Source organism: Perca flavescens, chromosome 9 (assembly GCF_004354835.1).
Source record: "Perca flavescens isolate YP-PL-M2 chromosome 9, PFLA_1.0, whole genome shotgun sequence".
NCBI lineage: Eukaryota > Metazoa > Chordata > Actinopteri > Perciformes > Percidae > Perca > Perca flavescens.
Window position 1 is genome coordinate 33,301,480 of NC_041339.1, and position 243,793 is coordinate 33,545,272.

Below are 243,793 nucleotides of genomic sequence, written 5' to 3' on the forward strand. Positions count from 1 at the left end.
ATGAGCTGTGGTCATGAAGCAGCCAATTACAAGAGCCCCATCTGTGACGCTCTGGAGGGCAAAGGGTAAGAGCTTCATTTGGTGTTGTTCGGTTGGATTGGACTGTTTTCCTCAACAACGTGAAAATGTGTTAGCAGAGATATTGATCATATTCATTTGACAACAAAATGCCAGAGAACAAAAAAGCCCGTTTCAGTCTGTCAGATGTCGGCAGCTAAATAACAGCTGACGACGCGGTGAAAAGGAAAATCTGTGACCGAAATGAAATGTCACTTTGACATTTAAAATTGACGTTTTTTAATAGCTGAAATGTTCCACTAATCAATCGGACTGTTAACAGTGATTCTGATTAAACCTCCAGTCATAAAGATGATGTAAACGTCTCCCTGTGTTAAAGGTAAATGAAAGGGTTTTAAAGGAATAGAAAAAAGATGAATAAATAAGATACAATTGCATACAATTAAATAAATTAGTAATTGAAAGTATCGCTTTGGATGTTTGTTTTCGGGCTAATTTATCTTTGTGGTCAGGACTTTTATGTTTGTAGTTTTTTTCATATCTTTTAAAGTTTATTTAATTACTTTATTGTTTTCAAAAACCCAGATGAAACATTAAAAACATTAAAAGACAACTGTAATGCTGGCAATGTTCTCATAATGTAAACCTATTAAATTGTCAACCATATCTTCCCTAAAATGGTTTGGAATTACTAACTTGTAGGTATTTGAAGTGTGCACTGTGCAGCTGTTCTATAAAGGAAAATATAAATATCAGATAGGGACTCAGTTTAAGGACCCTATTTTAACGATCTAAGCGTATGGCGTGTCCAAATCCAGTTTTGCTAGTTTGATGGCGGAAAAAAGGGCATAAACAAATCATCTCCCATTCCCTTTAAAAGCTAGGCGCGTTTGGACCTTGGTGCATTGCTGGCGGATTTGCACCGTAATATTTTTATTTTTAATCTTTTGCATGTTTGTGTGCTGCTGCGCTTTCCTGTGTGTGTAACAAGCATAGTGTGTAACAAGCATAGTGTGTAACAAGCATAGTGTGCGCGCTGTTCATAAGCCTAGGCACATTTTACTAATTTGCTGTTAAAATAGGAATTAAATGCTGCGCTATTGACTTTTGACCAGGTTTTTGTTCAACGGCGCAATCACTTCCCGCTGCCTCAAGATAGTGATACACCAAGAATGCACCTGAACACACCTCCCTGTAAGACCAGCACACCCATGGGCGCAAAGATGGGCGCAGGTGCATTTGCTATTTAAACGACGGGACGGGAAATTGACAACTGGGTCGGTCTTAAACTAGCAAAGACACTTGCGTTTGGCTTTGTGCCGGGTGCAAGAAAGGGCCCTGAGTATTACGTGACATGAATTTATCAAACTGCCTCCCCAGAGCTCCTGACCCAGACACAAATGACGCCCAGATCCCTGTTCTGCAGCTGCCCAGGTAATGCACACACTCATGTACTCTTTTAGTGCTCTGCTCTTTTCAAATGAGGTTATTTATTTTGACAAAGTGTGTGTGTGTGTGTCTGTCTGTCTGTGTCTGTGTCTGTGTGTGTGTGTGTGTGTGTGTGTGTGTGTGTGTGTGTCTGTGTCTGTGTCTGTCTGTCTGTCTTTTTTTCAGGTGTGAGCAGAAAAGCTGTCACGGTCTCCTGAGACCAGCTGTGGTTTGGTTTGGAGAGAGTCTGGACTCAGACATCCTCACCCGGGCAGAGAAAGTGTTGGACAGCTGTGACCTCTGCCTCGTGGTATGTGTGTGTGTGTGTGTTTTCCTGACTTAGCCAAGTCAGACTAAAGGCCAGTTAATTGGGGATGGCTTGTCCAATTGGGGACAAAAGCTGTGTCCCCAATTGGGAGAAAGCGGATTTTTGGGTCAGTGTTTAGGGTAAGTCTCCAGGAAAATTAATATAGAGTCAATGTGATATACCCAAAAGTGACCTAAAATTATAAAGTGCATCAGTACTACCGCCAAATTCACTAATGTACTCACCACTCACCACACTGCTGAAGATGTCTTTTTTTTCCCCATGGTTTTTGGAGGAATTTCAACGTTTTGGATGTTAAATTTAGTACTGTATAAAGGTAAAACATGTTGCATTGCCAGTCATACTAAACTAATATATTCTCATTATTGTATACATTTTCTATTAACGCTTTCTGAAAATAAAGGAGCTTTGAAATTATCACCTGAACTTTTACCTTCACTCACTGTTCAGAATCAGAATCAAGTAGGTTTTCACATACAAGAATTTGCCTCGGTATTTTGATGCATAACTGTCACAATACATATATTAAGAGAAGAGAAAAAGCTATTACTGCAAGTTAAACAAATATGTAAACTATATCAGTTTAAAAAATGAAAAGAGCTGGACAGTGTTATAAACAAAGATGTTGGAAGGGGCAAACTATTGACTAAGGAGTGTGCAAATGTTCAAATAATATAATATAGAATATTAGAACATGTTAAATAGGATTTGCATTAATGTAAGGCACTTACTTTATTACTTCAAATCTTCAATAAAATCTCACTCTGCAGGTTGGCACTTCGTCCATTGTGTATCCAGCGGCCATGTTTGCTCCTCAGGTGGCAGCCAGAGGTGTCCCTGTGGCCGAATTCAACATGGAGGACACACCGGCCACCATGCGCTTCAAGTATGTGTCAACCAATGTCACACAGTCAGACACTCTCATTATTAATCATCCCTAACTAATGCCACGTTTACAGCGTAGCAGGTAGGGATCAACCGATATGGATTTTTTAGTGCCGATGACCGGTACGGGATGCCGATTTTCTTGAGCCGATATTTGGAGCCGATACTGCTTTTGCTCCCTCAATTTACATCATAAAAATGTAAACCCTGCCACACTGTATTTGTTTTCGGAATCTGCTCTGCCATTTCTTTAAAAATAATAAGCAAAAACGCAGATCAGTGTCACTTCTGCAATCATCTTACATTCATATCACCCAAATGGTGTTTGCAATGTGCATCATATGGATGGGTGCACTGCATATGGGTAACTGTGCAAGGGTAAAAGGCTTTCATCAACATCTACAACACAGCCTTGATGATGCATTGTTATGATATGTTATGATGACATATTATAAGACAGATATAATCAGGTCATCACAAAATGTCCTTTGTCAACACATTTAAATAATTTAAGAAAACAATAAACCTGAAAGGTAGCCATTGAAATAAAGTGCTTGATTTGTAATTTCAGACTGCCATAGTGCTAGTGGGAGGAGGGGCAGTGCATGGTCTGCACGTGAACTGTAGCGTCTCCAGCAACACAGAGCTGCCTGTGGACGCCTGTCTGTAAATAATGCCGGGAAAAAACTATTGGCGAACGCAGCAGCCGCGTATCGGCTGTGACCGATAAAATCGGTCGATCACTAATAGCAGGGATGCACCGAATCCAGGATTCGGATTTGGCAGAATATTGTGCTTTTTGACGGGGTTCGGTTTCTGCCGAACCGTAGAATTTATTTCCACCGAACCCTACGCTTGCACTACGCACGCTACGCTGGTCGATGTAACGACACCGCCATTGATTACGGGAAGGTGTTTACGCAGGTGGACCCTTCAATGCAGTAGGAGAAAGTGAAAATGGAACTCGGGAGCAGAAAAAGTGTTGTTTGGCAGTACTTTCAGTCAGAAGAAGGCCATTCAAGTCCAGCTACATGTTCAATTTACAATGCCGATTTGTCTGGTGGTGGCAAGGACCCTAAACAATACACAACATCGCCGTTGTTAAAACATTCGCAACCAAAACACAGCAACTTCAGGTACAGCAAAGCAAGGACAGTCACAGCTAAAAACTTCACCAGACGACCATTACCAGCTTTGCTAGCCCTACACCGAACAAACAGTGGGCCTCCAATCACCCGCGAGCCAAAGCCATTCATGCAGCAATTGGAAAAATTATATTTTAGTTTTTTTACAGTTAAAATAAAATGAAAACCACACTGCTGTGGACGGTGTTTACTTCATTAATGTGTTTACTGTGTTAATGGACTGAGGATGGAAGTAGGATTCGGTATTCGGCCGAACCCCAAAAATCTGGATTCAGTGCATCCCTACAGCATAGACAACATTTCTTATAATCTTTGTGTTTCAGGTTCCACTTCCACGGCCCCTGTGGGACCACGTTACCCCCCGCGCTGGGACGCCACGAGACTGAACCAGAATGAGTCCTGGACGTCAGCTGCACACAGACCATGACTGTCCAACACTGGAGGACTTTATTGGTACAAATACCAAAAATAATAGGTTGAATATAATGAAGTGTGGAGACGGTGTTCATGAAAAATAAGGCCAACAAATTCAAAGACGAAAGGGGAACCTGTCTGTTCAATCTGTCACACAGATAAAATATACAATGATAAGAAAATGATCATATTTTATTTATTTATTTTAATTGTAAACATTTAATTTCAAGTGAATGCATATTTTGTCTTTGTGGCTCCTATCTTAAAGAGTTTCTTTTCTTCCTTAGGAGATAATGACTTGATGATTGATTGAACTGATTTAATATCTGCTAAAGAAATTCTTCTTTTTTAAACACTGAATATTGAACATCACACCAGTGCTCTGTGCTCGCTGCTGCAAATAGCAAATTTAAGAGTTATACATGTGACAGTTTCCCATATGGGATTACAAGACGCTGCTATTTAACATCTTCCAGTCTCGCATATACAAATCATGTGGAGAAATGGCGGTTCACAATAGCCATATATCTTTAGCCAGTTATCTTGAGAAAGCTTGGGAGAAGTAGAAATCTTTTTTTTTTTGAGATGATCGGTAGATGTTTGTTCAAGGGCGTAACTTTGGGTTCAATATTGAGGGGGGTTAAGATCTCCACTTTTGAACAAAATTCAAATTTTGAGCATATCAGACACTTAATTTCCTGCATTCTGGTGAATTATTCTGCAACAATTTGTGCCTTTTCTGCATCAAGTTTTGTTTCAAATGTCTATATTTATGTTAAGGAAATTATAATAGGTTTTTGGGGTGGTTGCACTGGCCCGTTTTGATTGTTGAGGGGGTTGTAACATGCTGTTTATGAAAGGCAATGTTGAAAAAGGCAATGACACAAATAAATAGCATTGAGTATGGATTAAATATGATCACATGTAGGGCAACTTTATCACTCCTTATGCGTTGAATGAATACTGAATGTCAGACAGTAGGGGGCAGTGTTTAACTACAGCTGCGTCAGCGACTACATCTCCAGTTAGGAAAAAAAAACACCCCCTTCCAAAGGATCTGTGGGCTCTGCCTGGGATATGTGGTGTTGAATGTATGGACCGTGATGAATATGTGCATGATGCCTTCCAGTGGTGGGTAAGCTCCAGTTAAACCAGGGAAACCAGTGACTGTGCCTTCCCTCAGCCAGTCATGAAGAGATGTATGTTAAGGTTTGGACATAATTGAAACAGTATGTTCATTTGAAATGAATAAATGTATACTCTTATAAACTGAAGTGGCTCTGCAGAGCTTCCTTTAGAATCTGTGCATCCATGTATCTAAAACCGCATGAGTTGTTAATGATGCAACAGTGTGAATCAGAAATGATCTGCAGTGTGTGGTGATGGAAGTAGTGTAGGAGTGTGTATTAACTGTACAGTACTATATGTTCTCTGTTGTAGGCGTTGTTCTGCTTTGGCTAAAGATTAGATTGACTTCTTTCATTGTCTCAACATAAACACACGCTGCACAGGCCAGCGCTCAGTGTTTGTGCATTATGGGACTGGGACTGTTCTTTATAACAGTGAATGCCACCCCTGCAGTTACCAGAGGAATGAGTGTGGAGTAGATCACCTAATTTGAAAAATAATCTTTGGTAATAATACCAAACATGCACAAATTTGTGTTGTGAATGGATGGGTTAACAAATCATGAGACTTAAACACAGGAGACTGTTAATTTCCAGTTTACTGCTGACAGTTGAGAGTTTTTTGAAAAGCATGACCACGATCATTCCCTAACCTTAACCATCTGTTTATTGTGTAACCGTAGTCTTGCATTGCCGGACCTATCTCCACCGCGCTGTGGAGTAAGGTCTGGCTACAACATACGTACATTCCTGGATAGAAGGGGGGGTTGGGAAACGCTCCAGGTTGTTTGCATTTCTTTAAACCAATCACAATCGGCACTGAGCTCCGGACGCGGCGGAGGTGGCTCTGCAGAACAGTTTCGGGAAGGAACTTGTTTTAGTGGAACATTTGTACCCTGCAAAAGAAAACGCCACATGGAATATTAGCTGAAGTAACGATCCTTTATACTAAAGATAGCGCATTTCAAGCAGCTCCAGTGGTATGAAACGATACATACTTCCTGTCTCCTTAAGGGGCGTGGCCTCGTTTTAACGTGTAGTGAATGTTGTGTGGATGGATGAAAAGTTATATTTAAATAATTTATTAACATCTTCTTTTGCTAATGTTAGATAGTAACACAGATAAAAGACATATTTAGCATCACGGAGATTAGTTTTGTTAGGGCGTTCACAAGGTTAGTTGATGCTAGCTTAGCTGTGTTGCCAGGTCTCGCGATTTTAATGTCAGAATGTTCTGGAGATATGTGGCTTGTGAAAAATGTATATCCAATATATTCTTTGGTGACTATGGGGCGAAAGAATCGCTCATAATCTCTGTTCACGTTCACTTCCCCCATTGGTATCAATCCACTCAGGACCTGCCGCTAGTTTCCTAAAGAGGCTAGTTAGCAATAATTAGCCTGTGTCCATGTTATCTCCTTACATATACCTACGCTCTCCGTAGATTGGGAATGATTGAGATTTCTCTTGGCACAACTACCAGAAGACTTCCAACTTTCAGACAGATTGCTCACGTCACATCTACGTCGTCTCTCTCAGTTGGAGGCTGCGCAGTAACGCTCAGCGCTCACCGGAAAAGTGCTTCTAATATCCTTCACTGGTCTCCGTCCAGAGACACGGGATCTGTTGGTCCATTATATACTGGTTCTAAACTGTCTCTGGCTGAAGTTAACTGTTCAAACAACACAGTAACATGAGCTATTTAAATTAGCTGGATACATGGTTAAATCACAGTAATCCCACCAATCGGTCCACAAAACGTTCCAGTTAAAGACTAAATGCCGTAAATATATTCTTTGTAAATCTTTACAGACATTACTCAAAAGAATCAAGCAGGCCTGCCTATTTGCACGATTCAAGTTTTCTTAAAAACTTAGCAAAGGGATTTTGACACAGAGAGTGTGTGGCTCACGCGCAGGATGTCAGGCTTTATCCTGGAAATGTACTTCCGTTGATCCAGACTATTAGTAGTCATTTGAACCCAAACTGTGATCTTTCCCTGAACCTAAACAAACCTTAACCGGAGCGTTGTCATATCATAACACCGATTTATTTTTCATCGTTGTTTTGTTACAGAAGCCAGCCTGCCGATATGGGTGTCACATCAAGACATGCCGGCATGTGAGATTGAAACAAACATTTAAAAACACCCCTTTTTAATGTGTAGTATCCATTTGGAGCATGATAGGAGGTGTGGATGAAGGGCTACTGGATACATGACGGGTGTTACATCAGGCAAAATCAGCTTGGGAACCACTGCTCTATATGTTCCCTAATGTAGACAATGTTGTGACAAAACCAACCCCCCTAATCTGATGGGGATAGTCAAATTAGCCACAAGAAATCTCATCACACCATCTCATTCCTTCTTCCTTCTCCTCTTTCTCTGATACCTTTTTGCAGAGGTGTTTTCCCTCTCTGTACATCTGCCATGTGTGTGCTGTTTGAGACGCCGTACATCCCTCCGTCCGTCCGTCCCTCCCTCCTTCCCTCCCTCCCCAGCTACGCCTCCATCACCTGCTCATTAGAGAGAGGATGATGGTCCGACGGTCCCCTATGACTCTGCTCCAAAAATAACAGAGCCAATTTCCCGCCTGTTAGGCGGCGATTTCACACCAATCTGAGTTGTACTGCCAGCTAGGCCTGTCAGAGAGAGAGACAGAGAGAGGCTATATGAGAGAGGGAAATAAGGTGGAAAAGAAAAACAACGCAAGGAAAGGAAAAATGTAGGTCAGAGTGTAATGAGTCTCAAAATACGAGTTTATCCTATAAACACACCGCCCTGATCAGTCTCTGTTCACGTACAATTTTAGCTATTCTAGAAGACTGTTTGCATTTTAATAGAATTATTCAATGCATAACCCCCCGAATAAACACAAATTGGAGTTTTTACACTCTGGCTTTTGTCTGAATTTAAACAACAAGGTACATATCAATATAAGGTGTTAATTAAACATTATCTAAAGTTAATGCATTAGTAATATACATATTCATATCTTTTTTTATTTTTTTAAACACTTTATTTGTACTTTTCCATACATATTCATATCTATCTATAGCTATTCCTGGAGAACAATAGGACACATAACATACTGAATTATCATTGTTTCCAATTGTGACATTGCACCGTGGGCCTGTTTACAATGGTTAGTTCAAATTACCAAATATAATTTCATCCCATCGAAAAAGCTGTCAAAGCAGTGAGGAGAACCATTTTCCAGCTTTATGCTTCAACCCCACTCATAACATAACATCATAAAATCTCTAACTACAAAACCACCACGAGATGAGAAGGAATTTAGCTCATAACTCTGATTATACTCCATTAAACTTAAAGGTCCCATGAATTGCCATCACTTAATGGCATGTACAATATTACAGTATTTGAGGTTAAAACAGGGAAATAGGGTGCGGTATACACTGAGGTGTAAGTTTAAACCAGTGGAAGATTAGAAATGGAGAGAGGCAGTGATAGGGATCACAAAATGTGTCATGGTTTTATCAGACTAACGGCCAGACTTTTAGAAATATGAGGTCAGGAGTCACACTACCCAACCACAGCCCTGATTAGTTGGACCTTGGTGTTTTCACACCTATAATTTGTGTGCTCTGGCCCGAATCAGTGGATGAGTTTGTAAACTTGGAGCGATTTCCCCTTTCACACGTAAAAAAAAATCCAAGAGTACCAAAATGCGTCATTACAAACCACGCAAGAACGTTCCCTCTGCTTATTGGTCAGATGAGTCTCGGGCGGGAGCCAGAAAGTAAATATTGGTATGATTGTTTGGTCCGCTTTTGGTGCGCATCCAAGAGCGATTTCTGCATCCACACCTGCCCAAGGAGGGAAAGGAACTCTAGTGCGATTCAACCAGACTAAATGAGGCAGGTGTAAAAGTCCCCATAGTCACACCTACCGGTGCAGCATGAGGTCTCCAATAAAGATTCACTTTTAAATGCAGGACTTTTACATGTAATGGAATATTTATTTGGTATTTCAACATTATCCTGAGGACTTTATCTGTAGGATTTAGAAGCATCGGTAGCACTTTACTTGAAGGTATCTACATAAGAGGGACATGACAGTGTCACGAATACATGACAGTCATGACACATGAACCCTAATCCTAACTCTAACTCTAACCCTAACCCTAACTTGTCATGACAAAAACCAAATGACACTTAATGACATTACAGTGTCATGTCACTCTTATGTAGATACCTTCAAGTAAAGTGTTACCAGAGCATCTAATCTTGACCCCAGAGGTAGAAAAAAAAAGACAGCATGCCAGACTGCACACCATGGGAACACCGAGCATTTAAGGCTGAAAACAAAATAGTCTGCACCTACTTCAGGATGTTCTCATTTACTGTTCATACGAAAAAAGCGCTATTTAATTTGTAGATAACCCATGTCATCTTGAGCCAGGACGTGCATGGCTGACTCTAAGGAGGAAGTCCAGTGACCTAGTATAAAGAGCGAAAACGTCCATGTAGGGAGGATATCCGGGTGGATGGATGGGTCAACAAACACAGGACTTTCACAATACCACTGTTTGTGTCCCGTGTGAAAGCAAAAGTCAACGTTTAACTTACTTTTGTTACGTAACTTACATAGTTAACTAACGCCACATATGTAAGTTCCGTAACAAATGTAGGGCTACTTATTGGAACCCAAACCACAATCTTTTCCTAAACCTAACCAAGTAGTTTGTTGCTTAAACAGGTTCTGCACTGCAGGGGCTAGTGCAGGTGCACTGATTGCTCATGGTGCTGGACATTGGTAGGATAACGACACAAAGAATTGCGCATAACTTTTTGTAAGATATCATACACTACTTTAACATAGTATGAGGATACATTGCCTACTTTCACCAGGATTAATATACTGTAATATTTCAACAGAAACAAGAGATCAATGCCTCCAGAATAATTTAAAAGATGCTATAAACCGATAAAATATGTCAAATAGGCAAGGGCAGGTTTTTTTTTTTTTTTTTTTTTGGGGGGAGCAAGGGTAGCCAGTACCCCTGTAATATTAAGCCTCGACCCCCCTCTGGACCCCCTAACTGTGGAAAATATTTTCATACATTTTAACCCCACCTTTATCCCCAAAGAGGGAATATTATTCATGTGCAGTGGTACATAAAATTAGGTTAACACCGAATGAGTATTCTTGTGTTTATTGTTATATGTATGGTTAGTCTTACCCCTAAAATCGCATGTGGTCCCATCTGGCCCCTCCATTTGAAATGGTCTAGAAGCACCACTGCACATAGGGGCTTTAAGTGAAGGATCTGAATACTTCTTCCCCCTCTATCTGTCACTCAGTCACAGATGTAAACCATGGTGGCGGGCTAGAACAAGTGTTACAATGAAGAGAAGAATTACAGCCATTTCTCTTCAGCCAAGGCCAATGCGAGGTTACGGTAAACATGTCCGTCAATGTCACTCTGTCACCAGCAACCACGTCACTATGGTTACAACCCACCTCCCCCACCCCCTCTCGCGACCAGCTTTATGAGCTGTGTGCCCAAATGTGACCTCTAATGGACAGGGGCTGGTGTTTATTCGTGTGTCTGCGAGTGGTGGTGTGACATGGAGGGTGGAGGCAGTGTAGCCGATTTCCCAGAAGTTTGTCAGCTTTATTCTGTGCAAACATTTGAAAATATTTTATTAGTATTTGTTCAGAATTATCACCTCGGCCGCATGTTTGACTTTCTGTATTTCTGCAGCCGTTAGGCTCGTTAAAATAGAAATAAATGAGATGCAAAGTAACAGTGGATCATGAATAAAGTTGTTGAAATCAGTATATATAGAGTCATATTTAAAAAGCAAATTACTGCACAGAGCATTTTTGTCCTATTTTAATTAATGTAGATGTTCATATTCCCACAATGCCAAGGACGGCGCGTATGCCAAGACCATGGGTTACCTAATGGAATAACTTCATTAAATGTTCAATATGTGTGTGTGTGTGTGTGTGTGTGTGTGTGTGTGCGTGCTGCAGAACAGTTTTGTAAAACAAGCTTAGCAGGATCAGGTGTTAAGTAATCAGTAATCTACTGGTAATAAGGCTCACAGTGGTGTGTGTGTGTGTGTGTGTGTGTGTGTGTGTGTGTGTGTGTGTGTGTGTGTGTGTGTGTGTGTGTGTGTGTGTGTGTGTGACTAATTTGTCTCCACACAACTTTTCGTTCTGTCTACAGAAATTCCAATTACAGAATCTTTCCTCCCTTCTCCTCATACTGGAACATCATATTTTATTCATTCGTTTGGCAAACGTGTGAAAGTGAATTAACTTTGGCTCCTCTTCCATCCACCAACATACCTGCAACTCTCAGCGCTGTCGATTTTTAATTCACACTCAGGAAAACTTATACTTAATTAATTCTGGAGAGGGGAAAAAAAAACCTTTAGCCAGAGGATCTGCAGTATGACTGTGAAGGATGTACAGTGTGTGTGTGTGTGTGTGTGTGTGTGTGTGTGTGTCACACTGTACTTTCTTAGATTTCTCTTCTTGTGAGGACCTTGTGTGTCCACACAGATAGAAAGTTGGAGAAGTCTTCAGTGTGAATCATTATTCATCATATTAGAAACTTTAGAGTTACAGTTAATGTAAGAATTAGCCTGAAGGAAAGTGATCAGTGCATGTCTTCATGTTTGTGTGCATGCTAATATTTCTACACGCACGTTTGTACTTGCAAGAGAACCTTCATTGACTAAATGCACTCACCCCAAACGGCACTTTAAAGAGGAGCGGACAAAATGCCCTCACTATTTAAAGATCCTTAATTTGCAAAAAAATTCTCTCTTTCCACCTCAATTTCCTCACTATCAAAACATGTTTTTGCCTTCCAAAAATGTCCTCACTTTGAAAAATATTAATTTGCGAAATGTTTTCACTTTCTAAAAATGACCTAATGTTCCAAAAAAAAGAAAGAAAAAAAGAAAGTGGGGACACTTTACAAAAAATCTCTTCACTCTCAAAAAAGGTCCTCACTTTGATCACAATTTTGAAATATATTCTTAATTTGCAAAATGTTGGAACTTTCTAAAAATGCCCTAATGTTCCAAAAAAAAAGTGCAGACACTTTACAAAAAAATGCCCTCACTCTCCAAAAATGTCCTCACTTTGATCAACATTTTTTAAAATGTTGATAAAAGTCCAAACACATGCTCATAATCAAAAATGTCACTACTTTTTTACAAGCTTACAATAAACTTACAAGCTCTGATAAAGCCGCTGTGGAGCATGTCGCAGCTGAAGAGACAGATATTTTTCTCAGGAGTTGGTGGAGACCAAACCAGAGCTTACAATAGAGTGAATATTGGACTTAGATCCATCAGGTGGACACACACACGACTCCAATGGGATGATAATGTTGCTCTGTGTCTGCTGGAAATGTAAATAGGTAACTGTCTGCCAAAACAACTTAATGAGGTGATATTCTGTCAGGGCGGCTTGTCTTTTAATTCAACTAGAAGTTGCTTTGTCTCTGCAAGATGTGTTTGGTATCACCAGACCGACTTTACTGTTCCACCTGACAGGACCGACAACAACTTGCTTCATCGGTTTTCTTACACTACGACACACCACATGGGAGTGTAGTAGAGTGTAAATAAGCTTCGGTCGGACCATTATTGGGCTGACATTGTGCGGTCTAAACCTGGCATTAGCCCTAACTTCATAAGCCAAAGACATGGCAGTTTGTTTATGTCAGCTTGTTTTCATGTTTTTCTGTCCCCGAGTGGCCAAAATTCTAAAAATGCAACGTTTAAGATGACCAAATTTAGCAATTTCTATTTCTTTTTTCCATTTGATAGTGATAATATGTGAATGTCAGCCATTTTTACTGGTAAGGATGTTTCCACTGTTTTGTTTTGTATGAGTTATTCTTAGCACCTCACTCTGTGTGTGTGTGTGTGTGTGTGTGTGTGTGTGTGTGTGTGTGTGTGTGTGTGTGTGTGTGTGTGTGTGTTTGCTGCAGAACAGTGTTGTTTAACAAGCTTAGCAGGATCAGGTGTTGAGTAATCTGCTGTCTCACAGTGGTGTGTGTGTGTATGTGTGTGTGTGTGTGTGTGTGTGTGTGTGTGTGTGTGTGTGTGTGTGTGTGTGTGTGTGTGTGTGTGTGTGTGTGTGTGTGTGTGTGTGTGTGTGTGTGTGTGTGGGTCTTCCAATTATGCCCAACCAAAACACACAGTTCTACAACTGCACTAGCTCACTCAGTGTGTACCAAATTTCTATTTCTATACTATCCGTTTTTCTTCAAACTGACAACACCCTCATCAGGTCATCATCTTCTGCTTCGGCCAGCTAAATACGTGTGTATAAATGTATATTTCTGCATTATTGAGTGTGAACATGCAGCTATGTTGTCTCTCTCTGTTGGGCAGGGTTTAAATGAATTAAGATGACTGAGGCTGGTGCTCTTCCTAATCGCCCCAGATTGGGTTTTGGAGTGAAAATCCTCCAGGGAAGCACTAATCCCTGACTATCGGGAGCAATTTTTATTCCGTAAGCAAAGCTTTCTCGGTCTATCTCTCTCTTGCTTGCTCAATCGCTCTATTAATAGCTCTCCTAAGCTGCTGTGCGTGCCGCTGTTTACATTCAGAGCCCCCACTCTTTAAACTTAGACCCCCCCTTTCTTGTGTTGCTCCCCTGGTTCCCCAGCTGAAGAATTAAAAGCAGGACATCTCTATTGGCCAGGGCGAACACATCCAGGAGGGTCGAGATGGACAGATAGAGAGAATATGAGGAAGAGAGCGAGACAGATAGAGGTGGCGAGAAGAGGAGGGAAGACAAAGACGAGGGAGATGTGAAGTGACAAGCAGAGCCGAATGTCTAGTCCAGGCGGTCGGGCAAGCTGTCTGTGTTTTGAGAAGCCAGATTGTGAGAGGAGGAAGACAAGGAAGAGGCAGAGCATTTGGGTTTTGTTTAGAGGAGCAAAGAAATGGAGAAACAGATGATGCTCTGGTGCTTTTTCTTTCTGGGAATTTATTTAAAAGGTCCCATCCAAGAAATAGTCCAGAAATAGACCCCACCCCCCCACCCCCCTCCCCCTGCAAATAGTTAATTTTGGTTTTTGTACAGATTAAACAAACAGCATATATGATGATTTAATTAGTGAGCTTTAGATGCATATTTTAATACCTCTGAACAGAACCAGGCTAGTTGTTTCCCCGTTTCTATTCTTTTTGCTAAGCTAAGCTAACAAGTGGCTGTCTGTAGCTTCACATTTAGCGTATAATGCTATCAATCTTCACACCTTACTTTCAACAATAGAGCAAATTAGTGAATTTCCTAAAATGTCAACAACAAAAAAAGTCACCTCAAGGTCCACTTACTAGCTTTTTCTAGAGCTTTCAAACACACTACCCTGTATTCCTGGGGAGGAGGTTGCATATTACAAATACAAAAGATTGCACAAATTACAGTTTGAAAATTGGGTTTGGAAGTCTTGTTATGATATCTTTTAGTCCCAATTTCTGTGACTTTGATTGTTAAAGCAAAACTAATAAAGCAAACATACATTTCAAGTTGACTTCATTTAAATAGCACTAGAAGTGCTCCACAGATGAAAGAATAAAAAATGTATACAAGCATAAAACACTTGATTTAGCATTTCTCCACCAGAATCATATCTGAAGCAGCATCTAAACCACATAAAGACACAATTCACAGAACACTGATAAGTTAAATGATTTGATAAATGTGAAAAAATATTGTTTGTGGCCCATGCCAAATCTTTTCTGAGGAGGCTTGGGGAACTTGGACTCCTAACTTCAGTATTTCTGATTTCTATCGGCCTGCGAGAGACCCACTCATTGATTATTGTTTGTTTGTTGGTTAGGGACAATGTCTTTTGTTGCTTTAGTGAGTATTTGTTGCAGCAGGACGGTGTGTATTAATCTCATGAGACCGTCCTGATCTCGCAAGCTCCAGTTTTCCACTCGCAGATCGGTCATGGCATCTTGAGATAGAGAAAATGTGGAGCTGTTCGCCAAACGTCCGACCAATCAGCGTTGGTTTTGAGGCGGGTGTAGGTGTGACGCAACGAGAAACGACTGTTCAGTCTAAACAACGTGGCAGCTTCCACGGATGAGATGAGCGTAGCAATCGCGCAAGTTTTATCCGAATTAGAAAGTATTCCTTCATGGAAAGAAGAGCAAAAAGACGGCACTGGAGGCTTTTCTCGTAGGAAAAGATGTTTTTGCTCTTCTCCCGACTGGTTTTGCCAAGAGTTTGATCCGATTGGTTGATTTGGCCCGTATATTACCAACATAGGTGGATTTTCGCCCCTTCCCAAAAGTTCTCCAACGGAAAGTTCCCAGATGGATATGCCGAGCAAATGCGAAGCAATCCATCTGGCGGAGTCAGGTTATGTGTGTATGGGATTGAGTCAAAATAAAGTACAGTGAGCATTTATTAATTTACTGTGAAAGTAATTTCATTTTGATTTCCTGACAATGGAGCTCTATGGCACAGAGGTAGAAGATATATCAGGCTTTAATACACACACGACTTGTTGGTAGGATCAATTCATTGTTGTTTTGGGTTCTATTCATGATTTGCGTTGAAAATAAAACAGTACAGAATATCACCAGACCTCTACTTTAAAGAGACTTCCAACTTCTTTTAAAGATTTCACCCATTTTGAACTTCAACATTGCCCTTTCCCCAAGCCCTCCTGTTTGTTTCTGTGTAGGTCAGCTTGCCCCCTACAGCTGAGAATTAGCAGTTTAGGCAGCAGCTAACATTTAGCTCATTATGTAAATGCTAATCATCAGTTGTAGCACGGACCCCTGGGGTTTGGAGACACTCAGACACAACAAAGAAAACCAGCACGCTGGATTAGCAATTCTAGCACATACACAAACCGATTTATAGATTGCGAGGCTCCCAAGGTTATTGTAGTTTTGCATTTTTCATTAGTTTTTATTTTTATTTTGTTTTCACTTTTTGTTTTTAAATTCAGTTTAGTTTAATTAGTTTTTAACGCGGGTTTGCTAGTTTAGTTTAGTTTAGGTTTTATTTTTTGAAAATGCTTAGTTTTAGTTTAGTTTGTATTAGTTTTAGTCTTTTTTTGTAATATGGGTTATTTGTCGGGGGATTCAAAAAGGTCAGAAAAAGTATTGTGTAATAATAACTCAACAAAAACATCATACAATTTTAGAAATATGTATTCACAATGTATACAACATACATAAAATGTAGCCTACATATGGTCATAATATGGGGGGGGGGGGGGTGTGGCCTTGACCAACTGCCACTTTGCTTGTTTGAAAGCCATGATGTCTCTCTCTCTCTCTCATGGGTGGGCCAAATTCTCTGGGCGGGCAAAGCAGAGAAAGGGGAGGTAACCTTGCTCCTTATGACCTCATAAGGAGAAGATTCCAGATCGGCCCATCTGAGCTTTCATTTTTCAAAGGCAGAGCAGGATACCCGGGGCTCGGTTTACACCTATCACCATTTCTAGCCACTGGGGGACCATAGGCAGGCTGGGGGAACGCATATTAATGTTAAAAAACCTCATAAAGGGAAATTGTCATGCCATGGGACCTTTGAGGTAAGCTAGGTTAGCCTCCTTGTGTGCACTTCTCTATTGTACTTTCAAATTTGTGGGATTTGTCCCTGTAATAAATTGTCCACATATTTTACCCCCTTCTGATATCTGGGAATTATCTGGAAATGAGATGGAGACTGAACAAATGCTGAGTACAATGAGTTCAGACTAATGCAGCTTTATTCACACAACAAACAAACATACTTTCATGAAAGGGAGAACAGTTGACATGCACCAAATGTATATGCCAAGGTTTCTCCTAGAAAGGAAGATAACCATGTGTACACCCTCCTAAGAGCATGTACCCATAGTGTCTCTACGAACATCAGAATAACTCCTCCTTTATACTTTTTGTCCTCACACGCGTCAAGCTATCTATTTCAGTGCAACAGTTTACTCTTAAACTACACCTTTTATGGCACGTGCTCCTAATAGATTCTCACATTTTTGACTCCAATTCCTCTGTGTGAAAGTTGTACCCAAACTCATAATAGATTCTACACATTCCTGTGGGTGAAGGTTGTCCCCAGACTAACCTTCTTGTATAGTACCCTACATACAAGATATAAAATACATTTGAAACATGTAGGCTGAAATATCCAACCTATCACCTTCCACTGCAAGGCACTTGCTTTTATCTGACACACAGTCATAATCAAATAGGACTCTGCCGCTTTCTTCCGACTTTCGGTACCGCCATGATGCCAGGCGAGGGGCACAGACGTGTTGTGTTCAATTTGACGTGGAATGTCGGAAACTATACATCTACTATACGTCTACTGGGAAATGTCATAACGGAAAGATATAACGTTATTTGCTCTATGAAAGACATTGACAAAGACGAAAACTAATGACATTTACTCTATCATTTTATTTTATTTTAATTAGTTTTGCAAACAGACATTACAGTTTTAGTTTAGTTATCGTTTTTTTGTAATGCCTCATTTTTATTTTTTATTTCAGTGAACGAGAATGTTTTTTTCCCTCCTAGTTTTCGTTATTTTGTTCGTTTTCGTTAACGATTATAACCTTGGAGACTCCGCTGTATAAATCCATCAGTTTTGTTCCCTGAACGCAGTAAAGCAGCGCTGATGTAAACTAGTTATGTCATTTAATGTGATGGAGCAGCCTCATCCTCTGTGTATTTGACACTCAGATGAGGCATGCTTCCACTTGTGTTTCCTGCCCAGTGTCAATAACATAATCAGCAGTGGGGCTCACAGCTGCTTTGCCTGGGAGTGTGTGTGTGTGTGTGTGTGTGTGTGTGTGTGTGTGTGTGTGTGTGTGTGTGTGTGTGTGTGTGTGTGTGTGTGTGTGTCCTGAAAAAATCAGACCGAGGAATACAGTGCAGTATTCGGAGAGTCACACATTTTCCATTGTGTTGGCTCTGTCGTCCAGCACATTAGATTTGAAATGAAACTGAAAAGTGAATAAGAGGTGAAGCTTCTTCTTCTTATTTTGTGAGGGTGTTTTGCTCAGATTGGGTAAACAGTGTAGGCACTGCAGACCTGACTTTGTCTTGCTGTATTGTCAGAAACATTTGGGGAACTGCTGCTGTTCCAATATGAAGGTACACACCCTGAGACACCATACAGATGTTTTGCCCAGCCCAGATTGGTATCATGTTTTTATACTGCATGTAGTCTCGCTTTGCCAGACCTTCCTCCACAGCGCTGCGGAGGAGGGTCTGGCGAGTCCACACAGCATTCCGGGATGGGAGAAAAACATGCTCTGGTTTATTGGCATTTTCTTTAAACCAATCACAATTGTCATGGGCGGCGCTAAGTGCCGTACGGAGCCACGGTGCCTCTGCAAAATAGCCTCGGGAAGGAACTTGTTTTGGTGCAACATGTGTACGTTCAAAGGTTGTTTTAGTCGTGCAACAGAAAACTCCGATTGGACAGATAGTCTAGCTAGCTGTCTGGATTTACCCTGCAGAGATCTGAGAAGCAGGTAACCATAGTCCTCAGAAATCATCCGGAGTTTAAAACACCAACACAAAGAAAGCCCAAGGTGTGAGTGAAATCCGGCGGAATTACCGTTGGCTTTGGAGCAATCCCGGAAGTGGAACGTCGTGGATATAGACTATGTTGGATGTGGTTCATCGTCGTATTTATGCATCGGAAAAACCAAAGTTTGCGTGGCGTTAATGAATGTTCTTTTGTAGGGATCTTTCTCTAACCTTAACAAAGGGTTTTAGTTGCGTAACCTGAACTAGTTTATTCTCCATAACCACAATTTTTCCCTGACATAACCGTCCCATGAACACACAAGTAACAAGAAAAAAAAAAGCCTCTGTAGCGTAGTTATTTGTTAGTTGAGATTGAGGCTTGAGTAGATTTCAGCTTGTAAAAGTGGTTCTGAATTGGGTTATTTCATCTGGGAGACAGTGGTGAAAAGCTTTGAGGATTTGAAAAACAATTGCAAGCTTTCACAGAGTGGGATTATATAGATTTATTCTTATAAAATAAACATATATGAAGTAAATCTGATGCCGGTCGGCTTGCAACAAAGGCGTTGTGTTGATTATGATCAACGAGTTAATCATCAGCCCCTCTGTACAGCAGGAGTGTATCTGGGGCAAGTGCTGCTCATCTATCCATTTAGCCCCCACTCATTAGCTCCTCCTCTGCCAAGCTGAGAGCTCTGATCTGCAAACATTGATTGGGATCAATAATTCACACCGCCACTTTAATATTTGATGTGTGGAGCCATAATCTGTCAGGGGAAATACGTGCCAGTGTGAAACACACAGACACACACACACACACAGCTCATGGTGATTATGTCCCTGGCTTTAAAGTGTGCCTGGCTTTTAGGTTTGTCATGTTGACTGGGAAGTCAACCCCAGACCGCCAGTCTCTCGGCCCGGCTCTTGCATTGATCAGACTGGCCACCTGCTACTCATCATGAAACTATTACTAAATAATGAAACTATTGAACTGCACTCGCAGAACAGGTAGAACAATAGAAATGTTGGTAACACTTGAAGGTATCTACATAAGAGTGACTTGACACTGTCATGAACACATGACGCTATCATGAACACATGAACCCTAACCCTAACCCTAACCCTAACCTGTCATGACAAAAACCAAATGACACTTACTAAAAGAAGCGTTCTGTCATAAAGGTTTATGACTTGTTTATAATGTTTATGGCACGTTCATGACAGTGTCATGTCACTCTTAGGTAGATACCTTCAAGTAAAGTGTAACCTAAATGTTTATAACTCGTGTTAACATCGGGCAACCTTCATTACAGCTTCTCTGTTTTAGTCATTCTTCTGAGCCTCCTTTTAGAGAAACATTGTCAGGATGATTTTAAAGTTAAAACCAAACTGAAGATTTATTCCGTCAACATGAAGTCATCCGGGTTAGAGGTTATCTTAAAGTTGTCAGATAAAGGCAACTTTATTCACGATGTTCTCTCAACATTTTGTGCAAACTGTGTGTTGGTTGGTTTTATGAAACTCTCTTTGCAAGGTTGTGACATCTTGTCTTGTACTTCTATTTCCAAGTCTGAACATATTTGCCAAAGATTGAGAGAGAGGTTCTGTCTGTGCAAGACCTTTTTGACACAGTGCCACTAGCTGTTGCTTTTGTGGTTTTGTTGTGTATTGCCAACATTTCAGGTGCACTTATTTTCCATTTTACCTCCACGTGAAGTGTTTAAGACAATCTGGCAAAGACTGTTAGAGGCCCCTGGAGCCCCTTTTGACCGCTCACACATTTATTTAAGGACAAACAATTAATTTGCACAATATGAACTAAATTAATAAAGGAGTAGTCTATATCCATGACGTTTTATTTCCGGGAGTGTTCAGGTGGCGCTGGAAATTCTGCCCCTCTTTACGGGCAAAATGTCTTTCACCCTCCGCTTTCTTTATGTTGGTGTTCTTAACTCCGGTGGATTTCTGAGGACTATGGTTAACTGCTCCTCAGATCTCTGCAGGGTAAATCCAGACAGCTAGCTAGACTATCTGTCCAATCTGAGTTTTCTGTTGCACGACTAAAACAACCTTTGAACGTATACATGTTCCACCAAAACAAGTTCCTTCCCGAGGCTATTTTGCAGAGGCACCATCGCTCCGTCTGGTGCTTAGCGCCGTCCTTGACGATTGTGATTGGTTTAAAGAAATGCCAATAAACCAGAGCATGTTTTTTTCCCCATCACAGAATGCTGTGTGGACTAGCCAGACCCTCCTTTGCAGCGCTGTGGATGAAGGTCTGGCAATGCAAGACTAATTCAATCAGGAGAGACTTCCTTGCAATTATGAACATATTTTTTGTACAGACAAACATGTAAATGTAACGAGTCTCTGGAGATTGGACTCCATTGAAACCAAATGTCATAAAGGGTTAAGGAAACCCAAACATATCCCCCGATGGAGTCCAGACACTGGTCGTGGTGACGAAGGAGCAGAGGAACCACGACAGCCAAGCACAGACAAAACCCGAGTCCGAGGGCGTGACCACCGGTGGTAGAAGGGGAGGAGGCAGGACGCACTCTATTTCCTGAAACGACAACTGCCAACCACGGAAGAGAGAGCAGATTTAAAGCAGGATGTCATGCTGTGATAGGCTTGTGACAAATGGCCGACTCTGATTGGTTTAACTAACAACGACACAGCTGGATCTGATTACACTGACAAGTGACGTACCATGAAACAGCTGATCATTATGAGTGATGGTAAAGGTATATGAAGTCTTCCTTTAAGAATTTACGATGAGCTTCATTAAAGGAGTAAAAACTAAGATGGTCCCCATTCAAGACAAGCCCAAAAGATTATAGGAATAGTAAATTTTTGAGAAATATATATTTTTTTTTTTTGCTGAGAGTGTAGAGAAGCAAGACGAGAAGTTCGATACCACTCTCATGTCTGCAAGGTAAATATGTAGCTACAACTAGCTACGTGTTAGCTTAGCTTAGCATAAAGACTGGAAGCAGGGGGAAACAGCTAGCCTGGCAACGTAAAAGCTATGTACAGAAACCGAGGCTTAAAAACTACAATTTTTGTTTTCAGAACTCAACTTGCTTGATCGTTTCAACAATCAACTTGTAGCGATGTAGCCACATTCCCAAATGTCAGTACTTCGGTGAGTATACAATGATATTATAACCAATAGGAATACTGGCCCAAACTACAGAAATAAATAAATTGTAATAAACTGGAATTGTCATTTAAAGTGCTGTCTTTCAGCTTCATTTAAGGGTGTCTACATTCTATACACATACGCACTTGCCCTAGCATGAGAAATGTATATGCAGAAGTGTTTTACATACTAAGGTTTTACAAAAAATGCATCTCTTTGGAAAGTACTGAGCATACAACTGGAAAAGAAGAAGAAGAAGAAGAAGAAGAAGAAGAAGAAGAAGAAGAAGAAGAAGAAGAAGAAGAAGAAGACATACTTTATGAATCCTGCAAGGGAAAATTACATTGGATGATACTGCTTGAGTTGTGTATGAGTTTGTTAGACGATGGTTTGATATAGTTTTGCTGTGGTTACAGATGGACCCCCATTACTTCAAGCATCAGGAATGTTCTCCGTTTTTTGATTCTTCGTTCACCGCGGAGCCATGAGAGAAAAACATAGTTTTCTTGGAGAATTCAAAGTAAAACGGGGTGAGTCATTGATAGACACATGATCATTTTGGGGGTGTTTTGCTTTTAAGAGCTTTTGTGGCACTAGACACTTCACATGAATGTGAACCTTTAAGCACCCTTAATAAAGCTGACAGCCAGCGGTTTAACCACAAGCTCACAGTTCATACTTTATTTAATACTTAGGGTGTAATCTGCAACCCGGCAGCATGAAATACATACTGTATTTCCCTTTTTTTTTTCAGATACATTCAGACACTGCATTTCTTACCCAATCATTTGAGGAACTATTTTGATTTTCCTGTGACTCACATTTGGGATCTATCCCAAACGTTTAACAGCCGTGACGCTAATAATGAGAGGCTTGAAAACACCATGTTTATCTATCTACATGTACATGTGGAGTTCAGATGTCTGTAGATGTGTCAAGTCTGGATAGTCAAATAGAAATCTTGTATGCCACATGCCTTGCGTTGCGGCCACATAAAACCAGTATACAACCTGCTGTGTGACGTGTGATTGAGACAATTGTGTTCGCTCACAAGCTTCACGGAGAATAAGAGAGTGTGAGCAAAATCCATTTACCTTTTTACTTGAGAGAATTCCTGCTCTGTATTCCACCAGGATGACGTTAATCCTACTTTGCAGTCCACAGTGACTTTTTCACACTCTAAAAGCAGTGGCATGGAAGAAAGTCATTAGGTCGACGACTGCTGCTCCACAGGGAATTATTATTGTCATTATCTACCGTATGGTGAAGTATTATTCAGTCACTGTGGCTCGGAGGCGTCGGGAGAATTAAAAGCCTTCTTTTTCTTTCAAACTAAACACCAGAAGTTGTTTATTTCTTCTCATAAACGGTGAGGAACCGGTCTTTTTTTAATCTTTCATCACCTTCAGTTTCTTTTTTTTTTTTTTTTTTTTTTGGTGGCTTTACAGGAAGATTTTATCATTCATTTGGGATTGTATCCATTCAGGATCACATTCATATTTTAATCGTGTTCATGTAAAATTCCCTCACAAGCACTCCCAGGGAAATTTCATAAAATACGCCGACAATCTGGCAGGCTTATTTTAACTTTCAAAGACGCAACTGGTGCCACATGAAAGACTTATGAAACTGCATGTGTTTTTTTTGTGTATCTGTGTTTGTGTGTGCCTGCGTGTGTTTGTGCGTGTGTGTGTTTAAATGATAGTTGCATTGGAAATGTTTTTCAGCTTCCCTCCGACATCTCTTGCTGAGGGAGATGAAAAGGAGCTGACACACAGAATTAAAAATATCTCTCAATAGCACTCCCACACACAACCCAGGAGGCCACACACACACACACACACACACACACACACACACACACACACACACACACACACACACACACACACACACACACACACACACACACACACACACACACACACACACACACACACACACACACACACACTTTAACACAGCCTACTGCTGTAGACTTTTTTGTGTATCTCTCTCATCTTTTTCATTTCTCCTCTTGTGCATATGGATGCATACGTGCAATCTGCTGGCTGGTGTGCGCTTTAAAAATACATTAAAGCAACAGTGTAGAGGTGCCAAAGACGGCTTGTTTAAAAAAAAAATAATAATAATCTGTTTACCTTTTTGACCTTCAGTTTTAGCATTTTCATACAGGCTAACATCATGTAAGAATGTAAGGATGAATCCATTTCGCTTTGCACAGCGATTATGCAGACAATGCTGCTCACATGGTCTTTCAGCGGCTGTATAAATATCAGTGTTCATGCATGAGAGCTTGTTTCTGTGTTCATCTGTTCCTGTCTACCACAGGAGAAGCATGGAGCTAATTGTGTTTGTATGAATGGCAGCAAGCAGGTTTATTCATGAATGCAAACAACACTGCAGCAGCAACTTCCTCAGCCCCGGTGGAGGGCTCCTATTGATGAATGTGCTAAAGATCCCCGTCTGCTAAGGTCCCATTTATCCTGTCTCTGTGTCTCCCTGCCAACTGGCTGCAACACACACACACACACACACACACACACACACAGGGTCTGTGAACAGGAAATCACCTGGCTCTGTGATGACGAGAGTGGGGAAATCAAAGCTGCAATCTCAGGGTCGCCTGTTTTGAGGCGGTGCTAGACTTGGTCTGACATTTTCAAAGTTTATTATGAATTTACTCCCTCTACACATATACACACACACACACCCTTGTACCACACACGGCTACCACTATATGTCTTCACCATCCTCATCTCACCCACCTTTTGTGTTTTTGCATGGTTGGTGGGAAGGCTTTTGTGTGGTTCGGTCCACCTCCGAAGCGTTTGTCTGCACCATCCCATCGTTGATGTCAAAGCCTCAATTTGGGGAAATGTCAGTGAGCACGATGAGCCGGCAGGGCAGGGCGCTGTGTCACCGCGGCGCAGACTAGATACAAACACATCGGCTGCACTGATCATCTCAAACCGCCTGAACGAAAGTCAAAGAGAGAGAAGACAGAGGAGAGAGACACACACACACAAAAACACACACAAGATGGAGAGAGAAGGAGCCAGGGTGTCAGATTGGGAAACACCTCAGCAGCATATCAGTCACAACTGCTAGCCTTATTGCCTCTGTTGCCATGGCAACGGGGGACTGTCAAGGCATGCTGGAGGGAGGTCACTTACTTCAGGAGAGGGGGGAAGTGGAGCCAGTGTGTTTGTGTTTGCGCTGCCTGGCTGCTGTATCACTTCGCTTCACTTCGCGGGTTAGATGCTAAACAGGAAAGATGAGACACTTTGAATTGAGCCAGCGGGGGTATGAGATGGAAAATATACTGTAGCTGCAGTCATCGTTCCAAAACAACTTGTTTAAGGTTTATTTATACAGTAACAAATATGCAATGTTTTTCATTAAGAGAAAATAATGAAAGAGCGAGAGAAGTCGGCTTAAATGGCATTTAAAATGTTTGTAGACCTATATATACATAAAAAGAGGAAAATTAGAGAGTTAAAATAAAATGTTTCAAAAGATGAGGTAGGTAAAAGCCAGACAAGATTCATGTGTTTTTCAAAGCCTCATTTGATGATTCTTTAAGACTGGGACAGGGACATGTGAGCTTTTTTCACCACTAGACAAAATCATATCAGTCTCTCCTCAGATGAGGGTCTTTCTTCTTACTGTTGTGATCTCGTCTCTGCAGCCTATCATTTTAAAACACGACGGACGATATTGGATATTGACCAGATAGTAATTGACTGTGAGCATGTAAAGATTTTCTGTTCATCTTCTTCATCGATGAGCCGGCCCTTTGACCTCCTCAGACACCTTGAGGTAACACGTGACAACAGTGGCGTGACGAGCCAACACCGGGCCCTTTTTCAGGATTATCAAGGCGGGCCCCCCTACTACAGCACGCAGGCGCGGATTAATGCACAGGCTTTTGAGGCTGCAGCCTAGGGACCCCACGTGTGAAGAGCCCACGGATTAGCCAGACAATTTATTATTATTTTGAATTTACTTCAGCGCGAAAAAAAAGACCCTAATTGGCCCATAAGAAATATTTATTTTTTAATTGGCCCATTGTTTTTTCAATTGACTCTGGGCTGGCCAAAAAACACTTTAGTCAAAAATATCACATAGACTATTTTTTTCCATGCACCCCCTACTTTCAAATTGAAATTGACATAATGGTGCGCGGCGCGAAAGATAAACACAGTGACAGGAGAGCTGGGAAGTACACAAACAGAGATGAAGCAAGATGAGTCTAAAAAAAGAAAAAAGACGCTGATAAGTATTTGGCAACGCTGCCAAAGATGACAAACTTTTTTTACGACTACTGTTGGGGATACAGACATGAAGAACAACAGTCCAAAGCGATGAATATGCCGCTACAGCAGCGGCTAGCTGTGAAGTGGCGCTAGGTGAGGATAACGTTAACCAAGACAATGAAGAGGACAGCATATCTTTAAACAGCACCCTCTTTGGGATTTCTGCATGCATGCAGTTTCGGGTGTGCATCTGCCAGGCTAGAACAGTAATAGAGATCATGGAGAAGAAACGCAAAGGAGGTGCTGAGAAGCGGGGAAAAAAAAACGCTGCCAAATGTGTCAAATGGACAGACATCAAATGGACAGACAGGTTTTCATCAGCTCCAGTAGATGATAGCGGTGCTGGTGTCGGCTACAGTGACATGCACAGTGAGGAGGAGACTCAGGAGGAGAGGGACAGAGATGAGGGAGTGAGGCTACAACCGGCTGTGGTAAACACAACTCCCCTTAAAACACTTAACCCCTTGATAAAACTGAGTGGTGGACAAACTGTTGATGATAACACTACAACAATAAAAGAAATAGGCATGCTATACCGTATCATTGCATTAGTTTGGCTACGTGCGCGGGTATTTGAGTCTTGACTGATCATTTTCTCACCGTTTTATTATTATTAGGCTATATTACCCTACCTTTCATTAAACAAAGTAGCCTACATCTTAATAATAAGCAAAACACCACCTTAAGGTTCATCAAACCTTAAGCTTGTGCATTTGTGTCCTTAAAGTAGCCTAGATAAACGTTGCACATCATGCAAGCTTTCTTAATGAGAATTGTAGCTTTTCTATCTGCATTGGCAGACAAAAACTCATGCTAGACCTCTTGAAATTAAAGCACAGGGCCTCTTCAGTCGTGAAATGATAATATATATTCTTTTATGATTCATGAGGAGTATACCGTTTTATTATATTAATAAATGGCACTTTTTTGTATTTAATGTGTCAACTCTCAATGATTCTTGCTTACCCCTTACATGGCGTTAATAGTTTTAAGGAGTAGGAGTTGCCATACACATTCAGGGGAGAGCAAGGACGGGTAGTATTTGTGATCTTATGTGGTGTGCCGGTCTGGGCATTTTTGGTCCCAGTCCGTCCCTGCTACTACCTATAGCTCGGATCCTGCATGTGAATTCTAAAAACAGGCGTGATGATTATGCAACAATATGTAGCCTACATGTTGTGCTGCTGTTTCATTATTGTTGTTAAAAACAGTGTTATGTGCTGCTGCTGCTGCTGCTGTTTTTTTATTTTATTCACAGTTTAGTGTATTGCACAGTGGTTTGTGTCTCAGTAATGATCAGTGGTGGAATGTAACTAAGTACATGTACTCTAGTACTGTACTTGAGTCCAAATTTTGAGGTACTTGAGTCTTTTCTTTTCATGCCACTTTCTACTTCTACTCCGCTACATTTCAGAGAGAAATATTGTACTTTTTACTCCACTACATTGATCTGGTACAGCTTTAGTTACTAGTTACGTTAGTTACTCCACTACATTGATCTGTTACAGCTTTAGTTACTAGTTACTTTAGTTACTCCACTACATTGATCTGTTACAGCCTTAGTTACTAGTTACTTTAGTTACTCCACTACATTCATCTGTTACAGCTTTAGTTACTAGTAATGTTAGTTACTCCACTACATTCATCTGTTACAGCTTTAGTTACTAGTTACTTTAGTTACTCCACTACATTCATATGTTACAGCTTTAGTTACTAGTTACTTTACACTAAAAACACATGTAATTTATAAAATGTGATGTTTGATTCTAAACTAAATTAGCCAACAATATAACGGCCTACAAGTCAGCTGAGATGATTAGACCATTAAACACTAGTTGATTGACAGTACTGTTTGGTTTGTTTAAAAAATATGAGGATTTTTCAACATTCAGTACTTTCACTTTTAATATTTCAAGTACAAGTACTTTTTACGAAGTAAAAGATCTGAATACTTCTTCCACCACTGGTAGTGATGTTGTGATTTTGCCTCAGTAAAACCAGATGTTCTGCACTGCTGCAGATGCTGTAGCCTACCTGTTGGTTTATAAAGATAAAAGTGATTACCAGCTTGCTGTTGAACTGTGAATCCAGGGAATTCTGCTGCTTTGCTGTTTAGTTACATTTCCATTGTAATTGTTTTGGTGCTTTGGTGGCAGAGGATAATATCTGGTATTCTTTCCACTTACATCTCTGTTGATGCAGACCCGTCGCCAGACCTCAGTCTTAAGGGGGGCATATGAAATACATGGGAGGGCACAATTATTATTAGCGTACAGTACATATATTTATAATAATCATATACTCTTGTTATACTATTCGTACGTAATCATCACGTTAAACATAACCAACAGCAATATGACCAGGTAGCCTATATAGCCTACAACACATTACATAGAAGCAATGTTATGAATATCCATAAAACACTTGACTATACAACATATTAGATGTAACACCAGAAGCATCTCTCAAACATTGCATTTTAAAGCAGTCAACAGAAGGATATGCATTGCTATGCATGTGCCATGAGACATGCACGCAAGCACACACACACACACACACACACACACACACACACACACACACACACACACACACACACACACACACACACACGCACAGAGACTTTGAACCTACCGGTACTTTGAGTGGAGGCAGCCTGTCCTCTCTCCAGTCCCTCCTGTCATTTGAAGCTGCATGCTTATTTAAGCCCTTGTCTGTAAATCTTAAACCCCTTTTCCACCGAGTATCCTACGCAAGCCAGTCCCTGTTCAAATACCAGCTAGAGGAAAATTATCGTTTTTTTTAACCAAACATTTTGACTGGATATTTCCTCAACACAACCAGTTTGGGTTTGTCCGTCACACCCCCTGATTCAACAGTTAGTTGTGGCCCAAATGCTTCCCCAGTCGCAGTTGCACTTGACCTGCAGGTCCTGCCAGGCCCAGGGTTGGGCTCCATGGAGCTATTAGCATCAGGCTCAGACTGTCATCCAGGGGCTCCTTCTCCAACGACAACATCAGGAGGCGTCGGTGTTGTATCGAATTTGGCAGAGGAGAATGTTGGTGGGCTTTTCAACCACTTACGGATATCCGTGACTAACTGAAGCGAGTAAGCCGGCAAAAACTCATCCAGCTTTCAAAAATGTGCGCTAACTGTTGAGCGGCTACACTGACGTAGGCTACGTCACGTCGTAGCCTAACTTTCTTTTTAGTAAGGCCGTGATAGGCTGTTGCAGTGTAGATTCCCATCAATCAAACAAAAATCACACCATTATTTATATTTTTTATGTTTTAATGATAAAGAATGCAACATTAATGCAACACAAAATTAGCAACTATGATAATATAAAATAAAAGTCATTTTTTAGAAGAGAGAGAAGGGCACAAGCATTTTTGGGGGCGGGCTCGGCCCCCTATGGCCCGTCCATAGCAACGGGTGTGTGTTGATGTTAGTTTTATGATGTAGTTTTCTCATTTTACCTATGTGGTGTGGTGGTAGGTGGTGTGTGTGTGTGTGTGTGTGTGTGTGTGTGTGTGTGTGTGTGTGTGTGTGTGTGTGTGTGTGGCACTAAATACATTGTTCCAGTAAAGCACAATGATTAAGGGGGGGCCTCACACAAAGAGCTGCCTAGGGGCCTCTGACCACCTTAATCCGCCCCTGACAGCACGTGATGACGCAATAGGCTACCATGAATAGGACAGCATAGGATCATAGAGACACAGCATATAAGAGATGAGATGACTAAACACTGTCAAAACAATCAAAGTTGTCGATTAAATCCTTAAGAAAAAAAATGTAGACTCAATTAGCTGGTAACTTAAAGGAAAGTTTGCCGATTTTCTATTCTGCCGTACATGCAGATGAACGGCGGCAGAACCCGGAGGTCCTCGTTTATCCGGCAGTAAAACTCCCGTTGGATGACAGTCTTCAGAAGGGAGGAAAATTGGCACCTCTCCCTCTTTAGCGCTTCGTGGCGCCATAGCAACTATAAACCACACGGGCTGTAGTTCATTCTATTCATATTTATGTTTAGAATGGCTGTGCCCTCTAGTGGCTGTAGTTAGTAGTTATGACGGGAGCAAAGCAAAAAGTGAGGTAAAAAAGTATAAGAATGTCAAATTCTGCATAACATCGCTGTCTGGTCGAAACCTTGTATCTCCATATTTACTTCATTTTAATTTGTTTTAATAAATCAATGTTATTGGTCACCCTTTATGTCTGTCTGTGAGTTTTACAAATATATAAACAATGATGAGACAAATTTAGCCTTTTTTTTCATTTCCCGAAAAACAGTGATTTAGGACATACAAGTTTTTGACCCGACAGCGATGACTTTTTTTCTTTTACTTTAAGGAGCAAACAGAACAAATGTAACACGTAACCCCCGTAACCGGGACTAAAGTAATGTCTGATTTTAACCCAAACCACAATCTTTTTCTAAACTTCACAAAGTAGTTTTGGTGAGAAAAACCTAAACACACTGTGACCATTTCACACCGTTAACAACCGCGACAGTTACGTTTTCTGGTTTAGACATGAGGACAGAAAACGCTCCCGTGGGTAGGAATAAACGACCTATCTGGTCGAATGGTTTGGAGGACTTGTTGATACCAATACATGTTCTCAAATTGTATTAAATCAGATTATCACACAGCAAGCCTGGGGCCAAGTGGTATTCCAGCATAGGAATACTGTACACAGCCCACAGCGATGGGGAGGAACGGGGGGTTAATAGGGGTCCAGCAATGCCCCGGGCCCCACAAAGAGTTTATTCCGGCTATGCATACAGTATAAATCACAATGGGCATATTCCTGTGCTGTTTGTATTCAATAAAATAGTATTACACACACTCTTCCTTAATCTACAGGTTTAATATATGAACTGTGATGATGACATGAAGAGTAATGCACATGAACATTTCAGTCCCTTTTGTGCATGTACATTAAACCTTTACGTGGATGATAAAACAATCAAAACATCACGCACATTAGGGGTGCAGGATTCAGAAAATGTCCCCATTCGATTCAATATCGATTTTTAGGCTCAAGATTTGATTCAAAATCGATTTTTGATTCAAAAACGATTCTCGGTTAAAAAAACGATTCACACATGTAAATGTAGTTACTTTTCCCATGTGCTTGCAGTAGACATACACTTAAAAAAAAAATAATAATAATTTGTTTTTGTTTGTTTTTTTTAATTAAAAAATATGAATCAATTTTCAATCGGTAGTTTGAACCACGATATGAATGTGAATCGATTTTTTTGCACACCCCTAACGCACATGCATTTAAATACTTCCCGTTATATATGACTGATACTCAGGTGAGCTGTGAAGACATCTGCTGTAAATTATTGCTACATACAGTATTTTACACTACAATCTCATTTTTCTCACTCCTAAAATGTAATTGTTATCCATTACACATTTTAATCTCATATTCTTCAACGACACATTGCATGATCTTTTCTCCATGTTGTACTTCTGCTACTCCCTTTATGCTATGTTGATGACCTTTATCTTTCCAAATTGCATGTTTATGTCGATGACGATGGCCTTTATCCTGTTACTATTTGTTCTGCAACTTTAACTTGAGGTGAAAGCTCACATTAAAATAACGTAATCAATGTAATAACGTATAGGCTATAGACATTGATATGCAAAAATGCACGGCACATAAACACTACCCATTTGGTAGGAGTCGTCTCAATGTCGATACAAGCACATTTTTGAATATCCTGAATATCTCTGCTCAATTTTCTTCATGCCAATTACTACATTTTGTAACTGCAGCTGCTGCTACTTTGCAGACCATTTATCATTTTCTTGATTTCACATATTTTAATCCATGGTTCTTCTGAATGATCTTTGTTGAAATTCTCATTTGCATATTCACGTGTCCTTCTTTTTCGTTACATTTTCAAGGATGTGCCTTTCTTCTATCGCTGTTTGTTCTGCAATGATTTATCCTCGTGGGTGTTTAAGTTTCAACTTGTAGTAAAAACCTGCATCACAACACAAAGAAATGCACAAAATATGCAAATGCCCTCAACCATAACAATAGTGCATGATCCCATTTCAAGATGCACGTCATCATTCTTACATTTTCACGGTTAATTCGTTAAGAGAGATTGCTATTTTTAACCCCCCTGCATGTGCATTACCTTCCCTCTATGGCGTTTTTTTTGTGTGTGTATGTTAATTCTCTGCGTGAAATGAGCACTTTGCAATAAAAATACATGAGGGGGAAGAGATGCGGGAAAGACCAAATTGTTGCTATATTGGACCATCCACCGGTGCAGCTGGGCTATTTTTAGTTGGCTGGGAACTACATCAGCTTTGACTGCAGACACTGTGAGGGGAAATCACCAGCGCTGTTTTGCTGCTGTCTTCACCCAAACACTGACATTTCACTGGAGTAAATTAAAGCAGGAGGACACAGTAGATCATAACATTTAGCGTGTGTGTGTGTGTGTGTGTGTGTGTGTGTGTGTGAGAGAGAGAGAGAGAGAGAGAGAGAGAGAGAGAGAGAGAGAGAGAGAGAGAGAGATTGTGTGCGTCTCAGAGGCGAGAGGAAGATAGAAAGTAAACCAGGGAAAATATAGTCAAATGTTTTTTTTTTTTTTTTTTGTGACTGTTCGCCGAGCCTCGTGGTGAGCTGTTTTGCTTATCATCACGCACAAGCGTAAACCTTCCGATGAGTCCGGTTGTAGCGCAGGATCACCGGTAACCCCGCGTGAGGCACAGCAGGGGGTCCGAGAGAGAGGGAGGAGAGAGAGAGAGAGAGAGAGAGAGAGAGAGAGAGAGAGAGAGAGAGAGAGAGAGAAAGAGGCAGGGGCGTTCTGCACATTGGTCGGGCTACTTTTCTGACGACACACCAACAATCGTCAACCTGTGGATAGGGCGCGCGCGCGCGCGGTGCTCTGTTGTCTCCACTGCCACCCTCTCCCTCTCTTGACACCGAGCCCGACCCTCGGACATCCAGGACGCATGAACTCTGGGAGAGGGTGCCGGTTCGATTTCCGGACGAAAGGAGACGAACCGAAAAGTTGAGGGCTCGCGCGCCGTGCCCCCTGACCCCCAACACCCCCACCCATCCCCCCCCGCTTCATGAATGGCCGGAACATGGAGGAGGTGCCATTCGAAAGAATCAAGACCCGGCGGAGGAAGGGTCACTGCCCGGCCGGCTCGCCCCTGGGCGCCATCGCCTGTGAGGACGAGTTCAACAGCCCGGAGCTGGAGGCTCTCTTCCAGAACTACAACCTGAAGCTAGAGCAGACCGCCACGCTCAAGGCGCTCGCGGTGCTCATCGTGGCCGCGTCGTCGCTGTCCCTGGTGGAGCTGCTGTCCAGCCCGCGGCTCACCCTGTCCAAGGGCTCGTACCCGGTGCACTGCGTGGTCTTCCTGTCGCTCTTCATCGTCACCAACGTCAAGTACCTGCAGGTGACGCAGCTGCAGCAGATCGCGAAGCTGGCCCTGCTGTTCAGCTTCACCTTCGCGCTGCTCTGCTGCCCGTTCCCGCTGGCGCTCGGCACCGCGGAGCTGCTGAGCGCCGCGGCCCCGGAGCAAGGCGTGTGGCAGCTTATGCTGGTCACCCTCGTGGCATACGTGCTGCTGCCGGTGCGGACGCTGCTGGCTGTGCTGTTCGGGGTGATGCTGGCTACGTCTCACTTCATTGTCATCGCGACGTCGTTCACGGGAAGGAAGCAGAAGATGTGGAGACCGGTACGTGTTGCACCTACATACTGGTTAATCCAGTCAGCCGCTCAAACACCAACACTACTGCCTTGTGCTTAGCTACTGTAACTTGAGCCATCGTCACATCAAAGTAGTAGGGTCGAGTCACACTTTCACTTAAAAAAAAAAAACTACAGTCCAAGTACCCTTGAGCAACTGCTCCAGTGTAAGTCAAGTCATCTTTATTTATAAAGCACATTTAAAACATCATAAGTTGACCCAAAGTGCTTTACACAGATGGACAACATTAGGCTACATAAATAAAAAATAAATAGCAAACACAACAATACAAAATGTAATGGGCTACAAAACAACTGACATAATACAACCAACGTCAAGTAAAAAAAAAGAAGGAATTAAATCAACAATGGATTAAAAAGCAGTAGAGGAAAATAAAAGACAGGTCAAGAGGTGACTTGACAGAAGCCAAGGAGCCTCAAACTACGCTAAAAGCAAGTGAAAACAATACAGGTCTTTAGAAGATTGTAGTTGTACATGCTCCCAGTCGTGCTATGAAGTAACTGTGTGAATGTAAAGTGCTGCCGAGAAAACAGCATTCTTACTCATGCGGCTTTCCCTGGAGAAGAAAAAGGTTCAAAACACTGTCAGTGATCGATTTTAGCTCCAGGATACTGTGGGTGGAAAATTTGGAAGAGAGCAGAAAGTTTCACTGCAGCCCACCTCAGTAATGAAGCAGACGAGGAGCTGTCCAGCTGCCGGTGCTGAAACAGGATCCTGCAGAGCCGCAAACACAACCGAGTGCTGATTCTCGGCTGATTCTTGTGCTCCAGATTGTAGTCAGAAGTGATTCTTTTTAGTATTTGGGATGTTGTTTTGAAAAATCTGGTGAAACAGTTGTGTAACAGCTTATTTTTCTGGTCCTATAAAACAGTAGTTTCCCCTTTTTTGGCTTGTGAACCCTAAAATAAAGCTACTTGCGACCCTTATCAGGTTACAAATGCCATGGCACAGTGACCAGTTCAACCAAAGACTAATTATTTATTCTCAATTTGTTTTGTTAGAAATATTAATCTGGTTTACAAATGTAAAATTGTCCAATAATCCACAAGCAAAAAAACACAGATTCAGAAACATATCTTTCTGTTTTTTCGGTACATGTCACCCCTCAGATTTATTTTGATCCCCAAGTTGGGAACCACCGCCAAAGGACACTGTGTTCATATGAGTTTGACAAACTTACTAATTTTGTAGCAATGCATTAAAGCAGGGGTTCCTAACCTTTTTAGCTTGTGACTCCTTAAAATGAAGCAGTGTCTACTTCTAACCTCTCATTAGCAGATGCGACCAGTTAAACCAAAGGGTAATCCTTTTCTAGAATTTATCTTTGGATGCCTGAGGAGATAAAAGGACACGGAAATTTACAAGTAAAATCGTAAAAAGTAAAAAATTACGTCAGTTTCATGACCCCTCAGGTTTAATTTGTGGATCTAGTCCCTTAGGTTGGGAACCGTCGCACTATAGCTGGAAGTGTTTTCTCCATCTTGCTGTGCTGGATTAGAGTGTTTCTCTGACCTTTCACCTCCAACCTTTTAGGGATCGACGACGCAGAGTGGCTAAAGAGTTCATCCTCCAAATGAAAGTGTTCGGCCCAATCGATAGTCTCTGATCACTAATTAATAATGCATTTTATCTGCCAGCCATTGCGCTATGGCTTTTGTTCTTGAAGTCACACCTACAGTATGAGTCGTGCTGTAACCAATGTGCTGACATGGATGTCTGACATCTAATCCATCCTGTGGATTAATCAAGGATTGTGAAGCCTAATGCAGCCAGAATATAGGCTTGCACACAGAAATGCACTTAAGGACATGTGTGTTCCCTCAGGCTCACATGCACATACAGTATGGAGACGCGGCCGGCTTTGTTTGGCATGTCTGTTCTTGTTTGTGTGCAGCTGGTGGCCAACGCGGTGCTGTTCGCCAGCGTCAACTTGTCGGGGGTGTTTGTGAGGATTCTCACCGAGCGCACCCAGAGGAAAGTCTTCCTGCAAGCCCGCGACTGCATCGAAGAGAGGCTGAAACTGGAGGACGAGAATGAGAAGCAGGTGAATTTGCACACAAAAATGCACAGATACGGGCGCCCGGATAGCTCAGTTGGTAGAGCGGGCGCCCATATATAGAGGTTTACTCCTCACAGCAGGGGGCCCCGGGTGCGACTCCAACCTGCGGCCTTTTGCTGCATGTCATTCCCCCTTCTCTCTCCCCTTTCATGTCTTCAGCTTTCGTGTCAAAATAAAGGCCACAAATGCCCCAAAAAATAATCTTTATAAACATGCACAGATAGATTGGGAAAACAGAGAGCAGTAGGGAAGACGACGATCCATCCACACATTTCACCTTGCCTTGGGCGCGTGTTTTTCTGATGAAATCTTACTACAGTCTCTTGAGAAGTTTTTTTTTTTTAAAGAGGTTTCAGGTGCCGATGTTTTCTAGCAACCTGCCCACAGGCATGCAGTAACTATGACAGCAGCTATTTAAGGAAAGAACAATTACTGTGGCACATGCACCAGCGCCACACGTTCCACCCCCTCTGCACACACCTACATGGAGCGACTTAACAAAGAAACAATCAGGCAACTTTAACACACACAAACACTTTGTTATGCACCGCGCCCTCCTCACCGGCCACGCGCACGAAACCCATCCTGCACTAGTTGTTACATAGAGAATTAATTATCCCATGCATGTAACATGCCTCCATGCACGTCTCACCCTCATTATACACAACATTTGTCACACACACACACACACGCTTAACACCTGTGCTTTATAGATTACATGATTATATGCAGTGTTTTCCCCAGCAGTAACATGCTACCTTCTGACACAGTTTATCTGGGTGAGTGAAACACACATAGACCCTTGATTGGGATTTATCAACATTCTGGCAGTAGCTGCTTATGTGCCCACGAAAACAAATGTCTCAGATTTGAATTTCAGCCGTAACAGGTCTCTGGTTATCACTCAGGTAGTTTGCGCGGGTTTGTGCTTTGCGCCGGATCCATAGGTCGTATTGATTCATGTGTCGGCTATGTGCCGTATACGCTTGAGTGATAAATTGACTTCTCAGTTCAATAGTAATCTCAGAGTGCAGAAGAAAGAGGCGTAGGTTCCTCCTGACTCCCGTGAAGCTGTCAGGGTAAAAAACAACCCGTTTCCAAATGTGACATTACTCAAAAAGTGATGCTGACATCTCAACACGTCATCTCAACACATCATGACGTAAAGCAACGGTTTCTCGGTTGAAAAAACAATTGTTCCAGTGAGCGCTGTCACCGTTGTCAAGCTAGACCACATGTCTTCTCAATATCGCCTGACATAGTAGTTTGTTTTATACTTTGCTTTGCTCGACTCTTAAAGGTGCTGTAGGTAGTATTGGGAAGATCGAGGACTTAGCCAAAACATTTGAACATCGACAACTTCTCAGTCCCTCCCCCCTTTCCGCTAAAGCCCAAAATGGTCTCCTAAGCCCCTCCCCCCACAACGGAGAATGAATGTGTGTGCATGAGCAGTGATTGACACGCAGTTACACACCTCCCCCTGGCCCTGATTGGTGCATCTGAACACACTACAGGCTGTAGGTGGTGCCAGAGGAGCCGTATTTCTTTTTTTTAATGACCTGCTTCATGTAGTTCTACTGGAACATAAGCTAAATTTCAGCAAATATGACAAAAAGTTAGTTTTATAAGGCTTACCTACTGCACCTTTAAAACCAATGGCAAAACCAGTATGTTGGTATGGCAACACATCGGTGCCGATTTAAAATGACGTTAAGATTCAGGCGCCTACTGTCCGTTGTTTTCTAGCGATTGAAAAATCGAATCCCCCCTCCCCCACGGAAATCGGTTAGAGTGGAGGAAACATTATAGACTGAAGATGGAAACGGACGAGTCGACAATTCTTTCCGAAATCAGGCACGAAAAAAAAAATCTTAACTCAAGGTGCACTTATTTTTTCCAGAGCTTTAACCACCTCTCACAGTCTTCGGTTTGAAACTTCAGTGATTTGTCTTCTTTCTATCAGTGTTTTATGGTTAAAAACGGTTATCAAATGTTTTCAAGAAGAAGAACACATTTCCACGACAACTGAGCAAACTCCATCCGATGCTGAAGACCGTAAAATACGGCGGAAAGCCTCAGTAACACGGAGCAAGTGAAACTCGACTTAAGATATTTTTGTCAAACTGCTGTCACTCTCTAAAGAATGAACTTCTATGATTTAAACATAGAACACGTTAAAATGAACAACCACTGCTGTTTCAACTGAATTTCCCCAAAACTGACTTTGACAATATACAGTTTATCAATTTAAATCCATGTATCTAGTCTATAACTAGTAACATTGCGTCACCAGTCCATCACATAGTAAGTCATTATGCCACAGGATATCCTTTAAGAATATTGCACACATTCTTCACTTTTCACCTCCCTGTTTGTCTCTTCAAATTCTTATTCATAGTGTCAAATCATGACAGAAATTTACTTTACAGAGAGAGTAGGTCTAGACCACTCTATGCACACTATAATACGCAGAGGCCCAACTATTCCCCCCAAGAGCAAGCATCTTTTCTTTGTTCCTTTTTAATGGATATCTATTCTACTTTTACATTTTGTAAACTAATGTTACATGTTACAGTTACATGTTAAACTTCTTCTTCTTCTGTCTTTGTGTGACAAGAGTAAGCCTAAAGAAAAGAAAAAACTCCTTCCTCCTGACTAAGCATTCATTTTCCTTTTTGTGCAAACAAGCTGGATTTCTTCCGTTTAGTGTTCATTTCAAAGATGGCAAGTTTTTGGTAGGATTTCCCCTTTCTTGATAAACTGCAGGAATGTTAATTTTTAATGCAAGAGAAAGTGAGCCAGTGGTTCATTAATAAACCACTACGGGGAGAGCCATAGTCAAACAGAGCACAGAGTGAATTAAGCCTGGGACAAATCAGAGAAATGGGAATAATGAGACGTTCAGGGAGCTGGAATGGAAGAGATTAATAAAGCAGGTAAATTCATTATTAAATCATAAATTAAATCATTACAACGACAACACCTTCACACTGTGCTTATCGCGATTTGTACACTGGACACACGTGTGTGTTTAAGTGAAACAAAAGCACCTATGGACAAACACACTTTCACTCACAGTAAGTGTGTCAAGTATGTGTGACGGATCTTTCTCAAGGCTGCTCTCCAGTGAAGCTTGTAATTCACAGGTGAGGAGCAGTTGTGTGAATGGATGTATAATGTGAAACGGTGTCGGAGGGAGACACAGGAGAGCCCCGGCTGGTTTCATAACCTGCCTCTCGACAGCTATTCAGCAGAGCCGCCTGATGATTCATTGTGCATTCACAACCATTTGACATCCTGCGAGAGTTTTAAGAGTACTTTATACTGTGATACACGCACACGCACACACACACAGGCACGCACGCACGCATGCACGCACACACACATTTTAACCATTTATTTATGTCCACATGAAGAAATATGGTAAAGGGACACAAATATTACAGATGCAGTACAATACATATGCAAACTCATGGACCAGTGGCATGGAGCAGCTTTTCACAATATGCCAATGCATCATATCTGCATATATTACATTAACGATGGCAATTACAACGGGTGTGGTTGTTTAGATCTTACTAAAACACACACACATACACACACACACACACACACACACACACACACACACACACACTCAGGCTGATGCTGAAAGAATTAGCTACAGGTTTTTTTATTATTATTTATTTATTTTTAAAGATAATGTTTTGGGCATTTTAGGTCTTTATTTGTATAGGACAGCTGAAGACATGAAGGGGGAGAAAGAGGGGGGAACGACATGCAGCAAAGGGCCACAGTTCGGAGTACGAACCTGCGGCCTCTGCGTCAAGGAGTAAACCTCTATATAAGGGCACCTGCTCTACCAGGTGAGCTACCCAGGCGCCCGACAACAGTTTTGATGTTCTTACCCTTTAAGTTATTCTTCAAACTAAAATATATATCCTATCCCCAAGAATGAAGTCCATGAAGTAGTGTATCTTTTATTAAGTTGTGTAAGTGGAGGAACGTCTGATTTTAATGCAGAAGGCCGGGGTTTGCATGCTGTCACTGGCTTGCAAGTAACGTTTACTTTCTATTAACCAAATCTTATAATTGCCATAACCACAATTTCCCCCTCATTTTAACTACACTATAGTTTCCAGGATTTAAAAAAAATGGGGCTGTGCCCCAATACCATTGCAAGGTTTGTTTTTTAGTTCGATGTTGTTGTCAGAGGATTTGCTTCTATTCACTGTAAATTGAATATCTTTGAGTGTTAGACTGTAGGTTCCACACAACGAGAAATCTGAAGACATCACGTTAGGATCTGGTAAATTGTGATGGGCATTAACATTATTGACATCAAATAATCATTCCAAAAACAACGCCCTAAATCCAATTTACGTTTTTGTCACCCAAAGTGGGGCACAAACTAATGATTAATGATTTAATTAATCAACCAATTAACTGTTTAGTCTATAAAATGTCCGATAATAGTGTAATTGCTCATCACATCAACATCGTTCTGAGAGTTAAATGTCTTCATTGTCCAACAGTCTGACACCTAAAGATATCCAGTTAAGGGCTGCAACTAAAATATCGGCTCATTAATGCTTTTTGTGATTAACGATTTTTTTAACATACAAAACATACAACTGGCAACATGAATGGACCCTGGATCCCTGCAATCCGACATAGGTTATCACGTTTCACGGTCCAAAATCCCTGAACCTTATCACAGGACCATAAGACATGAAGTGTGAATTGGCCGTCTTCTGTCTTACATTTCCAACAATTTGGTGTGTCTTTCAAACCTAAAGTCTAAACAATCTGGAGGGAGTCCAATAGAAGTGATGCATAATCTTAAACTGAATCAGGTCGCGTTACGTAGTTTTAATATTCCTACAGATTCTGTCCCACTCCTCATCATGGAGTGTAATACTCAGATCCCTTTCGCATGTCTTTTTGAGGGCTGTCCAGGCTCCATCCTCCAGGTTCTGCATAAGCATAGAATAATACTCAGATGCCTCACAACCTTTTCCATATTTCAACAACTTATCTAAACATTCTGGTGCAATTTCAGAATTTCATCAAAATCAGAGTTTCATCAGAATTTTACTTTTTACATACTATGCTTCCCTCAGTACTTATAATTGATTATATTGACCTACCCTTACCAACCCACCTCCCTTCCCCCAACCCACCCTACCGTCCGCCCACCTCTCCCACCCCTGCCCCCACTTACTCACCCACCCCGCACATTGCTGGTCTTCATTCAAGACAGGTCCCACATACATATATACACACACACACACACACACACACACACACACACACAACAAAAAATAAAAATAAACTAGACTAATTGTTTTAGCTGTAATTTAGTTTACAGTGTTGTAAAAACAGCAAATCCTTACATTTGAGATGCTGGAACCGGTGAATGTTTAGAAATGTTGCTGAGCAGGGCATCCGGATAGCTCAGTTGGTAGAGGGGGTGCCCATATATAGAGGTTTACTCCTCAATGCAGCAGGCCCAGGTTCAACTCCGACCTGTGGCCCTTTGCTGCATGTCATCTCCCCTTTCATGTCTTCAGCTGTCCTGTCAAACAAAGGCCTAAAATGCCCACAAAATAATCTTAATTAATTATTTCACTACCGTACTCAAAGGGGTATTTTTTTTATTTCTTGTGTGTCAATCATATTCTGGATGTTTACACCAGAGCAAAGAACCAATAAGTTTATATTTGTCTGCCTACACCTGCATGGATACAAACACATTCCTGTGCTCCCAGTTTAAAGTTCTCACGCTGCCTCCTCTCCCTCTGCTTTAACCCCTCCCTCCTCAGGAGCGTCTGCTAATGAGCCTACTGCCCAGGAATGTTGCCATGGAGATGAAGGAGGACTTTTTGAAGCCGCCTGAGCGAATCTTTCACAAGATCTACATCCAACGTCACGACAATGTCAGGTACAGAAGGGGGTGTCATGTCAACCGCGCAGCGCAGAGGTGTGCGGAGGGGGCGGGCGCGTTTTGATCCAGGTGTCAACTGCTCGACGTCAGGGTCAAAGGTAAAAAATGGAGAGCAGTTAAAGTTCAAAAAAAGTTGACGCAGATGCAATCAAAGTACGTAGGAAATCTCCTCTGCCATGTGTTGTGGTGTTGTTAGAGACTTTTGAATTCCGACGAGAACATATAAATCAGTGGCTGGAATATTATTTAACTTAACTTACTAGCTTTTTTTTCCCGGAGCTTTCTGTCAGTGGAATTATCTGTGAGATGCTGACTATATTTTCAAGGTTAAGAATGAACTTTAACGCTCTCCGAGAAATTGGTGCGACGTCTGTATGACTATGAAGCAGACTGGTGAAATGTTTCCATTTTCACCAGAATGCTCTGATGAAACTTTGTAGGATTTAGACGTCAGATAAGAGTTCAAAAAGTGACATCACGTCCAAAGTTTTAGGAAATAACGAGTTAGAAGCAGCTTTGTGATTTAAAGTGATGGTTCGGAGTAATTTCACCCTAGAGTCCTTTGCACCATGACCTCGAGCCAAACACCCCCCCAGAAGCTTTTTTCACCTGGGTCGAACATTGGGAGAGTTAGCGTAGAGTAGTGTTATCAGCTGAATAGCTTAGCGCAGGGGCTAATGGACCCACGTTTGTATCTCGTAAGTTACCCCACTAATAATGCCCAAAATGATACCAAACTTCTACACTAGTACAAATAGGTTATGCACTCATAAAATGATGGATTGGAAAGTTTGTAAGTACACCACAAGTTTATGAACACTTGCCTGCTCTCTTCTGCTAGCTGCTGCTGCTGCTGCTGTTACCTGCAGTTAGACGAGTGCTTAGGGCTGTCTACAAATTACTACACCAAAAAGAGATACAACAAAAATATTTATTAATTTAATGATTAAATAAGGTCTCCAAACTTACCTCAATTATTACTTGTCTCCTGCTAGTTATACTACAGCACTTACTTTAAAACAAAAAGTTAAATTTATAAATATTTTTGTTGTATCTCTTTTCGGTGTTGTAATTTGTAGACGTCCCTAAGCACTCGTCTAACTGCAGGTAGCAGCAGCTACAGAGAGCAGAAGCCAGCAGGCAAGTGTTATTTAAAATAAACTCCTGTTGTACTTACATACTTTCCAATCCATCGTTTTATGAGTGCATAACCTATTTGTACTAGTGTAGAAGTTTGGTATCATTTTGGGCATTATTAATGGGGTAACTTACAAGATACAAACGTGGGTCCATTAGCCCCTGCGCTAAGCTATTCAGCTGATAACGCTACTCTACGCTAACTCTCCCAATGTTCGACCCAGGTGAAAAAAGCTTCTCGGGGGGTATTTGGCTTGAGGTCATGGTGCAAAGGACCCTAGGGTGAAATTACTCTGAACCATCAGAAGATAGTTAGATTGATAGAAATCCACTATTACTCAACATGTTTTGCAATTAATTTGTCATTTATTTAAAAAGAAAAAACAGCAAAACACATTCACAGGTTGTAGTTTTGCTGATTTATCACAGTTTAATATCATTGTAAGTTGAGTTTTTCACCGTTGATTGCACCCAGGGGGATGCTACACATTTGGCGGTGTGCACTCAAGCACTTTGAGTGTCTATGATAAAGCGCTATATAAATGTAATGAGTTATTATTATTAATACAAAAAAAGCAATTTGAAGACATTCACTTTGGTTCTAAGAACTTGTAATCATTTTTATATTCTATAGAATAAACAACTATGATCACTTGATTTCTTGAAAAATCTTAATTATAGATGAATCAATACTGAAAACAATTGTTTTCTGCAGCCCTATTCCTGTTAATTTGATCGGCCTTTTCAGCAGCCACCTCTATTGCGCCTGTAATGAAGAAAACATTACAGAGCTTGAGAACCTGGCCTGACTTTGAGTCAATTTTTACGGTGGCCGACAGGTGCAAACACACTGCATCTTAATGAAACACACGTTGCAAAAAGAAAAGCACACAATCCCCTAAAACAAATGCAACAAAAAAAAAACAGCTGCATCCAGATGACACAACGGTTAGTTCTCCAGGCCTCTTGGGGGAGCACTAAGTGGAACAGCTTGATTTTCGACCCCACGGGGAGAGAGCGCTCTGCCTTTTTATTGCCACGAGTTTACAGGTACGTCTCTGCTGATTGGGTATCACCTGGGATCTGAGCCAATAAACTAGAGACACACCCACCAAACGAGAGAAAACATATCTCAAACATAGACTTAATATTTACAGTCTATGATCTCAAAGCAGTTGTACAACGTTTCACAACGGTGCACACCGTTCAGATTGAACGAGCCCCGTCACTCTCGCCTTCTCTCTCTCTCTCTCTCTCTCTCTCTCTCTCTCTCTCTCTCTCAGTGGGGTCGAAAATCAAGCTGTTCCACTTAGCGCTCCCCCCAGAGGCCTGGAGAACTTCCGTTGTGTAATCTGGATGCAGTGTTTTTTTGTTGTTGCGTTTGTTTTCGGGGATTATGTGCTTTTCTTTTTGCATCGTTTCTGTATTTGCAGCGCGTTTGTGTATTTAGTTGTGTTGTGTGTATTTGCAGTGCGTTTGCTAAATGCTGCGCATGTGTTGTCAAATTAATGAAGATGTTTTCTTAAGTTGCTTGTGTTTTCTTAAGTCGCAGTGTGTTTGCCCCTGTCGGCCACCGTACGATTTAGTTCCAACGAGGCAGTGAAGAGAAACGGAGAGCTGTATCAGTGCTGCTGAGTGTGGGAGTGGAGGGCTATGTAGCATGTCAACAGCACTCCTGTCAAGAGACAATCCTCTCCACTCCGTCTGCCTGTTTGTCTGTCTGTCTGTCTGTCTGTCTGTCTGTCTGTCAGAGTGGAGCTGATGTTTTCGTCCCTTTTTTCAACGTTTTTGTCACTTTTGCCGGTGTTTTAGAAGCTTTTTCCGACATTTTTTTTTACTTTTTTCAACAATTGTTTGCCCCAAATTCTATAAAATTAAGTAAAACACCCATATTTTATGAAAGTAGTGGACTGATCTATTATATGATTTAATTTACTTGTGAATAGCATCATAGGGAACCATCCACTTTATTTCTTTTGAAAATTTGGTTGAAAGAAACCCAAATTTCTGATATAGAAACTTTTTGAAAATGGATCAAATTTGTCAGGAGGGTTAAATGATTTGATTCATCTTGAACTGTTTTCGCCTTTCCCTTGGTTTAGCCTTCGGTTAATTTAAATGTCAGTGTCCTCCGCCCCTAGGCATGATAGGGCCATAACTATTCACCCCCCAACTCCCACACAGCTCGGGAACACCACCATCACGCCGCTGCACCCATGGGTTTTACGGGTGCGTGTGTGTATTTGTAGCAGCTCCCTGGAGTCGGCTGGGAGCTACAAACACACACGTGCCCCCGCAAACACATGACGGTTAAAAAAAAACTAAATAAAACCACCTCAGCTCCATTTTCCTGAGCAGTGGCGTGACATTTCCCTGATCTGGCCCCCACTTTGATGTGGCCCTGAGAACGTTTGATCACACACCTATTCAGCCCCGCCACCGCTCTGCTCGCCCTCTCCATCGCCTCCTTTCTTTCTCCCCCCCTCTTCCCTCCTCTCGCCTTCTCCTCCTCGCCCTCCCCACCACACCAGCACGACCGGCAGAACAGAGCCATTCAAAGACAAATCACACAGCAGAGCTCTTCTGTCGTGATCCCAGCTTTGCATACATCAGGCTCCTGAGCAACTATAGGGAAACTCAGTCACGATGCAGAGGAAGGGCCCTCTTCACGCTAGAGCTGGGTATCCAACCTCAGAACTTAGCAACCAAAATGTTTCCCGAACACAGAGTATCAAAAACTGGCTGGCATTAAATGTATGGTCAGATACATCTCGTTTACTTTTTCTCTAATCACAGCTCCTGATTAAAAGCAACATTTTGCCTATTTAGGACTATTTTGTTGAGGCAAACATGCTGGTTTTCAGATTAGAGATGGTGATGATGAAACCATTTTTTTGCTTGCCGATACCAATACATGCATATTGGACAATACAGAGTAACGATCGGATACCAGTGTGATAGAAAATACATATGTTTATATATATAGCTTTTTACTACTATCCCTGTATGGATGTGATATGATTGCTAGCCTTATTGTATAGCCTGTCTCAGGATAAACTCTATGTGAAACATTAACAAACAAACAAACAAAAAATGCTGTGGAACTTCTTTTTTAATTATCCAGTTTTATCCAGCCAGTCACAAGGGAAAAATAACTACTAAACTACTTTAAAGTAGATTTACTAGCAACTCTCCATTGGCTTGCGAGCTGGAAAAAACAAAATCTAGTCAGGCCAATCACATTGTGTATAGAGTTGGTGGGTGGTGGGCGGGCTTAACATAATGTTGGCAGAGTTTGAATTTCCTGCTACTTGAAAACAAAGACAATGGCTGCTGCTGCTGGCGAACAGCGGTCTTTGGAATCGGCTTTGGCCGTGATTCTGGAGATTTGGAGTTAAGCTTTTCTTTGAGAAAAGAACAAAGAACATTCTTAAAAAAGAAAGATGGGTTTGGAGTTTTGTCATCCAGATACGTTTAATCTATCAACTAGCGTTGCTCTGGTTGGTTGTAGCGCTATCCTATTGCGTGCAGAGGGAATTTGAAAGACAATCGTTTATCCCGCCCCTCGGATTAAGGTATCAGTATCATCAGATCATTTTGGTATCACTACCAAAATAAATCATATCCAGCTCTATACAGTACACACATCTCTAGCTCTGATGCCTTTTTTTCTGAGTCAATAAGATCCATTACGCCTCATTTTGTTGCCATCTGGCCTCTGAGCAAGGGGCTAAGTAGCTTTCAACACCTCCTTCATCCCCACTGCAGTAGGCACTTTAGCTCCATTATCGATTTAGTGGCCTAAAAGATGCTGTCACTTATCAGGGATTGGATTATGGTCGATCTTTGATCGCCATTAGCCAATTTCTCTGCTGCAGTGTGATCTGTGGGTATTTAGTGCAAACATTCCCTGTCTGTTTCTGTAGAAATAAAAAAAAAAAAAAAAATGGTGTTTCCTTCCTGGAGAACATGAGGAAATCAGCTGTCGGGACATGCTGAGCTCTTCACATCAGATTATAATTCATCTCTCTCTCTCTCTCTCTCTCTCTCTCTCTCTCTCTCTCTCTCTCTCTCTCTCTTTCTCTCTCCTATGACAGCATCCTGTTTGCAGACATTGTGGGTTTCACCAGCTTGGCTTCTCAGTGTACTGCTCAGGAACTGGTCAAACTGCTCAACGAACTCTTTGGGAAGTTTGATGAGCTGGCTACAGTAAGTTATTTTTTAACCATATACAGCTGGTCATCTTATGAAAGTCTAATGCAATATTCTTAAAGGTCCTATGACATGCTGCTTTTTGGATGCTTTTATATAGGCCTTAGTGGTCCCCTAATACTGTATCTGAAGTCTCTTTTATATAGACCTTAGTGGTCCCCTAATACTGTATCTGAAGTCTCTTTTATATAGACCTTAGTGGTCCCCTAATACTGTATCTGAAGTCTCTTTTATATAGACCTTAGTGGTCCCCTAATACTGTATCTGAAGACTCTTTTATATAGACCTTAGTGGTCCCCTAATACTGTATCTGAAGTCTCTTTTATATAGACCTTAGTGGTCCCCTAATACTGTATCTGAAGTCTCTTTTATATAGACCTTAGTGGTCCCCTAATACTGTATCTGAAGTCTCTTTTATATAGGCCTTAGTGGTCCCCTAATACTGTATCTGAAGTCTCTTTTATATAGACCTTAGTGGTCCCCTAATACTGTATCTGAAGTCTTTTTCCCGAAATTCCGCCTTGGTGCAGAATTACAGCCACTAGAGCCAGTCCCACAATGAGCTTTCCTTAGTATGTGTCATTTCTGTGTCTGTAGCTATTGAGGAGGAGAGGGGGGGGGGCAAGGTGGAGGGTGGGGGTATGGCCTTGACCAACTGCCACTTTGCTCGTTTGAAAGCCATGATGTCTCTGTCACTGCCCGATGTGAGTCGAGCGTGGATGTGAGTTGCGCATGCTTCACTTTGCAACAAGTAGCTTCCATGATGCTAACGGCTGTTTGAGTTAACGCACAGTCTATGAGCTAAAGTTCGCAATCACACAATCATAGCTAAAACGCTTTTGAAATGACTGCTGCTGCTGCTGCTGGCTGGCTACAAGTTAGCCATCAAACACAACAAAGGCTGTCACTTGAATGGCATTTTGAGCTAGCTAAATTTTGAGCTTATTATTTTATGGAATTTCAGTAAGACACATTATGCAGTGAACCGTTTAAATCTGAGCATGCGCAACTCACATCTGCACTCGCCCAGAGCCGGTCTGACTCGGCTAACATCGGGTATGGGCGGGCCAAATTCTCTTGGACAGAATATCCGAGTGAAAGTCGCCAAAACTTGTGGTCTCAGAAATAATGGAGCAACACTAAAATGTATAACGTCTTGGGTTTTTCTGGTTTCGCTTTGGTGTTTCTAATATTTCAGAAGAAGGCGAACATTGTGAGCAGCTGACAGACAGCGAGCGAAGGAGAGGGCGGCCCTGATGAGAGAAATAGGATGATGTGTTGTCAAATTAGGTTTGGGATTTGATGGTTATCATCCCCTTATATAAATCCATAAATTGTGTGCAAGGTTGAAATTGCAAGCTAGTAAATGCAGTGGAAGCGAACAGATGTTTAAGCGAACCAGAGTTCGAATGAGCTTTCACACCACCCCAAACAACCGGACTATCCGACGAAACGCTCCACGGTTCGGTTAAAACGGACCAAACAACCCAGGTGTGAAAGCAACCTTAAGACGTTAATTGAACTTTTTGGAGTGTGCAGCAAAACAAGCTGTAAACACACTTAACATTGACATATTACCACGGTATCAAGTTTATATGATGAAATTGTCTATTTACACTTCCAGCAGACGCAGTGACATTAAGATTTATTAAGAATAACGTTTGGGTCCACCTGATGAATGTAAGTCCAATATTTATTCTCCTTTTAGCTCTGTCTCTACCAACTCCTGAGGGATATATCTGGCTCTTTAGCTGTACATGCTCTTCTATGTTCACCAGATAGTGCCAGGCAGGAAGCTTATTATGCTGCTAGAAACAAGGATGTTGACAGTGCTAAGACTCAACCAAAACGGTAAAGTTGCATACCGTAAAATATTGATTAGAGCAGCTTTAAATGCGGGTATTAAAGAATTATAACCAGGATATGTAATAAAACAAAAGTTCTTTGGTGGACAAAGTGATCCAATGTTTCTATATGACCTAAAACAAGTCTTTGGGATTATGGCAATTTGTTGTTTCTTACTTTGTCTGTTTTCTCATATCTCATTTTTAATTCCATGTTTTCTTTTTATACACATTTAATAAGCACTGTTGGAGGGAGCCTGAGCTCTAAGATTGTCATTGCCAATGATCGCTTCTCTGTAATTGTTGTGACGATAAATACCTTGAAACGTATCAGCTGATACTGAGATTCATGATGTATATGATCGGTCGAATCTCGAATGAGTTTAGTGCACAAGACGGTGCAACTTACAAAGAAGAGTAGGCAAATTCAACTAATAAATACTGTTATGAAATCATGCCACTGAGCCATCACAGTAAAGGAGGCAAGCTGGCTGCAAGTGGCTCTAAACAGTTGGTCAGCCCGTTATTTCTCTGCAACACAAAAAGACTCCAAGAAAATGAAATGTATTATTTATTATGCCAAACCATATATTGATCCAATCATGAAAGTTAAGCTGGAGAGGCTGACTGACACGAAGGAGGAGGAGGAGGAGGAGGAAGAGACAAAGGTCAAGAAGGAAAGGGAACTGGAAGAGAGGAACCGATTTTTAGACAGAGGGGAGATAAAGACTGAGGAGGTGGAATGTTTCTGTGTGCGTGTGTGTGTCTATTAGGACTACTGCACTTGATAAAGACAAAGAAAGAGAGTGTGTGCATGGTAGCACACACACCGTACACACTGTGTGTCAGTACACCTGTGTAGCATTGTTCTCTGGGAAAGGTGAGTGATAGGTTATCTGCCGCAAGACCACTATCATATCAATACTGCATAAGAGAACACACACACACACACACACACACACACAGTGAATAACTGACATGGTGCAGCTGCAAAATATAGTAGCTAGTAGACAACATCTTCATAACTCAAGGTCCACAGCAAAACACCTGCCATGACGTAGTTGCGTCCCCGAGCAATGCTAGAGTATGCGTGTAATTTGCTAACTCTTTGGGACCAGGCTATTTCCAAGGAAAAAGCGCTCATTCCGACATCGCTGATGCTTGGCATGTTTGAATTTTCTACAGTAGTAGGACAGACGGAGACCCCTTTTAATTAATAGCTATATTCTATAATTATTTGAGTTATTTTGTTCTGTTGTGATCATCAAATAGATGAAGTCCATCTTGCCCATGATGTCGATCACACCACATTAACACTCAGCACGCCACTCGCCTGATCTCTTCTTCTACCAGGCCAAGACATCTCTTCAGACAGTTTACTCTCTCTCTCACACACACACACACACACACACACACACACACACACACACACACACACACACAAGTCACACGATCAGCAGGATTATCCCTCTTGAGTTCATTCCGCATCTCAGCAATCAGTCATGCTTCTACGCGGGGTGAGAGAGACAGAAGGGGGGGAGAAAGACGAAGATACAAGGTGATATGTGGCTTGCTATCAGCACTCAGAAAGCCATTATATGGAAATCTTGGGATGAGGATATGTGTGTGTGTGTGTGTGTGTGTGTGTCAGCTGCATCCTAATTGAGATTTATAGCCTGTCGTGTTAGAGAGGGAGCAATTGACTTTCAAACCGGCTCTGTCACAACTACTGAGCCTGCCTGACTGCTGTATGCTACACAACACATTTATTCCTCGGAGGCTCGACCTAAACGTAACCAGAACAGAACATGGCTTGCGGTCAGCTGATAATTTCTCTCTCTCACACACATACACACACGCGCTATTTCTCTTCTTAGCGCCGGGATAATCATCCACGTTCTGAATTCTTATATCCTCCCACGCCAGAATCTTTCTGCTCCCGTGAGCACCCCGTCTCCTGTCTTCTCATCTCCGCCTTCTCTCCCTGCAGTTGTCATGAATCCTCAGTATTTATGTGTGTGCGCATGTGTGTGTGTGTGTGTGTGCGTATGTGTGTGTTTGTCACTCAGAGGCTGCCTGCAGACTTAGCTTTGTAGGGTCTACCATTACAATTTCCTGATGACTGAGTGATACAGCGCCAAACGCAAACCGTGTGTGTGCAACTAAACCAAAGTACCTGTACAGTATGTCTGCAAGTAACCACGCTGCTGTCTGTGCCTTTCTGCAGGTGTGTTTGTGTGTGCATGTTCACGTGTTGTAAAGGTGTGTTTTGGTCTTTGCGTCATCGTGTTTGTGTCATCGTTGCGGAGTTTGGGCACAATGTGCACTGTGACAAATAGTTGATCTGTCTGGGAATGTGTGGGCGGGATTCTACTTCAAGAGCATGTCGGAGCAATTAGAGTTTGCCTCAACTGCAAACACACACATGGTTGCACAAGCACATACATACATCTGAATTTACATGAACAGAGATGCAGCTGAAGCACCCATGCAGTTTCTGTACAGTCAGATCTCATTTACCAGGAGTAAAAGTACAGTCTTTCTTGATTTTAAGTGTCTTAGATGTATAAATGGTCTACATCATGACTTCAAACTTTAGCTTCTTTCCCAAGAGTCAGTATTTGGAGTCATCAAGTTTAGCTTTTCATCAGCAGAAGAATAGGTTTAAAAATAGCAACGATCCTCTCATAATTAGTCATGTGTGGTGAAGCATTAGAAGCCTGTGAAATCTGTGATCCAGATCCAGAGAATTGGATCCTACTATCTATGATGGACTATTATGTCCACTGTTGAAAACAAGACTCAAAGTCTACACGCTAATGGCTCTTTTTGAGGTTGTGCTCAGGCACAGCGATGCTTTTAGCTAAATGCAAATGTCATAATGGTAACATGCTTATGTCAAGCAGGTATAATGTTTTACCATTTCAGGGCAATCCATCCAATAGTTTTTGAGATATTTCAATCACGACCAAAAAGTGGTGGATTGACCGACAGACGCATGCATTTGCATCCCGAGAACCACGTCGCTAGTGGCTGCCACTCTTTTTCACTTATTGTCATCGTAACCAATGAAAACACATTTATCTAGTATTACTAACAAAGTGGACTACAGAAGGTTGTTTCAGATAATCTGTCTCTTTGTGTCCATCTGTAGGAGAATCACTGCAGGCGGATCAAGATCCTTGGGGACTGTTACTACTGTGTGTCAGGACTGACCCAACCCAAGGCGGACCACGCCCACTGCTGTGTGGAGATGGGACTGGACATGATTGACACGATCGCGTAAGTGACACACACACACACACACACACACACACACACACACACACACACACACACACACACACACAGCATACAATTAAATTTTAAATTAATTTGCTCTTATTATTATAAATATAGTTTTTTATTGCATGCTGTCTTTGAGTGTATTAGCCGTGAATCAACTATACTTATAAGAGAGATTTGGATCATAGGAGTAGAAGTGAGCATAGGAGGCGTTCCACAGCAAGAGGTACTGTTATGTTTGGACACAACAAAGCAATGTTGGAAACACCCATGGAAGTCTTAATATTGAAAACAGATAGATTATGCAAACTGAGACAAATTCAATTTGCGACAATTTTGCAATCACAAAGACACATACATAACCCCGACCGACCAGCATATATGCACACACACGCACACGCACGCACGCACACACACACACACACACACACACACACACACACTTTTCGCCTGTCATGTTCTGCTCTGTCTGAGTGGATGGATGCTGCTGCAGGAGTTCTTTATCTCAGAAGACAGGCACAGCCATACACACTCATCCCTCTGTGTGTGTGTGTGTGTGTGTGTGTGTGTGTGTGTGTGTGTGTGTGTGTGTGTGTGTGTGTGTGTGTGTGTGAGACATCCCTCCTTCAGCCTGATGGGCAGACCGTTTTTTCTTTTCCGCCACCGTGTAAACATACACACAAACATCGTCTGAAGTGGCTGACCTTTCACTGGTGACGAGGAGCTTTGTGTAGTGATTTACTGGAGAGAGGAAAAGTCATGCTACAAGTGAAGGCGGTCTGCACAAGTACCTGCACATGAACGCACAGGAACGCAATGTACACACACTCAAAGGGTGGTTATCACTTTGAGGGTGCATTATAGAGTTCTTTACATTGGATCTGAACAAAATTGCAATGTTTCTTCCTAATAAAAGTCAGCAGGCCAGATCTGCAACCTGGACTAAAATAATTTTTGTTTTGATTATAAAGGAGAGCTTTACTCTCACATAGTTCAAAGAGGAAGAAAAGAAAAACAGAAACTACTTAGCGAGTGCATATCTCCAGCTAAGCATTAAAACAAAGTTTTAGCGTACTGATAGACAAGTTATTGGATTGGAACAGTATCGGCATTTCTAAACTCAAGTAAGTTAGGTAGTTTCTAAGAAAAAAGCAACAATAATAAAAGTCTACAGCAGTGGTTCATTATCCAGGCCCCATACCGCCCCCCCATCAAATAAGATTTAGGCTAATTGCCCAGAATATTAATGGTAAGGCCCTATTATTGTTATGATGATTATTATTGTTTTTGTTATTAGGCCTATTATTGTTGTTACTATTGTTATAAAAAAAATCATATCATTGAATGAAAAATGTTTGACGGCTATGTTCATAGACTTATGAAAGATAAAAGATGTTAATGTTAAATGAAGACTTTAAAGCTCACGATGCACGTCTCAGGCGTGGCTCGCAAGCGTGTTGGAAGCGTTTCCACGCAAAATAGAATACGAAAAGATGTTTATATGTCATTTTGACACATATGCCCTTTAATAAATGCCCTGTTGATGTTTAAAAGTCTCTAGGTTTTGACATAAATGCAGATATAAATGGAAAGGAAAGGGAATTGAAATATAAAAATATATATATCGAAATATGTGCAAACAAATATACAACCACAAAAATATTGACAAAATAAAGTTGAAGAACACGCTATAATTTCATTTTATCAAAGGGATACATATTTCTGGTGTGCAAAGACATAGAAAGCGCTACGCAGCTGCCAAACAACTGAAACGCAACAGAAACGGCACGCTCACGCCACGCAGGCAGTGTGCAGGAGCCCTTAGTTTAGTGTTTTAGCATGCTAACAATTTGCTAATAAGCACACGTACAGTTGACACTGTAAAAACAAAATAAAGTATTGGATAAATAGACATTTTAATCTGACAATGTTGCGAAATGAAAAATCAGGGGATCACAAACGTCAGACAGATTCATCTCTCTGGGGGACTCTGAACCATGAATGTCTGTACAAACGCTCATGGAAATCCATCTAATAGTTCTTGAGATATTTCAGTCTGGACCAAAGTGGTGGACCAGTCAACCAAGAGGCCGACGTTGCCATACCCGGAGCCTCACATTTTTGGATGCACACATCAGCACCCTAAACGTGCTCATATTATGCTTTTTGGCTTTTTCCCTTTCCTTTATTGTGTTAAATATCTTTATTTTGTGCTATAATAAGTTTACAAAGTGAAAGTTGAGGTGGGATCCCGGTCACTCGGGGTCGGGCACACCACCGGCCCGTCTCGCCCACACCGTCGGGAAGGTGGAGCGTGTGAGCGTGTGCGAGGGCGAAGCCAGAGGAACCTCTGGTGGAGGTCCGTAGCGGTCCTGACGTGTAAATCGGTCGTCCGGTCACACAGACCTCTGTAGTGAATTTGCAGCCATAACCCCAAAAAAGGCCAAAATAGCAAATTTGGCTCTCTTTCTCTTCATTCTTCACCTCCTCGGCACCTGCTCATTAACATTACAGCTGCCATTACACAACCATTTTGAAATAAAAGTGAAAAAGCTTACTTCCTCCATAACCTCCCTAACTTTAGTGCAACAGCGTGCTGCGTCTGATGTCATTGTTAGTGTTCTTTTGTGCATGTGGGTCATTCCAAAACCGCAAACTGGAATCTGATATAGGCCACATTTTAAAAGGTCATGTGAACAGCCAAATAAAAAATCGGATCTGAGCAAAAAAATCTGAATTAGGCATTAAGACTTGCGGTGTGAACGTAGCCTTTGTAACACAGGTTATAGCTGCTAGTCTGGCACGCACTCAAACCAAGCTAGTTAGAGCAGAGGCCTGAGGAGTTCAGATAGTTGTATCGCCATGTCCAGGAGACGTTACGTTTGAAAAACTAATTTGTTAACATTTAAATAACTTACCACTCTGAAACGTCTTGCTCCGGTCTAGGTTGCGAAACTTGTCAGGTTGTTCTGCCTGTGTTTCAGGACCAGACTCGGGTTCCAACATGTACGGCCGCTCTACTCTGCTTCTGACTGGTTAGTAGTCCTTACCTAGGTACTGCGCATGTGCGACTCCCAACAAAGAATAGGGATAGAAGTGTGATGCTAAAACGCAGCGCTCAACACACAGGGTGAAAAGAGGAGCTGCAGCAATGTGCAGTACAACAAAAATATGTTTTTGTTTTTTTAATTAAACCATGTAAACCTATTCTCACACAACCTCTAAAAACAACCTGAAATGGAGCATAATATGAGGTCTTTAAACGAATACTGCTTGATCCATTTCCTAAATGTCCACCAAAAACAAGGATACTAGAAGGAATCCCAACCTCCTTGGTGGAGGTTACATTTTCTTGGTTTTGTTTCAACAGTTTTAGAGATTAATCTTCTACCCCCCTCAACCCCCTGCAGGTCGGTGGTGGAGGCGACAGAAGTGGATTTGAACATGCGTGTTGGTCTGCACACAGGACGGGTGCTGTGTGGCGTTCTGGGCCTTAGGAAGTGGCAGTATGATGTCTGGTCAAACGATGTCACACTGGCAAACATGATGGAGGCCGGAGGGCTGCCTGGGTCAGTGCTGACTCTTACACTCACTGGAACTGGACACACACACACACACACACACACACACACACACACACACACACACACACACACACAAACAATAATATGCAGCCCTATGATGTGTGCATCCAGTCACAGTACTAGCAAATGGGGAAATGTGTTCTTTCAGGAACACAATGTCAAATGTTCCCCATAAAGGATCAGCCTGACATAATTTTATCACGTTATTATATACTCATAAAAACAAACAAAAAGGCATACAGTATATAACAAAAAAAAACGGAAAAGACAAAAGCCAAAAATGAATTTAGCCACCTGACAGGTATCGTCTGCTTAGCTTCAGCCAGAAATGTTTTTCAAAAACTACAGAAGCACAAAAGCTGCCTCAATCAAAACTGAATTTGTGTTATTGTGTGATTTGGGATTCACCAAAGTCACACAACAACATAAACTGACCAATCGAAGCAGCGGTAGGGAAGCAACTCCCGTGTTCTGCAAGGTCAATTTACTGGTTTTATCAAAGGAGTCTGGTGGCTTTGAAGAGAGCAGAGATGGAAAGAACGGCTTCAGTTCCCTGTCTGTTTGATTTTCAAGGTAAAGCGGTGAAAATATTCTAAATATAGCCTACACTTAAACTGCTATTTATTTTTTTAAGACGGTCCTATTTTTAGGTGTTTAAAATGCTTTTAGCTGCCGCCTTCCGTGTCAGTACTCCTTCCTGCTTCTCCAAGCAGAGTGCCGACTGACATCTACTGAAGGTATTCGGTGTAGGAAGGTGAAACTGTAGGTAACACTGACCATGGATTAGTACCTCATACAACACCACTTATAAAAGCTCCGAACTATCCCTTTAGTACGCTAGATGAGGCTTTGCCTACACAGGCAGTACTTGTTAGTAGGATTAATTAATTGCTGCTTTTGGTCTTTTAATGCAGTTTGTTAATAGTCAAAAGATAAAATCCCTTTCTTATCTCATAGTCGGTCTTAAAAAGTTATTGGGATTTAATTATTTGTCTTTGATGCAGTTTCATGATTTTTTTTTTTAAAAAGGACAGCAGCTAAAAATACAAGGCAGACCAATCATATTAAATTAATACTTCATTCAGGGAAAACTCATGTACAGTAACAAGCTGATTTGCATTTAAAAAGCTGTGGAATGAGGTCACCTCATTGGCTCAGTTTGGGCTTGTTTCAAGTAATACGATTTTAGGACTTGTTACCAGATTAAATGAGTCGTTAGGATGAAAATTTCTTTGCTGTGAAGAATTTTGAGCAAGCTGAGAGGCTATTAGGCCCGATGAAAATAACGAGGGGATAATGATTTGAGACCTTCATGTCAGACTATTTTTTTTTTATCACTAACTGCCTTGCGCCCTCTGCTCTGTTGGTGCTCACAGCAAGGTGCACATCACCAGGACCACCCTGGAGTGTTTGAATGGAGACTACGAGGTGGAGCCGGGCTTCGGCCACGAGAGACACGCCTTCCTTCAGAAACATCACATAGAGACATTTTTCATCGTGCCATCACACAGACGCAAAGTATGCCACAGTCATTTCTTTCTTTCTTTTTTTGCATTTCCTCTCTCTTACTCCAGAGGTGACACATCTATCAATGTCTTAATGGTTGATTCTCTGATGCAGAGATGGAGGCAGGCCGTGCTGGCACACACATGGCTAGTATCACTATCTCACTTACTGTAGATGTGCACCAGAGCCCAGTGAGAGTTTGTGTGTCTATCTACTACTAGCATTTTAAATCTGCAGCTCGCACACACACAAACACACACACACACACACACACACACACACACACACACACGCACGCATCCAGGTTTTCTAACGTTGCACTTTCACAGTTTACTGGAAAAATCCAACTCAAGCCTACTTTATTTCCATGAATGAGAAAATTTTCCAAAAACACATTAACTATGTAGCTCTCTTCATCCTTTCCCTCCCATCCTTGACTGGATGTAATGCAAGTTTTTTTCTCAGGTTTATTAGGAAACTGCATTTTGGTTTCCAGAATAACAAACTGGAAGATTGCGGAGTAAAATGGTTGGAAATGATGACTTTTAAAGTTGAATTTGGTGAAAATCAATACAGCGTGGAGACATGACATTTGAAACTAACTTTCACTGTTTTATGCATCATTTAGCACCATAAAAGGAGCAAGATTTCAACACTCGTTAAACTCCTTAGTTTTTAAAGCACCTCTAAAACTAATTACTGAATGCATTACTGAATCACCTTCAGCTGTAGTTTCAAGTTAATGCTAACCTAGCATGTTACCATGTTAAATATAGGCCTACATATGCTTACAAAGCCTAACAATACATGATGCCAAATAACATTCTTGAAAGTAAGAAAAGTGTTGCACACTCTGGCTCAATATGCATTTCTCTCTTTCATTAGATGACGTTTCGGCCCTCAGGCCTTTTTCAAAATCAATAATCAAAATCAGACTCGTGCACTGATGTTGTGTATCGTCACTGTCGGGCAGAAACCTCTTATCTCAATATTTCGTCAGCTTAATTTATTTTACATAAATCAATGCCACCCTTTACCTCTTTAACATGTATTTAAACAACAACGAGGCAATTTCGTCTGACGTAAATTGCTCAATAAAATGTTTTCAAATTAAATGAAATAGCATTTTTCATTTCCTGAAAAACAACGGTTTGTGGGGCGGCTATCTCTAGCTCACCCAGTAAGAGAGTCCTGCAGCGGCGTGGGTTTGAATCTGACCTGCTACCCTTTGCTGCGTGTCCTCCCCCGTATCTCTCCCCCTTTCCTGTCTATCCACTGTCACTGTACAATAAAATAACCCCAACAAAATAACAACGGTTTGTAAGTATGTAAGGAGGTAATATATTATGTTATCAAAATCAAACCTTAGGGTGTTCTGTACATCTCAGTAGCCTCAAGATCTTTCTTTCTTGCCTGTTCATCTCATCATCTTCGTCCTCTTTTCCAGATCTTTCCCGGTCTTATTCTGTCAGACATCAAACCAGCCAAGAGGATGAAGTTCAAGACGGTGTGCTACCTGCTGGTGCAGCTGATGCACTGTAGGAAGATGTTCAAGGCCGAGATCCCCTTCTCCAACGTCATGAGCTGTGACGATGACGACAAGGTATTCAACAGGCAGACTCTGTATCTCACAGAACATCATTACTTTGTTCATAGTTGCATGCATGTGTGTACCACTACTGTATAGAATATATATATATATATATATATATATATATATATATGGGTTACATAGCAAGAGAAATCCTTTTAATGGGTTTGTACGTCCATTTGTGATAAATGGACGTACACACACAAACACACACACACACACACACACACACAGCTGGATTTTTGGGATTTTGCAGCATCATACTGTAAGTCCTACAGTATGCCTGCATTACAACTACGTGTTAAAAAGTAAACCAGTGGAAAAGATATAATGAGCAACTTTTGATGAAAACTCACTGAGAGAGAAATTATGTGAAATGAGCTCAGATTAAAATGCATACAGTAATCGCCACCTTGTGCCAGCATGAATAAATAAAAAGCATACTATAGCTTTTCTCAGTGAATTTATATGTAACAGCGCGTTTCCTACCCAACTAGTGGTAATCAGGTGCAACGTTTTCTGTCTGTATTTCATCAAACTATTTTTTTTGTGTGTGTATAATGAGCATTGCATCCTCACAGGGCCAGGCCAGCATGGGTGCAGACTTTTCATCTTGTTTCCATCTTGCTGTTTGTAAAGTTATGATAAAATCACTAAGTGCATTGGTATGCCCCTCCACACCAGTCAACTTTAACACATGAAACAGGCCTCTGCAGAGACCGATTGTGTTGTCTTCTCGGTGTCTGACAGCGGAGAGCCCTGCGGACTGCGTCGGAGAAGCTGAGGAGTCGAACGTCCTTTTCCACCACCGCCACCGTGCAGCACTCACCAGGAACGCGAGTCAACCGCTACATCGGGCGGCTCATCGAAGCACGGCAGACCGAGTCCGACACAACAGACCTCAACTACGTCACCCTGTTCTACACGAGCAGAGACAGGGAGCGCCAGGTGAGGACAGACACACACACACACACACACACACTGAACATCTGCAGAGAAGCCAGCAACTTGGATTTATATTTACAAAATGTAACATATATATTCTTACCCCCAGAAGGTAACATGCTTCGTGACTGCAGCCCCCCTCCCCCTTCTCTCACATACATACCCTACACAGTCTGTAAATCTTTCTCCCCGTTTCTCCCTCTGTCCCACGCCTGTTGTCTATGATGTGTGTGTGTGTGTGTGTGTGTGTGTGTGTGTGTGTGTGCGCGTGTGCATGCGTGCGAGTGTGCGTGTGTGTGTGTGTGGAATCCACCCACCCTCTCAGGAGGGGGTGCAGATAATGATTTGGGAACGTCTGAGTGGCACACGTGATATCTTTCTCCTGTGTGTGCGTGGGTAGAGACATAAAGGAGACACAGAACAGGGATGTGTGTGTGTGTGTGTGTGTGTGTATGTGTGTAATCTAAACATTCAAACTGGTAGCAGAAGAATCATAATAAAAATTAAAAAATCCTTTAGGAAAATGCCACCAGCAGAAACAAATTGAGACTCAAATGAGTGTTTATTTACTCCCACGCAACTACAGTAGGAAGATTTCTTTCAAAGGATGCTGGTAGGGGTCAGGACACATCGTGGTCCCAGAAGTACACATCTTACCGCACATCAGATCTCTAGAGCTCTCTTTTTGTGGACCAAAAATTGATTGTTTCATATCCAGCTGAATAATCTAGATTAATTCCATGTCATTCGCCAAAAAAAAGCTTTTATCTCATGCAGAAATAAAGAATAACTCTCTGCTATGTGGTGAGATCTGAACTTATACAACATAAAGAAATCAACCTAGTGTCACGTAGGCCCCAGTACAGCACATTCTTGGTCCTGCTGACTGTATAATTTCCCATTTTCTCTGCAGGTCCCCAGAAGGTCAGTCGTTAAGTCGGTTAGTTGATCCTTTGCCACGACTGGCTGTAAAAATCTTGACAACCAATGATAGATGATTTGCCATGATATTTAACACAGCCATTCATGTGGGCGACCTCTAGCTCACCAATAGAGTGTGCGTCCCATGTAGGCGGAGTCTTTTGCAGTGGCCAAGGTTGAATCCGACCTGCGGCCCTTTGCTGCGTTTCATCCCCCTTCTCTCTCTCTCTCTCCCCCTTTCCTGTCCATCCACTGTCACTATCGACTAAAGGGAAAAAAGCTCCCAAAAAATTATCTTTAACAAAGACGTTAATGGCTTGAGTTCCCCAGTTTGTGACCTTAAAGCTATAGTGCACAACTAGTTAAGCTTATCAGCTCAACAAAACTCCCTCTGTATTTCTTAGTATGGCTATGTTTGCAAAATGGTGTAGTCCGGCGACATTCGCACACCTGATGCATTTTGCGTCACCGCTGAGAATGGATAACAGCAGCGTTCAGCTTTGGAGACGAAGAGGATGTATATTCTACAAGAGAATTACCTCTACTGCGTGGAAGAGGGGTGGGGGTGGTGCGCGATCACCGACGGCTTGCGTCACGTGGATGCGCGACAGTGTTTAGAATTCCTCATGGGGGCGACAGAAACTAAGCCCTACAGCTTTAATCTGGGACGATGACAGTCTGAGGGCTAGATTTATCAAGCCGTTTGCGCCTGTTTCCAGGCGCTATTTGCTCGCAAAGACGGACGTAACCGATGCGGGCTATTTACAAACAGGGCGCACTTGGGTAAAACCGCAGATTGTCTGCCACATGAGCGAGAAGAGACAAGTTGCGCTTTCAATATGCGTTCGTGGGAGGGTCGTGGGGAAAGTGGGAGTTCCACCCAAAAAGGTGGGAGGATAAGCGCAAAGTGCGCCTAATTATATATTCCGTGGTATTTACAAAGACTGTCAGTAAGAGCGCGTCTCTATTCTGCGGGGGAAATTCTCCGCCTCTTAAAAGCAGGTCTAAACCAGCCGCAATCGAGTTTCCTCGTAGACCTTTGAAATGGCAACAGTAATTTGAGCAAGACGAAGACATGGGCGAGGCTGAAAATATTTTTAACACAAGAATCACACTTTGTCAGTGAACACAACGTCATTTAGCGTTACAGATCAAGCAGCCATGCAATATTAGCGTTACTGGAAGAAATCAAAGATGACATTGAATCTCCCACTCAGCGTTCACATTCCATTCCAGCAGTTGTTAAACTCCTCGCTACATTACAAATATTGGCATCAGGATCATTTCAAACAGTCATAGCATCAGCAGTGGGAATATCGCAGTCTGCACTCAGCCATATCGTAGCACAAGTACCGCTTCGCTACAGCGCAATTTACGGTATAGTGGGCGGAGAAAGACGCTGATTGCCTGATGGGTGTCAGGGTTGATAAATACTACGCAAAATGTGGAAGCATAGCGTGCGCTATTACCAAACTCGCATAAACAGACGCAGCGCAAACTGCGCTAGTGTTAGTAAATCTAGCCCTGAGAGTTCACATCCTTCTTTCTTTTTGGTTAGCTGCTTCTCATGGGTGAGTAGCTGCCCCAAGTGAAGTTAAGTTTCTCCACGTCTTGTTCACAAGGGTAAGATGGAGCGTGAGAACAGCAGCTGGAATTAGCTCTCCCAGGTGGGTCATACTTGAGGCTGAGTCTAAAGGTGAAGCTTCATCTACACTCCAGATATCACCTGTATTTCAGAAGCTTTGGGTACCAACCAGAAGTATAAGATCATGGATGCAAGCAGGTGAAATTAACTTCCCTCGTGGTAAGCTCACCCTGAGGGGTAAGGTGGCCCAGATATGGAAGAGTGAGCCTCTACAGGGTATGGTGCCGTGTCAGGTCAATTGTTGGAGGTGTTCTGGGCATGTCAAACTGTAAGGACACCCAAAGCCAGAACAGTCTCGAGGGATTCTGTTTCCCAACGAGCCTGGAAACACACAATCTTTCTTTCAGACCAAACAAGCTTGCATAGTTTGTGCTTGGTTGAACATAAAATGAGGTGAGTTACATTACATCTTTAGCGATGCAATAAGGATGTAACGGACTACAAAAGGACGTACATTCAACAATATGAATGGTATCCACATCCAGCCATGCTTGAGACTTTTTACCAGGCCCTCCAAGAGTGGAGTTACGTTTTGTTTTTGCAAAATCAAAGATGCACAAAATTAAGGGGCACATATCTGTGTTCCAAGGGTCCTACTGCATGTTTCCCAGCTCAATATCCTCTTAATATGACACATTAAGGACACCTTTCAAACAGTCTTATGTTCTCTGCAATGTTTTTCCCTAGGTCAAATGTTCCCTGTATGTTTCCCTGGGTCAATATCTTGAAATCACCCACAGCTTATAGCCTACTGATGTTAGTCAGACTCCTTAATATGCCCTCATCGTGCAGGCAAGACAGTTTTCTTGACTTTTGGCATTGATATCTCCACAGAGGCTAAACGGATTTCTACCATGCAATTTGAACAGCAAAGATCCCATACAATGTCTGTTTATATAAAAAAAACACACATGCCCTGGGAAAATAGGACCCTGGAAACATAGGGATGATCCCACAACACCACATTCTACATAGAAAATAATGGTCTTAAAACAATTTCACACTTGTGCAATTGGTGTGAAAGCGGGGTAAGGATTACCAATGGAAAAGGACATTTGACCTGCTCCTACGTTGACACATACAGTTTAAACATCTGAAAGGATGGATGGATGAATGCTTCTTACGTTGACATTTTCTTTCTGTTTTGTTTTGTCCTTTTTTCAGTACCACCAGGTGTCTGACGACCATTTCATCAGCGCGGTGGTTCTCTCTCTGATCCTCGCCGCTCTGTTTGGCCTTATCTATTTGCTAATGATCCCACAGTACGTGCACACACACACACACACACACACACACACACACACACATTTATCCATTTGTGTAGTGTAATTGGATCGATCTTGCTCAAGTGAAGTGAGACAATTAAAAAAAGGAAGGTGTTTTCACTGCAGTCAGTGGAAAAGTGGGACAGCCCATTCTCACTCTGGTCTCTCCTCTCCTCTCTCAGGGGGATGCTGGTGCTGTTGCTGCTGGTGCTGTGTGTGTGTTTCCACGCCGCCTGTGTCATGTACCTGCATCTCACCAGCGTTCAGGTAAGACTCCAAGACCTCATCCTCCTCCTGGATGCTGGTCCGAAACCTGACTACTGGTTTGCAAGGATGCCACTTTTTTCACATGGGCTCGGAATGTTAGAGCTGTGATACTGGAAAGAAAACAAACAAAGATGCCATCAGCAATGGATGATGAATTGTTGCCAAAAATGTAGTTTTTTCACACATAAATTACAGTTTTTTTCAATTGCTTACCAACAGTCGGCACAACTGGAGTCACATGTTTAAAACTCCAGTCTGCACAGCAGCAGCTCATGTGGACCAAACTCTAGTTTGTTTTTCATTGCTTGAACACAGTTTTCAAAACTCTACACACTTATCCCATGACTTTAACCACAACGTGCACAACACTGTGGATTTACAGCACTTTGTTCAAATGCTAACACACTGCTGTCAAAACTGTTAACCACACATTCAAAACAGAATAGATTTCAGTCTGGTGCCTATCAAACACTGCTGATTGCAATTTTAGCTGAAAGCCTAATCGGGTGTCTTATTTTAGACTAGTTAGTGAATGTGTTTACGGTATTTATACAGAGAAAGCTCAGAAAGCCTTTTTCTGTATACAAACACCAAATAAGAATGAAACAGTTATACACTGTACCGTAGCAAAGATACCAACATGTCCAGGTAAGATGTCTGAGGTTATATACACGGCTATAAAAAAAAAGTGAAAAACACTATATCTTTACAATAGTAAAACTGCGTTCTTACTGTTTTTCAGAAAGTAATGGAGGTGAAAGCAATAGAAACACCACATTCATTTTTATTTAGAGATGATGCAGACATCCAATGTGATGAAGAAAACTTGCCACATGATGCTGGAGAGAGGCAGGATTAGTCACACTATTCTTTGGTACTGTTATGTACCTTTACTTTTTTTCCCCAGTAATTCCATAAATTACTAGAGACAAAATACTATATTGAAGAAATGATTTTCAAATGATTTTCATTCCTTCTTGTTTACCTTATGTAAAAATTGGTATAATATGCAATCTATATATTTTCCTTAAATAAACTATTGAGTAGTGTCAAGTCACTCGAATTGTTCATACTGTAAAGATGAGAAAGTTTGTAATTTCTGTATTGGAGTTTGATGCTAGTGTGTTTTTACCCTCAGTGTGTTCTGAGTGGCAGTGTGTGTGTTATCTCAGTGAGGACTGTTCATAGTGTTTGGCTGCACTGAGCCTGTTTTGAGATGTGTGTTAAGAGTTGTGTTGCTTTGAATGAGTTTTGCAGGTGATGTGAACTGTTTAGCTCAGGTGACTGTTGGTAGCGCAGACTGTGGCTTGAGTTTTGTACATGTGACTCCAGTTGTGCCCACTGTCGTTTAGCAATCGAAAAAAACTGTAATATTGTTGCTCCAACACTAGGGCTGCAACTAACATTGATTTTCATTATCGATTCATTATCAATGATGACTGTTATTATAGATAACCTACCCAGCAGTCTGTAAAGTAGCAATAAAATAATATCAGCTCCACCTTTACCAGCTGCAACATTAAGTGCTGTACATGCATCAATAATTATAATCTGGGTTGTATAATATACGTTGTGCACAATGAGTACTTTTACTTTTTATATGTTAATAAGTACACACTATAAAACCTGATAAGTCAATATAAATATATTACATCATATTTTACATTGAAAATTGAAAATTTTGCTTTTACAAATTTGTAAGTTAAACAAACGTTCTAAATTAAGTAGCTCTTACTAGGTTGATTTATGTGACGCTAACTTAAGTTTGTAAGTAAAAAACTTTCCTGATCAAATACATTTTACTAGGCACTTTGTTTTCATCGTACAAATACACCTTAAATATTTTTTAAGTTCAGTAAAGCTAAACACTTTCTTAATTTAAACTCAAAATTGCAAGATAGGGTTCTTAAATACAAGTAACATTTTGAATGTTGGACATTCACAAGTACTTCCACACTGTGTGTTGCTACTTCTACTTAAGTAAAAGGCCTGTATACTTCTTCCACCACTGATCCATGGTGAAACGTTGTTTCGTTTCACTATATACAGTGTATATGGTTGAAATGACAATAAAACCCACTTGACTTGACACTTGATAATTGCCAGTCAGATTGGAGTGGCCGCGCTACCCTCTATATGACACTGTGGTATCATGCTACATTGAGCTGTCATCATATCCTTTAAGCGTCTCCTCTAATAGGCCTGCACGTAATGAGCCACACCACAAAATGCACTCATTTCATCTCCACTCCGGGCTAATGATGTGTCCAAAATGCTATTGAAGTAGATAAACAGGTGCTTCATTTGCTCACTCGTTCTATTTTCCAACCTCCCCTTTTCTTCTTCTTTGGTTTTAGTGCCAACCAGGCTGCCTCTCCATCCAGATCCGAACCGTGCTGTGTGTCTTCCTCGTTCTGCTCACCTACTCTGTTACTCAGGCCTGTGTGGTAAGTGTGTAGTTTTATCATATGAGTTCAAGTTTGAGATTATTTGTTGAGCCCGATATCAAACAAAATCAATTAAAAATCCTTTTCAATGAAAAAAAATAATTAAAAAGGTTGAAACTAATAAAGAATATAGTTCCAAAAAAACTTAAGAAACAACAACAATCCCAAAGCAAAAGCTCTCTGTCTCGCCTGTGACTCACACAACCCTACGCCGTGTGTGGGCAGCTGGTGTAGCCAGTTAAAACATACATTCCACGGCAAATACGCTCCGCTAACGCACCGCATACGTTACAAATTCATGTTGTTGCCCTACACGTCCTGACCTAGCTGCCGTATTTGACAAGTTGGGAGTGAGAATTTGTTGACTATTTATAGTGTATTATAAAGCATTTATTTTAGATTTTAGATCAGAAACCTATTAGAATCATGTATGAATAACCAGGTTTCTCTATGTTTCATGTAAACATTATATCCTCAATATGATCCAAACCAGAATAACACTAAAACCGGGATATCAGTGTGCATGTAAACATCTTACAAAGAATTTGTATGTATGAAAATAGTAATAATAAAACAATGGAGAACAAAGGATATGAGTTAGAAACAGTGTCATCATTTCATCGTCATTTCAAGTCTCTGCAGTACATGGGTTGGCTGAGTCACAGCTGAGCAGATGGTGCACCGCGGAGTCTCAGAAGAATGAGACATTTATTGTTCAAGTGTAAAACACCCATTAAAATATTTTAAAACGCAAATTGGTTGGTGTCAGCATGGGCCCCAGAACTCGGTCAGGCTCTGATGTGTGTGTGTGTGTGTGTGTGTGTGTGTGTGTGTGTGTGTGTGTGTGTGTGTGTGTGTGTGTATGTGTGTGTCTGTGTGTGTGTGCGAGTGTGTGACTACTGAAATATGTAGTGTAAAAATACAGTGAAGCACAGGTGCAGCCTTCTCTCTCTTCTCAACGTAAGCTACTTACGTAGGCTCTGGTAGAGCCTATGTGCTACTATAGATCAACCTTTAGTGGTTAGATTTCATGTCATTTTTTATGCTTTTATATGCTGAATGATTAATTTCCAAGAAACTTATGAGCTATGTCTGGTAAACACACAAGTTCAAATACTGCTCTCCATGATTCTTTGTCGAGAAACTCAAGTTTTACAGAAGGTAAATGGTTTGCCTTTATATTGATGCGCTTTTCTAGTCTTAACCACCACTCAAAACCCACTAGGGCTGCAAATAATGTTTATTTTTATCGATATCGATTTGTCGATTAATCCGTTGATTATTTTTTTTATTAAACGATTAGCTGTTGGTCTATAAAATGTCAGAAAATGGGGAGAAAAGTCTTGTTTTTACCACAACTCAAAATATATTCAGTTTACAGTCACAGAGGAGTGCAGAAACTACAAAATATTCACATTTAAAAAGCTGGAATACGTTTTTTTTTTTACTTTTTTCCATGAAATGACTCAAACTGATTAATCGATTATCAAAATAGTAGGCGATCAATTTAATAGTTGACAACTTATCTATTAATTGATTAATCTTTGTAGCTCTAAAGCCCACAACCTTCAATTAAAGCAACTAATGGATTCGACAAAAGTGTTAGTCGACTAAGAATTTCTTTGATCGAGTACAGCTCTATAGCCTTTGATAATTTTCAGGTTAATCTAATCACTGTGTGTATGATTTTTTGAATGAAACAAGTCTACAAAATGTACAGACGAACCACATGCAGCACAGCCTGAAAGAAGACATCTTAAAACATCTTCTTTTGTGACAGAAACTATCAAAAACCCAAAGAAATATTTGTTTCCTTATGTAACCTCTGTCCTTTTCGTCCCTTGCTCCAGGTGGGATGTGTTCCTTGGGCGAGAGTTGGGACAAACTCCAGTCTCTCAGCGGACGACGGCCCCGCAGACGCGTACAACAGCACCGCGGCGGACAGAGCTTGTTCCAACATGGCGTACGCTTTGCTGTCCTGCGTGGCCGGCACCCTCACTCTTGTCCCCTACCTCCGGGTCTCCTCGCTCCCCAAGATCCTCCTGCTCCTCCTCCTCTCTGTCACCTACACTGTCGTCATGGAGACCAGCGGCTATCGCCAAGCTGTGGGGTAAGCCTGAGCTGCATGTGATGTGTAGTTGGATATGGAAACAACGTGTGTTTGGGCTCCAATTTTTTTAATGTGTATGCATTTTGAATTTATATTTCTTTTCTGTTTTTTTTTTTTATTTGCCTATTAAAGAAGCTAATAGCTGTGGTTTCTCTGTGTATGTGTTTGTTTTTTAGAGGAGGGTTTCTCCACACAGGGGGGTATGATCCTGTGTTGGCTGCCTTGCTGTTTTCTGGAGCTCTGGCTCTGCATTCAAGACAGCTGGACCTGAAGATGCGGCTCGACTATCTCTGGGCTACTCAGGTACGTCCGTTTGTGCTTGTAGCTAGGATTGGGCATCGATAACCAGTTCCAACTTGGAATTGTTTCAAAAATTGGAATTCCAATGGAATAGTTTTTTTTTTTAAATTGGAATCGTTTGGAAACATTTGGTTTAGAATCCGTTCAGCGGTTCCAAATTTAAGTTTTAGTTTCCGTAACAGCCCACCATACTTCCAGGCACTTGTTGTGTTGCAGCCATGGAGCACAGTAAGCGGCACTCTGGAAAAGAGCCCGGTAAAACTGTATACCACCATTATATCCAAATAAAATGTTCCTCTTTTCTGTGAAATAAGCATGCGACCCGTTTCAACTCCACCCCTCGAAAAAATTGGAAAATCGATAAGTACCGGAATCGAAAGGAAGAATTGGAATCAGAATTGTTCAAATCTGGTGGATGGTTGGAGTGATAACTGGCTGGACTGAGCGTTTTTTAGTTTTTTGTCCAAATAGATAACATACTCCTAATGCCTGTAGTGTGCCATCTGTACTATACAGTGTTGAGATAAACAACTGCTGTATGTATTTTGTGTAAGCGTACACCTATGGATGTACAGATTCACGACTGTGGGTACTACCTCTACTACATTTGATCCTCGGTCTCCTTTCTGTTTTATGTTATGTGCCTTGTTGTAATTGTAAGGTTGTTGGTTTGATCCTCAGCTCCTCCTGAGTCCTGATTACAGCACAAAGTGTCCTTGAGCAAGACACTGAACCCCAAATTGCTACGGTTGTGTTTAGGGAAAATTGTAAGTTGTGTATGTAGTGAAAAACATATATACAAACATGTGTGCTAAATTATTTTAATGTTTTTTTTATGTCAATGCAGTAAGAATATTTCAATATTCTGTTTCCAATGCAGATTAACTGTTTTGTCAGTCAATATCAATTTTTTTCAAATTTTTCAATATTGGTAGGCCTATCAGTCTTCAAATCATTATCGGTTGAGCTCCATTATAAATTATTATTATTATTATTTGGCTAAATGTTTGCATATAGACCGATTTGTGATCTGTACATATTCAAAGTAAGCACTTTCAATGAATCAATCAGTGTTATAGACAGTTGAAACCTTGTAGTGTTATATCAGCATTTATTTGGACCTTGTGTAGGAGAGTGTAAAGTTGGTCTGCAGATTATCAATCTAATAGACTAAGTGTACTATAACATGTAGCCCAGCTGACAGATAGAGGTCCAAAAATTTGAAAGCTGGGACGCGGACCCGTGCAGAACTGAGAAATTTCAGACTCGAACCGACCGGACAAAACTTTGTGTCTTACCTGAAGTAATGATAGTAGGAGTAGTTCCTTGCCAGGAAAGTTGGCAAAATGGCAAAAAAAAAAAAGTTTTTGCTGTTTGAAACAGCATGGTTAGCTAATCCAATCGTTATTTCATCTTAAAAGTCCACTTGCTGTGACGGTGACGGTTCGTGACAAACGCGGCTCGTTTAGAATAAGCTTTGCAGTTTTGTTGCATCTAGCATAATAAAGATAACTTTGACTGTTTGCTCTTTTAAACTAACGCCGGTTACACACTGGCTGTGTCGCATGAGCTCGTGGCATGCGGCTCCCATGGTAACAGGTTAGAGCTTACACACTGCCTGCTTGACACACGTCTCAGGCGCGGCTCGAGCCGCAACGAAAACGTATGCATGCTAGAAATAGGACCGACGCCTATTTTTCACGCGACATGCAAGCGTGTTGGAAGCGTTTCCATGCAAAATAGAATAGGAGAAGTTGTTTATGTCATTTAGACACGAATACATATTAATAAATGACATGTTGATGTTTGAAAGTCTCGAGGTTTTGATATAAATGCAGATATAAATGTAATAAAAAAAACAAAATCGATTCTAATTTTGCACCTGTCAATACAGAACGAAATATTCTGTAGCCTATCGCTTGTGGCCTGACCTCGGCTCGGTCTACTGCTCTCTGACCCTTAGCTTCCCGAGCATGCACACGCACACACGCACGCACACACACACACACACACACACACACACACACACACACACACACACACACACACACACACACACACAGAGGTATTATACAGTATACAGTTCAACAGACATTGGGACCCGCAGCAATAGAACGTTACCCAACCCGGACCCATATAAACCGTGGAACCGAAAGAGTACGGGTCCCAGGATGGGTCTCGGGTTCTAGGGTTCGGGTAGTAGACCCGAACCCTAGAACCCCCCTACCTCTACTCACAGATGCTTCTCACTCGGTCAGAATCTTAAATCTTTAAGACGATGTGAAATTGTGTCGCTCGATTTTTATTTATTTGTTTATTTTGTTTTATGATATGTATATTCCCCTAGCGCTATAGTAAGCTATTTGTTAAAATAAAAAAATATAACCTACGCCAATATAATTCACAAAATAAAAAAAAAGAAAGAAGATACAGACACTCATTTCTTGAAACAAGTTGATTTCTGATGGAAATAGGTTGAAATAGTCTCACATGACAGATTTTTATTACAAAAACTTTCGGATTTAATTTTAGGCAGCAATGGCTTAATATACGCCTAAATGCATACAGTGTGCGTTTGAATTGTATGTTTGTGTGTTTGCATCCATCGTTTGTCTTATTTGTCATTATCTCCCTCTAGTGATAAGGATAAGCAATTACATCTACCTCTGAGCTTTGAGCTGCAATGAAGCGTCATTGTATTTTTAGACAATAGAGCATCCGTTTCACTTTGGATCTACATCCCTATGACTCTGTAAGGACTCATCTCTCCTTCTCCACTTGTGTGTTGTGCGAATTGCTGATGGCGCCAGGCGGAGGAGGACAGATGCGACATGGAGAAGGTGAAGCTGGACAACAAGAGGATCCTGTTTAACCTGCTGCCGGCTCATGTGGCTCAGCACTTCCTCATGTCAAACCCCAGGAACATGGTGAGCATCCGCAGACATGTCCAGGCTCGCCCAACATGGATCACCAGAGAGTTAAGGCCTCTGAAACCAGCAAAGACTTCCCAGTGTTTCCTGTTACACCCGGGAGGGGCTGGTTGGGGATGGGGTTTTTTTCTTCGTTTTTTTTAAAGACACTGAGACATCTGGGTTAAAACTTGACAGAGTATATAGGATTGTTCTTTAGACGTCTAAATCTATGAGTCCCAAACTTATTTTTGCTTGTCCCCCGTCAATAAAAGGACACGTTTGTCACAGGTTGTGTGACAATATGTCTGAGTTGTGAGCAGGTCGATCAAAGAGTGATTTTCCCTTCTCAGATTGTTTCACTTGAATGACTTTTACAAGCCTGGAGAGGTAAAGTCTGGGGAAAAGTCTGAAAATAGAAATTCTTTTGAATTACATCTTTCAAACTACTCATCTCATGACCCCTTAAATTATGACCCATTGGGAGATCCTGGTATAGATGCTGAGACTGCGTGATATAAGAGAAACATAATAATAATAAGAAGAAGAAGAAGAAAAAAGATAAATGTGGACACATTCAAACAGTAAATACTGATGACAGAGAAATATACGTACATGTAACATGTAATTAGCAATATTATCTGATTACTTATCAGAATCCAAGTATGTTAAACTCACTGTTAAGTACTAATCCCTACTAGATACGTTCTCTGTGTCTATGAAGATATTATATGAATATTATATACAGGGATGATGATACAGTAGTTAGTGAGCCAGTGCCCCAGGCTTTTTCAGGACTTGCTGCTGCTTGCGGTAAAGTTTCCTACAGTCCTGCTGAATAAAATCATACACGTCCTACTGCCTTCATGAAATGCATTAAGCATTATCAAAAAAAAAATTGTTTTAATGCACACAGAACTGGATTTGGTGAAATGAGATGGAGCGAGTGTTCTCTCCTCACATTTCTTTCAGCAACCTGGAGCTAAAGATATAGTTTGTCTGGATCTCAGGGGTGATAAAGTTCTGCAAACAGAATGAAAATTGCATGATATCAGTAGCTGAGCTGGCTGTTACAGGGACAACCCATGCAGTTGATTATTTTGAATTAGTCCCACCTCTTTTCAGTCTCATTACCGCCGGCTTAGCGCACATTGCCACTGGTCTTTAATCCAGTTAAATACTGCCAGATCACTCCGCAGTGAAACTAGAGGCCTAGACGTTTAAACATTTGTCACTTTTCAACCAAATCTAACTGTTAGATTAGGGTGTCTTTGGACCCATAAATCACCAAATGAATGCTTTTTGGCTAGTGTGAAAAAGGACCCCTAAACTCTCCCGCCGAATAAGTGCACCCAAGTCTTCCAGAAACTGAGTGAAAACACTGCAAGCTGGTATTCAGTTCTTTATTTAAGTAATGCAGGAAAATTATACGTGGATAGTTTGCTGGTTAAAACTGGAGCAGGTTGCAGGCTTCATGTTTGGATGCATATTGCTAAGAAATGTCCAATATGCCCTGCAAGTGTTTGGGTCTTAATGTGGGAAATATATCCCAGCTGTTTAGGACAATGGCACTGCTTCACCTGACCATATGTTGTGATGTTAAAGTGGAAGTGTGAGCTGACAGCCCTATGTGTCTGTATCCACTGATTGATGAACATCCCCTCCACTGATCTCTGTTCCTTCCTTGGCCCCCTCCTCCCTTTCTCAGGAAGTGATGAATACATACATCCTTTCAGGAAATTTGTAGCCCCAAAAGAGTACAAGCTTTGTAAACACTAACACTGCGTCCATATTGTCTAGGCTGCATACTTGGACAATTTTGTAGGTGTGATGTTAGTATCCAACTTTAAAAGTTATGAGTATGAATATGCATGGATGGAAAAATTATGTATGGATCTGATGGCTCATAACTAGTAACATGTGTGCTGTAATTCCTGTTAGGAGACATTTTCAAATTAACAAAGTGGAACATTCTAATGTTAAAAACTGAAATAGAAGCTTTTATTTACAAATCCTTCCATTAAACAGCACATAAGCAAAACAATGTTTCAAACTCCTCCCCCTCCCATATTATTGTATATATTGTATATATTCTAAAATCAGCATTTTAGCTTTGCAAAATAGATACAGAAGCAGGAAATATTATCATAAAGGGTTACATGTATTTGCCTGGTAATTGTGTAATTGTAATACTTTGTATAGTACAAAGTATTCAGTGCCTGTTTTGTGTTAAAGAAGACAACTATAATTAGGACACAGCTTTGATGTTGCAAGCCAGAATGTAGCCTATTAGAAAAATAAAACACATCAGAGCTAAATTGTAGCAGAATGAGCTCAAGGACTACAAACACATTGACCACAAGGGGGTCTTTGACTGACATAAGAAATGATTACTTACAGACTTAAAGAACAACTTCAATAACGTTTTGGGAGTTGGAAGGGATCCAAAGAAGAGTGGTTCAAATCCAGTCCATGGTATGGGTCAAGCTCCAAAAATGCAAGAACCTCCATTTGCAATAATGCACCTGGACAGTTTCTTTGCATTACACCTTTTCTGCCTGGTAAATGTCTTACGAACTCCATACCCCATACCCCTTCTGTGAAATAATCCTGATGACATCACAGTGACATCATCCAGAGGTTTTTGTTTTCTTCTCACAACTGACAATGCTTCTGCAGAGCTACAGTAGGCCGAGACTAGTAAACACTGGGGGCAGGAAGTCAGGAAGTATGTTTCCAGCACATTGGTGACCCCTCGCAGCTAAAGTGTATAGAAAGGCGTCCTCTCTTTCCTCTGGGCTAAAGTTCACCCATACACTGTATTCATAACACAGCACAGTGGGACTCTGCTGCCTGGAATTCAAAGTTTATCTGTTCCAACATTATGCTTGAAAAAATGCCACATGCAATCATACTGGATTTGTTTGCCATTTATACACGTGTATATATATATATATATATATATATATATATATATATATATATATATATATATATATATTTGTATATATATAAATATAGATATATATAGATATATATAGATATATATATATAGTATAAATATGTTCCTAAGATGTGTGCAGTGACCTTAGTCAGTACAGAAATTGCAACCCAAAAAAGTTATCTTGCTTATTTGATATTTCTTATCACTTGGAACCTGATTGGTAATACACCTGCAGTATTGCTGTCAAAGACATCATGACAGTGAAGCGCTCCTGATTCTTGAATCTGAACCATAAGCTTTCTCCCCCCCTCCACCAGGACCTGTACTACCAGTCCTACGCTCAGGTCGGAGTGTTGTTCGCCTCCATCGCCAACTTCAACGACTTTTACATTGAGTTGGACGGGAACAACATGGGCGTCGAGTGTCTCAGGCTGCTCAATGAGATCATTGCCGACTTTGATGAGGTAAGTAAATTTTGTTGCATCGTAAATCTGCAGTTTTTTATATATATATATATATATATATATATATATATATATATATATATATATATATATATATATATTCCCCCAGTAATCATGTCTGCTTGCTCTGCCTTTGTAGAATCTGGGGCAACATGACCTCCATAATCTCATTTAAAAAAGATGACATTGTGGCCATGACTGAGGGTTTAAAAAATACTGTGTTTATTGATGCATCATAATAAGCAATGGTTGCGGTTGGGAAAGTTTTCAGAATAAGGAATGACTTACAGATGACTTTTGGCCTGCTTGAATCTATAATCAACAACATGAAGCATTCATTTACTCAAACACGCTTTGGATTTGTTTGCCAACACAAGCTATAATATATATGAACCAATAATATATACTGTATGAACTGATTTTAAAATTTGCAAAAGTAGTAACGCTTTCCTCCTGTTTTTTTCTCTTTTTTCCACCCTTCCAGCTTATGGACAAAGAGTGCTACAGGGATATTGAGAAAATCAAGACTATTGGCAGTACATACATGGCTGCAGTAGGGCTGGTTCCTACAACTGCCTCCAAGGTACACATGCAGAAGCTACATTTAGATCCCGTATGAAGTTTTGTGTTTGGAGGGTATTAGCACGCGTCAAAACCGTTGATGAATGCACACGGCAGTTTTGAGAGGCCTAGTATTTGCAGGTAGCTATTTTCTGCGTGTTGATATTTGTCACTTTTCACTCCACAAATCCTCTGTGAGGGATTACCGGCCTCTGTGGTGTCAGCATATACTGCATTCATAAAGTTTCAAACAACATGAGGGCCCTTTCTGCAACTTCTGCAAAACTTTACTCAAACTTAGCAGTCAGTCACAAAGGTGGTTTGACTTTGGGGAAAACCCTGGTGCGTGCTTTTGTGGCGCTCCTACATAATAATGTATATAATTACATAGGGGAAACAGAACTGCAGGGTAATATCACTTTCTAACTTGGACGTAAGCGTGCTTGTTTGTGCATAAATGTGCGTTTTTTTGATATTCAGGGCCAGAATTGTCCGCAGATATAAAAAGAAAAAGAATTAAACTCATTTAACTTTAAAAAAAAAATTTTAAACTACAGATTCCGTATGGGCCTGCTGACATTTGTGTGTTTCTCTGATTCACAGGCGAAGAAGTCCACCACCTCACATTTATGCACAGTGTCAGATTTTGCCATTGATATGTTTGACGTCCTGGATGCCATCAACTACCAGTCTTACAATGACTTTGTCCTGAGAGTAGGTGAGTGAAAAGACACACACATGCACACACAAACACACACTGGTCAATGTAAACATCGGCATTGGAGCTTCTTCTGACCTATTGCACTGGACACCACCGCTGCTCAGTGCCGGTAAGTTTGGAAGGAAATGCATCACAGAAAGAGCGTTGGCTCCAGGAAGCTAGTCACAGTGAGACCTGAAGTTCTGGGTTCCATTGTGTTGGGTATCCTGTGGAGAGCCTGCAACAGGAGCCCTTGTTTAATCCCAGCGTAGCCTGGTGTACACAGTGCCATCCTGTCTGCAGACTGTGGGGCTGCATGTGTCAAAACTGCATGTGTTTTGTGTGCTTGGCTGAACCCCCTTTTACACAAATGCAACTTTTAGGAATTTGCATAATGCTGGCTTTCCAGAAAGTGCAGAAAAACAAAGTTTGGCCTATAAAACCTGCAGAACTGTGGCTTTAGAAGCATTACATTACATGTCATTTAGCTGATGCTTTTATCCAAAGCGACTTCCAATTAAGTGCTTTCAACCCTGAAGGTGTAAACTCCAGACAACAAGTAGTAAGTACAAGTATATTAGCTATTAATAAGCAAAACTACAAAGAGCCATATGAAAGTGCAGCTTCAAGAAATGTGTGTGTGTATATATATATATATATATATATATATATATATATATATATATATATATATTTTATGTTTATCCGAGGTGTAGTCGGAAGAAATGTGTTTTTAGCCTTTGGCGGAAGATGCATAGGCTTTCGGCCATCATGATGTCAATAGGGAGCAAACAGTCGGGATTTTGTTGAGTGATTAGTTCTCCCTCGCTGTGAGGGGGCAGCAAGCAGGTTGGCTGATGCAGAGCGAAGTGGGCGGGTTGGGGTATATGGTTTGACCATGTCCAGGATGTAAGTTGGGGCTGATCTGTTCGTGGCCCTGTATGCAAGTACTGTGTCTTCAAGTCTCTTGAAGCGGATGCGGGCAGCAATTGGTAACTAGTGAAGAGAGCGGAGGAGCAATCAATGCCACTGATTTGCAGAGAGACATGTTGTCACAGTGGTGTAATTAGTAACGTTGTTTTATTTATCAGTCGGTTTACCAGTTGGTACTGAACTCAATTGGTTTGAAAGCTACTTGTTTAACAGTAAGTAATAGTCGCATACACTGTGGTTTTCCACCAGGTTCCACACTAGGTTTTATTTCTTATCTACATCAATGATTTGCATTTGATATCAAAAGAAGCACTCTCCTTTTTTTATGCCGACAATACCAATATTTTTTGAACAGGTAAAGATGCACATAGGCTGATATCTCGTATGAACAATGTTCTAGGTGAGATGGAGAGTTGGCTCAAATCCAATAAATGATCCCTTAATGTTAAAAAGAGTGCTTATATGATCTTCAAATCTAAAAATAGAACCATATTAGGTCATTTTCGCCCAATTCTTTTGTCTAATAACGCGCTTGAATGTTAAGTTCAGAGTAACAGTGTTTTAAGAGTATTGCCACTAGCATTCACAGGATCGATACCAAAAAGAAAAAATAATCAGTCTAACACTGGATCCTTTTGGGTTGTGCGTCAATCACTTTGTCAGAAATTTTACACAATGCACATGTTTGTAATTTATCATTTAAAAAAATGGTCCTTTGTTTTAACATGCATGTGATTTAGTAATAAACAGAGAAAGATAAATGCCAAATGTTTAGCAAATCACTTGATAGTAATGAAAAGGCAATTAGAAGGAGCTTATCAATGGTGCACTCGCCTAATTACTCGTACCACACACAACAATATATAATTTATACCTTATAAATCATGAAACATAGTTATGCTAGGTGATTCTGTCCCTGGTGTTACTTGGCATAAAATCGAGGAAGGGAAACTGCATTTGCTAAACTCTTCATGCAAGGCTTTAAAGGTCCAATGTGTGGGAATTTCTCCCATCTAGCGTTGAGATCATATATCGTTTGTGAACGGGCAACACAGTGTTTGATAATGTACAACTAAACACGTTACACACTGGACCTTTAAAAGGAACACCAAACAAAACACCTGGCTCAATATGTTCTGTTTTTAATGACAAAATAACCTAAAACAATGATTATTATTTCTTTGAAATATTATTGAAAAACAGATGAAAATGATATTAGTTGAATGTGATCTGAGTTAGAGCACTTTCATTGTTTTAAAACTTGAGACCTGAATGTTGTTGGGTGTGTGTTTCAGCCCCTTCGTTGTGTTCATGTGTCCAGGTATCAATGTGGGACCAGTGGTGGCAGGAGTGATTGGAGCCAGAAGACCTCAGTATGACATCTGGGGAAACACAGTGAACGTAGCCAGCAGGATGGACAGTACCGGGGTACAAGGAAAGATCCAGGTACTATACTTCAGTCTTCTTTATTTCCCCAGGTGAAAGTCTCATAGAGATTGTTTCAAGAGAGACCTGGTCAAAAGGACAGCATAAAAAAAACATCCAAACCGAAAAACCATGCCAACAATTTGTGGCTTTAGAGAGACGTCGGTTTAGTTTTAGCTTAGTTTACTTGAAGAAGTATTTCTTGGCAAAGAGCGTCTGGGCACAGTAGTTGTGTGTAGCTTTCTGAAGTCTTGTTAAGTTAGTTTGGTACTACCACTGTGCCTGCAGATCCAAAACCTAGTCTCCCATTGCCAAACCCATCTCCACAGTTCTTTAAAGATAGATCTGGCTAACACCACACATAACATTCTGGGATAGGAGAAAAAAACGCTCCAGGTGGTTTGCATTTTTTTAAACCAATCACAATCGTCTTGCGGCTGTCTCGGGAAGGAACCTGTTTTGCGGAACATTTGCACCCCGCTAAAGAAAACGCCAGATACAACATTAAACGAAGTTATCTGTTCACGCAGTACAGTAACGTGAGCTATTTAAATTAGCTGGATACATGGTTAAAGGTCCCATGACATGGTGCTATTTGGATGCTTTATATAGACCTTAGTGGTCCCCTAATACTGTAACTGAAGTCTCTTTTATATAGACCTTAGTGGTTCCCTAATACTGTATCTGAAGTCTCTTTTATATAGACCTTAGTGGTCCCCTAATACTGTAACTGAAGTCTCTTTTATATAGACCTTAGTGGTTCCCTAATACTGTATCTGAAGTCTCTTTTATATAGACCTTAGTGGTCCCCTAATACTGTAACTGAAGTCTCTTTTATATAGACCTTAGTGGTTCCCTAATACTGTATCTGAAGTCTCTTTTATATAGACCTTAGTGGTTCCCTAATACTGTATCTGAAGTCTCTTTTATATAGACCTTAGTGGTTCCCTAATACTGTATCTGAAGTCTCTTTTATATAGACCTTAGTGGTTCCCTAATACTGTATCTGAAGTCTCTTTTATATAGACCTTAGTGGTCCCCTAATACTGTATCTGAAGTCTCTTTTATATAGGCCTTAGTGGTCTCCTAATACTGTATCTGAAGTCTCTTTTATACAGGCCTTAGTGGTCCCCTAATACTGTATCTGAAGTCTCTTTTATATAGGCCTTAGTGGTCCCCTAATACTGTATCTGAAGTCTCTTTTATATAGGCCTTAGTGGTCCCCTAATACTGTATCTGAAGTCTCTTTTATATAGGCCTTAGTGGTCCCCTAATACTGTATCTGAAGTCTCTTTTATATAGACCTTAGTGGTCCCCTAATACTGTATCTGAAGTCTCTTTTATATAGACCTTAGTGGTCCCCTAATACTGTATCTGAAGTCTCTTTTATATAGAACTTAGTGGTCCCCTAATACTGTATCTGAAGTCTCTTTTATATAGACCTTAGTGGTCCCCTAATACTGTATCTGAAGTCTCTTTTATATAGACCTTAGTGGTCCCCTAATACTGTATCTGAAGTCTCTTTCCCGAAATTCAGCCTTGGTGCAGAATTACAGCCACTAGAGCCAGTCCCACAATGAGCTTTCCTTAGGATGTGCCATTTCTGTGTCTGTAGTTATTGAGGAGGAGAGAGGGGGGGTGGGGGGGGCAAGGTGGAGGGTGGGCGGGTGGCTTTGACCAACTGCCACTTTGCTCGTTTGAAAGCCATGATGTCTCTCTCTCATGGGTGGGCCAAATTCTCTGGGCGGGCAAAGCAGAGAAAGGGGAGGTAACCTTGCTCCTTATGACCTCATAAGGAGAAGATTCCAGATCGGTCCATCTGAGCTTTCATTTTCTCAAAGGCAGAGCAGGATACCCAGGGCTCGGTTTACACCTATCACCATTTCTAGCCACTGGGGGAACATAGGCAGGCTGGGGGAACGCATATTAATGTTAAAAAACCTCATAAAGTGAAATTTTCATGCCATAGGACCTTTAAACGTAACTTGCTCTTACCAGTGTATCGCCGTGTGTACTTTGTCCACAGCAATCCCACAAATCTGTCCCGAAACATCGCAATTACAAAGTAGATAGTAAATGCTGTAAACATATTCTTTGTAAATCTTTGCAGTCATACATCTAAAGAACCAAGCAGGCCTGCATAAAATTGTTTTTCAAAACTTGCCATTTTTGGCGTGTAGCTTGCTGGCTGGAAGTTTGTTATTGTATCCTGTAGCGAAGGGATTTTGAGAACAGCAACACACAGAGAGCAGACATGTCAGGATTTATCCTGGAAATGTACTTTCGTCGATCCAGACTAATTCCTTCCGTACATTGTTTTAAGTGAAAGCAACGCAGCGTATTGGAGAGCTTTTTTTGCTCAACTGTCCCCTAGTATGAAGAGCTAACATCATGAGAAACCTCCTCCTCCTGTGTTTCCTCTCCAGGTGACAGAGGAGGTTCACCGTCTCCTCACAGACCACTACAACTTTGTGTGCCGGGGCCAGGTCAGCGTGAAGGGCAAAGGTCAGATGCTCACATACTTCCTGGAAGGGCGCACGCACGGCAGCAGACCGCCTCAAATCCAGCAGCAGCCTGGCAACGGCGAGCGGCGGTTCAGCGCGTTCACCCAGGGCAGCGTTTGCACCAGGCTGAGCCCCGCCCCCACCGTGACCACCTACGCTACGGCCAGGACCCCGAGCCCGAGCACGGCCAAACCAACCACTTCCTCCAGCGCCACCAGGTACCTGCCCTCTGTCCCCACGGCAACGGTGTGACAGATACTTTCTTCATTGTGATCGTGGTTAACAAGAAAATGAGAGTAGACGGAGGGGAGGGGTGTGGGGGAGAGGGGGGGGGGATAGCACGGATGGCAACAAGATAGCGGTAGCAGGGAGAGTTTTTTCAAAGCGGGGAAAAAGTAGAGCCGACCTCCACTCTTCTTCTACTGGCTGTGGGAGGCAGCTGAGGCGCTAATCGTCCAATGGGAGGCCTGGACTCGGGGCCTGGACTGCGTTTAGGCGACCTTGGTCAGACTCTCCCGCCACACTCGAGGCCTGTTTGATGTTGCACACCGGCTGGGGTGCCATGAACAAGACGCAGGATGCTTTCAGCCACGTCGCTCAGTAACCAATCGAAGGTTAAGGGTGTCTCCGCGATTTCAGAGTCGACACCCGCAACTGTCTCCACAACTGCAACGACCTAAATCAGCATGGAAATAACAAACAATTGCACAATTGATAGTGTAGCACGAAAGCCTCTCTTGCAACAACAACCACATGTGAAATTTCCTTTAACAACTTTTAGCTGACCCTTTTCTCTCAGTATGAAGCCAAATCAGTGCTTTTGCCTTAGCGAACACCCCTCACAATGAGTTCCTTGCCTTTTTTTTTTTTTTTTTTTTGTGTGTCCTTTTAGATCCTTTATTGATTTATTGGACACCACTTCGGATGAATTAATGAATTGCAGGGGGCATTGTTGTCCAAGAGGTATATGTTTTTAAAGTGGATGAAGCCAAATGTATAATTGTAAATGTTAGTATAAAATTGCCAAAATACGACAGGGCATTGCCTTCAAATCATCTCCTGGACATTTATGCCCCTTCACTTTAACGCTCCAGCGGCACAGGAGGTAAACTCTTGTTACCCTGAGCCGCTCAGTGTCTTTAAGTGCATGATGCCACTGCTGCATTTCAGTCATGTGTGCTGTCTGTTTCCCTGTGATGCTTGACTTCCAGATTCTTCCTCGTCAAAGTGTAGCAATAAAGCGGTTTGTCTCCTATCTCCGCCCCTTGCATGCTGTAGCCAGCTGGATCCTATTTTTGACCTGATATTGTATGTAGCCAATAGAATGTGCATAGCTAGCCACACAAGTCTGTATCTCTGTGGAGTTGACGCATGACTTAGAGAAACTTATTTTCTGTATTGTGCGAGTGTGATTCCTTCCTCGTGGATTTCTATTTGAAAAAAGAAAACCTTTGTTTTTTTTCTCTGCGTGCTTGTATATTAAGAAAATATTTTCTATTGTTTAAATATTCCGTTCTACTATTTTCATGAACTCAAAAATCTGCTTTGGTCGAGCGAAGAAAACTGCTGTTTATGAGGAGACACCCAAACCTCTGTGTCTGGCTTCCTCACACAAATCCAGATGATTTATTTTATGGTATAGCATGCTACTCACAGTAGGGTTTACCACAGCCATTAACTCTCCTCTAATCTGTTCTAGCATGCACTGCCTGCAAGCCTGTGGCTCTTACATGCATGCTTTGATGAAACATTCATACAGGCCGAGCAGCGGACACACAGTGACTCTGTTTAAATGTAGTCCTCATGCATGCGCTAAAGGTAGCGGTCCTCTTGAATGTAAGGTGCTTTTTTCGACCCGTGTCTTCTTCATGAGCTTGGTGTGCAAACCTTTGTTTTTTTTTGAGGACATTTTTTTTAGGACAGTTTGACATCAGGACGGGGGTTTCACCTCTTCCCCGCTCCTGCTGTAGTCAACAGGTAGCTGGTTTTCAAATGTGCCAACCTATTTTCATAAACATATCAAACTTGTTGGTGTTGAGCTGTAGCACAACTGAATGCGTGACTACGGTTATTGTGGATTTTCCCTTTTTGTTGAATGCCTGTATTTTTACTGTTCTTTAACAGTTTTGTAACTCGATGAAATGATGGCAAGTGTTGATTTTTTTTTGAAAAGATTTATTTGGACACGATAAACTGACTGAAATGATGATGTTGTACTTCTTGTCATCATATTTAAAATATATACATACAGTCTATATAGTAGCTTGAATGCTTACTTTGAGTTTCTAAGAGATTAAAAATGAGGATTTTTGTACACTTGCTTTAACCAGTTAATTGAAATTGATGGAAAAGAAGTTATTTACAATATTTTTTTCCTGTAAATTGGATATTTTCATACTGTATGATACGGGTTTCAATTGTTATATGTAGGTATTACTTGCTATTATTGTACATTGCAGAGTCTTTTTCAGAGATATATTATGAATGAACCGATATTTGTCAAGTTCTTTTGTTGAAGATGTATTTATCGAAATGTTTTATGTGAATGTAAATTTTGTTAAAGACGATATTTTATACTAAGTGTTTGCACTGCGATGATATTGGACGTATTATGATTATAAAAAATAAAGCCAGCAGGGACGTGTCTCCTGGAGTTAAAAGCGATCTTCCTGTGGTCATTTTTACCAACACACACACACACACACGCACACGCGCGCACACACACACAGTGCATATTGAGAGGCCATTGAGCTCAGTTATAAGGTTACATAACAGTAGAAAAACAGAGTAGCTGATGTAAGAAGTTTGGAGCAACATTGGGGTCAATGTCAGCGTGTTCTTTTCTCTGAGAGAGTTGAGATGTTTTTAATTGTTTTTAACTGCTCTTTTATGTTTTATGTAAAGCACTTTGGATTACCTTGTTGCTGAACTAAGCTATATGAATAGAGTTGCTTTGCCTACTTTAGTTTAGTTTAGGTTATTTGCAGACAAAAAAACTGTTGTTCAGAAGGAGCCTCACGCTGATGTTATGAACACGTCCGCTACCAGAAAAACATTCACACTGCAGAGATTATGTATGCGTAGAGAGCAGATTATCTACCATATGTGCAGAAAACCAACACCACGAGGGTTTGGAATGTTCCATTTCTGGTATTCAGTTCTCATAAAGTTTGTTAACAGCTCATTGTACATTTATTTAGTAAAATCAAACAGCAAAAGAAACTGCAATATGTCCTTCCAAAATGTAGTGCAGTTGAAGTGTAAAATATAAAATGGATATAATTAAGTAAAGTACCTTAAACTTGTAGTACCTTATCTTATTTTATTACCTAAACTTGTTCTTCCTTGTCTTAATAGCTAGATAAAGTAGGACATACATTGGAGTAGTATTTTTGCATTATTTAAAATGGTCTGTTTGATTTATCTTGTTTGACTGTGATTTAGTTGTGGTAAGGACTGGGGGTAGGACCTGATGAGCCTATAGGGCTTTTTCTGTTATTCACTCATACATTTTATATATATATTTTTTTCTTTTAATTGTTCAAAATAAAGATTTCATTCATTAAGTACAGCACTTGAATAACTTTGTTCCATTGCACTCTATAAAGGGCTAGTCTGCATCACGAGTACATTTACTTAAGTAAATAACTAGTAACTATAGCTCTCAGGTAAATGTACAGTAGTAAGTAGAATGTACCTTACACTTCTGAAGTAGAAGTATACGGATGCATTCAATTGAAATGCGCAAGTAAAGTAAATGCACTTAAAATTATAGAACTAACTTATAGAACTTGAATTACATGTAATTACTGTACTTACTTCCTGCCTTATGCTGCATATTGGGTATGCATTTTTAAGCAAATATTGCTAATAATTCCACTTGTAAATGAGTGTTTTAACATTGTGGTATTATTTTTTTTTACTTAACTAAAGAATGTTTAATTCTTTTAGCAGTTGTTAGATGATTAAAGGGCTAGTCTGTATCGTTTTAACCATATCATTTACAAATCAATACAAATCAAGCTTTTCTGGTATAAAGGGAAAAAAAGCTCTGTTGGAAAAATTACTAACTTTTGGGAGATTAGGCGGTTGCCTTGTGTTAAGCGTTTTGAGAGACCTGACATTCCATTTGAGGGTAATATCAGGTGTGTCTTCATGGCTGTATCATTCCATTAAAGGGAAAGACTTTCTGCATCATTTCAAACACATTTTTACCAAAATTCTGTCTGATATATTTGCAATCTTCGCTAAAATATAGAATAAAGTTCTGTTGATTTGAAGAAAGTTTGGCTGCACAGCATGCAGAGCTTGTAATGAGCGACCTGCTGAGGTTGAAGGGTTTTATTTAGTCCATTCTGTCAGTAATTCAAGTGATGTGTACACACATGTGCAGCCGATCGCCTACAGCATGTCCCTACAGGACGTCCAAATGTTTGTTTTTTCTCACTCTCACTGAACAGGAAGTGCTTTAATGCATAACTCAACGTCCCCATTCTCATCATGAAAACACAAGTTTACAGCCAGAGGAAGTGGTTCTTGTATTCCACTTAAATACATTTTCTTGTTAAAACATTTCTTTTAAGGATGGGAATAGTGTACTTTTTACTCCACTACATGTATTTGACAGTTGCACTTATTTACATTTTGGTGCTAATATTTTGATTACTTGAGTAAAAGTAGCAATAAAAGTTAAAGTTGGCCAAAGACTGTAGTTAAGGTACGGAAGTATTACCAGCAAAATACAATTTCAAAGTAAAAGCATTCGTAATGTAGCGGAATAGTGCTTATTAAATTATCACCAATACAATAATGTGTATAGCATTATGGTATGAGTGAGCAGTTTAATTGTTATATCATTCATTTTTTATATAAAATCTTAATCAGAGAATAACTCTGGCTGTCAGATTAATGTAGTTGAGTTAAAAGTGTAATATTTAGTACTTGCTACTTGATTTTACTTTCCACCACTGTGCTCTGTAGGGGGCTGGGCTGCATACTTTTATTTCTATGTAATAGTGGAGTGTATATTGCTATTAACACTTATCCACTTTTAATATAAGTAAAAAACATTGAATGTTTATAATAATGAACTTTATTCATTCATTCATTCATAACATGCATGAATGAAAAAAAAGGAACAGGAAGAAGAAAAAATCTTATGGTACCTGTCACTTATTTGTGCACATCAAAAAAACAAAAAACAAAAACAAAAAAAGCTGCTTCATGAGTGGATCAACCGCAATCCTCACCCCAAACACCAAAAATTATCAGTACTACCTATCTTTACATTTAATTATCATCATTTTAAGCATATTAGTCATCTTTTTTCTTTTAACATTCCTGTATTTTTTTCTTATACAAATTCTTAAATTTACAAACACTATCGCAGCACTTCAGTTCATAGTCCAATGTGTTCCACAGTTTAACTCCATAAATGGACAAACACCTCTGTTTTTGTGTAGTACGTGCGAAAAGAGTTTTACAATGATATTGCCTTCTATGGCCATCTTCCTCTGATACAGGAGTAAATAAATTTTGTAAAACCATAGGCAAAACTCTTTGCTTAGCTTTCCACATAAAAATCAAAATCTTCAAATCAACCAAGTCTTTGAATTTTAGAAGTCCAGATTTTAAAAATAAACTATTAGTTCGTTCTCTGTAGCCTGTCTTATTGATAATCCTTAATGTTTTTTTCTGTAACAAAAACAGAGGTTTTGTGTTAGTAGGGTATGTATTACCCCAAACTTCTATGCAGTATTCAAAATATGGGAGTATTAGGGAATTGTACAACATAAGCAACGTTGAATAATCTAAAACATCTTTAACTTTATACAAGACCCCAATGCTTTTACAAACTTTACTCTTAATATAAACTGTGTGTTCTTTCCAATTCAATTTATCATCCAAAATAACACCTAAACATTTTATCTCATTAACTCTTTCAATATCAATTCCTTCAATTGCTATTCTTACATTTTCATTCTTTTTACAATACCAAAAATCATGTATTTTGTTTTTTCCCAATTTAAACATAATTTATTTTTGTCAAACCATTTCTTAATTTTTCCCATTTCTGAACTTATCTTTTCTATAATTTCTGACAGATTATTTCCAGAATAAAAAATGTTGGTGTCATCGGCAAACATCAAAAACTGTACTACCTTAGACACTTCGCAGAGGTCATTAATGACCAAAATAAAAAGTAATGTGCTTAAAACGGACCCTTGTGGTACTCCACATATTATATCTTTTAACTCAGATTTTTGAGCAATCAATTTGAACAAACTGCTGTCGATTGCTGAGATAACTTTTGAGCCATTTATGAGCTAGACCCCTAATGCCAAAATTGTATGATTTTGACAATAGCAGACTATGATTTATGGTGTTGAATGCTTTGCTTAAGTCAACTGTGTGTTGCTTATTCTCAGTTGCAGATGTAATTTTTTCTATGAGTTCAATTAATGCCAAAGCTGTTGATCTTTTTGCTCTAAAGCCATATTGTTTTTCAGTAATTAATTTATCCATCCATCCATCCATCTTCGTCCGCTTATCCGATTAATGGGGATTGGCGGGGGAGCTCAACAGGGGACCCCAGGGGACCCCAAACTTCCCTTTCCCGAGCAACATTAACCAGCTCCGACTGGGGATCGGCGTTCCCAGGCCAGGTTGGAGATATAATCCCTCCACCTAGTCCTGGGTCTTCCCGAGGCCTCCTCCCAGCTGGGCGTGCCTGGAAACCTCCCTAGGGGGCGCCCAGGGGCATCCTTACCAGATGCCGAACCACCTCAACTGGCTCCTTCGGCGCAAAGGGCAGCGGCTCTCTCGAGCTCCTCACGGATGAAGCTTCTCACCCTATCTCTAAGGGAGACGCCAGCCACCCTCCTGAGGAAACCCATTTCGACCGCTTGTACCCTGGATCTCGTTCTTTCGGTCATGACCCAGCCTTCATGACCATAGGTGAGGTAGGAACGAAAACTGACCCGGTAGATCAGAGCTTTGCCTTCTGGCTCAGCTCTCTTTTCGTCACAGCGGTGCGATAGATTGAATGCAATACCGCACCCGCTGCGCCGATTCTCCGACCAATCTCCCGCTCCATTGTCCCCTCACTCGCGAACAAAACCCCAAGGTACTTGAACTCCTTCACTTGGGGTAAGGACTCATTCCCTACCTGGAGAAGGCATTCCATCGGTTTCCTGCTGAGAACCATGGCCTCCGATTTAGAGGTGCTGATCCTCATCCCAACCGCTTGACACTCGGTTGCGAACCGATCCAGTGAGTGCTGAAGGTCGCAGGCCGATGATGCCATCAGGACCACATCATCTTGAGATCCCCAGCCCACCAAACTGCAACCCCTCCCCACCCCGACTACGCCTCGATATCCTGTCCATAAATATTACAAACAGGATTGGTGACAAAAGCGCAGCCCTGGCGGAGGCCAACCCTCACCTGAAGCGAGTCCGACTTACTACCGAGAACCGGACACAGCTCTCACTTTGGTCATACAGAGATTGGATTTAAACCCCCTCACCCCATACTCCCGCAGCACCTCCCACAGTATCTCCCGGGGATCCAAATCCACAAAACACATGTAAACCGGTTGGGCATACTCCCAGGCTCCCTCAGGATCCTTGCGAGTGAAGAGCTGGTCCGTTGTTCCACGACCAGGGCCGGAATCCGCATTGTTCCTCCTCAACCCGAGGTTCGACTATCGGCCGAACCCTCCTTTCCAAACCTTGGGTAGACTTTACCAGGGAGGCTGAGAAGTGTGATACCCCTATAATTTTTCTGGTCCCCCTTTTAAAAAGAGGAACCACCACCCCAGTCTGCCACTCCTTTGGCACCGTCCCAGACTTCCACGCAATGTTGAAGAGGCGTGTCAACCAGGACAACCCCTCCACACCCAGAGCCTTGAGCATTTCTGGACGGATCTCATCAATCCCGGGGCTTTGCCAAGTTGTTTTACATCAGTGACTTCCGCCTGGGAAATCGGCGACAATCCCCGTTATCCTCCAGCTCTGCCTCTAACATAGAATTCAGGAGTTCCTCAAAGTGCTCCCTCCACCGCCCTATTACCTCCTCAGTGGAGGTTGTCCCATCCTTACTGTACACAGCTTGGATGGTTCCCCTTCCCCCCCTCCTGAGGTGGCGAACAGTTTTCAGAAACACTTTGGTAAGTCCTTCTCCATGTCTTCTCCAAACTTCTCCCACACCCGCTGCTTTGCCTCTTTCACGGCAGAGGCTTTCACCCCGCCGGTACCCTGCAACTGCCTCCCGAGTCCTTGATAACATATCCGGAAGGACTCCTTCTTCAATCGGACGGCTTCCCTGACCACTGGTGTGTTCACCACGGTGGGTTACCGCCCCTTGAGGCACCTAAGATCCTAAGACCACAGCTCCTCGCCGCAGCTTCAGCAATGGAAACTTTGAACATTGTCCACTCGGGTTCAATGCCCCAGCCTCCACAGGGATGCACGAAAAGCTCCGCCCGGAGGTGTGAGTTGAAAGTCTGTCGGACAGGGGCCTCCTCCAGACGTTCCCAATTTACCTCTGTGAACCTGAGGGCTGTGTTGTCTGGAGCTTTGTGCTCCTGGTAGGGTCTCCCAAGGCAAAGTGGTCTCAGGTGAGGGGCCAGACAAAGAATGGTTCAAAAACCCCAATGAAGAAGCAAGGTAGAGATGGGTGACCCTGCCCGGAGGAAGCCGGGGCCCCCGTCTGGAGCCAGGCCCAGGCGGCGGGCTCGTCGGGGCGCCTGGTGGCGGGTTTGCCCACGGAGCCCGGCCGGGCACAGCCCGAACAAGCTACGTGGCTCCCATCTCTCCAGCCCATGGGCCCACCACCTGTGGGAGGAACCGTTGGGGTCGGGTGCGATGCCACATGGGTGGCAGTGAAGGTCAGGGGCCTCGACGGACCAGACCCGGGCGGCAGTTGGCTCTGGGGACGTGAACGTCACCTCTCTGTGGGGAAGGGCGGAACTGGTGCGGGAGGTGGGCGCTACCGGTTAGATCTGGTGGGGCTTACCTCTACGCACAGTCTGGTTCTGGAACCATACTCCTGGATGGGGTTGGACTCTTTTCTTCTCCGGAGTTGCCCAGGGTGTGAGGCGCCCGGGCGGGTGTGGGGATATCACAAGCCCCGGCTGCGCGCTGTGTTGGAGTTTAAGAACGCCTGCGGGTTGTGGGGGAAAACTCTGACTGTTGTTTTGCATATGCACCAAACAGGAGTTCGGAGTATTCGGCCTTCTTGGAGACCTTGACTGGAGTCCTTGGGGCTCCAGTGGGGACTCCATTGTTATGCTGGGGGACTTCAAAACGTGGGCAATGATGGAGACACCTGGAGGCGTGATTGCGGCCTCCCTGATCTAAACCAGAGTGGTTGTTTGTTGTTGGACTTCTGTGCTAGTCATGGATTGTCTATGCGAACACCATGTTCGAACATAGGGATGCTCATAAGTGTACCTGGTACCAGAGTTCAAGGTCAATGATCGATTTCATAATTGTTTCATCTGATCTGAGGCCGTATGTTTTTGACTTCGGGTGAAGAGAGGGGCAGAGCTGTCAACCCGATCACCATCTGGTGGTGAGTTGGGTCAGGGGTGGGGAAGACTCTGGACAGACCTGGTAAGCCCAAGCGTGTAGTGCGGGTAATTAATTTATGTTTTTCTAAAAATTATTATTGATTTATTATTGAAATTGATTAGATACATCAATTGATTTGGCAATGTTCCCCCCGATATTAATAAAAAAGGAGTTAAATTCATTGGCCACATCTATGCTATTGTTCATAACAGTTTCATTGTACACAAAATATTCAGGAAACTTAATATGTTGTGAGTTTGGTTTTATTATATTATTTAATATTTTCCATGTTGTTTTCATATTTCCTTTTTTATCTTTCAATTGTTTAGTGTAATAATCCCTTTTGGTTTCTCTTAAAATTGTTGTCAATTTTTTTTTTATGCTTTATATTTGGCTTCACAATTAGGTGTCCCATTTCTTTATACAATCTGTGTTTGTTTTTACATGCTTTAATTAATCCAAATGTCATCCAAGGTTTTTCATTTTTAGGGGATTTCTTTGACAGCTTTAGTGGGCAACATTTATCATAACTAGATATATACATATTTAAAAAAGTTTCATATACTGTATTCACATCGGTCACATAAACACCTGACCAGTTCTGTTGTGAAAGCTCACTCCTAAAGTCATTTATTGTTTTCTCAGTTCTTACTCTAAAATATGAAGGCTGATGTGAGCTCTTGTATATCTCAGGTTGCATATCACATATGGTAAAAACAGGCAAATGATCGCTTAAGTCATTTATCAATAATCCACTTTGAACAATTTTTTGAACATCATTTGTGACAATATTATCAATTAATGTGGCACACGAGCTAGTAATTCTGCTAGGCTGTCTAATTAAAGAAAAAAGAGATCTTGTATGCAATGCATCTAAGAAATCTGAAGTAAACTTACATTTAGATTGATTAAGAAAATCAATATTGAAATCACCACTTATTAAAAGTGTTTTCTGGTTATTCTGTGTATCAAGTAATTGCTCAAATTTGTCCTGAAAAACATATATTTTGGATCCTTGAGCTCTATAAATGCAAGCAACAATCACATTCCTGTTTTTTCCCATATCAATTTCAACAGCTACACATTCAAAGATTCCCTCGATTGCAATAGACATTTTTTCAACAAGTTTGCATTTCAAATGACTGTCAACATACAATGCCACACCTCCTCCTCTTTTTTCTGATCTATTTACGTGATATAACTTTTATCCTTCTAGTTCAAAGTCTCCTCCCTTTTCATTACTAATCCATGTTTCAGAAAGTGCTATTATATTGAATCAACTTGTAAATGTAGTGATATAATCCTTCATTCTGTTGAAATTTGCATAAAGACTTCTGTTGTTGAAATGAACAAGCGACAGACTGTCCCTTAAATTAACATTTAAATTAAATTCATAGTCAGTATAATATTTAGAGGTGTCACCTGTTTCATTCAACCCATGGCTATCAGGGTCCAGGTCTTTTTCAAAATCATGCATGCTTTGCTCTCTAGTATCAAATCTTGTCAGTCTTATACTTATCTAGTTTTAAATAATAACAACTAAAAATCTCCATATATCCAAAGATGTATTCAAAAGATAGGTAGAAAACAAAATATTGGTGATTGAACATTCCCTTCCCCCTCTTCCCCCACTCATCCCACCCCCCTCCCAGCTTCCACCGCCCCCCCATACATAAAATAAGTCAGTGCTCATAATAGATCCACTCTCCCAAAAACTTTATCAAAGTGACAATCATTATGACAAACCAAAACAACAACAGCAACAACAACAAAAAAGAAATTCTCAAAAATTCATAAGCTCGAGAAAAAAAGTCCAACAAAATTGCCTCATAGCAGCCTTACCAAGTCACTGCGCTGGAGTTACTTTAATCCTCTATAGTTGAAATGAAAAGCTCAGCCTTACTTGCCTCTTGAAATAAATGATTGGCTTTCCCTTTGGTAAGTTTTATTGTCGCGGCGTACAGAAGGAAAGCCTGAAACCCCTTTATATGGGCTTCATGCATCACCTTGTAGCATAATTTACGACGCTTTGAAGTGGCCTCGCTGTAGTCCGCTGCAAACTGAAGTTGAATATTAGCCACTTCAGAGCGATTTTTCCTGGATTCTTTGAGAATACGATCCCTGTGAGAATACCGGAGACATCTAACAATCAGCGGCCGTGGTCTCCGCAGATCACTCCCAGTGCCTTGCTCAGGCAGGCGTCCAAGCCGGTGACATCGCATCAGCTCCGGGCAGGTGTCAGCGAGAGCAGAAAACCACTTGGGAAGGTGCTCTCGCAGGTAATCCAGAGCATTTGCACCTTCAACTCCTTCTTTTAGATTAAATATAAGCAGATTGTCTCTTCGTGCGCGATCCTCCATTTCTGTGAGTTTTCCTTGATATTTGTGCATTGTTTCCACACACTGCGACTTTGTTCAGCCTCACTCACACGCTCTTTTAACTGGGTTGTATCTGAGCGTATTATCCGTATTTCCTCCGTGTGCTTGGATAAAGTTGAATGCATACTATCAATGCGTTTCTCAAGCCTGTTAAAGCGTGATTCGGCTTTCACGTCGGCCTCTTTGAAGTATTTGGCCATTAAATCATCAATAACCGGAGTCAAGGCCGCGTTGGTTTCACCCAGCTGCTTGTTTACTTCCGTAATAATGTGTTGTTTGGCTGCAAACGACAGTCTTGTTTCTCGTATTGACAAGATATAGGTTTAAACTGAAATTATCCTTCTTTACATAACAGTCTTGTCACACATACCAAGGTTTATTTGAGCGTTTTGGGAGAGTGTTCGCCGAGTCTCAGCAGGCAGCCGCCATCTTTATCTGATGGTAGGTAAGAAGGGCAATGGAGGACTTTAAAAGGAGCGTTTTTTTCATTGTGGTACTGCTACTTTCATTAAGTAAAGAATCAAAATACTTGGTCCAACACTGCTAATTTATCTGCTAAAAATTATAGACTGTCATTAAAAGTTAAGTTAAAAGTTTATTAATAATAATAGTGATAATAATAATAATAGCTCTGATTCGAACGCCTTGCTAAGGGACCCGAGGGCGCTTCACATGAGGCAAACACAAACAGAATGAACAAATTAAAATAAATGAATGGATTAAGTGGTTGCAAAGTCTGCGGCAGAGTTTAATTCAGTCTGTCCTCAGTTGAACTGCGATTGGATGATGAGGATGTACTCTGTGTTCTTTGAGGGAATGTGGACTGTGGTACAGCCTGTCCTTCTGTGATATCTTATGATATTGGGCCCCTCATATGGCTGACTGACTGCTGGTGTAAAGCGTGTAAAGCACAGCATGTCTGTGTAATGAGCAGGTTGATGTAAAGACGGAGAGACATGAGGGATTAAAAACATGCAAAGTACGGAACATGGAACATCCACATGTGGTAGCTGACATGTTAGTGTTTTTTGTGCAGTCAGATCAGAAGAGAGGCGGGGTGGTCAGACAGAACAGAGTTATCTCAGGTCAGGGGCAGACCTACTTTTTTCGGAAAACACATGTACACAACGGGATCATCAGAGCCCTGAGACCCAACAGGAAAACCACAAAGCCCTTGTTTGGCTGCTGCTCCATCTCTTTCAGATGTCACATGATGGAGATCAAACAGCACTTGGCATTGAACGTCCCAAGACTGGAATGTTTACCTTTGACAGGAGCAATGGGAAAAACAGGCTTGTTGTCTCAGGAGCTACTCACACACACGTGTACACACACACACACACACACACACACACCCTCCAGGTTCCATTTGTGGTGATTTAAACCTTGCCCTTTGGAGGGCGTCAAAAGAGGGGTATCTACGAAAGACGAGCTCAGAAAAACAGGGTTTGTTTGAAATCACACCCACAGAAAGAATGCACACCTGCATGAATACAACACATGCCGACACCCAGGGGCTCTCTGAGGTTGACGTATGTATTGTGCCCCTCCGTCACTCATAAGGAGAGCTTCAACTTCTAGTATTACACCTGAGTAAACACAATCACGTGGAGGCTTACAGACAGGCAGGTACAGGTTCCAGGGTCAAGCTTCCAGGTTCAGGTTCCAGGGTCAAGCTTTCAGGTTTAGGTTCCAGGGTCAAGCTTTCAGGTTCAGGTTCAGGTTCCAGGGTCAAGCTTTCAGGTTTAGGTTCCAGGGTCAATCTTTCAGGTTCAGGTTCCGGGGTAAAGCTTCCAGGTTCGGTTTCAGGTTCCAGGGTCAAGCTTTCAGGTTCAGGTTCCAGGGTCAAGCTTTCAGGTTCAGGTTCAAGTTCCAGGGTCAAGCTTTCAGGTTTAGGTTCAGGTACAGGTTCCATGGTCAAGCTTTAAGGTTCAGGTTCAGGTACAGGTTCCAGGGTCAAGCTTCCAGGTTCAGGTTCAGGTTCAGGTTTCAGGGTCAAGCTTTCTCTGTGTTCTTTGAGGGAATGTGGACTGTGGTACAGCCTGTCCTTCTATGATATCTTATGATATTGGGCCCCTCATATGGCTGACTGACTGCTGGTGTAAAGCGTGTAAAGCACAGCATGTCTGTGTAATGAGCAGGTTGATGTAAAGACGGAGAGACATGAGGGATTAAAAACATGCAAAGTACGGAACATGGAACATCCACATGTGGTAGCTGACAGGTTAGTGTTAGGTTAGTTTTGTGCAGTCAGGTCAGAAGAGAAGTGGAGTGGTCAGACAGAACAGAGTTATCTCAGGTTAGGGACAGACCTACTTTTTTTGGAAAACACATGTACACAACGGGATTATCAGAGCCCTGAGACCCGACAGAATCAGCTTCAGAGAAGTCATGCTCATGTTCATTCAAAATTGAATTTTAAAAGTATCCTGTGGAGTTCTTGACTACAAGCGGTGTTACATGCATGCATGCTTTTTTTTACGAGTTGGGCCCAATAATATTAAAAGTTTTGGTCACACGCATGGGAAAACACATGCACAATTCACAGCTTACCATTGCTTTTATGTTATTCCGCTGATTCACAGTTGGTGGCAGTAAACGCAGCAATGCACCAACAAAGGCAGTGGAGAAGCAGACTGTTAGGAGGTAAATGTGTTAAAGTGGCTATGGGTACGTCCCATAGCCCTAAATTGCCTCCTCAAGTCCTGCACTTGCCTCCCTTCCTCGCATCTTAGTCCCTCCCACCGAGAAGGCCCAGGAGAGACGCAAGGAAATCATGGGAGGAGAGAGGCATCGAGCAAATGTGTTTTAGAGGGATGAGACATCCTTTCCTCTGAAGCGTCACATGAATTCGTCAACTGTTTCGGCGGAGTTAGCAACTCCTTTAGCTGCGCGGCTTCCAGGAAGGCTGCTGTCGTGTATCCTTGCTTATAGCTCCTCGATGATCCCTCCTCGATGCCCGCTCCTCGGCGCACAAATAAAAGCTTTGAGACGGCCTTCACAGAGGAGGGACAGAACAACTTCTGGTTCAGCCGAGGACCGAGGAGTCGAGGAGCTGTCAAATAAGGGGCATGAGATGCAGCCTATATGTAACTTTGAGTTTGTGATGATTTCAGCGACAACTTTGGACAAAAGCGGTAGTGTTTTTACCACACTCGCTGTCATAAAGGTGTAGGAGTTAGCGTTACCGGGAGGTTGTATAGTCGCGATGAATGTTTTGCTCTGACAGATATTCATTCATTTACAATAAGAGACTAAGTTACAGATGCATCACTGCATTTCAAGTGTTGCGTACGGTAACTTACCCTACTTTGGATGTCTCGTGAGCTAAACCGGGTAGCGCTGTCACTGTGTCACGAGCCAAAGCATTAAGAGATTGTTGTAGCAACCAACGTAATAATAACTTAGATTAATATAGTGCATTTCATGAAACCCACGGACGCTTTACCCACAAGCCATTATATTTCTGCAAAGAAAGCGGAATTGACCTAAAACTTTTTCATTTCATGGCGGGTTGCAACCATAAAATGACCAAAACAGTAATCGCAATTCATTATTTATTCGGCAAATAAGGTTTCCATCAGCGTTCATCCCATAAAACTGTTAACAGATTAAATGAAAATCCGATGAGATCGAACGTACAAACTTTGTGATGATATTCATGAAATTCAATAAAATTTTACTTTTTCCATGAGGCATTTTTCATTCGATATTACTTAATTTGCATAGAAACGTGTGGATGGAAACTTAGTTAGAGGCACCACGGTTGGCATCATAAGGTTTGAAACTGAGTAAAAGCTTCTAAAAGGACAGGATTATGGACTCGAAAGGAAGGGAAAACAATGATTGGTTGGACCCACAATGTGTAACGTTTTCGGATCTAATTTACATTAAAACACATCATGTAAAGCAATGACAGGAATATTTAAAGCTGATGTTTTGGTGCAGATGGGAGGTCAGTGAACCACTGTCGTCTCTGGTCCCAGGACACGTCAGTGGTGTGGTCTGGTTACCCAGTGTCCTCTCTCAGGGCGGAGAATCAGCTGCCAGGAATGTGATGTGAGTGGGCACAGTGACGCTAATCCCCAGCAAAGTTGTTTTTTTTTCATTCTCCTCTCCTTATCACAAGATTTCCTTAATCGGATAATCCATGTCTTATTAAACAGGCAACACAGATCACAGATTGAGGCCTGGGAGAAAAATACTGAAACAGAGCCAGGGTCATTCATGGCGGAGGAGTCTCAGGACAGTCACACTGCTTTGATATGGTGAATGGGGAAAACGGGTTTTTACGTAAGCCTGCATCATCTTGGCATGTTACATGATGGTTCACCGTGTGTGTGTGTGTGTGTGTGTGTGTGTGTTTGTTTGTTTCTGTGTTTTTTTTCGAATGAGTGTATATGTTTGCAAGCTTGTGATTGTACACTTGTGTGTGGGAAACCCAGGAAATCCAGTCTCCCATGCGCCAGCATCTATTGTGTTTAGTTTCCTCCTCTGAGTGTGTGTGTGTGTGTGTGTGTGTGTGTGTGTGTGTGTGTGTGTGTGTGTGTGTGTGTGTGTGTGTGTGTGTGTGTGTGTGTGTGTGTGTGTGTGTGTGTGTGTGTGTGTGTGTGTGTGTGTGTGTGTGTGTGTGTGTGGGTGGGTGGGTGGGTGGGTGGGTGTGTGTGTGTGTGTGTGTGTGTGTGTGTGTGTGTGTTTAGCTGCAGTGCTTCCCTCTCTCGTGGCTCTAATGACAAGTAGGAGGAAGTCCAAGCCAGAGGATTGCACTTGGCAAAGTTAACTGGAAACAATCTCATGAATGGGTCAGGGGAGCTGTGCTGGTAGAATGTGCCATTATTATGTCCCCATGAAGGAAAATTGAGTTTTCCATCCAAACTCACTGTTACTTTACTCTCCCTCCTCCTCCCCTTACTTCCATCAAATATGTGTCTGAAGATCATTTCCTCATTTAGAATAGAACAGTCTGTCCAGAACATCCACATCACAGAACTCTCTGCAGGAAAAGATCATATAGAGTGAGGGAGAGTTACACTCTTTGTAATGTTGACTGGATTGACTTTCTTTGGCCACACTTCACTTTCAACTTCATTGTCCCCAAGAGAGGTACATAATTGTGCAGTGTGGAATTACAGTACCTGCTGGAGAAGCATTTACTGAAGAGTACTTTATTTTCAGAGGTCATAACAAGCACTTAATGAGCTTCAGATGAACGTTTGGAGGCACCATAAAAGTAAAAAAAAAAAAAAAAAAAGTCTGTTCTATAGTTCAGTCACTGTCAACTGTTTCACTCTATTCAAATTTCTAAGAAGAACATTACCAGTTCTGTAGGCCTACACTGAAAGCATCTGAGCGCTTGGTCCTTGCACATGGATTTGTTCAAATCTAAAATCCTTTCGGGGTGAATCATGTGCTTTAACCCATAACTGTTCCCATACAACTTATTTGCATTCTCAATTGTGTTTCGAGGGAAAGGTATTTTGTATTCCCTGATAGTTTGATCATAACTTGCCTTTGACGTATAACAAATATGTTTCTGATAGTAGTTGAGCAAGTCCACGTACGGAGGAAGTCGGGGCGAACACAGGACTCTTACCCAGGAGGCCGCTGTCCGTGTCCTGTGTGAAACGTGAAAGTCAACCTTGACTTGTTTGCATAACGTACTTACGTCACATATGTAAAATGACGTACGTGACAAATGTACTATCATCTTTTTTTAAACCTAATAAAGTAGTTTTGTTTTAATTCCCACGTTTGGAGGCACCATAAAAGGTAAAAAAGTCTGTTTTATAGTTCAGTCAGTTCACACAAAATCACAAAAAGACTTAATTTCCCTCACATTTAATGTTATAAATGTGGCTGTTTCTTGTCTTATGTGCTAAAATTTGAGACATATGATGCTTTCCTAAATATTAGATTTTTACGTCAAATCTCTTCTGCCAGCAAGACCTCGGCCAAGACAGCATCAATAAAGCTTTACGTAGTGCTAAAGTAACACTAACTGCTAACTGTTAGTTTTTTTAACCTTACTTAAAAAAAGCATGCAAACTGATTGTCTTGAAATAACTAAGTAAAGGTACTTGTTTGACTAAGCAAAGTGGAATATTTATTGTATGTTGTAATAACAAATGTTTATGTACACTATCTGTACACTTGAGTTGAAGTTACTACCAAAAAACAGTAAAGATTACTTGATCATTTACTTGAGATATACTCCTGACTCAGTATAGACTACCAAGAGTTAAAACAACTTAACAATTTTGTAAAATGTACTGCGTGTGACTAATTGGAAAGTTCTTGCAACTTCGATTTTCTCAGTTGTGTTTACTTGGACAGCAATCTGATCGATTGCCTGAAAAAGACCAAGTTCACTTACAGGAGCTTTGGACAGCTGGGAGGAGGAGGTTGTCAGGCCCGAAGGGGGTGGGGTGGACATAATGACAGAGGTGAAGAGCCTGAAGAGGACGTTGATGAAGGAGGCTAAGAGAATAAAAGGAGAGAGTTACCGAGCAAGAGGCCGCCGGACAAAAGTAAATCTCCGACTGGCTTGTAGTCGTTGGTGAGAGCTCCGTGAAATGACAGGCTGCCGAGCTGGCCTTCTTGCTATTAGCTGCCTATAGCTATGTCTTGTGTTGTTGCACTTGCTAGTTTTTGATCACAAGTATTGTAATCATAACAAAGTAAATTGCACTCAAAAACTGTAATGACGCCAAATCGCAAAAATACCAATTCTTACATATACAATGTTGCTTTAAGGCAAGGCAAGTTTATTTGTATAGCACGATTTATACATAAGGTAAGTCAAAGTGCTTTACTGAGGCATAGAAACAGATTGTGAACACAAACAATAAAAGTGCATTCAAGAGACACAAGGCAATTACGAGAGAAAGAAGAGTTTAAAAAATTAAGAGTACCTTTAAGGACAAGAATGAATAGTTAAGAATGAATAAGGATGCATCACATTTATGAGAAAGCTGCAGTAAACAATAATGCTTCAGCCCTGACTTAGATGAGAAGTTTGAGTTGATCCCAGGTATTCAGAGTTTGTTCAACAGGTGAGACGCATAATAACTAAATTCAGCTTCACTTTGCTTTGCTTTAAGCAAAAACACAAGTTTTACATTATTTTTGTAGTAAGAATATCCAGTCTTCCTCCTTGTATTGGAAAATGACATCAGCTTTGTTTTCCTCTGCATTGAGGACAAGTTTGAGCCCAGTGAGCTGAGACTGCAAAATATAAAAGGCATGGTGCAGTTTACGAAGTGTATCTGAGAGCGAAGAAGGGGAATAATAATAATTGTGATTGTGCTCCACAGAGCATTTACATTTTGTCAAAATTAAACGGCGTGTCATTTTTCGATACTTTGAATACCAAAAATTCCATTCGCCCCAGTGTATCGGCCGATAGCTCAGTTGGTAGAACAGGAGCCCACGTATATAGGTTTACTCCTCGACACAGAAGGCCGGGGTTTGACTTCGACCTGCTGCCCTTTGCTGCATGTTGTTTCATCTCTTCAGCTGTCCTTGTCAAATAAAGGCCCAAAATGCCCAAAAAATGATCTTTAAAAAAGATTAAATTAACCCCAAACTCTCCGTGTGGCGAGATGACAGCAGGGCTAAGAGGAAAAATATGTATTATTATTATGTAATTTTAGCGATGGGATTTCCCGTGTCTGTCTACAGATGTAGGTCAATATATTGTTCTCCCGATCTGTTTTTCACAGGGTTTAGCAGTTTACCTCAGGTCACCGCGAGCCGCTCTTTTTCAGAGGTTATTATGACATTTTCCGCATGTTTTGTAGGTGTTTTCTCTCAGCACGTCACATTCCATCTGCGTGGACGTTTTAAAAAGAGACCAAACATGCAGGAGCTGTAGCAGAAGGTTAGTAAGGGTCACTGCTGTTCTTACACAACCTGGAGTTCATTGACCCTGTGTGTATATGTGCTGATGTGCTTGCAGGGAAAACACAACGTACAAGACGGAGAATAACACTCTTACAATGGGGAAATCCTTGATGAGAACAATCTTGTGGGAGGATGTTTTTAATTGACTAATCAGAAAAGAGAAGTTTGTGTTTTTGGCTTTTCTTGAAGACCTCTAGGAAATGTTTTGTTTCTCACTTTTGAAGAAACTGTTGTGACACCAAATTTCTTGGAACAACATTTGAGCGCTGAGTCTTTGCACATGGATTCGTTCAAATCTAAAATCCTTTTGGGATGAATCATGTGTTTTTACCCTTAACTGTGCTCCACGCTGTAAGAGTGGAGCAAATAGTCTGTGCCTCTGAACCTGCTGCTGGTGTTGGATGATCCAGAACACAGCTGCTCCAGCCCTGTCTGATATAAATTACGTTATTGTCCTGTGTGAAACGTGAAAGTCAACGTTGACTTGTTTGCATAACGTACTTACGTCACATATGCAAAATTACGTACGTGACAAATGTACTATCATCTTTTTCTAAACCTAATAAAGTAGTTTTGTTTTAATTCCCAGCATTAAACCTAGGTAGCTCACCTGGTAGAGCAGGCGCCCATATATAGAGGTTTCAACCTGATCTCACAGAATTCGGTGAAATGAACACGGCCCCTTAACTCAAAATCTGTGGCAGTTTCACGGATTCGCAAGGACAATTCCGGCACAAAATGAACCTAGGGGTTATTAACAGATGTGTACCCACTCGATCGCTCTCTGGGACATGTTTTCATGCTACTCAAATGGGTTTGTAGCTTGAAAGAAGCTAGCGCGGATTGTTAGCTTACAACGCTAGTATTCGTGGCACAGGAAAAGTAAAAACAAATCACTATTTATACCACTAACAAGGCTCAAAATATCACCAAACTTCAGTGATAGCATAATGAGGGTCCCTCATAACCGAAGCATTGAGAACTTTGTAAGTGTACAGACAGTTTATTGAACGAACAGCTGCGGGAGCTCCGTGAAAGGGCTAGGAGAGAGAGAGGGCTACCGCTAGTCAATGCCGCAACACTTCGGAGACTGGTGGTGTACCTGCAGACTTTTGATTTTAGTTTGCATTGCCATCTGTCGTCGGTTCTGGCAGGTAATGAAGACGCTGCTAACCGCAATTGGTCAACAACAGATCTGCATCAGCTGAGCTGCAGCAGCTGATCTGCATTAGTGCATCAGCTGGTCACTCCCCTCGCTGCTAAATGGCTACACTCAACAGGGCGCGCTACTTAAGCTGATTCAGTTTGCTCCTTCTGCTTGCTGCCTTAGCTGCTCCTAAACGCTGCTACTTTAGCTTGTTCCTACTGCTGCTTTAGTTTGCTCCAAATGCTTGCTGCTCGCTTTTTACTACCCACCTCCTCCCCTGCTCCACCTTGTCGTGTATAACGTGGCATTTGCTCCTATGTCATCGTTGCTGCTCTGGTCATATGGGGGAATAGTTTAGCTCTCCCAGTATTAAACTGTGTGAGCGTCCCCTAATGCTGCTGCTGTCCCCTGATTCACTGCTTTTTCATGGTGCTCATGAAAGGTCAGGGGACTCCTCTGAACAGAGCCATACCGCCAAATTTAATTCATAATTTATTCAATAAATTCTTAAAGCTGTTATTGTCTGTGTTGTTCTTGACGTTATGGACCTGACAGAAATGTCTTCATAATCTATCTTTTCAATAAACTGCCAGTACACTTACAAAGTTCTCAATGCTTCAGTTAACATTTAGGGACCCTCATTATGCTATTTGGTGATATTTTGAGCCTTTTTAGTGGTACAAAATAGCGATTTGTTTTTACTTTCCCTGTGCCCCGAATACTAGCGTTGTAAGCTAATCAGCGGTCCGCGCTAGCTTCTTTCATGCCACAAACACATTTGATTAGCGTGAAAACATGTCCCAGAGAACATACATACACGAGTGGGTACACATCTGTTATTAACCCCTAGGTTCATTTTGCGCCGGAATTGTCCTTTAAGGAAAAGGTTGTGGGTGGGCTTACGTTTCCATGACACACAAGACAACAACCGGACGGTTAGGTTTAGGAAAAGAAGAACGGGACGGTTGAGTTTAGTAAAAAAAGAAAGCGACAGCTGGGTTCCGTGGGACACGATCCCCGGTATCCTGGGTGAAAGTCCTGTGTTGTTTGACCTATCCACCACCCCGACCAGCCTCCCTACACAACCTCATGCTACTCGCTACCGTAGTCGCTCTTAATGCTACGTCATCTTCTCATTGACTTTACATTGCCATTGTTTTCCGTGGTGGCCACACGGAATTTTCACACATTCCGTGCCGCCACCACGTAATGCGGTGTTAACAGTTTGTGATCATTTCAAGGCCCTTTTCTGCATGTCATTCCCTCTCTCTCTCCCTTTTCATGTCTTCAGCTGTCATATATAAATAAAGGCCTAAAATGCCCAAAAAAACTATCTTTAAAAAAATTAAATAAATAAAAACAGCCTCTCTTACACAAGGTGTGCCGAACGCTGGAAAACACGTTTTGCTCAATCGGTAAGTCATTTTTTAGGAGACAGGACTGGGTCCTCAGACTTTGGCTTTGTAACCCCTAAAACAGTTAAGTATATTATGGTTTATGGTTTTAAAAGTGATCATTTTAGCAGTTACGTTACAACTCATGATGCTACGTTGATTTCCTGTTGACATTGTTGTTGCTTTTGATTGGACGTTGCCACAGAGTCGATGGCAAGTGAATTATTACTAAAGTCAAACTCAAAGACTACAGGTGTCACTTTGTCAAAAAGTTTGAACAAACTCAAACTCATCCGAGCGAACACAACCCACGTAACCACATAGCTGATCATACTTTTGGGGTGGCAGAAATGTATTTTTCTCCTCTTTCCTATCTTGTTAACCCTCCTGTTGACCTTTTCAAAGTTTTTTATATAAGAAATATGGGTTTCTTACTATCAAATTGGCCCAAAAAACTTGGATGCAACATTCTTCGCAGGTAGAATTAATGATTACTTCCGTTGAATTTTGGCTGTTTTATTCCATTTTTATAGCATTTGAAAAAAAATGTTTTAAATGGTTTTAAAACAGTATTCTGACCAAACCAGTCTGTGATTCACTTAACATCCTCGGATCTATGAATGAATGAATGAATGAAGGTTTATTCGGTTACTAAACATAAAACATAATATAAGTACAGCAAGTTCATTACAAACAAGGGAAAAATAATTCATAGTTTCTGCTTTTTTTTTCAAATTAAAAAATTAGGTGTAATGTAATTTAAATTAGGTTCATTGACCATGAATAAAAATTAAATAAAAAATGCCAAAAGCATTTTAAAAAAGCGGCAAAAACGTCAGAAAAAGCGGCAAAAAAGTTCCCTTTCAATTTTGTCAAAATGGTCGATGGGAAGACAACGCAAGGGTTAATCACTTGACGACCCATCAGACTGACCACGCAGGGGTCTTGACCCCCGAGCTTGGGGACCAATGATCCAGGAGACCAGAGGTTTGTTCAGGTACGTGCTGCAGACGTAACACATGTTTGGTGTTGAGCTAAAAGTTCACTTCGTGTTTGGCGTCACTCGCACATCAAAACGCCCTCGCTTGGACTCGGATCCAAACAGAGATATACAAACATGCACGTTAGGCTACATACATGCAAACACACTCTTAAGCAATGGGGGTTGTGTTTTGCCTCCCACGCTCCAATCCGAAAGGGTTTACAGTAAGGGATGTTATGACACACATGGGTCATTGGGTAAGAAGTGTGAGCAACGTTTCTCGTACGTTTTCCCCCGCAGAGTGTCCAGGTCGGCTGCGTCACTGACCCAAACTAACCTAAACAGCAGCAGCAGCAGCAGCAGGGGCGGACTCCGGCTGCTGATAGACGCTTGTTACGCTGCAACACAGCTGTAAACGCTACAAAGGCCCATTTCTGCTCGCTTATCTCCAAGTGTGTGAGTGTTTACGTTGGCACTCTTGAGCCGGGCGTGTTTGATCGTATCGGAGAGTCCGGCAGATGGTAAACACACACACAAACCCCCCCACACACACACACACACACACACACACACGCTGGCTGTAAATGTCTCGGGTTATGAACATAAAGTGAGAGTATTGCCGTCCTCCGAAGAGGTCGCACACTATCAGCACGAATCACAAAGCTAATAGAAGAAGAAGGAGAGGACAGGCGGGCGACCGGTTTATCATTTACTCGCTGAAAAACACAACCTTTGATGGTTTTCGTGTCAGGGCACGGTCTTGTTGTGTTGCCGTGACAACCTGTCACTCAGGATGCTCCGCATGCCACAGCACTTCCAGCTGCTTTACTCTATACACACACCAGCAACAGACAGACACACACACACACACACACACACACACACACACTGATGAATGTTTGGAAGTCAGTTCTTCCTGCAACAGGACTTGAAACATCCCTTTGCACTCAGCTCGACACACAGACACAATGATAAGGCCACACTGTTTGATTTTGCTTTCTTTTTCCTTTTAAAAGCCCCCGTTTGTTTGTTCCTCTGCTGGAGGGAGGGGGGGGGGGGGGTGCTGAAGAGGTGTGGGGGTGAGGAGAGAGACAGAAATACGTATAACCCACCGAGGTCCTTTTCTCACACTCCTGACTCCTGCAGTGTCCGATTCCGAAAAAATAAGGGACGTTTAGTTTTTTTGATGTGTTCCTCTTTTTTAAGAGACAGATCAGTCACGTTGTCATGCATGATCCAGTGAGTCTCGATAAGTTTTATGGGCATTTTTATTAATTCAATTCAATTTTTATTTATAGTATCAAAGCATAACAGTTATCTCAAGACACTTTACAGATAGAGTAGATCTGAACCACACTCTATAACATACAAGGACCCAACAATTCTAGTAAATCCCCCAAGAGCAAGTATTTAGTGGCGAGGAAAAACTCTCTTATAGGGAGAAACCTGGGACAGACAGAGGCCCTTGGTAGGCGGCCGGTGCCGGTTGGGGGTGTGATGAATAGTGGCAATAATAGTCACAATAAAGATAATGGAAGAGTGACTAGAAATAGTAGTTGTAGTAGTTCATGACATAGCAGGGCACAGCGGAGCATAGCAGGACATAGCAGGGTGTAACAGGGCATAGCAGGGCGTGCATCAGGACCCCGGCGACAGCTGCAACCATGATTTTGGTGCCACCCTAATCCAAGGAAACATGCTGGGCAAAAAAAAAAAAAACATAAGGACTCCGGGGAATAAGCCCCCCAGAGCTAAGCTAGTAACAAGCATTTCTGGGACATGGATGCACACAGATGGAAAGAGAAAATATAAAAATATATATTTTTTAACCTTTATTTATCCAGATTGACCACAATTTGCAAGAACAACCTGTGACATTCACACCTAGAAGCTGCCCAGTACAACCACAGGCTAATCTGCTGGCCACTGAGTTGGGGGTTAAGGGCCTTGCTCAAGGGCACCTCAGTGATGATAATGAGGGAGGGACAAGTGCTGCTCTTTCACTTTCCCCACCCAGATTTTATCCTGCTGGTCTGGGGATTGAACCGGCAACCTCCCAGTCCCAAGCTTGCTTCTCTAACCTCTAGGTCACCACTGCCCCCATGTTTGTTTTTTCTGTATTTATTTCATATTCATGTTTAATATGTTTGTTTTTTAATGTATGCATCTTTCATCAAGGCAAATTCCACATAAGTGTACTTACTGTGGCAATAAAACCTTTTCTTATTCTGGTTCTGATTGTGATGTGCCATCATTGGTTTTCTGTGGGCTGTATCTCAGGCCTTTGTCATGGCAGATACTAGCTCAGTTCTGATGTCTGCCCTTTGATGTGTTCATGAGGGTTTAAGGACCCTTTTAAGCAATTTATGCTCCGTACACTTTTCTCAGGGGGGAAAAAGGAACACAAGCAAAACTTAAACAAAACTTGGAAGGAGTCGGCTACAAGATATATGTTCTTATTTTTGCACAAACACATCATGTTACTCACCAGCACTCTGTGTCCTTTTTTCTTATCTTATCTAATGGTGGCATATTGGCGACTTCCAAATACGTTGATTTGTACTTCCAACAGTACTGTTAACAGGATGCAAACAATAAACATTTTAACGCTTGTGGTGTTTTCCATTCGACCATGCAACGTCTTCCCGGGTAAACGCTGAAAATCAACACTTTTTCTGACGTTTTTGTCTCTTTTTTTTGAAACTTTTGGTGAATTTTTTCAATGTTTTTATCGCTTTTTTGTTTTTACGTTTAACGCTTTGTGTACACATTAGTAACGTTTTACACTTATTTTTGGAATTTATATTCAATAAACCTCATTTATAGGATATTATACCTGATTCTTGAAATAAAAAAGCAGAAATTATGAATTATTTAGACTAATATTAAGTGAAGGATAATCACAGAAGGGTCAACGTCGGGATACTGTTTCGAAACATTTCAATTTTTTTTTTCTAAATGCTAAAAAATTGAATAAAACACCCAAAATTCAATGAAAGTAGAGATTGGATCTTTCGTTGTACTTGTGAAGCACGTTGTATGGAATCATCCGTGTTATTTTTGGGTACAAAAAATTAGGTAGTTAAAAAGAAACCCATATTTCTGATATAGAAATTTAGAAAATGGGTCAAATTATAGCCGAAGACAACACAAGGGTTGAACATACAGCCCCAAAATACTGTTCACAAAATGTCACAAAGTGCCGCTCTCGCACACTAACCGTGATGTGACCGGTGACGTCCATTAGCTGGGGTTCAGAGCAGGAAATCCACAGGTGTAATTCATTACAAGACTGGTGAGCCAACTGCAGCCGTGATTAATGTTAATGATTGCACCTGTGCTTTTTCCGCTAATAAATGTCAAACTGTCTGCTGTGAAAATACCTGTTGACTTTAATGGAGACCTCCTTTAGTTTTCTTTGACCTCCTAAACTCTACTAGACTGATGAACTCTTTACCAACTTCCGTTGTCCCCCCAGCTGAATGTACTCATTATGCAGAATGACTTAAAATACCATATGTATTATTGATGCATTAACATTTAAGAACTACTACTAAAAATATTCTTATACAAAGTAGGCAGTAACTGTCAGATAAAAGTGAAGTGCAGCATTCCCCTCTGAATTGTAGTGAAATAGAAGTAAAAAGTGGTAGAAAATGGGAATACTCAAATACTTAAAGTGGCCATAGACTGTATATTAACGGACAGAGCATGTGTGACGTCACCCATTGGTTTGTGGAGTTTGCCGTTAACGGGTGCAGCCATCCTGGTTGCGGAGGTGATGGTTTTAGACGAGACGGAGGAGTGAGGGAGGAGCTGCTTACACTCTACGTTACGGTACACACTTTCAATGGCAATCACATCATAGCCACGCCCTAAAACACCCCCTGCTTTATCGCCGATTTTAAAATCAACGAGACCATAATTTTATAAATGAACATCATTCTGTGTAGCAGAAAACTTAAAACTATTGAGACCATAAACTCATTATGAATATGTTTACTGAGGTAATAAATCAAGTGAGAAGTGGCTCACTTTCTCATAGAATTCTACAGAAACCGACCTCTTTTGTAACTGCATGTGTCGCCCCCTGCTGGAATTCAGATAGCATGCAGGTTTAAGGCTCTTCCGCATTTGCAGCACTTCGCTGCAAATTTATTATTCACAGTCTATGGTGGTCATATGTAACTTTCATTTACCACACCTGCTGTCGTAAAGCTCTTTTCTCTACGATGCTTTATTGCCCACTGCAGATTACTGAGTTAGCGTTACCGGGAAATAATATTCGCGATGAATGTTTTGCTCAGACAAAAAATCATTAGTTTACAATAAGAGAATAAGTTACAGAAGCATGGTTGCATTTCAAGTGTTGCGTACGGTAACTTAGCCTCCTTTGGATGTATCGTGAGCTAAACTGGGTAACGTTATCACTGTCACTGTGTCACGAGCCAAAGCATTAAGAGATTGTTGTAGCAACCAACGTAGTAATAACTTAGATTAATATAGTGCATTTCATGAAACCCACGGACGCTTTACACAAGTACAGGGGGGACAAGGGGAAAGAAAATATAGGCCAACACAAACACGGACTGAAAGGAATAAAACGTTGGCACTAAATGGAAGGGGGGGGGGATGTAATTTAATGTTGGCTACTGACGTACAACCACATTGCGCAATCTAATGTTTTGCTATGAATGAAATAGACATATTACATATCCGAGGGTCAATTCGGGGATGTTTTTGAATCACTTACTGTACAATTACGTAATTGTCTCCATCTGTTGGAAGCCCGACTGAGTGGGGCTCTGATTTCAACCGTCGTCGTTCACTTTCCCTTTTAGCTTTTAGTTGTTCTTCGTTTAATTTCCTTCTTTTCTGTGATGGCCCTGCCCCAGTATCAGCCATAACTACAGCAGATAACTTCTCAAACAACATTAAATACAATTATGCCTGGTGATTTCCAGATCAGAATGTGTTACTGTGGCGCAGTCTACCTGCCGTAAATCATTTTGTGAATTTACGAATTCTATTATGGCCACGCTAAAACCCGCCCTTCAATCACTACTATTGGCCAGGCGTCCATGCTTACGCAAGGTAACACAACTCGATTTGTACAGGTCGCGATATTGTTTTTCCCAATATGGCCACGCCAAGACCCGCCCTTCAATAGCTACTATTGGCCAGGCGTCCATGCTTACGCAAGGCAACGTAACCTGATTTGTACAGGTCCTATCCAGGTGAAATGCCTAACCCCAACCAATCAAGCTGCTGCGGTTCTTAGCTTGGCCATAGTGGGATTGGTCATTTTGCGTACAGGTCCTATCACCTGACCGATCGGCTATCCTAAGTTTAACCACTCTAGGTCAAATGCCTAACCCCAACCAATCGAGCTTCTATTGAAGGGCGGGTCTTGGCGTGGCCATAGTAGGATTCGTAATTTCGCTCACTGGGAAAATCGGACAGGGCAGAGGCATTAATAAAAAGTTTATACAAATAGCGTTCTTTTCACTAGTCTCGTTTGCTGTTCCAGGTCATTTATGATCATCAGATGGAACATTACACAGTTTCAGAAACATTTCAAAGTTACACATAGTCACTTTAACCGTAGGCCTACTCAAACACAGTAGAGTTAATGTACTTCATTACTCTCCAGCACTGTTAGTAACCTGCACAGGCTGCCCTCTTGGTGTGTAATTGGACCGAATACACCTTCACGCACAGATGAAGATGTCAGAATGCGGGACACTGGGTCTAGAAATCGCTCTCACGCCACATCAGATTACACTATAAGCTTTATTTAGCCCGGGGCTTAATACAAATCTGGGCTTCACGTGAGAGTGACTGACAGATGACGCAATACTATGAAGCAGTTGCATGGTAGCCGATCACACAGTGCAGTCCATTGCATCAGAAAAAAAAACGTCGAGGTCATTCAGTAAATGTAAAGAATAGATACGTTGTGGGGGATGAAAATGAGAATTTCAAAGCGGGAGTTTGCACTGATATCAGAGTTTTCTGTCTGTTTTGAGTCTTTTTTTGTGTGTGTGTGTGTGTGTGTGTGTGTGTGTGTGTGTGTGTGTGCGCAAAAGAAGGGAACATTATCACATGCCCGTTTGGGGGTCAGTAGGGACAGGACGCCAAAATGCCAAGCCGTGACAACGTTCACGTCGTTCAGCGTGGGATCATCAAAAAGTCCCAGGAGACTGGCGAGGCATGGGGGACGTGTCTGTGGCCATGTCAGCGCAGCCCCCATTCAAAGCAACTGGTCTGCTGTTATCCCAGGGAACGGCTATTTACAACGGGACATCTCCTGTTCTGAGCCCAAAAGCCGGGCTCAGTGCGCGCGCGAGCGCGAGGGACACAGATGGATCGCATACCACAGAGCCCAGAGCGCTTGACTCACTGGCGTAAATGGTGACCGTCATTTGCGCAGCTATTTCTAAAAATAAACAAATTTCGTTTTATTATCTCTCTGAAATGCAGGGATGAGTTCTCATGCCCAATTAGAGCCGTTGCTTCGCTCTGTGCGCGCAGCGTGGGCGTGCGTAATTTGCGCTCATTAAGTTATTTTTTTCCCAAAAGTTGTGTAAGAAGTTCGGGTAGGACAATTAACGGAGAAAGAGTGATGAATAGGCAACGTTGTTCCTGTAGAGAGGAGCTCGTTTGTGTCCGCGCAGAAAACAAGGGACTGTCCATCTGAAATGGATTAAATCAGCTCAGGGACGCTGTGTGAAGACAAACATAAAAATAAACACTCTGCCTGTGTTGTTACTGTACGCTGGCAGTGTGGGGCAAACTGTTTTTAGTGTAGCACCCGAGTGAGAAAAGGAGGGGGGGTCCTTGATCGCAACATCAAACACTGGTGTCGTCACTCGTCGGCGATACGTGCAAACATTGCCTGTTCCAAAAGCAATATTGACGTGAATGTTGTATTCAAATGAGCTGCCTGGCCGGACATATGCGGGCCAATCAGAGCCCACCGTATCATCACACCTTCTTTTCAGAAATCATTCATAACGCCGATGCGTCAAACACTCACAGAGGACCCGGCTATAAATACGTCTGCGCGCAACGCACAGTTAGACATTTTCCCAAAATCAAACGCAAGTCACAACTGAGCAGGGAACCGTGGGAATCCGGTTTCTACCTTTGATAAGCTCTCTACCTTGCTCTACATTTTATATTCTAGGCTATATTTAGTATCCAGCTTACTATGTTGTCCATGGGTGGATTACATTTGAAGCACGTCGTGGTGGCAGCGGTGTGCTCCGTGCTGGCCACAGGGACGCTGGGGTCCCCGGTGGTGGGGCCAGAGCCGATCCGATGCGCCCCGTGTTCTCCGGAGAAGATGAGCCAGTGTCCAGAGGTGGCCCCCGGATGCACCGAGGTGCTGCGGGAACCCGGTTGTGGATGTTGCCTCGCCTGCGCGCTGAAGGCTGAGGAGCTGTGCGGGATCTACACGGCGCCGTGCGGCTCCGGACTGAGGTGCACCCCGAGACCCGGCGACCCCCGGCCGCTGCACTCCCTCACCCGGGGGCAAGCCGTGTGCACGGAGAGCACGGAGCCCGAGCCGACCCCCGAGCCCCAGACACAAGGTAGGCCTATATATCCTCCACATTTACAGGCTACATCGGTGTTCAGCAAATCCTCCTTAGGCTACAACCCAAAAAAAATACTTTGCTACAACCCAAAAAAAATACTTTGCTGGTCTAATTACGGTTACATTCAGTCAGTCCCGATTCACATTCATTCAATTTCCTTCTCCAGATCAGGGAGAGCCAGAGGCTGAGATGGAGAACGCAGCCATCGTCCCGGACCCCGGCTCCAGCCACTACCTCCCCGGCCACAGTAAACCCTACGACCCGAGGGCTGCTGCCGACGCTCAGGAGAGCATGAAAGCCAAACTCCTCGCCAACCGCAAGAAAATGGTCGAACAGGTGAGACCCAAACGCTGCCCCCGGCATCGTTGTGTGAAATCCTCTGTGTGTAATATGTTACTAAAAGTTTTTGGGAGGAGGTTTAGGGGAAGAGGACTCGTGCACCACAAGGGGGAGCTCGTGTGCTGTTTGAAGGGAGATAGAGAGAGAGAGAGAGAGAGAGAGAGAGAGAGAGAGAGAGAGAGAGAGAAACTGGGGATGCTTGTTATTACAAGTTTAATATTGCTGTCAGCCCACGTGTTTGCTGAGAATAAAGCGGTGCTCCTTGTTATTTCTGTGTGTTGGCACCGTGCAGGTACAGAGCACAATTAACCCTCCTCTCACCTGTTTCCTCTCTACCAGGGGCCCTGTCACGTTGAGCTGCAGAGAGCCTTGGAAAAGATTGCCAAATCCCAGCAGAAATTAGGAGACAAATTAACCAGATTCTACCTCCCCAACTGTGACAAGCACGGGCTTTACAAACCCAAACAGGTTGGTGTCTCCGGCTAAATGTGCTCCTGAGTGTGTGATGGATTCATAACTCCACTCAGCTTGAAAGAATCTCACCAATTTTTTGTGTGTGTGTGTGTGTGTGTGTGTGTGTGTGTGTGTGATCTTAAGCCAAGATTATGTCAAACACAGTTTTAAAAAGAGTGTGTGTGTGTGTGTGTGTTACAGGCAGGGATTTGCACCTCCAGAGTGTGTTTTGTTTTAGTGCTGCTTGACCGTACGTGTGTGTGTGTGTGTGTGTGTGTGTGTGTGTGTGTGTGTGTGTGTGTGTGTGTGTGTGTGTGTATGACATATGGAATGACAATGGAAGCAGTTCAAATAAAAGGACTTTCTGTTTGTGTCCCTTGCAGTGTGAATCCTCCTTGGATGGACAGAGGGGCCGATGCTGGTGTGTGAACTCCTGGAACGGCAAGCAGATGTTAGGTTGGACCGACCTGCCTGCAGAAGCCGAGTGCCCTTAAAGAGATCAACCACTGATACAGATCTCACAAAAGAAGAAGAAGAAGAAGAAGAAGAAGAAGAAGAAGCAAGCAAGCCACTGATTTTTTCCTTTTGGGATAAATGTTTATTTATTGATCTTGTCCATGGTGGTGTTTAATTCAGGTACACTATCATTGCTGGGCTTTGGGTCCAGGGCACTCTCAACCCCTCCTTCCCTCCCTCCCTCCTTCCCTCCCTCCTCTTCAAACACCCGTCCCAAAGAGAAAAAAATTCTATTTTTGTTTTTCTGAAAAAGAAGATTTTAATATTGATGCATTTACTCTTCAGCCTTATTTATTTCAACATTATTTGATTTTATTTGTTATTTGTAATTATTTTATGAGTATTTATATAATGTTTTGCCTTATTGTTATTATTATATTATTATTTTTATGGGTGTATAAAGTGTATATATGTATCTTGGCCCTGAGTAACTCCACTGCTGAGTTGAGCTCGCTCTACCCTTAAAGGAGTTGTCTGGACGTTTGGTTTGTGACAAACCAAGCAAGAACAAAAGCACTGAGTGACCAAATGTCATTTAGAAGTATTTTCTAAATGCAGTTTTTATGATTCATTTTCACATTGTTGCCATTGTTATGTCTTTTTGTTGTTGTCTCTTTTTTTTTTTTCTTCCTGATGTGACACATGATCACCTTTTGTCAGCGAATGCAAAACTCTCAGTCGGGAATCTTTAAACAGTACTCAGAAAACATTTCCCATGGTTCCATGGGGTTGCAGTTAGCATGACAGGCGGCGCCTCCCTGCACCGCCTCTCAGACGGGTATTTTCTACATTTACCTACCTCCAATATTTATGTGTCTGCTGTTAGTTATGTTGATGTATGTAAAAAAAAAAAACACCAAAAAAAACCGACTTGCTATTTTACTTTACATGTCGCTGTTCTCTTACCAAGAAGACATGACCACAAAGAGCGAGTCCCACAGTGAACGTGTGACGCCTCTGCTCTAGCTATACATGCTGCTGATGGAGAGAGAATTATTGTTGATGTGAGTCTATTCCAAAGTGACTAACTGCTCACACGTGTGTGTGTGTGTGTACACTTTTGTAATTGAGATGTAATGTAAAAAGAATAAAAGGTGATATATTTAATAAAAACATTAACCTCAGTTATGTGCTCCTGGCCTCTCTTTCACCTCAGGCAGGTTTACTTTGTGCACAAACATCCATAGGTGGCAAAACATAAGAACCATAACAGCTTTATCAGGACCCGATTATGAAAGTCTCTGTAGATGCATTCCTGCAACACATTTTCTATATTCGGTGTGTGTGTGTGCAGTGTTATCACTGTGATCTAAAGCGGAGGTCCTTTTCTAACTTTAGGGCAGTTCGCGGGGACATGCAGCGCCACTCTGCCTTTTGACCCGCTCTCTGTTTGCCTTGGTCGGGCACAGGAATTTGCTTCAGCCTCTCGTGCCCACTGCCAGCCTGCCTGGCACCACCAGATTTATTTTTATTTTTTACAAATTGAACCTTTGCTTTATCCTTATTGACACATTCCAAGACTGAGGGGAGCCTGATTGCATTCAAGGACTTCAACACGAGCAAAATGTGTGTTCTGATTGCCTGCAGAAACGAAGCCCGCAGTAAATAATTGGCTCATTAGCTGCTGATGACAACGCTGTTCTTTCCCAGTGATATAAAAAAAAAAAAAAAATCAGGGACGAGACAAAAACAAACATCACAGACGGCGTCTTAAAATGTGTTCACTTTTTATTTAAAAAAAAAGACATTAAATACAAATTATATTTTGAATCAGTTCCTTTCTCAGAGAAAACAATAGCTGTGTGATTTCTACTTTAGTATCATGAAAAGCTTGAATCCAAAAAAAAAAAAAAAAAAAAAACTCTTTAAAAGGATAAACTTGAAATGAAAAACAAAATACATTTACCCGTGAACAGAGAATATTCTTAACGTGACCAGCAGGGAAACAAATAATGATACAAAATCAAATAAAAAGTGACATTACAGAAGTGTGAGCCTGGCTCTGCACTAACTGACTGAGGCGGGATGGCTGGGTGTGCATGGAGAGAAGTGACTTACTGAGAGGTGAGAGGTTCAATGGCCTTAAGAAGCAGTGAACTAAGTTGACCAGAGACCTGAGTGCCTGACTGACAACAGATTTTACCCGAGGCTGAAAGTCGCTTGCTGGGCACTGAGCTTACAAATGACCCTGCTGATGAACAGAAGGAAAAGGTTCATTAAAAAGTAAAAACATTCATTAGTGATTATATTCCCCAAAATACACTGAATCAAATAGACTTTGCTGTGCAATCGGTGAGTCATTGAATTGTTCATAAGAAAACCTAGTTTGGATCAGCTTATAATTCTTTCTTAGATAAATAATTTTTATTTTTAAGTACTGTACATGATGTCTAGTCAGACACATAGCTGGCCAGGAAATAATAATAATAATAATAATAATATATATAAAAAAGACACACTTACAAATATTAGGGAGGGAATAGCTTAAACATATTTTATGTATGTTCCTCCCCCGTACATCAAGTCTTTGAATAGATGGGATTTAGCACCAACAGGTTGGTTCTAAGTTGCTGCTCTCTATTAAAAGGATGTGTACAGCCGATTTCATGCTACCAAGCTACCGGGCGAGCATTCTTTGTCGGCACTCTCTCCACTTTTCAAGTCTTTACACAGGATGTGGGGAGAGCATCGGGCAGGAAGCTCCTCGGGGAGGACCCTGCCTCCTCCCTCAGACCCCCGACCACTTTGTGTGAATGCATATTTGGTGCTGTGTCCACCTTGTGGAGATTTGTTGGCATACGATCATACAAGCATTTCTCAAAAGGAAACAACAACAACAACAACAAAAACAACAACAAAAAAGAAAGTAGTTGCATTGAATTGGAACTTTCTGAGGGGTGTTTGCTAAGAATTGCTGTCAGAAGTCCTGGTGTAGCTTCGTTTTTTTTTTTTCTTTTTCTTTCATTCTTTTCTTTTCTCCTCCTCCCTGGGTTATTATTGTTTTCTTACAGTATCACACGGTTTCATCTGGCATTACCTCTAAGGAAAGGTATGCAGATGCAGATAGGTCCAATTGTCTTTAACTGCATGCATTGACGAGTATAGCGGCGCAGCTAAAGTGCTTTAAGTGCTTGTGCTTGAAGCATAGGGGCAGCTGGCACCTGCGGCAGGGCGGGGCCGGTCACACCGGGCCTCGCCCCGTTCAAACAAGCCTACACCAGGTTGCACCACTGACAGGAAGGGGACTGGAGGTGGGGCAGGGGTGGGGGGTGCTGGAATGGGGACTAACAGCTCGGGTTAGCGGGTTAGAAGCGGGATCAGGTACAAAGACGAGGACACCGTTTTAGACGGGGAGTAAAGACATGTAGGATTGGGGGGGACCTCGGCACCGGAGCTGCATGACGGACACGGGACAAGGACGGGGGATGAGGACACAGGGGAGCAGGTTAGAGCGACAGTGGGACAGTGACATGGATGTGGACTGGAACAGTAGGCGGTGGGAAAAAGACAGGAGACTGGGCGGCATGTGAGCACCTCATAATAATACTCCACCAACGAGCTACCCTTTGAGTTTGAAATACTCGTGATTGACAGCAGTTACAGTGGATTACATTGGTAACCCAGAGTCACACAAAAAGTATCAAAATGTCCATGGAAACTTCTCAAACCACTGCAGAGGCACGATCCATACGTTCCTTTTGTTGCCAAAAAATGGCCGAATAAACAACTTCTCTTTGTTTCTAGCGCAGTTAGCTCTTCAGCTGTCAGTCAATCGTAACTAAACATAAACAGCTAACTGTGCTAGCAACAATGAAAGCTGTCTTTAGCCATATTTTGGTGGTCTGATGTGCTCTGAGTTAGACTAAAAATGCAATTTCGTGTTCGCTTCAGTGTTCAGTCTGATGTCAGCTGTTACTTGAGGTTAGACTATTTGCAAATTAGTAGCAACTGATGTTTCCGCCAACGTCTTTCGCTTTGTTAAAATGGAAGCTGTGGTAGCAGATGTGTTTTTTTTTTTTTCAGACTGATTAGAGTTGTAATCCCAACCATCAAAGAAAAATTGGAACCTCTGGAACCAGGCTAATATTTTGGCACATTTTGCATCTTAATCCACTTCTCCGCTGTTCATCAGTTCCTTCAGTATGCTCCAACATAGTTTCTCCAGAACATAGCCAAACACACAACTTCCACTTCACACTCTCGTAGCCTTATAGCTCAGAATGTCTGCCAGGAGCGGTGTACTCACTGGAGGAGTGGATTCAGAAGTTTCTCTGGACGTTGTCATGCTGTTTTTGCGGGATCACCCTTCAAATTTATTGTAGCTGTTGTGAATCCAATCTAACTACAGCCGCTGTCCTCCACACAGGTGCTAGAAATGAGAGAGCCGTTTCAGGAGGATTTCAAGCCAAAAGGTAGATTTTTTGTGTGAAGTAGTCCTTCAAACAAGGACTACAGAGGGTGAAGAGGAGGGGAGGCATGGGAAGGTTTGTTTTTAAGGCACTGAAACTGCACGGTTTGCCTCTATTCCCTTCCCGATAGCAGGGCCAGGGACAAGCCAGAGGCAGCAAGGAGGGCCCTTGGTGCTGAATAAGAAGCCAAAGCCCTGCCATCCTTTAATCCTTCACTTCAAATTGGACTCTTTTTTCTTTCTTTTCTGCATTGTTTAATGGAGCATGGGCTGGGGATGGGCAGTCTGACATCTCTGAGCTTAGTAACATACAATATTTACACAAATAAACACTTTTGGGAAAGCGCACACTCACACGCCATCTTGCACAGACATGCAGCTGTGCACACGTACGTTATGCAGGTGCTCACACATAAAGACACACACACAGACTCGCGGTTACACACTCACAGACAGACAGACAGACACACACACACACACACACACACACAATAGAAACGGTGGTGGTGCGGGTTTTTTTTGGGTCACAGTCACAAACATGTCCTCTTGTGAGTGGAAAAGTCCGTCCTTCCTCTCTCTCTAAAAGAATAGTGGAGATGGTAGGATTCTCTCTTTCTTCCCCTTCTCTCTCAGCTTAATTGTTGTTTTCTTTTTAAGGAAGGTTAAAGGTTCTCTAAGCACAGGACAGATAGCTGTGATGGACAGGAGGCCAGTTGCCGAGGCGGTGCTCCACCCCCCCCAACTCTCCGACAGAAATGGGACCCGAAATCAAAGGTCCAGAGTCCCTCCGAGTGTTTACATAAAACTACATGCAAGAACAAAATCGTCTCTCCCCCCCCCCTTATTCTCTGTCTTCCTCTCTCCGTCCACTTGCGTCCCTCCGTCCTCTTATTTGTTCTCCAGGCTGAAGCACTTCTTCTCCGTCTGCTCCTTGCCGTCGTAGCCGGGCAGAGACTGCCCGTATTTGTCCACGCACCAGCAGATGCCCCGCCTCCTGCCTTTGGATGGACGGCACTGCAAACAGAGGGCGAGAAAAATATTTAGTATACTACTGTTTTGCTGCTTTTACTACACACTTTTTAGCCTTCAACATGAAGCACGGCACGGCTCGGACTTTCATCTTCAGTTTAGAGACTGCAGGAAAAAACAACAACTGGAAAGTAGCAGGGGACTTATCACTTTGTGAAAACAGATGAGCGTTTTCAAGATGAAGAATTACCCTGACACAGCTTTATCAACTTTATCAACATCTGTATTATTATAATACGGACTCAACCTTTCTCTGTTGAGCTTTTAGGTTTCGGATGCTTGTCAGGAGGCCAAGTCGTGCCTCAGCAGAACTCTCGATCACGGAGAGGAATGCCCTGATGTCTGGAGACGCCTCCTAGCTTTTATGTGCAGAAACTATCAGAGATAAACACTGCAGATGAAGCAGCTGCTCGTCTCGGGAAAGATGATAACAAATGTATCAAGATCAGAGCGGGAGAGCCTCACTCAGGCATCCACGTGCCACCGGCATGCCGTTGTGTTTGTCCCTTCTATGAGCTGTTTATTTATCAGGCCTGTGTGCTCCTGACCAGTGGGGGTAAGCGATGAAAAAGCAGATTATTTTCGATAAAGAGGGGCAGGGAATGAGGAACGCACTGAGTGAGTGAGAGTGAAGGAGTGTGAAGGTAAACATGGAGTTGCTAAAATATTTGCCAAGGCCAGTTGGAGGGCTGCAAGGAAAACCAATGCTGCTATTCTGGGAAACTGGCAGACACTCAAAATCATCTGGAGCTGATTATGGCCTGCGCGTGCACGAGCGCACATAAACACACATCAGCAAACATGTAGGCACACACAAACAAGAGTTGTGTCTACTGTATGTATACATACCCCCCACCTACACACACACACACACACACACACACACACACACAATCAGATGTCCCACAGGGGGCCGGGCTTTGTAGAGTGGCAACTTTATGAGTTCCATTCAGGGTACACATGAAACAACCCAATCAGTCAGGCCAGGCTAAAACATCAGTTTCTATAGTTTTTTCACAGTCTTTCAAAGAGTTACACAGGCCAGGCCTGGCTCAGAATACTTCTCCTCCTACCCATCGTCTTCCACCCCGGGGGGGGAGGAGGGAGGGTGACAGAGCTGTGAGGTGACCAGCCAGGGACGAGACACGCCTGTCTGTCTCGTTGCATATATATATATATATATATATATATATATATATATATATATATATATATATATATATATTTGGCTCTGTACACCACTTTCAATGAAACAATGGCGCTGGTCACCATTCATTCCTGTACAATATGAAAATGACTCTTGAAGCTTGCTTGAGTTCTGCAATCCACAAAACTGAACATTCACCATCTATATTCATGTCTGTCTTGGCTACATTATTGTTGTGAGTTAATGCAGTGCAAATTTTTTTTCAACATTACCACGCAATGACAATCTAACACTGACTAGAAGTCATGCAGACTCGACATTCAATGTGATGGATCAGTTCACGCAAGTTTCATGAGCCCCCTTCATTTCATATCCTACACAAATGAAAAGAAACTAATGGATGCCAGGGACGGTAGGAAAAAAATAACCAAAGCAAAGCCTGCACAAACACACTGGTATGTATGGTCACATTTAAGGGTATTTGGGGGAGTTTACATCCATACCCAGACTGTCAGTTGTTAACAAACGACTTTGGTCCTTTGTTAAAAGCTTAAAACAACTTATATTCACATTTTCCTGACAGGCAGCCCCTTGTGGTTGTGCGAATAATGACACATTACATGACATTGATTTGGAAGATGCTTTTGTCCACAGTGACTTGTGTATTTCTCTGTCTCGCTCTCTCATTTACGTACATTGGGGAGCAATGTGGTTCAGTGTCATGCTCAAGGAACCCCCCTGTGGGCAGGAGGAGCTGGGAACTAAACCACCAACCAGCATGACAATATTTGCAGTAAGTGCAAAACAGGCAGCGTTGCGTCATGTGACATACAAAGCCCACACTCGATAGCCAAGATATGATGAGCTGAGGAGAAATGTGATGAAATAGCTGCTTTTCTGAAGAGCTGGGAAGTGGGACAGTGGTTTATACTGACATGTGCCAACTTGCGGTGACGTGTCAAGACGTGTGTGTGTGTGTATGTATGTGTTGGCTTGCATTGATAACACTGATGACCTCAACACCTGAGACTGCAATGTGTGACGCGTCTTCTACCAACAGTTAACATCAGTTTCTATAGTTTTTTCACAGTCTTTCAAAGAGTTACACAAGATCGATACCACCCTCATGTGCAGCCGGAATATGTGGAGCTGTAGCCTGGAGACTTATTATAAAGACTGGAAGCAAGGGGAAACAGCTAGCCTGACTATTTCCAAAGTTTAAAAACACTCTTAAAGCTGCCAACATATGATCCACGGTAAAACCGCTCTGTGCTGGCAGTTCCATTGTTTTCCCTTCCATTGGTGTCACGCACCGCAGATCATGTGTAGGCGGCTTAAAGGTGCTGTAGGTAGGATTGCGAAGATCCAGGACTTAGCCAAAAAATTTAAACATCTACAACTTCTCAGTCCCTCCTCCCTTTGTGCTGAAGCCCAAAACGGTCTCCCAAGCCCCTCCCCCCACACGGGAGAATGAATGTGTGTGCATGAGCAGTGATTGACACCCCGGCCCCCGGATCTGATTGGCATCTGAACAGGGAGCTGTGGATTTTTGCAAATCGGACTACAGGCTGTAGGTGGTGCCACCTATCAGCACTTTAATCTCAGTCATTTTTTTTTCATCTAAATTCCAACACCCAGGAGTGCAGAGCCGAAACCAAACTCTCCTAATACTTATACTAATAGTGCAGGTGGCTGGGCAGCAACCAAGAGGCAGATAGACAGACAGGCTTTAGAGTGTGACCAGGTGTCTGTTTCCGGCGTAGTCAACATCCACGTGCAGCCTGAGTGCATGATCAAAAGCAGCTTTACAGAGACAGAGGCCTATTAAAATACCTCACAACTACTGCAGCAGTCTGGCGGCTAGTACGCAGCCCAACCCGCCCTATTCTCACAAACTAACATCGAGGGATTCTTTTCCGTTTTCCTCCTACCTCTCTTTCCTCCTCCTCCTCCTCTGTCTTACTCTGTTTTGTGTGTCTCTCTCTCCTCTCCTCCCTCGATTCCCTCTCACGTTGCCATCGTCTGAGTCTGCGGCCAGCTTCTATTTTAGCTCTGACCCAGTGGACAAGACTTTGGAGAGGAGCTTGACATTGTTTTCCTCTGCTCTGATTAATGATGATGGAGTCCTGTACGTGCCTGATGTGTCTGTTTGTGTGTGTGTGTGTGTGTGTGTGTGTGTGTGTGTGTGTGTGTGTGTGTGTGTGTGTGTGTGCGCGTGCATGGGGAGGAAGGGAGAGGAAGAGCAAAATGTGCATGTGTGCATTCCCCTGTTGCTTGGCTACCTTTGAATTTCCGCTCTCTTTCATCTGTGAACTATTAGCAGTCATCTCAAGCAATCCTCTCTTTACTGCTTCAATCTAAACACACCCACCCACACACACAAGCACATGCACACACAAGCACACACACACACACACACACTGTAGGACAGGGGTCACCAACCTTTTTGAAACTGAGAGCTACTTCATGGGTATTGAGTCATACGAAGGGCTACCAGTTTGATACACTCTTCTGAAATAACAAATTTGCTCAGTTTGCCTTTAGTTATATATTATTATTAATGATTAATGATACTCATCTATGTGAAGACACTGATCATGTTAATGATTTCTCACAATAATTATCAACAATGACTTAACAAGGTGGGAAACAGATAATATCAATATCCAATTTTCATTTTTAGAACAGGCCTGAGGGCTACTCATGTGGTCCCTGGGGGCTCCTTGGTGCCCGCGGGCCCCGTGTTGGTGACCCCTGCTGTAGGAGAATGCCAAAGACAGCCAAGCGTCCGCTGAGGACTGGATGTCACTTAACGACTACTTAACACAGATTGAAGGTTTTCAGTGTTTTGTTGCAAACTTCCTTTTTGCATTGACTTCCTTTTAAAATGCAAACTAATCCTGGCAACTTAAAGGAATAATCAGGCAACAATCTATCTGCACTCACCACCAGTGGGCTCAGAAGGTGGCTCTGATAAGTTTGTAGCATCTTTCGATTCATGACAGCTACGTTGGATTCCAACAGTGATCCAATTTCACAGTAAAAAAACAGCATAAAAGCAAATAAACTTGTCAAACCATTCATGCAGCATATTCCACTTTTCCTTTATCTATTTGGTTAGTGACTGTGTCCCAAAAAATCACAGTTTTGCCAAAACATGGCTAAATATCCAGCATCCATTGTTGCTAGCAGCTAGCTCTTGAAACTACACTAATCAGCTAACCATACTAGTTACAGAAGCGGTGTATTTAACCATAGCTGAGCGTATTTTTGTGAAAAGTCTAATATATGGGTAAAATACACAACTGAATTTATTGCTAACATGGTTAGCTGTTCATGTTTGTTATTCATTACCAGTTTAAGCAAACATAGTCACAAATGACGATGTAAACAGCTAATTGTGTTAGCAACAAATAGAAGCAGTGTCAGGCTTATTTTGGTGAGAATTTAAATGTTTGGAAGTCCAACCCATTGAAGAGTTTGAAAAAGAGAGTTTAAGAAATGTCATAAATGTCGGCCATTCTTCTTTTTTTATAAATTTTTTTACATTTGCTTTTGGAATCGGCTGCATCCATCTTGAATCCAAGCTGACTACAGTTGTGTCCTCCGTGAAGAAGCAAGCTACAAACTTTACTGTGCACCTTTCAAAACACAGTGAGGTGAGTAGTGTATACTCAAAAACAGTTTATCATAGTTTTTTGGAGGGGTATTCCTTTAAGGAGTTGCTCACTGGAATTAGCACACTAATCCCAACACCCTGAACCACAGAGTCTGAAACTCAGCTCAGGGGTCAGCTAAGACCTTGTGCCCCACATTCTCAGCCCCGACTCTAGCCCTGCGAGGTCCACATGGCTGTCACTAAAAAAGCACATTTCATCCACCCCGCACATTCATAATGCTACCTTTATGGGGTGTGTATGCATGTGTGTTGTCCGTATGAATGCGTACTCTTGTGATGCCGGTCTTTATAGCTAATAGCAGCGCCGCTGGGCTTCACGGACATTAAAAAGAGCCTGGTCTGACCACAGGATAAACACAAGCTCATAAAATGCAGTGTGTGTGTGTGTGTGTGTGTGTGTGTGTGTGTGTGTGTGTGTGTGTGTGTGTGTGTGTGTGTGTGTGTGTGTGTGTGTGTGTGTGTGTGTGTGGGCGCACATATATGCATTTGTGTAAAAGAGGGTGCATCTGTGTGTGTGTGTGTGTTTGTGTGTGTAAGTGCATTGGGAGTAGCTGCAGTATTATGCTTTTTCTAAAAAAAAAAAAAAAGAAAATAAAAAGTTTAATGAGAGTCCCAGTGAATTCAACATCGGGATAATTTGTTTGTTTTAGAAGAATGGAGCCACACAAACTTTTAAAATAGGAGCCTAAAGAATCAATATAAGTAACGACTGGATGTGGGGACATTCTTTGAAAAGAAAGATTGTACGATATTAGGCGAAGAAGAGGCCACTTTTTAATTGGAACTTATTTGGTCAATTATCTTTTTATAGAAAATTCATCAATGGAAAATCTGATTACCACCTAATTCATAAACAACTGAAACTACAAACTTCCATTTATTTGCATATTAAAGCTTCTCTACTTTGCTCAATTTCATATTATGTTAAATTTGATGACTTAGGTTTTTTTTAACTGAGGACAAAAAAGATTTGAAGTTGGCAATTTGAGATCTGCTAATATGTGATGGACATTACTTCTAAAACTATATGGCCTCAAATATATATTGTTTTGACTACACAGGGTGCCTTCATACACGAACGTGTTCACACTTTTGGCACGTATAGTGCGAACCCCTGCGGACATTGTCAGATTACGACATTTACGTTAAATGAACAATAAAGTGATTATTAGCCTGAAACGTATCATGATGGGGGTAGCAAACCTCAATGCTAATGCATCAAACAGTATTAGAAGTTGAAACTAAATGCTTGGCCATAACTTATTCTTTGATAAGATCATTCCTGATCTCAAAATCATAACTTGTATTTGTTGCACAGTTGCCTGTGTTAACACATTATACACTGATGCATTGAAATTTGCTTTGTAGAAAAAAAAAAAAAAATTCTCAAACTGAGGTATTGACAAAGGATAATTGTGTTATCAGTACCAAAACTCTACATATTATGCAAAAGCCATGGCCAAAAAAAAAAAAATAAAAAAAAAAGTTTATATCCCCAAGTGAGATAGCCTGGTTCCGCCCTCCTACGTATTTCTGCTCAATTTTCATTTTCCTTCAGTACTCCGTTTGAGTGTGGGGTATATTCTTGGGTTTTCTCCCGCCAAATCTTTGGTGGTATTATCAGTAAACAGAGGGAGTGGCAGAGAACGATGACGTTGAGGTTCGGTAACCTTCGGTGAGTTCCGTAATGGTGGCGAAGAAAGATGCGAGCGAAGCCATTCGGTCCGTTGTGGCAACACTACAGAATATCCAAAAGTTAAAGCCCGAGCAAGAACAATCTTTGCTGAGTTTTGTCGGTTGGTGGTTGATGTTGTGGCCCTCCTCCCCACGGAGTTCGCGAAAAGTTTGATTTTCCAGCTCGCTCCGTTAGTGGTGAAGGAGTTGGCTAAGGCGAACACTAGCGATGCTAAGCCGATGTCACGACCAAACATTAGCGATTGGTTATGGCAGATCCAGAGTGGCTCTGGGCAGATCCAATAGTTTTAAACTTCCACAGAGTACACCGCCTTCAAGGAAGTTAACACTGGTCAATGGAGAGTGGCCAGACTCTTTGTACACATGAAATGTACCAGAGTCTGGTAGGACCAGGCTACAAGTGAGAAGGAAGGCGAGGTGGATTAGAAATCCAGGGAGGGAACAGAACAAGGGAGAGAGACAGAGTGAAAATAGCTGTCTGGGTCCCCGAAGGTTGGCCAGTTATTATAAAGCCATTGTGGTCGGTGTGTACATTTCCACAGATCCTTCTGAGTCACGCTCAATAAGTCAGTCCTTATGGGCCTGGCACTGTCAGGACCCAGTGAGGGAGGAGGGAGGAGGGAGGAGGGAGGAGGGTTAAGGGAACGCAGGCACCTGGCTCACATCCTTAACCCAATGCCTCTTCCCCCTCCTCCTCCTCCTCTTCCTCTCAACACACACACTCAACTCTGAAAGAGTACACAGAGAGACGCAGACACTGTCGTCCCATTCACAACCCTCTGCGAGGTGATTCCTGGCCAAACAAGGAAGGAAAAGCCAGGTGGGCGGAAGGGCAGGATGGACAGAATGATGGAGCGGGCAGACAGAACAAAGGACGGGTGGATGACTGTAGGCAGGGCACAATGGGGGTAATGATGGGTGGGAGAAACGATGAATGAGAGAGAGAGCCAAGGAGTGACAGCGAGAGAAAGGAAAAGTGAGAGTGAGTGTGAGACTTTGAGGGGTGTAATGAGTGGGTCAGTGTTAGGCATGCACGGCCTGAACTGGGATACTGGGCCAATTCATATAACTGCTGCTAAAAATAGGTCTCTCTGTAGCCGAGTTAGGGCTAACACTGCTCGACCTTCGTCTACTTTGCTGGGGCATTCATATTACCAGCAACATATACACTGGAAACCACACACATACAATACATGCTTGTGACTTTTTCCCTGTGATAGCTGACCCTCACAACTCACTGTAGACTTGAAAAAGTGGTTGTTCAAATTTGACTTTTGCCCTTCATGTAGATACCGAATGGAAAAGTGTCAGACAATTTTCTGCAACTTTCCAAAACCCTCAACCAGGTCCACTTCGCAAAGTCTCGTCATGTCACGTGTGTGTATGTGTGTGTGTTTAGCATATGATGTGCACCAGGCACAGAAGTAGCTTGACCGCTGTAAGATGATGTAGTATTAAGAGCGACAACGGTAACGAGTAGCATGAAAGACCGAAAATCCGCGTAAGGAGGTTGGTTGGGGTGATAGATGGTTCAAATAACACAGGACTAACACCCAGGAGACCGGAGCTCATGTCCCGTTCTTGTCCCGTGTAACTGAAACGTACATTTTTTTAATGTCGGACTTGACCCAGAGCATCAGAAAGTGATGCCAAGAGTCCCGACCAAGCATGTCGTAAAATGACGCCAAAAAGGAAGCCCCACTGCGTCTAACTGAGACGCTAAAGGAGACTTTTTGCATCAGTAACAAACGCCAAAGGCACCTGACCGAGCATCGCTTCTTGATGCCCTGGGAGCGAGAATGTGTTGGATCGACGCACAACTGCAGCTGCTACAACCCATGCAGTCTGTGATTTGACGGAGATAGCAATTAGGCAGGCCGAGACGCTTTCATTCATTACATTACATGTCATTTAGCTGACGCTTTTATCCAAAGTGACAAACTCCGGACAGCAAGAAGTAAGTGCAAGTACGTTAGCTTTAACTAAGCCAAACTACAAAGAGCCACATGAAAGTGCAACTGTAAGTTCACATCATTCACATGATGTGTATTAAATGAAGTAGGACATTTATAATGTAATTATTTTAAATGATACCCAGCACTAGCCTTCACCTACTCCTCCACAATTTATCAGTTTGCTCAGTATATTCAAACCGTCATTGCCTCCCAAAACATGGCGGAATAAAAGCGAGCACACTTAGCAGCTTTACGACTCACTAAGCCAACATAGTCTCAAGTGCCAAATGTGAAGAGCTACAAATAACAGCAGTGTGTGTACAGCCATATTTAGGCACAACACAATATGTTTGCAACACACTGAGCAGCACAGTATGCAAATGATGCTGTTTCTATAATCATTTTGATCCCTTTCTTCTGCTGTGAAAACCTAGCACCACTGGAATCCATTGTAACCGACATGAATGTAATCTGACCACAGTTGCTTTTCTTTTCAAGGAACCCAGCAATCTTTTAGGAACTCTGGAACTTTTTCTGCATTTCCACCAGATTAACCTGTTTCCAGCTGTTTGTCACTTCCCACCAAAAGTCCTCCTCTCTGGAGTTAGTCCTTCTGGTGGCTTTACAACTACCTGTGCAGTAGTCTGCAGTACTACTGTATGATCACGTTCTGGTCTCCCTGATCAAACACAAGCCTCAAAACTGCTTCAACATCTGTATGTATTCAAAGTCAAAGCAAGAAGTGGCTGTTGCCAATATCACCATGTGGAGTAGGGATGGGATCAATGGGATTAAAACGGAAGTAATGTAGCGGAATTCCATGAATGATATATTCATGGTATAGCCTAAAAACAAGCAAAAGATTTCCACATCTGCAAGTCTTACACAATGTGAAAACCGTTACCGTCATCTAATCTGTTATCAGGAATGCACAAAAGGGATTTATGTATAGTTCTTATTTTACTTCCTCCTTCCTTCCTGGAACGACTTGTTCAATATATTATTATTACTTGGTTGAAAAGCCGTGTTAGTTTCCAGTTTAATTCCTAATTACTAGTTGGTGCAAAAGGTCCATATGAAAGATGACACTACATATCAGCTTCTACCAGCCACCTTTCAACAGTTCGTGAGTATTTGTAATTAAATGATTGTGGGTGAAGTATCACTTTAAGATACTAACGCAGCATGTGTATCATGTGTATGGTTCTGCCCCTTTTTCCTCTGCTCAGTCCTTCACCCATCCACCCATCTGCCCCCTCAACCCTCCTACCCCCCTTGCGCCCTTCTTTTCACAGTATTGTCACCCTAGACGGTTCACACGGTCTCCTCTTCGCCGTGTTTCCGGTCATAAATCTCTGCAACACACCGTGAAGGCACATCCCTTCAGATGGATTTAACACAACACCCTGCCCCCCCCCCCCCCCCTCTGAGAAAAGGGCAATCAAGGGCTGGCACACTGCCACACACACACACACACACACTGGTAGGTATTTGTTAATAAAAATCCAGGAAAAGAACAAGGAATTGAGTCTTATTTTAATAAAAGTAACAAATCCGCACTTTGGAGACTTTGGGGAAAGAGTGAGTTAAGAATCTGTGAGGATGATTTTATTCTGTGTGTGTGTGTGTTATGGCTTGAGTTGGTCTCTGACTCATGGTGCTTGTGGGGGTTTGGTGACTCATGGGTTTCTCAGAACAGGCTCTAGCTTAGTGGAATCCCTCTGATAAGGTTCCCAACCTTAGGAAATAGGATGGTGGTATTTATTTGACACGCTGTATGTCTCAGCAATGCCCCCACCACCACACCTCCCATCCATCCTTCACGGACTCCTCTCCCAGTCTTTCAAGTTCAGCCATCACCCACCAAACAACTTCAAATTAATTTTAGCTTCCTCGTTCCCCCCCACCCGTCTTACAAATGAGCAGGCCATGGGTGGCCCGAGCCTGCTGCACCACGGACAAGAAAAACTAAACCAGTGACAGCCTGTTTGTTTTTTTTACCTCACCAACAGCACCCCACACCTACACACCCTCACCAAAACTACCGCCATCAAACAAGCGCCATACATACACTGCCCTGCTGCCACATCTACCGTGCCACACACACTCCCAGACCACATTCTTACATCCATACCCCCCACACTCTCCCACACCACAAACACACCTGACCGACTTCATTTCCTGTGAGGCATGAGTCAGACGGCTGCAGTGCATTTACTGGAGTAAAACATGGTTATTAGCCATTCTGATAATATAGTGTTGATGTGGCTGTCAAGGCAACCCGAGCTGCAAAAAAAAAAAAAAAGGGGGCATTGTGCATGTGTGGGTGGGTGGGATGAGTCGGTGTTCAGGTATGCAGTGGGTCTATCTGCATGTCCGCAGGTGTGTGTGTGTGTGTGAGTTTGTTTAAGTGTGTAAGACAGGGTGTGAGAGAAACAGAGAGATGAAACAGCAGGGAGAGCCATTCACCTGTTTTTTCTTGTAGAAGCCCTTTCTGTCACAGTTGGGTATGCGGAAGCCTCTCGGGTTGAGCACGTTGCTGATTTTAAGACTGCTCAGGATGCTCTCCATCTCCCGCCGACACGGCCCCTAGCAACACGGCAAACACACCCGGGCGACGCCAGCGTTACACACTCATCCTTACACAATCACAGACATGAAGAACATGAGGAGTGTTCATGCAATTACAGAAAATCTGAGTTAAAAGTTAACTTCCTGAACCCTGAATGTCCTAGGAACTTTCCCCTTCAGTTAAAGTTAAGAAGAAAAATCATTTTCCCACACTGCAGGATAACATATTTTTGGTATCTCCTTGTTCAACACATGCTTTGAGCTATATGATACTTATATTAAAATATATACTAGAACTAAAAATGCAATCATCATTTTCATGGCTGCATCATCACATCAAAATTAAAAATCTTAAATGTCTTAAACATTTCTTTATGTAAAAGTCTCCAGAATGTTTGGAAAAGGTAAATGTTTTTCTGTAAATGTTAACGCTGCTTGTCGGAACAGCATTGAGTTGAAGTGATGATCCCACTGTTACAGTAGGTCCAAGGTTGAAGAGGTTATGTCAAAAAATGAGATGTAAACTTTCTGGGAAAAAATAGTACCTTCTTTTACAAAATGTTTGATAGCAAACAACCAAAATTATGTTGTTTAAATGATAGTACAGCAGATAACTTAATGGTACCCTGTGGAGTGTTTGACCACAAATTGCTCTGCAGAGCAGTGTTTTGTTGAGAGATTTCCTATACTGTTTGTATCTTGTTTTTTTCTGCACATGCACAAGGTTGCACGCACACCACCTACCACAGGTTGACAGTGATATTCTTGCTAACTGCATCCATATGTCATGAAGAGCCAGCAATGTGTAGGATTTGGTTCTAATAAATTGCCTCAGCAGTTGATTTAAGTGATGAGTTATCCCCCCTTTACCAGTCCTGCTAATCAGTGGGTGGAGTATTTGGTTGAAATAAAAAAAAAGAAAACAGCCAGGGACCTTTGCTGCATGTTTGTTTTTATTTCATATGGGTGCCTGCCATTTGTTTTAGCACAGCCTTGAAACACGAGGCTGTGTGGTGCTGAATGTATTAGTGTCTTCACAATTAAGGGTACCTTTAAGTAGGTGTTTGAATATAATAACATTTCCAACTTCAATATCAGAGGTTCATAAAGACTTAAGTGGTTAACAAATAACTGTCACACAGTGCAATGCATGGGTTATTTGTCAGTTAAGTGGTGTCTCTGTTAAAGTAGCCTGACAGGACACAATGAGGATGCACTGGGTACACGTCACTCCGAACAGGTAACAGTTGTAAAAATGTTTAAATAAAGATATAAAAAAAAAGGTAAATACTCACTGTATACAAGTTGGTAAAACTAGCTAGCAAAGTAGCAATTGGGCAAGCAGCTTATTAGCTGCCCTGCAGTTTTCAGTCACTCATTGTGAAAAAGATTTTCACCGGTTATGCTACATTTTCGAAACATTATTGGTTGCGAATTTGTCAAAAGATAAATATTGCGTCTAAAATACCAGTTATTGTTAGCTAAAGAGCGAACTAGCTAGCAAAAAAGGGTCTGCTTTCAGCTAGCAAACAACCTAGCAAGCTAACGATAATTAACTGCTCAATGACTCTTATTTTCTCTTTTGTGTGTAACATTTATAATGCTAGCTAATTATTTATATTTTTAAAAGGCCAACATTATCAATCTTAAATATAAATTTGTCCAATGATAAATATTGTGAACAAAATGCAAATAGCTTGAGAAGTAACCGGAAGTATACTAGCTAACAAAAAAACTAGCAAGCTGTCCCAGATCTTCTTCCTTTTGTTTTGTTTATGAGTGACATTCATAAGACGTGGTGGAAGCACACAGGCATTTTTATTTATTTATAGAAAGCAGGTCATTTATTTTATTTCACAGTCAACAGCTGTCTTTATGCACCTCTGCCAGTTACTGTTTTTCACTGTTTAACAGAAATATCAATGCCTCAGGGTGTGACTTACATACTCGGTCTCCCTCTTGTTCTCCAGGGAGAAGTTGTGTATGTCCATATTGGCTCCTCCTGACACCGATTCCACCTTGTAGCCCTGAGTCTTCCTGTTCTGATCTTTCTGGATCAACTTGTTGTGCAGCGGAGGTCTGGTGTCCATCGACCCCCGACTGTGTCCAGCCTTCACGGTCGCCAGTCCAGGCAACACTGTCATCGTCGCGGTAACGTTGGCACAGTCTTCTATAAGATTTCCAGCGTTCTCTGAAGATGTAAAGGTAAGTCATCAGTTTTAAAATGCTCCATACTTATTTAATGAAGCCGAAATTAGTTTAGATTCATAGAGTAAGATAAATGCGGACATTTGTTGGCTGATTCTGTTTTAGTAATGGAAAACGTGCTTTATATCTTACTAAAAGCCTCAAGGCAAAAAGGGCAGTTTTGTCACTTTTTCTGCATTGACAAGATAAGATAAGACCAGGTCTAGATCAAAAACCACTTAACTTGTCAAATCTGGACTAGATTAGAGTCCAGAGACTGCTTATCTGTTTGTTTTTATCTGGACTATACATCTGTCCATTGCACACAGTGCTTAAACTACTTAAACAACTATTTTGTATATATATTTGTCTATGTTTTTGTATTTATTGTTTATTCTTATTCATGTTTAATATGTTTGTTTGTATGCACCAATCACCAAGGCAAATTCCACGTTGGCTACCTACTGTGGCAATAAACTCCTTTCTGATTCTGTTTTACATCATCTGAATACAGGAAAAGCAGTGGAATTCCCCTTTTTTCCACAAAAAGAGTTTTATAAATCTGAAACTGTGTTATAAACAGTCTCTCGAGACTAATTGCTAATCTAGTCCAGGTTTGACAAGTGTAAATCGGGCTGGGCGACATGGCTAAAATCTTCAATCTCGATATAGGTCATTTGATATCTCGATAACGATCACGGTATAACATGTTTTTCTGGTAATACAATAAATAGATAAATAGTCCATATGAAATAACCACATTGTAAAGCCTATTTTTGTACACTCTGTGAATTAAATACTTGACAAACAAGAAATACTCAGTATCTACCTGTGAGTGCAAAAAAAATCAATGAAGAAATTGTTAAAGAATCACAACGTAAAGCGTTGTGCAAATTATGTTGAATATTGCAGTAACGTAGTTCGGCCGCCGGTTAGTAAGTACAAGTAATTAACAGAAACATGACAATTTCAAATCCACAAATTTCCACAGCATGCATCAAGAGATAGTCACAGAGAGGAACTAAGTGTAAACAAGACTGTTTAAGGACGCTGTGAAGAAGAAAATGTTGTGTATGTGTTTTATATGTGTAGGGTGGGGGAATAGGGGATTGGGGCTAAAAGAGGAGGAGGTTAGGGCAGGACGAGGTGAAGTGGGAGATGAGGGAGCAGATATATTAATAGCCTGTGGTGCTGGCAAAGATTCCTGTCAAATCTTTAAAGACAGAGTGGGGACCATCTGACCAAGAGGAAAAGAGGAGGGGGCTCCAAACACTCCTCCCTAATATAGGAGAGAGACCAAACTACCCACCATGTGCCACCGGGTCGGCCACACCGCAACAAGGCCACAGTCGGAGGAGCTAACTGAGCTTGGAGACGTCCCGAAGAGGCAGAGGGACGATGGGAACACACATGCAGTGGCTCACACACACCCAAACACAGTTTTAAACCATTAACTCAAAGCAGATTTTGTGTTCGAGAGCTGCGGTGAGGGCGGCGGACGGGCATGTAGGGGTGTAGCTCATGTGGGCAGGCAGGCTGGCAGCCCACCCTTTCTCCGTGACCACCTGATCAATTAGTGACGTGGTGGGGCTCCACAGTCTCCCAGGCTCTCCAGAACTTGGAACAACAACATGGATGTCAACAACAGCATCAACCGGAACACGACAGCGTCACAAACCCGACAGATGATCTTTAACTTGATACAGCCTCCACACATTTTTTCTGAACTCAAAAAAATTTCCATAAATGTCCATAACCATGGACAGAAAAATGTAGTCCTTTTTAAGATTCCTGCAAGCATTAATTCTTATTGTCAATATAAACTTTTATATAACCTTTCTAGGAAGTCTGGGGCGTTTTAGATAAACACATTACGCAATTTGTTTGTATAATGGCACAGGGGTAAACAGCACAAACTGCGGTGAGGAGAGCTTGTTAATGTCTGGGAGGAGAGGCTGCTCTGGAGCTGGGGACTGAGGGTGGTGGTGGTGGTGGAAACCACTGGGCTGCATTTACACACTCTGTCCAACAGGGGCGCTTGTGATCATTTCCCACATTTTCTTTCCCATATCCAATAGTGGAGATATTGGGGGGAAAAAACATGCATTGATACCTGTCACACTAATGTTGTTAATTGTGTTCTGCTTTACAAGCCTGCAGTGAAGTGTGATAAGATGGATCTTTTTGCTCCAACATTGAAAATAATATTAGTTTTGTCCTAAATCAAAAGCTGCAAATAGTGATAAACATATGTATAGTGATACAGGATGAGAGAATGAGAAGTAAAGAGAGAAATATACAGGCGTGTGTGTGTGTGTGTGTGTGTGTGTGTGTGTGTGTGTGTGTGTGTGTGTGTGTGTGTGTGTGTGTGTGTGTGTGTGTGTGTGTGTGTGTGTGTGTGTGTGTGTGTATGTTGCACACCACACATTACTGTGGCCAAACCAAATAACCAGAAAGATGAAAACACACACAGAGGCTCCTGGAGGCCTGACGTCAGCAGTGCCTAAACACACAACAGTGTGTATTCACATGTAGGTGACATGTGTGCCGTGTCACCAGTGTGAGCAGCATGCATCCATTCACACAACACACCATGCAGATATAAGGTCTCTCAATATTAGCAGAGACACTAGCATGCAATGAGGAAATATGCAGTTTGGGCTCATTGATAATGAGTGTGAGTGTGTGTTTGACTGTGTGTTGGTTGCTTATAGGGAACTCAGAGAAATGCCCCCTCCCTCCTCCTTCTTTGCCACACACCCGAGATGTTTTGTCCCATATCCTGGACCAGGAAAGCACCAGCACATATTTTCATGCTGTGTACAAAAATCCATGAGCTTTACTTGAAGGAAAATAAGGACATTACAGATGACAAGGACATGGTCTGCGCTGGCCTCAGCTAAATACTGTATACTTACAGTATGTATGTGGCATTCCTTAACTATTGGTTTGAGGGAGCCAGGCTGTGTGTGTTTGTGTGTGTATGCGTGCGCTTGTGTGCGCGTGCGTTATAGGGAGAAAGAGAGAACGAGCAGTGTTGTCATGCTGTGTGTGTGTGTGTGTGTGTGTGTGTGTGTGTGTGTGTGTGTGTGTGTGTGTGTGCGTGCGTGCGTGCGTGCGTGCGTTAGGGAGAAAGAGAGAGAGAAGGAGCAGTGTTGTCATCTTCTTAAAACAAACGATCTGCAACCCCCATATGACAATCTTTTAATTCCTTAAATTTCGTTTTGCATTTTACGCATGATGGTCCAAGGCTAATTAACTGCGCACATGAAGAAGAAGAAAAAAGTGGCCGTCTGGTGGGAAAGCAACGATTAATTTCTGCGTAAACCTCCCACCCATAGCTGGTGTTATCCACTCAAACTTTCAGGAGCCTATGGGATTTGGGGATTTGTTTAACCCAGGCGAACACATCCCTGTGCAATGTCAAGCCTGCCCTCCAAAACCTCACGACTAAAATGGTGTTTTACATTGTGACAGGTTGCAAAACAGCCCACAGAATGCATTTACATGCGCATGTTTGTTTTTGCCTTATATCTCCAGTTGATCAGTTTAAGCGTCTTTATCTCATCCATTAAAGACAGACTACGCACTTAATCGTTTTTCCCCCAATGAGCAGAGAACTCCCCGGACCTGGTCAGCACAGCGCAACCCCTCACGGGGAGAGCGCCCGTAAGCCCCTAAATAACAACACACGCACAAAAAAAAGCAACACGATTATCTACAAGCCATTATAAGCGCAAATAAAAACACGTCGTTACACTTACCTTGTTTTTGCGCCGGTATGAGAATGCTGTTGAGCTTTTTGGCCGCGGCGCTGGAGCACACTCCCCGACCCTCCAGCAGAGCTTGCAGGGGTCGGCTTTCCCCCGGCCGGTGCTGGCAGGTCAAGCCGGAGCCACAGCGCGCCGTGTACACTCCACAAGCCAGTCCCTCACCGAGGGCGCACGTCATGCAACAGCCGCAGCCGGGCTCCCTCACTCGCTCCGCGCAGTCCTTCGGCAGGGGCTTACACTGCAGGAGCGCCCCAGCGTCGCACGGCTCGCATCGGACCACCGGCCCAACGGTGCCGGCGAGCCGGGTGAACGCAGCCAGCGCAGCGATGAGACAAAGCACGCAGAGACCGGGCATTCTGCCGATTAAGCTGGTCACAAAGGGACAGTATGTGAGTTGTCACGTAGGCTTAAGGGGACTCTCTGTGACACAGCGAGCCGGCTAGCCTTCTCCATCTGTATTTTCTTTTACGCGAAGTTCTCGTTTTATAAAGAGCCAACAAGTCACACCCTCCTCCGTATGAATAATGTAAACGGAGAGCCCCGATATGAGGGACTGCTACATCCAGTCTGAAGAGAGAGCTGCTCAAACGTTCAACCCTTTTAATCCCTTATACTAATTTACTCCTGATTGTTCATCTTTCATGCTCAACCTGTTATGACAAAAAAAAAAAAGCAAAGGTGTTTTTGTTCCATCTGCAAATGTGGCCTCTTGTCAAAAGACAGGCAAGTGAAGTGAGCTGTGGCATGAATGTACTGGTTAACATTTCTCTTCACATTCAAGTATTCATATTTTTGTATGCCACAGATAAGATGCAGATTTCCACCAGAAGAGAAATATGCTGCACCAGGGAGGATTTCTTCTGTGTTGACTGTTCCCGAACCTGCGAAGGTTACCACACCACTGGCCACATCCCCTGCTGGCATCAAAGGTATGGGAGTGAATGCCATTGGTGGTACCCCCCACATGCAATACTGATAAAACATTCCTCTGGGCAAGTGTGTAGGTGGCCTCCATATTAACCCACTAAAACAATAATTCCTTTGCATATAACTTGTGTGTGTGACCACATGCTCAGTGGCGGTTGCAGTCGAAGAGGTTTTCTTTTACTGTTCAGTGTTGTAGGAGCTGCATTGTTCGGATGCACATGTCAGTCGGAACACCAGCCACAGCTACCGCACACGTGCAGGGGATACCGCATACCTGACCCTTTGCCCAAGTAGGTTCAGGAGCGGTGCTCACCTTTCACATACCCTGAGCAGACCTGGTGATCTGGCACTTTGCATCGCCCCCTCCCGATACGAGTCCCACAGGCAAGCATCCAGACCCCCTGCACCTTCCCTCCTGTATGCCCCCCCTTTCGACCTCACAGGATTTCAAATTATTAGACAGAAAATGTTCAGATTCTGCAGGCTCAGCATCGCCCCCCCTGTCCGGTATATCCTCCTGTTCTGCAATAACAAACGCAAGAGGGGGGTACACACTGAGAAAATAAAGCAATCAGTATCGGCCATTGTGTGATTTCCACCACAGAAGCAGAAAAAGTGTTGAGACTGCATTATGAAAAACAAGCACAGGGTAAGGAAACACCCCCGGAATAGCAAGAAAACGTCTCCAGCTAAGATTAGTTTTCTTATTACTTGACTTTTTTTTTTTCTCTTTCTGCATTTTTTCATGTCTGATATATTCCGCTTCTGACCTTTGGCATGTTTATTGTCTGCCCGTCCATCCAGGGTTTGATTTACCTAAAGCGCCCTTACCGTTTAAACGAATTCAGCAAAAAGACACTTTTTGGAAAACTGTGCCCCCTTTGTGTAAAACCAGTACGATCAGAGTTTATTGTGTCGTACCGTTAGGGTGACAGGGTTCCTCCTGATGTGCTGTTATTGTTTCCCTGGCTGAAGATAGCTGCTAAACCGGCCTTCAGACAATATATAAACAACCTAAATAGATATGACATTCTCAGGTTTTATGCCATTTTTGCTTGATCAGATAACATGCAATGCAGAAGAGATATGTGGTAAAAGCCAACCAATGGGGACATAACATTCACCTTCCCCTGAGTGTGTTGTAATTTGCCTCAGGACACTTAATAAAAACATAAAATGAAAGGAGACAACTGCTGTTCAACCCGTCTGTGTTGCAGTCTCAGCGAACTGCAATAAGAGACACTATTTGTCATACTCAACGATCTTGTCTTCATCTTGCGTATGCACTTTTTATCTTTCACCTTCTCTGTCTTCTCACCGTCAAAGAAACTGATATTCTCTAGTTATTAATCTTTTCTTCATTACAGCGTCTCTCTCCCAGTGAACATTCCTTTGCGTTGCATTCCCACAATGCAGCACATTTCTGGCCGTAAATCATTAATTGGAAACCCAAAGTCGATGACGGTCCTCAGTAACACTGGCACAATGCACTTTATAATTTGAGGTTTTGTGGGATCGAAAGGATCTGGACAGATTTATTTGTTTCCTTCCTCCACAAGTGATTCGAGCAGCAAATTTTACTTGCTGTCACCCTATGCTGTATTCATATGTGAGCTATGCCATCAGTACGCGCCTCGCTCGCTGACCACGTTTTGACCTGCATAATATCCCTTCATACAAAAAAATGGCATTTTACATGCTACGCACCATGCATCACGTTGATTTGACAGCCATGTTATTTAGTGTTTTGTCAGTTGGACGACTTTCAAGTTTACCACAGTGAGCTACAGTTTGTCTACAGTGTGTTTTAAAGTGGATCTTCTTTTGGTATTTTTCACCCTCAGTGTAACAGTTGGACCGTTGAAATTCTTAGTTGGTCAATCTACGAGTCAACTGTCATAAAATGACAAAAAAAAAATTTTGTTTTTGTTAATCGATTAATTTCTCCTCTTTTCTTACGTGTGATTGACTAAATCGTTGAATGGTAATTCGACTTTGATTGTATTTTTGTAGTTTTGGCCATCATTAATATCTTGTGTGAGACCTAAGATGACAACTGAGCAAACTCCATGTGCTGATGAACACGGTGACATGAGGTTGTAAACTCAAGAAAAAAAGCCAGTAAGTGGACATTGAGTTCCGAGTTTTTGGCCAATTATTTTACAATGATGAGTAATGATTACAGAGATGTCAGAACATTGTGATATCACTAAAAAGGAAGTTTAATGGTACCACCTTATCTGGAGGTAAAACTGAAAAGTTAGTCCACCCAGAAAGTTAAAATAATTCCTCATCGCACAAGAGAACTGTGTGCACAACTACAGTAACTACAGTAGTTGTAGACAAAGTTGAAGCAGGAAGTGGCTCTGTAAACTCTGAGGGATGTTTACTCATGAACACCATTTTTTAAAAGTAATTGACTTTGCTCTCCAGTTGCTTCCTCACATGTTTTCTTTTAATACATGTTTTCATATTTTAATTACAAAATGTAATTTTGTTTAATGATGTTGACTGTGGTTTGCGGGGCGGGGGAAGCATAAATAATGTGTACTACCAGCTTCGTGTTTAGGAAAATCATTTGGGGCTCTTTAACTCAGCCGGGCGTGCTGACAGCGAGGACAGGCCTCGTCCGTCATGGGGGAACCATGAAGATCGGCTAATGAAGCGAGTTTGTTTCTGAAGGCTGATAATTGCGTCTGGGATGTTTCGGGTCATTTAAACGACAAAACTGTAAAGCATGTAGTAAAATCTGGTAAACTTGCAGTACAAAAATATAAGGATTGGTTGATGGAATCTGCAAATTCTATCATAATCAGAATCGACATCTATCCTTACCATCTAATGCTTTAAACAGCTTTTTTACTTTAGTAGAGCAAAGAAGATGGGATATAACCATATGCAGGATGCCAACCTGGGTGGTAGACATCTGCCCTTTTAACCACCATCCTCAGACCCCATTAATTTGGCTGTTTTGAGGTTAGGACTGACAGTTGAATCGTTTTCCAGAAAGCTCAAGGCCTATAGTTGTTGTTGTAACTGGGTCTGAAATGGTCTGTAGGTTTTCTGTGGATATGAAGCAGGTAAACAACTGTGTCAATACAGTCCTGTTTAGTTTTTATGTGTTTTCCAACTTGGATAAACCTGAAAGTTTCCACATTTTCCATGACCATCATAGTGACTTTGGTATCTACTTTCTTGGAAAGCACAGGACTGACTTTTGAGTAAATGTTCCAGGAATTATAAGTGTTTTAATTTTAACATTTGAGAATTATACAGCATTTGCCCTCTTTTCTAGAGATAATGGTGCAGCTTTTATTGAAATCTATTAAATGTCATGCACGCTTTTAAAACCAGCCATTCTTTATTGATTCCTGTAATAGGGGGTGTCTGCTCTACAGGAATGAGCTCTTCCTGTAATATCTCTTTTCAATAAATTGATGGAATGAACATGACCACTCTCTGTCACAGTCTGCATGACATGGTTAGAGAAACATCTGGAGGCGAGCAGAGCAAGACAGAAAGAGGAATGTGTAGAGCTAGAAAGGTGAAGACTAAGTTAACAAGCTGTAGGTTTTTTAATCAAGACAGCTGCATGTGGGAGCAAAGAGAAGCAAAGAGGTTAGGGTTTGAGCATGTGTTATGATGTGTTTGTGGTGGATTGATTGATTGATTGATTGATTTTATTTGACCATTTCGTTATAAGATACAATACAGCTTTGCACCATACATTAAAAAAACAAAACAAAGTCAGGATAACACTACAGTATAAAGCCCTGGGGCTTATTTCCATTGTGGTCCCTTAAAGGTAAAGCCTGTGCCGTTTGTTTGGGCTGCAGTTAGATATGCCTGGCGGCCCTCAGCAGGAGGTCTGAGTCCTGCCCAGCAGAGGCTCACTCTAATTGGTCAAAGAGGCACTGTGGCACCTTGGATTGAACTCATGCCTGGAGGCCAGGTACGGCATACTTAGCAGCATGCTGAGGAAAGATCACAGTTATGTGCTCTCAGTCACTGGCTGTCTTTAGGACAGCGCTCGTCCCACTGCTGGCCGGGCAGAGGAGGAGGCCGCCATAGGAAGGAGATACAAGGCTAGACAATCTCGCCTGGTGCTCTCAGGTTGACCAACTCAAGTGACACTTTCCTGAGATGGGGCCAATTCCGGGCTGCTAAGAGGATCAGTTTCCCCTTCCTGTCCTGACACACATACCCAGCTAGCGCCACTCAGGAGTCTTCAGGCTCGCTGCTCACCAGGAACAGCCGCTTCAGACACTTTTCCACGCTTTCTAAAAGCCAATGTGGCCCTGCAGCGTATACGGGATCAGTGTTTTGCTGCAAAGACAAAGTCCCCACTAAGAAGATTGAGATCTTAAACCTAACTCTCGCAAAGTATGACTGTAAACACAGGTAGGCAGGAGGAAAAGGCCAGTTCATACAACTTCAAACAGACTAGAATAAATCACGGTGGCTATTCACCTAGAATAGAGTTGTATAGAAATGAGTTTCAAGGAAATGCATTTGGATTGAGATTTAAAAAGTCTGAAGGAAGAAGAGCAAACAGAAGAAAAGCATGACACAGTGGGGGAGAGAAACACAGAGCAGTGTCTAATCTTGGATCTTTGAGTGGCGAGGCTTGCACCGAGCACGTCACATGAAGTGATGTCACTTCCGGGGAGCACGGCACGTGTTCGCAGGTCAATAGATCCTGTATTGGGGTAGTGGCTTCCATTTCTCAGAAAGCCAGAGACTTGGACTTGAGTAAGACTTAAAGCTACTATGTCTAATGTGAAAGGTGTGGTCGCCTGGCTAGCTCACCTGTTAGAGCGTGCGCACATACAGTACAGGCCAAAAGTTTGGACACACCTTCTCATTCAATGCGTTTCCTTTTTATTTTCATGACTATTTACATTGTAGATTCTCACTGAAGGCATCAAAACTATAAATGAACACATATGAAATGATGTACTTAACAAAAAAGTGTGAAATAACTGAAAACATGTCTTATATTTTAGATTCTTCAAAGTAGCCACCCTTTGCTTTTTTTTATTAATAAGGGAAAAACTTCCACTAATTAACCCTGACAAAGCACACCTGTGAAGTGAAAACCATTTCAGGTGACTACCTCATGAAGCTCATTGAGAGAACACCAAGGGTTTGCAGAGTTATCAGCTCTGTTTTGGTTTCACAGCTTTATTGTTCTGGTCACTTTACGCTACCTGCATCAAACAGATAAACTTAACAACTAGCTGGTGAACACAGTGGAGTATTTAGAGCAGCTAAAGAGGCAGATATTCCCATCAGGAATTGGCAGAGACCAAAATGGGGATAAAACCAGAGGGACTATTGATTTGGATTCATCAGGTGGCCAAATGAATGCTAATGTTGCTCTGTGTCCGCTGGATGTGTAAATAAGGAACTGTTTACCGCAACAACTTCAGGCGATGTATGTCGTGTTTACAGCTTGTTGCAATGCAAGACAAAAAAGGAATAGAAAAGAAAGTAATATAGGTTTAAGTCACAAAAATTTGCACTTGCATGAGTCTTGCAATTTGGGGTTGTATCCACGTGATTTAATGCACTTATTGAAAGTTGCTGTGGATAAAAGTGCCAGCCTAAATGTAATGTAATATAAAACAAAAATGTGTAACAGGTGTTGCCAAAAAGGCCAGAGTACAGCCCATTATGTATGTATGTAACCCCTGTGTATTTTGACACATGTTGGAGCCTGACCTGACACTGAGCAGGTGTGTGCCAGAATGGGCTAAAAGGCAGCATGTCCTGTACACCAGCTGCAGAGTGGCTCTGGCTGAACCCTGCCGCCCGCTAAACCTGTGACTGCTGTTTGGATTGCGGGTGACTGATTAGGTCGTTATGCGGAGCCCGTCAACCACAACGTGCCTTAGCCGCTGCACTCAGGCGGCTAACAGCTGCTCTGAGCAGCACCTAGCTGTGGCCTAATGGATGGTTCCCATGTATCGTAGATGTGGAGGGGCTGACAGGCTGTATAGGAACATTTAGGTGTGGTCATGATGTTCGACATGTAAGGTGGTGTACGGAGCTAGCTCTCAGACCCGCACTCGATCAGATCCTGCTGTTAAAGCAATACATACATTATGAAAAGGGCTGCAGCCAACATTTTCCTTATTGGTTAATCAATGGTGGATGCCCATAATAGGTTATATGAGCCTAAGATTTCTTGTTGACCCTGTAATATGTTCAGGTTTGTTGTTACTTCATGCACTAATAGGTCAATTTCATCGTCACTAAATTTAAGCTTGCGCTTAGATCCATGATAGATACATGCGGGCCCATTCTTTGCTCTGTTAGAGGCATGCTAATTATGCTAGAGGGCGGAGTATGCGCTGATTGCCTGATGGGTGTCAGGTTTGATAAATACTACGCAAAATGAGGAAGCATAGCGTGCGCTATTACCGAACTCGCATAAACAGACGCAGCGTAAACTGCGCTAGTGTTAGTAAATCTACCTTTCTGTCTCTATCTCCCCTGTATATTCCACTTATATTTTTTTGCCAAAATATGGCTAACATGGCTAGACATACAGCTTCTGCTTGTCACTGTCAAGGTTAGACATTTATCTCTGTTGGTCGCAGAGATGGGGACTCAAGTCACACTTAAGTTGCACAAACAGTGACTTCAGACTTGACTCGCGACTCAACCCAAAAGACTTCAGACTAGGGTTTCACGATATTCACAAAATGTGATATTGCGATATTGATTATGAATATTGCGATATCGATATTCATTTTGATATTTAAACATATGTAAAATTACAAATGTTACGGGAAAATGCATCAAAATAGATTAATAACAAATTAAACTTTCTTACAACACAAGGTTAATTTCAACTGACTGCCATATTGGACTGGTCCAACATGAATAAATAAATAAGGACCAGGTCTACAGAACATGACATGTTTTACTGGTTGTACAGTATAAAATAAATGCAAGAGAACAGGACACAACTTTTCTTTCACTTCTCTGATTTGTTCCGTTTAGTTCTCTCTATCTATTTCTTCACTTACACTGTATCTCTGTCGAAATATGCACACACGTGGTACGCTCCATAGGGTTTGTCACGTTGTGGACCCGTGCGCTGACGTGCATTAACATGTGGAAGTGGCACGATAACTGGCCAATGAAACATGATCATTATAGCGTTTCAAGCGGGCTCTACATCAAACACAACTAAGCCACGCAGCCAATGGATGGGACGCAGTGCTCCACAAAATAAACTAAATATTGCGATAACGATATTGAGTCGATATATCTAGCACCCCTACTTCAGACTTGACTCGGACTCAACAACCAGTTTTCATGCAATTATTGCTTTTTTAAAGATTATTTTGTGGTCGTTTTCGGCTTTTATTTTTGACAAGTCAGATGAAGACATGAAAGGGGAGAGAGAGAGAGAGAGAGAGAGGAATGACATGCAGCAAAGGGCCGCAGGTCGGAGTCAAACCCGGGCCCGCTGCGTCGAGGAGTATACCTCTATATGTGGGCACCCGCTCTACCAACTGAGCTATCTGGGCGCACGAATGATTGCTTTTTAAATCTAAATTTATTCATGTATTTCTATTTTCTTTTATTGGCACATATACGTTGGGGAAACGTATGACGAGCTGCATGTCCCCTGCCCTTTGCCATAATGTGCACGCACTCACATATCAAAACATGCATTGACGATGGCGACACCAAGTCCTCCCGGAGGTGTGCCTTTTATCATTAGTTTTGCTTTCAATACCTTTTGTAAACGGTGGCAGTAGGCGAACAGCTACATGCAAGGTGTGTGGCACCAAGATAAATGATGCCTGACCAACAATGTCGAACTTCATCAGGCATCTCAAAATGGACCCAGATAGGTCAGTCACTTGCTAATCTGAAAGAGACGTTACATTTAGCATATATCGTCACAGGTAACAAGCTAACCATCGCAAAGTGTTGTGCTAATGCTGGGAACAGGCAAATGGTATCTTTATAGTTGTATCCATATGATGTGACAGACTTAGGTTAATATTTCACCAGGTCTGAGGGCTAGAGGGATGTGTTAAGTAGCAGAAGATTAGACTATGTGATGTCCGATACCAAAATGTTGAAAAATACAGTTATGAAATTGAAACAGAGTTCTTAATTTGTGTTTCTTCAGATTTCATTGCAGTAGACCCCATAAAGTTCTCCTACAACTGATTTTGATACTGTACTGTATAGATGGTAGCTACAGGACATGCTTGTAATTCATAAGATTTAACAATACAGTGTTAGGGACAGATCAGATGGCCAGAGACTGGATACTTGACTTGGACTCGTGGCAAAAGACTTGAGACTTGACTTGAACTTGGCCCTCAAAGACTTGAGACTTGACTTGGACTCGAGCTCAACGACTTGAGACTCGACTTGGAATTCCAAAAAATGACTTGTGAACATCTCTGGTTGAAAATACAGTAACCAAGAAAGTGATACATTGAGAGCTCTGTATTTAGCATTATTTCACCAGTAAGCTAAGGTTTTTAGACCATACTAAACATACAAATGTACATAGGAGAAGTAGAAAGTTTTCAGAGACACCTTTTAGCAAGTGTGTGACATTTAAAAATAGGTTTTTGGTAGATATTACCCAACATATGTGTGTGCGTACTGTATGTGCATACTTGCACACATGTAACTGTGCTCTTCATATCAGTGATTCTGTAAAAGGCATGTTGAGCTCTGCAGATAGTTTAAGTGAAGTGGGAGAAATGAATGGCTCCCCAGTGCTCATTGCTAAGCTGAGAGTGGCAGTGAAGTAGGTTGTTAAGGTGGTAAAGTAAATACACAGGTCTCCTTTTTCAGCAGTGGAAAAAAGAGACAAATGAAAATGTAATCTCACTTCAGCTTTTAAAATCTGCCTCCTCCGCGAGACCTTGAGAACAACACGTTTCCCATCAAACAGCCGATTAATCTCGCGTAACTCATGCACGGTCACATCCCGGTCCTCTGGCAGTGCCGGGAAGGCTGTGTGGGAGTTCGGCGGCAGAGGAATGACAGTGGAGATGGGAGGAAGGGCTCAGTGTGTGCATCATATCATCTGATTTGTGGGGAGAGTTGGGGGCGGGGGGTGACAAGCAATAAAGATGCCAGGAGTGAAAGCAATATCACCGCCTGGGCCAACATCTCTCTGAAAAGCTGCCTCCTATACGTCGTGTTTTCATTGTGCTCTGCATTACAAGCCTGCAGAGCTGCTGACAATGGAGTCAGTCAACTGGTGTGGACAATTATCCAATGAACAAACTAACCTGTGCGGAGTATAAAACTACTGGACCATAAGACTTGTTGCACGACTATCTATACTGTACAAAGTGGAGAAACGTCCGAAGCATGACAATGAATCGTGGGGGAGTTGTGGGGACGCGTGCGTGATCACGTAAGGCTTGTATCATGTGGACGCGCCGACAGTGTTGTTGTCAATACTTAGAATTCCTCATGGGGGTGACAGAAACTACGCACTATGGCTTTAAGGACTAGGGCTGGGTGCCGAATTCAATACTTTTTAGGCACCGACCGAATTGCCTTTAAAGTCTTGAGTATCGAAAAATACCTCGTCATTTAAGTTTTTTTCAATACCTAATGAGTAAATCTCATCAGTGTCAGTGAGCCAATAAGCACGCAGCATGAACTCACCATTGACAGGGCTCAATCCGAGGGGCGGATAAACAGTTGTCTTTCAAATTCCCTCTGCATGCAGTAGGATAAGCGCTACAACCAGGCAGAGCAACGAAGAAGGAAGAGAAGCTATAGTTGATAGATTAAACTTTTGCTGTATCCAGTCGGCAAAACTCCGAACACATCTTTTTTTTTTAAGAATGATTTCTGTGCGGTTCTTTGTTCTTTCCTCAAAGAAAAGCTGAACTCCAAGTCTTCCAGAAGACCGCTGCTCCCAGCAGCAGCAGCCATAAGCCCCGCCCACCGACTCTATACACAATGTGATTGGCCTGACCAGAGTTTGGTTTTTCCAGCTCATAAGTCAACGGAGAGTGCCTAGACCCCCCTGTCTGCAAAATAAATTTGCTGCCACTAGGGTGCGTCTAGATACTGAAGGGCTTTTCGGCAACAGCAGCTGGTGTTTACAGGTCCCAGTTCAAAGAGAGTGAGTGACAGCAAACACACCTTGAGCAGCTACTCAAGGTGAGAAATGCAACAAAATGAAGAGCAACGTATGTGTACAGGGCACTGTGGGATGTGTGTGTTTTAATAGAGAGGACAGAAGAAGACAACGTTATTTGACAGGGTAATACTGAAGTCAAATGCTCAGTGTCAGCTGTCACTTTCCACACTATGTGAGATATACATATGCTCTGGCTTCTGGCTTATGATTGATAAGAATCGACTTGGACCATCTGAAAAACTAAGAAAGTGAGATACGCCTAAAAAAAAAATATGAGAAAAATGGCAGAATACATTTTAATGATTACAAATACACTTGCAGATGAGGCGACACAAAGATAACTACAATGCAATCAGAAGGTCTGAGTGCTTCTTTTTGTGCTGAACAACTGGTACATGTCAGATTCATATTTCTTGACCATATAGTCTAATGTATTTTTGCCACAACCGCCTGTGAAATTCCTCATGTGAACTTTATTTCTGACACAAAATATTTGGGAGCTACTTGACATAATGAAGAAGAGAAAGTGAGCGAGAGAGAGAAAAAAAACCTGTCATGCACGCTTACACACACATGTACGCACGCACGCACATACATATACTTTCTTGGAAAGCCACAAGTTTCTAATTATATCCTGGGTTTCAAATAAAATGCGTTTACAGCCAATTCGTTTGCGTAAATGCCATTCCTGTCTGTGTGGAGAGATGTAACCATTTCTATCCCTGAGACAATAAATAGTTTATTGCTTTTATTTGTCATGGCTTTATGTTGTATTGCCAAGCCCTCAAACGAATAGAAAAAAAGCATATTTTCCCACTAATGACTGAGTGTGATTTATAGAGTCTGCCTTTGACATGGGGGTGTCTGTGCCTTTAAACCAAGCGTAATTAGACCTCTGGAGCTGCATGCTGCGCAAAACGCATTGGACACAAATGCTGTGCTTCCCAGAGGGACTCTGCAGTGCGGTCTGGGTACGATGCTGAACAATCGGTGCGTGAGAAAAAACGCCTGGAGGTTTCCCCTTCCAAACACCCGGATACACGCATGCACACAGAGGTCAAAGATATCTGAAACAAACATAATTATTGGCTTTGACACACTTTCAGAATCGGATACAACGGGAGAAGAAAGAGCATATAGATTGGCTCAATGGGGATCCAAAGAGTTAGTCAAGAGTGAACTGTTCCCTGCCGAGCGGAGAAAGAATTCCCCTCCCTCCTTCGTCCTCGCTGACCCTAAATGCTCACTAAGTGATTTTAACAGGTCACAAAGGAGCAGGAGTTCACACTTTTTGGACGCCCCTCACCCCCTGTCACTCCTCCACCTCCTCTTCCCACCTTCTTCCTGTCTCTACTCGCCTTTGTCTGTCTCTCTGTGCGGATGAAAAAAAAGAGTAAGAAGACGTTTCTGTTTTGGGTGTCCCCGTCAAGTGATTTCTAATGACACACTGTCATCGTCCCCACAACATGTATTTTAGAGTAAATGAATCAGGCAGGACATGGCCTTGTTAAGTTGAAAGTGCCGCTCTCGGCCACAAAAGTACATGGTGCTTTGGAGCCGGGACGTTCACACCAAGAGGCCGAGCTGCAACGTCAACAGAACACACGTGCAAGTAGAGGCTGTCTGTGTTTTCGGTGGTGAACTCACTGGAGAGGCTGAAAGTACGGGTGCTATTCACTTCCTCCACGCCTGCCTCCATCTCCCCTCTGATGAAGAGATGGAGCTGGACGCAACGATGGTCTTGCTTGTCCACGTAGTCGGCATCGTAGCCATAGGTCGCATCTGATATCTACGAGCCATCTTCACCTTTTCCTCTGTGTGTGTGTGTGTGTGTGTGTGTGTGTGTCAGTCAGTACACAATTGTTAATTGTTGTTTTAAATTTGTCATACCTGCCCAGGGACTACAGGTGGAAATTAGCAATTGTTGCTATAACCTGGCCCAAGACATATTCTCTTGTTTAACAAGTTTAATGTTTATTTGTGCATTGTCCCTGTTTCAAATAAATCAATTTCCATTCTATTTCCAGAAGGGGATAAACAAAACATCAGGTCTGACTAACACAGATCCCTAAATGTGATGAGAACATCCACGTTGTGCAAGTAACCACAAATTCTGCAGAATCAGGATATGATGGAAGTCACCCTGACGCACACAGACACAAATATATCCCCACCCACCCCCACACCAAAAACCCCCCACAAAATTAAGTCCTTGTGTTCCTTTCCCATCAAGATGGGTTACAACAGCATTGTTTACAGGGCACTTTTGTTTTATTAGGCTTAATTTTGCTGACTAAAAAGACGAGAAAGAACGTCATATGAGGACGTTGTTGAGCCAGATTGAAACTAGAGACGTCACCGACCGGCGGTTTGTGCCTCAGCAGTGCTTTGTAATGATCATATCTGTCCAGTAACGATTCAGTGTTGAAGAGGCCAAGAGTTAAAGTGGAAACACAAACCGTTTGTGACAGCTCATAACCCATTCGATCCCCCAACTGCCTCATGATCAATCTCTTCTGCAATAAACCACAAACAAGCTACAGGAGGCTGAAATTAAGCTTTTTCCTCAAGGAATGAAAGGGCAACAATTTATCGCATTGATACATTTCAACTCCCCATTAGCGGTGGCTCTGCTGATTGTGAGGACAGATTGATAACATTGATTTTTTTGCAGCGTGTCACAGTCACCTGACTGGCGAGGACTGGTGGAGACAGATCAGGAGGTTTCAGCAGCCAATCACAGCTCTGTCAATCATCTTACCACAACCAATGGCTTACTCTGCAGCAGGGCTGAGGCCCTGCCTCCTGAGCTGTGCAGTCAAAGGGTTAAAAAGAAATTCATTATGGTCAAATCATCTGTAGCTTGATAAAATGGCTTATTTTACTCCTCTGTTGTTGCCCCAAAATGCAACACAGAAGATAGAGTGAAGACTGATGTTTCAACTGTCACCACGCGTCTTAGATGATGTAGCTTAATATAAGGTGTTGCATTGATATGTTTATTTAATCTTTTTGACCTTTATCTAACCAGGGTGGTCACATGCGAGGGTCCTGTCCACCACAGTGATGTTACATGAACCAACACAGATACACACACACACACACACACACACACACACACACACAATAAAGAAGAGGAACAAGAAAAGAAAGAGAGAGAGAGAAATGTTTATAAAAATGATTTTAAGGCTACCTGGAGTGATAGGAAACAGAATATTCAATTTTCTAAAACACAGTAGCCTCCATTTATTGTTAGATCTAAGTCTCTTGACATGGAACGATACGGAGACTAAATGAAGGCGAGGAAGCAAATATAAAGGAAAAGCGTAGAAAAGCAGGAAATTCAAGTTGGATTTATTTATTTGAGCAAAAATGTTATGGTCCAAGAATCAACACCCAACCCAAATGGAGAAGAGGAAGGAAAGCAAGAACAATGGAAAGAGGAAAAAACTTAAGGGATGAAGTCAACACAAGGAAAGGGCTCTGCGTGCATCTCCCAGTTTGTGGCTTCAGACCATCCAGTGCGAGGACAGTGGAGGACACGCACTAAGCTCTGATAAGATGATGCGACTGCTCCGCGCATCAGGCACAGCGCCTACCTGGGCTGTGGCCATCAAAGGGTTAACCCTGAGCTTATACATGCAATACTACGCAGATCATTAAACGCATGTTAGCCACACGTGCAGTTAGTCCACATCCCCGCCAATCCTGCAGCCTTCTTTTTTTAATACCCCCATCCCCTTCCTCTCTGCTCCACCACCCCCACCTCTAACCTAAGTGGCAGGTGGGACATAAAATGTTGGGAGGTCTCGAGCTCAGGACATCAAAAGGATGCACCATGGGTGAGTCACCCCCACCGGCTCCAGATCGCTGCCCTGCATCATGAAAAGAGAGCGGCTGTGCATAAAACAGTCGTTGGCGGCGAGGAGAATGGAAAGTGGGACACGACCGGTCACAGAGGAATGTAATCAAAGTGCATTTTATTATGTTTCGCAGCAGGACCACAGGACACTGCAGCTCTTACCTCACACGTCAGTCCACTTAGTCACTGTATAAGTGGTGTATGCCTGCTTTGATTTTGGTGTGTGTGTGTGTGTGTGTGTGTGTTGATGAGTGTGCACGCATTCCTCTCATTCGTTACATGAGTGCGCTTTTGAGGGTTTTTCGGTGAGAGAATGCCTGGACTGTCGCTTGTAGCATGTGTCATACTTAAAGGACCATGCCATCCTGTTTTCAAGTTCAACTCTTTTAGCTGCTTAGCATGTTTAGAGAGCCCAAGTTGAATTAAAACTTCCGGGTTCAGTACCGCAAGTAAGACAACCTCCGATGTTTTTAATAGTGCATATTAGTCCATGTCCATGACGTTCCACTTCCGAGGTTGCTCCAGTGCCGTCGGAAATTCCCCCGGATGTCGCTCTGTTCGGCCAGATATCTGTTAACCTTCCGCTTTCTTTGTGTTGTCATGTTTTGGCCATTTCTTCACTTTTTGCTCGCAGGATTCTTTATAAAAACTCCATCGCTACCTTGTTAGCCGGTTCTAGAATGGGTGTATGTGTGCAGTGCCGTGAAGCAATTCGTTACATCGCCAGACCTGATATCACGCAATACTTCCTAATGCTGAGGCCGCCGGCTCGCCGGCCGAAAGTTGCAAGGGTGTTTTTTCCGGTCACAGGCGCTACGGGGAAGTGAGACGGCCACCATTCAACTCGAAAAAAGTCATATAACCATTCCAATGACTCCGAAGCTGTTCAGTTAGGGTAAATTAAGCTAAAAAACCTGCAGAGTTCCCCTTTAAGTGTGGTCCAACCACATCTGTAGGGAAAAGTGTTACCTGTTTACCTGCATTGCTACACCCAAAGGGTCACAATAATTGTTCAAATGGGAAAATGGTGAACGCTGTCTGACAGTCTCTCCTCAAAAGCCTTTGTGGTGTTGGTCATTTGACTAAAAAGGGATGGAAGTAGTTGTGTGAAGAATGAAACTAAATCTTGAGAGAGTTAAGACCTTGCTCACTTTTACATCTCCACACATTGTCGAATTGTCTGTTTCAGAAATGTTCAACAATTGTCAGAGGTCACACAGCCCCCCCCCCTCCTATTCAGATATCAGAAAGGTGTCAGTTGATTTTTTTTTTCCGATCAACAAGCACTGCGTTTGAAATTTATTAGTCTGGATTAATGGAAGTACATACAGTAGGATAAAGCCTGACATTTGGCATGTCTCTCACGCGATGTCCCCTTATGACAGAATAGATAGGTGGTGTAGCCAGACCTTACTTGAGCGCTGAAACTGCGCTGTGGAGAAAGGTCTAGCAATGCGAGACTAGAAGCATACTGACTCCTGAAACATCGCCATTTTAACAAACTGAGACCAGTGGCAATCTTTATTAAAGGGTTTTTCCATCTCCCTAGTCCAGACATGGCAATAACAATAGTACTTCTTCCACACAGAAATTCCTAGAGAGATTCTAGAAAAAAAGGTGGTTATATTAGAAATAGCTAAAAATGCTTAAAGCACTGGCAGATTTATAAAAAAAATATTAAGCAAACAAGACTTTTAATACTCTAAGTCACAGTTTGTCAAATTTACTTTATTGTTTCATGGTGATACAGTTTAAGTCCAGGGTGATTTGAGAAGTTTATGTCCTCAGTACTTTCAAGAGTCTGCTTAATGATTTCTACATAAATGAATGGAAATCACAAAATGGAAAATGGTGATATAATAACTAAAAACTGCAGCAATGTTTTTAATGTGCATAATGATTCGCTGTGATGATGTATATCCTACATGATTCCAATGCTTTTTTCAGTTCAATTTATTTATAGTCAAATCATAACAGGAGTTATCTCAGAACACTTTATAGATAGATCAGGCCTAGACACTAGACCACACTGTATAATTTACAAAGACCCAACAATTCCCCCGTGGGGCAAGCATTTGGTGCAACAGTGGTGAGGAAAAACTTCCTTTTCAAGGTCCCATGGCATGAAAAGTTCACTTTATGAGGTTTTTTAACATTAATATGAATTCCCTTAGCCTGCCTATGGTCCCCCAGTGGCTAGAAATGGTGATAGGTGTAAACCGAGCCCTGGGTATCCTGCTCCGCATTTGAGGAAATGAAAGCTCAGATGGGGCGATCTGGAATCTTCCCTTTATGTTGTCATAAGGGGAAAGGTTACCTCCCCTTTCTCTGCTTTGCCCGCCCAGAGAATTTGGCCCGCCCATGAGAGAGAGAGAGAGACTTCATGGCTTTCAAACGAGCAAAGTGGCAGTTGGTCAACGCCATACCCCCACCCTCCACCTAAAGCTACAGACACAGAAATGGCACGTCCTAAGGAAAGCTCATTGTGGGACTGGCTCTAGTGGCTGTAATTCTGCACCAAGGCTGAATTTCAGGAAAGAGACTTCAGATACAGTATTAGGGGACCACTAAGACCTATTTAAAAGAGACTTCAGATACAGTATTAGGGGACCACTAAGGTCTATATAAAAGAGACTTCAGATACAGTATTAGGGGACCACTAAGGCCTATTTAAAAGAGACTTCAGATACAGTATTAGGGGACCACTAAGGCCTATATAAAAGAGACTTCAGATACAGTATTAGGGGACCACTAAAGCCTATATAAAAGAGACTTCAGATACAGTATTAGGGGACCACTAAGGTCTATATAAAAGAGACTTCAGATACAGTATTAGGGGACCACTAAGGCCTATATAAAAGAGACTTCAGATACAGTATTAGGGGACCACTAAGGCCTATATAAAAGAGACTTCAGATACAGTATTAGGGGACCACTAAGGCCTATATAAAAGCATCCAAAAAGCAGCATGTCATATGACCTTTAAACAGGCAGAACCCTCAGACAGAACCAGGCTCTTGGTGGGCGGCCATCTGCTGCTGCCGTTTGGGACATAGATAAACTTGTACAGATATAGAGAATTATGATTCATAATAATTATAGTAGTTGGTATGATGAACAGTGTCAATTATAGTAACAGTAAAGATAATGGAACTATGACTAGAAATACTAGTAGTAACAGTAGATTTGTTGGCTATACTTAGGCTATTTGTAGACATGGTACAGATTAGTACAGTTGAAATGAACTATCCCAGTCACATCCTGGCTAGATAAATTTTTTCAAGCTGAATAATATATTGTTCAGTTATTCCAACAGGAAGCAAAGGTCTTGGCCAAACCTCAGACCATCCCTCTTGCATTTTTCTTCATCGTGTTTGGGATTTGTGTGATGTTAAATAGAGTCTTTGAGATAACAGAGGATATGAATCACAAACTTGTGACACACCCATTTCTGATATTCATTAAGGGCAGTTAAGCATTTTTTTTCCACCCTCATCCTCCAAGATGTTAGTCACCCAACAAAGACAAGAAAAAAGAAGGAAAAGGGTGAGAACTGAATGACAGCAGCGTGTGAACTGAGGCGATGACTGAACGAGTAAGACGAGACGGAGGCTAGCAAGTGTTACAACGGAACATTTCAGGAGTAGAGGGTGACAATTTGCTGGTTACCTTTCATGCCAAGCTGAGGGAATGTGTGACAGCTAAATGAGGTACAGAAGTGAGGGAAAGGGGGAAGTTAATTTGTTAGGAATGCAAAAAATCCCAATTATGTAAGAGGCCCACAATGACTGAAGGCCAGTTTCAATTTGACACAACACCTCCCTGCCTCTGCATATCGACAGTAGACAGATAATTTTCAGGCATGCATACAAATGCCATAAACTGCCATGGAGAGTGGAGGAGGGCGACATAAGAGGAGAGAGTAAGAGTTAGCAAGCATAGGGGTTTGGACAGTGCCATTTATAAAGCATGGCCCTCTGCCTGCCTCATAAACTGTGCATTATTCTGGGAAAGCAGGAAACCGGCTGGACTTCAGGAGAGAGGGAGGCAGAGTTAGAGAAAAAGAATAAATATATATAGCCCATTTCTGTCTGTTTCTTCTCTTTCCAGTGGTCCTACCTTCGATGCCTTTAGAATATTTCAAAAATAGTTTTTCTTCTAAACCTTCACAGGAGACATATGACACCAGAGTATATGGGATTCTTTATGTGCCTTTAATTCCAAGCAAAACTTCTCAAGTATCAAACTAAAATCATCTCAAACAATTGTCATCTCAAAAGTAAAACTTAAAACTCGCAAACAAAACATTTGTGTAGTCGTAAACTATTGTCCTTTTGTTTACAGTTCCCTCTGCTTCTTTCTCAATGATCAGTCTTTTGCGCTCTCCATCACATTTGCGGTTGCACTCCCAGTTTTCTCGTTTGCGATTACAAACTCTTTGTTTGCAATTCTGGCACAAACCTCTTGCATGGGTGGGTCTTACAGGGGTGCATTCCCATTGGCTAATGAGTTTTTGGAGTACGTATGAGTGACAGCTCTGTGCCTGCCCTGACGTTTCAGTGCAGCTAATGTTACAGCGTCTGAATGCTCCTCATCTGACACCTCTCCAACTCCGAATTTAAGTGGGCTGTGTCCACCAATTTTCGTAACTTTACGAAACTGACAATCCAACAGTAATGCTTATTTCAATCGGTGATTGGCTGGTGGCTGACTGTCTAAAATTGTGCACTTTTATCCCCATATTTAAACAATTATCACACCACGCCCCTCTTTATGATGACAGAGTTTTCACCCCACCTTCTGGTTTGGACGTTCAGGACAGCTATAAACACTTTTGCCTTCGGACGTGGTGGGACGACTAGTTCCTTTTTGGCCTTAAGCCGGCTGCCACCACAACTCAGACCTGGATAATTGGCTTAAAAAGGATGAATGGATGGATGAATTGCCCTTTTTGCTGAGCAGGTCCTTCTCTCATACCTTTGCAGCAATAAATGCAAAACAAAATCCTCATCAAACAATTTATTTAGACTAATGGGTCCTTAAGATCGTGTTTTCTTAAAACTTGAGTGGACATTTTTCTGTAATGATACCTAAACTATGACTCTAGTCCATTCTATGCTAACTTTCAGTACTTCACGGTTTTTGGTACTCAGTGTTAAAGACATATTTTCCTTCACAGTTTTTGGTTCCCAGTTTGATACCTAATCCAACTTGCAGCACAGGTTGTAGTTTGAAAATAGAGAAAAATGACTTGATAGGACGGAGACTTGTTAGTGCACGGAAAGACCTTAAGAAAACTCTGAGTAATAAGCTATCAAGTCGAGTTCAGTAAAGCTGAGAAATGCACTGTTAGAGCCTGATAACACAGATATGAATAATGACAGAGAAAGGCCGATGAGCTCTCTGTGTTCTTTCTTTCCCGCTCTCTTTCTTTCTTTCCATGCCGGTCTCATTCGTCTTCCCCCAGTGCACCAGGAGGTCTATGTTTAGACAGTAGAGTTCTCCAGGGCCAACATGGGTGAAGCTCTGTCTAGTTTCTGCACGGTGAAGGTGTCAGCGGAGAGAGTTATAAGCCCTGCTCTCCCCACCACCCCCACCTACTCCTTGGCAAGTGGCAGTCAGTCAGCTGATTTGTGCTGCTGAGGGGATTTGGTGTTCCACGTAGGCTATTTAAAAAGCACCAACACCTCTCTCAACCTCTCTCTCTCTCTCTCTCTCTCTCTCTCTCTCTCTCTCTCTCTCTCTCTCTCTCTTTTCCACTCCCTCACTTTTTCACTATCTTGTGCACTGGCTCCCTTACAACCTCATAACATACCCCTCACCCATTCCCCTGTATTTCTCTCTGCACTCCCTTCCCCCATCCCCCGTCTTTTCAATCTGTCTTTTTTTTTCTTCTGCTCCCTCTTGCCTCGATGACTATTGCCGCATTTATTCCCTCTACTGTATCTCTCTGTGGGTGCGGTACTTCTGTTACAACATCTTCCGGTGGGGGTTGTGGATAATTTGAAGAACCAGGTTGAACGCCAGATTTACACCTCTCTGCCATGTAGAGGTATAGAAACTGAGTTATCTTCAGTCTAGGATTTAACCCAATCAATTAGTCCAGTATGTCTTATTCGTATGAGTCTTTCCACTCATATGAGCATTTTCTGACTTGCCACCTCTATGCTTAATGTGTGATTGCATTTAAGTAACTCAATCTACTAAAGCTGCAGAGATTAATCGATTAGTTGTCAACTATTAAATCAATCACCGACTACTATGATAATCGATTAATCTGTTTAAGTCATTTTTTATTTAAAATTAAATGGGGAAAATTCTCTGATTCCAGATTCTTAAATGTGAATATGTTGTAGTTTCTTCTCTGTGACAGTAAATTAAATATATTTGAGCTGTGGACAAAACAAGACTCTGGGCTCTGGGAAACACTGATCGACATTTTTCACCCTTTTCTGACATTTTATAGACCCAACAACTAATCGATTAATCGAGAAAATAAGCAACAGATTAATCAACAATGAAAATAATCGTTAATTGCAGCCCTAAAATCTACTTGGTTAAGAGAAGATTGCATTTATGTTTAACATAAATTGTTGGTAGGAAAATGAGGATGAGAAATGCCACATGAACCACATCTCACTTGTCAAAGTCTTATGTTTATCCACAATACACATTGGCCGTGCCACCGACTGTTGACACTCAATAAAGCACACTGGACATACATACAACAGCAGTGGTCAAGCAATTGCAGCAATAATTTACCACCTTAGGGGCTACATGTGATAAAATGGCAGATTTTATGGAGAATTAAAGCACGTTGTACGGGGTCAAAGGCTTGTGGGGGTGCGCTGGACTCCAAATGCCCGTCCATGCCACCGGGACTAGCTCCACCATAACAAACATGGTTGCCTGTATAAAAAACAACAACTTGAAACTGTTTTAAAGCAGAATGTAACTTTTCCCGCTTCGGTCCCCCTACAGGTTGTCCCATTGGAACTACAGCTCGCGTGACTGTAGTTCCATAAGACAACCTGTAGGGGGACCGAAGAGGGAAAAGTTACGTAGTGTTGCTTTAACTTTTGCCACAACACAATTAAACATTATGAAACCATGCACTGTGTCAGACAATCAAATCCATGCAAATGCACATTCCTGGTAGACTTTGTAGCGTCATTGCTGTATTGAATGAAAACGATTAGCATCATCAAGATACAATATTGGTTCGGAAATAACACTTTTTTTCTTGGAAATACGTATGAAAAAGTGGGGTCGTCATATATTTGGGGTCTAGACTTTTTTTATGTTAATATACCCACAACAACAGATGTCGCCAGCAAGGGCCTGAAACATGGAGAGACACAGCGATCATCTCGAACAAAGTCTCAGCTGGACAGCTGATGGTCACGCTGCGTTCAAGTCTCAGAGGCTGGTTTTACAACCATTGACTGTAATATTAACAGTTTAGGGTTTCAACAGCCAATAGAGAAGTCAGCTGGTAAAGTCAGCTATAAACTATAGAAATGAAATTATCCATAATCCATTTCATTTTAATGTCACAAACAGCTGGTCCAAATGGCAGGGTTTATAGACGGAGCCTCAATGACCTCCCGAAAGGTAACGTTATATGGTGGAGAGAGATAGAGAGTGACTGAAGAAAGAGAGAGAGCGCCCAGCGGCGTTAGAACAAAGCAGTCAATCAGAGAAATAAAACGTGTTTTTGCCGATTCATCACTAGTGTGTGTAACTGTAGCAAGCATCTCACTATCACTAACGTTATACACGTTCATATTTAGATGCAACAAAGGATATATCCAGCTACAAAAAAGCCTAACGCCGCCTTCACACTGGCACTTGAAATCAGCGCCGTAATATGCAATGCGCCCCCCAGTGGACGTCGTACTACACCGTTGAAAGCGTCGCAAGCCAGTAGAAAAAAAACGACTCTTTCTGTCAGTGTCCGAATTTCCAATTCTCTATGACCTCTAATCTGAGGGCTTAAAGAGATCTAAACAGAAAAGCTGCTGGGTGGAGAAAAGTTGCCCAGGATGTTGATCTGTCAGGTTGGGTGAATGTGATATAGCGGTATAATGTCAATAGTTCGATGTCTGTTGCTAACCAACTTAGCCATAGCAGGTATCCTATGCATTGTTTCTGCATGGAAGAACTTTTCTCATACTCCAAAATGAATTGATTACATGACAGCATATCGTTATGAAATCATTATTTATTTTATTAAAAGTTAAGAGTTCAACTTTTTGAACGCAGGATGACCAACTGACATGATTATTTTCGCACCACACTCGTTTGCATCGGTTCGGACCCATTCGCGTGTGGTCTGCGAATCTCCGTAGGAAATGAATGACTTCCGGTCGTCTTGCAGCCGTATCTCCTGTGCCAATGTGAAGGCGGCGTGTTATCTGTATGCATTTTTAGCTATCCATGTGTATGTCTACGCTGTATACAGCGGACGTAAACATACACACCATGTGGCGTCGGTTGGGTTTAGGAAAAGAACATTGGGGAAGACTTTAGGAACAAGAAAAATTCACACATAATGTAGGTCAATGGCGGCCGAATGGCATTGATAAACACGCTAAAAAGCGATTATGCGTCTTGATAACATGCCAAAATGGCATACAAATTGGCGCGTCATACATACGGCACTTTATGAAATCAGTCTGGACGGGAGAGGGTGTGATTACGTGAATGAAAAACGGAATGATGGGATGCCCATTACCAGAGCAATCATTCAGCTGAAGGCCTTGGAAATATTTATCTAAAAAAGATGTTTTTATATTTATATATTTTTTTTAATTTAAAAGATGTTAAAAACAACAGCCTACCTTGTTTTATTCAATGTGTTTTTATTAGAATTATTTTCAAATAAAATGATTTTCTTTATAAAAATAAGATTTGGTCTTCAAAACTTTCCCAAAAATGAGTCTTGAAACAGGGTGGGGATGGGAGTCGTCTTACAATCAGGGTCGTCTTCTATTCGGACCGATACGGTACTTTCCAGAGTATTTTAATCCTGATCTGATGTTTGCCCAATCTTCAAACTCATGGATCTATTTACTCCAATCCCCCTCACACCCTGGGTCTTATCTCCACTAATCTCCTCATCTGTACTCGCAGCTACATGTCCACACCAGAGCAGCCTCTGTGCTATTTTTGGTCTAACTATCCGCCAACAACATGACATTATTTCCGCCTTTGTTACTGTTAGAGGATAATCATTCACATGACCGCAAGATGTTGCTTGTCAGGAATTTGTAAACCCGTTTTGAAAGCTTTTGAACAAACAACCAATGCCGTGATTTTTCAGATAAGTAGTGTGTAAATGTAGCGCCACCGCAACACCAGATGAATATGTCTTACATTAGGTATTAAGTTTACATTTTTTGAATCACTCCTGTGACACAGAGCAACGTTTACAGCGAGGTTTGACTCACAAAATGTACATTTGTCTAATGTTACTAAAACAGAGAACCTCATGTTTTCACTATTAACAATCTCCGTCTACCTTCATTGGAAACGTGTAGAAGAAAGCAAAAAGCCCCAGCTAACGTATTCAGGTTTTTGTGTATTTAAAAAAAAAAAATCTTATCTTCATTGCCTTTTCATTGCCCTGACATGCAGTTATATTTTTGAGGAGGTGCGTGTCAGCTCCTGTAGCCTCCGCAACACCCTGATCCAGAAATATACATCTGTTTTCATGCACATACCTAAACGATGCTGAGATCTTGGTTACTTTCCCAATGTGTTTCAGTATACATAGCACGCATATATGCATGCACGCAGACAAACTGACAAACACAGATATAGATATCACACACACACACACACACACTGTAACACATACCCTTTCCAACCAGTGAGTGTAACCATTCAATACTGCAGTCTTTACATTCTGGGAGTGTCTCCGACAGCGACTGGACTCCTCTGTCAGCAGCGGCTGCATTTATCCTGTTACATTTACAATGGAAACAAAAACATGGCCTCGGGACTTCATGGCAATTTATAACGCAGGTGTGTGTGTGTGTGTGTGTGTGTGTGTGTGTGTGTGTGTGTGTGTGTGTGTGTGTGTGTGTTCTCTGTTTGCATGCATGTTTCTAGCTATGCTTATCTATTTCTTTATATCTATCTTCTGTTTTTCTCTCTTTCCTTTTCTTTCTGCTGTTTTCTCCATTTTTTTCACTCTTCTTTTCACTTGTCTTCTCTTCTCCTCTCTTCATATCTTTCCTCTTTCCCTCACTCTTCACTTCTTCCTGTTTCCACCCCTCTCCACTTTTCCTTTCCCCCCTCTTTTTTTCCTCTTTCTTTATTCTACTTTTTTCTCCTCAGTTTTTTTTCTTAAGTCTTCTTTTTCTCTCTTCCCCTTTTATTCTTGTTATCTCTTCTCTTCTCTTCCTCCCCCTTACTTTCACTTTTCTCTCTTCCCCCGTTCTTGCCTTTTGTCTTCCACGTTTCTTCCCCCTTTGTCCATTTTTCTTTAACTCTTCCTCCCATTTTTGCCTCCTCCCATTTTTTTTACTTCTGTCTGTCCTCCCATGTTTCCATTTTCTTCCATCTCCTCGTCTTCCTTCCTTTTGTTTCTTCTTTACTGTTTCCTACACTCCTCTTCCCTATCTGTTATTACTTTAGTGGGATTGCTTTACAAAAGAGTCCAAACATTTATTGCACAGAACAATACATTAATAGTCACTTCTCTTTAAGATGTAAAGATAGTCTTTTTTTAACCCCCTCCCTCTGTCTCTCTTTTATTTCTGCCTCTTACTGTTTTAAGTGTGTGTGTGTGTGTGTGTGTGTGTGTGTGTGTGTGTGTGTGTGTGTGTGTGTGTGTGTGTGTGTGTGTGTGTGTGTGTGTGTGTGTGTGTGTGTGTGTCTCTGGTCGTCTCTCCGGGACTGCCTCCGTCCACCGTCGTCGTGCTGGGCAGAGCAGCTGAATAAGCTCATTGTCAGCCTGTGGAGAGTGCAGGTGCACCTCTTCTTCTTCACCTCCGACCCTCGGCCCTCGACCCCACAAAGCCCTTTGTGAACTCTATTTACTGGCGACTCCGATGAAACCGCAGTCCATTACCAACATCTCCTCTGCCTTTCTCTCCCCATTTTCTACTCCTCTCGAGAAACCAATTAGCGACAATACAAGTAGGTTAGACTCTCTATTCAGAGTGGGCATTGTTGAACACAATACCAGGAAGCATTGTGAGCGAACAATTAGTGGCTATGGGGCAGTGTAGAGTGTCACTGACATTGTTGGGAGTTGCACAAGGCTGGGTTTGTTCCCAAAGAGGGAGCTAGACAAGGGTGGAGGAAGAGAGCGGAGGGGTTCCCAGGTGCTGAATTAGCCCAATCTCGGCCCATGTGTCCCGGTCACACAAGGCGCTTATCAGTGGCAGGGCTCAGGATACAGGATTGTGTCCCCGAGAGGCTGTCTTGCTTTCTTTGGGTGTAGATGTTTATGTTAGAGGTAACCGTACCTGGATGGGATTGTGTGTGCGTGCATGCATGCATGCATTCTTGAATGAGTGTATGAGCTGAAGTGTATGAATGTGCATCAGGTTACCTGTGTTTTATATTTCTTTCTTTTGTTTTTTTGTGTGTGTGTGTGTGCAGAAATGTAGTTGATTGGGCTTTGTATGCAGGTATGTGAGCGCTCAGAAAAAGAGTTGTTGGCTCAGGGTCTTCCCCTGACCCTCTGGCCTCGAGATCGAGACCCCGGGTCTTTAGCCCAGGCTAATGCTAACAGCAGGCTAGTCAACCCTTGAGGGGTCTGCCCCCCCGCTGCCGCAAAGAGGTTTTACCCGGCTGGTGATGCCGTGCTAACAGGTCACGACCAGAAGGTCAAGGGTTCAGCCATCATTGTTATCCTGCCCCAGCGCCTTTCACCACCAACACCCCAAACACACCCCAGAACACACCCCCGCTGCAGCATGACATCATAGCACACACAGCCAGAGAGACTGGAGGAGGAGACAGAGTCGCTGACAGCTGACGCTGGCTGGCCTCGACCCAAATACTCGCCTCTGTTTCAGTAATGAGAAAAGATTTAATCAGTCCTGTCTGACACAATTAGCTGTTCCAGGTGAAAATGAGAAGGTGGATTGTCAATAGAGTTCAGAGAAAGAGAGATGAGCTTTAATCTAGTAGCCTCGTAAAAAAAAAAAAACTTTGGGAGACAAATTAACCATTTCAGGCACACATCTGGTAATTATCATGGTAAACCTCAGTAAGCTCAACGCTCCGGAGCAGCTGACAGCAGAAGGACACACTCACGCCTGCAGTTTGTTTTCCTTGATCTGAATCATGCCGGAGGCCCGTCTCACAAGGCAGGATTATTAAGTTAGCTAGAAAAATGCACTGAGTGAAACCCAGAGGAGCTATTTTTTACTTCAGAAGACTTGATTTAGAGTCTGAAAGGGCTTCGTGAATTATCCTGATCATTTAGTAACACTAAATCTAGTCATCCTAAATTTAGCAATCCTAAATTTGTGATATAAACCCCAGTTGACACTGCGTCTTTACAAAGCGAGTCACATGGACCGACAATCACTTTATTATCCTTGAGGGCTATTTTGGGGACTTGTGACCCTGTAACACTCGATGACACTTAAGATTTAAGCGGGAAATCTAAACAAATTAACAGATCACGCTGCACTTAAATTGCATTTGGTTTTCTTTCAAGCTATAAAGAGAAACCTAATGAATAAGAGCATCAGCTGAGACTGTAGATCTAACCTGCAGCCACAGCTTTAGCTCAGTAGAATGAGTCTTTACTGCAACATGACGAGGGACACGGCAGCCATGATCAGAGGATGTATGAAGTCAATGTGTCAAGTTTTGCTGTCTTCACGGCGTCTTGTTGTCTTCTATATGTACATTTTAACCTGTACTAATGTCTCGCTGTTTCCTGTTGCTCTGGTCTCAAAACATCCCGCCAAAGGACTACAGTTGAAATTTAGCCGGTTGGCTAACACTGGCACATTTACAGAAATGTTGATTAATATCATTATCCTGATAAATAAATGAAATAAAAATGTTTATAGCTATAAAATTCAAAATGGTGCAACATAACTAATATAATATAATATTATACAAGCAAACTAAGTTGAACTACTGTCTGAGGGCGTTTTCACACCTAAAAGTCTGGTCCAAGGTCCAAACCAATGTTTGTGTTTAATTACATTGTATACATTTGATTCTTTTTGGTTTCACATAGTGAATTTGTTAGCGCACTAACTCCTAATTTCCACCGGTTGCAGAACGGCTGCGGAATGGCTCCGCCGCGTGCCGGCTCCGTTCTCTGCCGTCCGTCAATACCCTCCAGGTCCGGTTTTGTTTGCGGACTGACAGCTGTAGTCACGAGGACCCACGAGATCACACAAATTCACGTAAAATAGAACCACAAAACCAACAACAGTTAGTTTCCATCCAGAGGAGTAGAGGGGAAACAGCTCTGTGCTGTGTTTTCAAGGTGTAGTGCAGGGAGATATGATCTGCCGTGAGCACGGTGTATTTAAATTTGAAAATTAACTGGATGTTTTATTTAGTTTCTGTGCTCGACTTCCTGAATTGTGCTGAATTGCTCTCCGGCGTCCGGCAAAAATAGAAGCTCTGTGTATCTGCTCCGGAGGGCTGCAGATTGCCGGAGCTGGGACGCAGTCAGAACGCAGCCGTTCTGCAGTCAGTGGAAATACACACATTGGCCCTCATTTACAACCTAACGTAGAAACCAGCGCAGATATGAGCGCAGAAATCATCTTACGACAGGCTTCACGTGTGATTCATGAAACGTTCGTATCACACCAATCAGAGCGTAAGAATGGTCGTACATTGATAAATGCGGCGGCTGGAAACGATCGTCATTTAAATATCACGCCCCAATATATTCTGGGTGTTGAGGCCTCGCCCCTACAATTTACGACATGGCGAGACGTAATCCGGCTGAGAAGCGTCTCTTTTCAGAGGTGGAGATTGAAACCCTGATATCTCTGGTTCATTTGCACTAACGTGTGTACTTTTTGGCAGCTTGAAAACTGGTATTAAAGGCTGGAGAAAGAATGCGGGATGAAAAGAGATCACTGATGCGGTCAACAGTGTTGCCGTAGTAAATCGGAGTCCAGCTGAAGTTTAGCCTATTTATTAATACATCCTTGACGCATTTTCTATAGTCCTAATAGTAATATACAGGCATATTGCAATCTCTTAGGCCTACATGGTGTACCTATATTTAAATAAACACACGGTAGCGGAGTTTATGCAGTGTCTTTTATTTTACTCGTGTTTTTTTTTCATGAGTCAGAACGGAGCAACAGCTGATGGAGAGTGCGTGTCCTCCGCCCCCCCCCGTGCTGGACCACCACCTCGACCCTGTCTCCTGACAGCAGAGGGGCTGGGAAAACAAGCCGAAATAACTCGGTCAATGGCAGAAAAAAATTGTTCACGACATAGAAATGAAAACCTGAATAATAAATAAAAATGTCGTGCCTCGTCATGTTTCCTGTATTGAATATCATTGCCAAACATAACACTATAGGCTACCTTTTAAAAGCGAGGAATAATAATATCCTGTCTCCTTCAGTTGGGGCTGTTCTGGACACTGCTCTCTGGGCATCGGGTCATCTGGCTCCATCGCTACATTTATGGCACCCAGTTTCCCTGCGAGATGTTGCGCAGAACCCCACAGGCTAAAACAATGTTGACTTTTTCTGCCGTGTATAGGGTCCCCCCCCACTGATGCGAGCCATCTGCCCTTAAACAATCCGATTGAGCGCTCCAACGTGGCACGTGTGCGTATGTGTGCACTATTGTACCGGCTCATAGAGGTCTTCTAATAGAGCCAGATCTGCCATTGCTGATAAGTGATCAACTGATGACTTCTCCTTCTCCTGTTAAACTGAGTATATGCTGCACTGCAAGGCCACGCTCACTCAGAAACTTGCGTACACGAGTTCAGACCAGACGTGAGATTTGATCGCAGCCTACGCTCACGTCCAAATTGATAAATGCCGAGCTTTGCGTAGTAATCGATGTACGTCCGTCGTACGCCTGTTTTAGGTCGTACGCACGTTTCATAAATGAGGGCCAATGACTTTAATGGAAACCTAATGACTCTGCCGCCGTTCCGAATCCGGTGGAAATTGGGGGTTAAGAACTTTCAATGACATACATACGGCGTGTCGTCACCACGTACGTGTGTGGCGTCTCCCTTTGATTGGTGAGTAGAGGGGCGTGTGTCTGACGTTGACGTTGTCATACCCTCTCTCTTTCGTCCGCTCAGAATATTTTTTTGTAAATGTTTGTGAGTGTTTTCTAATTGACTTTTATTGTTTTTGTCTGACCAAACTGAAATTAAATATCTAATCTCCTCCTATCCCCACGTACTTCCACGACTCATTTTTGCTTGTTCTAGCGGGGGTGGGTACCGGGGTTTTTCTTCTTCCTCTATGGTACATAGTTGCCTAACTTCCTGTAATTGGTCCGAAAGTCCGAACCATCCAAAAAGTGTTTTCATACTGCAAACGAACCGAACCATGGTTCACTTTGGTCCGGACCGAGACCACCTCTTTTGATTGGACTAAAATTTGGTCGTTTGATCTGGACCCTGGTCCGAGGCACCTTTCTCACCTGCAATTTTGTTTCGGACCAAACCGAAAAGTCCGAAAGACTGGACCAAATGAGGTAGGTGTAAAAATGCCCAGAATAATAAAGTGTAAAATGTTTCCATGCTTCGATAAATACGGTGTAGTAGGTCTGCAGTGTGATCTCAGTACTCTAGTAATTCCCCTGATACATTTATTTGGTGCAGACATCGTTCTGTTCAGCTCCCTAAACCTGGAATTATGAGGTAAATTATTTTAAGCATCCAAACTAAACTTTTTTCTCTATCCCCCAAATCTGCCAGAAGACAAGGAAGGTAAACCATGTAATTGAAGAATCATATTCATAGTCTATAGTGTAGTTGTTTATGTATTTATGATCAGAGTTGCAGTTTTTCTCTTGTGGAACGGCTCTCTGTGGTTCTATGGGCCAGTGTATTGGATCATGTTGTAGAAGTTGTCAAACCAGGCGAGGGAAGGCAAAAGCATTATAACACATTTCTGTCGAGACACTCGGTGCATCTCATAGCCCTTAAATTGCCTCCTTGAGTCCTCCAATTGCCTACCTTCCTTGCGTCTTGGTCCCTCCCGCCGAGGAGGCACGGGAGAGACTCTAGGGGAATCATGGGAGGAGAGAGGCATCGAGCAAATGTGTTTTTAGAGGGATGAGACATCCTTTCCTCTGAAGCGTCACATGAATTTGTCAACTGCTTGGGCGGAGTTAGCAACTCCTTCAGCTGCACGGCTTCCGGGAAGGCTGCTCTCGTGTATCCTTGGCTATCGCTCCTCAATGATCCCTCCTCTATGCCCGCTCCTCAGCGCAGAAATAAGAGCTTTGAGACGGCCTTCACAGAGGAGGGACAGAACAACTTCCGGTTCAGCCGAGGACCGAGGAGTTGAGGAGCTGTCAAATGTGGGCCATGAGATGCAGACACTATGAATCATCCTAGATAGTGATGTCTTACACTATGTCCACTTCATGAAATAAAACAAAGAATTGTTGGTCCTGATGCTCATTTTTGCTCTTGTCAGTTTGGGCCAGTATCGGGGGGGTGACATTCTGTAGTCTGATCACAGCATAATATTGGAATAATGGAAAGTAACTGATTGAGGAGGTGAGCATCCTTCATCAACATGAACTGAACTCATGTAATAATGTTCCTTGATTGTAGAGGGAGACAGTTAGGGCTGGATTCAAATATTCTAATATTCTTTCGATGGGTGGGTATTGCATTTTCAATTTAGGGATTTGAATATTCGTTTTTGTTTTTTTTAAATGTGCATGCAAGCTGAAATTCCCTCTGTTGTTTTGTCGGGATTAAGGTGCTATTTAAATAGCCGCTATCCGCTGGCTATTTTATGCCGTGCTATGTCGTCCATCTCAGCCAAGAACGGAGAAATGTTGAGTTACAAGCGTGCAGTCTGAAGTGTTTAGAGGTCTGTATGGTTATACTGTAGCAGCCTGGTGTTGTTTTCAGGCAATATAATAAAGGTAAAGATAGTACGGTCGTGCATATGGTCAAGACAGTGAGGCGCTGGCTGAGCATTCACTCAGCAACACTGCGTCGGTCGTCAGACAGTCTGGCAAAAATCACAAGTCTTTCCGTTTGTTTTGAATGCCTGCAGCAAAAGTTGAGTCTGATACATTTTTTGGAGAAAAGCAACCCAACTTCATGCTGCGGTGAACAATCATGTAGCGTTAAAGCAACACCAAAGCACTTTTCCTCTTCGGTCCCCCTACAGGTTGGAAGCAGAATTGTCCAATACCGCTATCGTATGTCTCATTCGAACTCCGATCTCCGATCTCCGATCTGGCAAACTTGCATAGTGCGGTTATAGCCGACAGAGGGCCGCAAAGCGAATGCATGAAGTGCCGTTCACCCTGTCTCGAGTTGATGAACCACTGAAACGATTTTGGACGGATGCCTTTCGTCCCTTCATTTCCTCCCCCCATTACCCCGGGCAACCCCTGCTTATATTTGAAGGGTGTGACAGGAGAGATGTGGAGCGATGTTCTGAAGGCTCTCCACACTGGTGCCCATTGTGCAGCCATCCCAAACAACCCTTTTCTATTTCTGTCTGCCCCTCTCATTTTATGTTTCCCTACACTCAGAGTGTATTTACTTTTTCTAATCAGTTGATTGATTTTATTTGTTGATTTGACTCGGAGTACCCCTCTGTCCCGGTCCCCTTTTAAGGCTCTGCTTTCTTTCCTTGAGAGCAGACAGAAAGAAAACTGGGTCATGGCATTCAAAACTCACATGGTAGAAATGCTGAATGAGAATACTGATGGGTCAAAAAAAGAGAAAGAAAGGAAGAAAAGAAAGTTGGATGCAGAGGGCCAAACAGCTCAGGCAGCATGGTTTTCTTTCTCCGCAGGAGATACACGTAGACTCACTACTTTGTTCCCACATTCTGTAAAGTTTTTAAGTGCACAGACAAATCCAAATAAAAGACAGGAAATAAAAAAGAAAAGGAGAAAGAATGAGGCTGAAACTGAAGATGGAAAAAAAACCATAGTTGAAATGTGAACCAGAGGTACGTCAGGTCTAATAAAACACTGTGCAGAGAGGCAGGAAACAGAACAAAGAGACGCACAGACACACCATTTCACGCAGTAAAGTAATTGCTGAGATCTGGGAACACCGTTGTTTGAGGGTTACCCTAAAAGTGAGTACACCTGAAAAGTTGGAAATAATCACTCCATGCACCAAAAAGAACTGTGCACAACTCCAGTAATTACAGCTTGTCAAAGTTGAACGAGCAAGTTTGTCTGTAAACTGTGATGGGATTCTCTAACAAACAAGTTTGTCTAAAACCCTGATTGTCTGACGTTATTTGTAGTGCTATAGTTGCGTCACTTCAGAAATTAACTTGGTAAGTACAATCTTTTTATTGTCCTCATTGGGATGATGGTAAGATAAGACCTACCATCCCAATGAAGGTAAGCCCCAACGGACCTTTTTAAAGCTGCCGAACAAGCCGAAAACACAAAATGTACGTATTTTATGAAGTTAATGTGGTAAATCTGTTGGCCAACAGTTGCTTATTTACACATTCAGCAGACACCATGCAACACTAGCATTGATTAAGATTATTTCACACAGAAGCTGGATTGCTTTGTTGTTTATTGATATTTTTAAAACTAGAATGCTAATCTATCAACATTTATTTAGATGTTATCATGGTATGCATTTCTTTATTTTAATAATATTATTTCGGTCTTATTACTGGTGAAATATTACAGTCAATAAGACAGAACAGTAGGCTACGATATGAGCCGAGCTGAACGCATTCAAAGCCGATATCCCACAATGCAATGCGGGCATTCATATCAGAGAATTGGACAGTGATCAGCGGGTCTTAAATGCCAGTATCGCTTCAATGTACATATTTAATCAGTGGTTTTGTCACCAGCAACAACACGTTGCTCAGTTTTGTTCCAGTAAGTTATGTGCCGTAATAACGTAAAAAAAAAAAATCAGCTGAAAACTCGTAGTGACGTAGTAATTACCGCTCGGCGGATAGGAGAGATAAAAATACATAATATTCGTAATATTGATGTTTTTGTCTAATGTTGTAGTTGAGGATTTAAACAATAAAGATAACAATAATAAAATACAGTTTCATGTGTTTGTCTCATGTACTGTTTGCTGCAATCTGAAATGGAATGAAGCCCATTCACGGCAGTTATTTTTACACATATTATTTTTTATATAAACAATATGTATATATATATATATATATATATATATATATATATTACATATTGTTTTATATAAAAAATTTGTTAGAGTAGCTTAAAGGAGACAAAATGTATTTTAAGATGTGTCTGTCCCCAAACACCTCTTCCTGCACAGCTGATCCCACACTGAAACGATAAATTGACTGAATCAGCAAAAGTGAGTCATCGCATTTAATTGCAATGGCATGAGAGCCGACTCACACACACACACACACACACACACGCATACAAATAATCCCTCACTCATTAGGTGTATTGTGGGGATGCTGATGTAATGCAAGTTAATCTGTTGGCCTCTGGTTGGCTCGGTGGCCCAGCGGGAGCTCTTTGTGTGGGACATTACCCCGGCCCCGCCCCCTGGAGACAGGTTCATTAAGACTGACGCTGATACCCAACTACCCAGGCCTTTTGTGTGTGTGTGTGTGTGTGTGTGTGTGTGTGTGTGTGTGTGTGTGTGTGTGTGTGTGTGTGTGGGGGGGGGGGGTGTCTGTGTCTGTGTACAAAAACAGTGTGTTTCAGTCAGTTATACCAAAGACAATGCAATGAAGAGGCCAGCCATATAAGCACTGCTTTCTCAGCATGTGCCTGAGAGCACGTAGGCCAGAAATCTTGATTGGCGTGTGTGTGTGTGTGTGTGTGTGTGTGTGTGTGTGTGTGTGTGTGTGTAGTTCATAAAGCCACACCCACAAACTATGTGAGTATGTGAGTCTTTGATGCTGGGGAGTATTAGGACCATATTTCTGTGGTGTGTTCATGTTTCGCTATTGTGTCAAACACATGAATCTAAAATATGAATCACCTTCCGTGATGTTGAGTAACACTGATTTCCTGCTCATACAACTTCACATACAGGTGTGTTTGTGTGTAAGGGGTCAGTTACAGCCCACACGGCATCTGTCGGCAATTCTTGTTCCAGTTTTTTTGTTGTTGGTTGGTCCAAAACGCACACTCTCAAGTAAGGGAAGGGGAAAAAATGTATTTATGTATGTATCCTGATTTCTTTTGCGATGATTTAAAAAAAAATAAATAAATTAATATTTTTTGTTTATATTGTACCCCCGACAGCAACTACATCGTTTCCAGCAAAACAGAGTGAAAGCAGAAAATACATGTTATGTACTTCTTGACAAATTAAATAAATGTCAGACTGACTGACTGACATGTGATTCATTTTTAGAAAACAATTACTTCTTTAGAAATGTTTCATGATATATTGTCTCTAGAGGGGCATTATTCATCTTTTGTTTTTGTTAAAGAAGGAAAAGAAAATCGCAATACTCAATACTATCGAATCGCAACACTTCAAGAATCGCAATAAATGAAAATCGCAATACAAATCGAATTGGAACCTACGTATTGTGAAAAAATCAAATCGGGAGAAAAGCATATTGTCCCAGCCCCACTCTCAAGGTTGTTCAGCACCAAAATCTCTCAACAGGACGCTGCTACCCAGCAGCCTTATCACACCTGAGCCACCAGGTTAATTGCTAAGCTCCGCCCATTACCAGCCAGCCAAAAGTAAGAAGGGACTACTAATGTGACTACGTAAGGGCACGCTGCTCACCCCAACAATAAGTACTTTTGTTAAACAAGGCTTGGTCTAGACCTAGTTTGTTGTTTACTGAAGTAGCAAATCACATGACATGCTTTTCAATGTAATCATGCTATTTTCAACAAGTTATTGCTCTGTTTTTTTTATCTAGAGTGTTATTGTGTAATCAATGTTACTTTGTTAAACAACCTGAGGTTTCACCCCATGGCAATTATGAACCACAGCCTCAAATGTTAGTCTTGAGGAGCTGCAGCATTTATTCATGGACAAACCGAAACCTACACTGTACATGTACTACCGACACACAACTTCACTCTCTACATACTCTTCTCTGCAGTACATAGCCTACATACTTCATTACACTAAAGTAAAAAGTTCCGCATTCGAAACTTTACTTTAATGAACTAGCTTACCAGAAAGATCAACTGAAATGTAGGGCAGAAGACGTAACAAGTAGCATAAAATGTAAATATTAAAGTAAAGTACAAGTACCTCAAAGTTCTACATAAGCACAGTACTTGTGTAAATGTATGTACCACCTGTGATAAAGAGTGTAATTAGTGATTGCACTCATTTGTACCAATATATCGTCATATCACTGAAAGCTGATCACACACTGACCATGTTTGGCGCAGTAACAAAGCTCCGCATAACAAATAAAAAAAAGGTTTGTCAGCCTGGTCGCAGTCAGCCCTGCAGGCTGTGTCCCTTCAGCCCACCGAATTAAAAATAGGAGAGGGATTATTTGTGGGCCGGTGTGGTTTCGGTGTGTGTGAGATGGAGTGTGTGTTTGCTCCTCCGTGCAGCCAGAGCAGCAGCGCCGCACTTAGCACGGGCTTTAAATAGCTAACTCAAATAAAGTGAGAGGAGGCCGGGGATCAGAGGCAGAGAGGGACTGTGTGAGGGAGGCATTCCCGAACGGAAGCCGGCCTTTGGATTTCCAACCAGCGAGCAATGCCAGGAATGTGATGCCGTCCAGCGGCAGCGGCAGCGGCTGTGAAAACCGCAGGGCCACCAGGTGCTGGTGGGCCGCCTGCACCTGACAGGAAGTTCGGCAGGAAGTGCAATCAGAGGTCTAGCTAGGGGACAAAATGGCGGCAGGTGACTCAGCAGAGAGAGGACGGGAGCCAAACTGAGCAGACTCTATGTCAGGCCTGTTTTTTAAACTTTAATCAAGCCCGGAAATCTGTGGATCGCTGAAAAGGGAAGACGACTCCCCCCTCGCCGAAAGAGCCTCTTTCTTATCGACTAACCGCTCTTCCACACTTTGCCTCCTGTTTTACACACTGTGTTACATTTCTATTCTTTCTCATCCTTTTTACCTTTTGACGGCCTTCTTTGTGTGCAGGCTGTGGGAAAGTTTCCCGTAATGGTGAGGTCATCTACCAAGACACCCCCCAACCACCCCCACCCCCCATGCAGACACACACCCCCCACCCTCCATGCTGTCCCTATTCCTCCAGGACTGGGATGCGTCCCCACGCCTCTGTCCCACTTCCAGTTCCTCGGCTCTCTCCAATGAGACCAGAGAACCTGAATAGAGCCTCATTCAAAACTGGTATCTGATAATCTGGCCTCTAAAAAGTCTTGACCAACGCACAGAGTCTGGAGACAGACAGATCAGCAGATTTCTGAGGCACCCGAGGGCCTATCAGGCATTTCAACCACCTTTTTCTGTCATGGGCACACCCTGGGATGCTGTCTTTCTCAGACGCGCGCACACACACACACACACACATACAAGCTTGGACACAATTTGACAATGCCAAAGTTTATTGAAGAGGGTGATTCTTCCTGCATGTGTGGACTTGCTCAGCTCCATCTTTCATTGGTTCTTGGTATAAAACTGGTCTGATTATTGAAGCGAGAAGGAAGAGAGCTAAAATACAACTTTTTTTTAGAAAATGTTTGTGAAATACCTTCAAGTTGTGTGCATTCTACTGAGAGTTGAACTGTTCCATTCTTGGATTCAGTTTGCAGTGTGGAATTTGGTGGCTGATTACTGCCATCTTTTGGCAAAACTATGAACTACAACTGTAGATTTTGAAAGAGCGAGTTCACCCCTCAGATCTCTGCAGGGTAATCCAGACAGCAACTAGACTGTCTGTCTGTCCAATCTGAGATTTCTCTCTCAACTAGTTTGCAGCGGCTCTGTTTTGAGAGATGGACATTGTTGTCATGGTTGCTCAGTGGTTACCACTGTCGTCCCACAGCAAGTAGGCACTGCCGAGTACTGGGTTCATTCCCCGGTCCTTGCTGAGTGGAGTTTGCATGTTTTCCCTGTATTTGTGTGTCTCTGGGTTCCCCCGGATTCTTCCCCCCACCAAAAATCTTGTACAATATTGGTCAGTGCCCCATGACCAAAAGGCACACTGCTCCTATGTAGGCCTATAGACAAATTTCATTTTCTGTGAATGACAACAAAGTCAAAACCTTTGTTGGTTTTGGTCTTTTCATGAGATTTGTTTACAATAAAAACAAATACAAAAAGCCCAATCCTTTGAAAAATGAACCACCAACGTGTCTTTCCAGAAACAAAGTGAACACCTTTCATTAGAAAACTCATTAAGGTCAAATTGTTAATCACAACAACAACAAAAAACTCATTTCATTAAAAAACTGTAAGCAACAAAATGCCATTTTTCTCCATTGTACCAGAGTGGAAGATTTCTGGACTGATGTGTCAAAACCTTGACAAACCTTCACTATATATGTTGCATAGTGTTTTCTATCCTGCATGGATATTTGGATTTGTTTCTGTTGACTTATACGTTTCATTATTTTGTCCTAAATCCTTCCATGCCTTTTGTTTTTGTGCATCCAACATGTGTCACTGTGACAACATTAATTATTTGCGGAGAGAAACTGCAGATTAGTAATCCGTCTCCCTGCCAGTGTGCAGTGTGTTTAAAAATAAAATACATTGTGTTTTTTTTTTACCCAGACATTTAAAAAAACAAATTATTTTTGCTGTAATTGCAATACCGTGAAACCGTGCTATTTTTACTGAAGGTTATCACACCGTCAGAATCGTATACCAGCCCATGCCTAGGCTAGATACCACTGGAAGTAAGAACTTTTTTTTCTTTATGGGACTTTGGCGCACCAACGCTTTAATAAGATGTCATAATTAAAGATGCCTCGGTTAACTCATCAACGTTCATTTACAAATCAGCAAAACAAGCTGACTGTGATGCATAGAGGAAGCTGTGGCCGGAATGTAAAAAAGACTGAGGTGGTATAAGACATTCTCACAGTGACTGTATTTCATCTCTTATTAGAGCAAATCTGAATTCCTTTTTCATGGCACAAATACTTTACATAAATCTGTATTGGAGTTTCTGTAAAAAAGGAACATATTGACATCTATATTAGTAATACAACAAGTATACACGGGCAGCATGTGTAGTACCTTAAGATACTACAACAATGTGTCACATAATTGTATAAATTCTGAGGTTCACCGACTTAAATGCTAATTTACAGTCTGTTAATATACAAAAATATATGACAAGTATATTTAGGAAAAAGAGACTTTTACAAATCTGGAAAAAGGGATAAATACTATAAACACAACACAATAAATCCATCTTAAGTACAGGGCGACCGCATTACTGGCTTTTTCATGATGTTGAAACCTGATTTACACATTTTTACCCAAATAAAAGCTTTTAGAATTATAGTCATACTTAAAAATATGTGTTTATGTGCAGAATATCAGATATTCTCCAGGTTTAATCTGAAGTAAATGTGTTGTTGTCAGCAACAGGCAACGTCAGTGTATGGTAGATTTAGAGTATGTTTGAAGATACAGGTCAGATAAAGTGGTCAAAATCTTTTTTTTTCTTAGTAAATTCTCTGGGAAAAGTGTGTATGATTTTATATAAAAAAAAAAATTCAAACATTTTCAAGGATGCATCTTAAAGTGCTCATATTGTGCTTTTTGGCTTTTCCCTTTCCTTTATTGTGTTATATATCTTTTTTTGTGCATGTAATAGGTTTACAAAGTGAAAAAGCCCAAAGTCCACCCCAAAGGGCCTTACCGTCTCCAACAGAAAACACTGTTCACAAACTGCTCCAAACAGCTCTATTGTAGTCCAGTCTTTACTTCAGAGACAAACGTGGGTCACTTTGTAACACGTTATAATGCTCGCCTAGTTGCTAGCATGGCACGCCCTCATACTCTGCTTCTGACTGGCTAGTAGTCCTTACCTAGGTACTGTCAGGACACGCCCCCATACTCTGCTTCTGACTGGCTAGTAGTCCTTACCGAGGTACTGCGCATGTGCGACTCCAACAAAGATATAACAGAAGTGAGATGCCTCACTCTGTAGCTAAAAACACACAGGGTAAAAAGAGGAGCTGCAGCAATGTGCAGTACAACAAATATATGTTTTTTTTTTTTTAATTAAACCATGTAAACCTATTCTGATATAACATCTAAATAGAATTAAGAACCTGAAAATGAGCACAATATGAGCACTTTAAAGTAGTTATAGCCTTCTGCTGAGGAGTTGAACTTTATACATGAGAGCCTCGGCTCCCTCTGGTGGCGGCATCCTGCAGTGCAGTCAGTACAAAATCCACAAGTTTATTCTGCAGGATGGACCAACAGGACTAGGTGCTGGAGTGTGTGGGTTTATAGTTTTTGCCTCTTGGGAAGAAAAAGATTTGTTTAGATCCACACTCATATTTGTGTGTGTGTGTGTGTGTGTTAGGGGTTTGGAAGTGGATCCCCGGTCCAGGCTGGTCACTCTGCAGCGAGTCTCTTTCTCCTCACTTCTTGTGTGACCCGATCATAACTTTTGAGACGAAGTTGACGATGGCGCTCGCCGGCTGCTCGGGGTCGTGTTCAGCAAACAGGTGGCATATATTTTCAGTCTCACTCTGAGATTTCCTGGCGACAAATCCAAAGATCCTGGAAGGAAAGGACAGAGACAGACAGAAATACATAGAGCTTAACTACATTTTACAAATTACAATCGTGAGCAGGTAGAAGTTGAGAGCCTTGCTGTAAGTAATAAGCCTTTAAGTATCACTCTTTATAGGCTAAATGTCACTGTTAAACGGTTTTGCAGTTTCCTTTTGTCTATCCATGTTCTCAATATGTTGCAAAAACACATTTCACACCCACATCTTTCAGTTTTGGGGCACCCTTGTGGCCACAAATGCCAACGTTCCCCGTTCCAAACCGGTTGTTACCAATATCTCTCTCTATCCGCTGATTTCCAGTCATCTCTCTACTGGTGACTCTTTAAAGGTGCTCTAAGCTCTCAAAACCAGGCTAGCTCGCCCCTCCCTCCTCCTCATCCCGTCCGCTCTCCCTCCCTTCCGTGCCCCCAAATCCTTCTTGTCGTTTATTGGCTGGAATGCTGGAACACTGTTTGTTATGTTTGGTCGTGCAGGTTGGCAAAGTTTGTTTTTGTTGGCATTTTTTTTTACAGTGTTCAGGGGACAGGCAGCTCACGTATAGTGAGGAGATGTTGGCTCTATGTGACAAAAAAATGTAGTAGCCTACAAAACGTGTGACATCGCTTAGAACACCTTTAATAAACCCCAAATGATTACAGATTTTCTGAGCTTTCGAGCAGGACAGTAATTGCAAGTCATTTATGAATGTTTCTGTGCTGCCTTGAAAATGTGACAGCAAAGGAATTTATTGTAATCAATATGAAGGAATTCAAGCTAATCACAGACGTACTTCATTACAATACCTGCAAAGAAACAACCTGATTGACACGTCAATTCAGAAAGCAGGCATCTCAGGCTTTTCTGGTTGTGTAGAACACGCTAGTGTCATCTGGCATCAGATCCAGGTCGCCAAAAAGGAGGGAACAGATCTTCACGTGGTATTCCTGGATCTCGCGAACGCTTTTGGTTCAGTACCTCACACCCTCCTGTGAACAGCCTTTGACTACTTCAGGGTTCCAGCAGCTCTCACAACCCTTGTTAAGGCCTACTTTGAGGATGTCCAACTCTGCGTGACAACAGCAGAGTACACGACAGCATGGCAACACCTGGAGGTGGGAATCATGGCAGGCTGTACCATCTCTCCGTTGCCCTTTACCATGGCCATGGAGGTCATTATCCGGGCCTCGCGATGGACGGTTGGCGGACAGCGAATCAGACCTGGGCTGAGGCTGCCACCGCTCAGAGTCTTCATGGACGACCTCACAACTTTAACCACGACCAAGGTTTGCACTGTACGGCTACTAAGAAAGCTACAGGAAAACATTGAGCGGGCCCGCATGAAGATCAAGCCAAGCAAGTCCAGAAGCATCTCCATTGTCAAGGGGAAACTGTCAGAGCACCGCTTCCATATTGGCGAGGAACCCATTCCAACGGTCTCCGAGAAGCCTGTGAAGAGCCTAGGTCGGTGGTATGATGCCTCCCTTAAAGACAAAGAGCAAGTAGAGCAGCTCAGGAGGGAGGTAACCAGCGCCCTGGAGAACATCGACAGAACCCTGCTTCCTGGCAAGCTGAAGCTCTGGTGCATGCAGTATGGACTACTCCCACATCTCCTGTGGCCGCTAACCCTCTATGAAGTCCCGCTCTCAAAGGTGGAAAAGCTGGAGAGACTGGTTAGAGACGGTAAGGAAGTGGCTTGGCCTTCCCAGGTGCCTCAGCAGCATTGGGCTCTATGGCAAAGGGATTTTACATCTGCCCATTTCCAGCCTGGCAGAGGAGTACAAGTGCGCCAAAGTCAGACTGGAGATGATGCTACTGGATTCAAGCGATCCATTTGTAGCCCAAGCTGCTCCCATCCTGGCTACTGGGAGGAAATGGACTACATTGGCTGCAACTGAGCAGGCAAAAGCAGCACTCAGACACAAGGACATCGTGGGTCGAGTGCAGGAGGGGAGGAGTGGTTTTGGCCTGGGTGCCAGTACACCAGTGTGGCATAAGGCTTCTCCATTTCAAAGACGCAAGCTGGTGGTCCAGGAGTTACGTCGGGAGTAGGAAGCAAGAAAGTGTGCTCAAGTTGTGGCACAGGCAAAGCAAGGGCAGTGGATGGCATGGAAAGGAGTGGAGAAGAGGAAGATCTCCTGGAGTGAATTGTGGGAGATGGAGGCATTTAGGGCAAGCTTTACCATCAGGGCTGTCTACGATGTCCTGCCTTCTCCTGCAAACCTAAGCCAGTGGTATGCCAAAGACCCCACATGCCCTCTATGTCCAAGTCCAGCAACACTGAAGCACATCTTAGTGGGATGTAAGACCAGTCTCACCCAAGGCCGTTACACCTGGCGGCACAACCAGGTGCTAAAGTGTCTTGCAGCAGTGCTGGAAAGCCGACGGACAGGTGTGAATGCCCTTCCTCCCCCGTCATCTCGGTGGCGGCCAACACCATTTGTCTGGGAGGGTGAGAGTAAAGGCAACCTCACTACCGTAAGACCAGACACTGGGAGGCTGAGCAGAGCATGCGACTGGAAGCTGCTGGCAGACCTGGATAAGAAACTCTGCTTCCCAGCCGAGATTGCAGCTACCAACCTGCGACCTGTGGTCAGCCTCGCTGAAGCTTGTCTACATCATTGAGCTCACCGTGCCCTGGGAGGGTGCAGTGGAGGAGGCCTATGAACGGAAAAGGCTGAGGTACGCAGAACTTGCAGCCGATGCGCAACAACAGGGCTGGAATGCGAAGGTACACCCAGTGGAAGTAGGTTGCAGAGGGTTCGTAGCCACCTCAACATCTAGGCTACTCAGGGAGATGGGAGTGCGAGGGAAGGCCCATCGACAGGCAATCAAAGACCTCTCCAAGGCTGCTGAAAAGGGGAGCCAGTGGCTGTGGATGAAAAGAAAGGACTCCGCCTGGGCTTTCAAGTGAGTTGATGGCATCTAGGGAGTGAACCTGGGATGCTGGGACTCACTGCTGAACCCTCTGGAGGTGTCGTGGGCCTATCAGCGAAACACCTAAGAAGGAGGGCGCCCACTTGACAACCCATCACTCAATTGACCATCCCACGGAGTCTCATCGGTGCCTCAAGTACGAATAATTTAGGGATATTAACATCTAGTCCTACACAACAGACCAATCTGTAGTATTTGACATTTAGACCTGATCCTGGGTGCTGAACCTCTGAACATCACATTATCAAACAGTCTTAATAACTAGGCCAATTTCCGTGAAACCAAGATATATCCTACTAATGTTTTAATTAAACTGTATTATGGTGGTAGTTATTGCATCTATTCATAGCATGTTATGTCTTTCTTCCTGCAATCGAATGATTTGTTTTATCAATGTGAATGAAGATGCAGTTTTTTGTAAAAAATGAAATAATGGAAGGACATTAATGCACCATAACAGGGTGAAGAGAGCAATGAAAGGAACAAGACATGCAGTAAAGAAATGGACTTACTTTGCAGTAGAACCGCTGCCTCTTGACCATCTGTTTGCAACAGAATAACATAATAAAGTTATCACGCTGCTATTGGCCATCACAGAGATACTCACATAGGTACATTAATATCACATTAAATATTAATATCAGTCTCTTTTCCTGGGAAATATGGTCATAGCAGTACAAGGGCTTATCAAATAATAATATACAGTATTCCACGGCAACAGTTGCTGTTTATTGACTTTGGACTTTTACAAGCCATTTATTTGAAACTTGAAATGATTAATCTGAAACGTTCTGTAATTTATGCACTGCTGTGATTTTTTTCTTTCTTTTGCCAGATTGGGGGATAATGTATTAATTTCATTTGTTAAAATGTTCATGTTTAAAGTCAATATGAAAATCTCAATATATATACTGTATATATATATTTTTTTTTAAGTACAGTATTCCTATTTTAGTCAATATACAGTATCTATCATACTCTTTACGAGACTTTTTGTGGTGTTTGTAATTAGTAAAGCCCTCCAGTTTGAAAATACAGGCTCTGATCTGAAATCTCAATCTAAGCTTTCTTTTATTGTTACAGAAGGAACACCACGTTTTCTCAAATCACTGCACCACCGCGACACACAGATAGAAAATAATGTTGAGTAATTATTTTCCCCTTTACCTCCAAGTTTTTTTTTTAAACTGTATATACATCACCACTTTCATGTAACTGGTTGGGTTGTAGGAGTGGCCATCAGCCTAGATGGAGGCTTATTCTAGTACTTTCTTTTAGAATCTAACTATCAGTGGCGGCTCTAGACCATTTCATTTAGAGGGGGCAGGCTGGTGCCACATGCAATTTTAGGGGTACCAAAATATATTAAGCATAAGTGTTACTGTACATACCACCAACCCTCCATAGGTTTGGTTCTACAAAGATCTAACGATACACATATAACAATAAACACAAGAATACTCAATCAGTCTTAACCTACTTTTTATTTATCACTGCACATGGATAAAATGCCTTCTTTGGTGATAAAGGTGGGGTAAGAAATGTATGAAAATATTTGCCACAGTAAGGGGGGTGGGGTCCAGGCTTAATATTAAGGGGGCACCGGCCACCCTTGCACCCCCCTCTAGAACCGCCCCTGCTAACTATGAAGCGAGGACTCTCTGTGTGTGCATATCTGTATGTGTGTGTGGGTCTTTCATATGATCCTGCATGCGCAAAAGACTTAAAGCACTAAATGGGCACTGCACTAGTATATACAAATTACAACATTAGTGTCAGAACACTCACTTCCTGCCCTGTGGGTCCAGAGAGCAGAAGATGACGGTGTTGACAGCGTAGTGTCTCCTGAAGAACAACCTGCAGGAACAAACACAGTCTGTGTGAACATGTGGATTCACATCTGTATCTGTATGTGTGTGTTTCAGACTGTACATGAACACTCACTTCCTCTGGTTGTCGGTGAGCGTGATTCCCTGTGCCGACACCTTGAAGTGGACGACGGTGGAAGCAGGCGGAGGGTCCATGGCGAGCGTCATCGTGGTCGCCTTCTGAACCGCCTGGTGTCCCGTCAGAGATTCCAGCTCCACAGAGCCCAGGTACCACACGTTGCACGCTGCACGGTAACACATTTAAATAAAAAGGAGCCGATCACTACGCATGTCAAAGAAACACACGGATGTTTGCGTACATGTGCGCTGTCTGTCCTGTACCTGCTCCCTGTTTGAGGAGCTCAGCTGCTGAGTTTGTCGCCGTCTGTACAGGCGAGTCGGTCAGCTCCTCCACCGGGTCTGCAAGCAACAACAAATAGAGAGTTCACTGACCAGCAAACACACAAAACACATCTATGCATGCAAACGATGTAGAGCTGCAAAGATTAATCAATTAGCTGTCAACTTCAACTTAATCGCCATCTATTTTGATAATCGATTAATCCATTTGAGTCGTTTTCTTATGACAAAAAGTGAAAATGTCTCTGATTCCAGCCTTTTAAATGTGAATATTTTCTAGTTTCTTCACTCCTCTGTGAACTGAATGTCTTTAAGTTGTGCACATAAAAAAAATATTTGAGGATGTCATCTTGGGTTTTGGAAAACTATGATCAACATTTTTCACTATTTTCTGATTTTATAGAACAAACAACTAATCGATTAATCGGGAAAATAATCAACAAAATAATTGAAAATAAAAATTGTTGTTAGTTGCAGCCCTGAAGCGATGCAGCCGTACCAGGCACGCATGCACGCACACGCACACGCAGCTTACCTCTGTCAGGCAGGATGAGTTTACAGGGCAGAGCCAGAGGAGTGATGGAGTGCTGACACACCAGAGCTGTGAGACTTCCTGACAGGACAAATAAAGAAATACTTCATTATGAACATTTCTCAAACAAACTAACCCTAATATCTAGACCGATGAATAACAGAGCCAGCTCCACGTCATCACACTGTCCAGTAGAGGGCGGCACAGGAAACACATTACTACTATTAACCTCAGTCTGTCTATCCTGATGGACTATTAACATGGACTTGAGGAAGTAAACTGCTCACTGGACTGTCAGCTCAGTTTTAAAGTGTTTTATTGTACCAAGAGTACAACAATTGTGGACCTGGGTTAGGGGGAGAGCTCTGGTTATTTACTGTCACTGTTAGTATTGTTGTTTAATGCTAGTATCTGCTTTTTCTTCACTATAGTTCAGAGGAAATAATTTGGTAGGCATATGTACTATCACTTACAAAAAAGCCTCTAAACCCAACAGGAAGTCAGCCATATTTAATTTACTGTGCTTTCTTATTTTTCAGGCGTTGTACTGTAACATACTCCTCCTACAGATTAAACCTGATTGACTTCAAAATTGGTCAACACAATCTAAAGACCTTGGCAAAGCTAAATTGTGAAACCTTTTTAGCTATAGTCGAACGGCGTGGGCGTGGCAAAGCGTCAATTTTCCACTTCACGCCATGAAACAGGAAGTGGTTTATAACTAGACTGTACATTGTTCAATCTCCCCCAAATTTCTCACGCCTGATGACAGTCCAGGCTTGAGGACATCTGCATGCCAATATTGACTCAACTCAAATGAACCATCAAGACTTCTGTACTGTTGTGATGTCACAGCTATAGTACAGTACGGTAGAAAGGGCTGCTACGATGCCGTTACAGTCATTCCCCGACTGCAATGATGGTGCAAAGAATCTCAGAGAGCACAAATGTGGCAGACGCATAAACGCTGACCAATCAGAGCAGACTGGGCTTTTTTGGGAGGGGGTCTTAAAGAGACTGGTGCTAAAATGGAGCGTTTCGGACAGACGGGGAATACAGGAATATTCAGACACACAGTATGAGAAAAAGAAAGTATTTTTTAAACATTAAAGCATGTAAACATATTCTAGTAGAAATACACAATACATGAATGAACCTGAAAATGAGCATAATATGGGACTTTACCCAGAATACCTAGAAAATCTACAATATCACGATCCATGTCCATATCACAATATATATGTTACATATTAGATAAACTGCCACGAAATGTGAGAAACTATCCAAGACACACAATAAAGCCGAAGTTTTCTTACCAAAGTACGGCTCGTTGGGGCAGCCCTTAAGACGAACTCCTTTCTGCGTGCACTCTATCAGGAAGTGTCTCACCAGCTCATTGGACGGGTCCCCTACCGCAGAGACGCAGACAACATTTCAGTATATTTGTATCGATAGGTTGTTACTGAAGATGACTGTAGATGGAACATTTTAGAGATTTAAACCTGACAAAAAATGTGTCTATCCCCTGGAATATTAGTTGCTCAGAAATTTAATTTAAAATAAAATAAAAGTTAATTAATAAAATGTAGTAAATCACATTGTATGACACATAGAACATCACTGAAAAGATGAATGAACTTCTTATTGGGCTGATTCATAATGCTGAAGGAATTAAAAGGTGAGGTGCTTTCTTTTGTGTTCTACTTGTAGATGTTTCCTTTTTTTGCATTGGCATTTTAGGCCTTTATTCGAATAGGACAGCTTAGACATGCAAGGGGAGAGAGAGGGGGGAATGACATGCGGCAAAGGGCCGCATGTCCCGCGGCAACTGCAGCGAGGGGTGAGCCTCTGTATAAGGGCGCACGCTCTACCAGGCGAGCTTCCCTGGCGCTTTGGTTTCTTTGACATAAAAAGTTTGTATCTTTAAAAGCCTTGTGTACGCTTGTATATAAATCCCCACTAAAGGCAGAACACACCTTCTCCAAGTATTAGAGTTTCCGTAAAGTAACATGGTTGAAGAGATCAACAACAGGAAAAGCTTTAGCTTACCTTTCTTACTCTGTTGTAACACAGACGGAGGCGGCGTGGCCACCTTCATGGCCAATCCATACGCCCCCCGAAACGAATGGCTGTCTCTGACAATGAACCAGCCCGGCTCTTTGTCCTTTAGCACTGCGATGGCTGTTCAGCAGGTCAGCAGAGGGGGGAAGGAAACACAGATAAGCTCAAGTTAGAGTCATCATGTTCATAGTGTACAAGGAGCAAAGCTTTGCACAAGGGGGCAAAATGATCCGCTTTGAAGTGTCCGTCTAACAGGCTCTCCTGTTCCACACCAATATTTACCTTGGTCTCTGGAAATGTCGGGCTTGTACCAGAACTTGGAAGTGTCCTGAACAAACTTCACAGTGTCCTGCTTACTGCCAAAGTCTGCGAGACAGAGATTAAGACTCTAAGTTAGGTTTCAGACTGGCTTTGGCCCAAAATATGATAAGACAGGGCAGAAAAAACAAAGTGAGGGTGACCGGTTAAAGGGTCAGTACACCCAAATGACAAAAAAGATGTATTATTATTACTATTTATATCTAACCAGTTTTGTTTGTGGTTCTAAGAGAACTGAACATTTTTTAAAACACAACTTGTAGTTCCAGTAACTCACGATGATCCAAAGACTTTGCTGCAGGCAGTGCGAAGGAGTATTAAGTTATTCTCCAAATATTAAATGTCGTTTTCCAAAATATTAAAATGCATTTCTTTTATAATTATAACTTTATTCTAAAAAAACATAAATATATAAAAACAAAAAATAAAGGTAAAACATTAAAGTAAAACATTAAAGACATTCAAAATGTGTGTGATAAAATGTATCCAATTCTACCTGCTGATAAAAGACTGTGAGAAGTTCCAGAACAAGTAAGTAAGTGGACTTTAATATTGACTAAGTTAAAGAATGAGCTCGGAATGTTGTCAATTCTTAATTATGTTTTTGTCATTTGGGTTAGCTGACCATTTATAAGAGGGAGATGGAAAAAAATAAATGCCTCAATAGCACAGAAAGACATAAAGAGAACAGTCTTTGAAAGTATACCTGCTCCGGGCGACTGGGCCCCACTGAGTCCTCTGAGGGGGTCGGGGGTCATGGGGGACGAGAAAGGGATGCTGAGACTGCTGCCGCTGTAAGGGCTAGAAAACCCGCTCAGAGAGGGGGAGTGGGAGCCGAGCTCCCCCGCCTCACCCACTCTCCTCTTCTCAGGCAGCAGTGGAGGGAGGTGCCTGTCTCCCCCGAGGTCCAGACCCTCGAGGCCCTCCATGGCCTCCAGCAGGCTGTGCTCCAGGCTGCCGTTCCCCAACAACAAGGAGGACAAGTCTCCGGTGTCTGTCTCCCCGCGGACCCCTGGGCCTCTGCCCGGGCCTCTCAGAGCCCCCCGCGGGGAGCTGTGGGCATTGGGAGTGCTGAGGGAGGGAGGAGGTGAGGGCTGGGGGGGGAACGGGGAGTTCAGGGAGCTTGGAGTCCGGTCGTGCCACACAGGAGGAGGAGTGGAGCTGCAGAGGAGCGAGAGGCTGGATGAGAAGTGGAAATAAAGGCATACAGGTGTCCAAATAATTCATAACTAATGTTTGAACAATTAAATGAAAGGGTTAGAAGACATTAGAAATGGATAAAGGTTAATCACTAGGGCTGGGACACACGGGTGATGATTCGATGTGTGATTCTTTTTTTAGTATTGCATTTCAATAGTATTGAGTATTGCGATTTTCTTTTCAGTCAGTCTGACATTTATTTCATTTGTAAAGAAGTACATAACATGGATTATCTGCATTTTCTGCTTTCGGTCTGTTTTGCTGATGTAGTCGCCATCAGCGGTACCGTACAAAATATTTAGGTAAATCATTGGTAAAAAGTAAAAAGTCGATTATAGTGAAAAGAATGTTTTTTTCAAAATCACTTCACTTACGATTTTCGTTTTTTTCCCCCACCCCTTTTAATCAGCATGAAGTATAACAAAGTTTAACTTGAAGAAGGAGCAGGAGCACTTTCAATTCAGAGCAAACCTTTATTCTGTAAACTGATGTTTTGGTGACGTTCTACCGTGCAGGAGCAGCAGTTGCACTGCAACACAAAGCTCTGAGGACAGCATGCTGTTCCAATGGACAACTCTTTTGTGCAATAAAGCTATTTCACTTCCTGCTGCAGAGTAATTAAGTAGATTTCCTGCTGAAATACAACCCACAAGGACAGACTGGGCTCTGAAGTCAAGGATGCTCTTGGCCTTTTTTTTTTCTTTTTTAAAGTGAGTTTGTTAAAAAAATGCAGTTTATATAAGAGTAGGCCTGTGTATTAATACATTTAGATATGTTGTAGAAGCCGGGAGTTTGACTTTGATGACTTGATCACTGACATCTCTTCCAAGAAGGTTTAGTATGATCCTGTAACTGAGGATAATTAGGACAAAAATCAAAATCAGAAGTTAAACATGGTTAATGGAATACTAAAAATAATCAACAACTAGGGTCAAACATACTGTGTGGGGGTTACTTTGCTGATGTGTTGCAAATTGCTTGTCCCGTGTGATGAGAGAGGATGCATACATGCACATAATTCTTTTTTTGACATTATTGTGGCCACGATATATTGATGTAACAATGTAACATGTTTGTAGTTCCATTAGCCAGCCCATACATTGAATAAAACGTTGAAAATATTGCCAAAAAAAGCTCCAGAGACTTTGAAAAAAAACTAAAAACCAGACAACAAAAACTCAAGAAAGGCAACAAAAAAAGACGAAAAAATTGACAACAAAAACTCAAGTATTTCGTACAAATCTTTGTATCTCAGAAATTTAATATTTTACTTTAACTTCACAGAAGTTTTTTTCTTTTCTCGTCGTCAAACGATCGTCTTCTTAAAAAGTCAAAACTAAATTAAAAAACCGACAAAAACTTAAAAAAAAAGCTCCAAAGACTTCAAAAATAACTAAAAACAAGGCAAAAAAAACTCAAGAAAGGCGACAAAGAAAGTCAAAACAAAAACTCCAGTATTTCGTACAAATCTTCATATCACAGAACTTTAATCTTTAATATTTAAACTTTTTACTTCACAGAAGTTCTGTCTTTTCTCTGCATCAAACGATCGTCTTCTTAAAAAGCCAAAAATCAAAAAAAGCAACAAAGATTTCAAAAAACAACTTGTATATAGACCATAGGCATGTGTACCTGTCTGTGTGTGGGAGGGGGCTGTCTGATGACATGGAGCACATGGAGCCAAAGATCCTCTGACAGGAAGCAGGAGTGGCCGACACTTCTGATCTGAAGAGCTCTCCCTCTGTGGAGCTGCCAGCGTGGTTCATACTGTCCAGGAAACTCCGGGAATCTGACAAAAAAAGAGATGAAAAAATGTCAAACCTCTTTTACTACACAGCTCTCACATGTAAAACACTAACCAGGCGTACTGTAAAAAACCTAGGATGTGACTTTGTTCCAAAAACCACAATAACTGCCTACTACTACTAACTGGTACCTGTGTTTGCTTTCGTTGGGACCCAACCTTTGTTTGGATTATAAAACCAACGTATATCAGCAGAAAACACACTCACTGTCACGTCTTACAGAAATTTGGCAATTTCTTTATCCCTTTCCTGGCAGCAAGGACATTTTTTTCATCATATTTTTCTGTAGTCTTATCTCATGTCAACCTTTCTTCTGTAACTTCAGAGTGGTTTCAAGGTACTCCGGTAAAATAAACCAAAATTGCGACTGTTTTTCATAACATCATCCCTTTTTCTCAAAATTTTCAGACTTATCCGTAAATTGTAAAGTATGCTGTAAAGTGTCTTTGTTTCAGCAAGAAAAAAGCGAAAGAAGAAATCAAAATTTGTACATCCTCATTTTCCCATTTGAATCAGTCTGAATGATTCACATCTAATAAATAACACCGTGTAGTAATGTGTCTTCTGCATCTCAGACAACCCGAGTCCGGCAGGCATACATATTTCATCTTTAAACAGAGCTAGGCTAGCTGTTTCCAACTACCTCCAGCCTTTATGCTAAGTTAGGTCGCTGCTACAGCATCATAGTTGAAGCACAGACATGAGAAAGGTATCAAACTTTTTATCTCACTCACGTAATTATCATTTCTTTAAGTTTATAGACCTCGTTCAACCTGCATCGGCAGTACATGCAGTATAATCATGGCAGTAAAGCAGAGATTGACAGCGTACAATAGCGTGTGTGTGTGTGTGTGTGTGATGGAGCAGGGAGGCTATTCCAAACATCCCAACATCACATCCTGACATTCTGACAACACAGTGTGTCATTCAGCAAACACCAGGGCAAGCCTCCTCAGGCCACAGACGGGCCTGTGAAGTACGATGAGTCACCGTGTAAAGAGTCAATCTTTATAAAGAGCTCCTTGTTCGGCCGGCTCTCTACCCCCCCCCCCCACACACACACACACACACACACACACACCCCCCACACCCCCTCCTCCCTCACTCTCTCTCTCATAAAATGAACAAATCTTTTGTACGTCAAACCTTTAATCTGCAATATTACTTCAGCCAAATCAAATAGATGTAAGTAAGTGGAGTTGATAGTTGAAAAAGTGAACGAACAAAACATAACTTTCAGTATGTTTAATGAGTCCCGCTCACAGCAGCTGCCAGTAAGTTTACACTTATGTACATCTGATACAGCGCACATAATGTTGGCACTATAGAAATGTGTGTGGGAAACATGCAGCTGTGGGAAAGTCACATTAAAAAATTTTAAAAACCTAAACCCTTTAACTGTGGAGGAAGTATTCAGAGTATTCAGATCCTTTACTTATAGGAATGTAGCCAAACCTCAATGTAAACAAACACCTTTAAAAGTACAAATCTGACATGAAAAAGAATGAGATGAAGCTGACAGGCATTCCTTACAGTAAATTGAAAGCCAGGGCCTGTTTACAGAACAACAACGTGAAAGATGTCCTTCCGAAGACTTTCCTTTTGTCAGCTTATCATTGCCAGGTGGTAACGGAGGTCAAAGCAGGATCTAATAAAAAGTCGGTTTCCTTCGTTCGTACCAAAGAGCCTATGAAAAGAATCCGATCGTCAGTGGTGAAAGAAGTATTCAGCTGCTTTACTTGAGCAAAAGTACTAATACCACGGTGTAAAAATACTCTGTCAGAAGTAAAAGTCTTGCATTGAAAAAGTTACGTAAGTAAAAGTAAGTATCATCAGCAAAATGTACTACTTAATTTGCAAAGTAACTAGTAACTAAAGCTGTAAGATTAACGTAGTGGAATAAGAAGTACAATATTTCTCTTTGAAATTTAGTGGAGAAAAAGTAGAAAGTGGTTTGGTGCCACTGCCATGGGATACACCCAGAGGCTGCTCAGCGAGTAAATGTTTGGATGCGTGAGTGGAAGAAATAAAGTGAGACAAGGAGAAGCATTTCTTTGTCACACACACAACACAAGGAGCTGTGTTGCTGAATGTTTCTCATCTTTCTTCTCTGTTGTTTTTTCTCTGCCTTGCCTTTCATACCCAGTGGTGGAAGACGTTTTCAGATCATTTACTTAAGTAAAAGTACTAATACCACACTGTAAAAATACTCTGTTACAAGTAAAAGTCCTGCATTGAAAATTTTACTTAAGTAAAAGTATTTAAGTATCATCAGGAAAATATACTTAAAGTATAAAAGTAGAAATGATCCAAACAGTTGTGTGTTCAATGGTCTAATCATTTCAGCTGGACTTGTAGGCCGTTATATTATTTGATAATTTATTTAAAGGTCCCATGACATGGTGCTCTTTGGATGCTTTTATATAGACCTTAGTGGTCCCCTAATACTGTATATGAAGTCTCTTTTATATAGGCCTTAGTGGTCCCCTAATACTGTATATGAAGTCTCTTTTATATAGGCCTTAGTGGTCCCCTAATACTGTATATGAAGTCTCTTTTATATAGGCCTTAGTGGTCCCCTAATACTGTATATGAAGTCTCTTTTATATAGGCCTTAGTGGTCCCCTAATACTGTATATGAAGTCTCTTTTATATAGACTTTAGTGGTCCCCTAATACTGTATCTGAAGTCTCTTTTATATAGACCTTAGTGGTCCCCTAATACTGTATCTGAAGTCTCTTTTATATAGACTTTAGTGGTCCTTTTAATACTGTATCTGAAGTCTCTTTTATATAGACCTTAGTGGTCCCCTAATACTGTATCTGAAGTCTCTTTTATATAGACCTTAGTGGTCCCCTAATACTGTATCTGAAGTCTCTTTTATATAGACCTTAGTGGTCCCCTAATACTGTATCTGAAGTCTCTTTTATATAGACCTTAGTGGTCCCCTAATACTGTATCTGAAGTCTCTTTTATATAGGCCTTAGTGGTCCCCTAATACTGTATCTGAAGTCTCTTTTATATAGGCCTTAGTGGTCCCATAATACTGTATCTGAAGTCTCTTTTATATAGACCTTAGTGGTCCCCTAATACTGTATCTGAAGTCTCTTTTATATAGACCTTAGTGGTCCCCTAATACTGTATCTGAAGTCTCTTTTATATAGACCTTAGTGGTCCCCTAATACTGTATCTGAAGTCTCTTTTATATAGGCCTTAGTGGTCCCCTAATACTGTATCTGAAGGGGGCAAGGTGGAGAGTTGGGCTGTGGCCTTGACCAACTGCCACTTTGCCCGTTTGAAAGCCATGATGTCCAGTGTTGGGAGTAACGCGTTACAAAAGTAACGCAATTACAGTAATGTATTCCTTTTTGCTGTAACGCAGTAATATAACGCATTACTAATTAAATTTCGGTAATATTATTACCCGTTACAATCTCAGTAACGTGAGTTACAACGCATTTTAATGCGACATTTTTTAAGAATTTCCCAACACCGCGAAGCATTTGTTCACAGGGAAAAAAAAAAGCCGTGCGTATTATTTCATAAAATCTGTGTCCCAACAGGTGACGGTACGTCAGCTTGGACAGCTGTGTGTCCGAGCCGCTGACAGATTTAAACATGTTGGGAATTAATGTTTAGGTTGTTACACGTAAATCATTGCAGTTTATCAGCCGTGGAGAGTAACTCTGCCTGTAGTGGAACTGCTTCGAATGACGACCAAAAACGCTTGTCTTTTACTGTGACCATTTACTGTTCAATATGTTGCTGTCATGAACGGTAATAATTATTACAGTAGCAGTTTTACAAACAAGAAAGTGAGCAACTTAGCTTGACGGACATGTTGCATCTCAGTAAGCTAGCAAGAGTACACAACAGACAACTTCCGTGTAGGCTACTTCAAAATAAAAGCACTTCCTGTGACGGTTCGCAGTAAAACTATATTACTGTTAAAAAAAATAAGGTTGTGGACCTTTTCACATATCAGCTGTAAATCAAGTACTGTAAATAATGTAAATAGTTAGTTTTAATCACACTATAATTGACCATTTCCTTTAGACTGTTTTAAACTAAACAACATGAATTTCTTATTTAAGTGCTCTAAACAAACATTTTACAACAATGCCGTACTTCAATACAACCATAAGATACTTTTAATTGAGTATTTTCATTTTCTCCTACTTGTATATTGTACGTTTTACTTATCTATTTTTTATAGCTTTAGTTACTTTGCATGTCCATATTAATTATATAAAATATTATGAATAATCTATGATGTATCAATGTGGATAAAGAGGAGACTTTATTGATCCGGTGGTGAAATTCACAAGCTAGCTGCCAAGTCAAACTTCCGCTATTATTTTGGTGAAAGTAACTCAAAAATATTGTAATATAACTAATTACTCTCAAATGACAAGTACAAGTACCTCAAATTTGTACTTGAGTAAATGTACTTAGTTACAGTCCATCACTGGACACACAACACACAGGCAGTCAACCCTCAACTTGAACTCTTAAGGGGTCAGAGGTCAAGAGCACAGAGCAGGTGATGTTGTGGTCTGACCTCAAACTCTCATCGCGGACTCGTACTCGTGCACAGCTCGGAAAACCAAGTCCAGATTTATAGTTCTAGTTGTTGTTGCTGTTTGCAGAAAACAAAAAACAAAGTGAGTGGAATGCACTGAGGATTCCTCAAACATTCCCACAGTCCCTGTCAGTTTGTCTCTCTCGGGACGATTCCCAGAAAGCAGCCGAGCTTCGTCTTTCTCTCTCTCTCTCTCTCTCTCTCTCTCTCTCCCTCTCTGTTCCCACGGCTGACTCTCTCTCTCTCTCTCTCTCTCTCTCTCTCTCTCTCTCTCTCTCTCTCTCTCTCTCTCTCTCTCTCTCTCGCGCTGCAGTTTGTCACATCTGCTGCTCCACAGCTCATCCATTAAATCCAGACAGCTAGCTAGACTATCTGTCCAATCTGAGTTTTCTGTTGCATGACTAAAACTACTTTTGAACGTACACATGTTCCACCAAAACAATTTCCTTTCGAGGCTATTTTGCAGAAGCACCGTGCAGAGCTCAGCGCCACCCATGACGATTGTGATTGGTTTAAAGAAATGCCAATAAACCAGAGCACATTTTTCTCCCATCCCAGAATGCTGTGTGGACTAGCCATACCCTCCTCCTCAGCGCTGTGGAGGATGGTCTGGCAAGTTTTGGTTAAAATATGTCTGTCGAGTACTGAAAGCTGGGATTTCTGGCAAGTCTTATAATACATGTGGCATATGTCCAGGGAAACATAATAATAATAAACATATATATACATAAAAGTGCCGAGATCACCAGGAAGACATCCTTTGTTGGTGCCTCCAAAAATGTCACCCTTACAACTGTTTTCTGATCTTACAATGCCATGGATACGGTCTGGTTAGGGCATAAAATGGGGAAAGATAATTAACAAAATATAGGTTACAATAATGACTTCATTAGCGCTATGGGAGCTTTGTTGTCATGGTGGCAATAGCAAACACTCGGTTAGGGTTAGGGAACAGTCATGGTTGGGGTTAAAAAGAAACCAATGGTTATCAGATGGAAAGTGGAAAGGGAAAGTTTCTCGTGTCAAAGTCTGACATTTTGTCGACTCTTTTCCTCTCCCTGTGGAGTTGTCTAAAATAATATCAAGCCACTTCTTTTTTCGAGTCATAATTCCCACGTCTGCTAGAAGGAATTATTGTTATTATTGGGTAAATTGGCTGAAACGACTGATGGTGATAGTTTTTGCGGGAGGTATTACAGGGGGAAACAGCCTTTTGGATAACTCTGGCACAATTACAGCAATGTTCATCCACGTAGACTGTTCCCAGCTTCTGTTTAAAAGCATAAATTTGCCAATTTTATGACAAAGCGCTTGTGCAGGTGCTTGTGTTTAGACAACATTTAACATTTATTTTGCTCCGTTTGTTTCAGTAGTTTGACTTAATTTAAATTGAGCAACTAGTTAATTCTTTCCATGTACAGAACTGTGTATGAGCCCTTTTTTGGGCATATAGATTGTATCTAGTTTAGTAGAGAAAGACATACACGAACAAGTTTGCAAACACACTTGAGAAACTTTAGCATCGGTTATTTTCTAAACATTTTGAGTGTACTTCCCCTTACGTTTTTTTTTTTCACAGTGTGTTTTCTGTCCATTGTTTTCCCCCTCACCCGCACGGCTCCGAGTGAGCACAAAGCCTCTTCAGTCTGGGTCGAACCGTGCAAAACTAAAACTAATTCCAGATGGCACCGACCCATGTGGGCACAACCCTTATCAGCCAATTCTTTGCCAATTTCCTTTCCCGATCACAGAGAGTGACGGTTATATGGCTCGGACTGAAACTGTGTGCATACCTTTATGCTTTGTACGCAGATGATCCTATGAATCAATAAAACCAATAATATTTCTCTTCATGTTTCCCACCTCAGCACATGCTGGTGGTTTCATAAGCAGAATGGTATGAACAGTGGTGGAATGTAACTAAGTATATTCACTCGTACAAATGTTGAGGTACTTGTGCTTTACTTGAGTCTTTTCTTTTCGTGCCACTTTCTACTTCTACTCCGCTACATTTCAGAGAGAAATATTGTACTTCTTACTCCACTACATTCATCTGACAGCTTTAGCTACTTTACACATTAAGATGTTTGCACACAAAACACATGTAGTTTATAAAATACGATGTTTTATTATAAATTAAACTACCCAACAATACCCAGCTGAAATGATTACCCGATTAAACATAGAACTATTTTAATCGTTTCCAGTTTCTAAAATGTGAGGCTCTTTCTGCATCGAGTACTTTTGCTTTTAATACTTTGAGTACATTTTCCTGGCAATACTTACATACTTTTACTTCAAGCTATAGTGCGTAGTTTCTGTCGCCCCCATGAGGAATTCTAACAAATGACAACAAAACTGTTGTTGCATCCACATGATATTAGGACTTTTACTTAGGTAAAGGATCTGAAGACTTCTTCCACCACTGGGTATGAAAGGCAAGGCAGAGAAAAAGCAACAGAGAAGAAAGATGAGAAACATTCAGCTACAGAGCTCCTTGTGTTGTGTGTGTGACAAAGAAACGCTTCTCCTTGTTTCTTCCACTCACGCATCCAAACATTTACTCGCTGAGCAGCATCGCATTAGACAGAAGGCTGGGCCTACACACATGCATAAACACAGCGATGCATGTGGGGTTATGCAGGACAACAGTGGGTTTGCAGACTCCCCGCTAACCACAGGAATGTGAGTGCAAAGACCTTTGGATGTGCGCACACACACACACACACACACACACACACACACACACACACACACACACACACACACACACACACACACAGGCTGTGGCTGACAGGTCTGAATGTCTATGGCCTTTTACAGCTGCTCACAGCGATCACAGGCTGCGGCTTCTCAGGGGGATGAAGGGTAGAGGGAGCTAACTGAGTAATAATGATTGGATTTAAAAAAATAAAATGATTTAGGCTAAACTAAAGTTCTTGTTTAAATCCATGCAGTTAAATTAAAATCCCAGGTAGTAACTGTACTCTATTATTACCATGCAGGACTCTGATGGTCTGATGATATCTGCTAACTTACAGTACTGCATATGAAAAACTGGCTGGTGTCAATCTAAAACTATAATATCTTATAATAATATCTTTTTGAATGCAAACAAAAAAAATTCAGGATTAGGGATACAAGTTTGGGTAATAAAACTTTCAAGACGACTGTAGGAAGTTGAGCGCCAGTATTTTCGGATCATACTGTTCTCATTCACTGTTCGTACTTATACCTACGAAAAGTTAACACACTATTTAATTCTACCTCTAAGGAGGAAGTCAGGTGACAAGTACAAAGTACAAAGAGCAACAGAGTCCCGTAGGTCAAGGTGGATGGATGGACTGCAGAGGCACTAATCACTCGTGTTGCTGGGCATAGGATAACGCACAGAATGCGTAACTTTGCATATGCATGCATAACTTTCTGAAAGAGATCATACAAATGTATGAGGTTATAATATTCAGTTATAGCAGTGAGGACTCAATTCACTTTTTTGCACGTTTCAGGTGTGTAAAGCCGGTGCGGTCGGGATTTCTGGCACAATTTCACCTACTTCCAGCATGCACGGTGAAGGGAAACTGCATTTCAGAATGTGGCCATGCTTCGTTCTCACAATAATGTTGTTATTTATACTATAAATGCTGCTGCTGAGTAATGGCCTCTAAAGCCAGTGCTGTCAAATGAAACGGCAGGAATTCCCATAATTAATATTTACAGAATCCTCTGCCAGTGTCTTAAACAGTATTAATTGATACATTTCTGGCCAGATAATTACCACAAAGTCCAATATTTGCTCTCCTTTTAGCTCTGGTTTGGTCTCCACCCACTCTTTAAAAGTTATCTTTGGCTCTCTCTAGCTGCTAGATGCTCCACTTTGTTCACCAGCTACTTTCTGTGTCTGTCTGCTGTTTGGCGCTGGGCAGGTAGTGTAGTCAGACTAAAAATTATGAGCTGAAAGAGGCTTAAAAGTTCACCACAGAGTTTATGATAATTCTCTGTGACCCATAACACGTAGTTACCTGATCCTTTGATTAAAGAATATGAATTAGTAGAGCTTTTAGAATTATTGAGTGATTTCTGCCAGAGGACGTGCAGCTCTCTCCTTAGTATCACTTGGCGCTGCATCAGAATGCCATCAGTTGTCTCCCACTGTCGTCCCTGCTTCAGTAACAATCAATCAGCCTCAGACCCTGCTGCGTCTTCCCTCCTCCCGCTATTCAGAAACAGAGCATTTTTTCGGTAGAAGAGGACAAACTGGTAGGAGGTTGTGTGTAAATCAGATTGCTCCGCTCTTTTTGGGTGTGTGGACAGACAGCTTTATCGACTCAGTGAAGTGGAAGAGGAGAGGCTAAAGTTACGAGCCAGCTCAGGAGGGGAGTGAAGAATAATAAGGCTAAAGAAGTGGAGGGAGAGAAAGAGGGTGAAGGGTAACGGCACACAAGGAGTGTTTAAAGAAAAGGTTATGGGAGAGAATACTGTCACCACCGAGGTGTTTATTGGTGTCTAAACTATTCTGATAACGAGTTGATGACATAAGTCTATTTCCACAACGATTCATTTAGGGGATTGCTCCTTGAATGATCGCTTGAATGATTTTATAAACTGCAGTCAGAGACAGTTTGACTCATGGAGAATATCTAACTCTCTTCATCCATCCTACAGTCAGAGTTTAGGATCAGATGTGGAGAAATGACGTTTTCCTCAAGCTCACAATGAACATCAGTGTGTTTTGTGTCCAAAGGAAGTCTGAACTACAGATAATGTCCCAGTTATTTGATCATGTTTTGAAGCTGAAGTGAAATTCCTCAGACATCACCCATCTGGGGAAGTGATCATGGATCATAAGTTGTTCTCCACGTCAGTAGTTAAAGCACGCAGCTGTGTTGCAGGGGAAACGGCAACAATCGTGGTATTGATCAAAGTGGTTGTAAGTCAACAAAAATAATAACTCTTAAATAGATATTACTTTAAAACTTGTGAATATTCCGTGAAAAATGTGACGTAACTGCTCAGAGCAACTCGTAACACAGCTTCTGTATCATCTGAAATTGGCATCAGCAGGATAAAAAATATGTTCCTTGCTACTGATTGGTAAAAAAAAACAGAAAAATACTTTGCACATCCATAACGTAAGACAGGTGACTCGGAGGGGGACGAGTAGGTCAAAAATCACAAAGAAACTCCCACACACGGTCTCACTTGCAAAAATAAATTCCCTAGCTGGCAACGTTTTGGTACTAAACAAGATTACATAATTGTGTGAATGCTGATTCATAAAATGAGTCTTCACGACTCATTTTAAAATAGAGAGAGAGAAAAAAGCAGCCACACTGAACTGCAGTCTGCAGACGTGCCGAACGGATGTCGCTCGCTTGCCTCTGCTGTGCCGCTGTTGTAACACCTACAACTTTCATACAATATGGGTATTATTCAACTTTTAAAGATATCATATTATTAGAACAATTAGCACTTTTCCACAATTCTTACAACTTCACCTTCTTCTCACACATTTTAACCAGCAATCCAGTTTAGCTTTAGCATTAGCTTTTCCAAAAAAAACATTAATTATTCCACATCTTTTTTTGAATTAGTGGTGTTATTCAACTTGTCAATGGAATTCATACTAATTCAAACCATTCCCACTATTCCAAATATTCTCACTACTTCAACTTCTTCTTACGGATATTAATCCAGTTTAGCTTTAGCAATTTAGCTATTCAGCATTCACACGCACACACATTTTCTGCAGGAAATGCATTTTCTAGTATTAATTCACATTCCAATTACTATAGATAGAGCTTTGTACTTAAGCTTAAGCTCTATCTATGGTAAAGGAAATGAATGAATGAATATTATGTAATCTTGCCTTATTTCATGTGAAGTAGGTGTTTGGTGCAGGCACCTCTTTTCTTTTTTTCCAGTTGCCTGAGTAAGGTCTAGTATACTGAAACGTTGCCAGCTATAAAAATGTTTTTTTGCAAGTTAGGGTTAGGGTTAGGGTTAGAATGTGCGGGAGTTTCTTTGCAAATGTTTAAACAGAAAAGAAAATACCTTCCCTTCCCAACAAGAAGTCAACTTACATGAACACAAAGTCAGGCTGAATGAAAGAAGTGAAATACATAACTACCTATTTTTCTGCTTCACATGTCCCATGGTGTGCATATAGATACCATACTGCCTGTAGTTTCACGGGCTCTGTAATATTGTTGAATACGGTAGAACAGACCCTATTACGTCATCACATGTAGAATCGCTGCTGCTCTGGTACATCTCACACAGACTGAACTTGTTGATTAACGCTCTAAAGAACAAAATCCTTGTTTCCTTCTTTCCACTTTGGTCTCTGCACCCTGTAATGGCCTTGTGTCCACTGGGTTGTCAACATTTTCCATCCTTGTGGCTTAAAGTGTTCTGCCTCTTTGCCCTTCATTTCCTGCAGCGCTGTGAAAGCCAAATATTTCTCACACAGCAGACGTCTGTACAGCTTTTCAGAGCAGCACTCCCCAATAACTTTGTCCCTGAGGAAATTATCCATTTTCTCCAAACTTACATGTGGCAGCTAATGTCTTCAACCTGCTTTCAACACTGTCCAAACGTTCCTGTAGTGTCTGGGGCTGCACGTATTTCATTATCGTTGTATCTGCCAGCCAGCTATTTTCTCAACAAATCCAGAATCGTTTGGTCCAAAATATATCTCGTATAATAGTGAGAAATGCTAAACAAAGTTTGGTAATGCTTCCTTTACAGGTCTGTCATTTCCTAATCATTTTCTGGAATAGGTTTACTGGAAATGTAGCGTGTTAATATTTTAGAGAAATATGAGTTTTATTGAAATAACTTGCTTCAAAGCCAAGTAAATATTAATTAATTATCTCCACAAAGGCTGGCAATTCATTGGAATTAATCACTTGAACATTAATTAATTGAATTGTGTCTATTTTATATAATATGAGTACCAATTTACAAAATTATATCCAGGACGTGTTGTAGAAATTGGCGGTAAACTACTCCAGCGTTATCCAATATGCTAAGGTCAAAGGTGTTGCTGGTTTTTGTCCGACAAAGGCAAAGAAAAGCAGAGGATCCTCACAAACGAGAAGCTTAAACTACAGAATATTGGTTTGAAGAACGACTTAAATAGTTGCTGAGTATGTTTCTGTCCATCGCCAAATTTAAAGCTATAGTGCGTAGTTTCTGCCGCCCCCATGAGGAATTCTAAGTAACGACAACAAATCTGTCGGCGCTTCCACATGATACAAGCCTTCCGTGATCGCGCACCGCCCCCACCCCTACCCCACGCAGTTGCTAGTAGCCAAGGAGGACACGGAGGATTAAAAAAACACGATGGACTCTTCAGAAGATGTCGTTATCTTCGCTCGAGTTTCTGTGCGGGAAAGTCACAATCTGTGCGGGAAATCCACAATCTTCTGAACATAGCCATACTGAGAACTACAGAGAGAGTTGTGTGGAACTGATAGTCTTACTTAGCTTTGTAGCAACTCATTTGGCAATGGCTTGAATGTAACGGACGGTCATTAATATTAACAAGTTACGCACTAAAGCTTTAATCCACTAATTGTTTCTGCTCTAGTTGTGTTTGCTCTCCGCAAAACCCCAGATCTACTGTAGGGCATATTTAAAGGAACATGCCGACTTATTGGGAATTTAGCTTATTCACCGTAACCCCCAGAGTTAGACAAGTCCATACATACCCTTCTCATCTCCGTGCGTGCTGTAAGGCTGTCTGACGGCTCCAGCGGCATCAGGCCAGCACAGAACATGCAGGTGAATGGTTCCAGCAATCCTACTGCTCCGAATAAGTGACAAAATAACGCAAACATGTTCCTATTTACATGTTGTGATTTATAGAGTCACAGCGTGTACAAAAAACAACGTAACATGAGACACAGCCGTCTTCTAACTGTAAACAAAACGGGAACTATATTCTCAGGCGGAAGAATATAGTACTTGGGCGGAGTGATATGCGAGTGATATGCTCGCAGCAAGCCTGTCTGAGAATATAGTTCCCAGTTTGTTTACTGTTAGAAGATGGCTGTGTCTCATGTTACGTTGTTTTTTGTACACGCCAGACTCTACAAATCACAACATGTAAAAAGGAACATGTTGGCGTTATTTTGTCACTTTTGTCACAATTGGGAGCAGTAGGCTAGTTGGAACCAGTTACCTGCAGGATCTGTGCTGGGCTAAGCTAATGCTGGAACCGTCAGGCAGCGTTACAGCATGCACGGAGATGAGAAGGGTATGTATGGACTTGTCTTACTCTGGGGGTTACAGTGAATAAGCTAAATTCCCAATAAGTCGGCGTGTTCCTTTAACATAGACGTCTAAAGGATGAGGAATTCCATTTAATATAAGTGGCATCAAGCACAATGTCAGTTTGTTCATTGTTGTGCTCAATAATTCAGCTTCAACACATGGAAAATGTGTGCTGGACTTCCAGCGTTCTTTTTGTATGAAACTTCTGCTAAAGTTAAGTACCAGTTAACTTGTGGCTCAGCAAGATGTTGTTTTATCGTGTATGACATCAATAAGCAATAAGCACCCCGACAAAAATACTTGAATCTTCAAAGGCTTTTTCGGTTCAGCTCAAGTCAGTAGTGCAGAAAAAAAAGGGGGAAAACAGCCTCCATCGGTTAACCACCAATACATCAGCCTTCAGTGACTGCACGATTGAGGCCAAAATAGCCTTTTAACAGGATGAGATCATGAACGACGCAGTGGAACAAACCATCTCATCACCCCACCGAGTGTGAGATGTCAGAGGGGCTGCAGATGCTGCTGGCTCGGAACATGAACAAGTAGTTTTGTATGCACAAAAAAACAGAGAGATGAGGCTTGGAAGGGGGTGTTTGGAGAAGAGAGAAAGGCATCTGACAGAAAAATTCCAGAAGCTGTCTGCAAATACCAGCGGCCTAGAGGAGGGATGGGAAGCGTTTCTGTGCATGTGTGCCCTCCTTAAAATTCCCAGGAGGGACGGAGGCAGAGATAACGACGCTGGATAAACAAGAGAGAGAATGAGCAGAAAGAGAGAGACAAAACGCCTAGTGAGAGAAGGAGAAACAATAAAGAATGCATGGAGGAGAGTAAAAGGTGTTAAGAGTTCATAGACTGCTTGGAGAGATTTGGATGTTATTACACGTGAAGAAAAATCATTCAATCTCACTCACACACACAAACATACACACAGTCTTTAAAGCTCTCTGACTAGACACATTCACATAGTGTCAAATCATAACAGAAGTCATCGCTTTACAGAAAGAGTAGGTCTAGACACTATAATTCACAGAGACCCAAGCACACATTTGGTGCGACAGCGGCGAGGAAAAGCTTGTGTGCATGCTCATACATACCGAGAGACGCAGTCATGATGTGACACCCTCTGAGGTATCCCGTTATTCGCTGGTTTCCTGTTTTGGGATCACTCTATCACCTTTCCTGTTCCAAAGTCTCTATCTCTCTCTGGTATGTGGTGCCTCCCAGTGTGAATGAAACTCTCCCTATCGCCAGACTCTCCTCCTCTTCTCTTTCTCCAGAAAGCACTCTGAGCCTGACTGGCTGAAGGTTTTTTCTTTTTTCTTTTTTTTCTCTTCAGGGGCTGGATTGTTTCCCCGCCATGCACGATTCCTTTCGTCCCCCAGATGGGAAAAATAAGCTCCCCGTTTGTTCCTGGCTTGTTGTGACACCGCTCAACTTCTGGGGTTTGTATGGAGGGAGGGACTAGAGGTAGAGAATCCCCCCCGCCCCCACCACTCCACTCCCCTCCATGCATGTCTACACACCCTCCCTCCCTCTCACTGACCACTGAGCATTGTTCCTGCTGGGCTACTGCCAGCACTTTCACCCCAATCAGAATGGATTCCAGTGGGATCAGAGGTCAGGTGTGGCCTTTTATGGACCAGAGAGGAGGAGGTGGTGGTGGTGACGGTGGCGGTGAGGTGGCGGTTGGTGGTCATGCAACGGGGAGGGGGGGTGAGGGTGAGGGGGTGATCTGGGGGTTTCTATGGCCTCTCTGTCAAGGCATGTGTGTCCACTCCCACCATCTGCTTGCCACAAACACCGAGACAAAGGCATGCAGACACACAGTGACCGTGTCTCCTGCCATGTGTCTAATCTTAGCACACCATAAATCACACCCCAGAGCTCTTCTTGATTGAAGTGTGTTGAGTTCACTTTTGTTTCAAGGAAACATGTGCTGCGTGCATTATTTTAACCTTTCCCGTGTCACAGGAAATGAGCTTTGTCCATCTATGGCGCTCACTTAGCAGTTTAAAGACCCAAAGTCTTCCTTTATGAAGCTACAGGACAGTTGTCAAAGATGACAGATGTAAACAGAAAGCTTTAAAGGTGTCAGAAAAAAGATAATAAACCTACAGTAAGCTGTTGCTGGGGCTGTATTAAAGGAATAGCTGGATATTTTAGGTATGTTCATTGACTTTCACGTTGAGTTGTTCAATCCGTCGGTTCGATATGAACCAGGAACTCAGAGCTGGTTAGCATAGCTTAGCATAAAGACGCAGGGGGAAACAGCGAGCCTGGCTCTCTCCAACTGTAACGAAATCTGCTCACTAGCACCTCTAAAGCTCTATACTTAGCACGCAACATCTCCTTTGTTTAATCGGAAATTGAAGCACATGGCCACTTGTTTTAGCGGATTTTGTTTCCTTTGCACAGAGCCATGCTAGCTGTTTCCCCCTGCGTCCTTATGCTAAGCTATGCTAACCAGCTCCAAGTTCCTGCTTCATATCGATCCGACGGATTGAACAACTGTCTTTACGCTAGGCTTAGCTAACCGGCTGCTGGCTCCAATTCAATATCTAGCAGACAAATATGAGAGTGGTATTGAGCTTCTCGTCAAAGGGCCTATTCCAAAACCCCAAAAGATTTAATAGGTCCCAGTACGTATGTCAAATCGACTGTGGTGGTCGGTAGTGTCACATCGACCGAGCCGCCAAGGGAGCAGAGACAGACGACAGCTTAACTTCAAATTCCGGGTTACGGACTGCAATACAGGACTGAATATATGAGCAAGAGGGTCAAAGTTCAAGGTGTAATGTAACGACGAAAGTGTTAGGCACTGAGCGGAAGATAAGTCACATCTACTGAGCTGCAGAGAGAGCACAGACAGATGACAGCTCAGCTTTAAATTTCACACTACGGACTGCGACGCAAAGTTTTGACCAAGTAGTATGTCCCAGTTGTATGCATACTGATAGGTTGGATATTTCAGCCTACATGTTTCAAATGTATTTTATATCTTGTATGTAGGGTACTATACAAGAAGGTTAGTCTGGGGACAACCTTCACCCACAGGAATGTGTAGAATCTATTATGAGTTTGGGTACAACTTTCACACAGAGGAATTGGAAGAGAATGTGGGAATCTATTGCACGTGCCATAAAAGGTGTAGTTTAAGAGTAAACTGTTGCACTGAAATAGATAGCTTGAAGCGTGTGAGGACAAAAACTATAAAGGAGGAGTTATTCTGATGTTCGTAGAGACACTATGGGTACATGCTCTTAGGAGGGTGTACACATGGTTATCTTCCTTTCTAGGAGAAACCTTGGCATATACATTTGGTGCATGTCAACTGTTCTCCCTTTCATGAAAGTATGTTTGTTTGTTGTGTGAATAAAGCTGCATTAGTCTGAACTCATTGTACTCAGCATTTGTTCAGTCTCCATCTCATTTCCAGATAATTCCCAGATATCACATACTGCATGCAACAGTGCTCACGTTTAAGGGCAGCTGCAGTACTAAAAGTACAAAAAGTAAAAAGAAAAAGTATACGATTTGGAAGTCAGCATAATTTCCCAAAATGTTGAACTCTTCCTTTAAAATAATTGTCAAAAGTGTACTAATTCATTCAGTATCAGAGCGCCTGCAGCTTTCACTCCTTTTATTTACATTTGGTTCACTAATTGTGACTTTAAGTGTTGACCACACAATTAGTGTAATTCGACTACAAAATGTCTCCGTTCAGGATCAACGGCAGCACTTAAAGATGTCTCATCTCTCTCTCATTCATCACTGACAACAAATCCAATCATCTGAAGGAGAAGGAGAGGTTCCCCTTGTACTTTCTCCTGACCTTTGACCCCACCACACCCCCCCGAGGTTCAGACAGTCAAGTGTTTGTCTGAACTGACCATCTGCCTCAGCTCATAACAGCATCTACATTCCTTTGGCTGAAACCTGCTTCCGCGGGCTCAGAGCTTCTCCGTATGTATCACTGTTTATTTTGATGTGGCCACAAGTACACAAAGGAAATGTTATTACGTAACATTTCAAAACATCGCAAGGAAATGAAAGTACGCAAGTACAGAGACAGCAGCGGAGTTCATCTTTGGGTCGTGACTTTGGAAGAGATGTAAAGACTGTCATCAATCTGTTGCCATTAGGTGAATATATTAACTAGAATTTTGCTTATTTCTGTGCTTCTCAATTGGGTTGAAGAAATTCTCTGCTTTTCACTGCTTTCTTTGACCTTTTTAGGTTCATGAAATCATTTTAAAACCAAATAGATGAAGCCAGAACAACAATGACTTCAAGCTAAAGACAGCGTGGTTTCTCAGATGTCATATTTGTCAGCCCCAAAACATTTAGCGCATGTGACATATCTGTTTAAGTGATCCCTGTAAGCACTGATTTGGTGATATTGCAGGTCAGAAGCCACCAAGAGGTCTAACCGGAAGACATTTGGTTAAATAATTAGTAGTTATATAGACTTATAGGTCTTGAGATGCTTTTTTATATATATATATACATATATATACATATACAGTACAGGCCAAAAGTTTGGACACACCTTCTCATTCAATGTGTTTCTTTATTTTCATGACTATTTACATTTTAGATTCCCTTTGCTTTTTTTTGATAACTCTGCAAACCCTTGGTGTTCTCTCAATGAGCTTCATGAGGTAGTCACCTGAAATGGTTTTCACTTCACAGGTGTGCTTTGTCAGGGTTAATTAGTGGAATTTTTTCCCTTATTAATAAAAAAGCAAAGGGTGGCTACTTTGAAGAATCTAAAATATAAGAGTTTATAAGTTTTCAGTTATTTCAAACTTTTTTGTTAAGTACATAATTCCATATGTATATGACATATGCCGATTTCATGCCGGTCAACTCTACAAATTGTAGTAACTTATGGTGTCAGTTAATTGTAGACTACAATTAACTGACACCATAAGTTATACGAGTTACAATTCTCAAAGACTCACGCACACAGCACAGTCTCTTTTTCTTTTCTCTAAACTTTTCTGCCGTGTGTGGCGCGTACCCGCTCGCGGTGTGAAGCGCGTGTACGCGCTATTCTCCCACATGTCGGGAACGTCGTGAATGAACCTGCAACACGTCAGCTGTTTGGGAATTCTTCAGCGCGTGTGCAGAAGATAACAAGTTTGCAATATGCAACACCTGCAAGGAGAAAGTAGGGTTAGGAGGGACGACACCAAAAACCAAAATCACATTTTTTTTAATGGATGTGAAAAGCGTCATCCGGATCGTTGCTCTGATTGGTTAAAGGACTATCCAATGCGCCCAGAGGCATTTGAGTGGCGTCCGTTGGTGACACCCCTCTGGAAATGAATTGTCAATGAACCTTTCCCAGACCCACGCCACACCACTCTCAGTTACAGCTGAGAAGGGTCTGGTGTCAACCAGGCTAAGGAATTGGTACTAATGGCTCGACTCGCCGCCTCTCGAAAAATCTTTTAAACTGACTGTTGTGGATCTAAAATGAAGACAGATTCAGCAAGCTCATAGCTTATTTCGCGTATAAAATGTTTTTAGAAACACACTTTTGTGAACTATTTTCAAAAAAAATAAGCAAAGGTTTTAAAATCCGGGAGTAGAGTCCAGGTGCAGTCCTAGCAGTCATCAGTGATCCCTATACTCCTGTGGACACGTTATGTCACCGGGATACTGAAGTGTGTGTTGATCCCAGAATGCCCAGTGTGATTAGCCTGGTGATAACAGTGGGAACACAGCTGTAGGGCTCAGCATGGCTGACTGAGTGCACTGCTGTTGTTTTGGAGCAGTCTACTGCTGCTGCTGCCCACAGTAATCACTCCCCACATTACAGTAGCCTCGGGTCCTCCTGTGATTACAGTAATGACTCTAAACATTAAATCCAAATCATTTAAATGGGGAATCTGACTGTTTCTGTCCCGACGTGGCAAGTTCTTTCCCAGACAATCGTCTGCCTTTAACGTGGGAAACAGGAAACTCTCGTCTGCCCCCCAGCTCCAGATATTTTGTGTCCTTTGTTAATTCTTCTGTCCATCCAGCAGAGACATTTTTTGTCACAAGGAATAACGACTCTTTCATCAGCTCCTTCTTTATCCTGCCACCGCTCTGTTCTGACAAACATGTTTACAATAAACAGGCAGAACTGCCCTTTAAAAGAGTAAACCGATCTGTCTACAATACAGAGCAAAAGGTCATCATAAATACTACTTTTGTTATCCATACATGGATGACGATATGTTAAGGGGTCAGCAGCTCCTCCAAACTTGTGGCTGAGGTTAAGGCAGGCAGTCGTGTCGGGATACTGAGGTAGAACACCAGATATATTATTATCACTCAGATTTACCTTTCTTATACTTGATACACAAAAGAATAATGAGTCCACATGCACTCAAACACACAGGGCCCTATCTTGCACCCAGTGCAATTGACTTTGTACACAGACGCATGTATCATTCCTATTTTGCACCCGACGCACAGCGGACTTGTCCCCTCCACAGACTCACGTCGGGAAATTAGGGAATGAACCTGCGCTTGACCAACTGCCACTTTGCTCGTTTGAAAGCATTCATTTTCTCAAAGGAAGAGCAGGATACCCAGGGCTCGGTTTACACCTATCAGCATTTCTAGCCACTGGGGGACCATAGGCAGGCTGGGGGAACTCATATTAATGTTAAAAAACCTCATAAAGTGACATTTTCATGCCATGGGACCTTTAAGGAGATGTGATGTTGAACTGCATGTGCCGATGCCACTGAACCCAAATGCCCCAGCAGCAGCACGGCAGAGGAGAGACATAGGAGCTGCATCGTCTATAGTGAGGTAATCCCGGTCTAATGTTAGACTACCTTGCAAAAATATCACCATGCATTGATGACCTTGTGATTCAGTGACAGTGAGCCCAAAACATCGGAAAGTATGTTTTTGTGACATTTCTTTATTTACATTTTGTCAAAAAGAAAAATCAATAGCATACGTCGGTCTCCTTGGCTGTGAGCCGCTCCTGGCGTGGACCCATGGATGTATTAAGAGCGTGCGCCTAGTAAATCCGCCATTATGATAGCAATCCGCCATGGAACAAGCGCGCCTGCTTTTAAAGGGAACGTGAGATAACGCTCTGATTGGTTTATTGCACGTTACGCCCAAACCACACCTATGAGTAATGTAGCTACTTCAGACCAACCCATTTTAGACATTTATCCAGCCGGTATCATAGCAACAGCGCCCGAGATCTGCCCACAAAGCTACTTGCGTTTGGCGTTTGATACTTGTGTTTCAGATCGCTAAAATAGTTTGTTATACTGTTGAAATGATTTTGGTATTTTGATTGTGTCACTACAGCATCCCGGCGCTAACGCTTGTCACATCGTTGTCTTTGTTTCTTCTGAAACCCGAAAGGTTTGTAGCTACTCAAATCACATATGAGACACAACCACTGAAAGACGTCCGTGTTTTTTTGACACTACAGTAAATTCCTTCTGCAGCTGTGTGGTACACATCTCCTCAGGCAGGATGTCCCAGCAACAAAAGACCCCTCCCCTCTCCTCCCGTCCCCTCCCAGAACAGGACGTGAATGGACATCCTGCCCGCAGTGGTCTCTTCCTCTGTTACCGGCAACTATTATTAGCGGACGTCCAGTATCAGGCGTCCCTGCATGGGCCCAGAGAGGATTTCTCAATCCATTTTATCAACTTCTTCAACCGCTTTTTACCTCAAACCTTAAAAATACCACACAAGCCATCTGTCTGCGTCTCGCCAGACAAGACTAACTGTACCACAAACAGAGCCATGCCCACATATCCAGCCAATGGCAACAAAGGACAGGCCAGGTGTGTGTGTGTGTGTGTGTGTGTGTGTGTGTGTGTGTGTGTGTGTGTGTGCGTGTGCGTGTGTGCGTGTGTGCGTGTGTGTGTGTGTGTGTGTTTTTGGTATATTATGCCAGAAGGACATTCCAGCCGGCACTTGAACCCTGTCCGGCAGCAATCAGGAGCTCGAGAGTTTGAGTTTAAACTCTAGTGCTCTCGCCAGTCACACACACACACACACACACACACACACACACACACACACACACACACACACACGCACACAATCTTGAGAAAGTGTACCTTGTGTACAGCTGTGTTGGTCCCACTGTCCACCAGTCCTGAGCTGGGAAAACTCTGAGAAATGTTTCACTGGGAAGAGAAAGCAGACACTGATAAGATTCTAAAATGCAGATGCACCCGAACCAAGAAGAGTCCATTTTGACATTATCTCTTACCGTAGGGCGTCGGAGGAGTCACTGGGAAGGCCGGAGTAGAAGGGACAATGTCAGCGCTATCTGTCTGTCCCCGATGGTAGAGATGCCCATGCTTTTAAAAAGAACAACATGATAACAAAAAGTAAGAAAAGAAATGATGGGGAAAGTAAATAACATGTTTTTTTGTATGTCCTATAGGACAACAAGCACACACACACCGACACACACACACACCAGCAGACATCAGTCTTGTGATCTGTGTGTGGCTACAGCCTGTGTTTTGGTGTAAACAGTACACAGTAAACAGTCGAGCCATTCATGCCACCCAGCCATAAGAGTGCCGGAGCAGAAACCTAAACTCTTTAAAAAAAAAAAACAAAAAAAACAGAGAGGTAGGCAGGTGGAAAAGAAACATAACTACAGATATGCAGATAGAGTTACAAAAACATAATCTCAACAGAGATGCCTTGACTGATTTTAAAGTGATTACCCTGTGTTATCTTTTTTTCTTCTTCTTTCATGCAACTAAGTAACACATGCATTCAAGTCATGAATTGAATCGAAAAAATGATGTGGTGTAATCTGATCAGGGCTGTTCACAAGATCACTTAAATCAGGTCTGACACAAGCGAATCCGTTTAGAGCTTGAGTCAAGGCATTGAGTCCAAATGGGTGTTGGGTCCAATTCACATTAAACAAGCTTGAGTTAAAAGTCTAAAACGAGACAAAACTAGTAAACACCCAACAGTTTGAAATGCGATAAAAAAAAATCTTAAAATGCCTAAATGTTGCATTATTTGCTAAAATTAGCACATAAAACTGCAGGTCTAAAATGAGGATGCTTGGTTGTTAGAGCATAAAAACTGTATGAGAAATAAGTGGGTTGCACTTGTTAATAGCAGTGCAAAACAATGTGGAAACATAGACTATAAAAATAGTGGACGTAGCATCTGTGGCGTCGCCCATTGGTTTGTGGACTGCTGTTTTGAAGCCCCGAGTTTGGGATACGGACGTCGCCATCTTGGTACATCTTGGTGCAACCGGATGTTACGATTTTTGACGAGAGGGTGGAGCTGGGGAGGATGGCGCAGCCAAGCCAGTGTTGTTTATGGTTGCAAATGGCGCTGCGCTAAGCTTAACTGTAAAGCGTGATTCATGGTTGTTCGGAGGCTCCACGCAGAGCTTTCGCCGTAGCCTACGTAAGTGGCCTTAAGTTTATACTTGTGCGTTGGTGTGTGCGTCGATCTCTTTGAGAGAATAGCAGGGCCGGCATGTGTGTGTGCGTGGGGAGGGTGTGGCAGAGCGAGTGAGAGAGTGACAGTGATTCGCTTCGGAGCGAGTGCCGACTCTAGAAAGGCATAGTGGGAGAAACAAAGTGTCTCCTCAGCGCTTTCTAACCGCGATCGAAAATCTGTAGCAGGAAAAGTTAACCCTCTTCTTGGTTTCATGTTGTTTATGGAGACGAAGAACCAGGAAATCAGTCGCAGGGAAATGCAACGCTACCAAGACGTGCGTCGCTGCAACATGCAATTACATTTTTTTGAGAGGTGCCCGTCAGGCTAGGGTGTTTGGTCTGGCGTAGGATCCGGCATAGGGTCAGTTTCTCCACGTACCTACATAGGTACCCACGGCGTCGATACAACACAGAAGCATAAATTGGCCTTAAGGAGGGAAAGTTGCCGATTTTCAAACCTTCTGAAGCGAGTCAAACAGTTGAGATTTACCGGTGGGTAAACACGGACCCCTGGGTTCTGCCGCTATTCAACTGCATGTACAGCAAGTTCACCGAAAACCTGCAAACTGGCGAGGTAAACAGGGGAAACGGTGTTTACCGGAGATGGTGAGTAGGGTGGACTGTAGACTGGGGAGCCTCTGAAGCTCTGAGCGCTACCCCCCCTCCATCCTGGACTATGGAGACCAGCGTAGTCGGTCACATCACTGATCTGCATCTGCTGCCTCCAACCTGAGATAACCAGAGGGGTGAGGGTGGGGGGAGAGAAGGAGCATGGGGGGAGAGCCAGACAGTCAGACAGATTATGATCTGAAATATTATCTAACTCAGTCATGTGTTCCTCTATGAAATCAAACACCAACAAACAGTTATTATGTCTATACTTGGAAACTAAAAAAAAACACAACATTAAAAAGTATTTACGCTTTGTCATGGGCGCTTTGTTATGACCTGATAGTAATAAAAGGTGATGACAGTGGTTCACGTTTAGCGTGTTTGTCTATCAGTATGTCAATGAGTGGCGTGCAGCTTCTATCATCAGGGCAGACGCTGCGTGACCAAGCAAGACTTCACTGTGACCAGATGGGCGAACATCATGGCGGCGTGTCGGAAAAAAAAAACATCTGTTGGGACAATCAGTCGTTTCTCTTTTCAGATGGGACTAGATCAACCACGAGGGAAGAAATACTTTTTTCTTTTAGCTTGACAACCGGATTCCAAAAATCAACGAATTGATAAGCAAAGTATATTCTATCAGCTCGTCAGTATCTGATATAGCGTAGTCGGTAGAGTACAGCTCTGGACATTTGTCTCGGCTGTCGGTGAATGTGGAAACTCAGAGGGAGACAAGCCACCCTCTTCAAATGATGCTTTCTGGGAGTTTGAATGGGGTTGAAACTGTCTATCAGTGTTTTCCCAAAAGCCCAAGACGACGTCCTCAAATTTCTTGTTTATGTCCACAACTCAAAGATATTCAGTTTACTGTCACAGAGGAGAGAAGAAACTAGAACATAATTCACATTGGGGAGGCTGGAGTCAGAGAATTTTGACTTTATTTCTATGACAAAATGACACAAACGATTAATCGATTATCAAAATAGTTCGCAAATAATTTAACAGTTGACAACTAATTGATTAATCTTTGCAGCTCTAAAAATGAGTAATGTATATATATATATATATATATAGGCTATATATGATCACAGATATATTTTTTGTTTTACTCAGTTTTATTGTAGCCTTTGAAGACTATGGAAACACCAAAAACACACGGTAACATTGAAACCACAGTCTGACGTGTGTGTCATGATAAAGATTGACCATAAATGGGACCAGTGAACGCGTTCATTGAACAATAGTTCATGAACTCGTTCATATTTTGGGCGAATGTGAACTGAACGTACCGTATTAGGCTACTGCCTGATGAACGTTACCGTGAACTTGTTCATTCTGGTGTCTGTGAACGGCTCACTCTCTCAGTTTAACTTTGTTCAATAGGGTGCCAGATTTCTATAGAGCCTTCCAGGCGAAAACCCGGCTAGCCTTTTTATGTTATTTTAAATTGATTTACATTTACTGTAAATCAGTTTTTTGTTTGCTGTGTCTGTTTTTGTGATTCTGTGTAACTTGTGTACTGCTGCTCCAGGGCTCCCTTGTAAAAGAGATTTGACTATCTCAATGGGACATCACCTGGTAAAATAAAGAATAAATAGAAAAAATAAAAAAAATAAAAAAAATAAATAAAACACACCGTAAACAGGCCTTAATATGTAGCGGAAAAAACACCCAATCTGGCAACACTAGCACTAATTTAAAAAAATAATAGTTTGCAGCAACATATGGAAAAAAAGAACTATGAACTAGTTCATTTTTGGAACTGTGAACTTAGGTCAAGATTTTGAAGTATGAACAATGAACTGAACTAGTTCATTTTAAAATTTGTGAACTGAACTTTGTTAGTTAGTTCATGTAGAAAGTGAACTTTCCCAACACTGAATGGGACCACACTCATATGGGCATATCGACTACAAACGGCAATGTGGAACATTGTGAACGTCCATCATCAGAGTAGTACTTGAAACCCGCTGTCTTAGCGATGAGGCTGTTCTCTTCTGAAGACTGCAACTCCAAGGATGATGAGAGGGCGAAGGAGGGCATGGTGCAAACACACTGGAGAGCAAAGTGTTGTGTCAAACTTCAAAAGCATTCCTCATCGCTTACAAGTTCCTGCCTTAAAACATCGCCTTGAAAAACACACGTTACAAACAGTCACTTCTACATGCACGCGCACACTGCTGCAGTAACTAAGCGGTGGAATATTTTAGTGTTACTGCTTCAAATATGCCCTCGGGAAACATCTCCCTGACAAACTCGGGACCTACATACAGAGAAACGCACATGCTCCATTTCCTGTGCTCAAATTCCATGATCCTGCGAAGAGCCACAGGACATTCTCATTAACCTGACGGTGCACAAAAACACAGGGTCAGAGGTTAAATGTCAGCAGTAATGTAACCCCGCCAGGAACATGGCCGCCGGTCAAAGATAACCACAGCACCTGACTGACCCTGACTGACACATGCGATTCAGGGAGCTGTCACAGGCGCTCTCGACTCAGGCCACTGCGAGGTTAGCTTTGATGGACCAGCTGCTCCTTATGCAAAGAGCTGTGAAGTAATGACATCGCTCGTACACCTCTGACCCGCAGGTCTCAAACAGAAAACGAATCAAGGGATGGAGGTTGAAGCAGAAATGTGCCTCTTCTTCCTGGCTGTGTCCCAGTGGATCTGAGAGGGAGTAAATATGTCATATGTGCCAGTATGGGGTGAAGAAGAGGCAACGCAGACACACACAGGTCAGAAAAAACAGGCATCATTACTGTGACATGTTCAGGTTCAAGTTTTTCAAATGTGGGACAAAGTTTTGCAAGTAATGCCTACCATACACTAGAAGACTCTGAAATGACTTTGAAAAGACTAAAGTCTGACACCATCTCACATCTAGAGACAATCTGTCATAATGTCACTGAGGTTTTAGTCACGGGCTATACGATTTTGCTACCAACACTTAAATCTCACGATAATATCAAATACGGATAAACTCTGAAACGTCAAGATGGGAAAAAGACTGACTTTAGATAACTCGGACTGAGCATTATGACCACCGTACAACAAACAATTGAGACGACGGGAGCGCGCCCCAACTCTAGCAAGACTCTCATGATTTCATTCCGATATTGGACAGTGACAGTGGAATCACTTGAAAATGAATTTGGTGTAAGGTCGGCATAATTCTCAAGTCCTGACTACAATGTCCCAAATCAAGTCCCAAGTCCTAAACTTTGTGTTTGGAGTCCTAAACAAGTCAATATTTGTCAGCACAGCCAAACACCTTTTCATACTATAGGATTTGCTCCATGTCTGATTGAGTCAAAATATATTTGTTGTCAGGAAAGTTAAGTATTTCATCTTTGGGTTTGGGGAGGATATCAGGCCATTTCCAAGTCAAATGGCTAAACTCTAAGTCAATCAATGTTGTAAGTGAATTGATGAGTACACCTCAATAGAAAATCAAATTGTGTCTTTTTTATCTTTCAATTCCAGTCTGATAGTAAGTAAAAAATGGAGGCAGAGGAACCTTTTGGCTTTTGCCACTTGGAATCAAAGCGATGGGCAAAAACTTAAGCAAGTTAAAAGGGACAAAGTTTTGTTATTTGGAAATAAATTACACTCTTATCTGCAGACAGTATCCTGACTTTCACTGTGTTGAGAGGTCAGATTGGTCCGACATAAGAAAGACTGAAGGGTAAACAAATGATTGTGCGAACATCGCAGGAATATCCACTTTTAATCAAAGGCTTCCACCCTTTCAACAAACAACCGTGCACACTAACAAGCACACTTCTGTAACAGATTTATTCCTCTCTCTCAGGTGGATTTCCACGATCAGGCAGCTTCAGTCCTTCAAGTCTGGGTTATAAAGGCTTCTCTGTATGTGCAGGCTGAACTGAGCACCACAATATAACAAGTCCAACCTACAACCTTCATCTGCCCGCCAGCTTGTTGGCACACGTGTATTTTCTTTAGTATGGCATTTCAGCCAGTCTTAATGTCACAGTGGACTGTTCAGTGTCTCTGTACAAGTAGAGCTGTGTAAAGGTACTGCGGTAATTTACCCAAATAAAGGGTCAGTTTGCCCAAAATACATACATTTTTAGTCATAGTTGTGTTTAGCAATGCATAAAATGTTGGCTTTATCGCATAGCCAGATCTATCTCAACAGCGCTGTGTCTGGATATGATCTGGCTGCACCAGTTATCATTCTGCTATAGGGGAAAAACTGCTCTGGCTGGTTTGTATTTCTTTAAACCAAGCACAATCGTCAAAATAGTGTCAGGAGGGAACATGTTTGGGGGGGAAACATTTGCAAGTGCTGGTGGTCATAAACCAAAACATTGGATCATGTGCGTCGCAAATTTCACAGCAATCCATCCAATAGCTGGTTGAGAAATTTCACCCAAAACCACAACATGGCAACGTTATGGTGGCGCTACAGGAAAGGTCAGAGGATCACCAGAGTCATTAGGATTCATCCTCTGGGAACCTTGAATGTCTCGGACTGAGTTTTATAGCAACCTTACAACAAACAACTGAGCCGACGGGAGCACGCTCCAGCTCTAGCAAGACTCGTGATTTTATTCTGATTTTGGAAATTTGTCTGAGAGAGTGGAATCGCTTGAAAAGTCTTTTGGTGTAAGCTGAGAATAAGTCTCAAGTCTTTTTTTTCTTTTTTTGGGGGGCTTTTCCCTTTATTTGAAAGTGGATAGACATGAAAGGGGGAGAAAGAGAGAGAGGGGATGACACGCAGCAAAGGGCAGCAGGTCGGATTTGAACCCTGCGCCGCTGCAGGACTCAGCCAACGTGGGGCGAGCGCTTACTGGGTGAGCTAGAAGTCTTGACTATGATGTCCCAAATCAAGTCCCAAGTCCTAACCTTTGTGTTTGGAGTCCTAAACAAGTCAGTATTTGTCTTGACATCCAAACACACCTTTTGTTCCATGTCTGATTGAGTTTAAGTATTTTTTTGGTTGGGTTTGGGGAGGACTCTTCCAAGTCAAATGGTGAAAGTCTAAGTCAATCATTGTTGTGAATTTATTTCCATGAATGTCTGACCAAATATGTTATGACAATCCAAAAGATGTTGAGATATTTTAGTCAACCGACCAACATTGCCAACCCTACAACCATGCCAATAGGATTTGGTGTCGTTGGAAACAATATTTATTCTACAGTGCGATGCTTCCTTATTTAATTTATTGTACTTTGTCTTACCTGACTGACGGGTATTTCTGTTGTTGCTGAGGCCGTTGGTGTGTAGGGAGGCAGAGCGGGACAGGGGGGAACAGCGGGTAGGAACAGGAACAAAGGTGGGGTCCAAATCCAGAATCAGCTGGTTCAGCTGCTCTATGGACTCGTCGATGTCCGTAGTCAGCGACGACAAATCCTCTTCTCGGCAAGACGAAGCGTGCGTAGTATTGACAGAGTCCACGCTGGTTGTAACATCTGTGTTTTGCGTGGCGTCCCCGTCCACCAGCCCTCTCTGCACTGCTTCCCTGCTGCTGAGTCCTCGGTGTGGCGTGTCAGGCGCTACCAGAGGCGCCGGCCGCTGTTTCCTCACCCTGTTCAACCTCTCCTCCCCATCGACTCCAAGGAAGGCATCAGTGACGACGACGTCAACCATCTGCTGCTGCCGAACCCAGGAGTGTGTGGAGTACTCAGTGTGGGCTGATGTCTGAGCTTCAGGCAGGTTCTCAGAGGAGAGGGAGCAGATGCTGCTTGAGCTCGGCAAGTCAGAAGCAGGCGCTTCTTCATCTGCTTCATCCTCATCATCTAATATATCCGTTTCCCTCTCGCTGGACGAAGCCTCTCCATTGATAGTGTGTCCCATTCCAGACTCGTCTCCAGTCATTTCCCCTTCCCCTCTGCCGGACGCAGCAAGCTCAGTCATGACCTCCAGAAGAGGCTGAGAAATCTCAAATTCCAGCCCAGAGAGCAGCCTCCCTGCCTGGGTACACTTGTCCCGTGCAGCCCCTCTCCTCTGCGCAGCTCTGGTGCGCCCCTGTGAGGCAACCGACAGGCCCGAATCACTGCTGGCAGATGGCGCTCGGTCGCTGCGGCTGGGGCTGCTGGTGGTCAGGCGGAACGAAGACCCTTCCTCACTACTCTTCGTCCTCAGTTCAGGGTGCAGGAGATGAGGGGAAGCTGTGAAGACAAGATCACAAGGGTTCATGAGAGGGTTAGTCTCGCATTGCCAGACCTTCCTCCACAGCGCTGCAGGGAGGAAGGTCTGGCTAGTCCACACAGCATTCCGGGATGGGAGAAAAACATGCTCTGGTTTATTGGCATTTCTTTAAACCAGTCACAATCATCATGGGCCGTGCTAATTGCCGGATGCAATAATGGTGCCTCTGCCTCTGGAAGGAACTTGTTTTGGTGGAACATATATATGTGTACGTTCAAAAGTTGTTTAAGGCATACAACGGAAAACTCATATTGGACAGATAGCCTAGGTAGCTGTCTGGATTTACCCTGCAGAGATCTGAGGAGCAGTTAACCATAGTCCTCAGAAATCCACCCAAGTTTAGAATGCCAACACAATGAAAGCGGAAGGTGACGGACATCTGGTCGAAAATGAGGGACATCCGGCCAATCTACCGGCGGCACCTGAACAATCTTGGAAGCGTTGGCGATATAGACTAGAAGAGGGTTTATATGTTGATAGAAGAGCGAAAAAAGGTTCCGACGTGATCTGTTGAAGCGAGGGTTCGGTGTCAGAAGTGATGAAGTCGGAGGTTCTTCAACCACAAAAAAGCAAACAAACAACCTTGTATATTAAATGATGGTAAATTTATTTGCAGTATAATTTTCTGCATCATCATTCAACTGAACTGTACATCAAAATATAAACTTTTCTTTATAGATTTCATTATCAGTCATTTTTTTGATTAATCAATTAATGATGTGGTCTACAAAATGTAAGAAAACACAAAAAAATATGCATATTGAATTTACAATTAACATTTGAAAACTATGAAAAAATGCAAATATCCACATTTAAGAAGCATGTTTGCTTAAAAAAAAAAGACTTAAATGATAAAACGATTATCAAAATTGTTGATGATGCAATTTTCTTTTTGACTAATTGTTTCAACTGTGATATAAATTCCTAGTTTTCCCTAAAAAGTGTGCTGCCGTTCCACCAATCAGAGGTTTACGACAGTGTATATCAAGTCACGTCTTAGTCACGTTAACAACTGAAGGTGATGTAAAGGAGCATATCAACATTTTGGTTTTATATTAACTCCCTGTTCCCTAATCTGTAATATGGCAGCGGAACAGAAGACACTTTTATGATTTTAGTGAGTAAAAGTCAAAGTTAAACTGTAAAATATTAACTAGATGTAGAAAATACAGCCTTATACTGAAGATATTCTTATTACATATGACTCCATACCTGCACCACTACTGTATATGATTCACTGTGACGCACACACACAAACACACATACCACCTGTTGGACCACAGCCATCACTCCAGACACACTCCATGTAGATAACACAGGGCCCCTTTGTGTGGGCTGGCGGCGGATGCATACGTGTGTAGTTGTGTATGTGTGTGTCACGCAAAAGACGTGTCTGTCATAGACATGTACCTGAGGTCAGATAGATTGCGCACACACACACACACGCCCACACACACACACACACACACACACACAGACACATACTACTGGAAACATTCTAGAGCTGAAACAATTACTTGATAAATCAAGTAGTTAATTAACACAAAATCAATCAGCTGCTATAACGATAATTTATTCATCATTTGTCATTTTGTCAAGGAAACATTGTGAGAATGTGCTGCTTTTTTGGTCAAATATGATATTAAACTGAATATATTTGTTTATTTTTTTTATGTTCTAACATTTTCTAACTTTTTAGATCAAATAATGAATCTACTAATGATAACTATTGTTATTTGCACCCCTAAAACATACCAGACAGTGCGTATTAGAACTGAACAAGCAAGCAAGCTGTTTTCTGATAAAGGTTGTTACATAAAGATGAGATAGGATTTGTACAGTGAATGCAACAGTGCATACCAGAGCTGTATGAACACAGCCTCTTAAGTCCAGAGAGGCAATAAAACCTAAATACCAGACATGCATGGTAAAACCTCACAGCTGGTCTATAAGATCTCTCACACAGATGTACAGTAGCCTACACACACACACACACACTTAGAAACACTCCGTATAACTTTAACAATACTGTAAGAACTTCAGTAAAAAAAAGACACTAAAATGCCAAACTAGCATCATGAAGCTGCTTACTTACTCACCGGCAGTCACTCGGAGGGTAAACTTTCACTGTTCCCACGGCGGATTAGAAACAGGATGGAAATGCTTGCTGAAGCCTCCCTTCGGAGTCAGAGAAAGAGGAAAAGAGAAACCGATGATAAGTTGAAAGGAAAGAGGGGGCAGCAACGAGGACAGAATGAAAAGGATGCAGATAGAGGGTAAAAAGAGAGGCTGAAAAGATTCAGTTGAAGTTGCTCCCCTGCTGTCGTCCTCTCAGGCTGCCACAGGAAGACAAGCAAAGAACATTCTTTCTCTTAAGGTGCTAACAGCCCCCTCTGTATCCCCCCTACTCTCTCTCTTTCCCCTCGCTCATGTCACTCCTTCCTCGCCTGCTCTGTCCCGGCACTACGAATCCCCGCCTTCCCCGTCACTACAAAATCAGCCTTGCTTTGCCTCATCCCTCCTCTTTCCTCCCCCCTGCATCCTGTCCAGGCTGACACAGGTAGGTAATGCTGTGCAGAGAGGGTGCGCTCATGCATTTTGTTTATGTCTACGGGGGGGGGGGAAGCAATAGAAGGAAACTGACGGGTGGATCATTCACTAGATTGTGCGTTCAAGCACATATATCTGCACACAGTCACACGCAGGTGGAAGAGTTTGTGCAACACACACATATGCACTTTTGAAGAACAGAAACACAAAGCACAAGGACCTTGAGCTGGCCAAATATGGAGATGGGGAATGTAAACATGGGGGCGGGCTTCTGGGGAGACTTGTGTGCCAAAGGGGGAAGGGGACATATTGGACAAATTGCAACCTGCAACTTGAACCTGAAAGCAGCACGCTTCAGCTGGAAAAAGAGAGACCAGATAAAGGGGAAGAGAAGAAAAGCAGAGAGTAAAAGAAGAAGGGGAGATGGAGTGATAGAAGTAGCGGAGAGGTGGGGTGTGAGTGGGCTGAGAGGGTAAAGTAGAACCACCTGTGGTTGAAAACAACATTCTTGTGACTGGCTGCGTTGCTAACTGGCTGGCACCCTCATTATGCTCATGTGCATGCGTGTGTGCTGGGGCGGTTAAACGTAATGGCTCTGTGTGTGTGTGTGTGTGTGTGTTTGCGTTCATGTGAGCGTCTGTGTAAATGTGTGTTTACATGCCACTTTTCTGCATTTCTCCACCAGCGATCGGTCCATCTAAATTACATGGCTGGCAGAGCAGATTTAGCAACAGCATAAAACGTCAACCGCCGCTTTAAGTGATTGTTTCAGCTGTCTGGATGTGTGTTTTTGTGTTGGTGTTTTTCTGTGTGTGTGTGTGTGTGTGAACCGTTATTCTAACTAAATGGAAACTTTTTGAAAAACAGCCGCCTCCAAATACACGGGTCTGGTCTGGCTGCTGTCTAGATGATTGTCGTTACATCCAATCCCTGGAACGTCTCTGTGACCACAACAGTTGTAAGCTGTCACACCGATGACCAGACAATTACCCACAGCACTGACCGCAGCGAAGGCCAGTGTCTAAACAGACCTTCTCAGAGACTGGATCTGCACCAACAGAGGCATACAACTTCTGAAGAGCAGCCAGAGATATACATTAAAGCTTTAGTCCATCCATCCATCCATCTTTGTCCGCTTACCCAGGGTCGGTTCGCGGCGGCAGCAGGGGACCCCAAACTTCCCTTTCCCGAGCCACGTTAACCAACTCCAACTGGGGGATCCCGAGGCGTTCCCAGGCCAGGTTGGAGATATAATCCTTCCACCTAGTCCTGGGTCTTCCCCGAGGCCTCCTCCCAGCTGGACGTGCCTGGAACACCTCACCACCAGGGGGCATCCTTACCAGATGCCCGAACCACCTCAACTGGCTCCTTTCGACGCAAAGGAGCAGCGGCTCTACTCCAAGCTCCTCACGGATGACTGAGCTTCTCACCCTATCTCTAAGGGAGACGCCAGCCACCTAGAGCCCTGCACGGGCCAAAAACTCCAGCCTTAACCCGGCCCTGGCCCGTGGTGTTCAAGCCCTAGACCAACATCAATCACTTTAAGCTCTCTCTGACGGGCGCTCTCTGATGCGCGCTGTCTCTGCTACACACGCAAACACACACACGTCACACGCTACTAAGATAGCACAATGAGGAGAGAAGCTAAAATAAGCCTTAGTCCGACCCGAGCCCGATCTGTAAAAAAAAAAAAAAAAAGGCCCGAGCCCGGCCCGAATGGGCTTAGCCTGTCGGGCCCCGACGGGCTTGTAGGGCTCTAGAGCCACCCTCCCGAGGAAACCCATTTTGTACCCTGGATCTCGTTCTTTCGGTCATGACCCAGCCTTCATGACCATAGGTGAGGGTAGGAACGAAAACTGCCGGGAGATTGAGAGCTTTGCCTTCTGGCTCTGCTCTCTTTTCGTCACAACGGTGCGATAAATTGAATGTAATACCGCACCCGCTCACTCGCAAACAAGACCCCAAGGTATTTGAACTCCTTCACTTGGGGGTAAAGCTTTATTGCTTAACTTTTTAATATTAATGAACGTACGTTACATTCAACCCATTGTCAAATAAGTTGCTACAAAGCCAATTAAGACTTCACAGCTCCACAAAAGTCACTTTGTATTTCTCAGAATGGCTGTTTAGAAAATGGTGTCGTCCGGCTACTGTCGCGTGCAGAAAATCGAGTGAAGATAATGACCTCTTCTGAAGAGTCCATCGTGTTTTATCACTCCTCCGTGTCCTCCTTGGTTACAAGCAACTGCGTAGAGGAGGGGTGGGGGTGGTGCGCGATCACGAAAGGCTTGTATCATGTGGATGTACCGACAGTGTTGTTGTCATTACTTAGAATTCCTCATGGGGGAGACGGAATCTACGCACTACAGCTTTAACTAATTGTTTGGGGCAGAAAATCTCCATGACAAGCTAAAAAAAAAAAAAACATAAACTTTGACATATTATCATTTAAAGCTGTTATGGCTAACATGTTATCAAACAGCTGCCTATTCTCACATCCACCTGGTGGTGTCTGTGTCCGCCTGCTGAATTTAAGTCCAATATTCACTCTACATTTTTAGCTCCGTTTTTGGTCTCCACCAACTCCTGAGGGAAATATCTGGCTCTTTAGCTGCTAAATGTTCCACTTGCTTCACCAGCTAGTTGCTAACTGTGTCTGTCGGACGTTTGGTGCTGGGCAGGTTAGTGTACAGTGGGTTTATCAGAGCTTGTTTGCTCAAAACATCTGCCGGAAAAACTGAGCCTGAACTATAAGCAAAAAAAAGTTAAAAAGCCCCATAGAGTTGATACAAATTCTCTGGCTCAGCACTGAGATAGACTATTTTGATTTATTCTACAAAACAGGATTGGTTAGAGGACCTTTTAAGAACAATAGCCATAATTTGGGAACAATGTAAAAGGGGTCACTCGTAGTGATGATCCTACAAAGAATTAACTGCTGTTAACTGCTCTCTGGAGTTGTTGGAGGCCAAAATATACGGAAGCCCTGAGAGGCAAATCAGAATTAATTTTTCTTCTGATGATCTATTTTCTAAGTCTGATCTAAAGTCTTTTCACTCCTGACTTAAGAATAGGTGAAAAAAGTTACTGTTACTTTTTCATTTAAAAAAGTGATAATTTTTCAAGTGTTGTAATACTCATACATTGGGTTTAAAGTGCATGAAGAAATGAAAACATGAATGCCCTTACCGGGGATTTCCACTGGATGCGTAACGGCTGCGGACCGGCTCCACTGCGTGTCTGCTGCGTGCTCCGCCGTCCGTCAATACCCACCGGGTCCGGATTTGTTGCGGAACGGCTGCGGTCGTGACTGACAGCTGTAGTCACGAGGACCCACAAGTTCTCGCGAATTCACCACAAAACCAACAACAGTTTGTTTCCATCCAGAGGAGTAGAGAGGAAACGACTCTGTGCCGTGTTTTCAAGGTGTAGTGCAGGGAGATATGATCCGCCGTGAGCATGGTGTATTTAATTTGAAAATTAACCGGATATTTATTTTGTTTCTGTGCTCGACTTCCTGTCCCGCACTATCTGCCGTGTGCTGAATTGCTGCGGAGCTCTCCGTCGTCCGTCAAAAATAGAAGCTCTGCGTATATCTGCTCCGGAGGGGTGCGGACTGACGGAACTGGGACGGAGTAGGGGTGCAGACGTTCCGCAGTCTGTGGAAATACACAGATTGACTTTAATGGAAACCTAATGACTCCGTCGACGTTCCGCAGACGTTCCGCAGACGTTCCGCATCCAGTGGAAATTGCCGGTTAGTCCTTTTTAGAACATGGGGTAGTGGTGCACTTCAGCCTCTTGTGTCCAAAACGAGTAGTACAACAACAAACACAAAAATTATCCTCTCAAACAAAAAAGATTTTACCTGCCAACACCAATCTTTTTTTTGTCTCCACCTGTTTCTCAGATGAAAATAAATAAATAAGGTAAGGAACTTAGAAAGATGATCCTGGCAAAACCTTATTTTTTTAAACCTGTTCGTACTCTTAAACAGGAGAGAGAACAATTTAAATCCGACTTAGAAAATGGATCACCAGAATGGTTTTTTTCTCACTCTCAGGGCTTCCATACAATCTTTGTTGTTCCGTAGATCAAAATAAAAAAAACAAAACATTGGTATGGTCTTTTAAAAGTCAGAATTAAGCTGCCCTGGATTGGCTTTCTAGTTTTCCAAAGAATGCCATGGTGACAGAATAAAGGTCATGATTATGTAAGAGCAGAACAGAAAGGTTTAGCATTTTCGCTGGTAAATCTGGTCTTAAGTCACAACAGGAATCCAGAACGGCAAGAGAAAGTGAAAGTATAACAGTATAACAGATAAAGAAGTTATTAAAAATTAAAAAACAATAAAATGCACCTCACCTGTTTCAAGAGAAGACGTGTCTTCATATGAATCTCTTCTCACCAAAGTGTCCAAGGTGTCATAGTCCACCGTCACACAGCGGCCGTTGTGCCACAGCTCTCTGCCTGCACATGGAAATGACAAACTGGTCAGGAGTCAGTTAAACAACACCGACACAGACACACACACACACACACACACACACACACACACACAATAACACCAGCTGATGCATAGACGTGTACCTGAGGTCAGATAGAGTTGATTGCACACAAACACACACACACACACACACACACACACACACACACACACACACACACACACACACACACACACACACACAATAACACCAACTGATGCATAGACGTGTACCTGAGGTCAGATAGAGCTGATTGCAGACAAACACACACACACACACACACACACACTAAAACCAGCTGATGCCAGAGCTCATTTCAAATTAGATTTTAGAAATAATGTAAGCTTTAATTTAGTTTTTTGTACAATGTGTCTGTCGGTGTGACAGTGTGTGTGTGTGTGTGTGAATCAGTGTGTGTGTCCTGGTTTTTCCCCGCCTGTGTTTCCCCCTTTACAGTATCTCCAATCTGAATTCCTGTCAGATGTGTGTGTGTGTGTGTGTGTGTGTGTGGGGGGGGGGGTTGTGTGTGATAACTGCTCATATTGCTTCCTGTTGGGAGGCGAGGAGTGTAATTGTGCATGCTGAGGTCCAGTTTGGCTGTTCCATCCTCCTCCTGGTGTCCAACACTGCCCCCACCTGGGTGACTGTTTGTTGAACTTGCTGAATATGTTTTTCATTCATAAGTAGTGGTAGTTTCTCTCTGTGTGTGTGTGTGTGTGTGTGTGTGTGTGTGTGTGTGTGTGTGTGTGTGTGTGTGTGTGTGTGTGTAATGTCTCAAACTGAGTCATTTCTGTCTCTTCTGCTTGAATTAGGAGACACAGTGATGCTTGGTGCAGTCTTTGTTCATCTGCAGCATCTGTAGCCCAAATAATGTTTCTGTGGATGAGTGTTGTCTGTGCATGTGTGAATGTGTGAGTGTGTGTGAGTGTGTGTAGTTCTGGGAGTCCAGGTGTTTGTTTTAATTTACTAACAACATATTTTTCTTTACTTATCCCTAATGCTGTCTGGCCGTGCAAAACGTTTTGATACTGACTCAGCTGTCTTTTTGCTTAAATCAATGAGATATTGTGGAGTATTGTGGGTGCAAGGCCTAAACGTAGGAATAGTAGTGTAGATGTTGCCTGAGTACAGCCTCACAGAGCTGCATAGGCTATATAGTGGATCCTGGATCAGAGCTTGGCAAAACCTCTAAAAAAACATCTGAAACACATTTTCACCTGCATATTTACTCTCTGTTCTTTTATCCAGTTCCCTGTAGTAATGTTTGCTGGTGCCCTTTGTTATTGTGTCTGTAGTCTTCAGGTTAAAAGTTTACCTGTTATCTTTTCAGGGCTGTCAGAAAGCAACAGTTCTACTTTTCCATCTTCTGGGAACCGGGGATCTGGAATATTAACACGAAAAGAAAACGTCAGATAGCTAGACAGTTCACTTGGCACGCTGGGCATATTTGTTCACACCTGCAGCACAGCTGATACGTGGGTCCACGGTTAGTTCAGTGGCGTCAAATTTACAGTACATTGGAGGAAGAGTGAAGGATTTATCAGCTACAGATTAAGATGGATGTTGCAGCAGAGTGTGATAGTGGCAGCGTGCGGGTTAGAAATACCTTCACTGGCACAGTCGAGGTCCGCCTTACAGAAGGTCAGGCTGTTTCCGTCGACGAGTCCCGTATGAAACTGGAGACGGAAGACGAGCTGCCGGCTGGCTGAGCGGCTGTTTTTATCATAACAAAGCACCTGAAACCAGAAAGAAGATCTCACAGTGTCAACGTGTCATTCACATAGGTACAATCTATTAGAGCTAAATAAGAAGGCAGTTCATAACCACTTCCTATCAATTTGGTTTATGAATGAGAACTGTTGAAGTTGTGATTTTTATTGTTTTTTTCAGATTTTCAGTCATTTTATGATTTGTTAGTTTTATGTATGGTCATATTTTTTTTTTATAAATTTCTAATTATTAATTATTTTCATGTAAGATTTCTCTAATAATTTCCAAGATTTGTCCTTGAAAGTGAGGATCAACTGTGGCCGGGTTAGCTCAGTTGGTAGAGCTGGCGCACATATATTGAGGTTTACTCTTCAACGCAGCGGCCGTGGTTTCAACTCTGACCTGAGGCCCTTTGCTGCATGTCAATCCCCTTCTCTTTCTCCACTTTCATGTCTTCATCTGTCCTGTGAAAATAAAGGCCTAAAAATATCCCCAAAAAAGAATCTTTAAAAAAATGAAAGTAAGGATCGACCAATACTGTAGTTAAAGCGCCCATATTATGCTAATTTTCAGGTTCATAATTGTATTTAGAGGTTATACCAGAATAGGTTTACATGGTTTAATTTTCAAAAAACACCATATTTTTGTTGTACTGCACATTGCTGCAGCTCCTCTTTTCACCCTGTGTGTTCAGGTCTCTATTTTAGCTACAGAGTGAGACATCTCACTTCTGTACCATCTTTGTTACATGCGCAGTAGCTAGGTAAGGATTACATGAGCTAGCTAGCTGTTTCTCCAACTTCGGCCTGTACAAGGCAGGGTTAGCCGGGAGACTTCTACTAAACGAGGGAGCACTTCCAACTTTGCGTGGAATACCTGCAGACGAGGGACATGTCAGTAGTTCTTTTGTAGATTATGGTGAACTTGCATGTGTTGTAGCAGTGGTTTGCCATTGAGAATGAGGGGGCTAACCGCTAGCATGGTTTAGCCCCCTCGTTTTGGCTAGTGACGTAGAAAGCCGTGCAGATTTTGACCAGCTCACCCGGAGACTGAAGGCAGGACACATTCAGACACCGTATCTCACTCAAAACTGCATGGATGTTTTTTTTTCCAAGTTTGTATGCGTCTGGAAGCACCAGAGACACAAAGTAACACCCCAAATCCCAGAAAAAAAGTGATTTTTTGAAAAAATCACTTTTTTTAAAATAAATAAAATGTCCATATTATGAAAAAAAAAATTTCATAATATGGACATTTTAATGAATCTGATATACCCGATATTTGGAACCGATATGCCTTTACAGTGAAAATGAAAATCTTTAAGTCAAAATTAAGACTTTGGAATGTTACAAACTCCCAACACAAAACTTTGTTTAAATGCTTTAAGCAATTATTTAATACATTAGAAACTTTGAACAGTCAGAGAGTATTGTGGGGGGGACATTAAGTCAGAATTAGTGGTGAGTTAATCCGAAGCAGAGGGACGGACACAGAGCTGTAGCCGAGCCAAATAAGAGCACTTTTTAATTCATTAACTTTATCGGTTATCAGGCAAATAAAACGCCGATACAGATAATCTGCAAACTGCCTAAAAACGGCCTGATAATCAGCGAGGGCCGATAATCGGTCTATCCCTACTTGAAAGAATAATACAATGACAGCGTTTGGTACACTTTTAATAAACAAATTCCAATTCATTTCTTTCGTAAACTTGAGTCTTTTAACTAGTGTCAGCTGAACATAAAAAACGTAATAGTTACATAATTCATAATTACTCAGCTTTAATTGGAGCTTTCCTTTCAAATAAATTCCTATTTATTTTATTTATAACAATTTATATTGTTGTTTTTTTTTCTCCAGGAAACCTCTTCAAGTTATTTAGGAAATAAACATCTCTGTCACCCAAAAGATTATAAATAAACAAACAAACAAAGAAATTAGTAAAAGGGTGGCTTCTAGTAGTTCCCAATAATGAATCATTTAGGCTACATTTTGTGCCGTATACTGCAGAAATATAATAATTACCTTTAAATATAAACCTAAATGATTAAAAAAAAAAAACTCCTAATGTAGTAGATCACCACTCACCATGATGTCCCCTTTGAGCAGCTGAGCTGGCTGGAGCACGATGTAGAGGCGGTCTGTCTGAGCGGCATTAACATGGCTGAGATGGACATATAAACACACATTACACCATATCCTCTTCTGAACAACACCCTGTCATGTTTACAGATTATTATGGGATTTGATGTGATTTCTTACTAGACTGCTGATGTGTAAACAGGCTGTAGACTCTGGTAGACTCTCAGGAAGAGGCAACATGCTGCGAAGAGGAAGAGTCTCATCACAAAACATGGCAATCGTTTGACTTTTTGGACTTCAGAACACATTTTAAATTATAAGCATCTTCTTTCCTTCTTCTTCCTTTAAAAAAGAAAAAAGAAGAAGAAGAATACAACAGGCTGGCCCTTGCTACTGCTGTTTATCTACTTAGCTTTCTCTAATTCAGATCAGACATCTGCTCCTTACCTCCATCTGGTCTTATTTTGGGAAGACCGTGAAGAACAACACACAGGAGTAAAGACCGAGAGGGTGTGTGTGTGTGTGTGTGTGTGTGTGTGTGTGTGTGTGTGTGTGTGTGTGTGTGTGTGTGTGTGTGTGTGTGTGTGTGTGTGTGTGTGTGTGTGTGTGTGTGTGTGTGTAATGTCTCAAACTGAGTCATTTCTGTCTCTTCTGCTTGAATTAGGAGACAGTGATGTTTGGTGCAGTCTTTGTTCATCTGCAGCACCTGTAGCCCAAATAATGTGACTGTGTGGATGAGTGTTGTCTGTGCATGTGTGTGTGTGTGTGTGTGTGTGTGTGTGTGTGTGTGTGTGTGTGTGTGTGTGTGTGTGTGTGTGTGTGTGTGTGTGTGTGTGTGTAGTTCTGGGAGTCTAGGCGTTTGTATACGTCAGTTCGAGCAGTGGTTCCCAGCAAGGGGGTCGGAAGAAGAGTCACGAGATAAATGACAAAAAAGTAAAGCAAAAATGTATTTTTTTCTCTCCAAATTCTTCTAATCTTTACTTGTTTTCTTGTAGATTACTGGATAACGTTACTTCTAAGAGTTTTTTTTGTAAAAAGAACAACAGAAAACATTGCAACCTGCAACTTGAACAGAAAACTAAATATAATATTTACAATACCAACTGGTGATGAGGGACTATTTTAAAGGGCCACAAGCCAAAAAGGTTGGGAACCACAGAGTTAGAGAAGATTTGTTTTTTACATTTTGGCAATCATAGGTGTAAAACATTCACTTCTTTTAATTTACTAACAATACATTTTTCTTCTTACCTCCATCTGGTCTTATTTTGGGAAGACCGTGAAGAACAACACACAGGAGGAAAGACGGAGAGGGACACATCCTCAGTCCTCCCTTTAACATGCTCCCCAGCATCCACACATACCTGAGAGCAAAGAGAAATGTACAGTATTTATTCTTGTACCCTGCCGTGCCTGAATTAACCAAGAAAAGGTGCCAGTACCCTAATTAAGCAACTGCATGACCCCGGATAGTAATTGGATCTAAGGAACCTGATTTGACCTCTCTCAATTCATTCGTCTCAGCGTCTGAACATTTGGTTATGAAATGCAAAGGATCATTTCATTCTGGGCTATTGCATAGAATTGTTCGATTTCTCCCAATAAATCATGATCTATATCAACAGATTCTCACTCCCATCTCGTAAAATACAGACGCTTGGTCAGGTGCCTTTGTCGTTGTTATAACACGCTTTGACTAAACGTGCTTGGTCGAGACTATTGGCATCCCTTTTGACGCAGTTATGTTTAAGAAAAGGTCGTGGGTGGGTTTACGTTTCCGTGACACGCGGGAACGGGACGATTGAGTTTAGGAAAAGGTTGTGAGTGGGCTTGTTTCCATGACACGTGGGAAGAACGTGACGGTTGGGTTTAGGAAAAGGTCGTGGGTGGGCTTACGCTTCCGTGACTCGTGGGAATAACGGGACGGTTAAAGAAGAAAGCGACTCCAGTCTCCTGGGTGAAAGTTCTGTGTTTGACCCGTCCACCACACCAACCAATCTCCAAATTTCGGCCTTACAGACTACTCGCTAAACCCTGTGTAGCTGCTGCTCTCCCCGGTACGTTCTACATCGTCGCTTCAGACGCTGACAGCCACTAACAGCCACTGTCCAAACATCCGTATTTTTCGGGTATATATACAGTATATATAGTCTATTTTGGTATATATATCAGCCACAGTCTGTGATATCAGCCTATTAATAATACTGTTAATAACAATTAGAAGTGCAGATACAAGAGTCTATCCAATATGTAAATGTATCTGAAATAACTTTATGAATGGATTAAAGTGTGCTTTTCATCAAGTCAGTCTCCTAGTTTCACAACCTCACTGTAGATGTATTATAGCAACTATTTCATAAGAGCATTAATCATGTGATTAGTGTCAGTCACAGCAGTCGGAGTCTACATCGAAGATCAGAGGCTAAGACTTGAACCAGAGTTGACCTTTGACCTGCAGTGATCCTGCTCAATCAACCCTGTTCTTACCGTTTCTGCGACGGGGTCATCAGAGCAGACAGTTTGTCATTGTAGAACCTCCTCGTGGCAAAGTGGTCCAGAGAAAGGTCTGCACTGAGAGAGAGGCAAATACTCAGATGGTGATGCATGTAACACTCCTCAGTTCACCGAAATGACAAAATACTGTTTTCTGCTTTACCTGACTCAGTGTCTAGTAATGCAAAAAATCTGCATGACTTGAACTTGTGAATCTGGTTTTCTTTTGTAATTTTGTAACTTTAAAAACCATGTGATTCTCAAGCCCAGGCGTATGTGCACTCACTCACAAGCACGTAGAGTGACAATGGTCACAATCAGATATTTCTCAACATTGAGTCAGCTGTTCAGCCATGAACCACACCCACACACACACACACACACACACACACACACACACACACGCCAACAGTGCAGAAATCCTCCAGATCTTCCACTTTTTCCTGCATTTTCAGTTGACACTGATTTTGCCTGACCTTTCCCTCCATCCCATGATTAGATGTGTAAATGAGGATGTTAATGACTTTTAATAAGTCACATCTACAAGATAAAATAGACGATATGTAACCACATGAACCGCAAAGGCTGTAATGTTTGCTCTAAAAATGCTTTTCATTAACATTAACAATGTGTTGTGTCTTCTAGGTCAATTATGAATAAATACATTTATTGTTGTCCAACAGCAACAGGATCTTTGCCCCAATATCAAATAACAGTCTAGTTAAAAGTCTCTTCAATCATCCGCCCTGCCCTTAGGCTGGTGAAGAGGTGCAGCAGATAAGCCTCTGTTCACTCTATTGTTCTGTCAGTGCTCTTTGGTCTGCAAACACATCCAACAGTAAACAATTTCAATAGGATTCACCCTTTGGGACACAGAAAGATCTCTGACAAATTGAATTCCAATATAGCTATTGACTAGCCTGGATGCCAGCCGAACTTAGCCCCGCCCACAATATTTGAGGTCGGGAAATTCAGTCTGGACTTGATCCGTTGTGGAGCAACTATGCTCGAACCAGAGCTGTTCGGACCAATCAAATTGTCAGGGCGGGCTTTATACGATGATGGACAGATGATCAACAGTAACGTAATCAACCACGTCACCAAAGAGCACTTGGGTTGAATTCATAGTTGTAGGTCTATCCGTTACTCTGATTGGTTGTAGGTCTATCCAATTGAGTGCAGAGGCATTTTCTTTCCTGGTTCGGTTGAAACGCCCCATAATCACAGCCCAGTGGAGCAGTATCTGACTCATATTCAGACTAGAATCTGAGTAGGACCACGTCAGGCTAGCTTTTGACATATCTGGGACAAATGTTAGATGGAAGGGCAGACTAGTCAGCATTGATATGTTATGGGGAAATCATGCAGCATGTGTTGCAGTATGTTAAACAAGTTGACACTGAGACTGACACTGACATGGTAATGTCACACCCAAAATCTGTACAAGTATAAAAAAACAGCCACACAAATGTCTCCAAATGACAACTGTGCACATTTGGCTAAATATATGGGCACACTAGAGTTTCTTTTACTCCTATAGGCACTGATCAGCTTGATGACCCGCATTTTATCCAGGGAGCAAGGTACAAGTGCCCATATATCTTTCACTTGATCTGCTTTATTTTCTTATATTTTTAGCCACGCTCGCATCATAGCTACGGGACGGCAATGTCAGTCAGTTGTTGGTCCACCGCTTTGGTGCAGCCTGAAACTTCTTGACAACTACTGAATGGATTAGCATGAAATGTGGTGCAGACATTCACAGTTCATGCAGGATAAATTGTCATAACTTTAGTGATCCTCTGACTTTTCATCTAGCACCATCGTCAGAATAAAATTTGAAGTTGTCCAATACTTTGGTTCAGCCTCAGCTGTACTTTGGGTTTAGTGCTAATTAGCGAATGTTAGCATGCTTACACACTAAACTATGATGGTGAACATGGTAAACATCAGCATGTTAGCATTGTCATTGGGACCAAGTTAGCATGTGGGCACTAGCATTTAGCTGAAGTACAGACTCACTGAGCTGCTAGCCTGACTGTTTACTGGGATTGTTGTTTGTTGCCCCAAATTTTCTTTGGTTTGTAAATGATTAAAGTTAAATGCTGCTTTAGCATCCTTTAGCCCTGTACCATTTGGTCCACTACTGATTAAATTCACATGGCATCAGTGTTTGTTACCTGGCTGACATGTTGCTGAAGTGGATGTAAGAAGCCACCAGAACTCCGAGCCGGTCTTTACCTCCCTGTGGAGGACAACCACAGAATCAGGATTAATAAACTTGACATACTCTCAGACAGGGTTCAAAATGAACTTTTTCGACCACCAGCCAAATAGCAAGTGAATGTTTAAATTTGACCAGCCACTCAATAGATTACCATTGTTGTTTTTTTTGATGGTGAGTGAAGAAAATCTACAAGCCATTTGCATATTTTACCATTATTTGGCTGGTAGATGGTGCTAATTTTGAATCCTGCTCTTAGATAGTACATGGATCATTTTGTGCAGAGGAATCAGTGACATGTACCCTGCAGTGTAGCACCAGAACGTGCTTCGGATGTGTTTGCAGCCAGTTCTTCATCGTTGTGCACACACTGAAGATCTGCTCCAGGTCAGGGGCCAGGAGATCCAGCCAACCTGTATCCAAAACCTCACAGACAACCCACCAGACTGTAACATACAGTACATTTATTTTGTATCATCAGCAGGGTTTTGTACTTTTGCATTTCAGTAGGCTTAACCTCAATATTTATCCAGAAACCAATAGAAAATGAATTTGCGGTAGGGCTTGGTGATAGGGAGAAAATCAGACATCATGGTATTCTTGACCAAATACATCGATATCGATATTGCGGCGATATTCTAGGGTTGACAATTGGTGCTTTAACAAAATATCTTCACACTTAGATTTTAGATAAATAATCATCAGTAATGTGGACATAATGTCTAAGTGGTGAAAAGGCACATAATAGAACAGCTAGAACAGTCTGGTAAGTTTAGACAAGTACATCACTTTACTGTAATGCAGCCTTTAAAACCAGTAAAAGACAACACTTATGTCATATCATAATTTTACGATATCCAGAATCTAAGACAATATCTACTCTCATATCACGATATCGATATAATATTGATATATTGTCCAGCCCTAATTTGCGGCAAACTTGCTTAACTGTTTGCAGCAATTTAGCCTCAAACAAACAGAATTAAGAATCAATTGTTTGCCATAAGTTTTCCAAAAAGTTAGCCTAAAATTCCCCACAAACCTAATTTGCATATGAAAATATAATCTTTAATTTCTGGCAACATTGCCAAAGGTTAACCACATCTGTTTTCCAGAAACATAAGGGAATGCAACGTTTAACCTCTCGAATTGGTACTTTGGAGTGTCATCAGTACCTTGTGGTTCATTCGGGTGAGAGTTTCGTGTTTCTGTGAGAGGTTGATGACCTGGAGAAGGAAGGAACAATTGTTTGAATGAAAAAGGAAAGAGCGGCATAAGGACAGGTACATTTTAAATTGTATTCAACATTAAAGAACGTTCAAACATATTACCCTGGAAATCCAGAGTTCTCGCGAGAGCACAATTTGAATTTGCTCAGCGAGTCACTCTGGCATTGAGTAATGATGCTCATTAACGATGCCCTTGGAGCCGAGCTGCACCAATCACATCGGTGTATCTGATATAGGCGGGCCAGAGGCGAGATAAACAGAGGACAACAGTTTAATCTACCAGGTAGCTCCGCTGGTAGCTAAACGTATGGGGCTCTGGATACGACACCCCATGTATTGTTGTGATTGGTCGTAGTGTTATCCAATCGCATGCAGTGGGATTTGCAGTTTAAATTTGAGATTTACAAATGCATGCTTGGTGCTGCCCCTCGAGTCTGGATTTCCAGGGTACCATATCATCAGATCTAAATGTCTAAAATGCAAATGGAACTGAAAGGATAGTGTGCGTGGAGCTGGAACTTGTTTACTTATTTACATTTTAAGAGGTTGTGATCTAAGTAAAACAAAATTCCTCATCTCACACTAAAAGTTTTTAATGAAAGTATTTCATTAAAAATGTAATGATTAAATAACTAATATCTCTAATGATGTTTAAATTCAGTCAAAGCAAAAACAAAAAGCCTTTATTCTTTATTATATATATATATATATATATTTTTTTTTATTTTATTTTTTTTTTTGATATTACATACCCAAACATTTAAAATGTAGGGCGATTTTAAAACGTATCATGTATAATTTTCAAAATAAATGTCTCCTTATCCAGGATCTAATGATAGAGTGTCATACAGCACACTGTACAAATTGTAAAGCAAGACAAATATGTGAATTGGGGCTGGTATAATTCAATTTGACTTGACAAAGTAACCACGAAGTTGTTTGAAATGAGAGAAAGCCAATATAACTTTAGAGGAATGTGCCATTAAGAATCTGAGGACAAATGTAAAAAAAATTTTTTTTATTATTGTACGTTAACTTGAGTACTTCCATTTTATGCTACTTCTACTCCACTACACAGGAAAATAATGTACTTTATATTCAACTACATTGATTTTAAAGCCTTAGTGACTAGTTACTTTGTCAGATTCAGAAGAATATAAAGTCAAACATTAGTCCCACCTTTACCAGCAACAATACCAAAGTGATACATACAGTACATTAATGAATCAATAACTGTAATCCAATAATACAAAAGGCATTATTCTAAATTGGGCCATTCTGAATAATGAGTAATTTTGGTATTGTTAGTAGGCTATATTTCAATGACCCAACCACTCAGCAGGAGCCAGGTTCTGTACGAGGTTTCTGTCTGTTAAAAGGAAGTTTTACTTCGCCACTGTTGCACCAAATACTTGATCTTGGAGGGAATTGTTGGGTCTTTGTAAATTATAGAGTGTGGTCTAGACACCCTCTATCTGTAAATTGTCCTGAGAAAATGTAATTGAATGCTAATGCTTTCACTCAAGTAACATTTTAAATGCAGGACTTCAACTATAACAGTGCTACACTCTTGTTTTTGCTGCTTTTACTTAAGTTCTGAGCACTTTTTTTTTTCCATCTCACCATGTAGTGGTGTCCATGCTTGGACTGCAGCATGTGAATAATCTCCTCCAGGTTCTGCACGTAGATCTCTTCTGGACATTCAGGAGGGCAGAAAATGGTGATGATGCGTTCCGTGATGTAGGTCAGATCGATTCGCTGCAGTTCCTCCATGACTGATCTCAGTCACATGGGCGCCCTACAGGACGTGAAATGCAGGGTGTGTGAGAATGAAAGGTCTTGGAAATTTGAGGGAAGTGAGAATTTTTCACTCCAGGTCAGCAGATGTTTGCAGAGCATTTATCTGCGTGTGCCGTATCAGCTGGAACTCCAAGTGAGGCATTGCAAATATGTTTGACCCATGCAGATATGCGTGTTCAAATCCGGTCAGCCTTATTAAACCTCAAATCCTTTTACAGGATGTGATGCTAAAACAAAGTGGGGCCAAGGCCAAACAAAATGAGGAACGCAACCAAAAGCTGAGTCATTGGAAACTTTCACTGAGCTTGTGACCAAAGGAGAGGTGATGATGAGTCACAGAAGGATAATGCTGCCTAAACACCAGAGCGTTATCTTATTACTCATCAGCACAAACACACTAAACTAAAGCACAGATTCTGACCAGGCCAGAAAATCATCACCTCAGAATGATAACATCCTATCTGACTTGAGTTATTCACATGACTAATGTTTTGTCTGGGTTTATTTTGAACTGCATTGGTGGTCCTATAATTTAAAAAAAGGAAAAGCTCTATCTCCAAAGCAATTCTCTAATTCGCTTCTTTAAAGTTCCAACTAGGAACTAAGTTCTGCCTCTTTACCGTGCTGCCTCATAATTAGGTCATCAATTTGGGATTATGGTTAAAGGTAGTCTCGCATTGCCAGACCTTCCTCCACAGCGCTGCGGAGGAGGGTCTGGCTAGTCCACACAGCATTCCAGGATGGGAGAAAAACGTGCTCTGGTTTATTGGCATTTCTTTAAACCAATCACAATCGTCATGGGCAACATTAAGTGACGGACGGAGTCACGGTAACTCTGCAAAATAGCCTCGGGAAGGAACTTGTTTTGGTGGAACATGTGTACGTTCAAAAGTTGTTTTAGTCGTGCAACAGAAAACTCAGATTGGAAAGATAGTCTAGTTAGCTGTCTGGATTTACCCTGCAGAGATCTGAGGAGCAGTTAACCATAGTCCTCAGAAATTTTACGTAAATCTGCCGAAAAGAGTGCTATCCGGCGGAATTTCGGGCAGAACGAGAGCAATCCTGAAGTGGATATAGAGTAGGTTAAAAGAGCTGGAAAGATTGTGAAATCGTGCTCGCATAGAGATTTTAAGACCTCAAAATTTATAATTTTATCAAAGGCCGTCTTAATGACACTGATTCATTCAAATCTGTTTTTATCTTGTTTGTAAAAGCTGAATTTTACTATGAGCTAGCAGCTAGAATGAATGTTATTATTACTAACACAAAGTTACTGAGTTAGAGGTGACAGCAATTAGGCCAAATCTTAAAGGAATAGTTTGACATTTTGGGAAATACCCTTTTTTCTCTTTCTGGCTGAAAGTTAGCTGAGAAGATTGATACACAGCCAGCAACAGATTATTTTAGCGTTTCACTGGGCGGTACGTGCCAAACTATTTCTTGGCACGATCCCTAACATAAGCTCCCGTAAAACCACAATTTCTTCATTTTTACACAGTGGTTTTTGTGTGGATTAAACAAAACACATATCATGTTCATTTGTGAGCTTTAGAGGTGCTTTTAGGCAGATTTTGGTTACCTTTGGATAGAGCCAGCCTAGCTGTTTCTACCTGCTTTTAGTCTTTGTGCTAAGCTAACTAGCTGCTGCATGCAGCTGCACTTTTATTGTACATACTTGGGTGAGTGGTGATAATGAGATCTTAACTCATAACTCCCAATACTTTTGCCTTTGTACATTAAAACAAAGAGTAAGTAACTGTCTGTTTTTTCCAACCTTTGTTGTCAGTATTAGAAGATAATATCTGAAGCCTGTTCTTAGAAATCCCATGTAAAAATACAATGGGATTTTGAAGTGACATATTTAGAGTATCTTTACTGTTATTTTGACCTTACAGACTCCAAGTCCTGAAGACCTAAAGAATGTGACATCCTGCCACATTCTTCTGTAAACCGTGGACGGGGTACTTCTGTGGTATCTGGGCTCTGTGTTAGCATATACGGAGCAGGGAAATGACATGCGTGTTAGTGCTTGTCAATTGGGAGTGAGATCAACAGACGAGTGTACAAAGAGCTGTGGTTAACCTCGCCTTCACCCTGACCATGTGACCACAGCAGAGTAAACAGTGATACAACCATTTTCACCACTGCAACGTTCAAGAATAACCTGCTGGGAACCACTGCAGCCAGAATGAAAACACACTCAGGTTTAATCCTGTCACCTCATTTTCTTCTTAGTTATTACCCTTTAATGTGAGCAGATGAATTGTGTGGGGTCAGCCCTATGTTCCCACAGCCCTACGTTCCCACATTTCTAGGACATTTTCAAAATGAGGTCTTGTGTTCCTACAATTCCCTTCAAGGGTTAGGGTTAGGGTGAGTAAGGCGAAAATAGGGCCTAATTTTGGAAAAAAATCTTAGAAATGTGGGAACTGTGGGAACATAGGGCCTAATTTTGAAAAAAAAAATCTTAGAAATGTGGGAACATAGGGCTGTGGGAACATAGGCACGCTCCCACTTGTGTTGATGGCTTATTTTGGGTGCTAATACAGTCTACAGTGAACCAAATACTGTAGTATAATTTTCGTAATGAAAAGGTCTCCGTTTGCGGCCGTTGAGATTGCAACACAACCCTGGATATTACCAAAATGGGGTCAAAAGTGTTTTCAAATGTCTCCGGTTTAGGGGCTCTGAAACGCCGGAGCAGTGTGAATTCGAGGTGTAAACGTAGCAAAAGATGTTCGTTTTTAAACCAAAACGTAGCAATGTAAATGTAGCCTAAATATCAACAGTTCAACAAGTATGAAAAATCTTAACAACATCCATTTTGAGGAACCTGAATACCTCGCCTGAATAGCTCACCTGGAAGAGCGTGTGCCCCATGTGCAGAGGCTTAGACCTTGACACAGTGGCCGTAGGTTTGATTCTGTCCTGTGGCCTTTTGCTGCATGTCTTTCCCCCTCTCTCTACCCTGTCATGTCTAAGATGTTCTATCAAATAAAGGCCTAAATTGCCAAAAACATAAACTTAAAAAAAATATATATATATCTATATATATATATATATATATATATATATATATATATATATATATATATATATCTCCACTTTTATATGATGAATATGTTTAAACATACATTGAGAATTGATGAAGGGGTATGTGAGTTCATCTGACAGGGCTCTGGGGGTACACCAGACCAGAAAGGTGGGGAACCCCTGCCTTACATGTAAGTCACCAAAATGTACCTATAAACAACAGTTTACTCATTAGCCAAATTCAGAAAATAAATTTTCTCCTTTTTATTTCGGTTTTAGGAGTAAAAGCAAGTGAAATTAAGAGACCAATCAGGACTCACTAGTGCTATGAAAAAAGACTTGATCCCTCACCAGCTTCCCACCCAAGTTCAGTGGGCCCAAGCCAAAAGCAAAATTTTTCCCATGAACTATAAGTAACTACCACCTATATGTGTGTTCAAATGGTACGCATCTGGGCCCCAGGCCATGGGTGAAAAATGTACTTTCCAATAAAAACATGCACTCCTCCTGTACTTGTGTTGTTTCTGAGAGTGGATGATGTGTCCTTGCTGAAACAGTTGACAGGGCTGGGCAAACAATCTTAATGAGTGACTACTCTCCAATTATGTATTTCTGCTCTGTTTTTTCAAATTTTTTAGACTTGCAAAAATCTAAATTTGTCAGCACTCCGCCTGAGGAACCAAGACAAACGGAAGTGAGTGATTTAACCACACACACACACACACACACACACACACACACACACACACACACACACACACACACACACACACACACACACACACACACACACGTTGCTATAGGGAGAGCTGCTTAGCTAAGTCCTTGAGCTTAAACTGGCCACATCTAATTATAGTCTCTATTTTCCATTTTAAGGAAAGCATTCTGAAATGGATTAGCCATCTTTGTTTCTGCCTTTTCTTTCCTTCTGGCAGCGGAAAACATCCTCTGGCTTCTTAAACGCAGCAGGAATAGAGCCATCGGTTTTAATTCAACTGACACATTCTTTTAAAGTGAAAGTGTTAGCGCAAAATACCAGAACTGAAATTGAAAGCAGCCCGTCACCGTAACCAGCTATTGTCATCCTCCAGCGTTTTCTCGATTTAGATCCTCTTCCACTCTGTAGTTTTTTTCTCTCTTTTCCTGAAGACTTTTCATTAGAGCAGTAAACTAATCTCCCTTTAGTCCATCTGATCCCCACAGAGAGAAAGAGTTGTACAATCTTATTTCCTATTATTAGTTGGAATGCTGTTCAACAGCATTCCAACTATTGTTATCCTGTTCTTTATTAGTGGGAATGCTGTTCAACAGCATTCCAACTATTGTTATCCTGTTCTTTATTGGGGGAATGCTGTTCTACAGCATTCCACCTATTGTTATTCGGTTCTTTATTGGGGGAATGCTGTTCTACAGCATTCCACCTATTGTTATCCTGTTCTTTATTTTTAATTTTATTAATTTTATTCCGTACGTTTTTTGGCTCTGCGTAACTTATATATATACAATATACAATATATAATATACAATATCTACTTGTCATACACAATTCATACATCAAAACGTAGGTATTTTTGTCTAGTTTCAGAAAATCTGCTCTGTTTTGTGATACGCCTTTTACTTTTGGCTGGTTGAGCTTCCAAACGACAAGAGTAACACAACGCCCTTCATTCACTCTCCTGTATAACTTGCTTGGCATTTCACAGCGAAGAGCAGAACGAACCACTTTTTTAAATTGCTGACATGCCCACAGTTTTATGTTTATCCATATAAATTTTACACCGATACGTTCACAAAGTCCTTGTGGTGCTCAGGATCACGTCATTTGACTGATAGTAGTTATAGTTTTCGCATTGTGAGGCTTTGTTTTAGAGCTTGCTCTCAGTGTCTGAAGTGCCTGGTGTACTAAAGGAGACATATTAAGAGCAGGTGCGATTGTTATCAGATCAAAGAGATGTTTATAAACATGGCCCAGGCCCTTAGTAACCATGACAACCCTTTCTACTGATTGCTCCAGGCTTGCTGTAGGAGTCAACTAACTAGACTAACTATGATCATCAGGCTATATCATTTGCGTTCCACTTCTGTCTGTCTGTCTCCTCATCTTATATCGATAGCATGTACTGTTGTGGATTTATTAAGGCTTGTTTGAAGGGTTCTCCCACACTGTCTCTCACTAATCAGGTGTGGGGATTAATGATCAAAGAGAGGCTTTATAACTACTGAAGGAACATTGATTGTCTGTTCTGAAGATAGGGCAGTGGTTATAGCACATGGCTAGGGTGTGGGAGGCCCGGGTTCAAATCCCACTGTAGCACATCAATCAGCATGTGCCTGGCTAAGGTGTTATTTGACTTTTTCCACTACTTCAACTTATTTTTACAGGTTTAAGCTATTCATCCAGTTTAGCTTTAGCAATTCAGCTATTCATGTTTTATTTTGCAAACTCACACACATGCACACACGCAAACACACACACACACACACACACACACACACAAAGACACACACAGACACACATGCAAAAACACACACACACACACACACACACACACACACACACTACTCAAAAACACACACACACGCCGGCTCGTTGTACACACCAGTGGAGAACCATCAGCCACTTGTATGCTCCGGAGAAAGCTCTGCGTGGAGCCTCCGCAGGACCAAGAACAGCAAACAACCACCGCTGGCTAAACTATTTAAACATGCTGGGTTGGTTCAGGACACCCCCGTCTGTCACTAGCAACGTTGACGCAGTGATCAGTGATAATTCTTTCCGACCAATCTGTAGACTGCAGGTTTTTACATCACCTTTTAGTATCGCATCAGCTCGCTTGGAACCTCGACTGAGTGGTACTAAGAAATGTACCTGTTAGCAGGTACCAGGGACTTTTTTTCGTAATGGAAAACCAAAAAAGGCGAGTAGATTTGGTACAATGTAATGGAAAAGCGCCATATGTCTGATAATAATACAAAGTATGTCTTCTTTCAGCCTTTTCAAGCAATTCATTTCAAATTTATCTTTGACAGTATTACAGTTCAGGTTATAGCTTTTCTAATGAAGTATTTTAGCTCTTCCTTTAAGTAATGCAGTTTAGCTTCCAACTGAACATTGTCATACTTGTTCGTCTTGTTCCAACTGAACAAGACGTGTTTCCGGCGGCGGCGGAAACACGTCTGCTGGGGCTCAGTGTCTTAATGTGTCAGTGGGCTAACCCCCGCACCCCTCTCCTCAGTGCATTTGCAGAGAGGCACTTCCAACTAGGAATCCCCCTGAGATTTACCATCCATCACATGGTCCTTTGTTTTCTGAACAGTGGTGGTCTACAATGACATTTGGAGCAGCATCGGTGGCCGTATAACATTCAAGGAAAGACAAACAACATGGCCCACGTGAATGAACGCATGAACCGGCCATGCTGAAAAAGGGAGAAGCCTCATGGGTGTAGACTGACATTACTGTAGTTCACTGTAAATCAACTCAATGAATTAAACGTTTTAGACAACAGGAATGGGGTCTTACCTTTGCTGATGTTGCAGTAAACAAGAAAATCACAGCAATATGAAGCCTGATGAGTGAAAGTCTGACTGGTCTATAGAAATCGAGGTGGAGACTTGACAGGGGGAGGGAGGAAGAGAAAGAGAACAAGAGAGAAAGAGAGAAAGAGAGAGTGAGAGAGCATGATAAACTATACAGTCACAGTGCAGCTTGCACTTTGCCCTGTTGGACTGCAATGTGACAGCAGTCCACTCCGGCGAGATTGTAAATGTGAATACGGCTGTAACATACTGATTATCACATACAGGAACTGATTAACCCTTGTGTGGTCCTTCGGGTCCTTGTGACCCAAAGGACAAAACAAGGGTTAATACAGCACCTTAGTGCTTGTTTGTACAACATTTTGGCCAGCTTAAACTGTGTTTAAATGTGCTCTAGAAACAAACTTTCTTACTTACTTTACGAGAGACAGGGTTTAGAGAGCAATTCTCAACAAAATAAACGGAAGTACATAACCCTTGTGTTGTCCTTTGGGTCCCGGTGACCCGAAGGACAACACAAGGGTTAAACTGTTTGATCTCCACGTTATCTGCGCTCCAGGGAAGCCTAGAAAAAAAGAAATTTGACCAACTTTTTAATGTCAATGACACAACAAATTCCCGTTTCATTTTATAGACCCTCGCCTGATAAAGAAGTGCAACTCCCTCATCTTCATATGAATGATTTATCATATTGTGATAACTAGCAGAGGTGGAATGTAAGAAGCACTTTCACTCATATAGGCTACTGTACTCAAGTACACATTTGAGTATTTCCATTATCTGCTTCTTTATACTTCTACCTCACTGCATGGGAAATGGGGTACTTTTTTTTAATGTGGATTAAGATTTTATGTAGCCTACAAAAGGTAAAATATAAGGCATTGTTATGGATTAAACTACCAGATAAAGTTTAAATATCCACAATGATAAATAATGAATATATAATGTAACACTGGGTTATTCTGCTGCATGATGAATACTTGAATACATGAACTTTACTTTTACTTAATGTACATTTAAATGCAGGACTTTAACTTGTACTTTTTTGTATTGTTACTTTGGTAAAGGATCTGAATACTTACTTACCTCCACCACTGACTTGTAAAGAGTAAAATAGTAGCCTAAGTGATTCCTAAATCTCACTTCAGGAATGATAATACGGCCTTTATGCCACTAGGTGGAGCCAGAAGACAAGAAATAAACAATGGAGTGAATTGTCGGTTTAGTTTCATAAATGTACAGAATAAATTATTATCAAAGCATAAAACACATTCTTAGTTTACAGGCATACTGTTAAAATGTGACCGTTTTGTTTGAGCTAAATAACCAAGTAAACTGCACTTGTGAGCCTCTGAAGGCGACATATGCCTTCAGA

At 42.0% G+C, this 243,793-nt stretch overlaps 5 protein-coding genes and 2 long non-coding RNA genes across 7 annotated transcripts in view; 5 read left to right on the forward strand and 2 right to left on the reverse strand.

Moving 5' to 3' along the window:
* The window catches only part of sirt5 (sirtuin 5), a 9,858-nt gene extending 4,366 nt beyond the window's left edge, over positions 1-5,492 (forward strand). The window contains exons 5-9 of the mRNA XM_028588439.1: positions 1-65; positions 1,399-1,452; positions 1,633-1,756; positions 2,545-2,660; positions 4,128-5,492. The exon at positions 1-65 is cut by the window's left edge and continues 23 nt beyond it. Coding sequence (XP_028444240.1) covers positions 1-65; positions 1,399-1,452; positions 1,633-1,756; positions 2,545-2,660; positions 4,128-4,200 — 432 coding nt within the window. The 3' untranslated portion in view covers positions 4,201-5,492. The remainder of the gene's footprint in view (positions 66-1,398; positions 1,453-1,632; positions 1,757-2,544; positions 2,661-4,127) is intronic.
* Positions 5,493-33,433: 27,941 nt separating this feature from the next.
* Positions 33,434-81,838, forward strand: LOC114560976 (adenylate cyclase type 1). The gene is made up of 20 exons (XM_028586608.1): positions 33,434-34,048; positions 35,976-36,125; positions 41,966-42,084; positions 47,322-47,433; positions 52,435-52,562; positions 55,976-56,134; positions 57,526-57,667; positions 59,103-59,258; positions 59,997-60,194; positions 63,922-64,019; positions 64,205-64,289; positions 66,647-66,736; positions 68,587-68,846; positions 69,023-69,149; positions 71,957-72,073; positions 75,317-75,463; positions 75,948-76,046; positions 76,628-76,742; positions 78,979-79,103; positions 81,509-81,838. The coding sequence occupies exons 1-20, from the start codon at positions 33,434-33,436 to the stop codon at positions 81,836-81,838; spliced, it is 3,372 nt and encodes a 1,123-aa protein (XP_028442409.1).
* Positions 81,839-93,306: 11,468 nt separating this feature from the next.
* Positions 93,307-98,038, forward strand: LOC114560926 (uncharacterized). The gene is made up of 3 exons (XR_003693279.1): positions 93,307-93,440; positions 97,488-97,598; positions 97,706-98,038. It is a non-coding gene; the product is annotated as an uncharacterized LOC114560926 (long non-coding RNA).
* Positions 98,039-111,998: 13,960 nt separating this feature from the next.
* On the forward strand, positions 111,999-114,952 carry igfbp1a (insulin-like growth factor binding protein 1a). Its single transcript, XM_028587933.1, has 4 exons — positions 111,999-112,559; positions 112,732-112,901; positions 113,244-113,372; positions 113,741-114,952. Exons 1-4 carry the CDS (start codon positions 112,178-112,180, stop codon positions 113,849-113,851), a joined length of 792 nt encoding a protein of 263 aa, XP_028443734.1. The 5' UTR covers positions 111,999-112,177; the 3' UTR covers positions 113,852-114,952.
* A 4,175-nt stretch (positions 114,953-119,127) lies between these two features.
* On the reverse strand, positions 119,128-137,187 carry igfbp3 (insulin-like growth factor binding protein 3). Its single transcript, XM_028587932.1, has 4 exons — positions 136,309-137,187; positions 132,301-132,548; positions 130,256-130,375; positions 119,128-119,295 (listed from the first exon to the last, which is right to left on the reverse strand). Exons 1-4 carry the CDS (start codon positions 136,670-136,672, stop codon positions 119,170-119,172), a joined length of 858 nt encoding a protein of 285 aa, XP_028443733.1. The 5' UTR covers positions 136,673-137,187; the 3' UTR covers positions 119,128-119,169.
* On the forward strand, positions 132,083-182,095 carry LOC114561822 (uncharacterized). The gene is made up of 4 exons (XR_003693393.1): positions 132,083-132,196; positions 132,328-132,562; positions 137,123-137,246; positions 181,926-182,095. It is a non-coding gene; the product is annotated as an uncharacterized LOC114561822 (long non-coding RNA).
* Positions 176,577-242,613, reverse strand: tns3.2 (tensin 3, tandem duplicate 2). The gene is made up of 27 exons (XM_028587931.1): positions 242,402-242,613; positions 235,669-235,843; positions 233,992-234,042; positions 233,120-233,242; positions 232,773-232,837; positions 230,587-230,670; positions 229,351-229,463; positions 228,280-228,340; positions 228,106-228,181; positions 225,914-226,043; positions 225,623-225,688; positions 224,186-224,290; positions 216,301-217,230; positions 211,072-211,202; positions 209,261-209,351; positions 209,106-209,174; positions 187,972-188,128; positions 185,846-186,300; positions 185,104-185,187; positions 184,810-184,941; positions 184,077-184,169; positions 182,764-182,841; positions 182,211-182,288; positions 181,945-182,113; positions 181,789-181,857; positions 180,513-180,542; positions 176,577-177,073 (listed from the first exon to the last, which is right to left on the reverse strand). The coding sequence occupies exons 2-27, from the start codon at positions 235,816-235,818 to the stop codon at positions 176,932-176,934; spliced, it is 3,732 nt and encodes a 1,243-aa protein (XP_028443732.1). The 5' UTR covers positions 235,819-235,843; positions 242,402-242,613; the 3' UTR covers positions 176,577-176,931.
* Between the last annotated feature and the right edge of the window lie 1,180 nt (positions 242,614-243,793).

Bases quoted from the DNA above. Each gene is read 5' to 3' on its own strand.
- tns3.2 (XM_028587931.1), bottom strand. From the start codon at position 235,818: ATGGAGGAACTGCAGCGAATCGATCTGACCTACATCACGGAACGCATC. The intron at 228,182-228,279 runs GTAAGAAATCAC...TGTCCATCTCAG, and splicing joins GTTTACACATCAGCAGTCTA to CCATGTTAATGCCGCTCAGA. The intron at 185,188-185,845 runs GTATACTTTCAA...TCTGTCTCGCAG, and splicing joins GGCCCAGTCGCCCGGAGCAG to ACTTTGGCAGTAAGCAGGAC.
- igfbp1a (XM_028587933.1), top strand. From the start codon at position 112,178: ATGTTGTCCATGGGTGGATTACATTTGAAGCACGTCGTGGTGGCAGCG. The intron at 112,560-112,731 runs GTAGGCCTATAT...TTCCTTCTCCAG, and splicing joins CCCCGAGCCCCAGACACAAG to ATCAGGGAGAGCCAGAGGCT. The intron at 112,902-113,243 runs GTGAGACCCAAA...CCTCTCTACCAG, and splicing joins GCAAGAAAATGGTCGAACAG to GGGCCCTGTCACGTTGAGCT.
- LOC114560976 (XM_028586608.1), top strand. From the start codon at position 33,434: ATGAATGGCCGGAACATGGAGGAGGTGCCATTCGAAAGAATCAAGACC. The intron at 56,135-57,525 runs GTCAGTGCTGAC...TGGTGCTCACAG, and splicing joins GAGGCCGGAGGGCTGCCTGG to CAAGGTGCACATCACCAGGA. The intron at 60,195-63,921 runs GTGAGGACAGAC...TCCTTTTTTCAG, and splicing joins GCAGAGACAGGGAGCGCCAG to TACCACCAGGTGTCTGACGA.
- igfbp3 (XM_028587932.1), bottom strand. From the start codon at position 136,672: ATGCCCGGTCTCTGCGTGCTTTGTCTCATCGCTGCGCTGGCTGCGTTC. The intron at 132,549-136,308 runs GTAAGTGTAACG...TTACATCTTCAG, and splicing joins CATACCGGCGCAAAAACAAG to AGAACGCTGGAAATCTTATA. The intron at 119,296-130,255 runs GTGAATGGCTCT...CTCTGTTTGCAG, and splicing joins GCTTCTACAAGAAAAAACAG to TGCCGTCCATCCAAAGGCAG.